The sequence below is a fragment of the Chiloscyllium plagiosum genome, unplaced genomic scaffold, assembly GCF_037043375.1.
Source record: "Chiloscyllium plagiosum isolate Xiang-an unplaced genomic scaffold, Cpla_swu_hap1 HiC_scaffold_22, whole genome shotgun sequence".
Lineage (NCBI taxonomy): Eukaryota > Metazoa > Chordata > Chondrichthyes > Orectolobiformes > Hemiscylliidae > Chiloscyllium > Chiloscyllium plagiosum.
This window is the reverse complement of record NW_028270160.1, coordinates 32,985,602-33,257,386: the sequence shown is the minus strand read 5'-3', so window position 1 is coordinate 33,257,386 and position 271,785 is coordinate 32,985,602. Positions and strand designations below refer to the sequence as shown.

At 39.4% G+C, this 271,785-nt stretch overlaps 5 protein-coding genes across 11 annotated transcripts in view; 3 read left to right on the top strand and 2 right to left on the bottom strand.

Moving 5' to 3' along the window:
• Positions 1-24,326, bottom strand: part of LOC122561150 (ubiquitin thioesterase ZRANB1) — a 59,623-nt gene extending 35,297 nt beyond the window's left edge. For 2 of the 3 annotated variants that reach the window (XM_087998935.1, XM_087998936.1), the window contains exons 1-2: positions 24,165-24,326; positions 17,843-18,695 (exon numbers count right to left, since the gene is read on the bottom strand). In XM_087998935.1, coding sequence (XP_087855061.1) covers positions 17,843-18,659 — 817 coding nt within the window. In that variant the 5' untranslated portion in view covers positions 18,660-18,695; positions 24,165-24,326. The remainder of the gene's footprint in view (positions 1-17,842; positions 18,696-24,164) is intronic. The other variant, XM_087998934.1, reaches the window with a different exon arrangement.
• Positions 24,327-30,367: 6,041 nt separating this feature from the next.
• On the top strand, positions 30,368-43,037 carry hpdl (4-hydroxyphenylpyruvate dioxygenase-like). Its single transcript, XM_043686375.2, has 5 exons — positions 30,368-31,117; positions 31,998-32,164; positions 33,742-33,893; positions 37,240-37,376; positions 39,043-43,037. The coding sequence occupies exons 1-5, from the start codon at positions 30,495-30,497 to the stop codon at positions 39,203-39,205; spliced, it is 1,242 nt and encodes a 413-aa protein (XP_043542310.2). The 5' UTR covers positions 30,368-30,494; the 3' UTR covers positions 39,206-43,037.
• Positions 43,038-53,589: 10,552 nt separating this feature from the next.
• Positions 53,590-98,214, bottom strand: abraxas2 (abraxas 2, BRISC complex subunit). Its single transcript, XM_043712636.2, has 9 exons — positions 98,099-98,214; positions 96,981-97,071; positions 79,282-79,318; positions 66,779-66,845; positions 65,139-65,329; positions 64,630-64,749; positions 60,617-60,701; positions 59,184-59,298; positions 53,590-57,606 (listed from the first exon to the last, which is right to left on the bottom strand). Exons 1-9 carry the CDS (start codon positions 98,168-98,170, stop codon positions 57,152-57,154), a joined length of 1,233 nt encoding a protein of 410 aa, XP_043568571.1. The 5' UTR covers positions 98,171-98,214; the 3' UTR covers positions 53,590-57,151.
• On the top strand, positions 97,843-109,908 carry eef1akmt2 (EEF1A lysine methyltransferase 2). 3 transcript variants are annotated; one of them, XM_043712639.2, is made up of 8 exons: positions 97,843-98,035; positions 99,029-99,242; positions 99,382-99,609; positions 102,083-102,148; positions 103,115-103,229; positions 103,833-103,940; positions 107,648-107,864; positions 108,627-109,908. In XM_043712639.2, exons 3-8 carry the CDS (start codon positions 99,506-99,508, stop codon positions 108,719-108,721), a joined length of 705 nt encoding a protein of 234 aa, XP_043568574.1. In that variant the 5' UTR covers positions 97,843-98,035; positions 99,029-99,242; positions 99,382-99,505; the 3' UTR covers positions 108,722-109,908. The 3 variants fall into 3 exon arrangements, with proteins under 3 accessions (XP_043568574.1, XP_043568575.1, XP_087855059.1); XM_043712640.2 differs by lacking the exon at positions 97,843-98,035 and having other exon boundaries at positions 98,154-99,242; positions 99,382-99,554; XM_087998933.1 differs by lacking the exons at positions 97,843-98,035; positions 99,029-99,242; positions 99,382-99,609 and adding an exon at positions 99,630-99,896.
• A 35,922-nt stretch (positions 109,909-145,830) lies between these two features.
• On the top strand, positions 145,831-269,981 carry fam53b (family with sequence similarity 53 member B). Of its 3 annotated transcripts, none has more exons than XM_043712642.2 (7): positions 145,831-146,261; positions 153,015-153,143; positions 174,919-175,047; positions 178,882-179,091; positions 193,886-193,940; positions 215,135-215,922; positions 267,423-269,981. In XM_043712642.2, the coding sequence occupies exons 4-7, from the start codon at positions 179,014-179,016 to the stop codon at positions 267,786-267,788; spliced, it is 1,287 nt and encodes a 428-aa protein (XP_043568577.1). In that variant the 5' UTR covers positions 145,831-146,261; positions 153,015-153,143; positions 174,919-175,047; positions 178,882-179,013; the 3' UTR covers positions 267,789-269,981. The 3 variants fall into 3 exon arrangements, with proteins under 3 accessions (XP_043568577.1, XP_043568576.1, XP_043568578.1); XM_043712641.2 differs by lacking the exon at positions 145,831-146,261 and adding an exon at positions 146,406-146,667; XM_043712643.2 differs by lacking the exons at positions 145,831-146,261; positions 174,919-175,047 and adding an exon at positions 146,406-146,667.
• Positions 269,982-271,785: the final 1,804 nt, after the last annotated feature.

Genomic DNA, 271,785 nt, shown 5'->3' with positions numbered 1-271,785 from the left:
AGAAGGAGAGAGAGAAGGGAAAGAAATGAGAGTGCATACTGGGGAGTCACTTTTTTGTATAAAACATCTGCCACTCCTCAGCCCACTGGCCCATCTGATCAAGATCCTATTGTAATCTGAGGCAACCTTCTCCGCTGTTCACTATACCTCCAACTTTGATGCCATCTGCATCTAACTATACCTCTTATATTCACATTCAAATCATTTCTATAAATGACAAAACGTAGCGGACCCAGCACCGATCCTGGTGGCGCTCCACTGGTCACATGCCTCCAGTCTGAAAAACAGCCCTCCACCACACCATCCTGTCTTCTACCTTTGAGCCAGTTCGGTATCCGAATGGCTAGTCCTCCCTGTATTCCATGAGCTCTAACCTTGCTAACCAGTTTCCCACGGGGAACCTTGTCGAATGCCTTACTAAAGTTCATATAGATCACATCTACAGCTCTGCCCTCAATCCTCTTTGTTACTTCTTCAAAAAACTCAATCAAGTTTGTGAGACATGATTCCTCATGCACAAAGCCATGTTGACTATCCCTAATCAGTCCTTGCCTTTCCAAATAAGTGTACATCCTGTCCCTCCGGATTCCCTCCAACAACTTGCCCACCACCGACGTCAGGCACACTGGTCGATAGTTCCCTGGCTTGTCCTTACCACCCTTCTTAACTATCAATTCTTTAGTTGTCCCTTGTTGCCTTCTAAAAAACCCTCCCAATCCACAGTTTTACAGTATTTCTGACCACTTCACAGGCCTTTTGTTTTAATCTTGTGCAATACTTAACTAACTTTCTTAGCCACTGTTAACTCTTCCTCAGGGACTTTGGTTTATATCATTGTTGCAATCTTTGCACAGCGCTTCAAAAACAAATACATTACCTATGTAAGGTTACACTTTTTAATTCATTTTCCCAACCCACCTCAGCCAAATTGTCCCCAACAATCTAGCTTCAGACTGAATCACCTAAATGCAAACCTTCAACATATAATGGTCACTGATTTCTAAAACTTTCATTTTCATTATACAATACCAAATTTAAACTATCTCGCTCACCAGTTTTCAACCTAGTTCTGCTATAACGTGGTAGTTCAGTTCTCGTGCAATCCCACATTGTAAGAAAATCTCATAATAGCAGCACCATTTCAACTAATAGGGCCGGAATCACATTATAACCAACACATGCTTTGAAACTTCACACCTTAGAGTGTCCCCAATTAGTCAATCGCCTTATAGCGAATCGGTGTTAATAAAACACACATTATAGCACAACAACCTGTACTGCTCTCGAAAACCGACCCTAATGCAATCCAGGAGCTCGTGCATAAAAACTCAGTGATGTGCAATTGTCAAAGTGACTATTAATTTTGCCGCAATTACTTTCCATAAAAGCTTCCCGACCATCAAGATTAAATTGACTGGCCTAAATTTTCTAAGCCTATACACTCAAAGAATCTTCAGCATTTACTGTTCTTCACTTCTCTGGTATTACCCCTGTAAAAGAAAACACTGAAATGTTTCCAATCCTTGCACAATTTCCACTTTCACTTCTTTGGGTGACCATGGTATGCAACTCATTTGTTCTGGTGACTTATCTTTGAGTGTAGCCAGTCAATCCAATACCGATTTATCATTTTTTTTAAAACAAAAGGATATCAAGTGATAATGTTTTGATCAGCATTATCCTCTGTTAAAAACAAACAACCAGTCATTTAATACCTCAGTCAAGCTTGCTGGTTCTTGACATTGTTCTCCTTTTAGGTTATTAATCAGTTCTACTTCATTTACCAGTCTTTTAATATTTATATGCCTATAGTAAACCTTAAGCATTCCTTTTTAGGTCATCTGCCAGTCTTCCCTCATTCCCTTGCTTGGCTTTCCATTCAACTGTTTCACTTCCCCTCTCAACCTTCTATAACGAGCCTAATCCTTAACTTACTACACCATCAGGTTCTTGTCCCACTGGATCTCCTCTGGGGCAGAGAAGACCTTTTCAAAAAGGATGGGTTTCACTTGAACTGGAATGGGACCAGAATCCTAGATACTGGAGGATGGTTCTTAGAAAATAACTGGTTAATTAAAAAAAGATAGACAAGAACAAGTCAGAGAAGGAAGCAAAGAATTAAACTGCATTATTTCAATACAAGGAGCCTTACGGGTAAGGCTGATTAACTCAGGGCATGTTTGGAAATATGGCATTTGGATGTCATAGCTATTAGGTATCAGGCTGAGGCTTGGACAGAACTGACAACTCAACATTCTAGGTTTCAAGATGTTATAGGAAGGCTAGAAAGGATATAAGAGACAAGAGCAGTACTGCTTTTGATTAAGGAAAACGTTACTACTGCAACTAGAGATGTTTCTAAAAAATTGTTTAGTGAAAATATCTGTTTAAGTTAAAATAAAAAAGGAATGAACACCTTGATGGGTTTGTATTAGAGGCCCCCACAACAGTCAGAGGGAAATTGAGGAACAAATATGTACAAAGATCTCAGATATATTCAAGAATAATATGGTTGTAAGAGTTGATGATTTTAATTTTCCAAGGATTGACTGGGACTACCATTGTGTTTAAGGTTTGGATGGTGAATAATTGGCAAAATGTGTTCAAAAAAAATTCTTATCAATATGTCAACTTTCCTACTAGAGAAAGAGCATAACATGACCTTCTCTGGGCTTACAGGACAGCACGAATGACTGAAGTGTTAGTTGAGGAACACTTTCTATCTTGTGATCATAATTCTATTAGTTTTAAAAATTATGCAAAAGGATAAGGCTTCCATAAAAGTTCAAGTTTTCAATTGTAAGTCAAATTTTAATGGTATGAGACAAAACCTTTCAAACGTTGATTGGAATAGATTGTTTGCAGGTTAAGCAAGAGACTTTCAAAAGTGTGATAATGAGAATTTGGAATCATTGTGTTCCTGTTAGAGTGTAAGGTAAATCTGGTAGGATTAAGGAACAATGGATAAAGAAAGATATTGAGGCTGAAGTCAAGGGAAAAAAAGAATCTTATTAGATACAGACAACAGAGCTAAACCAAGTATGTGGGAGGCATTCTTTGGCGGGGGGGGGGGGAGAAGAGAGGAGGAGGATATATAAATAACTTAGCAGATAAGGTTATGGATGAGCCAAAGAGATTCTACAAATACATTAAAAGAGAACAACTAGAGAGAGTGGGGCCCTTTAAAGATCGAAGAGGTCATCTCTGTGTTGAACCTCAGGAGATGGGAAGAGGTATGAAATGAAAATTTCGTATCAGTTTTTATCATGGAAAAAGAAATGGAGGCTACAAATTTTGATGTTTTCAAAAGAGCTCAATTACAGAACAGGTAGTGCTGGAGGTCTTAAGAAATATCAAAGTGGATAAATCTCCATAGTGTATCCCAGAATGTGGTGAAAACTCAGAGGAAATTGTGGCACCCCTTGCAGAAATATTTGTGTCATCTATAACCAGTTGACTGGCGAATGTCTAATCCCTTCATTTAGGAAGGGATATAGAGAGAAACCTGGGAACTACAGATTGGAGAATCTGACTTTGGTTGTTGGAGATGATGCTGGAAAAATTGGATTTGTAAGCATTTGAAGTCACATGGACTAGTTTGAGATAGTCAGCATGGTTTTGTACTAGGGAAATCATATCTCACAAGCTCTCTTCTTTAACCTAAGTATCTGTTATCAAAGTTCCACATGAATATCCTGCAACTGCAGCTCCAAATTTATTTTATACAATCAATACGGTCTTGTGTGCACAGTAAACCAAAACTAGACATTAATACATTGCTTCTTGCTCTGACGCCATCTCATAAGTTACTATATACTACTCAAGTCTCAAGTCTGTGCACCTTGATTTTCCCCTCCAAGTTTATGCCCTGGTCTGCACACCATTGTCAAGTTAATTTAAATCCTCCCAATTATCAGGAGCAAATCTCCCTGCAACACACCTGGCCCTTGCTTGGTTCATTAACTCATACATGGTGATCAACACGTTTACCATGGCATACTAATTATTCTATAGGTCAAACACAGTATGTTTACAATCTGTGAACAATTTGCTGCTCTCAACTTCAGACAAAAAGATAGTCACCCAATGCACAAAGAACTGAAAATAAACACAAACTAAACACAAAATTGAACATCCAAATATGTCTTCAGAGAATTATGTCACTGCATACACAGTTTCAAAAGAACTGCAATCAGTTTTGTTGTACCACTTAGGTTTCATAAGTAACTGAAACACAGCTTGAGAGATCTTGAATTGCTATTTCTTGATCAAGTATATCTTTACCTGTATCTTCAGTAGTCACCAATATGCCTTTCTTCAAAATATTCAGTAGAAAGGTTACAAGGAGGACTCTAGCTTATAATATTCCATTCCAGAATCATAGGCATCAATTGTACTAACTTCTAGTCCTTTGCTTAAAAGCAGGCAGACAGACAGACAGACACAAGGGAACGTGCTTATAAGGAGGAGGGCTTTAATAAATTATTTTTTAAAAACTGGTTGGCTGCTTTATAATTTAAAAAAAATTTAAGACAGAAATTTCTTGGCATCCTGCGATTCTAATATTGAAAAATGGAATGAACCGGCCTCTATTGCCTGGAAAGAGCAGTGACCTTATTTATCAAGATCACAGCACCCAATTGGCAAAGTCTTATATCATCTGAAAAGGACAACTTATGAAGAAAATGAGATTTCTGTGCTTTGGCTTTTTACAGTCAGCTGTAAATTTCTGCCATTCCAACTGTACAGAGCACTGTTTTATGTACATTAAATTTCATCACTGGACAAATAAAATTAAGAATTAACTGGAACAGACCATACAGAATACTGAAGTTTAAAATCTGGTCAAGAATATAGTATTGCTACTCTTTAGTATTTCTGAAAATTCTAGCTAAGTAACCAAGATGGTACCAGAGAATGGCAACTTTTGTACACTTTTCACTGTACTCATGTATGCCTAAACTTGAATATGGTGCAATAAAATCTAATTTGAAGGTGAATAAAGTTGTACAATTGAAAATTTGACATGTAAAATACACAGTTCCCAATAAGTATAATAACATGACCTTAAATACATTCTCATCTTCACCTTCGGAAAAATATTATATTTTCCTTAAAATTGAAGTAGTGCATTGACATAATTGAATGTACAAAAGGAACACAACACAGAACATCACTTTTACTTACACAAGACAATTGCTCGTAAAAAGCAAACATGACAAATGCACTATCAAAGGGTGAATAGAACAAAATAAAATGTACTTGCCAACTTATCTCAAGTATATGAGACAGCCTTCTGAATTTTGAAATTAGAAAAGGGGCAGTCATGGTGTAAGCATTTTGTAGCAAAAAATGCTATGGTTATAAGATTGTTCGTAAAGACACTAAGTGTTCCACAGAATGCCTCAAACAATGGATTCTATACAAACTTATTCAACTCAACATGGATTCATCAAGACTGAAAAGCCCCTTTGTGCAGTTCGGCAAATCACATGCTGTATTAATGTAAATTGAGAACACTTGAGCAAACAGAACATTCTGAAGAGAACACATGTACATAACCAAGATGATGCACATAAATTAGCATAATCAATTAAGTGGATACTATGAAATCTACAATCACAAAACTCTACATTATTTGTAATGTTTCTCTTGGGGCACAATTTCAAATTCAAGGTGCCCATCAGTTGTCGTCAATTGAAATTTTAGAAAAAAAAGCACACTACTGGGGCTTTGATAACACTGCGTGACTTGCAGTGTAACTAAATAGGCAGCTATCTATTAAAGATTATTGTCCTTTAAATTTAGCAAATTAATTTTCAACTTGGTAACATTAATTTCTATTTGGCAGCAGTTACACACTTCTCAATTCCTTGTCAGTTATCTTTGATTCACTGTAGTAAACAGTAACTCACCAAAACCCATTACAAGTCGGCATATTGTCAGAAAGCAATAGGTTTTTCCATACATGGCAACATTGTGAATCTTCAGATCATGTATTTCAGCATGGAACTTTATAAAATTAAAACCTACTTATCAGTGCAAGTTATTGTTTGATATAACTCATCATTAATTCACAATAGTAAACTTTGTCGGCTTAAGAACTTTTGTTTCACGTTCATGTAATCCTAGATTGGAATTCAGAATTAAAGCAGTTATGCAAATCAACAGACTTAAGAGACTGAATGTCCAATGCTATAGTTACTGACTGGATGTATACTGAGTAATAAAATTCATCCATTAAAATCAAGAAAAACGTGTCTTTCGTTTCAAATTCCTTACATTCTCTAGAGGATGCACTCAGAGGACATTTTACCACACTCTTTATAATTGGGTGCTTCCCTCTAGCCTCTTTCTTCCTCTTGATTCTTTTTAAATCAAATTGACAGTCACACTTGTTGTATCCTCTCACATATGAGCAGGTTGCCCTCTGAAGTTGCCACACGCTGTTCTCTTAGATACAACCATAATATTGTTATTTAACATGCTGCCACGGGTGCTTCTGTTAACTGGCAAACAAGCCATCTGAGTGCCAAATCTCAAGACACTTGACTCCACCTTCCCATGGACTACAGCCCCAACAAACATCAAACTATTGCTTCCAGAGCTGTCACTAACCTGTTGCCTCTGGTGATCCGAATCCCTCAGTAACACTTTCCACTTACTGGCTCTAACCATTTCCTCCACCATAGAACCCAAATCTTCCTACACCTCCATTCCCATCAGGATGGCTTTTTGTCCTTAAACGGATGCCCAGTCTTCATCAACCACCAACATCTTCCACTAGGCTTAATTTGATCTGGCATTGAACAACATCTCATTTAAGTCCACTGACATGCTCTAAATAAGAGCTATTCGTATGGGATGAAACTGTGCCTTTTTTTGTGTGGGATACCTGGAATTTTTTTTTTCCAGTCAGAAAATGCCTATTTTTCCTTTAGTATTAGAGCATTAGTACAGTTTTCTGCTTTCAGCCAAAGCTGGAAAAAAAAATCAACCTTGCTTCTAAATTTCACTTTCATCTGCCTTTTCTCTTTCCTTCCTTGATATCCCTGCCTATCCCCAGATATGTGGATCAAAACAAATGAGACCTCCAAGCTTACTGACTTGCACAGCTAGGTCAACTGCTCTCCTTTCATAAGGATTCCCACTCCCTCAGTGTGTTTCATCAATTCTGATTATAGAATTCCCACATTAGAGCTTCAGATGTGCCTTCATCAGCTAAGGATTCTGCCCAAGGGGGAATGTGTTAGTGGCAGCATCCCTACCTCTGAGCCATGAGGACTGGGTTCAAGTTCGACCTGCTTCAGAGGAGTGTTATTACATCTCTGAACAAGTTGATTAGAAAGAAAGGATTTCTCGCCAGTATCATTGACAAAACCCTTGGTTGTGTCTGACATGTCCTGCTCTTCTGTTCTCATCCATTTACCTCTGCCCTCAAGGTAAAGTTGCATTCCCTGTCTTTTTGCACCACCCTATCTGCAGATTAACCTCTGCCACTTGTGGCACTTCCAGCACAATTATTCCAAAGGCATTGCCCCCAAACACTTTCAGATCTACAAAGGAACTTCCTCCAATGGAAACTCCTAAATAATCCTCAACACCTTGCTCCCTTCCTGCAGCACCTCTCATGAAAAGCACAAAGCAACTGCCTTTAATTTCCCATTGCTTCAAGATTTAAAATCCAAACACTCACTCCAAGTGAAAGCGATTTAAATGCACTGCTTTCCACCTAGTACACTATATTCACTGTTCAGAATGTGGTCTTGTCTACAATGAAATGCCAGGTGCACTATGAATGATTGCTTTGCAGAACACAAGCTCGAGCCAGAGGTTCTAGTAACCTGCCATTTTTGTTCTACACCTTGTCCTTAAGACTCCTATTGCATTACCCTGAAGGTCAACAAAAATACAGAGAACACCACCTCATCTTTGAATGAGGCACTTTACAGCTATCCAGACTCAACATTGCCAACAAATTCAGATCGGAATCTCTCCAGTGGTTTTGTTTCATTTTCTGGTCATGCTTTTTATCTGCTGCTTTTGTTTTCAGCTGTCACCTAACTCACTACTCTACCATGCACACCTCACATTTTGGGCTTTAATCACCAACTCTTCTCATTTACGGTTTTCTGCCTTATTCTGTATTACAGTTGCATGTTCTTTTTTAAATCCTCCCCCAAATTTCACTTGTATAAAATCTATTCTACTCAAACCTTTCCGGTTCTAATGAAGGTCACTGATTTGGTGTTTTGTAGCAATGTCTCTCCACAATGGTAGCCAACCCATTGGCTACACTCAGCATTTTCTCTTTTTATTGTACTCAAGTGGCAGTCCTTGACCAGGTAATTAAGAGCTTTCGACGAATCTTAATGGAATAAGTAGAAATGGCCAAAATTCTTTAAGGCAGAGGGTTCAGAACATTTTGTCCTACTGCAAGCTATAAAAAAAAAATTTGTTTAGAAAATGTGTTGCATTGCATCCATGTTTAACACCAAAGTTAAACATTAGTGTTCTCACAATAGTTTAGTGGTCTGGAACCATCATTTGGTTCTACTAGACATTAAGTATACTTTAAGTATACTGTACCTCTGCGGATCAGCAAAGCTGCTTTGCACCCAATGGTTCGTCAGGTAGCAGGAAATCCATTAATTGCAATTTTACCATACATCACCATTTTACTATTCCAGAAGGCCAGGTGTTCAATTGGATATGAAATAAGTGTGTGGCTCATCATTATTAGCTTGTGTTTTTCTGCCCTCAGAAAGGAATGCTGATAAATAGCCAAATTTTGAATTACAGAAAGTTCTTGTACAAATGTTCATACGTTTCTTTGTCATTTGCTCCTATGTTGTGAAATTCACCTTGTTTACATTATGGGAAGACTCCATAACCTTAGAAACCATCAACACTGCAGCATTTCTGACTGCAACTGTCCAATAACGCAAGCAGACCATAAATTAGACAACCTCCATGACTATACACTCTCATGAACAATAAGAAACATCTTCAATGGGGAAATCTGGCTAGACCAGATTTTATTCCCATTGTCAATTGTCCTCAAGGTAGTGGGAGAGTTGCCTTTTTAAAACTGTTGTGGTTTAGTTACACCCACAGTGCAGTTAGGAAAGAATTCTAGGATGCTGATTCAGCGGTGATTATAGTCCTAATTCAGGGTGCTACATGGCTTGAAGGGAAACCTGCAAGTAGTGGTGCTCCCATGTTTGTTTTTCTTGCTCTTTTGGTGAGCAGTTTTACAGCACAAAACAATTCTACTCAGCTGTTCTAGTGTAAGCATAAATTTTGCAAACTGAAAAAAGGGCGAGGGAAAGAGACTTTTTTTTTTAAATTGTTTGCAGATGTTGCTGGCTAGGCCAACATTTATTGACCTAGCAATTGCAAAGGAATGAGGATTAGTATATTGTCAGGATAGTGTGTTGTTTGGTGAGGTACTGACAGTGGAAGTGCTCCCAATCAATCAATTTCAAACAGACATTGTCTTTCTTGGTGGTAGAGGTCACAGATTGGGAAGGTTTGAATTTTAAATGGTAACCTTTTTGAAGCAAAGTTTCCAAACAAAATTCAGTAAAATATTGCTTCAGTCCATTAATGACCTCAGTATTACAAATCTATCAATTCAAAGATATCTCTCTTGAATAACGTGAAGGTATGTGGCAAAATTAAAACTTTTTGAAGAACGTACTGTAAATTTCAGCTATAACAAACTAAAACAAGAATAGTCACTAAACAAAGGTGGGGAGGGGGGAAAAAGCATGGGCAAGGAAGAGAGGAAAAGGTGAAAAAGAGTTATTTTTTTTTAAATCCTAGATTGCTCAAGGATACTCTGCTTTAAAGAACTTTGATAAAATACTTGTTCAAAAAAAATTTGAAAACCTTGCTTCCTGCAGTCATGAAACCAATAATTTTTCAATTCAGGCCCAGTAGTTTATAAATTTAACACTCCCAATCTGTAATTTTCTGTCCATTAATTTCAAGCAGAATTTTTTTCTGTAACAAGAACTTAAAAACAATTATTCCAAACAAGGAAAACAATGATGGGTCGAGGTCTCTGCAAGACAAGATGGGATCTAAATAGGTTTGGCGAGGATGCTAACAATCAAGAACACAAGGACTGTACTTCCTGACTGCTGAAAGTCATCAAGTGTAATTCAGGTCCCATTCTCCTGTGCAGCTCTTGGGTTTACTGGGCCATGCACTACAGCCAAACCTGGCAACCATTACCCAAAATTAACTTCCAAAGCTGCTATTTAAATTCTCTGTACTCTTCGATTCTGTTACAATTGAGATGAGAGGAATGCACTGCACTGTTGCTTTAGTTACACTACTCCATAAGTTTCAATATGGAACAAAAATATATTTTATGCAAGGCAAGCCTCGTATATTTTTAGCAGTATTTAGATGTCTACTTACAATGCCAAGACATACAAATCTATAGGCAACTGCTGGAAAATGAAGTTGAAATAGCTAGTACTTGTTTTTGACCAATGCAGACTTGATAAACAAGTAGCCTCTTTCTGTGCTGTAGATCTCTCGGACTTCAAATCAAGAGATTGCCGATGAGGTGCTTTCTCTATATTAGATTGAGAATGAAAAGATTAGGGGCGGCACGGTGGCTCAGTGGTTAGCACTGCTGCTTCACAGCACCAGGGCTCCTGTTCGATTCCAGCCTCGGGCGATTCCTCCCACAGCCCAAAGATGTGCAGGTCAGGTGAATTGGCCATGCTAAATTGCGTGGTGTTAGGTGCATTAGTCAGTGGGAAATGGGTCTGGCTGGGTTATTCTTCAGAGGGTCGGTGTGGACTGGTTGGGCCGAAGGGCCTGTTTCCAAATGTAGGGAATCTTATCTAATCTAATCTAGCAACTAGGTTTCTTCAATATACACAAAATTATGTTATGATGAAAACAAAACAAAGATGCAGAATTGGTAAATGTATGTGCGATATGGAAATATAAATATTTATCCCGCTAAATAACCCAAAACACAAACAATTCAGCTATATGGAGGGTGGAAATGTGGAAGAAAACAAAAACTGATTCCTTTCTGTAATGAGTTACTCGGGGGGAAAAAAAAAACTTTCTGGCCAATAGTGGTTATTGTTCAAAATAAACAAAGTTCAGGCATAGAAAGTTTGAGGTCTGTCAATCTGGTGCGGTAAACGCGTGATGAGAGACATTCAGGCTGTCTCTGGTGCTCTGGCAGACAGTTTGCTCAGGAAATACCATATTGGGAAGTTCTTTCAGTCACACTTCTATAAAAACAACCTGGTTTCAACCTGGCCTCTCAAGAAATGATTCAAAAACAAGACAAACTGGGATTGCTTTCCCAGCTGAAAATCAATACAAATTCCAAATCAGAAAAATAATGTTTTAACAGAACAGAAAAAGTCAGCAGGTATTTTCCTTGAAGGAAGATAGAGCAATCAAGATTTTCACAAAATGCTTTGCTGAAAAAACTGAACTTTTCAAAAAGACAACCCAGGCACAATACTCAATTCTTCAAACTCAGATCAAAAACTACTCATATGAAGCATTTTCATGATAATCCATATACTGTGCAAATAGCGTTGTTTGATATAAATCCCAGCTCTGAAAAATCACTCACTTACAGAGCAATGAGGTTTAATACTGGTCAGAGATTTGTAATTTCTGACTTCTCCAATTTTTGGATGATACTTCCAACATTTCATGGTACAGAAAGCATATTTGATCAAAATGAACTCCACACAATAATGCACCAACTATCTTTCTGAAGGCAAGCAGGACCAATTGCAACAATTTTCCTTATAATATGAAGTTGAATTAGAATGGTCTACCCCAAAGCATTTTTTAAAAATTAAATCATCCCAAATGGTACAACTTACACAACAACACAAATATAAACACGTCAGCTCTCAGCCACCTAGTTTAAGATGTGAATATAAACTAGAATTTAACAGAGGCAGCAATTAATTTTTGTATCAGTCAAAAAAAAATTCTTAGATGAGACAACTTCGTAACTTAAGATTCATCACAAAAAACCCTGCAAGTATTGAAAGGCTGAATTCATGCATGAATTCATCAACAGTTTCTGCATATATTAGTCTGAATTTAATCCTCTCAGATTAAGAGTGTAGGAAATTTACTAAGTAAACTTGAAATCTTCCTGTAAATGTGAAAAATTTATCATTTAATACAATATAATATAAACTAAGCAAACTGATCTTCTTGCAAAAAGTAAATTGGAGAAAATGTACACACAATTATGTAACAAGATTGCCAATCACATTTCAAGCAAATTAAGTCACTTGAACTCAGAATAACTGAGCCATTTTTGAAAATATCTCAATACAGATTTGGATAACTGACCTCAAATAAGAGACATTGAAGCACTGGAAGGCTCAGAACATGCAAGGATGACAGGATTTATAAGAGGTTGCACTGCAGAAAAAAAAAGGAGAGTAGACACGATCTTAATCTCATCACCCTCTCCTGAAAGTGCTGACTCCTTCATTACATCATTTTGACCCTTTAAGATTCTCCTCTACCACTCACTTTAATCAAGCTATTGGTCATTAGATCTCATCAGCTATATGGTTCAGTAACTGACTATACCCTTTGTGCCTTACAATGCTAATGATGTTCTATAAAGACAGAGTTAAAAATCACACAACACCAGGTTATAGTCCAACAGGTTTAATTGGAAGCACACTAGCTTTCGGAGCGACGCTTCTTCATCAGGTGATAGTGGAGGGCTCGATCGTAACACAGAATTTATAGCAAAAATTTGCACTATGATGTAACTGAAATTATACATTGAAAAATTTATTGTTAGAATACAGTAATAGTTTCACTTCTTTCACGTGTAAATCACAAAACCTTTTGTTTTAAAAGTTGCATTCTCGGGTTAGCTGTTAACAATGGTGATAGCTAGACAATATGTTGAAGGTGTTGGCCCCCTGTGTTCTCTGTCTATGACCTGATGTTTAGATTGATTCTAATCTAAAAAGTGAGATAATGGAGTTCTACATAAATTTATGCAGTTTTTGAGCTTCGAGTTCTGCATGAATGCATGCAGTTTTTGAGCAAAGTGCAATGTAACTCTGCAAGTACAAATTCACCCCACAAAATATATGTGTGCATGTGGGTCTTTGTCTGTCTGTCTGGGGTGGGGGTTGTGAGTGTGAGAAAGAATGTGTGTGCGTGCGCGTGTGTGTGTGGTGAGTGCAGAGTGTCTTAAGTCTGTGAGGGGGTGCATGTGAGTGTGGGGGAAGTGTGTGTCTATAAGTGTGTGTGTATGTGGGTGTCCGTGCGTGAGTCTGTGTATACCTGTGTCCGTGTGTAGGTGTGTGTGTGTGCGTGTGTGTGTGCGTGTGTGTGTGTGCGTGTGTGCGTGTGTGCGTGTGTGTGTGTGTGTGTGTGTGTCCGCGCGTGTGTGCGTGCGCGCAATGGTGATCACCTGTATTGTGACATGAACCCAAGGTCCCAGTTGAGGCCCTCCCTATGGGTACCAAACTGAGCTATCAGCCTCTGCTCGGCCAAGTTCCTCTGCTGCTTGTCCCAAAGTCTACCTTGGAGGATGGTCACCCGAAGGTCCGAGGCTGAATGTCCTGGACCACTGAAGCGTTCCCCAACTGGGAGGGAACCCTCCTGTCCCAGGGGCTGAAAAATTACGCCATGTTCTTCATGACCTGCAACACATTATCAATGAGGATAAGCACCTCACCAAGACCTTCCCCACACCTCCACTACTTGCCTTTAAACAACTGCCAAACCTCAAACAGATCATTGTTCGTAGCAAACTGCCCGGCTCTCAGGACAAACTCCGGTCACGGTGGACGCTGCAAGACATGTCAGATTGTGGACATAGATACCACTATTAAGCGTGGGAACACCTCCCACCTTGTACATGGCAGGTACTCATGTGACTCAGCCAACGTTGTCTATCTTATACGTTGCAGGCAACGATGCCCGGAGGCATGGTACATTGGGGAAAACGAGCAAAGGCTACGGCAACGGATGAATGGGCACCGCACAACAATCAACGGACAGGAGGGTTCCCTCCCAATTGGGGAACACTTCAGTGGTCCAGGACATTCAGCCTCGGACCTTCGGGTGACCATCCTCCAAGGTGGACTTCGGGACAGGCAGTAGAGGCTGATAGCTCAGTTTGGTACCCATAGGGAGGATCTCAACCGGGACCTTGGGTTCATGTCACATTACAGGTGATCACCATTGCACTACACACACACACACATACACATACACATACACGATATTCCCTCACACACACACTCACATCCCGCACCCCAGACAGACACACACAGACAGACAAAGACCCACATGCACATATACTTTGTGGGGTGAATTTGTACTTGCAGAGTTACATTGCACTTTGCTCAAAAACTGCATACATTCATGTAGAACTCGAAGCTCAAAAACTGCATGAATTTATGTAAAACTCCATTATCTCACTTTTTAGATTAGAATCAATCTAAACATCAGGTCATAGACAGAGAACACAGGCGGCTAACACCTTCAACATATTGTCTAGCTATCACCATTGTTAACAGCTAACCCGAGAATGCAACTTTTAAAACAAAAGGTTTTGTGATTTACACATGAAAAAGTGAAACTATCACCGTATTCTAACAGACAATCAATCAATGTTTCAATGTATAATTTCAGTTACATCACACTGCAAATTTTTGCTATAAATTCTGTGTTACGATCGAACCTTCCACAATCACCTGGAGCGTTGCTCTGAAAGCTAGTGTGCTTCCAATTAAACCTGTTGGACTATAACCCGGTGTGTGATTTTTAACTTTGTACACCCGAGTCCAACACTGGCATCTCCAAATCATGATTATAAAGACAGGTTAGTCTTGGAAAATGATTAGGGCTGAAGGCAGTTGACTTCCTACTTTGAAACGCCCCAAGGGTGGACAGTGAATGTCTCTTTACTCATGATGCCCACATCCAGAAACACAAAAACCTTCATTCTACTTCTAAGTCACACATTGCCCTGACTTCAAATTATATCATCATTTGCCCACTATCACAATCCTGGAACTCCCTTCTCATCAGCACTTCAATAAAACACACTGAGGTAGTTTAAAGATAGTTCACCATCACCACAAGAGCGATCAGGATGAAAAGAAATGCTCTCAACAGTAACACCCAGAGCCCTTGAAAGAAGTTCAAACATTCTTCATTGCAATACAGCTGAATTTAGGTATGTGACAGAGTCTAACGCAGGATTTTAAACAACAGTTAACCCTGGACGTTGTAGATGGCTCGACTGGGTTACATCAGGAACAGTCAGAGAACCTTGCTAAATGGTGGACTAGCGCTACAGTTGGTCAGTTTCTGAATTAAAAGGAGGAAAGATGTTATTGTTTTTTGGGATTTGGGGTGAATGCGTAGGGATAGAAACAATTTCCAGAGCTTAAAGTCAGCCAGTTGTAACTATAGCCACAAATGGCAGAACAATTAAAACCAGGTACACTCAAGAGGCTACTGTTAAGTGTGCGCAAACACCTCACATGAAGGAGATCAGAGATTGGGAGTCAGAATGTCAAGCAGGCATTTCAAATGTCAAAATGTTGCTTGACTTAGAGCCAATGTATGTTCATAAGCAAAAGTCATGAGGATTTCTGCATATGAGCTGATACAAAGATGACATTATGCCATCTTAATGATGCAGTCAGAAGTTTATCTCAGGGTTAAATATTATCTTTAAAGATTGAAAAGACTTAATTTCTCTCAAATGTGACAGGGATGGAGTCAGTTGCCAGTAAATGGAGTTTGGAGAAGGTAATATAAGAGCAATGGCTTTAGTTTCCTACCAATACTTTGGTACAAATTACTTCTCTGTCAGTGCTGGCGACTGGAAAAGCTGTTGGATAAGTTAGCTATGATGTTTTGTAACGACGTCAGCCAGCTAGACCTCAGAATATGGGTTCACTGACTGGGGCCGTGAAGTTGGTCCAATCAGGGAGTCCAGCTGACACATAAAAAGAGTGAGCGTCTGTGACACTGACACATTAGTACTGCATCAGAGGCACCATAGTCAAGGACTGTCCTTGTGTAAATAAAGGGAGACCGGTCTCTGCGGAATGATTTCAAACAACAGTTGAGGAGCTGTGAAAGGTAGACTTGTGAGAGAAAACTGATGTGTGACATCCTCCAAATATGCATCAATGGCAGCATATAATGAGAAATAGTGGGGAGGACAAAGGATAGAATGTGGGGGACAACACAGATAATGGCAGGAGAGTGAAAGGAAGATTGCAAGGAATATTCGGCTGCAGATAAAAGAAAGAATGAGGGCATTCCATCTAACTTGACAGGCAGGGACTGGAGAGAATGGTGTGAGCAACCGCATCTAACTGGAGCACAAGAAAGGATCATTTACCAAAATTTGGACAGGGTATTAAACGTCAATCTTAGAGAGTGTGCAGCAGATCAAGGTGGATGCAGCAAAATTTCTTCTCTGAAGGGCAGCAATGAAGCAGGTGGATTTTGTACGGCATCTGTTCAACCTGCATGATTGCCAAAACTTGGTACTGAATTATTTTAGAAATAGATTTTAGTACAGCAGGTTGCTATTTCAAATAATTAAAAATGCACTGATGTGACTGTACAAATTGGGCCACTTCCAGCACGATCTTGCTCAGTTCACAATACTTCCACATTATGTCACCTGCAAATTTTGAAACTGCATCCTATATATCAAGCCTAAGTCATTATTAGATCAGGTGAAGCATTGAACCTGAATAACTGCATTATTGCCTTTTGGGTTTTTGGAATGTAAATCACTGAACATGGCTGTTTCTTGTCAGTGAGCCACCGCAATTCTACCACTGTCCTTTTATTTATTCAATGGGTTTCAACTTTGCTGAAGTGGCACATAACAGGCTGGCCAAACACCTTTTGAAAGTTCATGGGCATCACATCAATATCTATGCCAAACAAGTCAATTTAGATAAACATAATTTACCCTAGTTACAAAACCACCCAAACAGGCTCACTTTAGCTAATCCATATTTGTCCAAATGATTGTCATTCCTAAAAGGTTTCCCATTATCGAGGTAGAAGTGACTGGCCTGTTGGTAATGGGTTCATCCATCCAATTTTGAACAAGGCTGTAACATTGATAATTCACATGTATCCTTTTCACCACTGCCGTATCCAAGGAGAAATGAAAAAAAATGGCCATTTCCTCCACTATTAGCATCCTTACTTCTCATTATATCCTTGAATACCCAGTCTTCGTGAATTAAGGTTCAGTGCAGCAAATCTTTCTGATACTGACTCTATATCAATCCTTTCAATCTCTCAACCAGCCTATCCTCCATGCCCAAATTACCTTTGTGGTCATAAATTGACTGCATTTTGTTTTTTTACCCATCCACATGCTACCTATGTGTCAATACATGACTTTTATGTTGACTGCCAGTCATTTCTTTTGATCTCATTGCTGCACTTGTTTCACTTCATGTCTGAATTCCTTGCACTCAGTTACTCACATTTTCTTTCTCTCCCAAACAAGCTTGTGAAAACAGGTGCTGAAGATGATACAATTCTACTATTCTAGAGTCCAATGTAGTAATAATTTATTGAATACTGCGCACAAACTGGATAGCAGAAAAGATACATTCAGATCAAAATATCCATTAGGACTGTTACAAACCAAATCACTGATAATTTCAGATATTGAATAAATGTAATATCTTCACATTTCTCCCCAATGTTCTTAAAATTCTGCATGATACTCATTTGTGAATAGCTTATTTATTGGAAAACTACAAAAATATTAAACAAAATTTTAATTATGACCTACCAACACAAGCGTTGAGAAACAGCCAATCTGATCTTTTCATTCTGTTCTTTATTTGTTTGAGTCTTTTGAAGTCCACTTCCAACTCTTCTTTACTGCCTACTGCCCCAGGTGCCAACTCAATTCTTTGAAAGTCCATTTTCATCGCAGATTCACGTTTAGGTACAGGAGGAGATCTCCTTTGGCTATTGCCACCACCAACACTGCTCCTCCATCGAGCCCTATCCTGCTCATTTATCAATGATGAAGCTTCTTCTGGCTCTGTAAATTCAATTGCTTCCAAATTGTTAGGTCTAGGGTAGTCACAGACTACACACTTCCGAGACTTGGGACAGTTCTCGTATGTGCAAGCTGTGCACGTCCAATGCAATGCTTTTGTATTCAGTCTGTTCCTGTCATTATATTCTTCACATGGATCCTGAGAAGCCTGAACTGGTCTTGAAATACAACCAGATGACTGGGGGGATTCTGTAGGACTTCTAGTCCGACGTTGGGACAAACACTGAGTGCATCTTATTGCTCTTGGCCAATTCAGATATGTACACATGTGGCATGACCACTTGCTTGTACTTTCTGAATTGTAGGATGATTTAACCCTTGGTCTAGCACTAGAGTCTGGACAAATCAAAGGGCTGCTGCCACCCTCTATACTTGGGGTATCCCACACTTGATTCAAATCACTTGAGCTGCCCCTGGTTGGATCTTCAGTAATTATAGTGCCAGTAGGTCTTGGCGCACGACACATGGTACATTTGATTGCAGAGGGCCAGTTTTCATATGTGCAATATTCACAAGCCCACTTTATTCCATATTCAGTCATCGTTGCTCACACCAGTTTTCAATGCTGGATTGGAATCTGCAAAATAAAATTAACAAGTATGAAACACGGCAATTCTCTTAAAACCCATTTTGGCACCCAAATTTACTGAATGAGAGCACAGTAAAAAGTCTCTACATTACTTTGTGCGAAATGTTGGTTGATAACACCCTTTCAGTAAAAATGTATTTGAGTTTATCAGGTAACACTACATATTGTTGAGGCCCAGACAACTCTACAGTTTAGTCTTCCTGCTATCAACCTCCGCTCCAACCAAACTAACTCAATTTATGAGAACACATTACTGATTTAAAATATAAATTTATCACTGAACAAAATTAACGTAAGTCTGTACTAATGGTGAAGATAATCTTCAAAAAGTCTTCAGAAACCTTATGCCTTAAGAATTCATCATGAATAGAAGTTTGGATTAAACTTACAATTTCTGGATACACCATTTAACTAAGGTAGCTTTTAATCTTTCCTATCATAAATGATCTAAAGATTAATGAAAGTTGACAGAATCAAAACCCACAAAGATGCCTGGATTAAATCTGCCTACAATAGTGTGGAATTAAAGAGAGAAAAGAATGAAACTGACTTAAGTCGGGGAATCTTTTGTCTTATTCTTCCAATGGGTTAGGACAGTACTACAGCTATAAGTATGCAACTTCACCATATATTTCATTTCCATATCAAGATGGAAATTAATTAGTATCAAGTCAGCGTAGCCACAGCACATGTTTGATATCTCAAACTGGTAACTTGTTTACCAGAAAGAAATGATAATTTGCTCATTTGTGAAATCCTCACCAAAAAAGGCAACCTCTCCACAATGCTATACTAAATATCGACGACTACAGTTAAGACTGTATGCACGCTGGTAAAAGTTGCCTTTGGTTATACCCATCATGTTTCATTCTTCAATACAAGCTTTGAAAAGCAACTCGAGAACCCATTACAAAATACACTTGTCCGGAATCAGTCAGGACATCTATGCTTACTTCTGCAATAATTATGAAAACAAACCTCATATACATAGAGAAAAGCTACTTGGATACAAATATCAAATTTATGTACATGGCATTCTTTTGCACAATTTACATAAATCTTCTGTATTAAATAAATTACGTACATTATTTTCACCAATGCTGGTTTGAGAATTTGAAAATCACTTTTTAAAAATCTGGTTATCAATACAAAAGTAGAATGACTATTAAGCTATTTGGATTGCCATTAAAAACACAACAGCTTTACTGATGCCCTCTGAGGGAAGGAAACCCTGCCCACCTTACCTGGTCTGGCCTATAACGGATTCCAGTTCCATACCAATTCTTAACTGCCTGTTGAAATAGCCTAGAACATCACTCGGTTTAAGAAGAAGGTTCATTACTACCTTCTCAAGACAACTAGGGATGGGAAGATGCCAGCCGTTCCACTGATGCTCACATCCTGAGAATGAACAATTGGAAAAAAAAAAGAGAACTGGAAAATTTCTATTTAAAATGAAGAACCAAGAAAGTCCAACATTTCGAGACCTCCTATCAGTCTATGGTTGATCGGAACAGCAGTTTCAATTATTGCACTCATTTTATGAGCTGCTCATTCACCAGGGCCAAAACAAGTAAATAATCAATAATCATACTGCACGGAAGGAAGTTATTCAGCTGTGCACCTGTGCCAGTTCTATCAAAGAGCTATCCAATTACTCCATCTCCTCTTTTCCCCTTGGCTAAAGGATCTCTCCGTACTTTGAATTATGCATATAATCCTCTTTTGAATATTAATTAAACTCTGCTTTTACTATCCTTTCCAGAAGCCCATTGCAGATCACAACCAATACTTAAAAAGTGCTCTGTAAACAGAGGTCACTTCATAAGTTGGGTGAAATGGGGTCATGAACCTGAATTTTAAAAAGATACACTTGTCATATAAATGTCTATGGTATTCTCCATTTTTAAAAAATTCTGACAGACAATTAAAACGTACAATAGCGGAAATTAGTTGACCGGCACATTTTAGGAGTAAAGCGGCAAAACAGAATATCTGGCAAATCACTTTGTTCTGAAGAGTGGAGTAGCCGAGGTTTTATCACTGGACTCCCTCTTTCAAAATTGGAAAACTGACATCTCTAGTTCTGGGAAAAAAGTATGCACCCAAAACTATCCTATTTTTATATATAGGAACAGTGCTATAGTGAATTCACAATCTCAAATGTGTTAGAAACTTTCCTATTTTAAGAAATGTTTTAAGATCACACGAGACAACTTCTATTTATATAAACCCACAATACAGAGAGTTCTATGCTTCAGCATATCACTTTACACTAAGATCTGTGTATTGAGAGATGTTCATTAACATTTATGTTATTGCTTTGTTTGCATTCATACTATATTCTCACAATCAGGTTTCCCCTCATTCTACAATTGTACATACAATAGCACTGTTGCTCCTCACAATATGGAAACTACAGTAAACATGGTATCTGATGTAACCTAGCGTGCTGTCGAGAAAACTTTGACTGAGCTCCCACGTAGTGACCACGCAAAACAACTTAACTTCCAACTTCCCAAAAAAACATTGATATCTTCACAAGTACATTTTGATCAAAATAAATAAATTTTCAAATAGATTATATAAATTAAAGAAAGTAGCAAGTAGTGCATGACAGATATACTTGCTAGCTCTGTTTTCAACTGATCACTGTTTTATCATTTGAGAGAAGAAATAAAATGTAATTTGTAGATATTAGATTAGATTAGATTAGATTAGATTAGATTACAGTGTGGAAACAGGCCCTTCGGCCCAACAAGTCCACACCGACCCGCCAAAGCGAAACCCACCCATACCCCTACATTTACCCCTTACCTAACACTACGGGCAATTCAGTATGGCCAATTCACCTGACCCTGCACATCTTTGGACTGTGGGAGGAAACCGGAGCACCCGGAGGAAACCCATACTTATGTATTTCAAAAATCACACAATTATAGACTATGTTTTCTTTTGAATCCCATAAAACCGAGAAATCTAAAGCTATTTCTATCAAACTACAATGCAACAAGTTGTATGTTTACAAAATTCCTTCCATTTGGGAAAGAAAGCTGTTACAATGCACTTGATTTAAAACAGATTTACAAAGTTAGAAATTTACCTCCAAAGAAACTTTACTTCTGCTTTAGCTTTGTCAAGCAGCTTTCCATCAACTGTTTTAGAGGTAGTACTAACCAACCAGGTAAGACATTACTTTAAGTAGGCCACAACTCAGACAAAAATAACTCAAAAATGAGCTTTAACACAGTAAATCTTTCAGACACTTAACCAATTAATGCTGCAATAGCAACTATTGTTACAGAAAAGAATTACTTCACCAAAATACCACAAGTAGTTTCGAAACCCTATTTGTAAAGTGTTACATATTGGTGATGTTTCTTAAATATTACACCTTGCATGATTATCAAAGCACTATTGGAACTGGCAAGTCTCTTTACAAGCTAGCTTAAATCAAAATTTAACTTATAGTACATTAGACAACATTACATTTTAACTTGTATTTTGTAAGATTGCTCAAAATGAGGAAGATTTAAAATACCTCATGTCGAAGAAAACATACGCAGGGGAAAACAAACACAAACACAAACACAATGGAAAAATAACAACCAAAAATTTGATCATTTTGGAACCATGAAGGTAGATAGCAAAATTCAATCTCATTTCCACCCATATTCATAAACATGCAATATCCAGCAGTCACATACTGATCAGCAGGATTCAGGTTGTTCATTTTTCTTTTCATGGTCTAGGCATAAGGAAGATAACTATAAACAGCCATTACTCTAGTTAAACCAAATTAGTGGTAGTACTATCCTAAACAAAAAAGAATTCAATCTCACACTGAAACTTTTAATCCAATTTAATCACAATGCACAGAACACCAAGTACACAGAATCCATTATGGAATATTCAAATCAGCCCTTGTGTATGGAACTTTATGATACAACATACAAGTTCAAAATGTTTTGACTAAGCTGGACATCATCAATAATACTATAAACCTAGAAAACAGTACCACACTATTCTGTACAGTTTTCACTTCAGAAATCCTTGAAGACTAAAAACATGGCACTTCATTACTAAACAATATTTTAAGTAGTTTGCAATTAACTTTACCAGGAAAGTACAAGCTTCACAGTTTGATATCAAAGCAAAGCTCTCAGAAAGCAAAACCAAACACATGTATTAGCAAGAAGCTGAATATATTAATGAGTGGAAGGAAGGGACCAGTCGCAGTCTTTAGCAAGAATAAAATTACATCTGGTGGCGGCACAAGCTGGATGTCTTGGTTTAGTCAAGATTTTAAAAATATTGTAGTAAACATCAAAAGGAAGGTTCTAAGTGCCCAAACAGTCTATACCTGAACTGTGTGACTAAAATATTTGTTTATTGCCAAACTCAAATTATTGAAAAGCACAATGTGAGAATGTAGAATTTAAAACAGAATTATGTAATTTTTAAATAAAATAGTCATTCTGGAATAATTGAACTGCAACTCTGAATTTAGAGAAGAATTGGGAAAGCAAAAATCAATTGATAAATTATGATTTAAACATGTTAAAAAAAATTTATACATTTACTTAAACCCCCACCAATTCTGAATAAAAATTTCATGATAGACGGCAACTGTAAACAAGAATCAACAAACAGGCCTCAACAAAGATAGCACTCAAACAGGGAATGGTGGCCACGTTACAAAAAAAACTGCTACAAAATCACACAGTTAGAAATGTTTTACTTTTTGGCCATGGAGATTGCACCATAAAAATAAGGATTTCAACAATAAAGACGAAATGCAGTTTGATTTCTTGTTTGTACAGAGTTCTGTTTGCAAACATTAGTGCTGTTCATTCGAGGTAAATTAAGCGTCACAAACGTGGCACTGGGTCTGGATAAAATGCAATTGAAACAGAACCCCAGAAAAAGGGAAAGTTATGCCAAGTCAGGTACAGTGCGTATAATTTCTTGTACCGGAACATCAGTTTTAGCTTTAGAAAGCCACGATTAGTTTGAAAAAACATCCAGGCTGCTACAATAATAGCAAACTTCAGCTTCTAAACCAGATTTAAGAGAATACTAAATTTTCTTCATGCACCGTACGAAATAGAAACCCGAGTCATTTCGCCCCCCAAAACAAAACTTCACCATACCGGCTTCGCAGCTACTTCAGCTAAACTTTTGAAAACTCTACGTGCACCTTTACCTAATAAATAAGTTTTGCTAGGGTTAAAGCAAAGGTTGCACAACAGGACAAGAGAGCTGCACTTCCCCATCACATTGCCTTGAAAGAAAGGAGGCAGGTTTGTCTTAACGCTAACTTCACACTTCCAAAGGAGCGGACTTGTATTGATCCGAGACGGGCTGTGTCCTTCCTTGCCACTTCGCGCAGAATAAATTCAACAGTACGGTTAGAGCTGCGGTATCTTTTTTTCGTGACTGACGACCAGCAATTACCTAAATCCAGATCTCAGGCACCGGCCTGACATTCAGCTGCGCTGGGGCTGCACCTCCATTCCACCGCCGCCGTCGTTGCCCCATCTCGTTTACGATTAGTGTTAGAGGGACTGCATACAACAAACAGACCTTCTCCTCTACCGCCGTTCCAGTCGATCTCACTTCTTTTTCCCCCCCCCTTCCCCCGCAGCCCCCCCACCCCCAACCCCAACCCCTACCCCTCCGCTCTTTGCCTTACATGGTGGCCGGGTCAAATCAGAAGAAATCCCACCTTCCCCCTCCCCCTCTATCCGGCTCACTCCCGCCGCACCTCACCCCGTCCAACCGGCAACCTCCAGCTTCCACCCGTCTCCCCACCCTCCCCCCCTCCCCAAGCCTCTTCTCTTTTTTGCTCTTTATGACATTTTTTTTTCCCCCTTTCTTTTCTCAGGCTTCTCCGTTCGACTCTAATGGCGACGGCAAAGACAACATCGGACAAAGTTTGCTGGGATATTTAAAACGTCACTCCGCAACTCGCGCCAGCTTGCTGCCTTCATTGGCCGCCGCTCGGGCTCAGGCGTCGGACCAATCATAGCCGCCGTCCTTGATGTTTTGGAACCGACGTCACCCCGGGTAACCGGGCTGTGACGTCATCGCGTCAACAGAACGCTAGGGGCGGGGCTATTAGAACGTCACGTAAACCAACACCGCGCTGCTCTTTGATTAGCCGACGATTACGTCACCTACTACTCCGGACAGAATGCAACTCAGCTGATCAGAGTCGAGAGTGCGGTGCTGGAAAAGCACAGGTTAGGCAGCATCCGAGTAGGAGAATCGTCATTTCATAGCAATGAGGCTTCGCCTCGCCAGAGTAGCATTTATACTGTTTGTACCATTTAAACGTTAATTAGAGGAAGACACACGTTGAATTCACGAGACTTGGAATTTAGGCTATTTATTTTGGTAGTGACAAGGCGAAGACACGATTAAATAAAGGTTCAATTTTTAAACAGCTATCGGAGCAGAGTAACCTGAGTGCATATGTACGTAAATCATTGAAGGTGGCAAGACATGGTGAGAGAACAGTTAAGAAAGTATACAGCATCGTGGGTTTTATTAGTAGAAACACGGAGTACAAAAGCAATGGGGCGGTATAAATTTCTTTGGAATGCTAGGTTTGCTTGAACGAAGCATCACGTACAGTTCTGGGCATGATGCTTCACGAAGTATGTTAAGACAGTAGGAGTTCATAAAATATTAATAAATGCTCCAGGGATGAAAAAGCTCAGTTATGTGGACACATTTGCAAAATTACGACTGTACTTCTTAGAGAAGAAAATATCGATGAGATTTCATAGAAATATTCAACACCATGAGTCTGGATACAGGAATCTATGGATCCATGTACACAGATCTTTGAATGTGGCAGGACAAATTCACAGATAGAATCCCATTTGCTTTGTGAACCAGAACTTCACAATTGAGTGCAAAGATTTGAAGAACCATTAGAAAGCTCTGGTTTGCCTACAGAGACAATTGTATCGAGTTCTGATTATCACACTTTCAGAAAGATTTCAATATCTCAGAGGGTGAAAGAGATTTACAAGAGGAGTTTTAGACTGGAAGAATTGGTTATTCTCCTCAAAGCATTGTGAATGATGAGTTTTAAGGAGGTGTACTAGATTGTAACGTTTTAGATAAAGTACAGAAAGAAAAGCTGTTCCCAGTGATGCTACAAGAATGATTGGACGCAGTTTTAAGGTTTTTGATAAGAGCTGCAGGGAATGACACTTTTATACAGCAAGTGAAACTAGTTGTGTATGTGGACAGTGGAAGCAGAGATAGTCAATGATTTCAAAAGAAAATTAGGCACTCAAAAGTTATTTTGCAGGGCTACAAGCATAGAGCGGAGAAATAGGACTAACTAGATTCTTCTACAGAGAGCTAGCATCAGTTTGACGAGTAAATTACCTCCTCCTGTGACATAACTTGGTGATCCAAAGCAAATGATTGCCTTTAACATCCATCCAGACCGAGCTTCAGTTTAACATCTCACATAAAAGACAACAGCACTCCCTCTGCCCTGTTTTGAAATGCCAGCCTTGCTTCCTGTGCTTAAGCTTTGGAGTTGGAACTTGAACCCATTCCTTGTAATTCAGAAGCAAACGTTCTATGAATTGAGCCAAGGCTGACACGCTGTAGAACCTGATACTGGAGGCTAAGTTAACATTGATGCAAAGCACATAAAATCAGTTTAAATTCTCACATTAGGTTGACAACCACTGGTTGGAGATAGTCCTAGATGTTTGACTAATTGGATGTTGCAACTATGTTACAATTTTTGAAAAGTTTTCCCTCATCTAAGCTATCACCTCTAACTATCTGCTGCTTTCAATTCTATTATCTTTTCTGGCTATTGTTTACTTATCTGGCTCACAACATTTTCCACATCATAATTATAAATGTAAATCGATTGTTTAGTTGGCAAATACTATTTGTACAAAATATTATTTTTCAGTTTCAGGTGAAACTAACAAATAAAATTGGTTATTAACACATTTCAGTCTTAAAATTCATGATTAATGCGTTGCAAATATTATTGGTCGGGGGACTCACAGTTTTCGGAAAGCAGCTTGAATCAACTATTGAAAAGAGTTGATTACACAATGTATATAGGCTGGCATTCTAATATAGAATGAAGTTCAACACTGGCATCTCTAAATCATAGTATGAAGAGAGTGTTGCATCATCTGAGAAACCCCTTTGATGAGATATAAAATTGAGATGCTATATGTTTGCCTGGGTGAATGTGAAGTATCCCATGTTGCTATTTCAAAGAAGAGCGAAATGTATTAACCAATTTTTACTCTTCAAACAATTTTTTCAAAATCACATCATTTGTGGACACTTGCTGAATGCAAATTGGCTACATTGTTTCTTACATTACAGCACTGACTACACAATCAAATGACTCTGCCTCCACTATTTTCTGAGGATGGGTGTTTCAAAGACCTCAAAAGAAATTCTCATCTCCATCGTAAATGATAGACTCCTTAATTTTAAACTACATCCCCTAGTTCATGTCTTTTCCACAAATGGAAATATCCTTTAAGCATACATGCAGCCAAGACATCTCAGTGTCTCTTATGTCTCATAGGATCACCTTTTATTCTTCTAAATGCAATGCATATAGGCCCAACCCTCCGTATCCCAGGTATCGGTTAAATGAACCTTCTCTGAACTGTTTCTAATTCATCTATATCTTTCCTTGCTGAATAAGAGAGGTCTTTCTTACTTTTTCCTGCAACTCTTGTAAAAGCTAAGGAGACTAAAAATGCATAGAGTTCTCCAGATGTGGTCTCACTAATGTCCTATACAACTGTAGCAACACATCCTTTTATACATCATTTCCTTTACAATAAATGACAATAATCTAATCGCCTTCCAACTCACTTGGTGTACCTACATATTAACTTTGTGATTCATGAACCAAGACAGCCAGATCTCTCTGTTTCACAGTTCTGCAACTACACACCATTTTAGTAAAATGCTCATCTTATATGCTACTTGCCAAAGTGAACAAGTTCACATTTTCCATCATGAAAGGAAAAGTCACTATATTCCTATTGGACCATAGTGTTGCCCTCTCACTCGAGTGGCACGACTGTTGGTGGCTTAACCTGAGGGTCACCATGCCTCAAGTGAGGGGGAAAGATTGAGGAGTATCCTTCATGGTAATCTCAGTTGGTCATCATCCTGCTGGTGTTCAAACTTTAAGTTTTTATAGATCAATCTAGCTCAGCCTTCAAGATATTCAATGGCACAGACTTCACTGCTCTCTTTAGAAGAGAATTCCATAGCCTAACAATCCTCATCTCTATCTTAAATAGAAGAATTCATTTAAACCAAGTCCCATAGTTCTAGAGTAAACATTCCCTCAATATCTTAGCTCCCTTACAATTTTACATGTTTCAATAAGATCACCTCTCATTCTACTGAATCCTTCTCAAAGTATCTCTAAAAGATAAACTTTTTCTCTCAGCAATCAACCTAGTGGACCCTCTCTTAACCGTTTCCAAAGCCGGTGTGTCCTTTCTTAAGTAAGGAGACTATAAACTTTATTTTTCTTATTAATTTATGGGATATGAGTGCCACTGGTTGCCTATCCATAGTTGCCCTCAAGGTGGAGGACGTGAGTTGCTTTCCTGTATTAATGCAGTCCTTGGGATGTATGTACACCCACAATGCTCTTGCTCTGTACTACATGTGTAGCAAGACTTCTCTATTTTTACACTCAATGTTCTTTGCAATAAAGGCCAACATTCTCTTTGCTTTCCAAACTACTTGCTGTACCTACATGTCAACCTTTAATGATACAAGAATATCCAGACCCATCTTCACTGTATCATTACAGTCTACCTTCATTTAAATAATATTCTGCTTTTCCATTCTTCCAGCTAAAGTGGATAACCTCATTTTCAAACATTATATTTAATCTGCTATATTTTTGCCTACCCACTCAACCTAAATCCCATCTTATCTTCTCTTTACAATTTTCTTTTCTACCTAACATGTAAATATAACTACAATAGTCAATTCCTTCATGCAAGTAACTAATCTAAATTGTAAATAATCAAGGCCCCAGTACTCATCCCCGCTGCATTTTGTTTTTACACTTTATCAACCTCAAAACTGAACATTTAACTAACTGTTTACAGCTAACTAACCAATTCTCTATCCATTCTAATAAAACACCACAATGTCTTGTGCTAGAACCTCATAACATGGTGCCTTAATGAATCCCTTTTGGAAACCTAAATACACTACATCTATGGTTGCCCTTTATCCACCTTGCTTATGACATATTAAAAAAAGCTAACAAATTCTCCAAACACACTTTCCATTCACTCAAAACCACATTTCTCTGCCTGTGCATTATCATTTTCTAAACATCTTAATACTGGTTTCCAGCAACTTCTCAATGAGAGATGTTAGACTAACCAGCTTTTAATTTCCTGTTTAGACACCCTTCTTTCTTGAATATAGGTGTTATTATTGCCATTTTGTAACCCAAAGAAAAAGTTTCTTGGAAAAACATGTTATTTAGCTTCATATTTGCTTTTTATGTACTTGTAGAAGTTTTTATTGTCCAAGTTTAACCTTTCTTGCTCATTTTCTCATACATAATTCCTTAGTTTATGATGATAAAGAATATTGGTAAAATACAATACAGAGATAAATAAGAAATGTTAAAGATTAAAATAAAAAGTACTATCGGAATGGCAGCTACAGACTAGATATCGATAGAATGGTTGTGTTATCTTCCTACACTGAAATCTGGAAAATGCCAGCTTAAATTTCTCACTCCCTTTCCTCTTTTAAGCCAAATCTTCAAACCCAGTTCTTTCAACAAATATTTGAATAACATTGTTATCGTTTTCATATTTGACTTGGCATTCATTATTTATCATTAAGTTGCTTTGAAACAAATTTGAGATGGCAATATAGTTCAAAAATAGCACCTTGTAAGTCTGCAAAGCAGAACTACCACTCACCAGGGCCTCTGAAGGCGACTGCCTCGCCCCCACCAAACCAAACCAAACCTGGAGCCCGCCCCTAAATCCACACCACGCCCCTTTCCTAAACCCCCATCTTCAGAGAGCGTTAGATTTGTTTAAAGTTAAAAATCACACAATACCAGGTTATAGTCCAACAGGTTTATTTGGAAGCACTAGCTTTCGGAGTGCATGATGAAGGACCAGCGCTCAGAAAGCTAGTGCTTCCAAATAAACCTGTTGGACAATGACCTGGTGTTGTGTGATTTTTAACTTTGTCCACCCCAGTCCAACACCAGCACCTCCACATCACAGAGCGGATAACACCGCCCACTTTCCTCCAAACTCCGCGCCTCAGCCCAGGCCCCGCCTCCTACCGAAGAGAAAAGGCTCGATGCCTCGCTACTCTCCTACAGGTGCCGTCCATCACAAAGGGAAGCGCCCCGCCCCGCCCCCTCGCAGCGTCGGGATTTACACCAGCAATCAAAGCCCCGCCCTGCAGCGCTGCACACCCCGCCCCTCTGCCACAAGGCCCCGCCCACCCATCTAAATCCCGCCCCTCATGGCGTGAGCGATCCTCGCCCTTTCCTCCAAGCCCCGCCCCTTCCTCACCCCTTGACAAAACTACCCCAAGGGGACCGAGGATCTATTTCCCTATTCCGTGGCACACAACACTCCCCTCCCCTAAGAAGTCAGTCCGCAAAAGCCCTGGTGCCACCACTTCCAGGCTCTACCTCCACTTGCTAATCCCTAGGGCCAAGTCCCTAAGCCCCTCCCACAGGTGTTCCCCGCGGTGATGGCGGTGCAGCTTCAGCGGTTGTCCCACATCGCCCTTCACGTGCGCGACAGCGAGCGCCTAGCGCGCGACCTCTTGCGCCGTTTCCGTTTCCAGCTGTGCGGCACGCGGGTGACAGAGCGGGCTAAGCAGATCGCTCTGAGGAGAGGCTCCGCCGTCTTCGTGGTGAATGAGAGCCGGGTCGGCGAGCGCTCGGAGCCCGGGGGCCTCCTGTACGATGTGGTTCCGGCCCAGGCGGTGGACAGCGCCTGTAACGTGTCCTTCGAGGTGAAGGATGTGGAGCGGGCGACGCTGCGGTTGCACCGCCTGGGCTGCCAGGTCGTTGTCCCGCCGAGGCCGGTGGAGGATGAGCTGGGCTGGGTCACCTACTCGGTGGTGCGCTCAGTGGTGGGCAATATCTCACACACTCTGATCGACCGGAGCGGTTACCGTGGGGAATTCCTGCCCGGCTTCGTGCAGCCGCCTTACCCCGGGGACTGGGCTGAAGAGCGGGAGGTGTCCGGGGGGCTGGTAGCCATCAGCCATTTCGATCACATCACCTACGCGTGTCCCCGGCGGCAGAGCGTTCACATCATGGACTGGTACCGCCGCTGCTTCGGCTTCCAGCGCTTCCTTGTCAACCGGTCAGTGCAGGGCCTTTTTGTTTTACTTCGGGAAAGGAGGAGCGGCCGCCAACTCTCCTTCAACTCCGGCTAACTAACTTAGAAACGCAGCGACCGTTATTTCGACACACATTCGCTGCAGAGCGGACCAAGTTTCTTCTTTTCACCCCTCCTCCATCATCCTCCTCCGTCCTCTTTACAGCATAAACACTACAGTTTGCCGGCACCTTTCAGTTATGCAGTCTCACTAGACATGAGCTCTGTTTCTGACTGTCAGGCCCGCTGAGTTTCTCCAACACTTTCTTTTTGTTAACTGTTTCAAGACTTGAATCACTTACAGAAGTAATGACCATTTACACGTGACCAGCTGAATCTGCCGTTGTTAGTTAGCTTCCTGCCCGTTGCCAAGACATTTGTGATCATCCCCTCTGCTGTCTAAACCTTGATTTTACAGATGTTTTTGTTTTCGCTGCCTGCGTTATGGTACCTACCCTGGGCTGTTTCCACAGCACTGGCGGGTGAAGTCCATGACACAAGCCATTTTGCCACCAGTGCTGTTCACTACACATAAGAGACTTTAAAGTCAATGCTCATTGTTCAGTGGTTTCTTAGTTGTCTGGTACTTGTCTACCTTTTTATTCACCATAAGAACTGCCACATCTATTGATATTCTAAAATCCATTCCATTATCTCTCCCTATTTATTTTCTCACCCTCTGAATAAGATTCCTTTTTTTATTTAAAGATGCTATATAAATGCAAATTGTATTTGTTGGAGAATATAATTTTACAATTAACACTATTCTGAATAATTTTGATTAAAATACAATCTGAAGTTCTTAAGAGTATTTTCACTTGATTTAATTTAAAATATGATGGTTTTGATTTTGCTGAGTTTACAGAAGTGAAGATCTAAATCACGGTTATGTCATTGAAGGAAATAATGTTGGTCTGCGCTTAACTGCTATGGAGTATTGGAAATGCAGTGAAGTTGGCATGTCCATGCCTACAAATGAACAGCAGAAATTGGACTGCAAATTTGTGATAGCTGAGTCCTTAGCCAATCAAGGTACAGTGCTGTTAATAATGTGGATACCTGAGTAATTTTCTCAGGCTCAACATACTTGTGTTTATTGTATGTATACATATTTAAGCTCTATCATTGCTTTCAAAGTAGGGACATATTTGTTCTTCACTATCTTTTATAATGTTAATTTTAAACTTTTCATTGATCAAAGTTTTGAGACCTTTTGTTTTTCTTTACCTATGTGAGCTATCAATAGTAATGGATCAATTCTCATAGGTGTGTATAATCTTTCAGAGAAAGTGCTGCAACATTGTCTCTGACCTTCCACCATCCCACCTCTCCAAAAGAGAGGATTTTTTGCCTCCAATTATTGCAATCCAAATGCTTCCATGCTGGTTCTCACCTAATGTAATGTATGCCAGTACCATTTTTCTATTCAGTGTCCAGACCATAACTTCCCCCTTTGTGCTATCAAATATTTCGAGACCCTGTTCTACCAGCCATTTGTATGCTTGCTTTTTCCAGTGCTTATATGAAAGATATAACAATATGGATTTCTGTCACTAATTATTGCACAAAGAATTGTGCATCTTCAAGGTTTGTGTAAAGATTTGTATCTCGGGTGCTAATTGTCGTCCTTGTGGGTATGTTTGCAGAGTTAGGAAGTTGATTTACAGACTGTTTCATCCCGTGTCTAGGTGACATCTTCAGTGCTTTGTTGCCTTCTGTGAAGTGCTGCTGTACTGTCTTCTGGAATTTATTTCATTCTGTTTCTGCTGCTTCTGGTTGCCGGTTCCAGTTGTTTGTTGTAGTAGTTCGATGTATTGCATCTAAGTCTAACTGCTTGTTGATAGTCAGTGGATGAGTGCCATGCTTCTAGGAATTCTCTGGCTGTCTTCTGTATGGTTTGTGCTATGATCGTTGTGTTATCCCAGGCGAATTTGTGGTCCCTGTGTGTCAACTTTGTGTATGGCTACTAGGGACAGCTGACTGTGGACTAATGTAATTTACAAGATTCCATGCAAAGACTGCACGAAACACGATATATGGAAAACAGTCGGACACTTAACAATCCACATCCATTAACACCAACTAGCCACTAAACGCCACGACCAGCTGTCCCTAATAGCCATACACACAGATGACAGGTACCACAAATTCAACTAGGACAAGCCAAACAGAGGACAGCCAGAGCATTTTGAGAAGCATGGCACTCATCCACAGACTCCATCAACAAGCACATAGACCCAATATACCGGCCACTACAATGAACAATCGGAAGAAGCAGAAACGGAACCAAATAAATTCCATAAGAGACAGTATAGCAGCGCTTCACAGGATGCTCTAAAGTACTGTAGATGTCACCTAGACAGGGGATGAAAAGTCCGCAAATCAACTTCCTGGCTTGGCGAACATACCCATAAGCACGAGAACTATGCATCTGGAATCAACTGCATTCTGTAATGCTTGTATATTGATTGATCTTTCCATTTGAAATAAATTTCTAAACAATGAAATGAGGATAACAATTAGTATGGCTCAGTGATTTATAGATTGATGTAAGGAATATGAAAATAAGTTGTTAGGTATCTTTCACAAATAATTTGTTTGTGTTTTAGGTAAAAATCAAATTGACACATTTTTAGATCAGCACCATGGAGCTGGGATACAGCATGTGGGCTTGTACACGACTGACATAGTTTCAACTTGCAAGTTCCTTACAGATGCTGGAGTTCAGTTTTTCTGTCCCCCTTCTGCATATTACAATGAGGTACTGCAGCAGGGCTAGTTCAACAGTTTTGATCTGTAAAGGAAATGAAATTGAATTGCAGTGTCAAAAGACAATGTTTAATAATAGTAATACTATTGTCTACCTAAAATCAATTTTGAGTGGTGCTGAAGCACCTAATGATAATGTTACCTTTAGTATTCCAAATTATATTTGTGACTTTCAACTGAGTTGATATGATAATTTGGGTTTGCACTGACTGCCTAGAATATTAAAAATTTGAATAAGATCACAAGTCAGACGTCACCAGGTTATGGTCCGACAGATTTATTTGTAATCACAAGCTTTTGGAGCATTGCCCCTTCACCTGACAAAGGGACAACACTCCAAAAGCTTGTGATTTCAAATAAACTTGTTGGACTGTAACCTGGTGTCGTCTGACTTTTGATCTTATCCACCCCAGTCCAACACTGGCATCTCCACATCGAAAGTTGAATAAACATCTACTCCTGAACTCTTTACTAAAAGAAGAGGAACTTCTTAAAATTAGAGTTTTCAGACAGCATGCTTGTTGAAATCACTGATTTACCACAGATGTGGCTGTGGATAAACTTTTTTTTCTCTACAATAATTTTATCATTGCTCATTGTTTGAGCTTCCTTGCTTTCTTCTGACCTATAGTTGTAATTATGTTTCATTGAGCTGATTATAATGAACGCTCCCTACTCCATGCAGTTTTTGATTTTATTGTCACATGTATTTTAGAGTAAAAATACAATAAAGTGAAAAGCTTTCACTTGTCACCACAAAGTGGTGGTGTTTTGAATAATTTAAGAGTAAGGAAAAAAGACTCTCTCCAAGCTACATCTATCAGTCCTGAGCCAGCTCATCACCGTCAACGACCCCTGTGCTGCTATACCTCTACTACCGCTTTGCCGCTGTCTGCAACAGATCTAACCAACATTTGAAGTGGACGCTCCTCAAGCACCAACTTTGCCATTTGGCCAATACTCCTCTGCCATTGGTGTTAGTCCAGCTCAGGCAATGTCAGAGTTCTGTCGCTTGCTGATGGACCCACCTCATCAACACTGTTGTAATGTCCTTCCATCATCGCCAGTACTGAAGCCAATGAACAATGAAGTTGCAAATTCTGAGACTCCATCTGATGCTGGGCCTGCTTTGCTGACGTCACCTCTGCCAATGTAGCGGCTGACAATTCCTGATCCAGAAAAGTAGTTAAGGGCTCACTCTCCTCCATACTGGGCCCACTCAAGGTCCATGGCAGGTATGCTGAAGCCTGGTAGTGCATACCATTTTACAGATAAGCAGAAACCAAGGGAGTAGAGTGTGCGCAGTTGAGAGAAATAAAAGGAAGTCTGGTATTTCTTTTAGTAAAATATAATCATTAAAATACGCTGAAAATACTAATATTGAGGTCACTTGCTCTTTCACTTTGTTTATAATCAAGAAAACAATCTGTCATATTTGAATTCCAACTTAACATCTGGTTAACTTTGGAAAGCACTGCTTTGAGTTATTTAATACTACAAAACAAAAATGGAGAATGAAAAAGCATACTAGAACTAATTGGCATGCTGCTAGTGCATTCTTGTTAATCTAATGCTGAGTAATTTATTGTGGTTACAAAGGGTTACACAGAACTTCCATTCATTAATGCTTATTGATGTCAATCATTTCTGTTCGAATGTAAAGATTTTAAAGATTGTGTTTTCTTGCTAATCATAAGCTGGATTGTAATTGAGCTGATAAAAAAATGAAAGTACTGAATCTATGTGTGGCTTTGGATTTTTCATAACAACTTGGTCTAATATGTGCATTCTCAATATCTCCAAACATAAGGCAAGACTCTAACTTGGGAAAGTTTGTTTTACTTAATAAGTATTTTTTGATTAATTAATTCATTCATTGTTGTCAAGATGAAAACCAGAGCGAAATACAGTTCAGAATTTTTTTATATTTCAGTTTATGAGTCAGCAATCAAAGCATGATGTCCACCTCCATGTTTGTATTGTCAAGAATGGAATTATCAATCATCTTTTGTAAATCTGTATATAGTAAATTGGTTGATATTGCTAAGTCTTCAGTATTTGAGGGAGCCAGAGATCTATGATCACCCGGATTGCTTGGGCAGTGAGGTTGCTCTACTTATGCACTAGCTCTTTAACAAACACACCAGAAGAAGATTTTGTAAATACAGAGACTCATTCCTTTAGAATTTGCTTGTTTTGGAAGATATAAACTTTTTGAAAAAAAGCTTAGACTTGAGAGAGATACAAGAGGTAATCTTTCCCTTTTCTGATCTTGCAATGAATTAAAAGTTAGTCTACTATATTAATGATAATAGACTCTAAACTAGCTCACTTGTACAGCATTAGAAGTGGTATCATTTCTGTTTGATTCTTTCCGTCTGATTGAAGAGCCACATTGATGATTACCTTCTCACACTGCAGATCCCCTGGAGAAGTTGTAGTGCTGAAAGTGACATCAAACACCACAAAATGCTACATAAAAAGCTCTCAAATATTTTTCTGAGTAGTTGCATGTATGATGAATAGCAAGTGATATTGCTTTGCTGACTGCAAAATCCAGATCAGTATTTATCATTCCGGATTGCGAAGGCAATGTTTAGTTCAGTCAGACCACATGGACATGTGAAGTATGCTGCCTTAGTTTTGATTAGATGTCCTCTATCATTAATTATGCTGGCAAGATTAAATGAAACGCAGATAGAAAATATCTTTGCAAAAGACACTTCTGCACACGAACAGTTCTTTTTCAAAATAAGTGAAAATCAGATGTGAAACCTGTCATTCCCTACTCTTAAATATACTACCCTATAACATGCAAACACCACCACAAATTTCTCATCTATGAGTACCTATCTCACATAGGACAGCAACACAAAAGTAGTGGAACAATACTAATGTTCTTGAGATATACAATTGCATTTACTTCTGTTCTTAATTTCTTCACATCTGTGGACTTAATCATCTTTCCTATACCTTATTGAGGAACGAGTGACCCGTAGATGCTATAAATACAGGAACTTACAGCTAGTTTGATACTTTTCAAAAGATGGGAACATCCACTAATTTAGAAACTAATTTATTTGAAAATACATATAACAGTTGGTTGGAAAATAAAACTTGTTTGCAAATAAACTAGTTTCTAAATTAGTGGATGTTCCCACGTTTTGAAAAGTATCAAACTAGCTGTAAGGTTCACTATTTATAGTATTAAATACATTTAACAGTTAACTGTTTTAGTTTGTTTTAGCCCCATTTTTAATTTTTGCACTTGAGTCTAATATCTGTATTCAACAAACTATAAATTGTAAACATCAGTAAATTTCATGCTTCTTTCACAGACTGAGAAATGGCAGGAGATCATGAAAGCAGGACAAAACCCAGAGTTGCTTTCGCAGTACGGCATTCTTCTGGATTCTGACATAGATGATGAGCCTTGGAAAGGAGAAGCCAAGTGTCAGGGGCCAGCTAATACAAGGTTTGTTTTCGGGAAACCTTCTGGTCAAGTCAGTCCAGACAATTTAATGAAGTATTGAAAACAATAATCCATAGAATTGTTTTTACGAAGTGCTTTTTGATTTTCATCTTGAGCCAAAATTAAGTTGTGGGTAACCTCCTAATTAAACTCGATTAAACAGGGTGCAAAAATGGCATTGGGACATTTTTGGGTTCTGCTAAATGCCTTCCTGGGTGTTCTGATCATTCAGTGTTTTCCAGGTCACCAACACCCATTTTTAAAATCCCCATTTTTAGTTTTGACTCCATCCAAGCCTTGTCTCTCCATATCACTGTAGTTTCATCTGCGTGTAAAAACTTCTGAAATTTCTGCACTGCATTCTGACCTCTTGTGCAGCTCCTATTTGTGTCTGCATTATTGAAGAGGATATCTTTAGCTGCATGTACTCTAAACTTGGAATTCCTTCCTTATTCCTCTCTAGCTCACTCCCGCTGTCTGTTCCTTTCTGATGCTCTAGTTTTTGGTCTTCTGTCTTGTCATATTTCCTCGTGGCTTGATAAGTGAGGCATCTTGACACATTCATTAAAGATGCTATAGAGATGAAATAGTTGTTACAGCAATTGGGATCTTAACAAATGTTTCACATTGTCATTTGACACATTTGCAACCTGTCATCCTTTAATCAGGTATCTGAGAAATGTAGTTTTTCAGTTGAATCTCTGAGAGGGTGCTTCAATTTACTTTCTCTCCTTTTTTTAAAAAAAAGGAACATATTGATGAGCAGGGACCAAATGTTTGCCTATTCATTGATCTTTTAGTGTATGTGTAATCTGTTAGCAAGTTTTGGGAAGATTTATAGCTCAGGTTGAGGTTCTGGATGTAAGTTTGCTCGCTGAGCTGGAAGGTATTACAGACGTTTCGTCACCATACTAGGTAACATCATCAGTGAGCCTCCTGTGAAGCACTGGTGGTATCGCCCGCATTTTATTGATGTGTTTAGGTTTCCTCTGGTTGGTGATGCCATTTCCTCTGTTGATGTGTTTTCTGGTTCTTTTTCTCAGGGGGTGGTAAATGGGATCCAAGTCATTGTGTTTGTTGATCTAGTTCTGGTTGAAATGCCGTGCTTCTAGGAATTCTCGCGGATGTCTATGTTTGGCTTGTCAGAGGATGGATGTGTTGTTCCAGTCGAAGTGTTGTCCTTTCTCATCTGTATGTCAAGATACTAGTGAGAGCAGGTCATGTCTTTTTGTGGCTAGTTGATGTTCATATATATCCTGGTGGCTAGTTTTCTGCCTGTTTGTCCAATGTAATGTTTGTTACAGTTCTTGCAAGGTATTTTGTAAATGACATTAGTTTTGCTTGTTGTCTGGAAAGGGACCTTCAAGTTCATTAGCTGCTGTTTTAGTGGGTTTGCGGGCTACCATGATGCCAAGAGGTCTAGCTCACTCCCGCTGTCTTTGATGTAGGGGAGAATGGCTAGGGTTTCTGGACGTGGTTTGCATGCTTGTTTGGGTTTGTTGCTGAGAAATTGGCAGACTGAGTTCATTGGATACCCGTTCTTTTTGAATACACTGTATAGGTGATTTTCCTCTGCTCTTTGTAATTCCTTTGTGCTGCAGTGTGTGGTGGCTCATTGAAATAATGTTCTAATGCTATCTTCACGACTAAAATATTTGTTTTATTACAGATATCTAATGCAAACGTTCACAAAACCAATTTTTTCTGAGGAGACCTTTTTCCTTGAGCTTATTGAACGAAAGGGTGCTTCAGGATTTGGAGAAGGAAATATCCGTGCCCTGTGGAAATCTGTTCAGATTTGCATGGACCAGCAGGAGGACAAAAATTTGTGAAAGAAAGATCAACTAGGAATGGGTAGGCCAGTGATGGCAAACAGCTGAAAACTGCTACATAGAGTGCTGTCCATTGAATAAAATTCTGTCTTATGCCATGGGGCTTCTACTAGCCACATTACACGGGGGCAAAAAATGTCTTGCATATATGCACTGGAGCAGAAAGAGTGAAGCTTACAATACAGTTTAACCAAGCCATTAAAATGTGAAGGGCCTCAGGAATATGTTTACCTGGATTTAATTTTTTCTCAATTTTGCAAAATGCAGGAATTCTCTAACTGTCCTTTCCCTCCCACACTGACTGGAATGAGCTACACTGCACTTTGGAACTACTGTGGTTTTTATCTTTTATTTTCCTTAGATTCTGTAGTGATTGGATTGAGTCAGCCAAATGGAAGTCAAAGAATATGAGTTCTCTGACTGGCGCTATTAACCTGGTCCAGTTGGAGACCTGGCTGCCAAATATAAGTCGGAGCTGTTCACTCTAGGAGCTGGCTCTGAACTAGCTGGGCCAGTGTCATACATTATGCACATGTAAATAAACGGTGACTTGGTGAAGGGATACTGGCCTCCGTGGGACTATTTAGATTGTTAGATTTTTAATCCAACAATGTATTAGTTGTATTCAACACATTTCTGTGTGTTTTCTAATTAATTTTTTTTTCCTATCTCCTTGCAATCAGATATATTGGCTTGGATTTTTGAGATAATGACAGTAAAATTGTTGGTGTTTGCAGCCATTATGCTGTTGGAACTGGTAGCAACTTCCTGTGTCTGCGTGTAACATAAGAAATAGGAGCTGGAATGGGCCATTTGGTCCCTCAAGCCTGCCCAGTATTTCAAAAAGATTTTCTCAACATCAACCCTCTAAAGTGCCCTCAGAATCTTCTTTGCTTCAATAAGATCACCGTTCATTTTTCAAAACTAATGAATAAATGCCTAACATGTTTAATCATTCTTGATAAGTCAACCCTTTCATGCTAGGAATCAGCCTACTGAATCCCTTTTGAACAGCCTCTGATGCCAATATATTTTTTTAAATAAGTGGGCAAAAACTGTACTCAATACACTGTGTGTGGCCGATAGTTGTAATAAGACTCCAGTCCTTAAACAACAATGGCCAAAATTCAATTTATTGCTTTAATTGCTAGTTTTGAATTTTATGCACAAGAACACCCATATCCCCCTCTGCATATTCTTGGAGACTCAGTTAAATAATCTGTTTTTTGATCACTCTAACCAGTGTATGACCTCATACTTCGCTTCATTAAACTCCAAGTTCGAGGCTTTTGCCCACTGGTTCGATCTATTGATATCCCCTTGCAGAATTCTTATGTCTTTATTACAACATACAGTCCTATCTATTTTTGTATTATCATTGAATTTTGATACATTACACTCTGCCCCATCTCTTAAGTCATTAATAAAAATGATAAACAATTAAGGGGCTGGGACTGATCCTTGTGGGACTCTACTAGTTTTGTCTTTCCAAACTGATGATTTTATTTTGGAAAAAAAAACAAAAGAACAACGAATGCTGGAAAATCTTAGCAGGTCTGGCAGCATATGTTGAGAGAAATCAGAGTTAATATTTCGGATCCACTGACCCTTCCTCAGAACTGATGGTAGCTAGTTTTTTATACAGAAGATAGGTTGAGGGTAAGGAGTAAATAATATGTAGAGATAGAGCTCACAAAGAGAAAAACAGTTGGACAGACAAAAGGTTGATGACCATCAGCCTGGGAGAATGGATAGTTACTAGTAGGGACAATTAATGGCCAATGACAGGCTTTGTGTAGTAGCAGACATTGTGATAACAAGGCCGGCTATGTGGAGTTTGGGGTAAGGACATGGGAGAAGGTGCTACAAACTGAATATTCAGTCCAGAAGGCTGGTGAGTACCCAAGTGGAAAATAAGGTGGTGTTCTTCAACTTGCGCTGAGCATTGCAACAAGCCTGAGACAGATGTTGGCCAGGCAACAGTGGTGTACTGAAGGGGCAGGCAACTGAAAGTTCACGGTCTTTTTTGCAGACAGAACATTGGTGTTCTGCAAAGCGAACACCCAGTCTATGCTTCGTTTCCCTCATGTAGAGGAGTGACAGCTGGAGACTAGATTGAGTGAAGTACAGTTAAACATGCTGCTTCACCTACAAGGTGTGTTTGGCCCCTAGGATACTGAGGAGGGAGGAAGTAAACAGAGTTGCTACACCTTCTGCATTGCAGAGGAAGGTATCATGGGGTTGTGGGGATTGTTGGGAGTGAAGAAAGAGTGTACCAGGATGTCCTGGAGGGAACAGTCCTTGTGGAAGGCTGACAGGGGTGGGGTATGTGTGTCTGATGGTGACATCGCACTGGAGTTGGTGATAGCGGCTAATGATCCTCTTTATGTGGATGCTGGTGGGATGGTAGGTGAAGACAAGGGGGACCCTATTCCTGAAGAAAGGAGGTGAGGGCTGAAATGTGGAAGATGAGTCAAACTTGGCTGAGGACCCTGTCAACTACAGTGCTCGGGAGTCCTCAGTGGAGGAGGAAGGTGGCCACCTCAGATAACCACTTGTCAAAGTTGGCATCATCAGAACAGAGTTGGAGGAACAGGCCGAATGGAATAGAGTCTTACAGAAGACAGGGTGTGCGGCTGTATCATCAGTTAGTTTGTAGTGGATATTGGTGCCCTAATTGATAAATTTCAAGACGCTTTGTGCTTTGTTTATAGCTCTGTGCTGGCCTTTTCAATGCTTTATACACACATACATCCAAGTCATTCTCTTAATTTCTCAACATCCTTTTTTGCTGACTAAAAGAGGTTTTAATTCATTCAGAGCCTATTGCTTGCACAAAGTTAAAATTCAGCCTTTTATTCCCTCCTCACAGCTTACTTTCTCATTTAGTTTGTCAGTAAACTTGGGTGCCTTATACTGAGTTCCTTTGTCTAAGCCATTGATAAGCTCCAGTGAATGTGCAAGAACAGCTCACAGGATTACTCCTTTGGTGTTTTCTTCTCTAGCAAAATTGGAATTTTAGCAGAGAAGAAATTGGACCTCCATTCCCTATTGGTGCAAGTCATAGCTGTGTTCTATAGACTGTACTGATCTGAGATATTTTTAAATCATTGTCATCAAGTTGCAGCCTCTGTCGATTTTTTTTTAAAAACCCTCAGGTGGAAAATGTTTTTCCACAATACTTCTCATTGAAAATCATCACAAGGCCTTACCTATTTAACATACTAATTGGAACATTCTAGTTAATGGACTTTTGCCTTAATCCTTTGTGTGCATTTGGAGCACAAACCCAGGTGATTTTTTAACTTAACTTATTAAATTTGCTACTGTTTGGCCATGTAACTCTGGGTAATGGTTAGCTTTGAGATAATGTGAAGATCTGATCAGAATGTTAATATGTATTCAGCATTTTCTGGGGAATCTGAATATTTTAAAAAAAACTGTGCACTTATCAATCTGCAATTTGTGCCTTAATTTATTTTTGATCCATTTTATGATTTTCCAACAACCAATGGATCCCAAAGTGAATACTTCAATTCTGAGTTAATTATTTGTATATATTTTTCAAACTTTGAGAAGTTGTGAATTCAAATGTAAGTTCCTGTTGTCTAGATTTTTGGAAAGGTTTATTTAATTCAAAGTGTACATTTCTTCAAAATAACAGGGTTGATTATTTAACACTAAAATATGGAAAAGAGCATCATAAACAAAATTGAATTGGCATTGTGCATTATTGTATTCAGATCTTGTGTTCTATTCAGAAAATTAAATGGTGATTCATATTCATGACTAAATATTGTGAACAAATAAAGATGGTAACTTGGTCACTTGAGTAAAATTGTTAAATGCCAGTTTCTGTTTATAATGTAATGATTTTTGTGACTATTTAATCATCTTTCTAACTCATTTATTTGTATGTAGCCTATCAGTGTTTCAGCATTCTTTTTCCTAGCTCTTGTAGAAATCCCTGAAGCAAAGATATCATTGTTTTCTCTGTACAGAACGTCTCAATGTTTGAGACAAAATTGGTGATAGTAGGTTGTGAGTAACAATGTGGCAACAGAACAAACAACTTTTAGTTTTGTGTAGGAACATATCCAGCCTTCACTTGGCTTTGGGGCTTTGTGTTTTTTATTCTTGTTGGAATCTGTATAATACCTCATCTCACTTTTTGAATCTACTGTATTTCTTAAAAACAATTTCCTTTAAAGTTTTCAATCATAAAACCAGAAACACTCAATGGGTTAGCAAGGGAATATGATAATATACTAAGAAGCTGCAAGATATTACACGGAGTTCAGAAAATCTTAGGCCATCATGAGAATAATGCAGTATTTGGGCTGTGCCTAAAATTCTATTATTTTGGAATTAAGGAACTTTTTTTTTAAACTTGCCCTGTATATTTCTGATTAGAAGTTGACAGTACCACCCTTTTATAGAGTCATAGTTATACAGCACAGAAACAGCCCCTTTGGTCTAAGCAGTCCATGCTGAACATAAGGAGAACGTGAGGACTGCAGATGCTGGAGATCAGAGCTGAAAAATGTGTTGCTGGAACAGCGCAGCAGGTCAGGCAGCATCCAGGGAACAGGAGAATCGACGTTTCGGGCATAAGCCCTTCTTCAGGAATGAGGAAAGTGTGTCCAGCAGGCTAAGATAAAAGGTAGGGAGGAGGGACTTGGGGGGGGGGGCGTTGGAAATGCAATAGGTGGAAAGAGGTCAAGGTGAGGGTGATAGGTCAGACTGGGGTGGGGGAGGAGAGGTCAGGAAGAAGATTGCAGGTGAGGAAGGCGGTGCTGAGTTCGATGGATTTGACTGAGACAAGGTGGGGGGAGGGGAAATGAGGAAACTGATGAAATCCGAGTTCATCCCTTGTGGTTGGAGGGTTCCTAGGCAGAAGATGAGGCGCTCTTCCTCCAACCGTCGTGTGGTTGTGGTCTGGCGATGTAGGAGCCCAAAGACCTGCATATCCTTGGTGGAGTGGGAGGGGGAGTTGAAGTGTTGAGCCACAGGGTGGTTGGGTTGGTTGGTCCGGGTGTCCCAGAGGTGTTCTCTGAAACGCTCCGCAAGTAGGTTTCATTCCTGAAGAAGGGCTTATGCCCGAAAGGTCGATTCTCCTGTTCCCTGAATGCTGCCTGACCTGCTGCGCTGTTCCAGCAACACATTTTCATGCTGAACATAATCCCAACTCCCTGTTCCTGGTCTATATCCCTCCAAATCTTTTGCTATTCATGTATCCATCCAAATGTGAAAACTTTATATTGATGAACTATAATGACTGTAATAACTTAAAGATTTATTATAGTTTTTTTTAAAAAAGTAAGCCTGCAATTCCAGGAGCAATTACAAGATACATACTGCACAAGATCAGGGGACATATTTGCAGTATGCCCATAAAATCTTATTCCTGAATTTCTCACATGATTTTTCACATACTTTCCTGCAAGTGGCTGTATCCATTCCACTTTTGTCAGATTAAATGTAGTTTTCTGTAATTTAAAATTTTTACGCGTGTCCTAATTTTGTGTCTTCCCATACGGATGTGGTGTAATTGCATTATTTTCACTACCTCCACAAAATATTCAAGTACTGCTAATCTATCTGCTTAATTTCTAAACACTAAATCTAAAGTTGCATCCCATCTGATTAGGCCTGCACCTGCTGGCTTAAAGTTCTCTTGAATGTAGATTAAGAATTTTGTATCATCTACGCCTTTTACACTCTTCGTACCCCAGTTGATATTTGGGTGGTTGAAGATCCCCACCTATTATTGCCCTATTATTTTGGCAGATAAACATTTTCCAACTCGCTCCCACTATTTGAGGTTTAGTAGATGGCAAGCAGTGGAGCAGTTGCTTTTTTTTTGTTTTTGACCTGAACCCATACCGCCTTGTGACACTTCATTTAATGCATCATCCCTCCTTGTAGCTGTAATTAATTATTTAACCAATAAATTTGCACCCTGCCCTTTTTTCACTCTATCCTACCTGAAAGCCTTTATAGCCAGAGATGTTAAACTGCCATCCTTGCTCCTCTAAGCCAATTTCCATTATATCTAGTGTCCATCTGTGCTCTCAGTTCATGGTTTATTTGCTATACTCCTTGCATTGATATGCATACCTTTTAATATTGCTGTATTTCTATGGTTATATCTTTCTTATTCACTGCTTCCTTTGCCTGTTAAAGTCACTCATTAAATTTCTGCCTTTGTTCCTGCTGGGAATCTGATGTCAGGTTTTCATGCCCCTTCCAATGTAGTTTTAAAACTCACCCCAACAGCACTAGCAAGGATATTCGTCCTAGTCCTTTTTGGCTTCTATAGATACAACTGTCTACTGAACCAATCATAATGTGTATGTAATCCATCATCTGCCCTTCTACACCAGTTTTCCAGTCAAGTGTTAATTGCTCATTTTTTTTATGCTCATCACAAGAAACGGAGTAATCCTGGGACTACTGACTTAGAGACCCTCCTTTCAGGACCTCATTCCCATTCCTAAGTCATTTCTAATAACACATTTACAACCTCTGATCACAGCCCCTCAGAAAAATATCATACAGCTGCTCTGTAACATCATCAACTTTGGCACCAGAAAAGGCAACATACTGTAGAGTCATGTCAATACTTGTAGAAAGACTTCTCTGAGGCCCTGACTATCCTTTATCACTTGCTTTTCACTTCTTAGTCCTCTTCCCCCAACCCTTAGAATAACTGAGACACCTGCTGTGCTACCAAAGTTGTGGTCCTGAGGAACTGTTGCCTTTACCTAAAGTTGCCTTTACCTAAAGTACCTTGATCAGTTATCAAGCAAGAAAGATGCAGGGGAGTTAGAGAGGTACAACACAGAAACAGACCCTTCAGTCCAACTCATCCATGCCAACCAAAGAAGCGAATCAGTTTTGTTGCGTTGAAGTTAAACACAGCACATCTCTAACAAACTGCAGCGTAACAAGCTTTCCACCCAAGTGGCAGTGGTGTGATTCAAACCCATGTCTCCTTAGAGGCTGGAACCTGAGTCCAGTGTTTTAGACCACTTGGCCATGCTACTTCTGCAATACTACCCTAACTTTCCTGGGCTGCCTGCTGATCCCACATACTGTCTGTTTTGTGCTCCGCTCGATAATTGTGCAAGCGTGTAGTTCACTGCCTCACAGATGCAAATAGTGACTCCATCTACTGCTCATGTTCTGAAACCTAGAGTTCATGCTTCTGCAGCCAATGACACATCCTGCAAAAGTGTTCTGGGACGCATGCTGCATCCGTTATTTAATATTTATTGCAGATATACACTCCAGATGACTGAACTGACCTGCCATCAGATTACTTTGAAAACTATTTGCTACAATTAGAAAAGTAGAATAAGTTACCATGACTCTCGAATTAGGTTCTTCCATGTACCAAAGTGTCAATGACAGGGGACTGAAAACAATACAAGATAAATGAGTACCTGGTCCTCACTACTTACTGATCTCCCTGTAATTCACCAAACTCCCATTTCACACTCTGTGCAATCAAAGCAGCATCCAATGCAGCCAGTTAAGGCAGCCCTTAATAAGACTTCTATTTATGCTTCTCAGAAACTAATGTTCAAGCTTAAAAAATTTTTAAGACAGCCCTAACCAATTATCTACAGGCTCTCAGATTTTGTGAAGTCCTGATTTAAGGCTGCGATAAACCTTAACTTCTGTTAACTTAGAGTAATGTTTAATTAATTATTTAATTGAATTTTTAAAATCTAGGATTTTATTTCCCTTTAATACTGTCACATTAAAAGTAGGTTCCAGTGCAACCAGTTTGAGAGGATTTAAATAACACTAGAATTATCTGGAGAGAGGATTCTCCAGGGTAACCCTCACCATGCATATCAGAGTCATAGAGTCCTACAGCATGGAGACAGGCCCTTCGGCCCAAACTGGTCCATGATGACCAACATGTCCATCCATGCTAATCCCATTTCCTGCACTTGGCCCATATGTTTCTAAATCCTTTCTATCCATGTAATTGTCCAAATACCTTTGAAATGTTAATATACCTGCCTCAACCACTTTTGCTGGCAGTTCATTCCATATGCATACCACCCTCTGTAAAAAAGCTGCCTCGCAGGTTCCTTTTTATTATCTTTCCCCTCTAACCTTAAACTGATGCCTTCTTGTCCTGGATTCCCCAGCCCTGAGAAAAAGACAATGCATTCATCCTCTCCATGTTTCTCATGATCTTATACACTTTTACAATATCCGTCCTCACTCTCTTATGCCCTAAAGAGTCCTATCTTGTCGAACCTCATCCAAAACTCAAAACCCTTGAGTACAGGCAACATCCTTGTAAATGTCTTCTGCATTCTTTCCAGTTTAATAACATAGCAAGGTGACCAAAATTCACAAATCAGGAGCCCCCCCCTCCCCCTCAGACCCATAGTCTCACTACCTGGAACACCAACTTACAGATTGGCCAAGGATCGACACCAAAGACTAAACACTTAGTAGAAGACTCACGCCACCCAAGAATTCCTGAAGACCAAAGACACTAAGATAGAAGAGGATGAAATAATGGTCTTCTTTGATGTAATAGCCCTGTTTACATCAATCAACATTAATCTGGCCAAGGAAACACTGACTACACTATTAGAAGACCCAGAGGCACATGCACCAAACACCACTAACTTGATCAGCAAAGATGGTATCGTCAAGCTACTGGACCTATACCTTACCACACACTTCACCTTCAACAATAAAACCTATAGACAAACCAACATAACACCCATGGGATCTCCGATACCAGGGTTCTTAGCAGAGGCAGTAATGCAGAGACTTGAACAAACAGCTCTGCCAACCATCCAACCCAAACTTTGGTCCACTACGTGTATGACACCTTTGTCATTACTAAACAAAACAAATTAGAGGAAACATTCAAGACCATCAATAACACCCTTACTGACTTAAAATGCACTAAAGACGAGGAAAACAACAAACTGCCATTCCTAGATGTCATAGTAGAACAAACAGCCAATAGGGAACTTCAAACCGGCGTCTACAGGAAAACAACACATAAGGACCAATTATTGAACTACAGAAGCAATCATCCCAACACCCACAAACGAAGCTGCATCAGAACATTATTTCAACAAGTCAACACACACTGCAGCACAGAGGAACTAAGCAGAGCAAAGGAAAATCACCTATACCGTGTATTCAAAAAGAATGGGTACCCAATGAACACAGTCCGCCGATTTCTCAGCAGCAAACCCAAACAAGCAGACAAAACACATCCAGAAACCTTAGCCACTCTCCCCTACATCAAAGACATCTCTGAAATGACTGCCAAACTACTTAGACCCCTTGGCAACATGGTAGCCCACAAACCTACCAACACACTAAAACAGCAGCTAATTAACTTGAAAGACCCTATACAGACAACGAGCAAAACTAATGTCATTTACAAAATACAGTGCAAGGACTGTAACACACACGACATTGGACAAACAGGCAGAAAACTAGCCACCAGGGTACACGAATACCAACTAGCCACAAAAATGACATGACCCTCACTAGTATCCTCACATACGGACGAGGAAGGACACATCCATCCTTGGAGAAGCCAAACAAAGACATGCACGAGAATTCCTACAGGCATGGCATTCCAACTGGAACTCGATCAACAAACACGTCGAGTTAGACTCCCATTTACCACCCTGTGAGAAAAGGAACAGCAAGTGACTTCACCAACTCAAAGAAACCCAAACATATAAATAGAAAACAGGAATTTTCAGCATTGCTTCGCCTGAGGCCACTGAAGATGTTACCAGTAGGGTAACAAAATGTCTGGAAATGAACCTTTCAGCTCAGCGAGCAATCCTACATCCAAAACCTCAACCTGAGCTACAAATCTCGCTACGGTGACCAAAGCTGAACACAATATTTCAAGTTCAGCCTCACCAACATCCTGTGCAACAGCAATATAGCTTCCCAACTTCATACCCTGACTGATGAAGGCCAGAGTGCTAAAAGTCTTCTTCACTGCCCTGTATATCTGTGACTCCACTTTCAGAGAACCGTGCACCTGGACTCCAAGATCCCTCTGTTCGAGTGCATTCCTTATGAGTCTACAATTCTCCATGCATATCAGTCAGGGTATATGTATTATCCAGCTGGTAAAAGAAAAATAACAATCCATGAGCTGCTGATAACAGCTTTGGACTGGTTCTTGAAGAATGGGGTATCCACTTGTAGCACAGAGTAAATAATAGATGCAGAAGTGGGCTTTTGTTTCTTTTAGAACGTAACTGGCAAATCTTCTCCTGGAGTTTAGAGTGCAAGTTCCTTAGTGAAGAGTGTTTAAACAATGGTTCTTTACTGACATTTTAAAAAAACTCAAAAGTCTTTTGCATTTCCTCTGCACTTCCTTCACAGATAGTATGTATTTCCTCAGTGAACAGGACCAAATTTTCACACAATACTTTAGGTGTGGTCCCATCAAAATTCTGTACAATTGAAGCAAGACATCTTTACTCCTGTACTCAAATTCTCTTGCAATAAAGACCAGTGTACTGTTTGTCTAATTGTTTACTGTACCTGTAGGTTTGCTTTCAGTGGCTTATGAACTTATGTCATCAACACTTATCAATCTCTCACCAGTTTAAAAAACTCACTACATTTATTCCTCCTAGCAGACTGGATAATCTCATATTTCTCCACATTATATTCCATCTATCATGACCGTGGACATTCATTCACCTGTCAAATTCCATTAAAATCTCTTTGCATCATCCTCATAACGCTCATTCCCACATAGCTTTATATCATTTGCAAACTTGAAAATATTCCATTTGGTCTCCACTTCCAAATTGGTGATATGTATTGTGAATAGCTGGAGTCCAATGCTTGTGCTGTGTACTACTCACAACCTGCTAACGTGAACAGGATTCATTTATTCATCCTGTGCTTTCCATAAACTAATCTTCAATCCATGCTTGTCGGAGATCCACTGTAGAGTGTGCTCTAATTTTGCTTACTAATCTCTTTTGTGGGATTTTGTTAAAAATCTTCTGAAAATTCAAATACACCAATTCCCTGTTTTCCCATTATTTACTTGGCTCTCCTCAAAAAATACTCAATAAATTTGTTAAATTTGAATTCTCTTTCATAAATCCATGTTGACGCTGTCAAAGCAGTGAAAATTCAAATATTCTTTTTAAAGTTATCAGTTTTCACAGGATCATTACTAAAGTTGCTCCTGTTGTTCATATAGGTTCTCTTCTGTCATGCCAGGTCAAATTTTCCTGTGTCCTTCAAAATCACTCCATTTAGCCTGCACCTCCCTGATTTGACTTTCGCCAGTAAACCCAATCACAATTCCTTGTTCCTTCAGCGCCAAAGATTTATCTATTCCATCTCCCTTTTGGACAGAAAAGAAGCTTGCACAAACATCCTGCCTGGATATTAACACAAAATAGTCATTTGTTCTTCACAGTGAAGGCTGTCTTGTCTCTATTTATTTGTCTCAAAGCAGCTAAACCTTTTTCTGTTACTTATTGTGCCAAGGTTTGAAAACTGTAATTTGATATTTCAATAAGCTTTGGTTTGAACTTCTTGTCCATGGCGCTCAGATCATGAGTTTAAGAGCAGAAGTGTAAACAAAATAAATTGACTCATCAAACTCTTCCAGTGTGTTCTGATTTACCTGTCACTTAACATTTTGATAGAGAACTGTCTTGCAAAGCCTAGTATTAATTTATCTTTTTTTTCCATGCACAGTCTTTTTTTAAAATAGTATCGATCATTCTAAATGCTATTTAAAATATAATTTAATTGGTTTATCCAAAACTCAAGTCTGTTTTTAATATTTTAGAATTGAGTTTCTTTTCCTTATTATTTCCAAAAATGTTTGTCTTCATAAATCACGTTAATTAATCCAACACAATCTATTTATCTTGATCTTGATCAGCTTGCTGATGGTCTTTTTCATTCCAACTACATTCGTTATATTTGTAAATCTTGATTTCAGCACTTCAGACCATCCCTACGTCTGTTAAGCAGGACTGTTATAGAAATTCAGTAACTTTCCTTTTCATGTAGCCCCATTAATACCAAATAATTGATAACAAGCCTTCCTGAAAGGCCTACAATTCACAAATCCCTTGCATTTGTTATCTCTGCATGTGTAACCTTAATTTAACTAATATATTTTCAAAAATATAAATCTACAGGAGCCATTTTGTAAAGGCATAACACTTTAAATCTGCATTAACTCTAATGGATATATTATCCAAATTTGACTTGCCGGAAGCTTACACGCAAGGTGAAATTGACCGGTCCTTCGAAACCTAATAAATCCCTGTGTATGCCATCAGTCTAGTCAAAACAGAATGAACTGCCAGTTCTTAATAAAACTTCCATGGTTACATATTTTTTAAATATTGCAGTCAGAACCACTTACTCCCTCAACATCTTAAGAAGAATTTAACTGGAAAAGGACTGTCTTTTTGCACTTCTACAACTATTGTTCTATGTTGTCTGTGTTTTTGGAATACACTTCAGGTTTCAACTAACATTTTTACTTCAGCAAAAGCACCTTTCTAATAAATGCAAACTAAATATGTTTAGTTTCTAAAATGAATTATTCCCAATTGTGGATGTTGCAAATTAAAATATTTTAATGAACAAAGCTTGGGTGAAAGAATTGGTTTTGCAGCATGTTTGGTTGACTTTTAGTGATTTGACTGTTCTTGAATGTTGATTGTTTGCTGGCAGACTTTTCCACTTGGATATGGAAAGGTTCCCCTACTCACCATATAACTGAGGGGATTGGGATGATATGGGAAGGATCAGAGGTTGGCTTTCAGAATGCCTTTGCATTGGAGTTTGCAGCATCCTACAATTCCAGCTCTCCGCTCAGCTGGCAGTAAAATACCTCTTTTGGTGCATGGGAATCGTCCTTGCAAACTTCAGCTCTGACACACACTTTGGATTGCAGGCATGCAATTGCTTGCAAGAACTTCAGTATTAGATATGTTGCAAAAACATCTTAAGCAACAAAGATGGAATATGGTTAGATGCTTTATTAACACCAGCAACTTGGCTAAGCATCAATATCATCGAGAACCAGATTTTGATTTTGAAAACAAACTTCATGCTCTCTTCAAAAGCTGTGGATGAGCCTACTAAACACTAAGCTTGTTTTTGCCAGGAAATTTGACCAGCCAATTTGGTGTTTACCAGATATTTTAAACTTGCATATTTATTACATCTCTCAAATCAATTCAGAAGTTTTGTTAATTGCGGCTACAATTGAGCAGAAATAGCATAATGGTTACCACAGATTTCTTGATTGCTTCCACGTGTACAGTTGGGGTACAGAAACATTATCCTGGGGGCACTATGCCTTCTTTCAGATTAAAAACAACCACAAGTTTCTCCATACTTGAATGTTTTGGATATAATGCTACCAACTTCTGTGGATTTGCCCAAGAGCTCATATTATGGTCTTGGTGCCATCAATCTGAGATGGCAGAATGACAAACTCACCCTGAACACAATACTCTGCAAATGATAGACTGGCACTATCTGAACAGTACCAACAATTGACAAATAGCCATTCGTTCCCTCATCTTAACACCAATTTTGTATTAAGTTAAAATCTTTGCATAGTCTCACTATATTCCACTTTTAACTTCTAACAGTAGTAGAACTTAAAACTAGGTAGTATCTGCCCTCTCCTAATAAAGAACTTCCTTAAAACTTAACTATTCTATTAAGCTTTTAGTCACTTCCCATCCCATTGTCATAGCACCCATTTTTATCCTTCAGAAACATCATTCTAAACTAAGTGATGCAATACAAATGTTATGTGCAAACCACCTGTTCCCAAGTAACACAATACTGTTGACTATTCGCACATAGGATTGTTTAATAATCTGGAGGTGTACAGTTGAGTCTTATCAAAGTAATGCAGATGTCTTCCTACAAAGAACATAAAGACACATAACATTTTATCCAGATCACTTGTGATTCTGCATAATGTTATTGGTCTCACACTTGTGGAGTAGTTGTATGAAAGACAAAAGAACATTGTTATTTTCCCAGCAGGGAAAATTGAAATTAATTTATACAGAACAGCAAAGCATATTTTATTAACCAAACTCTACTGGAAGATCGCTGCTGACAAAAAAAAAAATGGATTTATTGAGACTGCAACTGGATTGAGACTTTTGAATTTATGATGGCAATAAAATTACAGTGCAGTATCAGCAAATCCTAGCAGAGTTTGCAACTGACTATAACCTTAATGCAAACTGATCAGTGAACACAGAACAGGCAGAGATCACTCAGTATAAATACAAGGCAGCAAATAGGATAAAAGTTCAGGATTAAAACAGGATATCAATAGCTAAGTGGCATTTCACTTTTTTTATTTTCAATAGTTCAATAATTTCCAAGGACAGTGAAGATAACATCCATTAAGCAGTTTCCTTTGCCACTTATTTTACAGACTCTATACAATATTTTGTGTATATGCATATTATAAAAAATTAACTATCTTCATTCTTTCCACATTCCCATTTAGCACTAACTTGCTGACTCCAGATATTTCAGACAGTGCAATGCTAAGGTTTGCTCACTATAACTTTCTAAACTGCCAGTGAATACTTTATAATTCTGAATCAATATAACCTAAGTACATTTTACTAAAAACCAACACTGGCGTTCAAAATTATGTAGCATATGACATTGAGAACCTTCCCTCCCTGATGAAATGGCCAATGGATATGCTATCACCACTGTCACCATCTACACTCCAATGCTATACCACAAACTGGGTCAGTAACTATTGGGGCTTCTTTTTCCAAAAATTTTTAAATGGTGCAAGTATTCAGCTTCTCCCTCAAAACTATTCTGAGCACAAATGAACTGCTGCAATATATGCCACATTGATAAGCTTTGCAAATTTCAGAAAGATTTGGTCCTCAATGAGAATCACCATTTGGAGTGCTTCGTCCAATTTTATGGGGAAATCTTTGGGATGTCAGTCTTTAGAAACTGGTTAGTCAGTAGTGTATGGACTCTAGACATGAAACATTTATTACCAAAAACTTCACCAGGAATCATTCTTAGTACAATTCTATAAGCATAAAATATTATTGTAAATTGTCGCTTGAATATTTTAGACTACAGCTTTGTGAAATAGCTGAAACTCCTGCAGTTTTAAAATTATGGTGTTTCAAATAGCAGTAATAAATCGATTAAGCAAATACAATTTGAAATGAATGTTGTATGGGTGCACTCTCAATTGTATTTAATTTTTTTCCTGCAGTTTAGATCAAAATGTGTAGTCACTGTCCACAGAAGATACAGTATCCCTAAAGCAATGAGTTCAATGTTTTAGACAGTGAAAAGGTGAAAAACAATTTTGTAGTTCACAAATGCTGAAAACTGTGGTTGGCACAATTAAAAATATGAACTTAAAATTTTACAGCCGAGGATATGGCCATATAAATTGGGAAAAATATGAACAGAGATTTACATTTAAATAGGTTCCAAGCAATATTTACAGCCACAAACATTTTTCTTAACGCTTCTGGAACTTAAGCTTACTGAAAATTTAAACAGGCACCATTTAAAACTGAATGTGGATGCTTGTAAGGGATGACAGTAGTAGTAGAGAAAGGGATCGGTCTTCAACTGGAGACAGTGGCAGAATTACATTCCTCCATGTATGAAATGAGCATTTTCTGCATCACGCACAGGCAACACTGACCAACCTGTGAGAGCACTCAAAAGAAAAAGCACCACTATCACCTCCACTGTTACTAAACGGTGACAATTTGGTTGCCATGAGTCTGTGCAGCCTTTGAATTTAGAAGTTATGGAAGGAATATCAATAGGATAAATTAGATTCAGAAATATTTATTTTTATTCTGAAATTAATTTAATACTTCTACCATTGAAAGTAGATGCACTTTTACAGACTTCAAAATTCTAATAATTTTAAAATAAATGTAGTGGGACTCTAATGCTCACGTTAATTTTCTTCCAGCTCATCATTTTAATGTAGCCAACAGCTGATCTTTAATATCTACATTTATATTAGCTTTGATTAGGATAAAAATTATGTTGCCCAATTATCTGCAAAATTTCTGTAATTATCATTCCCAAGTGCCACTTAAACCCTAATTCAGCAAGCTAAAGTAAGTAACATTGAGACTTAAAGCTTGTGCAAAATTCTGTCATCACATGTCCTATCATTTGATGGTAACAGCAATACTCATGTACTTTGGGAAATACAAATGTTGGTATCGTTCTAGTTATATAAAAATATAGCATCATTCAGGGATCAGCCAAACACTGAAGAAAAATCAAGTCAATCACTAATATGTTTTCCTCACATGTCTGTTAGCATGTCAAACTGAAATAGTCATAAAACCAAACTATTCAGTTGCAATGCACACCAAATCAAAATTTGTTACTTAAAAAAAGGGGAGAGAATAAATTTGGTATTGTACAACAGATTGAAAATCGACTGAAGGCTTAAAAAACAATTGGGGTGGGGGTGTAAAGTACATCTTCCTTGTCAGCATATAATTTGAGAGAAAAAAAAAGTGTTTCAAATATAGTTAGGTAAATCTTAACCAGAAATTTACCATAGCAGGTTCGTTCAAATTTATAAAACCAGCTTGGAGTAAGCTCTCATTTTGAAATAGGTAAGGCGCGTTACATTCTATATATACACGCAAACGCATGCACACGAGAAATTCCTGAGTACAGGATTGGGTACATTACCTAATGTAAAAGCTCCTTGTGAATGGCAAATATAGCACAAAAAGAACTTCTCCATAAATCCTTGCCTCAAGCTATAAAAAAAGATTGTCACCCTTTCAAAGATTAAACATCTACTCTGGTGTACAATGGATTAATGGGTTTCATAAAGTTAACTTTATATCTTTCACGTTTGGCAACCCCATTTGAGAAAATTCAGAAGTTGGTAAATCAAAACACAATATTGCATTTTCTCCTATAAGAGATGATTCTATTAACTTCAATTTTCCTTTATCGCTGAGTCCATGAGCAAACGCATTGACCATCATATTTTATGAAGTGAAACCTCTTTGCAGCTTCAATTAAAAGAGACAAAATTTGGCAAACTGAATTGCGATAAAATCAAGAAATTAACAGCACCCAAAATGGAATATAGCAATAATTCTAGGAAACAGGAACAGTGAGCAGTAGATTATTTTTATATACAAATTTTGCTATACTAACACCAGTCAGGCACATTATTGATGAAGAAACCAAACCTTTGATTACATACTGGTAATTTACACTTTCATTTTTTAAGAGGACTGGATGGTTCAGTGTAGTGATACAGTACACTACACTAGATCAAAATTTCTAAACAAGACAAGTTTTGTTCACAGATAATCTTACGTGCAAGCTAAAGCATTCATTTTTTGTTCCAATTTGGCTATGAAGAATTCAACAAACACTAATTTGGCTCTTAAATGGGGTAAATTTTAAAGAGTGCTGACAACGTTCCCTTTTGTGAGCCTGCAAAAAAGGCGAAACAAAATATAGTGCAAGAGGTACAATATTGTCAATTTAAAACAAATTCTTCATTAGGTACAGACCCAGCAGCAATAGGTTTAACCTGTGATACCAATTTTAAAATAAAATATCTGGTGCTACCATTGTGTGCCAATAGTTGTGTTGTGCCATTGGAAGCAATTTTGGCTATTACATGTGAATCTTTCCAAAGAGTACAGACAAATAATCCTACAACCTGTTTATCTGAGAGCACACTTTGCACTAGGCAATGCCCATCACATGTAGAATATTCAAGCTTTCTGCACACAGAAACCTTCCTGTTACACATTGATTCAATTGCTTGACCTGAACACCATCTCTCTCATTTCTTCCAAATTTATGTGCATCACAAAATTAGTGCCTAAGAGTCTGTTATATTTGTGAAGTTTGTGGGCCATTTGTGTCTTCGTTTGGATGTGAATTCGGATACATGTCACCCAATGCAGCATATTCACTGTCAGACGTTTCTGAAGGTTCATGTAAGCTTTCATAACTGTTCTCTTCTTTATTAACAGCATTATCATGTGCTTTTTGTGACTGGGGACTCCCCATTCTGATTCCGTAATAGTTAGAAGCAGTTGCGCTTGTTGAAGGTTTACCAGTAGAACCCACACCCTGTAACCGAGGCACATAAACACTACTCATCACCTGCAAATTGCCCCTAGTAGTAACATCAGAATGATCAGAATTAGGCAACAGAACAACAGAGGAGTCCAAGCTTTCTTGCATATTCACTTCCATTGCTTGTCCAGGGCAGAACTTCTGAGTAGGCACATGTGCCGAATTTTCTTCAGCTAATCCTCTGGTGAGTGCAGCTTCTTGGAGTTCTAAGTGGAAAGATACCAATTTAAAAAAAAGTATTAACTGCATTTTCATAACTTCTGATTTTAGCCCAAGAAAACAACATGTCCAAACAGTTTAAATGTGCTCCAGAAACCTTCACAACATATGGTTTGGTGCAATGGTACACAGGCTAAGATTTACAGTTATTGGCTGAAGCAGTTCTACAATATAAGTGCGGAAGCAATAGAGAGCAATAAGCAGCATAGAGAATTAGTCAGAAGGAAGGATTTTAATGCTGCCTCACAGCACCAGGGTCCCGGGTTCGATTCCAGACTCGGGAGACTGTCCGTGTGGAGTTTGCACATTCTCCCCATGTCTGCGTGGGTTTCCTCCGGGTGCTCCGGTTTCCTCCCACAGTCCAAAGATGTACAGGTCAGGTGAATTGGCCATTCTAAACTGCCCATAGTGTTAGGTACATTAGTCAGAGGGAAATGGGTCTGGGTGGGTTGCTCTTCGGAGGGTCAGTGTGGACTTTTTGGGCCGAAGGGCCTGTTTCCACACTGTTGGGAATCTAATTAATCTTATCTAATCTAATACATCCTGAATACAATGTTGCAAACAGCAAGTCTGTAACTATTTTGGCACCAAAGCACGATAGATTTTTAAAATGTTAGTTTAAAAGATGATGATTTGTCTAGTTGTCAGATTTGACTGGTTTTGAGCAGATGCTTCATGTATTAAAATTGAAAGATATTGGCCATTATAAGCTATGGTCTATTACTGTAATTTGTTTTAACCACATAGGTTGCAAATGTTTTGGGGAATTCGTAGACTCTTTGGGTCATCAGATTTTAGAAGTTTCAACTTATGTAATGACACTTATGTTAATAAAGCAAATTCAGCAGTAGCTTCACATATTAACTCAAATGCAAAAACACAGACCTTCAATTTTACCTGGTCATTCACAGACAACTCAATTCTCTTCCTTTTGATTCTTGCTTGATCACACTTTTTCTACCTACATTCTAACTATAAAATCTTTATCCTCTTTCATCCGCAGTGCAGGAGGTTAAGAAGAAACATAATGAATTTATAAAATAAAATTAAAAGCTCAACTCTCAGCGAGCTGAAAGCAAGCAAATTCATATTCACATTTCAAAAGCAATGTTGACTAGGTAAGTAACCATGCGTGTTACCAGATGAACTTCTTGTTTAAAACAAATCTATGCTTGAAAATTAGGGCATAAATATTTAAATGGAGTTGACTGATTTTACATTTGATTTTACTTTTGCATCACTGATACTTCAACACCTCGTTGAGGATGCAACGATATAGGCCAGTAGAGTTTTGGTTAACTTTGTTGTCCATCCACAACAGTCAATGAGCACACACATTGTCCATAAAATATTGTTGCATTACACTGTTATATCGCAAACAGTTTCACTTACTTTTCCCTACAATTCAAAAACATGTTTTTTCTATTTTTAGCTCCACTTCATTGCATTTTGCATACTCATTGCAGGATTCTGCTCAGATTTACTGGTTTAAGTAAATTAGTTAACAGTTCTTGCTGAAAACAATTCGAAGAAAAGTAATGTTTCATGTTTCACAGCTACTTACTCTTTTCATCTGCAATCTCTCTTTTCCTACGCGCTATTTGTTTTTTCAGTTTATCCACTTCAAGTAGATAGTTTTCAACTGTTCGTTCACTTTTTTCCACTTCTCCACATACAGTCTGCAAGAGGGTTGAAATAAAGAAAAAAAGAAAACTACAGTATTAAGCTTAATTCAACAATTGCATGTTTAATATGACAAAGTATGCAGGAGCATACTGGACAACAATTGCGATTAAGCTAAAGACAAAATTCAGATACATGATAAAAGGTTTGCCCAAAGAGGTAGATTTTAAAGAAGCATCTTAAAATAAAAGAGTTCAAAACTTTTAAGTTAGGGAATTCTTAACAATAAGTCTTAGATAGTTGGAGATGCAGTCACCAATGGCACAGTAAAGGGAGCCACAGATGCACTGAGGGCAGAATTGAGGAACGGCTCTCACAGAGCTATTGGAGATTTAACCAAAGAAAAAAAATGGTGAGAGGAGACCACAGATGGATTTGAACACAAAATAAGAATTTTAATTTTTAGGCACTTGTGGATTGGGAGATAAAAATGACAAGTGAACAAAGATAGTATGAGTTAAGGTACAGGCCACAAAATGTTTGATGAGCGTGGATGAAGTTATGAAGAATGGAAGGGGAGAGATGTAATGCATTACAAAAGGCAAACCTGGAGGCTTCAGCAATAGATGGACTGAGTCAGGGCAGACAAAGGCATTATTATGGAGGAGAACGTAGACAGTTTTGAAATGGCATCAGAAGCTCAAGATCAGAATCTTCAAAGGAGGTCTTATCAATCAGTTTAAGGGATCTAGCAAAGGAGTTCCAGAATACAGTGCAAATTCATTAAAACTCTGTTAGAGGCAGCAACGAGAAAATATTAAGTGCAGTCAGAGAAGCAAACAGAGTTAAAATGAAGGTGGAGTCTGAAGATGAGGACTCGGATTTTAAGTTAGATGCAATAGTGGGACACTATGGAGGTAGCTGTGTTTGATACATGAACACGTTAGAAATTTATGAAGCCGATTATCATTTGTTTGCCCTAGAATACAATACAGAACAATAGGTAGGACCGAATAAAAATCTAGGGAGCAGGGAAGTAGAAAATTAAACTTTTGAAATATGGTAATGTAATGTGCCCTGTGTTTCAGACACATGTACAAAGGGACTAAAATCACACCCAAGGCACTCAAAAGGTCTTACATGTTCAACATTGTGAACTAAAATGGTCAAAACTGGAAATCATTAGTTTCATTTTGCTATGCACCCACAACATTAATCCTTTAAAATAATGACCACCTTTTGAAAGCTAAAGCAAAATCACAACAGGGTACATTTTTAAAAATGTAATCCCGACAATTAATAGCAAGAGAATTAACAATAATTACTCAAGATCATGCATAGTTATTCATCACAGCTCCCAACAATCTAACTTACTTGCAGTTTTTCCTGAAGTGCATTGTACACCTGATAAATGGCCCTGATATCTTTAATCACCCCATCTTTGTCAAAGAACTCAGCCCTATGCAGAGAAAATAAAAATACTTCATTAACTCAAGACTGGAATTGCAATTATGCACCATGTTTAACAGAACCATGTGATTCCACAGTTAGTTCTAAAATAAGTCTGTTTTCAATGCTGAAGGGAAAAGAAATTTAAAAATTAAGCTTTGGTAATGAAGTGTCATTTCTAAAAGCAGTATATGTAGGTAAATGACTGACTCATAGGCAAATAAAGGTTTTGTAAAAAGACTTAATCAGTTAATAGGATGGGAATATTGCCCAGAAAGACTTTTTTGTTCTGTAATCAACAACTGTGACTTAATCTAATGACTGAGAAACCATCTATGTAAAATTTCTGAAATACTGCTACAGATTGCTGAAGATAAAAAGGTCTGGTGATTCAAAGAGACATAGCATTATATATCCTGTCAACCTGTTCACTGTACAACTTTTAACTTAATAACTTTCATTTACTGCTATTTTTACAACTTTTAGCATGCCTGTCTTTTTCCCCATTAGATTAGATTACTTTCAGCCCAACAAGTCCACACCAACCCGCCGAAGTGCAACCCACCCAGACCCATTCCCCTACATTTACCCCTTCACTTAACATGATTCTTGTTGAAACATGGTTTCATAGGTAGCATGTACATGAATATTTTTGTCTAACTATTCAGAGATGAGCTTCAGCCAAGTGTCAACAGCCTATTCGGGTTAGTTGAGATAGTTAGGAGAGGATTGGTGACCAAAGGAAAGAAAGGTGGTGGTGTTTGACACTGTAACCAGCAGGGGCAACAGGTAGCAATCACAAGAGGGAAATCATGCCATTTTTCTCTTCCACTTACAAAAGAAAATGAAATCAATTGTAATCTGTTGACTGCTGACTTGATGGAGATAATCAATTCAACCAGAATGGTATGTCAAACATTCTTGGTTTTACAGCTCAATTGTATACTCAAAGTTTGTGAGAAGATTTGTAGCTCGGGTGCTCGTTGCTGTGGTTCTGTTCGCCGAGCTGGAAATTTTTGTTGCAAACGTTTCGTCCCCTGTCTAGGTGACATCCTCAGTGCTTGGGAGCCTCCTGTGAAGCGCTTCTGTGGTGTTTCCTCCGGCATTTATAGTAGTCTGTCCCTGCCGCTTCCGGTTGTCAGTTTCAGCTATCCGCTGTAGTGGCCGGTATATTGGGTCCAGGTCGATGTGTTTGTTGATGGAGTTTGTGGATGAGTGCCATGCTTCTAGGAATTCCCTGGCTGTTCTTTGTTTGGCTTACCCTATAATGGTAGTGTTGTCCCAGTCAAATTCATGTTGCTTGTCGTCTGCGTGTGTGGCTACTAGGGATAGCTGGTCGTGTCGTTTCATGGCTAGTTGATGTTCGTGGATGCGGATCGTTAGCTGTCTTCCTGAAACCTGAAAGCAACAACACCCCCAGATTCTATGGACTACCTGAAGTCACAAACCAGGCATCCCACTCAGACCCATAGTATCACTACCAGGGACATCATCACACAACTGGCTAAAGAACTACAGCAGAAACTGAAACACCTGATCAGCGGATCCAGACACTCTATACAATCAACACATCAATTCTTGGACATCATCAGAAATATACACATAGACAAGGAGGAAACCATGGTCTCATTCGACGTAACGGCACTGTTCACCTCTATTGACAAAGCCCTAGCCAGAGAAACAATAGCCAACCTGCTGAACAGACATAACAGACAACAGGACGTTGAACCCATCAACAAAGGCGGCATACTTAAACTACTGGACTTGTGCCTCACAACACACTTCACATTCAACAACCAGATATACGAACAAATCAACGGAACACCCATGGGCTCACCGATCTCGGGACTCATAGCAGAAGCAGTAATGCAAAGGTTAGAACAAACAGTCTTACCACAAATTCAACCCAAACTCTGGGTCAGATACGTTGATGACACCTTTGTAATCATTAAAAACACGGAAATAGAGAAAACACACCGGATCATCAACTCCACAATCACAGGAATCCGATTCACAAGAGAGGAAGAAAAGGACAACCAACTCCCATTCCTAGACGTGAGGGTACAGAGAACACCAAACAGAGAATTCACCACTAAGGTACACAGGAAAGCCACACACACAGACCAAGTCCTGAACTATGAAAGCAACCACCCCAATACACACAAACGAAGTTGCATCAAGACACTGTTCAAAAAGGGCCACAACACACTGCAGCACACCAGAACTGCAAAAAGAGGAAGAGGAACACCTACACAAGGTATTCGCCAAAAACGGATATCCTTGCAATTTCATCAACAGATGCCTAAGGGAAAGACAACGGAACGAGGACATGCCGCAACCGAAAGGACTAGCCACACTACCATACATCAAGAACACCTCTGAACTGACAGCTAGACTACTGCGACCACTAGGACTTATAACAGCACACAAACCAACAGCCACCCTCAGACAACAACTCACCAGAACGAAGGACCCGATACCCAGCATGAGCAAAACTAATGTAGTGTACAAAATCCCATGCAAGGACTGCACAAAACACTACATAGGACAAACAGGAAGACAGCTAACGATCCGCATCCACGAACATCAACTAGCCACGAAACGACACGACCAGCTATCCCTAGTACCCACACACGCAGACGACAAGCAACATGAATTCGACTGGGACAACACTACCATTATAGGGCAAGCCAAACAAAGAACAGCCAGGGAATTCCTAGAAGCATGGCACTCATCCACTAACTCCATCAACAAACACATCGACCTGGACCCAATATACCGGCCACTACAGCGGACAGCTGAAACTGACAACCGGAAGCGGCAGGGACAGGCCACTATAAATGCTGGAGGAAACACCACAGAAGCGCTTCACAGGAGGCTCCCAAGCACTGAGGATATCACCTAGACAGGGGACGAAATATTTGCAAAAAAAATTTCCAGCTCGGCGAACAGAACCACAGCATCAATTGTGTACTATGTAACAAATACTTATTAAGATAACTTTATTCCTCCTTTCTGACCAAAATTTGATCTATGAGCAGACCACCATGTTTAGTTTGCAATGGATAATGCGTGGGCTTTCATTTTAAAATGTAACTAATCCACTTAATTGTAAACTGCAGTTTGTCTCAACTGTGTAAAAAGGCATGGTATATAATACATGATCAAAATATGACTAGTAATATTACACATTCACAAGTCTTTAAGTTACACACCAAATCATGCAAGATCAATTTCAAACTCATTTTGACAGGATTCCTGCAAAATGTCAGGGGCTGTCACACATTAGAAAGCATAACATTTTCTTGTGTTAACAACTGAAATTAGTGAAGCAGCAGACAAGCTGAATCCAAATTGCTTCTTTGTAATCTGTGCATCCATATAAATGCCAATGATGGTGGATATTAACTATTAGCAGCACCACTTCCTTTTAAAAATGTACAGGTAGTTACGAAGGAAAATACTCGAAATAGCAAAGATCTTTAAAGTTTCTTTGGCTATTTCTTTACCCATGGATATCAACTAACTTGCTATGTTTCTAGTGCTTTCAGTTTTTGTATTAAATTTCAAGTAAGCATTTTGCTTTTATATATGTCAGATCCTCAACTCCTTTAGAGGTCAGACCACTGATTAACAAAAGTTAGAAGCTTGTCAATGGAAAGTTTAAATTCACACTATCATGATTGCCCTTAAAATTTGAGAATAGATGTGTTTCACTGAGCAGTGAGATTTCCTTAAGAATAAGAAACCGATGTCCAAGAAATCAGTGCCATGATCAGTTGGACAAAATATTTACTTAACATATTCCACAACATGTACATAATTCCTATAAGTTACTGCAGACAAATATTGACACACAGATAAACTTCAAAGCAGGAATTTCAAATTCATCTTACTATATATCATTTATCAAAATAATCCTTCATTGAAATACTCACCCATGTTCTGTTACCACCTTGTCATAATTCCGTGATGTGTTTGGCACTGAGGAACTCTTGTACTCTTGTTGGCTAGTGTTCCCCAAATTTGGAATAGTGAGTGAAACTCTCTGATCATACCTTCAGAAACAATGTAGGATATTTTAAAAACTAAAACAGCCTGCGTAAAACAACTACATATTTGAGTATCTTAAATAGACTAAACACTATAATTCATAAAGTAAACGTTTCCATAAATTTTGAGTATATACAGATTCTAACTTGACTACCTTTTGGTTCTACATAATCCAGAACCTTAGATTTGGATTCTAAAAACTTAATAAAATGGGCAGGTTATGTACAAAACACAGATACTGAACCATAGTGCAAACTTTCCAAGTGGGAAGTTTTGAAAAGAAATGGCCATTAAAACTGAATAGTTTTGCTTATTTTTTCTAGTATAAATGCTCTAGTTTTTTTTAAGTCATTAATATAACATGTAGTAGGCTTTAAAAGGTCAAATAGCTTACCGTCTATTAGACCTAAACAGCACATATTCCAACGCATGTGTTGAGTTGTTTGCTGTGGAGATGAAGCTAAATAGAAGGAAGACTAGATCAGGCACTCCAAGGATGTTTGTCAGCTGCTTATGGATAATATGTTCTCTGTAGGACATTTGCTGCTGTGTATTCCTTCTAAATCTGTACCAGCCAATAACATTCTACAAAAGAAGAAACTCATTAGGACTTTAATGGTGAACAAAACCATTTTACAGAACTGCACTGCAACACATCTTCAAATATTCAAATCTTCCAAGGGAAGGTAGGGAGGGAATATCTACTTAAGAAATCAGACTTGGAATCAGGAGAATTTTACACTTCCAAAAATCTAGATGTTAGTGTCCTCCTATTCCAAAATACTAAAAACAAAACACAGACCATGAGTGATAAGCACATGCCATTGTAATCAGCTTAGCTCTTTTGTGTATAACTATTTTTTGGAACAGAATACCAAACTCTGATTCAAAGAAAACATTTCCATCTTAAGACATCATGTGAAAAGCAGGTAAAAGTTGCATGGCTTCCCTCAGAAATCACTGAAAACCTAAAAAAAAAGCTAATGAAAAATGTTAGCTTTTAGTTCAAAGGAACTGGAACAGAAAGGGAAAGAGGAGAGGTTTCAGATATACAGAGCCTTGGTCAGGTAAAGAAGTGGATTAAGCTGAGAACATCATGACGGATATAGCAGCATTTAGAATATGACAGATTCCCCAAACAAACATCCTTCTGCATTAAATTATGAGGGCTGATTCCATGAACATGTAATGTATTGCCTGGAGTTGAAACATTTGAAGGGCAATCTAACAGAGTTTAAAATGATAAAGCAACTAATGGTATCGCTATGTCCATTGGAGAGAAATCCAGAATAAAGGGACACAATCTGAAGGTTCATGTTAGATAACTTTGTAGTGAAACTAGAAGACTTGCACCCACATAAGCTAGTGTTAATATTGTCACCTTCCAAACAAAAACTGTGGATACTAGATTGTATGTTCAAGACAGAAATGGATTTTTAGTTGGTAAATGCATGAAAAAGACTGTCAGTCATTTATACATAACCACAAGATGTTGCAAAGTGCATCATAGTAAACCAACAGGAATTAAGTGCAATCTATCAATTTTCAATATCGGAGTGAGGCACACTTTGTCTGCTTTGCACAAGTGCGTGCCCACAAACTTAAAGTGTCATCATGATTAGTTAATCAAATTATGCTGTTGATTGAGGAATAAATATTAATCAGGACAATCAAATAAATACCCTTCTTTAAGATAGTAGTACAGGATTTCCCATATCCAACCAGGAGAACAGATTAGCTTGGTAAACATCTCAACCAAAAGTACAGCATCTCCAACAGTGCAACATCCTCTCAGTCCTGCACTGGAATGACTTTTGTACTTCAGTCCTAAGTGGTACTTGAGCCTAGAATCATCCACCTCATAGGTGGCAGCACTATTAACTAAGTCACATTAGACATCACAAGATAAGCAAAATCAAACTGAATGGGGTAAAAGTCTCATCGGGCTGAAATTACATATCCCAATCTTATGTCGCAATAATGTATTTAAAAAAGGAAGAACCTGCAGAATTACAAACAAAAATGAGCACTTACTTTCCTCCTCCCTTTCAGGATTCTATCCAGACTTTCTTCATTGACTCTTCCTGCATAATCGTAAAAGCTGAAAGTGACAAATTATAAATTAAAAGAATGCAGTCCTTATAACATTGTGCAAAATATAGCATACTATTATCTCAACACAAACAAATGCTGGGGAGACCTTAAGTTGTTGAAACAAGTAAAAATCAGTTTACTAGGGGAAGATAGCTTTAGAAAAATATGTTTGTCATTACCTGCACTGAGATCAGAGCAAGAGTGTGCTTACACTGACCAAAGAAATGGGCTAGTTCCATTTATGGCAACCATGCTCATGCTGAACAGCCATCTACAAACAGATTACTTGCACTTACTACTTTCCAGTCTTACAGAAGCCCATTACAAAGGCATTGTTTAAAATGGTGTGTTCCAATTATTTTGTGCCGTTCACAGACTGATTTACACTTGACAACACATTTTATTTAATGCACTAGGGAACTGTGACATTAAACTGTTCAAGTTTGATGTGGTGTGATTTTTAACTTTTAAAATGGTCTAATTGTACCAGACTGCATTACTGCCTCTGGCAGTTCATTCCATACACACATCGCCTAGGTAAAAAAGTTGCCCTGCAGGTCCCTTTTAAAATCTTTCCCCTCATGAACCCATGCCTTCTAGTTTTGGACTCCCCTGCCCTGGGGAAAAAAAATGCCTTTGTAATTCACCCTCTCCATGCCCCTCATGATTTTATAAACCTCTACAAAGGTCACCCCTCAGTCTTCAACGCTCCAGGGGAAAATTTCCCCAGCCAGCCACTGAAATGATGAGCTCAGATTATTAAACATGAGGACAAGGCAGCATACAAACCTTTATCCTGAGCAGATGAGCAAGGAAAATATCATAAAATACCCTCCCACATTAGAAAAGTAACAAAACATCATAATGAAGAGGAGGGGCCCATGGAACAATCTTAAGTAATGTTGTTAATTAATGTTACCGAAGGTAAAGTTTTAAAGGGTTAGGGGAGAGAAATAAGCCAGACAAACAGAATGAGGAAAATTTTGTGGTAAGAAACAGATATCATAAAACCATACACCACAGGAGTCCCTTTGACCTGTCAAGTCCGTACCACCAAAAATATACTACGAAGGGCAGCATGGTGGCTCAGTGGTTAACACTGTTGCCCCTCAGTGCCAGGGACCAAAGTTAGCTTGCACAAGGCTGGAATCTACCTGTAAGAATAATAGGATAGTTATGGTAAGGGATTTTAACTTTCCAAACATTCAACTGGGACTGCCATAGTGTCAAAGGTTTAGATGGAGAGGAATTTCTGAAGTGTGTACAAGACTATTTTCTGATTCAGTATGTGGATGTACCTAAGAGAGAGGTGCAAAACTTGATCTACTCTTGGGAAATAAGGCAGGGCAGGTGACTGAGGTGTCAGTGGGGGAGCACTTTGGGGCCAGTGACCATAATTCTGTTCGTTTTAAACTAGTGATGGAAAAGGATAGACCAGATCTAAAAAAGTTGAAGTTCTAAATTGGAGAAAGGCCAATTTTGATGGTATTAGGCAAGAACTTTCAAAAGCTGACTGGAGGCAGATGTTCGCAGGTAAAGGGACGGATGGAAAACAGGAAGCCTTCAGAAATGAGATAACAAGAATCCAGAGAAAGTATATTCCTGTCAAGGTGAAAGGGAAGGCTGGTAGGTATAGGGAATGCTGGATGACTAAAGAAATTGAGGGTTTGGTTAAGAAAAAGGAATCATATGTCAGGTATAGACAGGGTAGATCGAGTGAATCCTTAGAAGAATATAAAGAAAGTAGGAGTATACTTAAGAGGGAAATCAGGAGGGCAAAACAGGGACAGGAGATAGCTTTGGCAAATAGAATTAAGGAGAATCCAAAGGGTTTTTACAAATATATTAAGGCCAAAAAGGGTAACTAGGGAGAGAATAGGGCCCCTCAAAGATCAGCAAGGCAGCCTTTGTGTGGAGCCACAAAAAATGGGGGAGATACTAAATGAATATTTTGCATCACTATTTACTGTGGAAAAGGATATGGAAGATATAGACTGTAGGGAAATAGATGGTGACATCTTGCAAATGTCCATATTACAGAGGAGGAAGTGCTGGATGTCTTGAAACGGTTAAAGGTGGATAAATCCCCAGGGCCTGATCTCTGGGAAGCTAGAGAAGTGATTCCTGGGCCTCTTGCTGAGATATTTGTATCATCGATATTCACAGGTGAGGTGCTGGAAGACTGGAGGTTGGCAAACATGGTGCCACTGTTAAAGAAGGGCGGTAAAGACAAGCCAGGGAACTATAGACCGGTGAGCCTGACCTCAGTGGTGGGCAAGTTGTTGGAGGGAATCCTGAGGGACAGGACGTACATGTATTTGGAAAGGCAAGGACTGATTCGGGATAGTCAACATGGCTTTGTGCGTGGGAAATCATGTCTCACAAACTTGATTGAGTTTTATGAAGAAGTAACAAAGAAGATTGATGAGGACAGAGCAATAGATGTAATCTATATAGACTTCAGTAAGGCGTTTGACAAGGTTTCCCATGGGAAACTGATTAGCAAGATTAGATCTCATGGAATACAGGGAGAACTAGCCATTTGGATACAGAACTGGCTCAAAGGTAGAAGATAGAGGGTGGTGGTGGAGGATTGTTTTTCAGACTGGAGGCCTGTGACCAGTGGAGTGCCACAAGAATCGGTCCTGGGCCATCTACGTTTTGTCATTTACATAAATGATTTGGATGCGAGCATAAGAGGTACAGTTAGTAAGTTTGCAGATGACACCAAAATTGGAGGTGTAGTGGACAGCGAAGAGAGTTACCTCAGATTACAACAGGATCTTGACCAGATGGGCCAATGGGCTCAGAAGTGGCAGATGGAGTTTAATTCAGATGAATGAGAGGTGCTGCATTTTTGGGAAAGCAAATCTTAGCAGGACTTATACACTTAATGGTAAGGTCCTAGGGAGTGTTGCTGGACAAAGAGACCTTGGAGTGCAGGTTCACAGCTCCTTGAAAGTGGAGTCGCAGGTAGATAGGATAGTGAAGAAGGCATTTGGTATGCTTTCCTTTATTGGTTAGAGTATTGAGTACAGGAGTTGGGAGGTCATGTTGCGGCTGTACAGAACATTGGTTAGACCACTTTTGCAATATTGCGTGCAATTCTGGTCTCCTTCCTACTGGAAAGATATTGTGAAACTTGAAAGGGTTCAGAAAAGATTTACAAGGATGTTGCCAGGGTTGGAGGATCTGAGCTACAGGGAGAGGCTGAACAGGCTGGGGCTGTTTTCCCTGGAGCGTCAGAGGCCAAGGAGTGACCTTATAGTGGCTTACAAAATCATGAGGGGCATGGATAGGATAAATATACAAAGTCTTTTCCCTGGGGTTGGGGAGTCCAGAACTAGAGGGCATAGGTTTAGGGTGAGAGGGGAAGATATAAAAGAGACCTAAGGGGCAACGTTTTCAGGCAGAGGGTGGTACGTGTATGGAATGAGCTGCCAGAGGATGTGGTGGAGACTGGTACAATTGCAACATTTAAGAGACATTTGGATGGGTATATGAATAGGAAGGGTTTGGAGGGATATGGGCCGGGTGCTGGCAGGTGGGACTAGATTGGGTTAGAATATCTGGTCGGCATGGTCGGGTTGGACCAAAGTGTCTGTTTCCATGCTGTACATCTCTTATGACTCTATAACTGCCTGTGTGGAGTTTGCACACTCTCTCCTGCGTGGGTTTCTACCTAGTGCTCTGGTTTCCTCTCTCAGTCCAGAGATGTGCAAGCTAGGTGGATTAGCCATGGGAAATGCAGGGTTACAGGGATAGGGTAGGGGGGTGGGTCTGGGGAAGGATGCTCTTCGGAGGGTTGGTGTGGACTCGCCGGGCTGACTGACCTGCTTCTACACTGAAGGGAGTCAATTGGTCAGCAAATTCTTAAGGAACCAATCAGGAGATACTACAAGGGGACAGCAATATCCATTATGCTGAGATACTATTATCTTTCACTCAATTTATTTCTCCAAAGTCACAATAGAATATTTGGTCGGGATGAAGTGATTTGTTATGCCCTAAATTCAGTGAGAGACTCTTTGGCCCCTTTTCCCCTCCCAAATCCCAACGAAGGAGTATAGAACACTTCTTTTAAAAAAAAGTGTTTACTGGATGTAATATTTCTTTTGATTATTACTCATCTGTACCTGCCAGTTGCTTATGGACTTCCTCCAATAAATCCAGGGTAGCCTATCCAAATTGCGAGTGGTAAGGGATGGGGGTGCACCAATGTAAATGTGACTAAGGCTATCCACTGTGCCATGATCAAATGTGCCAGTTGCCCCTGCTCCCCTGAAGGAGCTTGCATCTCATGCGTATGCCTCGAGAAGTCTGTCTCTGTTATCATTGTATTCAGGCCCTTTATGGAATGGGTAATAGCACCCACCTTCATTATGACACCTCTAGTGGTACTCACATCTTCTCAATTGTGAGATGGAAGGAACCATTCTGGGACAATAACCGCATCCCTTACCTAAAGACCCAACTCTTTCTATTGAGCAGATTTCACCCCAAGTACCATGGGCTACTCATATGTTCAGGGAAGTCAAAGACATGCCTGCTTCTTACTGGGAAACTCCTTCCATTATTTACACTAAACCTGATTATTTTTTGTTCAGCCAAGGTAAAGCAACTAACGACCTTGCCCTTAATGAAATCAGTGCTGTAGCTGTAGAGACACTTTTTCCAACTACAGTTCCTTGTCCAATTAATTGGGAACTGGATTGGGATTTCCCTGTAAAACAGTCAGTCCCACCCGAGTTTTGCACATATTGGAGGAATGCTAAGAATTCGAGGTCCACTAAAACTGACTCTCTAGGGTATGCATTTCTTAGTGCCTTTACCTTGGGAGGTTCTGCAGAAATCAGTCATCAGAATCAAAATTCTCTCATTTGCGGTCTCGCCCTCTTGGGTAATAAGACAGATGCTGCCCTGACAGGAGTTAGGGACATGCTTTCAGAATTCGGCCTATTTTCCCAACAAAACCGGTACGCCCTCGATTACATACTGGCAAAGGAAAGAAGAGTTTGCACCATAGTCAAAGGCCAATGCATCATGGGGGTCACTGACCTCATCGAAAATATTACTAGCCATATACATAACCTTTGCACCTTTGTCAGCCAAACGACTGAAGGCACAGGATGGGAAGATTAGGGTTTCGGCTCATCGTACAACAGGTTGATCAATATGGCTATGTATGCTGCCATTGTTTTAGTTGGTCTTTTCGTTGGGTATTGCTATTGTTAAGTGTATTATTGCTGAAATGTTGACAGCATTGGTTCTACCCATTGGTTCTTCTCCATTGGAGAAGGAAATATTGCAGTCTTTGACTTCCATTTAATTGGACTAATCTAACCCATGCCCTCACAACCTATGGTGTGGTCATGGAATGACCAAAGTTTGGGGGGGGGGGGGGGGGGGGGGGGGGGGGGGGGGGAAAGAGAGAAAGAGAGAAAAAGAGAAAGAGATGTGGATCTAAAATCTGGAATTAGACCGTTGTCAGGAGTAATAATTTTTATGCATGCTTTTATTAATAACAAAATAGCTGCATTCCTGCCTCGCTTAGCTAACTGAATTCAAGATAAAGCAGAACAATGGACCCTTGACAGCGTGGAATTAACGAAGCTCGATAGGACATTATTAATCATCTCAGTTAACATTGAAATAAAGATGAAGTAAACAACTTTGTTTTCCAGAAAATGTCATTGGGTTAACCGACTGTCCATTATGTCATTTTATTACATTTTGTTGTATTCATTCTGTAATTGAAGCTGTACTATTTTGTAAGAAACATAAAAATTGCCTTTGTCCTAAGTGGAATTGCGCAGTTTCTCCAAAGAACACAGCAGCTGTTAATCTCTGTGTTGCTGTACAAACTGGTGTCTGGTGTTGCAATAAACTGTGAAATCTTGCTGAAGCAGACCGCATTTTTGTTGATTATTTGACCGATCGCAGAACCGAAAGACCCCTCCTGGGGATCGAGATCTTAAAGTTCTGAAGTCAATGGTATTGAAGAGCTATTTATAGACTGAATGGCTCAAAGATAAATTTACACACACAGACCAGCAATAAGAGCACCTGGAATAACCTATTAAGGGACAAAGATAAGCTTGAAAACAATTAGCCATGCCTGTGAAAGGAGAATTTGAGGCTACATAAACAAAACTGTTTGACACATGCTTGCTAACTGGATGCCTCATGCCACAAGGATACAAGGGTGGCACAGTGGTTGGCACTGCTGCCTCACAGCACCAGAGACCCGGGTTCAATTCCCACCTGTGTGGAGTTTGCACATTCTCCCCGTGTCTGCGTGGGTTTCCTCCGGGTGCTCCGGTTTCCTCCCACAGTCCAAAAGTGTGCAGGTTAGGTGAATTGGCCATGCTAAATTGCCCGTAGCGTTCGGTGAAGGGTAAATGTAGGGGAATGGGTCTGGGTGGGTTGTGCTTCGGCGGGTCGGTGTGGACTTGTTGGGCCGAAGGGCCTGATTCCACACTTAGTAATCTAATCTAATAAATACATTCTTCAGCAGGGGAATAAGTTAAGGAGTTAATTACAAGATAGGACAGGTCTTCAAAACAGGCAGTTAAGGCCAAATGTAACAAGGAACAGAGGAGTTACTTCTGACAAGGAAGCAAGCCGTCAACCCAAGGAGTCATAGAGATGTACAGCATGGAAAGAGACTTCGGTCCAACCCGTCCTCGCCAACCAGATATCCCAACCCGATCTGTCCCACATGCCAGCACCCGGCACATATCCCTCCAAAACCTTCCTATTCATACATCCATCCAAATGCCTCTTAAATGTTGCAATTGTACCAGCCTCCACCACATCCTCTGGCAGCTCATTCCATACACGCACCACCCTCTGCGTTAAAAAGTTGCCCCTTAGGTCTCTTTTATATCTTTCCCCTCTCACCCTAAACCTATGCCCTCTAGTTCTGGACTCCCCGATCCCAGGGAAAAGACTTTGTCTATTTATCCTATCCATGCCCCTCAATTTTGAAAACCTCTATAAGGTCACCCCTCAGCCTCTGACGCTCCTGGGAAAACAGCCCCAGCCTATTCAGCCTCTCCCTATAGCTCAAATCCTCCAACCCTAGCAACATCCTTGTAAATCTTTTCTGAAACTGCAAAGAATAATCAATGTTTTGAATGACAGGAATCTAAAGAATCAATAGTACCATATCCTGGACCTAATACCATAAGACATAAGAATGGGCCAAATTACCTTACTTCCATCGAGTCCACTCCGCCATTCAGTTGTGGCTGACAGGCATTTCAACGCCACTTACCCGCACTCTCCCCCTATTACTCAATTCCTTGCGAGATTAAGAATTTATCAGTCTCTGCCTTGAAGACATTTAACATCCCAGCCTCCACTGTGCTCTATGGCAGTGAATTCCACAGGCGCACCACTCTCTGGCTGAAGAAATGTCTCCTCATTTCTGTTCTAAATTGACTCCATCTAATTCGAAGGCTGTGCCCACAAGTCCTAGGACCCCCGCCTGATGGAAACAACTTCCCAGTATCCACCCTTTCTAAGCCATGCATTATCTTGTAAGTTTCTATTAGGTCTCCCCTCAACTTTCTAAACTCTAACCAACACAATCCCACGATCCTCAGCCGTTCATATGTTAGGTCTACCATTCCAGGGATCACCCATGTGAATCTCTGCTGGACACGCTTCAGTGCCAGTATGTCCTTCCTGAGGTGTGGGGCCCAAAACTGGACACAATATTCTCAATGGGGCCTAACCAGAGCTTTATAAAGTCTCAGAAGCATCTCATTGTGTTTACATTCCAACCCTCTTGAAATAAATGACAACATTACATTTGCTTTCTTAACCACAGACTCAACCTGCAAGTCAACCTTTAGAGAATCCTGTACTTGCACTCTCAGATCCCTTTGTACTTTGGCTTTATGAATTTTCTCACCATTGAGAAAAAAAGAGTCCTTGCCTGTGTTCTTTTTTTTTCTGGACCATTATCCCAAACTGCCTAAGTCTTTCTGTAGCCACCCCACCTCCTCTATACTACCTGCCTGTCCACCTAACTTTGTGTCATCGGCGAACTTTGCCAGAGTGCCCCCAGTCTCTTCATCAAGATCATTAATATATAAAGTGAACAGCTGGGGCCCCAACACTGAACCCTGCGGGACACCACTTGTCACCGGCTGACATTCCGAAAAAGAACTTTTTATCCCAATTCTCTGCCTTCTGTCAGACAGCCAATCCTCAATCTATGCCAGTAGCTCACTTTGAACACCATGGGGAGAAAGTGAGGTCTGCAGATGCTGGAGATCAGAGATGGAAATGTGTTGCTGGAAAAGCGCAGCAGGTCAGGCAGCATCTAGGGAACAGGAGAATCGACGTTTCGGGCATTAGCCCTGAAGATTCCTGAAGAAGGGCTAATGCCCGAAACGTCGATTCTCTTGAACACCATGGGTCCTCACCTTACTCAGCAGACTCCCGTGAGGCACCTTATCAAAGGCCTTTCGGAAGTCTAGGTAGATAATATCCACTGGGTTTCACTGGTCTAATCTACTTGTTACCTCTTCAAAGAATTCTAACAGGTTTGCCAGACAAAACCTACCCTTGCTAAATCCATGCTGACTTGTCCTAATTCAACCCTGCACTTCCAAGAATTTAGAAATCTCATCCTTAACTATGGATTCTAAAATTTTACATACAACCGAGGTTAGGCTAATCGGCCTATAATTTTCCATCTTGTGTCTTCATCCTTTCTTGAACAAAGCGGTTACAAAAGTGATTTTCCAATCATCTGGTACTTTCCCTGACTCCAGTGATTTTTGAAAGATTACAACCGACGTCTCTTATTTCTTCAGCCACCTCCCTCAGAACTCTAGGGTTGGGCCAGGAGATTTCAGTTTTTTAGACCTTTTCATTTATCAAGTACTTTCTCCTTTATAACGGCCACAATACTCAACTCTGTCCCTTGACTCTCCTTAATCATTGGGATATTACTTACACCTTCCACTGTGAAGACTGACACAAAGTATTTATTAAGTTCTTCAGCTATTTCCTTATCGCCCATCACTAGCCTTCCTGCATCAATTTGGAGTAGCCCAATTTCTATTTTTGCCTCTTGTTTGTTTCTTATGTATTGAAAGAAACTTTTACTATCATTTCTAATATTACTGGCTAGCTTATCTTCATGTTTGATCCTCTCCTTCCTTATTTCTCTCAATTATCCTCTCTGTTTTTGTAGTCTTTCCAATCTTCTGATTTCTGGTGCTCTTGGCCATTTTATAGGCTCTCTCTTTCTATGATACATTTCCTGAGTTCCTTTGTCAGCCATGGTTGTCTAATCTTCCCCTTTGCCCCCTCCCCCTCCCCCCCAGTCCATTTGCATATTGAAGTCTCCCCATGGTCACTGTGACCTTACCTTTCTGACATGCCCTATTTCCTGGTACATCTTGCACCCCTGGTCTGACCACTGCTGAGAGGTTTATACGTAACTCCCATTATGGTTTTTTTTTGCCTTTGTGGCTCCTCAACTCCACCGACACAGACTCCACATCATTTGGCCCTATGTCATTTAATGCCATAGATTTAATTTCATCCTTAACTAACAAGGCAACCCTTCCCCCCCCCTCTGCCCACTTCCCTGTCACCTGAAGGATGAAAAGCTGAATAAGACAGCAACTCCAAAACTCTCCCTTAACAGAACTTCGAAGAATGACACTGCACAATGATCAAGCCTTGGACACAATTAGAGTCAAGCACCTTTGGAATCCTGGCTAAATTCAGCCTTAATCAAGTAATAGCCCAAGTTGAGTTGTGAGACTTATTTTGCTGACTGGAAGGGTTTTGTTTTAGCTGCAACACACAAAGTTTAAATCATTGTTTCAGTACTTGATTGTATGAGAGATTTTTAAAATAAGTAACCAAATTCAAGGTGTGACAACTCTCAGTAGCCAATCACAGATTGATCAAGTAGAGCTTGAACTAATCAGAAGTCAGTCGCATCTCACTTAAGCCAATCAGAATGCAATATCATTGACCATGCAGTTGGCTATGGCTCAGAAAAAGATAATAAACACCAACATTCACTAACCAAAGTGCTTGCACTTGGTTTGATAAAGCAATTAATAACACCTGTAGTTCTGTCAAAAGCAGAAAGCCAGAGACTGTATTGACAACACACCCCAAGCTGTACCTGAAAACATGAACCATGCTAAACCTACAAAGTTGCTTCCTTGCTTTAATAAATATTACTTCATAAGTGAAATAAAACTTGGAGTTTCCTCAGCAAATTGTCAACTGTTGCCTTATTGTCTGAAGTCTCAATAAGGATTGGAGTTAAAAATTAATCCATAAAAAGGTAGGCTTTTTTTTTTGCTTAAACATTCTGTAACTCACCTGCCCCACTCTTTTTGGCATCCCACCCTCTTTCACAGGACTCTTTCTCTTCTTTTTCTTCCCCCCCACACCAAACCCCTAAGTATGGGGGCAGTGCAATTTTCCAAATGCAGTTATAATAGAAAAAAAATAGGGCCACACTGTCCGAGACAGACAATGACCTCACATGGAAGAGACAGCCTGGCACCCATGGCTCAAAACCTTTCTTCAAATAAAAACTAAGACAAAATACACCTCTTAAAGCCATAATATTGTCACATGAGCTAAGTGTCACACCTTTCTAACTTGGCAGCAAAATAGGACATGACATTTTTTTAATGACCTGCAGAAACAGCTTTATTGTTTCGTTATCTGACATCCTTCACTGAAATGCTCTCCTGTAACCAAAATAACTTCTTTTGGCGTGTATTGTACTGAACTTTTCGGAATAGGACGGTAAATGTAATGTTCCAAGATAAAATGGATATAAAAACAAAAACAACAAGACACCGCCAATGAAGAATCAAGCATTCTTTGAAGCCAAGACATAACATGGTAGAGGACATCTTTTAATGTAAAAAAGGAACAGGCCATAAATATATATACTGATGAGTGGAGGAAGAGAAGAATCGCAGCAGAATTGACGACACAGATGATGCAAGTAGGAAAAGGGATCGGTAAAGATGACACTGGTATTATCCACAATAGTTTTCTTTTTCTACCACATTTGCTATTTTGTTGTTAGTCCCACAATTCTTTATCAATTACCATTCACCTGTTAATGTATAGCTTTTTTTACCCTTTAACCACTCACGAGTGTCAGTGAACCATTGACTATCCTTCCAATGTCAACGCATGGAGAAGCTGTAACATCAACAGACTGATCAGCTCCTACCAAAGGCTCAGCATACCAGTCCAGTTAAATTGCACATTCTGAATGCTAGCTCTACCACTACATACCAATACGCAATTGAAGTGCTGCTCAGTAACAAAACACTCCATAACTTTTGTTATTACCCACATTCTATTTCCAGAGTTTAAATGTGACTAACACCACTGACTCTGAACCATCCCCCTCACCCCGACAAATATGCTTCTGTCAATGCCAGATATTTTCAAATCAACTTGTTGAGAGAGGTTATTAACACACCCCTGAAGCAGGTGGGACTTGAACTTGGGCATCCTGGCTCAGAGGTAGGGACACCACTGCTAGACAAGAGCCACAGTTCGGGATATTCTGAAGTGCTTCATATTCAATTAAATACTTCGGAACTGCAGCCTCTATTTGGAAAACTGTCAATAAGCACACAGTCAGGTCCAGCAAACAGAAATAAGACAAATTAATAAGTGATCTGCTTGGCTTTGGGGCAGTTTCTTGTGGTTAAGGGATAAAAATTGACCAGGACATTGAACTCTTCTGCTCTACTTCAAATAGTTCCATGAGATCTTTCGTAAGTAGCTGAAAAGGCAGATGTAACATCCCATCCAAAAGATGGCAGCTGCAACAGTGCATCAATCCTCAGTACTACACTGACATATCGTTCTCAAGTATGTGCTCAAGTCGTTTAGTGGGGATTGAACCAACATGCTTATTCATGGGTGGAGGTCCTAGCACAGTCAGGGCATACAGTTAGCTACACTTCCAATCCCTGCTGGTGTGCATGTGGAGTGATGCTATAAATACTTTGGCCTAATATCTCAAACTCCAGTAATTGATATGTACTGTGATTCTTTTAACAAGAAACATTGAAAAAGCACCAATGAAACTGGTTCCAGCAAGAAGGAAGGGTCATCAATAGAGAAAGGAGAAATTAAAAAAAATGTTTTTATCTTGGCACATAAAAAAACTTACTCGTGTCCTTTATTCCAGGGTAGTCTCTTTTTAAAAGTCATTCAAGGGATGTGGGCATCATTGGCTTGGCCAGCATTTAAAGGCCATCACTAATTACCAAACTCTCTAACTTTGTCATCAAGCTGAAAAACTATCAGGGATTTGACTATTCGAATGCCAAGCAACTCAGGCATTTGAAACTAAAACTATTCACAGGTTATCAAAGTAGTTGAAATAAGTAATCAAGCAGATTAAAATTACTTACCTAAAGAGTTGGTAACCAGGCTCATGGTTGTGGATTTCTGTAACAAAATAGAAAGAAATATTTGAAAACTAAATCCTAGGATGAATAACTAAAAATTTTAAAACATCTGCACACAAACTTACAATCTCTGGGGTTATAAACCGAATAATTACTATACTTCAGAGAGACATAAAAGAACTATACACATGCATTTTTTAACATTCTAATGCCTTTATAAAATCCAATGTTACATACAACTTAAGCACATGGTATAATTGGAAAATTGTCATTTTCTAGGGTTTGGAATGTTTGTTCACAAAATTAACTGGTTTGGTTTGCGTGATTTTCTTTTTAAAAAGTGAGTCTGCAGACATTCAAGAGTCATTTCAGACAAGATTACTGAAAATTTTATTCACCCTAACATTTTTAAGACTGCAGGAACAAAGGACTGCAGATACTGGAATCTGAACTGAAAACAAAAAAATGATGGGAGTACAGCAGCTCAGGCATTATCCATGGGCAGAAAGCAAACTTACGTTGAGCCTAGGTGATTCTTCAAACATTAGCTTGCTTTCAATTTCCATGGATGCTACCTGATCTGCTGTTATCTCCAGCATTTTTTATTTTTAAGACTGTATAGTTTAACTAATTCATGAACTTCCCATTCACATTTCAGAACAGTTCCCATACTAGTTTAAAGAACACACGAGTTAATACTTATTTTATAGTTACTTCCAAATTTATTTTGAACAATCAAAGCACATTCCACATGAAACCACAATACATCAGCTACTGCCCTGACAAATCGCTTGCGATAAATGAGCTGCACACTGTCATTAAAAGAAAACTCGACCGGGAATTAGTTTTTAAAAAACCCAACATATGGCTAGTTTTACATTACTCCAGATTTAACAAACACCACATTGAGATAATTATTTGGTTCTACTTAGACAAAAAGTTGTTTTAAGGATTCTTCAAGACAAATTACAAAAGTTTGCTCATGTAGTAAAAATAATTACAGCCCTTTTTGAAGATTCCCTGTTCTACTTTCCCATCTTTTTAAAATTTGTACCATCCTCTCCTTTAGTACACTTCTATTAGATTTCTGAGAAAAATAAAACCATATGATAACAGACTAGAAAGCTGTTTGAATAACCTCTCCTGCCAAATCCCCTGCAAATACAAGCAGGGTGGCACAGGGGTTAGCACTGCTGACTCAAAGCACCAGGGACCCGGGTTCGATTCCAGCCTCGGATGACTGTGTGTGGAGTTTGCACATTTTCCCTGTGCCTGCATAGGTTTCCTCCCACAACCCAAAGATGTGCAGGTTAGGTGAACTGGCCGTGCTAAATTGCCCATAGTGTTCAGGGATGTGTATATTAGGTGCATGAGTCAGGGGTAAATGTTATAGGGCAAAGAGTCTGCATGGGATAGTCTTCAGAGGGTCGGTATGGACTGGTTGGGTCGATGGGCCTGTTTCCATACCGTAGGGACTCTATCAAAGATGAACGCTAGTGAACTCAGTTATCAGCACAACTTCAGGGGATTTCTTTGAAAAAGTCCAAAGCTACATAATTGTATTTCATAGTACAGCAGAACTTAAACTCTATTGTTAAACATTACACAAGGTTACATAGGTTAGGTACAGAAACAAATCATTTGGTTGTTCATCTTCTATTCAGCCATCTGCATCCTTCTCCCTCAAATGCCCGTCTAGATTCCGCTTCAAAGTATCTATGCTATGTGAAATGTGAATTCTACATTCTCACCACTCTTTGGTGAAAGTAGTTTCCTCTGAATTTCCTCTGATTACCTCTTAAAAAGTCAACAAGGCCACATATGTGTGGAATCGCAGGAGATGAATGAGACACTAAACAAATATTTTGCGTCAGTATTGACTGTGGAGAAGGATATGGAAGCTAGAGAACTTGGAGAAAGAGTCATATCTTGAACAGTTTGCAGATTAAAGAGGTGGTGCTGCTCAAATATCTTAAAACGCATAAAAGGGAGGATAAATCCATGGGACGTGATCAGGTGTAGCCCAGAACTTTGTGGTGCTGTGTCCCTTGCTGAGATATTTGTATCATCGACAGTCATGGATGAGATGCCTAAAGACTGGAGGTTGGCTAATGAGGTAAACAAAAGGAGGTATAGACTGGTAAGCCTGACATCAGTGGTTGGCAAGTTGTTGGAGGGGACTCGGAGGGGACAGGATTTACATGTATTTGGAAAGGCAAGGACTGATTAGGGATAGTCAACATGGCTCTGTGCCTGGGAAGTAACATCTCACTAACTTGACTGAGTATTTGAAGTGACAAAGACGACTAATGAAGGCACAACATATGGACGTTGTCCAAATGGACTTCAGCAAAATGGTTGATAAGGCTCCGCATAGTAGATTGGTTAGCAAGCTGAGATCACATGGAATCCAGGGAGAGCTAGCCATTTGGATACAAACTGACTTGAAAGTAGGAGACAGAGGCAAGTGGTAGAGGGTTTTTTTTCGACTGGAGGCCTGTAACCAGTGGTGTGCTGCAATGATCAGTGAAGAGTCCACTGCTTGTCATTTATATAAACAATTTGGACACGTAATGGTCAGGTCCTGGAAGTGTTGCCAACAAAGCAACCTTGGGGTGCAGGGTCAGAGTTCTTTGAAACTGGAATCACAGATAGACAGGGTAGTGAAGGCAATGTTTGACACACTTGCTTTTATAGGTCAGAATATGGACTATTCTGGGAGGTCACACTGATGCTGTAAAGGACATTGGTTAGGCCAATTTTGGAATACTGCATTCAATTCTGGTCTCCCTACTACAGGAAATATATTGTTAAACTTGAAAGGATTCAGAAAACATTTACAAGGATGTTGTCCAGGTGGCAGGTTTGAGCTTTAGGGAGATATTGAATAGGCTGAGGCTATTTTCTCTAGAGTGTTGGAGGCTGAGGAGTGATGTTAAAGGTTTATAAAATCATGAGGGGCATGGACAGGTGAATAGCCATGGTAGAAGAGTCCAAACCAAAAGACAGCATAGCTTTAAAAAGTGAGAGAGAAAACAGACCCATTGGGCAACTTTTTCATGGAGAGGGTGGTGTGTACATAGAATAAGCTATGAACCTGTATCCCCATAGGAGAGGGAGGAAGCTGGTACAAATGCAACATTTAGTAGACGTATGGATGGGTACATGAATAGGAAGGGGTTAGAGGGGTATGGGCCAAATGCTGGCAAAGGAGACTAGACTAAGTTGTGATACCTAGTCAGGAAGGAGTTGGACCAAAGGGTCTGTTTCCATGCTGTACAGCTCTATGACTCTAAGAAACACTGATTACTTAATGGCCTCCATTAACTTACCAATCGACCAAAGCCTGTCAATCCTTCCAACTCAAAATGAGATTTGAATAGATGGATGTTCAATGACTGGAGTGGAATTAGTAGGCTAATCAAACTTTTTCCAAGATGCAAATCTCCATGGCTCTAAATATCTAAACCTACACATTTCAGGCATCACTTGTACATTTTCCCTGCACCCTCTCCAGTGACCCGACAAACTTTTATATGGTGACCAGAATGGCATGAAGTATGTTTAACTATGGTCCAACTCAAGATTCAATACAGGTTCTTCTTACTACTATCCATTTAGAAACAAAGTTCAACAATTTGCTTTTTTTTAAAAAAAAAGGCCTTGGTAAACACGTGATGCAACCTGAAATGATTGATGAATTCCTGACGTAAGTTTCCTTTGTTTCTCTATCTAACCCAGATTTGCATTTCCTAAATGTTAAGTGATCTCCCTATTCTTCTGACAAAGTGTGATGGTGTATCACAGGTCACACAGGAAGACAGCTGCTTTGCTGCCCACTAATATTTTAATGTTACCATTTTGCACAATTCTATGGGCCATCTAGCCAGTGAGTTAGCATCACCTCTGCTCTTATAGTTTACATTACAATCAGATTACTGCCTCAAAAGCTCTCCTAATCAATTATTCTCTATTTTAAACAAATCTTGAGGATCTCACCTTATTGTGCAAACATAGTTGTTTACACATTTAATGAAACAATCCCTTCACAACACCCATGAGAAATTTCTGCAATTTCAACACTCCCTTGGTTTAAGTGCTTATTGTGCAGCATAAATTATATTGCTAATGAACAAAGAAAATCTATAGTAGCAGTACTGCTAAAACAAAAGGTGAAAATATACAATTATTTTATCACAAATCTATTTTTTACAAATATCAAGATGCACAAGGTAATCATGGTATGGAACGTTCACAAATTAGAACTGGAGCATAGTACTAAATAATATGAAGTTATATAAAGACTGGCAAAAAAAATGCTTTGTAAATTAACCACTAATACTTTTTTATGTTGTGATAAAAGGTATTATAAAGTTCAATGCTGATCAAAGTACAGCCTGCCACACAGAAAGCAATTTATATACAACAGCTCATTAGGACAGGTTATGTCTTTGCTGTTGGGTGCGGCAACTCAAAAGAAAACACTACAAGGTCAGAAAATAGCAGCTTTAGAGTACGTCATTCAGCCCTTCGAGACTGTAGCTGATCATCTACTTTACTACCATATCCCTATGTTATACTCACAAACTCATGATCTCATCAGTAATTAGAAATCGGTCAATCTTTTTCTTGAACCTAATGATTGAGCTCCAACAGCCCTCTGGGGGCAAACCTTTAAAAGATTAAACACCCACTCAATGAAGAAGTTTTGCTACATCTCAGTGTTAAATGGTTTGACTTTTAGACTAAGACTGTTCTTTAAAAAATTCATTAGTGGATCACTGGATAGGCCAGCATTTATTGCCCATTTCGGTTTTAGATCTGTCAGCCAGAGGCATTCTTTCTATGACTAATTTACCTATTCATGTAAGAATCTTGGAAGATGAGCAATGTACAGTAATGAGATTTTCTTTCATTCTTCTAAATTACAGAGAATTTAGGCCCAGTCTCCACAATCTCTCCTCACAGAACAATCGCACTATCCCAGGAATTACAGAGGAACCTTGATTATCCAAACAAGATGGGTGGGCACTATTTCATTCAGATAATTGATTACTCAGTTAATTGATTTTCTCTGGGCTCGGAGTTTTCTGGTGGTTTGTTCCGTCCGCACACCACCCTCTGCATGGGAGGGTGTTGCCCCTTGGGTCCCTTTTACCTCTTTTCTCCTCGCGCCCTAAACCTATGCTCGCTAGGTTGAGTATTTACTTGAGTATTTACCCTATCCATGCCCCTCATGATTTTATAAACCTTTATAAGGTCACCCCTCAGCCTCCAATGCTCCAGGGAAAATAGCCCCTGACTATTCAGCCTCTCCCTCTGGCTCAAATCATCCAACCATGGCAACATCTTTATAAATCTTTTCTGAGCCCTTTCAAGTTTCACAATACCGTTTTGATAGGAAGGAGACTAGAATTGCACACAATATTCCCACAGTGGTCTAACCAATGTCTTGTACAGCTGCAACACCGAGACTAAATACACTGACCATTAAAAGGTTGTTACAGTAAAAAAATCATATCATTTAAAGAAAAATTGGACTGCTTAAGACTAAGGTGGAGTGAAGGAGGGAACAGAAATACTTGTAAGTAAAAGGAGTATTTTAATTGGGTCTATACAATGGTATATCCCTTATCAGCTAGAGAATGTGTTTTCAAAAGACTTGTTGTGACACACGCACATTGTGTGATATGAGCCATTATCATTCAATGAAATGCTTTGGAATTCAAAATGTAGTACTACTTCAAAATCCAGAACAGTTATCTGCTTAAACACGACCACTGTCACTTATTAGTCTGAAGGAACATCCTTTCTAGTTTATTAATTACTGTAAACTTACTGGTGCAACTTCGAACTGAAGTCCAAAAGAAGTCAAAAGACTTTGGAATATGAACAGTAGATTTCCTTTTTCAGTTGTTCATGCTGGATGCTTTGCTCCACTCAAGATCTGCAAAACTTTAAATGGTGACATCCCTTCCTGCTTTTAAGCAGAGCAGCTGATTGGCTGTACATACTGCTGTTTTTCCCATGCATACTAAAAACATATATCTATATGTTTTAGTAAAGTTAGAGAATTGAAGATTGACTTCACAATTGTTCACCGATTACAGTATGTATGAAAGCAGAATTACCATCATTTGTGGCTAGTTCTCAAGCTGTATAGGAAATGGCTTCAAAAGCTAATGAGATCAGAAAACATTGAATAGTGACCAATAAAGGTTGCTGTGGTTCTGTTCGCCGAGCTGGAAGTTTTTGTTGCAAACGTTTCGTCCCCTGGCTAGGCGACATCATCAGTGCTTGGGAGCCTCCTGCGAAGCGCTTCTTTGATGTTTCCTCCGATGTTTATAGTGGTCTGTCCCTGCCGCTTCCGGTTGTCAGTTTCAGCTGTTCGCTGTAGTGGTTGGTATATTGGGTCCAGGTCGATGTGTTTGTTGATGGAGTTTGTGGATGAATGCCATGCCTCTAGGAATTCCCTGGCTGTTCTCTGTCTGGCTTGCCCTATGATAGTAGTGTTGTCCCAGTCGAATTCATGTTGCTTGTCGTCTGCGTGTGTGGCTACTAAGGATAGCTGGTTGTGTCATTTCGTGGCTAGTTGATGTTCATGTATGCGGATTGTTAGCTGTCTTCCTGTTTGTCCTATATAGGAATATTGTGTGCAATTCTAATCTCCTTCCTATCAAAACGGTATTGTGAAACTTGAAAGGGCTCAGAAAAGATTTATAAAGATGTTGCCATGGTTAGATGATTTGAGCCAGAGGGAGAGGCTGAATAGTCAGGGGCTATTTTCCCTGGAGCATTGGAGGCTGAGGGGTGACCTTATAAAGGTTTATAAAATCATGAGGGGCATGGTTAGGTTAAATACTCAAGTAAATACTCAACATAGCGAGCATAGGTTTAGGGCGTGAGGAGAAAAGATGTAAAAAGGGACCCAAGGAGCCTAGCAGTGCACTTTAGGGAACATCTCCGAGACACCCGCACCAATCAACCAAACCGCCCCGTGGCCCAACATTTCAACTCCCCCTCCCACTCTGCCAAGGACATGGAAGTGCTGGGCCTCCTTCACCGCCGCTCCCTCACCACCAGATGCCTGGAGGAAGAACGCCTCATCTTCCGCCTCGGAACACTTCAACCCCAGGGCATCAATGTGGACTTCAACAGCTTCCTCATTTCCCCTTCCCCCATTTCAAACTTCCAGTCCCCTTGACTTGTCCGGACTTGTCCGACTTGCCTAGCTCCTTTTCCACCTATCCACTCCACCCTCCCCGACCTATCACTTTCATATCCTTCCCCCACTGACCTATTGTACTCTATGCTACTCTCTCCCCACCCCCACCCTCCCCTAGCTTATCTCTCCACACTTCAGGCTCTCTGCCTTTATTCCTGATGAAGGGCTTTTGCCCGAAACGTCGATTTTGCTGAAGGTCCTTGGATGCTGCCTGAACTGCTGTGCTCTTCCAGCACCATTGATCCAGGAACTGAGAAAGTCGTCCATTAAAGCTATTCATGTGCACCACCAACTGGCCAGCATCAAAGCAAGATATCAATGCCGAGGTGAAATAAAACAGGAAACTCAAAAGTTAAGTAAAAGCAAGGAAATGAAAGAGAAATGAAAGTAACTGGTGAAATATCCTTCATAAATCTTTCTAAAGCACATTAAACCCAGCTTTTTATTATTAACATTGTTTAAACCAAATTTGTAACTTCAGATTCCATCATTGAAACTACTGCATGAAACTGCCAAAGTTGATTATGCTTTCAGCAAACAGCAAGTTTTAACTTAAGCTATTTAAAGTACAAATTAAAAATGAGCACTGTCCAACAGATTACATTATCCTATGTCTTATAGGAGTATTTAGAAACCAAGTTATTTCTGTTCAGCTAATTCACTACTGGCAGCTAATGCTGTATAATCTTACAGGCTTTAAAGAGTATTAAAATGCTAGCTCTTTGCTAGTTGGTTTAGAAAACCACTTGACCTAATTCTACAACAAGAATACTCTTCATGCCATTGAATTAAACTAAAAATTTTACATTCTCAATTCTTGTCAATTTTAGAGTTTTCTGATTACGCCAGAGAATTTTACAATATTAGGAACGCTATTAACTGTACTGAGTTCATTCGAGAGAATAGGTGAATTCACAAATGCAAATTCAGATTAAGCATCTAAACCAGATTACTTCAGACAATGGAAGCAAGTCTAATAGATTCAAATGAACACCACAGAATCTCAAGAGACCGCCATCTGATCCATCATGTCTGTATGAGCTTGCTAAATGAACATTACAACTGAGCCATTCTCCCAATTTTCCCTGTTCCCTGAAACATTATTTGAATATAAATAATTGCCTTAATACCAGAGTGCTTCAGTTGATCAGATCTAAGCTCAGAAACCCTGCCATATTCAGTCATCAATGGTGATGGACAATTCATAAAGTCATTGGAGAAAGCAGCTCCACAAATATTCCCACCCTTAATTATGGATGAGCCCACATCAATGCAAAAGATGAGGCTAAAGCATTTGCAACAATCTTCAGCTAGAAGTGCCAAGTGAATGATCCATCTTTGCCTCTAGCAGTGGTCCCCAGAATTACAGATGCACTCTTCAGCCAATTTGATTCACTCTACCTGATATCATGAAATATTTGGAGTCTTGATACTGCAAATGCTACGGGCCACGACAACATTCTGGCACAAGTACTGAAGAGTCACTCTCCAGAATTGCTGTTCCCCTAGCCAAGCTCTTCCAGTACATTTAAAACATTGACAGAATCATAGATGTACAGCATGGAAACAGACCCTTCCATCCAACTCGTCCATGCCGACCAGATATCCCAACCCGATCTAGTCCCACCTACCAGCACCCGCCCATATCCCTCCAAACCCTTCCTATTCATATAACCATCCAAATGCTTCTTAAAATGTTGCAATTGTACCAGCCTCCACCACTTCCTCTGGCAGCTCATTCCATACACGCACCACCCTCTGCGTGAAAAAGTTGCCCCTTAGGTCTCTTTTATATCTTTCCCCTCTCACCCTAAACCTATGCCCTCTAGTTCTGGACTCCCCAACCCCAGGGGAAAGACTTTGCCTATTTACCCTATCCATGTCCCTCATAATTTTGTAAACCTCTATAAAGGTCACTCCTTAGCCTCCAATGCTCCAGGGAAAACAGCCCCAGCCTGTTCAGCCTCTCCCTGTAGCTCAGATCCTCCAACTCTGGCAACATCCTCGTAAATCTTTTCTGAACCCTTTCAAGTTTCACAACACCTTTCCGATACAAAGAAGACCAGAATTGCATGCAATATTGCAAAAGTGGTCTAACCAATGTCCTGTACAGCCGCAACATGACCTCCCAACTCCTGTACTCAATACTCTGACCAATAAAGGAAAGCATACCAAACGCCTTCTTCACAATCCTATCTACCTGCGACTCCACTTTCAAGGAGCTGTGAACCTGCACTCCAAGGTCTCTTTGTCCAGCAACACTCCCTAGGACCTTACCATTAAGTGTATAAGTCCTGCTAAGATTTGCTTTCCCAAAAATGCAGCACCTCGCATTTATCTGAATTAAACCCCATCTGCCACTTTTGAGCCCATTGGTCCAGATCCTGCTGTAATCTGAGGTAACCTTCTTCACTATCTACTACACCTCCAAGTTTGGTGTCATCTGCAAACTTACTAACTGTACCTCTTATGCTCGCATCCAAATCATTTACGTAAATGACAAAAAGTAGAGGGCCCAGCACCAATCCTTGTGGCACTCCACTGGTCACTGACCTCCAGTCTGAAAAACAACCCTCCACCACCACCCTCTATCTTCTACCTTTGAGCCAGTTCTGTATCAAATGGCTAGTTCTCCCTGTATTCCATGAGATCTAACCTTGCTAATCAGTCTCCCATGGGGAACATTGTCGAACGCCTTACTGACGTCCATATAGATCACGTCTACTGCTCTGCCCTCATCAATCTTCTTTGTTACTTCTTCAAAAAAACTCAATCAAGTTTGGGAGACATGATTTCCTACACTCAAAGCCACGTTTAGTATCCCTAATCAGTCCTTGCCTTTCCAAATACATGTATGTCCTGTCCCTCAGGATTCTCTCCAACAACTTGCTCACCACCGAGGTCAAGATCCCTGGTCTATAGTTCTCTGGCTTGTCCTTACCGCCCTTCTTAAACAATGGCATCACGTTAGCCAACCTCCAGTCTTCCTGCACCTCACCTGTGACTATCGATGAGATAAATATCTCAGCAAAAGGCCCAGCAATCAATTCTCTAGCTTCCCACAGAGTTCTAGGGTACACCTGATCAGGTCCCGGGGATTTATTCACCTTTACCCGTTTCAAGACATCCAGCACTTCCTCCTCTGTAATATGGACATTTTGCAAGATCCGTTTCCCTACAGTCTATATCTTCCATATCCTTTTCCACAGTAAATACTGATGCAAAATACTCATTTAATATCTCCCCCATTTTCTGCCGATTCACACAAAGGCCGCCTTGCTGATCTTTGAAGGGCCCTATTCTCACAATGTGGAAAATTACCAGGTAAATCCACTAAAGGCAAAACAAAATACATTTACCACCAGGTAAGTATTGGACCAATTACCACCCCATCAGTCTACTCTCAATCACGTGATGGAAGGTGTCATCAACAGTGCTATCAAAGAGCACTTGCTCAGCAGCAGTAATGCCTCATCTGGGTTTTGCCAAGGCCACTCAGCTCCTGGCCTCATTACAGCTTTGGCTCAAACACAGACAAAACAACTGAATTCCAGAAGTGAAGTGAGATTGATAGCCCTTGACATCAAGGCCACATTCCACTGAAAGTGGCATCAATAAGCCCAGCAAAACAGCAATCAATGGAAAGCAGGGAGCAAACTCTCCATTGGTTAGAGTCATACCTAACACATAGGAAAAAAATTATGGTTTTTGGAGGTCAGTCATCTCAGCTCCATAACAACTCTGCAGAGTTCCTCAGGATAGTGTATAGGTCCAATCATCTTCAGCTGCTTCAATGACCTTCCTTCCATCATAAGGTTTCAAGTGGGGATGTGCACTGATGACTAAACAATGTTCAGCCCCATTTGCGACTCCTCAAATACTGAAGAAGTCTATGTTCAAACACAACAAGATCTGAACAATATCCAGCCTTGGGCTGACAAGTAGCCACACAAATGCCAGGCAATGACCATCTCCAATAAAAGGTGAATCTAACCACCAGCCCTTCTCATTCAGATGTTGTTAACATCAGCAAATCCGCACTATCCTCCTCCTTGGGGTTACCATTGGCCAGAAACTGAACTGGACTCAACACAAACAGTGGCAATGAGAGCAGGTCAGATGCTAGGAATACTGTGGCAAGCAATTCACCTCCTAACTCCCCAAAGCCTACCTACCATTGACAAGGCACAAGTCAGGAATGTGATGAAATACTTCCCATTTGCCTGGACGTGTGCAGTTTGACACCATCCAGGAGTAAACAGCCCACTTTGATTAGCGTTACATACATAAGCATTCACTCCCTCCATCACCACCACTCAGTATTAGCAGTGGGTTCTATTCACAAGGTGTATTGAAGAAATTCACCAAAGATCCTTAGACAGCACCTTCCAAACCCACACCCACTTTGATCTAGAAGGACAAGAACAGCAGGTACATGGGGACACCACCTGCAGCTTCCCCTCCAAACCATTCACCATCTTGACTTGGAGACATATTTCCATTCATTCACTGCTGCTCGGTCAAAATTCAGAAATTCCCTCCCTAAGAGCATTGTGGGTGTACCTACAACACAAGGAGACAGCTCTTTCAGCTTCTACAAAACATGCATAATATTGGAATTAAATTTTTGTGTCACAGGTAAAACAGACATCTTTTTTATAAAATTAAGGGAAACTGCCAAAATGGAGTCTTCAAGTGTGAATCACAAGTTTGGCCTAATGGGGAAAACAAATACAGTGTTGGTCTTTACTTCAAAGGCATTGTAGTATTAAAAGTAGGAAGATTTTGCTAAGACTATACCGTCCAAAGATGTGCAGGTTAAGACAGATCATTACTGAAATACTGTGAACCATTTTGGGTCACTTATCTAAGGAAAGATATATTGGTATTAGAGGCAGTCTCGAGAAAGTTCACCAAGCTGATAGCAGGTACAAAGGGATCCCGATGAAGGGCTATTGCACATTGATTTTCCTGGAACTCGGATGCTGCCTGACCTGCCGTACTTTTCCAGGACCACACTTTCAACTCTAATCTCCAGCTTCTGCAGTACCCACTTTCACCTTTATGAGGAATAGTCAAGCAGGCTGGCCCTGTATTTATTGGAATTTAAGGATGAGAGGTGACCTCATTGAAACATGGAAGATTCTTAGGGGTCTTGACACATTGGATGTGGAAGATGAATATCAAACTTCAGGGCATAATCTCAGAATAAGAGATTGTACATTTAAGACAGATGAGAAGAGAAATTTCTTCTGATAAAGGTTCAGAATTTGTGGAATAATTTATTACAGAGGACTCTCTGCCTTTATTCCTGATGAAGGGCTTTTGCCCGAAACGTCGATTTTGCCTGTCCTCGGATGCTGCCTGAATTGCTGTGCTCTTCCAGCACCACTGATCCAGAATCTGGTTTCCAGCATCTGCAGTCATTGTTTTTACCTCGTTGATTTTAACCCTACTGCGAATCCTCTTGCAAGGATGCCTGCCTTGAAGAAGTTTTCCTCCTCTCTCTACAAGAATCTCAGGGAGTCTCTCTCTCATTGCAACTCCCAGGTCCGGACTTGTCCGACCTGCCCAGCTCCTTTTCCACCTATCCACTCCACCCTCTCCTCCCTGACCTATCACCTTCATCTCCTTCCCCACTGACCTATTGTACTCTATGCCACTCTCTCCCACCCCCACCCTCCTCTAGCTTATCTCTCCATGCTTCAGGCTCTCTGCCTTTATTCCTGATGAAGGGCTTTTGCCCGAAACGTCGATTTTGCCTGTCCTCGGATGCTGCCTGAATTGCTGTGCTCTTCCAGCACCACTGATCCAGTATTACAGAGGACTGTCAAGTGTGAGACGTTATGAATATTCAAGACTTTAATCAGTAAGGGACTCAAGGGTTATGTGGGAAAAGGTCAGAAAATGATGTTGAGGATGATCAGATCAGCTGCGATCTTACTGACTGACAGAACAGACATGACAGACTGGATGGTCTACTTCTGCTCCTACATCATTTGGTCTTATGGTTTTTGGTGATTGGCAACCCAATTAGAGCACGTTAAAAAGTTGGGAATTAGATTAGATTAGATTAGATTCCATACAGTGTGGAAACAGGCCCTTCGGCCCAAAAAGTCCAAACTGATCCTCCGAAGAATAACCCACCCAGACCCATTTCCCTCTGACTAATGCACCTAACATTATGGGCAATTTAGCATGGCCAAATCTACCTAACCTGCACATCTTTGGACTGTGGGAGGAAACCGGAGCACCCAGAGGAAACCCATGCAGACACGGGAAGAATGTGCAAACTCCGCACAAATAGTTGCCTGAAGCTGGAATTGAACCTGGGTCCCTGGCGCTGAGGCTGCAGTGCTAACCACGGAGCCACCGTGCCACCCCAAAAACAGAACTCACATCTTGACTCCTCAAAACTTGCTCATCGCTCAAGACACAAAGTTAAGATTGGGAATGAAATATTCACCATTTGCCTGGATGAACACAGCTCCAAGATACAAAAAACTTGATATCACCCAGGTTAAAAGCAGCCTGCATAATTAGTGTCCCATCCATCAACACATAGCAACAGCCACATCCATGACTTGCAGTGCAACACCAATAAAGGTTTCTTTGATAGCAACTATTAATCCAGTGACCTCTTACCTAAAAGGAGGTGGTCAGTGGATATGTGGAAGTAACACATCAACTGCAAGTTCCTCTGAAAGCTACTCACTATTCTGACTTGGTAATAGACATCCTTCACTGTTACAGGGTCAAATTCTTGGAACTTCCTCCCAGCACTCTTGGTGTCTCTACACAAGCTGGACTGCAGCAGCTGAAGAAGTAGCTCACCAGCAACTTCTTGAGGGCAATTAAGGAAGACAATAATTGCATTTGAAGCACACATCTGATGACCAGCTTTCAAGAATGAGTTAAAAAGTCAGGCATCACAATTCAAAGAATAACGTGTTCCCCAAAAAGTCTATAGATCAATTATCTGATTGCACTGTGTGGAACAAACTGGATGTGGAATGCAAACTAAATTTTAGAAATTACTTTCTTGTAAATCACCTTGGATATCTTAACTAAAAGGTGCTATTCAAATGCTCAACATTTGAGAAAAATGATTAAGATATAATATAAATTCATCGTTCTTTTTCAAATAAGATGCATAAAGTTCAGAGCTTGGCTGCACAGGTAGACAGGCTTTTTTTTTGAGAGTACAATATTAACTATCAATTTAATAATCAACCTTGGTATGCAGATTTGACAAATGTATTATTGACGTCAAAACAATAATGGTTGATTTTAATATGATCAAAAATATCTTTAATAACTTGTAATACTCTTTCAGTTTCCATAATAGCAAGAACTTTCAAAAGCTGATTGGGGGAAGATGTTTGCAGGTAAAGGCACAGCTCAAAAATGGAAAGCCTTCAGAAATGAGAGAACGAGAGTCCAGAGAAAGTATATACCTGTTAGGATGAAAGGCTGGTAGGTTTAGGGAATGCTGGATGACTAAAGAAATTGAGGGTTTGGTTAAGAAAAAGGAAGCATATGTCTGGTATAGACAGGATAGCTTGAGTGAATCCTTAGAAGAGTATAAAGGCAGAGGGAGTTTACTTAAGAGGGAAATCAGGAGGGCAAAAAGGGGACATGAGATAGCTTTGGCAAATCGGGTTAAGGAGAACCCAAAGGGTTTTTACAAATACATTAAAGACAAAAGCTAACTAGGGAAAGAATAGGACCCCTCAAACATCAGAAAGACAGCCTTTGTGTGAAGCCACATGAGATTTGGGAGATACTAAACAAGTATTTTGCATCAGTGTTTACTGTGGAGAACGACATAGAAGATATTTGCATATTGCATGCAATTCTGGTCTCCTTCCTATCGGAAGGAAGTTGTGAAACTTGAAAGGGTTCAGAAAAGATTTACAAGGATGTCGCGAGGATTGGAGGATTTGAGCTATAGGGAGAGGTTGAATAGGCTGTGGCTGTTTTCCCTGGAGCATCAGAGGCTGAGGGGTGACGTTACAGAGGTTTATAAAATCAGGAGGAGTGTTAATAGGATAAACAGACAAAGTCTTTTCCCTGGGATGGGGGAGTCCAGAACTATAGAGTATAGTTTTAGGGTGAGAGGGTAAAGAAAGATATAAATGAGACCTAAGGGACAACTTTGTCCACACAGAGGGAGTTACATGCATAGAATGAGCTGCCAGAGGAAGTGGTGGAGGCTGGTACAATTGCAACATTCAAAAGGCATCTGGTATAGGAATAGGAAGGGTTTGGAGAGATATGGGTCAGATGCTGGCAAGTGGGACTAGATTAGGTTGGGGTATCTGGTCCGCATGGACGTGTTGGACTGAAGGGTCTGGTTCCGTGCTGTACTTCTCTATGACTCGAACAGCAGTTCACAGTTGAAGTCTTCAGTCCTTTTTTCAAACATCGGCAATTTCGGACTAAATTTCCCGTTGTGAACTTAAATATTGTCTTAGGTATTTTCTTGAGTGTAGTCTTATTGGTTACTCCATTAGCAAGCCAAACACCTTACTTTTACAGACTGCCTGGTATTTATTTATACAATGGTGTTACACAAGAATACAATAACTGTACTCATTTTGATCAGTACATCCTTTACATGTACAGCTCTCCAATTTCATTGCAGACTGATAAAGTAACTAAGGCAAGGCCAACACAAAACAGGCTTTGTTTTTCTTTGCACTGTCATACAATTCAATTAGAGTTTATATTTGCATAATATCTATACTCCCCTATGTTGGGTCACCTTGCTCAATATAAAGTAACTTTAAAATGTTCTCCCACATTCTAGTCATATGCATCTGGTTAAAACCTGTCTAACAATGGCTGCTTAAAGCTGGTCTGTAGATGTTTATTTCCCTATTTTTAGGCTCAGTGTTCATAGCCACAGGGGAAGGTTTAATGTTAAAACAAATCAGTCAAGCACCTGCAACCAGGAACATTCAAAACAGTGCATGCGAGACATATCAATTACACAAATTTTTATTGGTGTCAGTCATTGTAAAAACAATTTAAATTTCCCAGATCATTAGTATCTGAAACCATATGACACCTCAGTGCTTTCTGAACAAAACACTTCTGCACAAATTTTAATTTAATAAGCACAGTAAATAATATTAAACACTTTCCAAAAATAGCTTATGCTCAAAACATCAACTCTCCTGCTCCTCGGATGCTGCCTGAATGGCTGTGCTTTCCCAGCACCACACTTTTCGGCTGACCTCCAGCATTAGCAGTCCTCACTTTCCCAAAGTGGCCAACATTCTACAGCACAATGATTGCCTTTATATCAATGTTATAAAGTATTCATTGCAGAAAACACTAAGGCACTTAATTTTTTGTTTTACCCAAAATGGTCAACTTATTAAACCACAATGGATGGGCATGAAAAAAACTTTCCCCATTGTTTCTTCTGTAGCTCTAACATTCCTTTTAAGATTTGGACTAGTCATGCACATTCATGGTACATACTTTACTCTAAGTTTCTCACAAATTTTGCAGCAGGAAGCTCAACAGGTGCAGGACCAACCACTCTTTGCATATTTATATTAAACTAAATCAAAGATATAGAATGAGACTGACACCCCCATACGAGGAATCAAACAGCTTTATAATCATAACAGATGTTAATTCTAGCTTTAACTCTAGCTTTAAAAGAATCAAGGAAAGGAGAAAGAAAAGCTTGAATTCAGCTCATGTACTGACAGAATTCTAACTGTGTGCGCTTGTGCACTACATCTTTCACTGATTTGATCACTATGATAAATCAAACCAACATTTCTGCAATAGCTCAGTAGCATCCATAGACCTGAAATGCAAACCCCAAAAACTTATTTCAGATTTATTTGGATGTATCAATATTAAAAAGTTCATTTACAAAAGCTCTGCAAATAATGCCTTCTACAAGCACGTTATTATCTGTGATATCTCACTGCATCCATGAAAAATCATACCACTTGGATAGATTCAGTTCACTTATTCCTCACCAAACATTACAGGTATTACTCCCCAGTCAAGATGAAATTGTTTCAAAGTTAACTTAAGCATCACATTTATTTCCAGTAGATTCAAAACAAAAATGAACTACTTTGTTGCAAAGGAAAATTAAAAACACTGCTAAAGCCAAATGCATTCACTTAAAATTATTTTGACATTTTAATACTTCTTCCAATTTTTAAAGTTGATATAATGCACCATTAATGGTGACACTTGGATTATATTTTTTCAAGAAGCCTGGACAGGAGCTGAATTTAAAACAAAACCACTTTCCACCTTTTCATCAGAAGCTGATTGATAAATATTAATTGTTCTGATTATTTTCATTTAAAAAAGTTACACCAGTAATACCAATTCAACAGAAAAATAGATATTTTCCAAATTCATAACTTGCAGCATGGATCAGATTGCAATCCAAACCTCTTGCTACCACTTTTATGTATAAAATTAGCAGACTTACCTATTACTTGCAGAAGCTCAGTGTTGCTGATCTGTGAATCACTAATACTGAAAGTCTCTAGTTGTTTCACATCTCCCAAAAGAAATCCTTCCTACAGTAGAGAACTCAGTTAAATTAGAGCAATGAAAACAAAATGCAACTTTCATAAACTACAGAAATAAAGAAAGTAAATAAAAAAGTACTTTCAAGTAACAACCGTGCACTTTACTGATCCAAAACTCTCCAGTAGATTAACATGAGAATAAAATGACTGTATTGACAGGCCTGTGAAAATATTGCTAGCTCAATTGTTTGATCAAGATAATTTCTAACAACTAGGTAAGTATAATTCACTTCTGATCAGTTTAATACTAGATTTGATCATTAGAAACACTCGAGACTCAAATATCTTTCTGGCTGATAAAGAGATTCTACACCAACAATTTAAACTTCAAAAAAGTGAAGTTCTGACGAAATCTGAACTCTGTTCCTCTCTTCACACATGCTGCTAGACTTGCTGAGTATTTCCAATAACTTCCGTTCTGAATCAAGAAAACAGGGTCCGATTAAAACAAACTCTCAGCAAAGGCATTTTAAAGTTCTACAAAGGTAAACCTCGTCGAAGCGCATTTATCACCCATAAAACTTTACATCTATTTACCACTTTCGCTGAAGAAAACCTTTGGAGAAATACATTTTAACGGAAAAGAAGAACCCAGCAGAAATCAGAAACACAGCGAACCGAATGAAGAGGATTGCATATGCGTCAAGGCTGCAAAGAGGCGAGTCCTGGAACAGACTCTGCCCAGAAACCCCCAGCTGCCAAATGCACCGTTTAGTCACCGGTTTCCGCCACAGCGTTTGGGATGTGCGGGGGGTAGGACAGCTACCGCCAGCCGTCCCAACCCGGGTCTATTACAATCCCCAGGCTCAGATTCTGCGGGCTCAAGGATCATTTTCTTAAACAAACCCCGATCCCTCCTGCGAGGAAAGGCCGGGGTCTGGAGCGACAAGAGACACGGACTCGGCCTTTCTCTTCAGCAGCCCGAAAACACCCGCTCCCCAACGAGCTACAGGTACCCGAGCGCTCAGCCGTGCTCCTGGGAAAGCGTGGAACCAGCGACAGCGCTGTTACCTACATGGTCCGAGGGGCTGTTGGCGTGATGGTAAACTAAAGAACTGAAAGTATAGCCCGAGACGGAGGCGGCCATCTTTTTTACAACCTTCCCACCCACACCCCACCGCGGCGCGGGCACTTCCGGTCCACGCACTGTCCCCTAAAGGTGGACAGCTTCCGCCCCGCAGTTTCTTCACTTCCGCCCCGTTGTCTCATTGCTGTGTATAAATCCAGGGCGTGGCTCTCACTTGAAGCGGTGCCCTTTGAACCACACTTCCCAAAACCAAATAAATTATCAGTGACACCTAACCACGAGGTTTCTAAATTTATGATCTGATTATAAATCTCTCGACCATTCCCAGAATTTGCAGTTTCCATTCCTGCTAAGCCAAAGATGCATGTCCCAGATTGGGACCAGAAGTGCGTATCTCACAATTAGACAAGATGACAATATAATTTTGAATTTGATTAACACATTATGTTTTATAGACTATTTAGTTAATCTGTCCACAATATGTTTGTAGTCCAATACTTTCCCTCTTTAGCACTTTTTGGGAATTTTAGATGGTAATATGACTTTTAGAAGGTTGAGATTCAAACTTGCAAGTCCTGGAGTATATTTTGCTTATCTTGTGGAACTCCAATATGTAAATAAAGTAATTAGAAGATGTTGGTACTTTGATGTTGCAAATGTATGTACATATACTGACAATGTCAGGCACATAGTCGCAGTACTGTTGCTGGGTTAGTAATCCAGAGACCTGATCCAGAAATGTGTTCAAATGGGACTATGGTAGCCTGAGAATTCAAAGTCAATTATCTAATATATCTCGACCATGAAACCATCTATTGTCTTTATAAAATGTATCTAGTTCACTAAGGAAATCTCTCATTCTAACGTGAATATGATGCCAAACCCACAATGCATCTGCCCTTTGCTGTGATCTAATAGGCAACAGTGATAAACTGGCTCACAACCAGCTTCTCAAGTGTGTGTCAAGATGGGCAAGCTGGCTGAAATGCCAGTCATGTGTCGAGAATGAATTATGTTAAGGAAATGAGGCAGAATGTGAGACCATCTCCGCTGAAGAACAGGATTTATTTCAGGAAATAGAATTCCCACCATCTTCTCCAACAAGCATCTTTGACCGTGCAGAATTAAAGTGGTAAGGTGCTCTTCCTTCCTTCAAGTTTACAGTAATATAAAATTTAATCCGCAGAATAGATGTTGCATTACTTTTAATTGTTGGCATAGTTCGATCAGCTTGATTAATGGTCGAAATCCAAATTTCTGACATTTCATAGGAGAAAGGAGGCGGCGACGGCGTTAAGTGTTGCCAGTCATAAATATGGCGTCCACCGCGTAAGTCACAGGCAGTGCTTCATGCAGGCACTTCTTTGATGAGCTGGACTTCCTGGGTCAGTAGTGATGGAAGATGCTGGGAATCCACATGGCCGCGAGGATGCACCTTCTCAGAGTCAGTTCTCGTCTAATGATAAGTTCCAGCCTTCTAAACTGGGAACTAAAGAATAGTATGTAATAAATTGTTACTTGCTCTATATTGTTTGCATTTCAATTGCGTGCCCTGCGATATACAACTGCTCCAGTGAATGGAAAGTGACTAGAGTTAGCGCGGTACTTGCCGAAATTTCATGAAACGTATTCACTAAATGTTTCCTTGATTGCCCATGTCATGGAAACTTACAGTGAAGATTGATCCAAGTGGCTCCAATCCTATCTTTCGCAGCAATGACCCGCCTTTTGAAAACCAGGACCCAGCCGCTGTATGGGAGCAATCTTCCAACAAGCTAAAACTGAGACAAGTCACTTAATTGGCAATCACCCAGTTACTGTATTAGGACAAAACGTAGAGAACCGCAGGCCGCTCGACATTAAAATGCACCCTATTCATATCTGGTTGCAGATGAGTAACGGTTCCCAAGAAGGGTAAAGCAACAGCCTCACATTAATTGTACTCATTCCAGTTTCCATGGTCACCATTCCATTGGCAGGATAAACCAGATGGGAACACTGATTATGTTATTAAATCCAACTAATTCGCCATCCCATTACATCTTACAGCTGCCGGTCAACAACAGCCTGCATTTATATAGCACCTTTAACCCTTTAGAAGATCAATTTTAAAACGAACTATGACATCAAGCTGCATTTGGAGATTTTTGGTAGGTTTTAAGGTAAACGTGAAAGGATGTTTTTTTAAAAAATGATGAAAGTAAGGTGGACAGAGGTTAATTATTGCAGACTTCAGGCCTAGACAACTGAAAGCATAGACAACAAAACCTCCACTAAAATTTAGAATGTTCAAGATGCCAGGATTAGAGGAATGCTAATATCTCCAGGGATTGGGGGACTGGAAATACAGAAATAGGGAGAGGGTGAGGCTATGGAAGGATTTGAAAACAATGATGAGACATTTAAAATTGGTATTTTTTTATTGATTGAGAGCTAATTTCAGTCAGTGAGCATGGGATGGTTGAGAAACAGAATTTGTTGCAAGTTAACACATGGGCAGCAGAGTTTTGGATGACATCAAATTTACTTCGGATAGAATGTTGAGGCCATGTGTTGTATTGTTGAGCCTAATGCTCTGGAATTAGTTGCTTTCTTAGAGGTAACAAAGGGGACATTCAAGTTGGCAGAGTCAACTTTCAAAGAGTTAGGTGGAGCATGGATCAGTGCTAGACTTTAGTAATTTACAGTAATGTCTCAGATAAAAATGCCAAGAGTATCTGAGTTTCCTTATGTAAACTAGGATAGGAAGTTAGCTGTAAGGAGGACATGGGTTTCAAAGGGATGTTAGCAGATTACGCAAGTGGGCAAGAGACTGGCAGATAGTGGATAATCTCATATTTTCCCCATATTATAATCTATGGTAGATAGAATGTAAAATCAGAATGTTATTTAAACATAAGAAATTTTTAAACATTCACCCAATCTGTGTCTTCGTTCAATTTTAAGAAAATGTTGTGTAGGTGATATATCTCAGCGTCCTTTGATGTCCCCAGCATCACGGGGGGCCATTTTGTTCACTTCATATGGAATCAAGCAAAGCTTAAGGACCCTGACAATATTCTAACAGTAGAACTGAAAGGTTTTGAAAAAGGATCATATTGGAATTGAAATGTTAACTCTGTTTCTTTCTGTCCGCAGATGTTGCCAGACCTGCTGAGTTTCTCCAGCTCATGCCGTTTTTAATTCAGATCTCCGTCGTCTACAGTACTTTATTTTTAATAAAATTTTAGGCTTCTGCTCTGGAACTAGTTGTGCTCTTAGCCAAATGTTTTTTGTACATCCACAACACTAGCATCTATCTAGTAATGTAGAAAGTTACTGAATTATGCTTTGCCTACAAAAAGGACATTTCCAATCCAGACAATTACAGCCACATCAATCTACTCTTGTTGATCAGCAAAATGATGGGAGGTCACATCAACAATGTTAACGCAGCAATAACCAGTTTGGGTGCTGACAGGAATACTTGACTTCAGACCTCATTAAGTCAGATGTCCTGATGGATTTGCAGGCTAGTCTCTGAGCATTAGTCCCAGCCACTGGATTAAGATCTGTTATGTTATCATTCCCAGTAATTATAAAATCATTTTTGAGTTTGCTGATAGCTACAATTTAAAAATTCAACATACATCCTTGGAGCGCACATTTGTTTTTTTCAAGCTTGACTATTTTAGTGTCTGTACAATGAAATGACATGACTGAGTATCGGCATCATCTTTAATCCAGTGCTCATACATGCTTCTTTTACAACAATGTGGGTAATGGTAATGATGGATACAGGTTTGAAACCCCATTCTGTTGAACTATAGTTGGTTCTTTTGAGAAAAAAAATCATTCTAACACTTCATTTTTAAACAGGTGAACTTGTGTTAAGTTGTGTGTTTTATTTTGCTCTTCTGCCTTACACTAATCCTTTGTAGCGATGATTTAGTTTTATATATCTGAGTCTTTTCTTTCTTTATCTTCTTATAGTTGGGATCATGCTTATGAAAGGGAGCTGCAGTCCTTTTATGATTCTGGTGATGTTGGTGAAATTTGGTAAGCTCCAAAAGTGAAAGAATATGAACCCTTGGATAAGAATTAGTGAGGGTACCTTCTTATATCTCTTTCCCCTCAGCTACTCCTCTCTTGGATTTTTATTTAAGAGAACAATTGTATTTGAAACAGTTTTTAAAAAGAGTATCCGTATAGTGTGATGTTTTTTAGTGCACAACTGTTGGGTTCATTGTGGGGACAAGTGGAATTTATTTGATTTTGCATCAAGCCCATGCTTGATGAACTAATGGGTCATGTGCTATCTGTTTTTTTTGGTGTGGCCACTTTCATGTTCCAGCAACTGTCTTCTTGATGTAGGCTCAAGGTGACTGCTGCCTGCCTTTGCCAATGGCTCCAGGTAAGCAGCTCCCACCACCTTGAGGGACTCGGCATCTTTAATTGTACATCAATTTATGGTGTATAAATCCAGTTTTTGAAATTAAAGATCATGTTGAGAGCACGACATTGTTGTGACTCAGGTTTGGGACCTGAAATTCATCATGGTGTTGGGTTTCTGACCCGACTGTTTATTTGGCCCCCCAAAGTGTTTTTGTGATGATCAGAGTTTACTGGGTTGTGACTACCTTCACTATGGAATTATCATTGCCGTTCATTCTCCGCAGCTCATAAATCAATGAGCACTCCAGGCAAATATTCAGAGAGCTGTTTGTGTCTTTGCACGGAAGATTTATGAATACATTTTCAAGAACACTGTTCATTCATGTTATAATTTAGTGCCTTTTAACTTCAAATATACATATTGTGGGGAAATAAACCTACAAAGCCTGTGAACTGTAAATGCAGTTTAATAAAGTTAGTATTTTACATTGTCCACGAACATCATGTAGGTCTTGCAGATATATAATTTTCTGATTTTATTTTCTTGGCTCTTGTTTTATTAACAAAATAGACCAATCTATAATAGTAAATAATGATTGGTTAACAGTCACAAAATCTGTTGTCCTCTAGGTTTGGTGAAGAAAGCATGGATCGTATTATAACATGGTTGGAATTGCAAAACATTCCCAAAGATGCTGCCCTGCTGGATATTGGGACGGGAAATGGGTATTTTTTGATTGAACTTGTAAGTGTGTTTTCTGATTTTCAAAATACATGACTGAAATCTGAGTCAACATAAAGTAACTAAGCTCTGCCCCCCCCCCCACTCCAGCTACATACCCATTACCTATATCTTTGCTCGAGTCCTATAAATATTATAACCTCACCTTTTTGTAACATTCATCTGTTTCTTCTTCTCTGCTTCAGTCAATCTTCTGTGTCTCTAATTATTATTTGAACTCCTTCCCCAGGATTTCTATTCTGTTAACCTCCTCAACAGCTTCCTTTATGACCAAGGTTTTTATCCTCCTATACCTCTTCCTCCCATTAACCTCAAATCTAGGCCTGTCTGCTAGTTATCCAGTTCCCTGCAAAGTGCTTTGAGATATTTATGTTTGTAATAAATGCTATAAATATGTAAGTTTTTTTTATTCAAATTGCCCAGTGAATACTAATTTCCAACATTTTTAGTTCCTGGCCTGTTGCTTAGCAGTGTTTTGGACTGTCAGATCTAGGACACATTTATCAGTTATATGATGACATGCATGTGAAGGCAGCCAAAAATAGGTCATCTTATATATTAAGTATATTCTGAGCTGATCAATGGTATTCAATTTCTTTATTTCAGGCAAAGTCTGGATTTACTAACCTGACTGGAATTGATAATTCTCCTCCTGCAGTAGAACTTGCAAAAGCTTTTGCTAAAAAGGAAGAGGTGATGACTTTGAAATTACAGGTCAGGATTTTAGCAAACATTTCCTTCTGTTGATTGCCAGTTTTATGGCTATCAAATTTACCTTTCTTCTCCATTGCTTTTTCTAATTATTTAACTTTGCTGGCCCCCACAAGAACTCTATGGCATTCAGAATCATGAAAGTCAGCATACAACTTACCCCATGTTTCTGCTAGCATCAGACTTTGACTGACAGCTGAGAAGGGATGGATATTATCTGTGTTGACTTAACAACTAATTATCCGCTCAGTGAAGAAACATATTGGCCTTTTTTCAGGTGGCTTGCACAAGGCTCGGAATTTGCACTGCTCAAACAACCCTAATAAGAGCCTGCATCTTTCTTCCTCTGGTGATGCATGAATGTGTTGTGTTACAAGGGTACTCCCTTATGAATTTCCGACTTGTCACAAGCCATGAATGGAGGATAACTTCCCTTTGTGAGCTAGCCCTGTCACCTCTCACCTGTTGAAGACCGTGACAGCCAATGACTGGGTTGTGATTCCGATGATGCAGCATCTCACTTGTCAAACTGCTTGTTTATTCTTTGTTGCCAATTGAGTTGTCTGCTGTTTTATTGTAATGCCTTAAACTTTCCGGTTCTTAAACCCCAAAAGATACTTTAAATATAAATTTTTGGGAAATGGTTGCTGCAATTTCTTTTCATGCATTTATTCTTTAAATGCTTTTTCTGCTGATGATTTCACCACTTCCTTCATTGGTCAAAATGGGAATTATTTATGTGGGGTGATGTTCTCCATATTTGCTAATAATATTGCTGCAGGGTCCAGTGATAGTGGTTATGTTGTCATCCCTGTCTCAGGAATGGTACATTTAATCATGACTTGGTGTTCTCAGAGCTCAAATTAAACTACATGAGAGAACAATTGATGATAAAGGAAATCTGTGTGATATGAAACCGTTATGTAGCCTGAGGCCTTCAAAGTGGAGGTTAAAACGCTACAGTTAGAGATTGATGCCCATTTTATCCTAATCCGAATTTGTTTTTTTTTTTTCTACTGAAAAGGTTAGGAACAACTTGCTTTGAAGTATCACTCCTTCCATGCAAGAAGGCATCTGTGAGAAGGAGAGAAGGGATAAGGTGGAAACACGCAGAGAGGAAGTGAAATGTTAGCATTGTGAAACAAAGGAATGTTTGGAAAGCAGAGAGGGAAGTGGTACAGAAGAGGGTGTGAGGCTTGAGGAGAATTCCAATCTTTGAGATCATGCAAGACCTGAAGCAAAGGGACCTCAGTATGGTAGGGCAGGGCTGGTTGTCTGGGCAACAGAAATAAGAATTTTGAATTCATTGTAATAATGCAATGGAGTTCAGGGGAGATGGGATGATGGGAACATGTGACTTGGAATATATGGGAATTTGGCCTGTACATAAGTTGAAGCTTATGATATGTTAGTGTTAAGATGGAGGATAGTAAAGTCTAGCTTTAAGGTGATGACAACATGGGTGAGAGGTAGAGAATATTACAAACGTGGACTAAATTGAAATGGAAGAAAGCAAAGGGGAGAAAGCTGAATTTGGTATTGAACATGTTATAGGGATGTTGTTGGCAGCTGAGGGGGTGAATTTATTTTCCTTACAAGCAGTTGGAAGACATTTTGGTGCATAAAGTATCACTTGTCTGAGACACAATGTGGTGTTGAGCTTACGAACATCTTCCCTTTGATATGGGCAGTCAATACTGGCCCAGCCAGCAATACCTATTTCCCATGAACAAATAAAAGAAAAAGTCACCGGTTTATTGGACGCGGCATGAGGTTGAACTGGTTGTCCTTATATTACATGTTGGCGCTGACCCATGTTTGAAGAAAATGGCAGCAACATAGTGAAGAGATGGTTGTGCAAACAATGTGGATCCAGCGTTGTCTTAGCTGACAGGAGAAAGGGGAAGTTCCTCAGACTGGATAGCAGAGGAGATATTGCAGTATGATGAAATAATCATTGATATTAAAGGAAACAGAAGTTGAAGATGAAAGAAAGAGAAAAAGTAGCCACAATCACAAATGCACAAGATAACATTTATGACTCTGGTGTGGTCTCAATACTATGGAAGCTAAGTTAGATTGATTTGAATAAGGACTGGTGACAGAGGTAAGATCCTATTGGTGCAAGACATTCCAGGATTTTTGTGAACAAAGGAAAAAATTTAAGTATTGTTTAAATGATTAAAGGAATTTAGATGTTTTGTTGTTTGCACCTGTGATTGGCAATGCGGAATTAATTGCCATTCCAGTTGCCCAAAAGGCATTTAAAGTCAAGCATATAATGGGTGACCTGGAGTCAGATATAGGTCAAAGAATAGGGTGGAACAGATTGACTAATGCCTTCAGGGAAGGTAATCAGTTGAGTATTTATGACAATCTGGCAAATTTGATAGCAACTTTCCGATGCTAGCCCACAAATTACGAGATTTATAGAATATAATCTGACATGATATGATCTGAAAATTTCTGGATTACAGTTTAGATACAATCACCATTAGGCTATTGATCCCCACAAAATGCGTTTCATAGGCAAAAAAAACAGTCGAAACAAGGATATCGGCTCTTGGGTTGAGTTTGAGTATTCAGAAGCAGGAATGGAAGGGGCTTGAAAGAGCAAGTTGCTGGACTTCATGGATGATTGAGTTGAAGTCAATAGTGAAGCATTGCAAAGAGTAAGCAAAACATATTTGGAGAATAGATGGAGCGAATCAGGAGAGAGCAGGGTGTGGTTTGCAATGTCCAGAGAAGGCATCAGCTTCGATGCAACCAGCCTCAAGTTTGACTTCTGAATACAGTGAGTTCTTCATGTTTTGGCTTGTAATGGTGGCGGAGAGGAATCTGAGAATGTCAGCCATGGGGGAAAGGAATTTGACATTTTGCTGTCAAGTGTTTGGAGGGACAGGGAGTTGACTTGTACGTTCCTGCATAGGAGGATTAGCTGGTTAGTTGGAATGAAGAGTTAATGCAATGCAATTAAAATAGATCTTTGGGTGTAATTGGTTCATAAATTAAACAGAGTAATTACACTAAAGTTAATTGCTGGTAACATAACACAAGAAGGAGGAGTATTCTCATGCCAAGTTTATTTTTAATCTTTGCAAGCTCTTTGTCTGTGCAGGAATTCTAAGCATTTTGAAGCATGCTACTACTAAAGCTCTGGCACTAACTAATTGTTTTAAGCGCACAGACACTGATTCTGTATCTGCACGCCTTTGTGATTAAGTACAGTACATAATAGAATAATTTAAGGCACTTAGACATTGGTTATGCATAGTTCAAGTGAATGTAGCAATAATAATTTGTTGCCGGGTGTACATTTTCTACAATCCTTGCTACCAGTAGGCAGTTTTTGCAATGAAATTACACTCTTTAATGATTATAATAAACTGTTCTGCTTTTAAGAGGGTTACGTGCCAAATATTTATCAGAGCCAGTTTTATTGGTCCGTCGAGCACAAATATTTTACCATAATGACCAGTCATTTCAGCTGGCCACACAGGTGAATTTATGGGTAATACTAATAGCTACAGTTTATAGCTAAGTAATTTATTCTTAAGTATTTCTGGAGAAATGTGACTAATACACATGAAAGGGAGAATTCCATCGATTACCTCCCAACACCCACCACTCCCTTGAGTTGGTGCCAAAAGACTGGAGCAGTTGGAACTTATGAGATTCTATTCTCAACATGACCTTCCTTTTCTTTTTAGGTGGCAGACATTTTGCACCCATTTCCTAATCTTTCTCAGTATGAAATTTGCATCGACAAAGGCACTTTTGATGCCATCAGCCTCAGCCCTGACCACCCAGCTGAAAAACTGAGTTTATATCGGCAAGCCTTGCATAGTGTCCTGAAGGATGGAGGCCTTTTCCTCATAACAAGCTGTAACTGGACCAAAGAGGAACTCCTCAGCCATTTCAATAAAGGTACAATATTTTTATCATTATTTCACTGGTATTTTGAATTTCCAACTTTGTTATATTTAAGTCTAAGGCTGGTATTCGTTAACTAAGGAGCAATAGCTTTAAAATCATAATTTATCGTTGTGGCATTTTTTATTTCATGCAGTGTACTGTTTCTGTGAAGTTTGTGAAACTGATTATGAATGAGATACTCTTGTTTGAAAGAACAGTACTTGATATAGACTGTGGAAGAAAGTGGGTAAATGCCAGGCACTAAGACATCTTTGATTTACATCTGTCCTTTTATCTTTCTGTCACCTAATTTGGTTCCTTCTCAGTGCCACAGACCATTCCCTCCTAGCTATACCCTTTCAGGAGTCTGTCTTTGCCGTGTCTCAGGTGATCACCGACTGCGATCAAAGGGCAAGAAAGAACCTTATGTGCTTCTCTTTGATTTCTTCAGCGTATTCAATACGTTTATCCCCCTCAGGACTCGTGCTGTGAGGTAGAAATATTGCAAGATGATCCCTCAGCACATCTGCTACATCAAATTAAAAGAACATATGACTTCTTGCAGACCCTCGTATAATAACACATTAACAACGGAGAATGCCATTAACTTGTATAAGGCTTAGGCAATTCTTGACCTCCACTCTTACATTTAACATCCTCTTTAATGGATTTAATTGGCCAAGTATTTGAGAAGTATGCTTTAAAGTGTCAAATTAACTTTTGACTGGGAAATTCAATAGCCATGAAAAATTAAACATATTTGTTTTATTCCAGGATTTGAGATGCTGCAGGAGCTACCAACACCCAAATTCCAATTTGGAGGCAAGACTGGAAATAGTGTAACAGCACTGGTTTTCAAACGGAAATGATGTCAGGATAACTGCAGAACATAAGACTCTGAGTGGTCAGCTCCAAACTACTGCTCTTCTCAGACCAGAATCACTTAAACAAGTTATAGTGCTCCCATGAGATGAGCATTCCTGTTATTTATGTGTTTAATTTCACGATTTTGCCATTTCATAGGCACTTCATTGTGAAAAAGAATAATTTTCAGTCTGAACTCAATCACTCAACAAAGCCTGAAGTGATAACTAAAAGATTTGTGCAAAGGTAGTCTGAATGGACGTATAACTTTTCAAATGAAGATTATTATTCCTCTCCTTTGCCCCATTACAAACAGCACACTGCATTCACAAAGTGCACCAGTGGCCTCTAGTGGCAGCAGACTGGGGGTACATGAATCTGCACTGTCACATTCATGCTGGCGTACTGAGCAGCAGAAGTAGGACATTCAGCTACCAAGTCTGCTCATACTTGGGAAAATCTTTGGTGCCAAATCAACAAATTGCAGTTCAGTCACTTATTCCAAAAGTGCTCTGAATTCATAATTGCCTTATTTTGTATCACGTTCAGAATCTGTATTAAAAGACATCAGAACTTTTTTTGATGGGTAAAGATAAAATACTGTAGGTGCTCAAAATCTGAAGCAAGCACAGAGAATGTTGGAGAAACTCAGCAGGTCTGGTAGCCTGTATGGAGAGAAAACAGAGCTAGTGTTTCAAGTCCAGTATGACTCTGGACTAATTCTGTTTCTGAGTCAGCAGATGCTGCCAGGGTGTTTTCAAATCTTTAAAAAACATTGGCTTAATCTTTAAGTTTGACAGCAAATGTGATGTGTTAATATATTTGGGGTTTGCATATTTAAATGTTGGCATTTACAAGTTAATATACCTTGGTGTGGATGGATTGAGAGTGACAGTCATAAATATGGCAATTTTCTTATCGATAAAGCAATTCTGAAGAAGAATCAAAAGATAACACTGTTCTTCTCTCTCCACAAATGTTGCCAGAAATTGCTGAGTTTCTCCATCATTGTTTGTTTTCATTTTGTTTGGAAAAGCTGACTTAATTTATAATGAACACTTGAGAAGCTGGAGGTTCCTGATAGAAATAGTAATATTTCTGGAATGGAAAGGTGGGAGAAGAAAGTCACAGCTTTGTGTTGATTTTAATATGAAGTACTTGTATAATAAAGTGCAAGTTCTATAGTGTTAAATATATGTCCTGGTATGTTTTCTTTTGTTCCCAAGCATTCCTGATTTTTTTTTTTCTCCCTCATTTCCTTTTGCCTGTTACCTTCCTGTTACCAGAGGGGCAATCTTTGACTGAGATACAAGTCGCAAGTGTTTGTTTTAGCATCAATAGACAATCAACCTTTCGGTATCTTCCAGTTCTCCACTATTTTCCTGTCTTAAAACCATTCTCTAAAAGGGCATTGGCAATCATAGACCTCCAACGGATGGCTGCATGACGTAGCGGTTTTCCTATGCCATCTCCATTATGACTGATCAGAAAACTTTCACTCTTATCGCCTTCCGTCTGGCATATTGGATGGACTTATAGGCTAATAACCAGCCAGGAAGAGCTTCAAAGCATTGAAAAGACTCTTGACAAGCTGCCAACAACCGCCCAACTCCCACACAACCCTAAGCCAACAGTCTGCCTGACTCTTAACTCTCTGATGCCAGCCAGCACTCATCTCCTCTTCCCCCTAACCAGCCTGTGGCACAATCATCATTTCCCTTCCCCTCAAGCCAGAGTCTTTCTGCCAGAAGAGCTGCCAGTTGTCCCACAGACTCTCTGTCACAGTTCCAAATCTATGGCTGGGTTAAGTCATTTATATTGTGCTGCCTACTGATTTTTCTCATCGCACACTGCTCCCTACATCACCAATAGCACAGTTGTTACCATAGGTTCATCAAAAAGCAAATGAGAACGTTCCTGTGAATGGAGGATCAACTTTGTTCACGATCTTCCAGTTACACTCTTGAGGGTGGGACTGTTACAGACCGTGGCCCATAGGTTACCTATTGGAAAGCTTAGCCGAAAGGTTCTACATAAAATGATAACCCATCTTGACTTGGAACATATTATCATTCCTTCACTGGCACTGGGTCACAATCTGGAAGTTTCCTACTTAACCTCAAAGTGAGCGTACCAATGGACGATGGACTGCTGTGATCTAAGAAGGCACCTCATTATAATCTTTCAAGGGCAATTAGGGATGGCAGAATTATTGAAACAAAGTATACTCTTGAATCATGTGCAATAATTCTTCTAATACTTTCTTCAGAGCATGGAACACTGACGTCCATGAGTGACACATTGGTGTCCAATGCTAATGTGCTAATCACACCTATCAATGTGGAAGACACCTCTGATCAACAGCTTAGAAACATTGGGTTCATATCACATCGTGGCAGATGGTGGAATTTGAATGCAATTAATAATTATCTGGAACCTTTCCCTTAAAGAGGCTGCTTTTAGATTTTTTTTGCTTGCATTTCTGTTCAACGGGCACCCCATGTGCAGATGGGGAAGATTAGTCAAAAGTCCACCTCGTGGGCTTGGTGAAGGTGGCAATTAATGGGTCCAGGCAATGGGCTTTGGAGGGGATCAGGCAGCTTGACTGTCTGTCCCTCTTCTGGTTACATCTGTGCTCATTGTGCACACTTTTTTCCACTAATCGAGGACCAGTTTGAAAAATACTACTTTTTTTATGGCGTGAAAACAGTATGATTGAGACTTTTTAAAAATAAATGATGGGAATCGTTGTATTCTCCTGACTGCAGAATTGTCAAGTAAACAGTAGGTGGTGGTCTATGCCACACAGATAGTCACCTAGTTCACTCATTAAAAATATGATTAGCTAGAGAGAGATCGACATGCTCCTTAAGTAACTATGTAACACCAGCCTTTAAGTGATGCCTTTTGTCACTTAGCAAGCATTTATATTTTGCTTATTAAACAATGAAATTAAGTAGCAGATATTGAGAGTTAAGTGAACCAGATTGGCACAGTCATAATTGTGATGACCTCCTATCAACAAGATCCTCCTATCCAGCTCATTTCTATTTGTGCAAATGTCTAGTGTGAATTAGAAGAAAAGGACTATTACTACTGAGATGAAAGCCAACAATTTAAATTTCTGTCATGCATTTCTAGTACAGACACCATTGAGTGTACTTCTGACCGCTCTTCCCCATCTGCATGTGGGGTGCCCATTGAGGAAGAGCATCAGGCTGCAATACAACCAAAACAATCTAAAAGCAGCCCTTTAAAGAGAAAAGTTCCAGATATTTATTAATTGAATTCAAATTCCACCATCTTTTATGATGTAGAGCAGTCAACAACAGGAGGATGAGAAAGGGTTTTAGTGACCAAAAGATGCGTTGTCAAGTGAAGTGGGAGGGTAGACAGGATAATGAAGAAGATGTTTGGTGCGCTTGCATTTATTGGTCGGTGCATGGAATATAGGAGTTGGGAGGTCATGATGCAGCTGTATAGGACATTGATAAGGCCACTTTTGGAATATTGCATGCAATTTTGGTCTCCCTGTTATAGGAAGGATGTAGTGAAATTTGAAAGAGTTCAGAAAAGATTCACAAGGATATTGCCAGGCCCAGCATTGGAGGGTTTGAGCATTGGGAAGAGGCTGAATAGGTTCAGGCTATTTTCCCTGGAGTGCTGGAGGTTGAGGGTTGATCTTATAGAACTTCATAAAATCATGAGGGACATGGATAGGGTGAATAGTCAATAGCCAAGGGACTTATGAGGCAACCTTCTCATGAAGAGAGTGGTGTGTGTATGGAATTAGCTGCCAGAGGAAGTGGGAGGCTGGTATAATAGCATTTAAAAGGCATCTAGATTGGTACATGAATAGGAAGAGTTTAGAGAGATATTTGCCAATTGTTGGCAAATAGGACTAGAATAATTTATGATATCTGGTCTGACCAAAGGGTCTGTTTCCGTGCTACACAGCTGTATGATTCCATAATTCTAAATAGAAGGTTCTAAAGGATTATTTTGAAGGTAAGAAGGAAGTGATAAGGCAGTGACACTGAAAGAGGGAATTCGAGTTAAGGGATGGCAAAGGAGAAACAGGGCAATGGAAGAAATGCAGACAGTGTCCATAAAGAGACAGAGTTAGAAGTGAACATGAGATAAGGAAGGCAATGCTAAGCAGTGATTTCAGGGACTGAATGAGTACTATAAAATCTTACAGCACTGGGGGAAACCATTTAGCCTATTAAACCTGTTCCAGAACTTGGGTCGAGCTGAGCTAACCAATTTTTCCTAATTCCCTGTTCTTTCCTTACAGTCCTGTAAGTATAAACCTGAATCCTTTTGCAACTTATTATTAAAATTCATTCTTTTCCTTTTCGGACAGTACATTAAAATATTTAAGGGAAGTGTCCTTCATCTCACAGGAAGAGCTTCAAACTTTGAAAAGGATGTAATACTGAGTAGGATAGAGGGAAGGTTAATGATATCACCTCCAGGGAAACTGTTTGATAAAGGGAATCATTGAGCTAATTAGGACAATTATAGGGAAAACTTTGACAATAGTTGTTGTATGATGTCTAGTTTGATTGATAGGTTGTGGCAGAGAGAGTGACAGTAAGTTTATGCAGGAGCAATATGCTTCTGCATACATTTAGGAGTTTGACTGAAGAGTAGAGCAAGACAGTAAGGTCTTGGAATCATTTGTTGTATGAGAGGATGGTAATAGTGGGGAGTGTAAAAGCCAGTGCAGCGAGAGGAAGGGTGGAAGAGAGCTTTCACTTAGGTTTGGCATCTTTTTGCAATCACAGTGCAAATAGAAGCAACAGAATTTAAGACATTAAGCAGAGTTTACAACATAAACATCAAACAGTAAGCTGAGAATTTAAGGTTGGGGATTGGTGAAAGATGCAGTGCCTGGAGCAGGAAATAGTTCAGACAGTCAGGAGTCATGATCAGCCAGGAAGCCAGGGAGTATTTTGTGGCCTGCAAGAAGGTCACATTAGACCAGAGTCTGAACAAAGGTCAGGAAACTAATCCTGCATCCTACAGGAGTCAAAAAAGTGTAAGTCAAAGAATCTGGTGTCTACATAATAACATGAAGTACCTAGTATGGAATATGTTACTTTTGATTATTTAATTTAATTTTTTTATGCTTGCTACATAACAATGTCTCAGTGTCACACAGAACCATGTTGCCAACCTGTATGCAATTACAGAGTTTCCTAAGTTAACCATCCACACCTAATCTTACCAGATGTACTGGAATTGATTTCCTTGCTTACTTATCCTCAGAAAAAACTCTGCAATACGCTTACAATTTAGTCCTTTCAATTTTGCTTGAAATCCGTTCCTATTATGTGGCATAGACTGCAGTTGACAGTAGTGAAGTTAATAGAATCTGAAAATCAGAACAAGCAAAACTGTATTGAATAATATGTAAAATGTGAGAAATTTACTAGTGGGAAAGTGATGGTTCCTGAAATGTAACTTCACTGAATAGCTTTTAACCTGTACTTATTGCGGACCTGTTGATGTTCAATAATCTTGATATATGGATGACCACACGTCTAATTGCAGCTTCCTGGTTCTGTTATTTTGAGAAAGCTTTGACCTTTCTATTTTCTAAACATGTGCTGCCTTTATGTTGTACCAAAAAATCTCAATGGCTTGTTCACAATAGTGTGTTTTTTTGTTTGACGTCTGTTCTTTATCCTCATTTTCTAGTGTGGTAAAAATGACAGTTTTGAAGCTGTGATTTGTGAAGTAGTGTGTTTTCAATTATTTCTGTATGTTGCTGTAAACAAGCCAATCTATGGAAATGAGTAGCCCTGGGGTTATGGTTGAGGTAGAGGGATATTCTTTCACTTGGGATTGCTGGCTTTGTCATGAACAATCTGCTTTCTGACAGCAAGCTGATTATAGATTTGCTGAGAGTACCATTCCAGCTGTTGCAAAGTAATCTAAATTCTATCCCATTTTTCTGATTAACTACTGCTATCTCTACATATAGTCCAACTGTATTATTTTTCTTTGACTCTCCATCACAAAGAAAATCTATAAATGTACAATACCCATCAATTGCGCTCAACTTAGTTCCTGTGGCTGAGAGACTTGGATTCCTTTCAAGGCTTCGCTTTTTTGTCTACACTCTTCAGCTCTTCATTCTAGCCACTATCCCTCTGTTCCTCGTTATCTAAATTATTTCTTGTCTCTTTCTCCATCTCTTTGTTTTAACTACATTTCATACTTGTTCCTTTGACTGTGCCTTTAATGTGCAACGAGACAAATTTGTTTATGTCTCTGCTCTTCACTTTATTTTAAATTCATTCATGGGATATGGGTGTCAGTGGCAAGGCCAGCATTTACTGTTACTTCCTAGTTGTGATTCAGAAGATGGGTGTGAGCTGATTTCTTGTACTGCAACAGTTCACATAGATACAGGTACGCCCACAGCATTTGTCAGGAGGTAGAACCAGGATTTTGACCCAATGCCAATTAAGAAATGAAGATGTAGTTCCCAGTCAGGATAATGTGTTTTTTTGGAGAGGGGTTTGAAAATGGCGTTTGTACATTTTCCCCATGTCTGCATGGGTTTCCTCTGGGTGCACTGGTTTCCTCCCACAGTCCAAAGATGTGCAGGTTAGGTGAATTGGCTATGCTAAGTTGCCTGTAATGTTAGGTGCATTAGTCAGAGGAATAGGTCTGGGTGGGCTACTCTTCGTGGGGTCGGTGTGGACTTATTGGGCCAAATGGCCTGTTTCCATACTGTAGAGAATCGAATCTAATCAAGCACAGGAGTTGGAAGGTTGAAATATTGCATGCCTCCAATCAGAAAGATGTTGTGAAACCTGAAAGGGTCTAGAAAAGATTGTTGCCTGGATTGGAGGATTTGAGCTATAGGGAGAGGTGGAATAGACTGGGGCTGTTTTCCAGGTGACATTGGAGACTGAGGGGTGACCTTATAGAGGTTTATAAAATCAAGAGGGACATGAATAGGGTAAATGGACAAGGTCTTTTCCCCAGAGTGGGGGAGTCCAGAAGTAGAGGGCATAGGTTTAGGGTGAGAGGGGAAGAATTTAAAAGGGACCTAAGAGGCAATGTTTTCGTACAGAGGGTGGTGCATGTATGGAATGAACTGCCAGAAGAAGTGATGGAGGCTGGTACAATTATAACATTTAAAAGGCATCTGGATGGGTATATGAATAAGAATGGTTTCGAGGGATATGGGCCAAGTGCTGGCAAATGGGATTAGATTAAGTTAGGATATCTTGTCAGCATGGAAAAGTTGGACCGAAGGGTCTGTTTCCATGCTGTACATCTCTATGACTCTATGACTTCAGACAATGGAGATATGTTCCCTTCATTTTAATAGTCTTCAGTTTTATTAAAGTTCCTTGATGCTACATTTGATCAAACATTACCTCGATGCCAAAGGCTGTCATTCTTATCTCACGTCTGGAGTTCAACCTTTTAGAATCTGTTTGGACCAAGTCAGTAAAGCAATCTGGAGCTGGCAGAACCCAAACTGAACACCACGAGCATTTAAAGAACAAAGAACAAAGAAAATTACAGAACAGGAACAGGCCCTTCGGCTCTCCAGATCCTCTATCTAAACCTGCCACCTATTTAAAGACATTGTTGAGCTATTATTCAGTGAATGCAATTTGACTGTACTTTGATGACACCCGAGATTTTTAGATTTTGACACTTTATTTGGTACAGTTTGCCATGTAAGTAGTAACCTTGTGGTGGTGTCATGAAGCTGCAAATCACTGAGGATTATAGGTGAATGAGGAGTCAGTGTGCATGCTACACGAGGCAACAGACATTTAATTCCTTGAATTTTAATTAATTATGTTTTTATTCATAAGTTAATTTTACTTAATAAATGTATTAAACATATTGCCTACGTTCCTCAATAGTATATTTAAACCATATTTTATTCACCCTCTATTCATTTCAGTTAAGGATGTAGGAAACAAAATTTAGTTTCATGCAGGTTTATTCAACTGACTGCCTTTCCCCACTCCTCCCTCAACACCAATTAATGGGTGTTTGGTGCATTACTAATTGTAGCAAATATCACTCCTCTGTTTACCACGTTTGTCATTCTGGTCAATTGTACTTGAAACTAGCTGGTTTGGCATTTTCCTCAGCTTGTGATCTACCTGTTTCAGAAATGACAATTGGATAGAATGTATTTCAAATTGATTTTATAGTCTGGAAACTGCTCTAATTGTTTTATATATAACTCACTCTATAAACCATAAAGTAAAAGTAAATGGTGTGTCTGTCACAATTAGCAGTTGAACAAGTGATCAAACATGGAAACTTGAGTTGCCAGTATGCTTTAATTAAATCTTCCATCACAGTGTCCCAAATAGTGCAGACTTAATGACTATTTTTCTAATCATTGAAGATTCAGGCATCTCTGCCAAAATTTAACTAAACGTAAAACAAGAAACTTGCTCTGTGTTATTGCCCTGGTAATGCCAGGGTGGCCCTTGTGCTCAGCTTCACAATGTGTCTGCAGATTCAATTCTTTTCCTGCTTACGTTTTCAGAGCTGAGTGTATGAAGCTTAGTTTATAATGCACAGTTAGAAAATTGGATGTGCACCTGATTTTAATGGTATTTGGTTTCAGTGGATGAGGTTACCTACCAAGATCGCACACTTGTAATACTAGCTGTTCAAAGATGAAAGGGCAGATAATATTTCCTAATCTCCTCCAGATCGACAAAAAAAACCAACAGAACTGGGTAGCAGCCAGATCTCACTGTGAGTATATTCATTGGTTACATTTGCACTTGTTCAGTGAATTTTTACGGGCTTTTACAGTGCAAGTCCCTGTCAGCCAACTAGTGATAAAGTACGACTCAACTGGGACCTGACTGAAGAACGATGCATCTCTCTGACCAATCAGATAATGAATCATTAATGAAGTATAAAAAATCCAAATCAGGATACATCAGTTTGTTGAATATTGAATTAAATATTTATTCAGGTGCAAAAAATTGAAATAGAGAAAATTAAAGATTGGATTAAGGAGAAAAGGGAAAAAAGGACTTTCTTTTTAAAAAGTACCTCCAACAATAATTAAAATTTGAAGAAATGAGTGTCCACAACTGTAACAGAATATTTTCAATGCCGGAGTTGGATTGACCATAATTAAGATATACCATGACATTGAAAGGGTACTCACACGGAAATTGACCTATTCTCACTTTTTTGTGGAGGGATTTCTGCATATATATAAGATGTGCAGAACAACCTTGTACCACTATATAGGACACTCCATGAAATGACATTTTGTGAGACGTTTTTTGGAGGAAAAAGCATCTCCAATAGCAGCTTCAAGATTTCCCTGATTATCTGCACATTTTCAGTCTTTCAAAGTTATAAATATTAGTGAAGTACGTTTGGCAAAATAATAAATTTCTATACAATTGAAAATTCTTTATATCAATGTATGTAGGCGATGACATGATAGTATTAGGACTTGAATTTATTAATCCAGAGACTCAAGTAATGTCTTGGGGACCTGGATTTGAATCTCACCATAGCAAATGGTGAAATTTTAATTCAATAACTATCTGCTATTAAAATGACTATGAAACTGTTGCTCACTAATGTTCTTTAAAGAAACTGCTATCCTTATCTGGTCTGGCCTATTTGTGACCACAGACTCTCAGCAATTTTGATCTGCCCTCTGGGCAATTAAGGATGGGCAATAAATGATGCCCACATCCTGTGAATGAATTTTTAAAAAGTGAGTAAATGTGTTTGATTTAGATAAATGTGAGGTGCTGCATTTTGAAAAGGCAAATCAGGGCAGGACTAAAACACTTATGGTAAGAACCTGGGGAGTGTTGCCAAACAAAGAGACCTTGGAGTGCAGGTTCATAGTTCCTTGAAAGTGGAGATGCAGGTAGGTAGGATAGTGAAGAAGGCATTTGATACGTTTGCCTTTATTGGTCAGTGCATTGAACATAGAAGTTGGGAGGTTATGTTGCATCTATAAAGGGCATGGTGAGGACAGCGCAGGAGAGAGAGAGAGAGAACCTGCACAGTTACCGCCTTTGCTGTTTGATTTCGTGTATCGCTGGACATCGGAGTGCATCTGTGAAATTCACAACTAATCTTGGAGGAACTGATGGGCGAAGTTCACAGCACAGTATCAGATAAGTTAATTGTTGTTTTAAGTCTGTCCAAGACAAAGGCTGCAATATTGAGTATAGTGGATTCTTTCTTGATTATATGTTTTTGGAGATAAGTCTTAAAACTTAAAATATAAGCCACAGCTATTAATTTAACCTGGGGCAGTGTTTGTAGAGGAATAAGACGGTGTTATTTTCTGGGTCTGTAGATTGTGAAGGAGCAAAAATGGCCTTTGCAGTGATATGTACTTCTTGTCAGATGTGGGAGTTTAAAGAGAGTTTAAGGGTTACTGCGGATTATATCTGCCAAAAATGCTGTTGGACGCGAATCTTATCAGATCGAGTGGATCGGTTGAAGAGACAGATAGAAGCGATGAGGAATTTGCAACAGCAACAGTATGTGATGGATGGCAGTTATAGAAAGGGGGGAAAGTCTCAGATACAGTCACATAGATGGGTTAACTCCAGGAAGGGTAAGAGAGGTAGGCAGCTAGTGCAGGAGTCTTTTGTGGATATACACATTTCAAACAGGTATGCTGTTTTGGAAAATGTAGGGGGTGATGGATTTTCAGGGGAACGTATCTCAAACAGCCAAGTTTCTGGTATTGAGACTGGCTCTAATGCAACGAGGGGTACGTCGGCTTCCAAGAGATCAATTGTGTTCGGGGATTCTGTAGTCAGAGGTACAGACAGACGTTTCTGTGGCCAGCAGAGAAAAATCAGAATGGTATGTTGTTTCCCTGGTGCCAGGATCAAGAATGTCTCAGAGAGGATGAAGAATGTTCTCACAGGGGAGAGGGGCCAGCAGGAGGTCATTGTCCACATTGGAACCAATGATATAGGAAGGGAAAAGACTCTGAAGGGAGATTACAGAGAGTTAGGCAGAAATTTAAAAAGGAGGTCCTCAAGGGTAGTAATATCAGGATTACTCCCAGTGCTGCGAGCTAGTGAGGGCAGGAATAGATGGATAGAGCAGATGAATGCATGGCTGAGGAGCTGGTTAATGGGAGAAGGATTCATATTTTTGGATCATTAGAATCTCTTTTGGGGTAGAAGTGACCTGTACAAGAAGGAAGGATTGCACCTAAGTTGGAAGGGGACTAATATACTGGCAGAGAAATTTGCTAGAACTGCTTGGGGGGAATTTAAACTAAGGTGGGGGGGGAGGGGGTGGGACCCAGAGAGATAGTGAGGAAAGAGATCGTAATTGCTTTGATATCCCAGTCCCATGTTCCTAACCATGCCCTAGTTCATCTGCCTTCCCTGTTAGGCCCCTTGCATTGAAATAAATGCAGTTTAATTTATTAGTCCTACCTTGTCCCTGCCTGCCCTGAGTGAGTCAAACATTCAGGGCAGGCAGGGACAAGGTAGGACTAATAAATTAAACTGCATTTATATCAATGCAAGAGGCCTAACAGGGAAGGCAGATGAACTCAGGGCATGGTTAGGAACATGGGACTGGGATATCAAAGCAATTACGGAAACATGGCTCAGGGATGGGCAGGATTGTCAGCTTAATGTTCCAGGATACAAATGCTACAGGAAGGATAGAAAGGGAGGCAAGAGAGGAGGGGAGTGGTATCTTTGATAAGAGATAGCATTACGACTGTGCTGAGGGAGGATATTCGGAAATGCATCCAGGGAAGTTATTTGGGTGGAACTGAGAAATAAGAAAGGGATGATCATCTTATTGGGATTATATTATAGACCACCCAATAGTCAGAGGGAAATTGAGAAACAAACTTGTAAGGAGATCTCAGCTATCTGTAAGAATAATAGAGTAGTTATGGTAGGGGATTTTAATTTTCCAAATATCGACTGGGACTGCCATAGTGTTAAGGGTTTAGATGGAGAGGAATTTCTGGAGTGTGTACAAGATAATTTTCTGATTCAGTATGTGGATGTACCTACTAGAGAAGATGCAAAACTTGATCTACTCTTGGGAAATAAGGCAGGGCAGGTGACTGAGGTTTCAGTGGGGGAGCACTTTGGGGCCAGCGACCATAATTCTATTCGTTTTAAACTAGTGGTGAAAAAGGATAGACCAGATCTAAAAGTTGAAGTTCTAAATTGGAGAAAGGCCAATTTTGACGGTATTAGGTAAGAACTTTCGAAAGCTGATTGGAGGCAGATGTTCACAGGTATAGGGACGGCTGGAAACAGGAAGCCTTCAGAAATGAGATAACAAGAATCCAGAGAAAATATATTCCTGTCAGGGTGAAAGGGAAGGCTGATAGGTATAGGGAATGCTGAATGACTAAAGAAATTGAGGGTTTGGTTAAGAAAAAGGAGGAAGCATATGTCAGGTATAGACAGGGTAGATCGAGTGAATCCTTAGAAGAGTATAAAGAAAGTAGGAGTATACTTAAGAGGGAAATCAGGAGGGCAAAATGGGGACATGAGATAGCTTTGGCAAATAGAATTAAGGAGAATCCAAAGGGTTTTTACAAGTATGTTAAGGAGAAAAGGGTAACTAGGGAGAGAATAGGGCCCCTCAAAGATCAGCAAGGCGGTCTTTGTGTGGAGCCACAGAAAATGGGGGAGATACTAAATGAATATTTTGCATCAGTATGGAAAAGGATATGGAAGGTATAGACAGTAGGGAACTAGATGGTGACATCTTGCAAAATGTCCATATTACAGAGGAGGAAGTGCTGGATGTCTTGAAACAGGTAAAGGTGGATACATCCCCAGGACCTGATCAGGTGTACCCTAGAACTCTGTGGGAAGCTAGAGAATTGATTGCTGGGCCTTTTGCTGGGATATTTGTATCATTGATAATCAAAGGTGAGGTGCGGGAAGACTGAAGGTTAGCAAACGTGGTGCCACTGTTTAAGAAGGGCGGTAAAGGCAAGCCAGGGAACTATAGACCAGTGAGCCAGACCTCGGTGGTGGGCGGGTTGTTGGAGGGAATCCCGAGGGACAGGATGTACATGTATTTGGAAAGGCAAGGACTGATTTGGGATAGTCAGCATGGCTTTGTGCATGGGAAATCATGTCTCACAAACTTAATTGAGTTTTTGATGAAGTAACAAAGAAGATTGATGAGGACAGAGCAGTAGATGTGATCTATATGGACTTCAGTAAGGCGTTCGACAAGGTTCCTCATGGGAGACTGATTAGCAAGGTTAGATCTCATGGAATACAGGGAGAAGTAGCCATTTGGATACAGAACTGGCTCAAAGGTAGAAGACAGAGGGTGGTGGTGGAGGGTTGTTTTTCAGACTGGAGGCCTGTGACCAGTGGAGTGCCACAAGGATCGGTATTGGGCCCTCTACTTTTTGTCATTTACATAAATGATTTGGATGCGAGCATAAGAGGTACAGTTAGTAAGTTTGCAGATGACACCAAAATTGGAGGTGCAATGGACAGCGAAGAGGGTTACCTCAGATTACAACAGGATCTTGACCAGATGGGCCAATGGGCTGAGAAGTGGCAAATGGAGTTTAATTCAGATAAATGTGAGGTGCTGCATTTTGGGAAAGCAAATCTTAGCAGGACTTATACACTTAATGGTAAGGTCCCAGGGAGTGTTGCTGAACAAAGAGACCTTGGAGTGCAGGTTCATATCTCCTTGAAAGTGGAGTCGCAGGTAGATAGGATTGTGAAGAAGGCGTTTGGTGTGCTTTCATTTATTGATCAGAGTATTGAGTACAGGAGTTGGGAGGTCATGTTGCAGCTGTACAGGACATTGGTCAGGCCACTGTCTCCTTCATATCAGAAAGAAGTTGTGAAACTTGAAAGGGTTCAGAAAAGATCTACAAGGATGTTACCAGGGTTGGAGGATCTGAGCTACAGGGAGAGGCTGAACAGGCTGGGGCTGTTTTCCTTGGAGCGTCGGAGGCTGAGGGGTGACTTTATAGAGGTTTACAAAATTATGAGGGGCATGGATAGGATAAATAGACAAATTCTTTTCCCTGGGATCGGGGAGTCCAGAACTAGTGGGCATATGTTTAGGGTGAGAGGGGAAAGATATAAAAGAGACCTAAGGGGCAACTTTTTAACGCAGAGGGTGGTACGTGTATGGAATGAGCTGCCGGAGGATGTGGTGGAGGCTGGTACAATTGCAACATTTAAGAGGCATTTGGATGGGTATATGAATAGGAAGGGTTTGGAGGGATATGGGCCAGGTGCTGGCAGATGGGACTAGATTGGGTTGGGATATCTGGTCGGCATGGACGGGTTGGACCGAAGGTTCTGTTTCCATGCTGTACATCTGTATGACTCTATGACATTGGTTAAGCCATTTTGGGAGTATTGCATGCAATTCTGGTCTCCCTGCTATAGGAAGGTTCAGAAAAGATTTACAAGGATGTTGCCAGTGTTGGAGGGTTGAGCTATTGGGAGAGGCTGAATTGGCAGGGGCTGTTTTCCCTGGAGCATCAGAGGCTGAGGGGAGACCTTAAAGAGATTTATAAAATCATGAGTGGCATGGAGAGGGGAGGAAGGCAAAATCTTTTTCCCAGAGTGAGAGAGTCCAAAACTAGAGGGTATAGGTTTAAGGTGAGAGGGGAAAGATATAAAAGTGACCTAAGGGTCAACATTTTTACACAGAGGTTGGTGAGTGCGTGGAATGAGCTGCCAGAGGAAGTGGTGGAGACTTGTACAATTACAGTCTTCAAAAGGCATCTGGATGGGTATATGAATAGGAATATGGGCTAAATGCTTGCAAATGGGACTAGATTTATGTAGGATATCTGGTCAGTATGGACAAGTTGGACAGAAGAGTCTCCTTCTGTACTGCGTATCTGTATGACTCTATGAGTATGGATAATAAAAAGTAACACAATTCTCTTGCCATTAAAACGTGGTCTCTTTGCCTGTCATTGCTTGAAGCTCTATTGTTTGTATATGTTTTTTCTTCTGAAGAGAACGGTCTTAAATAACTTAAAGACAGCTTTTCAATTGCCATGTAGTGTGGGTAAAGAAAAACTTGAAAACATATTGTACTTGGATTTCCAGAAGGCATTTGATAAGGTGCCACATCAAAGCTGATTGCAAAAAATTAAAGCTCTTGGATATCAGGGATAACATATTAGCATGGATAGGAGGTTGCCTGATGGCAGAAAACAAAGAGTATGCAGGAATGGGTCTGTGTCAGGATGTGACGAATGGAGCTGCAGGGCATCTGTGCTGAGACTTCAATATTTTCAATTTACATCAGTGACTTAGATGAGGGCAGTGAAAGTAGGATGCTAAATTCACAGATGACACAAAGATAAGTCAGATATTTTGTTGTGAAAAAGATATGGAAAGGTTGAGTAAATGGATAAAAATCTGGAAGTTGGAGTATCATGTGGTCAAATGTGAAGTTCTTCACTTTAGCAGGACGAATATTACTTTAACAGAGAATATATGTCATAAAAAGTTAGTATGAAGGTACAACATGGAATCGAAAAGACTAATGGGATGCTTTCCTTTATTATGAGAGGAATTGAACATAACGGTAAAAATGTTATGTTTCAGTACCATAGGTCACAAGTGAGACGATATCTTGAATACTGTATGCAGTTTTATGAACATGAAGTAAAAGCAGAAATAGACCATTCGGTCCATCCAAGCTTTTCTCTCATTCTATAAGATCATGGCTGACTTCTTTGTGTTTCAAATTCTATCACAGGTGGATTTTAATTCCTTGTGTAACAAGAATCTATCTACATCTACCTTAAAACTATTTAATTATCTTATTTCCATCACTTTCTGAGGTGGAGTTCAAAGATTGCACAAATCTCTGAAAAAAAAAGAAAATTCTCATTTCTGTCTTCAAAGGCAGACCTTAGTTTTAAAATGGAATCCCCCTACTTCTAGACTCACCCACAAGAAGAAACATTTATTTCTCTATTCACCCCTCACTCTTCCAAACTCCAGTAAAAATAAGCCCAACTTGTCCAAGCTTTCCTCTTAAGACAACCCACTCATTCCAGGTATCTATCTAGTAAACTTCCTCTGAACCAAAGACAGTGGAAATAGGGTCATTGAATAATTTTAAGGTGGAGGTAGAAAGATTCTTGTTCGGCAAGGAAATCAAAGATAGATTGGAATTCACAATGCAAATAGATCTACCATGCTCTTATTGGATAAAGGAGTAGGTTCAAAGTTCCGAATGCTGGATTAGGGTGCTGGAAGAGCACAGCAATTCAGGCAGCATCCGAGGACAGGCAAAATCGACGTTTCGGGCAAAAGCCCTTCATCAGGATTTTGCCCGAAACGTCGATTTTGCCTGTCCTCGGATGCTGCCTGAATTGCTGTGCTCTTCCAGCACCACTAATCCAGAATCTGGTTTCCAGCATCTGCAGTCATTGTTTTTACCTCAAAGTTCCGAATGACCTATTCTAGGGTCATAGAAACAGCACAGAAACAGACCCTTCGGTCCAACTCATCCACGATGACCAGATATCCAACATTTATCTAGTCCCATTTGCCAGTATTTAGCCCATATCCTTCTAAACCTTTCCTATTCAAATACCCATCCAGATACCTTTTAAATATTGTAGTTGTACCAGCCTCCATCACCTCCTCTGGCAGTTCATTCCTTACACACACCACCCTCTTTGTGAAAAGGTTGCCCCTTTGGTTCCATTTAAATCTTGCCCCTCTCACCTTAAACCTATGCCTTCTAGTTTTGGACACCCCTACCCGGGGGAAAAAGCCCTTGACTATTTTTCCTCTCAATGCCCCTCATGATTTTATAAATCTCTATAAGGTCACCCCTCAGCTTCCAATGCTCCAGGGAAAATAGCCCCAGTCTATTCAGCCTCTCCCTGTAGCCAAAAGCCCTCCAACCCTGGCAACATACTTGTAAATCTTTTCTGAACCCTTTCAAGTTAAAATTTTTAGATTTAGATTTTAGATTATATTGTCACGTGTACTCCAGTACAGGAGGGCAGTGAAAAATGTATAATGTCATTGCACGTGGCACCATCTTAGATACTAAGGCGCCTAGTTACAAAAACGTAGGTGCAAAAACGTAGGTGCAGTTGTAAGAGAAACGAGAGTTAAGATGTTCAGCATTACTTCATAGAATAGTAGAAAAATAAATGAAAGGTAATAGTTTAATTTAAATTCTTTCATAGTTTAAACTAGGAAAATAAAGGGATAAGTTAAAATTTCAAAAGTCTTTGATGAGTCCTTCACTTATCTCACAGCTGGGGAGGCCTCAGCTGCTGCAGGAATCATCGCTGCTGCTGAAACTGCTGCCTCTCTGATCTTCCCAGGTGCCCAAAACATGCCCAGATAAGATCCATTCACATGCTAAGACGAGACACTGCCATGAGCCACCGAGAGACCAGCTGACATATTGAGAGCAGGCCAGGACCCACCATGGAACCGCCAGAGACTAGGCTGCAAGGCACTGAGAGACCAAGCCAGGACCCACCACAGAGCCACTAAGAGACCAAGCGGGACCCGCCATGAGGAACCGAGAGACCGGGCTGGGAGCCACTGAGAGACCAGGCTGGGACCCACCACGGAGTCGCTGAGTGACCAGGCCAGGGCCTACCATGGAGTCACCAGGTGACCAGGCCAGGACCTGCCACAGAGTTGCCAAATGACCAGGCCAGGACCCACCACGGAGTCACCAAGTGACCAGGTCAGGACCCACCATACAGTTGCCAAATGACAAGGCCAGAACCCTGCACGTAGTCATGGAGTGGTCAGGCCAGGACCCTCCACAGAGTCACCAAAAAGTGACCAGGCCAGACCCCTCCACGGAGTCACCGAGAGACCAGCCTCGGACCAGCCATGGAGTCGCTGAGAGATCAGGTTGGACCTGCCATGAGAAACCCAGAGACCAGGCTGAGAGTCACCACAGGGGATGTGAATTCCAATAGGGGGAAAACACCAAAAAGGAGGAGAAAAAAAGAAAAAAGGGAAAAAAAGAGAAGGAAATGGGAAATAACAGAGGGAGTAGAGGAGCTCGAGTTGGAGTGTCCTACATAAGAACCAGGAGCAGGAGTGGGCCATCTGGCCCTTCGAGCCTGCAACACCATTCAATAAGATCGTGTCTGATCTTTTCATGACCTCAGCTCCACTTACCCGCCCTCTCACCATAATTCTTAATTCCCTTACTGTTCAAAAAATGATCTATCTTCGCTTTAAAAACATTCGATGAGGAAGCCTCAACTACTTCACTGGGCATGGAATTCCATAGATTCACAATCCTCTGGGTGAAGGAGTTGCTTCTCAATTCAGTCCTAAATCTGCTCCCCTTAAATTTGAGGCTATGCCATCTTGTCCTAGCTTCACCCACCACTGGAAACATCCTCTCTACTCCTATCTTATACATTCCCTTCATAATGTTTCTATAAGATCTTCCCAATTCTTCTAAATTCTTGACCGTTGTCTTGACTAAAGTTTTCACAACATTTTTCCTCTAGCAGGGAGACCAGACTTGAGCGCAGTATTCCAAAAATAGCCTAACCAGTGTTCTACTCTTATTTAATTTGTTCCTCTGTTCATATATACAGCCAGATCAAGTGTATCTGTTGGTTTTTTTTTAAGGATGAGCATTTCAAACCACCTTAGAGCACAATTCAGCACAAATAAGTGCAACATTTTACAGGCAACAAATCTTTTTAATATTTTGTTGAATGCCCTAAGTGTTGAATATTGAAACTGAATTCCAATATTGTTGTTATTTAGCTGCCCATTTCATCCATTTGGAGTCAGTACATGCCTCAAGCATTTGATTAACGGAGAAAGAAGCAATTAGACTTTTGTTAAGGTGGAAATCAAAACTCTAATTGCTAAATTGAATTTATCTGAAATTGTATTTCATGCTTTACTATTCCGGAAGTTTCTAAATAAAAACAGAAATGTAGAACAACTAAAAGTTACATTTTTTAAAAGATGTGATTAATTTGTGAGAAATGATTCATCGAGGAATGTTTAATGTATTCCTAACATTTTCACTTTGGAAATTAGAAATATCTATCTACTATAAATATATAGAGATGAGTAGTTTTGTGTGGAGACAGTTTACAGACACATACAGATGTGACTGAATGATAAGAATTCATAAATATCCCAATGAAGGCCTTGGCAAATGCAGCTCACTATGAAATCCCATTAAGTTAATATTACTTCTGGCACCAATACTCTGTTTACTGCAAAAGCACATCATGCATTGCAGTGTGTAGTGAGAGGATGTACCAAATTAGCTGTATGAGTAATGCATTTTTCAGAGCCTTGCTTTGATCTGATAGTTTTCTAGAGTGCAGTTGAGTCAGCCTAACCGATTCAGTTCAACATACCAAATACTGTCTTTCTTTAAATGAATTTGTGCACCTTAATATTTAACTCCAAACCCCACAGATTTGTTTTATTTCCTCTCCCCTTTTGATTAAAGTCTTTCAGGGTTAACTATGTTCCAGAGAGTGGACTCTGTTCTAAACTTGGTGGTTGTTCCTCTGACGTTTCCTCAGTTTGATCCTCAGTGGTGTGGGTGATCAGGTTGTTACTTATAGAACTGCACACTGCTGCTTTAATACATGGCCCCAACACCTCCCTTGCTGAATTAAATGCATAAATGCAATCGAATTGTACCAAGGTCATATTACAGACAACCTGTTTTACAGATTGTAGTTACTATGTGTAAATCCAATCTTATAGGCCCTAAACTTGTTCTTACTTAGTACAATCTGAAAGCATGGACATAGTTTAAGAATAAAAGGTTCTCCTTTAAGATTGAGCTGAGGATTTTTCTTTCTATTGAAAGGTCAATAGACTGAGGAATTCTTCTCCCTAGAGGTTGCGGAGACTGAATTTTAAAGTTTATTCAATGCTGTTTTAGATACATTTTTGGTACATAAATGAGTAGATGTGGAGCAGATGTGGAGCAGACAGGAAAGTAGAGCAAAGATCACAACCAAATCAGACACAATCTTATTGAATGTTGGGGAAGGCTTGAAGAGCCAATCTGGTCTCTTCCTGCTCTAAACCCTAACTTCCTGAACAATATAAATCAGTTTCTTTGTGTTAATTTAAAGAACTTTGTTGCAATATTTTTGTTTTCAGGATTTATAATGGCTAGTAATTTGGTACTGCCATTTGTGATTTGCCCAGGCTCATGTAAGGGCCCTATACTAAACTCCATGAGCCATAGTCAATGGTGGTGATGGAAGAAGACCTAGAATTTCGACAGACAAACAAAGGATCCTTTGGGAAGGAGTCTTGTGTTTCCTTTAAGTACACATGGGAAAAACAATAGGAAACCACCTCACATGATTTTCCCCAGTCATGTTGCTTTTTGAAATTGAAAATGGAAAACTCCTGCCAGCAACTGAAGGGGAACCTTAAACTGCAAGGGCTGGAATTTTGGGCAGAGCACCTGCCTTTGGATAGATCACTGCCACAGTAGTGCAAGCACTTTAGAATATGAGCTATTTTAAGCCTGGATAACAGGTCATTATCACAAATTCACGGAAAGAATGGTTATTTGTGAATTTCACAAGAATTCATGAAATGTGTAACAAGGTTGGTTTGGTGTCACAAGCAATTTGATTTCAATTTTGTCAACCTAATCTTCAGTATCTCTAGAAATTGAGATAGCCAATGGATGGAAAGGAAAATGATTTATTTTGGAAACATATAGAAGCAAAGATGACTGCAGTTGATAAGCCCTTGATAAGACCTCTGTACAAAATATGATTCATGTGCCCAATGGTGAGCTCTTGTATGTTAATATCACTTAATGAAGAGTCTGCAATCTGTCAACTGTATCTATCCATTTTATGATAGATTCTTTCAATGAGCATTTTCTGGGCAATTCTCTTCAAATTTGACATGTTAAAGAGAAAGTGCATTGTTAACTTGTATAACTGCTACTTCAGTTGTGGAGAAGCTTCCTCTGTCTGGATGAACATTTTAGTGTTAGAAACAAAGGGGATGAAATTGAACTTCAGGAGCAGCTCAATGTGGGCAAGAGCAGATTAGCAACCAGTTTTATCTCCTGCCCACAATCAATCCCATCCTCAAAGGTCAGCCAGATGTTACAAGTGGGTTGTTTTAAACACCATACTAGGAAAAAATGACTAATTGTTTGGAACTGCTCATCCATTGGGAAATAAGTTAATACAATTTGTGTGGGAGCTGTTATTTCAAAGCTACGAATGTTATATCAGGAATACTGGCCGACAGGCATTCTCTATGCTGTTTGTGATTGACAGCTGTGTTTGATCTTCCTTTGTTTCATTAAAACTTCAAAGAGCAGATAGTTACAGGTTTTTTTTGTGTTACATTTCTTCAGGCAGTCAGTTCAGCTCCCAAAAACACTCCAGAAGTATATGTGTAAGTCACTGGTTTGAGAAGTGTTTTAAAGCCTTCAGATGCTTAAAAATTGAAATAAATTGACAGAACAGGTCAGAAATTAAAATTATTTTATTTGCTATGATTTCCTTTGTTTGCATTTCATTCTACTTCTTAATAAACTTAACTCACAGTGTGTAATCTGAGATATACAGTCAGAGTACTATCTGAATTTTCATTCCAAAAGACCAGGAGCAAACAAGGGATGTATTGAGAGTAACTATCTATATGCTTCCTCAGCACACATTCTAACTTGACTTATGAATAACATTTCACCTGTTGAGAAGCATGAGATTGCATGTTTAAATGGTTCTTTGCAATGATCATGGAAAATAAAGGATCTGGAGAGACCCTGAACATAGCAGTCTTGTTAGATGTTCTACAATTAATAATAGAGTAAAATTACATGGTACATTTGGTCACATAATACAGAATTAGCTACCTGTAATTTTGACTTTCTTGGGTGCTGAGGTCAGTTTTTAACACAGAGAAACGTCAATCTGACCTGTTATGTATTGAGGTATATGAGGTTCGCATAAAGATTTACAGCTGTCGTAGTTATGGGTATGTTCGCTGAGCTGGAAAGTTGATTTTCAGACGTTCTGTCCCCTGTCTAGGTGACATCTTCAGTGCTTTGGAGCTTCCTGTGATACGCTGGTGTACTGTGTCTTCCGGAATTTATTTGGTTCCGTTCCTGCTGCTTCCGGTTGCTGGTTCTGGTTGTTCATTGTAGTGGCCGGTATATTGGGTCTATGTGCTTGTTGTTGGATTCCATGGATGAGTGCCATGCTTCTAGAAATTCTCTGGCTGTCCTATGTTTAGCTTGTCCAATGACCATTGTGTTGTCCTAGTCAAATTTGTGGTTCTTGTCATCTGTGTGTGTGCCTACTAGGGATAGCTGGTTGTGGCGTTTAGTGGCTATTTATGTTTGTGGATGCAGATCACTAGTTATATGCAATTTGAACTGTATTTGCAGAAATAGTTGTTTGTTAAGTACAGGACCTGAGTATTGCTTGAAAAAAAGATTTCATTTTGTTAAAACCTTTAATCTTGCACTCATCAGAACAATTCTCAAGTAATGCCGATGTAAATAGCTCCAATATGCATACACTATATGTGAAGACTGTGCTAATTGATGGACAAGTGGATTCTGCTTGGTCGAGGCAATGCCCTAAATGATGACTGACAGTTAACTATTAAATTTTGTTTACATTTAAAGTAGGAAATTTGACTCTGATTGGTCACAGCATTACCCTGAGGATGGCTGTCACGTATTTTGTTCAGGTAGAACAATAAGCATGCCCTTCTCATCCAGTATAATCTTATTGCTCCCCTTTACATTGGCATCAGTGTGAATTGTCCTGATCAAGAGAAAAGCTTCAACAAAATGTGTACATGCCCAGTGCATCTTATTTGTTTATTCCAAAAAAGTTCCGAAAATGCTCAATAATCATGATATCATCAGAATCAAATCTATGTATATATAGTCAATTACAACTCAAATTGTCTTACATTTGTGACCTTGCCTGTAGTAGAGGATATAATCTTTTCATATAAAAGATAGCATCAGTTATTAAATACAGGAGAATCACTAACTGGTTATAACATAGAGTTCACAAATTATATCCTCTTCATATACAATTAAACATGGTTATATGTGATGCAACATTAATCCCAAATAGGAATGTTAACACCTGGCCACACATAATTAAAATATGTTAACTGATTTTAATGGGCTGGATATTGTGAGCAGCTTGTGGTTGGATTTGTATTAAGACCATTTGCTTTACCAAGCTCTTATAATGAGATATTGAAAAGGAAAACCTGCCCAGCATATCTTAATACGCAGCAAAGTAATATTGTTGGTGGAACAAGGCAAGGCTTGTGTGAAATGGATGTCTCTTGAATACCATGTTTGTTTGGGTGTAAGAGTTACATTTTAGTTAAATGCTGAAATAATACTTTCTACAATAATGAATTCAACTAAGCCAGAAAGGCCATAGATATGATTTCTGTCTTGTGTTACTCATAGCCGCAGTGGTAATATGTATGCTATTTTGGCCTTAAAGTCCCAATGTTAGTAAACTCCAGTTAACTGGAATTCTGACTACTTACAACAGCATGGTGGCTCAGTGGTTAGCACTGCTGCCTCACAGCACCAAGGACCCAGGTTCGATTCCAACCTCGGACAACTGTCTGTGTGGAATTTGTACATTCTCCCTGTGTCTGTGTGGGTTTCCTCTGGTGCTTCCGTTTCCTCCCACAGTCTAAAGATGTGCAGGTCAGGTAAATTGCCCATACGTGCATTAGTTAGAGGCAAATGGGTCTGGGTGGGTTACTCTTCGAAGGGTCAGTGTGGACTTGTTGGGCCGAAGGGCCTGTTTCCACACTGTAGGGGAAATCTAATCTAATCTCGTAGAATCTAACCTTATTATTATGTCCAGTTTTATCCTACATAGGTCACCTGTAGATTTTGAGTGAGGCCTCAGAACCTAAGTAACTAATGTTTCAATGATTGGCTTTTGAGACAATGCCATCACATGCAACCTTTTTTAGCAAAGTAGCAAATTAGAATTGATGGGAAGTGCTGTTTGGATGTATGTATTTGAACAAGACTCGGAGGTGATGATGTTGGACTGGGGTGGACAAAGTTAAAAATCACACTACATCAGATTATAAACAAACAGGTTTATTTGAAAGCACTAGCTTTCAGAGCGCTGATCCTTCATCAGGTAGTTGGCCTGAAAGTTAGTGCTTCCAAATAAACCTGTTGGACTATAACCTGGTGTTGTGTGATTATTAACTTTATTTGAGCCATTTTAGATGTGAGTGAAAATATAATATTATCTGTAATGTCATGTAACAATTGATTTATTAGTGTAGGCACCATAATTTTATTCCAAACTCATGAGAGCACTATTGGTCAACACTTTCTTTCACTAATGATTAGCCTCAACAGGAGGAATTGTTGATACAGTGATTTTGTTTTTAATTTGAGACCAGCAATTTCAGCAACAGAAGCAACATAGTATTGCTTCTTGTAAAAGTACATTCAAAGATTAGCAGAAAAGGTGGGAACATGAAATTGAGGCAAGAATTCAAGCTTCTTGAATAGTGGAGGAGGTCTACTCCTAATTCATATGTTTGTATCCCAAGTAATGTTTGCCGCTCCCATTTCCCTGCTTGAATAGGCTCCAAATACTTTGTCATAGAATCATAGAATAGTACAACCATCTGGCCCATTATGCTTGTGCCACTTCATTAAAGGAGTATCCAATTAGTCCCACTCTCCTGAGTTTTCTCTGAGTCACATCCATTTGTTTCCCTTTAAGTATTTATCAAATTTCTTTTTGAAAATTTGTTATTGAATTTGTTTCCATTATCTAACCAAATAGTTCATAACAACTCTGTCTTTTTTTAAGAAAAAAGCCTGCTCAACTCTTATTGTTTTGCCAATTGCCTTACATTTGCATCCTCTGGTTACCAAACCTCCTGTCTCTGGAAACAATTTCTCTTTAATTACTCTGTCAAAACGTCTCATGCATTTTTGAACACCAATATATTTTTTTTCCTTAACCAGAGAAGTATGAATGATTGTATAATGTGAATGACTTTGACATTCAAACTGGCATCAGCATTCAGTAATACAGAGGTAAATCCATGTGACCCATTACACATCATTTTGGAACTCAGCAGTCCAGCCAACATGCTCTCTTTTTGCAAAAAATAAGAGGCATATGGATGGGTATATGAATAGGAAGGGTTTGGAGGGATATGGGCTAGGTGCTGGCAGATGGGACTAGATTGGATTGGGATATCTGGTCGGCATGGATGGGTTGGACCGAAGGGTCTGTTTCCATGCTGTACACCACTATGACTATATGACTCTAAAAATGAATGCAGACTTACTAGTTGAAAGAACCTTGTGCCAGTGTTATCTAAAGGTAGGACCAATCATTACAGGCTGGTTGCTAGTTGATTACGTCTGACCATTGTTTTGATCCTACTGGTATTTTCTCTAATTGTTTAAATTGGTAAAGTCTATAGATAGTGATGTGCTTTGTCCTGATGAACCTTCTGCTGATATCAAAGATCCAATTGAACCTAGGTATGAGTGCTCTGGTAGGGTTTTGTCCTGGGTCCTGAGCAGTGGCCACATGGAACAAGTCAAGTGCCAGAGGGAGAGCAAAAAGAGGGAGAGCAAAAAGAGGGAGAAGGGCTCTCAGTAACAAGTCATATCCACTCACGGTGCTCCTGTGCAAATCTACTAACCTGAAACTCAGAGTGGAGCATAGTGTGAGATGGCTGCATTCCAGCTAGGACATTGCCACTGAAATCTGCCAACTGCATAAGTATCTCAAAGATTTGAGCAATAGTTGAAGCTAGCAGTTTTAAGCTCCTGCTATTCAATAGCCACATAATTAGTGTTCACCATTAAAAGGATGTTGCCATGAATCCAGAAAGGTATTCTGCCTAACACACAAATGAATAATGTGACATTTGAATTTCAGTGCTTGTGTGATGCCAGGTATGTAGATTATACATTCCAAAGACTGACAGATTGTATCAAACAGCATACTGCTGTAACAAATGAAGTACTGACTGTATTGAACCAGCCTGCACTTGCAAAACTTATAACTGTGTGATTCTACAATAGGACAATATTTGCTGGATAATCCTCCATATGTGAAGAATTACACTGATAACATAGGATTGTTTGTTGAGCTGTCAGTGCAGTGCACTTGCAAGTACAGGTTAGTACATATATTAATATATATAGCCCTGTTATTTACAGACCAGAAACAACATATACATCTACTGTGCCTATTTCAACTCAACAAAATTGGTGATAATTATTTTCTTTTGCATTTCTCCAGGGCAAAGCCCAGACCAATCAGAGTCAAAATGCTTGGTTCACATCTTAATGTTTTTTGAAATCTATTATTCTAATCAACATGTTCAGAGATATTATTATACATCTCTGGAAGGTTGGAACTGGGATAAGGTGGGAAAGGGGAAATGAGGAAATTTGTAAAATCCACATTGATGCCATGGTGTTGGACGGTCCTGAGGCAAAAGATGAGGCATTTTTCCTCCAGGTGTCAGGTGATTAGGGAGTGACGAAGGACGAGGCCCAGCACCTGCATGTCCTTGGCAGAGTGGGAGAGGGAGTTGAAGTGTTTGGCCACGGGGTGGTGGGGTTTCACCAGTTTCCTCATTTCCCCTCTCCCCACCTTATCCCAGTTTTAACCTTCCAGCTCAGCACCGTCCTCATGACCTGTCCTATCTGTCCATCTTCCTTCTGACCTAACTACTCCACCCTTCCTTCTGACCTATCACCATTACCCCCACCTCAAACCACCTATCACTCAGCTACCTTTCCCCCCAGCCCCATCCCCCCTCCCATTTATCTCACCACTCCCATGGCTCCCAGTCTCATTCCTGATGAAGGGATTTTGCATGAAATGTCGATTTTCCTGTTCCTTGGATGCTGCCTGACTTGCTGTGCTTTGCCAGCACCACACTCTCGACTCTAATCTCCAGCATCTGCAGTCCTCACTTTTGTCTCAGCCTTAATGGCAATGCCTCTACCAATCAGAGTTGACCTGCTAACCAAACAACACATTCCTCACAACACATAACTGTAGGTTTTCCTGTTTGAATTGGTATTCCTGCAAATTGTCCTGATGATTGAAGTTGAAAAGCTTTGGCAAAATATGTTTTTCCAGAAATACTCAAGCATTTTAATGGATTGAAAGTAACTAACAGCTGTGGTCATGTATATAGCATATATGGACTGTTCTTATTATATCTGATTAGGTTTGTAAGTGACATATTTTATAAAGTGTACAATTATAATCCTGATTCATCCCCTGTCTATGTGGTCTCTTTTTGACAGACATCCTTTCCTCCAGAGAGAAACTGTTTGAGCTCCCCTGCTTGGTGCCTTCTATAACTATCATCACTTGCTATTGGAGGCCATGTTACAATATCATTTGCACCTAAGAATTTAAATTCAAATAGTTTGATTGAAAACAGCTATAGTATTGGTGTGGTTGATCTGTTGTAGGAATCAGAAACCTGTATGTTTAATATTTGTCCAATATGAAAACAAATGTTGAAATGGCACTTTATTACACTGAAAACTAACACCAAACCATAGCTTGACATCCAGAAATTAGAACACAAGAACACAAAGACAGACAATGATAACTGATCAAGAAAGGACAAAGAAAACTTGATTTGGCATTGATGCCATTCAGTTGCTAATTAACTGCAGAAAAGAATACTGAAACAAATGACAGATTTTTAAACCAATTTATTTTCAGACAGATTTATGTAGAAACAACAGCTGGAGCAACTTAAAGCAAGCTTCAATTCTTAGTATTGGAAGGTTGACTCCAAAATGGTTTGCAAACAGGATATTAAGTACCTTTTGAAATGTTTTATTTACTACTAATGGCAAAAGATTAGTGAAACTAAGAAAGAGACTACAAAAGGAAACCATGAACCTCCGGAAGACCTTTAAGGAACTTGAAAAGAATTTCATAATTAAATGCTATTAGTTTGTTAGAGATATTTGCATAGATAGTCAAAGAAAGGATAGATCTTCCCAGATTCCTTTTCAGCTATCAGTGCCCTGAATTCTGTATTTTTATTGCACTATAATTTAGTAAGTGAAAACACATTTTTTTCTTTTGGATAATCCACGAAACCATGAAACTTGGCTGAGAGTGGCAAAAGGTCAACAGCAGGGTTGAAACCTCATGGTCATCCATAATTTAGCTGAATTGTCACAATTTTTTTCAAATGATTTTGAGATACCGTTTAGTGCCTGTGAAGTGGTGCAGTAGTTTCTCATCGAAAGAACATTGTCTAATTCCTCCTGTGGTTGATGTGCATTCTATTCCTCCATGTTTTCCAGTTTTTACCACAACTAATGCTATAAATTGAGTTTCATCTTGTCAGAGGACCTCTAATCTCAACAGCCAAATGCCAATATCTATTCTCTGGATATATATATATATATTATCAAATGTCTTTATGTAGTATAAGAATACATTGGATCATTTCCAGAATGCTCTTCACTACCTTTGGAATCGGGTACATAATTTGATGCATGAATATTTCTCCCTAATAGCTAATTGTAATGTCTAACAGAAGAGAAATATGAGTTATATTTGCATGTTGTTGGAGTCAGTTAAAAATTGGTGAATTTCAGCCCAGGTCCCTCTGTTCATTCTTTTCATTTCCAAAGTATGGGTATTTCTGACAAGATCAGCATTTATTGAGCATGTGTAATTGTCCTTGAGAAAATGCCTGTGGGCTTTCCTTAACTGCTGCAATCTGTGTGGTGAATTGTGATTCCACACTTCCAGGATAGGGATTGTCAGATTTTTATTCAGTAACAATGAAGAAACAGCAATACATATAATACTTGGAGGAGAAATTGGAGGTTGTGCTGTTCCTATATATTTTGTCTTTCCAGTTGGGACAAGAATGGGTTTGAGTGATGCTGCTGAAAATGTTTTGAGGAGCTACTGCGGCACATTTAATGGATAGTATTCAATGCAACATGGTACATAAGTGGTCAATTGTTTTCAGCTAATCTGTTATATACCAACCAAAAATATTCCTTTGATCTTGTTGCTGTTATATTTTTGGAATTTGGAGTGATCGAACCCGTTCAGGAAAATGAAAAGTATTCCATCACATATCTATCTTGTGCCTTGCAGATAGTGTAGGGCCTTTGTAGAGATTGGAAATGAACCACTTGCTGCAGATGGTCTAACAACCATGGCATATCTAGTCCAGTTCAGATTCTTGGCAATAGTGATACGAATGGTGAAGAGTTTGATCATTTTCATGTGATTGACTACCTAGATGATATGGTTAAGCCCTCTGTTGCTGGAAATGAATACTTCTTGGTACCTGTATGACAAATGTTATTTGTCACCTATCATCAAGATTCTGGATGTTGTCCAAGTCTAGTTGCATGTAGATATGAACTGCTTCATTACCTGAGAAGTTGTGAATTGAGCAGAACATTGCACAATCAATACCAAAATACTACATGTCTGACTTTATCAAAGAAGTAAGGTTATTATTAAACAACTGAAAGAAGTTGGGTGGGAATGTGTGGGTAGTAGGAAACTCTTTCTAACAAACCCCAGCAGTGTTCTGGGGCTGAGATGATTGATCTTTAATAACCATAATCGTCTTCCTTCATGTCAATATATTTTCAGACACTTGTGAGACTTTTCCTTGATCCTCCTTGATATAAATTTTAATAGGCTTCCTTTGTTGAATTATCAATTGCAAGCTATTTTGGCCATGAGAAGCACAGAATTAAGCCATTTAGCCCATCGAGACTGCTCTACCATACGATGATGGCTGATATGTTTCTCAACCCCATTCTGCTGTCTTCTCTCCGTAACACTATTTCCCCCTACTAATTAACGGGGGGTTCTGATGTCACTCTAACTTGACCCTTGGATATTAAATCTTGTATCTTTGTTTGAATAAGTTTTACAATACAATGGCAATGGCAGAACTAAAGCAAAGCATTGGTCATTAATGAGGAAATGCCTACTTGATAGCACTATTAATGACTTCTTCCATCAGCTGAGGATTGGAATTACAGTAATGGGGCAGTGCTTGGCCAGTTTGAAATTATTTTAATTGCTTTTTATGTACAGGACATACCTGTGTAGTTATTCACATTGCCAGGCAGATGCCAGTACTAAAGAAAGGTGCCAATTAGTATTGCAGCACAAGTCCTCGAGACTACATCCAGGATTTTGTAATGCTGTATCAATGCACTCTGCTATTCCTTGATGGTACATGGATTGAATCAAAATGCTAGAAACAGGCAATTGTGATGTTAGGGACCTTAAAAAATAAAGTTTATCTCCTCTAATTTCTATCTGAAGATGGTTGCAAATTCTTCATCATTGTGCAACTTGGATTCAGGCTACTTTTCCAATAAACATTGTTTCCAGGAATCAATATGTAAGAAGCAATTTTGAGACACCAATATCATTCTTCAGATATTAGTTTCTAAAACAACCTTCTCTTTTTAAATTGTATTTCAAACCAATCAGAAATGGAAATTAAATCTTTCTAAGTGAATAGCTGTGCAAACAGAATTATGCTACAATGAACTGGAAAATTAACGGTTGAGAAAGTAACATTGGATGATGTAAATTGATTTTGTCAAGTTATTTTGACAGATAATTATTCTAGGTGGAAGCAGCCTTTGAAATTAAGGTCAGAAATTAGGAATGGATGTTACACTGTAATATCAAATGCTACTTGATTATACTTTTGAAGGTTTACAAGATTGCTACCATATAAACTTTCATAGAGGATCCAAGAATTTAAGATATCTGCATACATTAAAATAGTTGCTAACATAGGCTCGGGTAAAATGGAAGGAAAAAGCTGGTACTTATTAATTCATGGAAGTAGTTGTTGTTGACAGGGCCAGCATTTATTGTCCATCCCTAGTTGCCCTTGTTAAGGTGTTGGTGAACTGCCTTCTTGTACAACTGCTATTCATTTAATGTAGGTAGACACACAATACTGGAAAGGACGGAGTTTCAAGATTTTGATCCAGCGACATCGAAGGAACTGTGTAATACTTCTGCATCAGGATGGTGAGTGGCTTGGAGGGGAGCTTGCAGGTGGTAGTGGTGTTCCCATGTCTCAGCTGTCCTTGTCCTTCTAGATGCAGCTGGTTGTGCATTTAGAAGATGCTGCCTAAAGAGCCTTGGTAAATTTCTGCAGTGCACCTTGCAGATTATATTTTGTACACTGAACTCAGATCTGATCTGTAGTTTGTGTAATTGTTTAGCTCTGTCAACCACTAGTTACCTGTGTTGTTTGGCATGAAAATAATCCTGTTTTGTAGCTTCACAAACTTGACAGCCCTCAATTTTAGGTATGCCTGGTGCTGTTCCAGACATGCTGTCCTGCACACTTCATTGAACCAGAGATGAACCCCAGCTTGAAGGCGATTGTAGAGTGGAAGAGTTGCTGGACCATGATTTTGCAGATTATGCATACATTAATGGTTGAAATTGTGTCATTCTTTTATTAATAACTGCCAATAAACATTCCTAAAGTGTAGCAGAAACTCGGAGAAAACAAGAGAGAAAAGTGTTAGGAATCCATCAATGTTTCTTGAGCTCTGAATAGCAATTACTGCAATTTTAAGCTATAAGAGCTATGCATACAATGTATAGTATGAATGGGAACTATAATTATTTTTAATTTTCAATGTGAAATCAGATTACCATAAATAAAGAAGGCAAGAGGCTCTAAATGTAAAGCTTTCCCTGAAATTGTTGCAGACAAGCTGGAAAATTATGTGGCTTTGCAAGAACTGTACATAAACTTGTGAAAGCCCAATGTAAAGGTTTGATTTAAAATTTCTACATTTTCTAGCCTGTGTTCATCCTGTCAGCCAAGGGCATCACTGTCAGTTCGAGTACATCACTTTTATACTAAATTGTCAGAAAGATGCATTGACATTATAGCTGCATTCTGATCTTAATACTTGCACAAATGCTTCAACTGATCCTTGTCTCCATAAAACTGCTCTATGAACATTTCATTGTTACTCTGACATTACACCAGCAGGCTGAGGATCTTTTATCCAATCTGCTTTTTTGGTGAGTGAATGTGATGTTCCTTATGGACTCTGCAATGACTCCTGTGATAAGCATTGTTAATTTCACTTGCACAACCAACACAAAACACCATGGAAAAAGAAACATACTTTTGCAATGAAAACACCTTGTTAGAACCCCAACTACAATAGAAATCAATCTTGTGCATATCAATGTTTGGTTTCAATTAGTTTTTATATGAATTATAGGAGCAAAATATGCTTTAAGGCAGATCTGAAGTAATCATATAAAGTTTATGCAGTTGGGGTCTGGATTATTAAACAGCAATATATTTCACTGTGTGTAAGAAATCTGTATCTGTCTTTTATGCAAAAAAAATTCAAGGTGTTCCTAATTTGTTCAAATGTGGTCTGAGAGGCCAGTTTCCCCAATAGCGTGAAGTTCTCTAGGACTGTGCATTAAAGGCAGGGGATTAGTTATGCAGGTAGTATGCCAATTGGAATGCTCAAGGCTCTGACGTTTGGTGAAGAGGGCACTGACATTGTGGGTCAGAGACATTGAATGTACCTCAAGGTGAGATTCTTCGTACATTTCAGTAGAAGATCAGACAAACTGTTGTCATAATAGCCAGGCAATCATTAGGAAGAGGGGTTCATGGACTGCCATTGGAGGCAGCTTCCACTTACCTGTTGGTTTTGATGTCAGCATTGACCTGTTTCTTAGTAGTAAGATCCCAGCAGAATCCCCAATTTTCCTCAAATTGGGCACTTCTGGTCCTGATTAATTGTTCCCTACTGCTCGACTGATCCTGGCTTGACCCCAGTTCCTGGCAAAATGTCCAGAGCTGGCAATCTGTTGGGGAGCTTCCCAAACAATATATTTCCAGAATCGCTCCGACTGTTTCCAAAGTCATCTCCACAGCACTAGAAAGATTTCAACCTCTCAGAGTGGGAAAGTCTAAAATCCTGAAATGTAGCTGTTTCCCTGGCTTGGTCATTTTACAGATTCAACAGTCCCAGACATGCCCTGTATCAATTCAGATGCTTCCTTTTAATTGCCATTTATTGATAGATTTTCAGTTTGGGAATATGACAACTGGAGTTTTAGAATATTTCATTATGTTTATGAGCTCAAAACACTAATCTTCATCTTGCTGAAAGGTTAGTATTTTATTTACTTGTCACATAAATTTTAATTTTGTTAAGGGAAATGAATATCCTCCCAAGGACGATCCTCTGCTTCCCAGTGTTAGCTTTCAAATTTCAAGCTGTATCCAAAGTAATAATCTATCAACAACTGCCAATTGAAAGAGAATTTGTTAGCTCTCTAAATTTTCTATCTGAATGCCAACAACAAGAAGATGTTTTAGAGGCCTTCCTCTTGTGGTAATTCAAATTCAATTCTGATCATTGTATAAAAGAGTTTATATACTCACGAGACTGAACCTTCAGTGTATCACATCAGATTTATCATACAAAATAGACTCTTTGCTTTATTTACCACTTTGAAGAGTGAATCATGGTAATATGGCTGACTGGGATAAGTATAACTAAGGGAAAGTGAGGAAGCAGATGCTGGAGATCAGAGTGAAGAGTGGGGTGCTAGAAAAGCACAGCAGGTCAGGCAGCATCCGAGGAGCAGGAGAATCGATGTTTCGGCCAAGAGCCCTTCATCAGGAATGAGGGATCTCCCTTGATAACATTGAAGGCAACAACCAAACCATTACATATATTTAGTGCACCAAATTTTTATGTTTTAAGTATAAATGAGGAAAATAAACCCAAATGAGTTTCCTATTCTTAAGGTGAATATGAAATTGATGAATGTACAAAGAAATCTAGATGGGGGAGTTGTACTTGAACCTATTTAGCAAGAGTCTCTACAATGAAGAAACAAAAATCAAACACCATAAATTAGAAGATTCCATATGTGGAGTGGAAAATAGAAGTGTTAGTCATGTGACTGAAATTGACTTCAGAAGTTTATTACTCCAAGACTAACAGAAATTAATGAACCTGGAAACCAGGATTAGTGTGAAAATTCCTCCAGCCAGCCAAGGGTAGTTCAGTTACTTTTATTTAGAATGATTTTTCCTGTATAGAAAGTTGGCTACAACCTCCTCTGGAAATCCCAAGACCTCTCAAACTCCATTCCCTCCAAGAGAGAAGATATTTCGGCCTGCACCATGTACACCTGAAGTGATTCGATCTGAACATGATTTGCTTCTTGTATTCTGTTACCAATCTAGATGACTGTTGTGTTCTTCAGAATCCATCTTTACTTGTGTGTCTCTTTGCACGAGGAAGTAAGTGTGCTTGTTATAATTTCATTCTGGGGTAATGTTTGAATAAATATGACTTTTATTCTGATTTATATTACTGAAGCATCAGTTTCATGTATTTTACTATCAACTGCAATACTGAAAAAGCTAAAAGACTCTCTTGTAACAGACTTATTTCTGCTGAAAAGAGGTGAGAAATAGGGCAAAAGTTTCTGCACCGTTTTCTTTCTCCTGACCATAAAGTCTGTCAATGTACTTGTCAATTGAGGAGAAACTTCAAATACTTTGAAAAACATTCAGTAATGTAAACAGCCATAAATAGAATAATTAGAATATATTCTTGAACGACATTTTCAATTTTCCTATGTTTGGAATAATTTATTAAAATATTATAAACTTTCCATTAATTAAAGTTCTTATTGATCTATCTAATTAGTATACCTTAAAAGGGTATTATATCAGATCAATTCTTCTACATTGCTTGAATGAGCAATGAAAAAATGCTGCTTACATCAGGTATGCACTCCCATTGATCTAAACTTCAGGTACAATTGATCTGCTGATAAGCATATGATCAATACAAATCATCAGTGGAATAAGTGGACTTTGCTGTTCTGAAAACAATTAGGCCAGCTGCTTTCTCATCATTTATTGCACACGCATGAATGATATTAATGGCTTAAGTGTCATCAGATTTTGAGAACATAAATCATAAGAAACCATTTGTCCTGAAAATACTTGTGATTCTTCTGAACTCTTTCACTGCTCAAAATTATGATTTATTTTTGCAAATTTTACAAACTTGGAGAAACAAATAAAGTCGAACTATCCAATCCTATTGACATAGAACATTTGTTATCAATGGTTCAATTGATAAATGCTCTGCCAGAACTACCCAAATCTGGAACTCTTAGCTGTGATCCCTCCTCAATGCTGAGTTGCTGATATCAGCTTGCTGGATGGCAATAGGATAACTAATAATGACTTTAGTACATATGAACTAAAGGACAGTAACATTTTTGAGATTCCTACCTCTTACTGTTATTGAATGAACCACTTATAAATTCTTACCAGACAGATGTTGAAACAAGATATGATTAAGGTGCAGCCAAATTCTACCCCCAGTTCAATAGTCTCTTGAGACTGTATTTTTGGTTAGGTAAGGATCTATTTGCCATACAGGCTGTTCAATGAAGGTTCGTAGAACTCAACTAGGAAGGTGGAGTTATCCTATGAGGGACTAGGCCTATATTCTGAAGAATTTAGAAGAATGAGAGGTGATTTAATAGAAGCATATGAAATATTTTTCAGATTAGATTACTTACAGAGTGGAAACAGGCCCTTCGGCCCAACAAGTCCACTCCGACCCACCGAAGTGCAACCCACCCAGATCCATTCCCCCCTTCATCTAACACTACAGGCAATTTAGCATGGCCAATTCACCTAACCTGCACATTTTTGGATTGTGGGAGGAAACCCATGCAGACACAGGGAGAATGTACAAACTCCACATAAAGAGTCACCTGAGACAGGAATTGAACCCAGGTCTCTGGTGCTGTGAAGCACCAGTGCTAACCGCTGTGCCAGCATGCCACTCAGAAACTCTTACGGGGTTTGACAGGATGACAAGCAGGAAGGATGTTTCTCTTGGATGGGATGGTTAGAACAAGAAGACACAGTCTCAGAATAAGAAGTCATCTCAGACTTGGAAGTAGAGGAATGCCTTCACTCAGAGAGTGTGATACTTTGGACTTTACTTCAGAAGGCAATGGAGGCTCAGGCATTGAGCATATTCAATTTCCTATGTTTAGGTACATAAATGAAGATTGGTAAATTGGGAAAAGCATAAACAAGGGTTCTGGTACCTGTGTACCACACCAGAAGATAATCGATGCACGTGGAGCAGTGCTGTATTCTCTATATTTCATGATCTGCACAAATATTAACTGTACTGATTAAGCATGTGGTTCTGGAGGATCTATAGAGAGGCTGTATTTCTAATGGTTATCAACAATAGGCTCTATGTTTACAATTATGACCCTTCCTTATTGTCCTGGAGTTCTTTCAATCCACCACTTCCCATTTTATCCTCCTTCATTGTCTCAACTACATCTCCACAGTCTACTTCAGAGACTGTCCTTTTGTGGTTCCTCTTCTCCCTGTCTCAATGTTTCTGATGGCTGCTCTTCCCGTCCTTAAAAATCCGAATCCAGGCAGTCTTCAGTTGTCCTGGCCACACAGCATAATATCCTCCAAAGTCTCTCCTCCTTATCCTCACTTTAAAAGTTTTCTCTGAACGTCTTTGAATGCTTATTGTGGTTGTCTCTTCTAAGTAATTTGTTACCATTCCGCGTACATTCAACGTGAAAAGAACTCTAATGAAAGACGTTTGATCAGGTTAAGGCTATGTAAATGGCACGGCTGTTGTGACACTCCTATAGTTTTCTAGTTGAGGGCAGAAATCAACGCTTGCACTTTCCTGATCTGCATGGGTCCTGTGCCATATATTGAATCTGTGGCAAATTACATGAACTGTGGCCAAAGCTGGTGTTTGCAGTCGACTTTATGCTTTACTCAATTGTTTTTAGATATGTTATGTTTGAGCAGAGGCCGTACATATTGGGGCTAGGTTTCACATCTGTCACATATACACTCTCATGTAAAAGAAATGCTATTGCGTGTATTCATGTGGCCGTTTCTTTTGGCTGCTCAGCTCCTTCTGCAGACAAACACCCGTTTTTAAAAGCCAATTTTCTTTATTGTAGTAATGGGAGCTCGCTTTCACTTGGGTCATTGCGCCATCTAGCACGATAATCACGAAAGTACTCCTGATTCAAAGCCTGGGGGCTCGGGCGTGGAAGAGGGGGAGTTTCAATCTGAAAACGAATCATTTTTATAAAGCTGGCGTTTCACGTTGTTTGGAACGTTCCTACTTTGCACGGCTGGCCGTCCAACAACAACTATTTCTTCCTTTAAGGAAAGACACAGATTCCCTACTACAGACCGTCCAGGAAGTGACAAGCCTACTTCCCTTTGCAATTTCAGCTGATCAGTAGTTGTGAGTGGACGGCTCCACATCAGGAAGAGAGGGGTTTTTGTTCGAGGGAAGTGGAACAGTGCAGGAGAGGTCGGAGCGGAGGAAAGCTGCCGGCTGTCTGGACGGGAGAGTGCAGAGAAGTTCGGCAAGGTATTTGCTGAGCGAGGGGGCGAGGTGCCGCACGGAACGGCTTCGGGCAAGTTGACACAGTGGGTCCCTCCCTCCCTTGTTGCGAAGTGGAGTGGCTGTGTGCGGATATTGTTACAATGTGTAGCGTCCAAAGCTCTGATATTGAGTTTGTGACAGGGCTGAGGCAGCCTAGGCAGAAGCAGCGTGAACAACAGCTGAAACCTTTCTACTGGGGTGAACATGTCCTCAGCTTCGCACCTCCAGGAATTGTGAGGGCAAAAAAAAAGACGCTCAAAGGAGCGGAAATCTGATTTGAAGAAATAACGTTGGAGTAACAAAAATATATATTTTACGTGTGTATATATAGGTATATCTAAGATCCAGCACGTCTCTGCATCCTCTTCATCCTGAAAGGATGGATGATCCTGTGGGTATTAATTTTCATGTGACTATACAGTAGTTTCATATCCAGCCCGTGCCAAAAGTAATATTTAAATAAACAAGAACGGGCAAACGCTCATATACAGTTTATGATGCCTGAACCTATTGTTCAATAGTTTTAACTTTGATTTTTAATTTATTAAGAAATCATGCGGTGGAGTTTGAGGGAGGTGGAAAGTGCTTTATTTGTTTGGAGGAGGCGCTGATTGGTATTTTTAGTGACAGCTTCAGCTTTTGGAGTCTCTGCTTCTGGCCGAATCCTTTCCAGCTCATTTAGAGCAGTTTGCCAGCGCACTGCTGGGTTGCACATGGCGAGGGCTCGATACACTAAGTCTGCCCTTGAAGGCTGCCATAGGAAGATCGTATTCCCAGCAGTACACCAATGATTTGGGGAAACGCCAGTTATCCCAGGGACTTTTCCTCCGCGTGTTTGCTTTCTCGTTGTCACATTTGTATTAAAGGGAAAGTCCTTCAAGTTTTGTTTTTTGGGGGAGGGGTGGGGAACAAGGTTCATAGGGCATGATTTCTTACACTCTGCAGCAAAACAAAACCCGTTTCGAGCAAATAATTGATAGATAATTACTGAGCAATCATCGTCTTGGAACAACCGTGTTTCCATCAACATTACTTTGCTCTCTGGAAAGAATCGGGTGGCAGTTAAAATATTTTATGTATTTATGTTTTGCCTGGGTAGCTTTTGCGAGCGTGTAAAATTTTAACCTATTTGTTGATGTTCTGATAGAACTTCTTGATTTTGTTTCGTTAAACAGTTGACTGGGCTTTCTTGATGTCTCAAGACAAAGTAGAGATGATGTTTCTTTTTAACTGTGTTGACAAATGAAGGCATGACTTGCTGCCAAGATCAGCTACTGTAGTATATTCCTCCTCTACAGGCTAGTGCTACAATACGTGACTGTTTGTAATTGGGAGAATGGAATGTGTAAGGTATTTTGAGGTTTAAGATTGGTGTCACATAGAGAACCCTGTACAGTATATGGTAAATACATTTGGATGCCTTTATGAAGGCAGTTGGCAGCAGTGCGTTGTCGCATGATATGTCTAAGACATGAGTTGTACTTGTTCCCTTTTGTCACATACCACTTACAGGCATTGGCCAAAGTTCTATTTCCCCTTTTAGAGTCTCAACAGTTTCAATGTTTGATATTTTCCAATGAAAGCATGATACTATGCCCTATTATTTTACTTTAGTACAACACTTGTTTCCTAATAGCTTTTGAGAAAGAATGGAAAAGAATTACAAATATTTGAAAGGTTTAATTCCTTTGAGTTGGCAGATAGCTTGGTTATCTCGCTTCCCAAAGAGGACCCACAATGAAGAGATTGTTTTAAAAAGTCTAAGCTTGTGCAAGTTGATGCAGAGAGGCAGCCTTCACTTACATTTCTAACACATGTTGTATCTTTGGAATGTGCCAAGCAATGTAGCAGAAAATGGATTACTTTTGGGATGTAATTGTTGTTGTTTTATGGGCAAGTAATTTTGGTGACATTAGTTGAGGCAGGAATATTGGCCAAGAGACTAGAAGAACTCCCACCTTTTGATTGAAAAATAATTCTACTCAACATATCATTCACCAACATTTTAGCATTCCTTCATCAAACAGACATATCAGCCTAGATTATATGCTCAAATGTTTGCATGGGACTTGAATCCACAACCTGTGACTCAATAGCAAAAGACTTACCAAATGAATATGCTGATATGTTACTTTGTTATATGGCATCAAGCCTCAGCTAATTTTCAAACAGCAAGAACTTTCGTTTGTATCCTTCCTTAATTAGGCAAAAGTGAGCACTGCAGATGGTGGAAATCAGAGTTTAGATTAGAGTGGTGCTGGAAAAGCACAGCAGGTCAGGCAGCATCTGAGGAGCAGCTCCCCTTCCTTAATTAGTCCTAATCCATAAGGGGATGTAAAAGGTCCCCTCAATTCATTACATTTCTGTGTACAATATTCATTTCTTCATCCAGTTTCTAATGTTGTCCACCCATCCGGTCCTCACACTTAAGTGTTCTTTCTGAATCTTTCATCTTCTGCTGTTGACCATGTTTTCCAATGGTTGTACTTTTTTCAATTTTTCACCAGCTAAAAGGCAATGAGATGGTACTCTGGCTTTCCTGTGGTTAAATTCATTTCAGTAGCATCTTTTAGCTTTGTAAAATGTTCTGAAGTGCTTCAAGAAATAACTTGAAGATTAAACTTTTACATCTCTTCATGACCTTAGGATGTCTCAACTAGCTTCACAAAAAAGGGAAACATTTCTTGAAGTTTAGTTATACAATAATCATTTTTCAAATTTGGAAATGCTATGAACAGCAATGATCTAAATTGTCAAATAATCTTTTCTCATGTGATGTTGTTTAAGGGATACATATTGATCATGGAACTGGGAAACATAGCCACTTTTTTTTTTGAATAGTGACATGGAATGTTTTACATCAACTTGAGAAAGCACAAAGCACCTTATCTAAAGAGGGCACCTTGAAAATGTAATCCCTCTCTGCACAGTGCTGAGTATCAGATTATTTTGGAACAAGGAATAGTTTTAACTTTGTGAGAATCAAGTATTAAGCAATGGAACCAATATCCAAGTCTACATTCTTTTCACCAAAAGTGATTGTGCCAAATCAGTTTATGCATGATTAAGAACAATGGGTGGATTTGGGTGATGTATGAAATGAAACAAACTTGAGCACTTCAGAATTTGATCAATGGACAAAGTTCTTGCCATTTTTCCTATGTATGCTTATTTGCATAATTTTATATATTTCAGGGGAATTCTCTAACATTGAAATGTAGTCTTAAGGCTTCCTTTTTTGAGAATTACACAGTGTACATTGAAAATACTTACAAATTATTAATGTGAAAATAACAAAAAGTAATCATTCCTTGCTGATCAATGCTATAAAAGTGAAGGACCACCATTTTGATTGTGTTCCCTTGGAAAGAACTTTGGATTAAAAGAATTTGCTTTTGCATTGGGCCAGTTGTATGTTTTTATTTGTTTGCTGATTGTAATTTGGTCAGCTTTTTCACATCATTTACTTTACCTGCACTAATGACAGTGTGAGGCTGACCAATTAATTGGGGACAAACTCGCACCAGTTTTGTCAGAGGTGATATGTACCACTGTCAAAGCTGGCACTAGAACATACCTCTGAAGATTGTGCTGTCACAGAGAAAAAGTTCAGTACCATATTTTTGTTCAAAGTTAGCCAAAGACTTGGCACATGCCAAAGGGGCTACTACTTCTCCTGAACTACTAATTACCAGCTCAGAATCTCAACTGAAGATCTTCATCCTTGAACAAAGCAGCAATTTTTTTTTAAAATCTTGAATTGTGATTTTCGAATGTATGTGGCATACTATCTTTAACAATTGCACACTTGTTATGTGCAATGTTAAGTGCTGATCTAGCAAAGGACAAATTGCTTTTTAATATAAAGAATAACAGTTCCTCACCCTGGTGGCTATAGACCATGATGATGCCAAATAAAATTCCTGGACTGTGCTGTGATAGTCGATTCCGGCTGGGAAGCAGTAAAGCACAACAATTGTTTGCAATTCCCCTCAGACAATGAAAAGAAAATCAGTAGGAATGCCTGTTCTTGACTAATTAGCTGTAATCCCTCTGTGGATCTGTATCAAAAAGGAGGAGGAGGAAAACAGGAGAATTTCTGCAGAGCTACTTCCAGTTTTCCAGCTACAAATCCCAATTTTCATGTTGAGCCACCGTTTAAGTACAGAAGATTGACCAAGTAAACTGTTACCAAGTGTTGCATCATTTCTTTAAGTCTTGGTAGTCCTTTGTAACTGCATGATCAGATTAACTAGGCACCATCCCTGTGTAATGTTATTGGCAAATATTTCTTTAGGATGGAGGATGTCAGGAAGAAGAATGCTTTTTACTCTCATTAACATATGGGAAGTAACAACATGTTTTGGCAATGATTTGCATTGTTCATCTGCAAACACTTTTTATTTGTAATGGTTTCCATTTGTGTGTTTTCATGAACATTTACAGTAGCAATTACTTCAAAAGTGATTTATTAGAAAACCACATGTATTAATTCATTGCAAAATCTTAACTTTCTTGGGATAAGAAATCATCTTGCTAGATTTAAACATGATTTGGTCATGTCACAGTTACTGTTGAAAATGCGTTGCTGGAAAAGCGCAGCAGGTCAGGCAGCATCCAGGGAACAGGAGAATCGACGTTTCGGGCATAAGCCCTTCTTCAGGAACATGCCTTTCTTCGGGCATAAGCCCTTCCTGAAGAAGGGCTTATGCCCGAAACGTCGATTCTCCTGTTCCCTGGATGCTGCCTGACCTGCGCTTTTCCAGCAACACATTTTCAGCTCTGATCTCCAGCATCTGCAGACCTCACTTTCTTCTCCACAGTTACTGTTGCTTTGTCACTGTCAGGTAAGCAAACCCAAAGTTGAACAAAGACTTGCAGGTGCCCTGCAGACAATTCCAAAGAGTGAGTTCATGGCAGTTTCTGTTAAACATTTGTTTCTAACTGAGAATTTATTTCAGAATGTTAGCAGAAAATTTTAAAGTTTTTTGTTTGAAACATTAATAAGATTGGATAACACAATTATACATGGATTGGATCCGCCCACATAAGTGTCTTCTACACTGAGCTCTGGTAAATTGTATTTATTGATGTTTAAAAGCAGGGACTGTCAGCAAAGTCATTAACAAGACATACTATTCACAGATATGTGATGATTTCTTGTGTCTTTTTTAAGAAAATCTTTCTTGTTCACTGAGTATTGAATAATTTCTTAGAATTTTTGGGTATTTTAGAGGAATTCTTCCCCTTCCTATATTAGTCTTTTTGAATTAACATACAAAATAGTAAAGCACATTTTATAAAAAGAACTGGAAGTGATTGAAAGGTAGTAATACAATCCAAATTTGCATTACAAACTTCAATAGCAATTAATCAATTATAGATCATTAATTCAATATGTTAAGTTACTGTGTTTGTTTTTGGCTCACCTTTACATTAAAAACAACTTGCAACACACCATTTTAATATGCTGCAATCACTATTACCAATAACATACTTTTAAAAATATAAAATTCCAGTTAGTTGCTGAATATGAATATTATCTGTTTAATCTGTGTGCGCTTCCTGATATTCCTGCATGCTGAAATGTAGAGACATTTTGCCTCCAGCTGCACATTCACTTCCAGATCCTGGCAGACTAGCTTGATGTGGAGTTCATTATGTTTTAGAAAAGCATGCAATCTGATCCTTCAGTGGTTCATGAGGATTCTCCCACTGTCAAAATTCACCTCCATGGCAATGTAAATCATATGGGCCTCAGATCCAGGTAGAAACGCGGATTAGACTCCAATTCTAAACTGATCATTGACATTTGTCATTCCTTCCTTCCAGAGAAGAAAAAATCCAGGCTTCCTTTTAGTTTTTAACCTCTGTCACAAAAGCATTTTGTCATCTATACTTTAGGGTAGATCACATTACTTTTATTTTTTAAATTAAAGACAGCTCCAAAACACACAAATATATGTTCCATTATACTACAGCCTTCATAGGGAAGGATTAATGATTTGCAACACATTATTGAGAAATAATTGTTGTTGAAACAATATATTCATGGAAAATGAATTTTCAAGCTGAGGATTTTTTGGTGAAAACTATAGTCTACATTTCCTGTGTCACAAGATGGAGCAAGGGACACAGCCATATTTATTATGAGAATCCATGGTTTATTACAGTTGTAATTTGAGATTTTCTATTTCATGAGATCTGTGTCTTTACACTTTAATAACATGGCTTGCCAATCATCAAATTGAAGCAATCTGCCAGTTAGAAATTTGTTTCTGACCCATGTGGCCACTGAGTGAAAATAATTAGCAATGTATTGAGGCAAATGTACAATGGAACATTTTGTATTGTCTCATTTAGCTTGTGAATTACAAAACCTAAGAATTTATGAAAAGCAATCATAATACACCCTTGGTCCTAAATAAAACAGTTTCTTCATGAAAAATATTCTAGATGAATAGCTTTCCATCAAAATCACTTCAAATTAAAGAAAGCAATTTTTGTAGGAGCTGGTAATGCCATTTTTAGATTTTTATTGCGCTATTTTCTAAAGGATCAATGCTGTCTATTACAACTTGTCTGTCAAGGCTCATTGTCTTTTTACAGTTGGAGAGCACATTGAAATCATCAGTATCATGCCATTGAATTCAGTGTCAGATTTTCATTTATTTTAGTTTTTTTTTAGAAGAAGCTAACTAATTATTGAAACAATTTTGTAAATTTCCTGGTTTACAGACTCAGAAGTAAAACTCCAATCAGCAGAGAGCACAGCAGAAATGATATGGAATTTTTGGAGATTTCCTCGGACTGAGTCTGCCTAAACAAGCTGTCTCAATAACCTTCACTAAAAAAGTCAAGTTTGAGGTACGGTGCTGTGCATACCTGCTCATTAATCTATTGTGTGAAACCTTTAAGCTGTTAAACTAAAGCAGACACATTAGCTTGTTCCACTCATTAACTCCTTTGTTTCATTTGCAGGTTGTGCAATGCTTTTTCAGAAATTAGTATTAATTGAAATAATGGTTAACACAGTTTTTAAAATCTGCAAATGTTTAAGAGTTGAAATAAGTAAATAAACAGTGAATTACATTTCATATTAGTCTGTAACTGTATAGAAGGGGGAAAAAAATCAGTTTATGTAGGGCTTCCCAAGTAGAGGTGAAGACTCCAATTTTGGGGTCATGAGTCCTGAGACAGCAATGCAACTAAATTACAAAACCTACATTCCCACAAACCCCATCCACCCCCACCCCAACCAACAGCCTCACAGTTCTCAGAGGGGTCACACCAATTTTTGAACCTCTAAAGGTCACCATCTGAAAAGTTTCAGTAGCATTGGGTTAATGTTTTAGACATGAGATATTTCTATATAATATTGGAAACCTGGAAGTGATTCAGTCTTTGAGGTTTTGCTGCATCTTAGTCCATATCATTGAAATAGTTTGCAAGAGACATCTTATCGAATTCTACAGATGAGATTGTGGCTTTGACACATCAGGGAATATATCCTTCTTATGAATTGTCTGTATGTTATATCTATGTAGTTATCAGCGCACGCTGGTTCTATAATGTGGTGTGGTTTGGTATGAACCAATGATTCCAAATGTACTGAAATGTCAGCCTGCATGTGCCATGAGGGTAGATGTGACATTGAAGCTCAAAGAGATAGATGTGAAAATGGAAAGCTTTCTTCAAACTTGTATAAGAACACAACTTAAAAGCAGAAATAGGTCATTGATCATTCAGTGGGTTCACGGCTGATCTGATAATCCTTAACTCCATTTTCCTGCCTTTTCCCAATCACCCTTGATTCCCTTTACTGTTTCAAAATCTGTCTATCTGAGCTAAAGTCTTAGCCACTTTAGCCCAGATACTCTGGCCAGGATAATTTCTGTAATATAGACTGAAATTGCACATTGTAACCCTATGGAATCTCTGACACAGTTGACTCCATGGGAATTATCCAGGAAATTCAATTTTCTGATGTGCAGTTCCTTTGACTGAGTCCATTGCAGAGTTGCGCCTTATTTAATCTAATATTTAATTTGAAAACTTAGCTTAACTCCTGGATAATTATTAAGCTGACCCTCTTGTCACTACTGGAACCCTCCCACATTACACCTCCCCTGACTACAACCATGACACAATCAAACCTCCACTAATCCAACCCCATTGCATTATTCCAACCCTGTCAGACACATCCAACCCCAAAACCACCACCTTGTCTGCTACCCCGACCCCAGAAAGCTTCTCTCGCACAGAAGACGTTTAATGGTAAATGGGTAATTTTTAATCCATTCTGCTTCGGAAACAGGCTTTCTAGAATTCGATCAATAGATAGTATAACTTTTTCCTTTGTAACTTGAGCAGCATATGACAGTGTAACACACTGTATTGCTGACTGAGTGACAAGTTAGTTTGACCTGTGATTTTCTCATACTGTCATTGCATGCAGCAAGTGCTAGTGCTGTCACTGACGAGATGATTAAGTACTGAGCAGGAAATTGCTGCTCCATCACACTGTCCTGTTCACACAGTCTTCAAAACAGCATAGTCTAGGAATAGGTTCTCATTCTTGATTGGAGAATGTTAGAAGGCACAAAAAAGCAGAATGAGGTAAAGAACTTTTTTTTAAAACATTGCAACTTTAGAGCTCTCAAAATATGATTTAGTGTTGATCCTCATCTATGCCATATTAGCTGGGCTCACTAAGAATAATGGGAAGAACACAAAAGGTGGCCTTCAGCATCTCTATTAGATTTTTCTGAAAACCAGTAGTTCCTATTGGAATAGGGTTACAAATCTTACCAGTGCTTCAACCTAGATTTCCAACTGATGTCACTTATTCAATTAAAACAAGTTTATGTTAATATTAAGGTAACTCTTTAAATGGATGATCTGAATATCCTTATATAGTCAAGAAACATTAGACAATTGGGAAAGTTATAAGAGAGCAGTCAGCGCTAACTGTAGTAAGATGAAGTCCACATTCATCTCAGTGAACATTTTGAAGTCTTTACTGAAGACAACAATATACAGAAAAAGTCTTGTCTGGAGACCCAGGTTTGAACTCCATGTGATATGTTGTCACTATGGTATGGCTCCTTTCACACATGCTGCCTAAGACAGCCTTACAATAAAGTTATGTTTGCCTTTGTGACCCCCTCCATTTTTGGTACCCCATTTAACCATTAGTACTTGATCATAAACATGTAATTCTTTACTCACACTTCACCCATCCTGCAAGTCTCCTCTTGTCAACATTTTGATTTTCAACTATATTCTTAACCCTACTTGAGGACACGTGGCATGGTGTGCTCCTTAGAATGGAAAAATCTTTGGTAGATTGGAGATCCAGCCTCTGATAACAGATAAAATGCAAAGGCAGCGATATTGTCACGAGTTTCTTAAGTTGTTGGAGACACACACTTCAACTAGTGTATACTCCTGTATGTAGATCCAGGCTCCTAGGACACCAGAAAAACATGAAGGCTTGCCATCATGACCAAGAGGAAACTTTGAAAGTGGCCCATCATCAGCAGTGGGATCTCTGGAAAACTCTTCTGCAATATTGTGATCTAGAAATCTGATGGAGGATTGGACTATAGCTGAATATGCAGAATCTGCCATGTCCCTATTAGTCTTAATCTCATCCTAGAGTTTGAACCAGCAAGACGCTGAGGACTTGAATTTTGCATCTTTCTCCATGTATTTCTTCTTTGCAAGAACATAATCTTTCTGAGTTGATGACCTTCATAACGAGGGCTTGCTTTTCCAGTATGGTCTTCAATACTGTAAATGAAGATCTCTATTCTACTACTCGGAGTTTTCTTTTTTCAGAGGGGCGATCATTGCTTGTGGATCAGAGCAAATGTTTTCTTCAGCTAATATTTATGGTGTGCTTTGAGCTCTGAATATTTCAGTGAAAGAGAAACTTTCTCACCAGGATGTCTCTTTGATATGTCAGTTGTATAAGAATCCAGTATAAAACTCAGTGCCTACTTTTCCCTGGATAGCTTTTCACCAGTTGCTAGCTATTTTCAAACCACCTCTTGGTGAACTGTTTCTGAGGTTTGAAGTTTTTTTCCTTCAGTGGCATCAAGCTCATTTTGCTTTATTTCAACGGATAGACTAAAAACAATTTTGACGCTCTGAAATTTCTTTCTTGCAGGGTTGAAAATCTCTTTCAAACTAATTCTAGATATCTCCAATCCTATGATTGCTTTACTAGTTGCATAATTCTTTTGTAGTTTCACTTGATTGAACTAGTTCAATGTTACTTTCTTGCTTCCCTGCAGTAGTTAAGCTTTCACCTCTTGGAGCAACTCCCTCTCCTGATTGTGATGGTAGTTGCTGTTGTACAGAACCAGTTGAAATTCAGCAAACAGTAGATAATTTTACTGCTGCTTTATCTCCTTGAAGAAAGGAATGGTTCTCCTTAAAAGAGACAGCTGGATTTTCAGGAACAGTGTCATCTGAATTCAAAGATACAGAAAGATTGAAAAGTTCCAGTCAACGAATTATTTGAGTAATGGTTTCCTGTGTTTTTTTTTGTAAACACATACAAAATGCTATCTGGTATCTTATCATCATCTGCTTTGGCACTGTCTCTTTTCCCCATTTCTAGCTTCTGTGTTGGGAGAAATGAGGTGTTGTCTCACCATTTTGTAATGCTAGGGCTGAAGCCCCTTAGTGTTTGCCAAATAAACAATATTTAAAGCTTTGCAAATAGTCCTCTTAATAAAAACTCATGTACAAGGGCATTATTAATCTTTGTTTTCATTGAAGCAAAGTGTGGCACATGCTTGATTCCTCACTCCAATTCTCATATTTCCCCAGGTCCAGGGATGTTTGGAAAAGAGTCTGTGGAACTGTTTCCAGTATCCAATTTCGGTCTCCCTGCTACCTACTTTAATCTTTGTACATCAAATTTGTTGTATAGGTTTCTACGGTCAGGGAGTTATTTCCTGTTGTGGTCCTGCCGCATCCCCAGGAACTGTTCATAGTTTAACTCTTTTGCATGCCTTGTTGCTGTGGCCTGTGTTTAGTTTTCCAGATAGTACTGGTTTCTCCTCTCCACTCATAGCTCTCTATATAAACTGGTTGAAATGGTAGAAAGCCTTTGTGGATTGGACAATGCCTTGTTACGTTGCATGCTTGCTGGCAGTGTATTTTTTGAGTATTAATCTCTTCCCCATCTCTGTATGCACATTTGATTTCTGTAATACTTTACTCACACAATTGATTTCTTCTTGTTACTTACCACATTCTCTGCTGTGGGGCTTCTCTCACACTTTTTTTTCGGGTTCTATGCAGTTTTGCCATTTCATGGTTTGGTGTTTAGGTACACGTTGAAATCCATTGTTATTCAGCCCCTATCACTGCTGAGCTTCACTTTGGGTATTTCCTCCACTTCTGAGATTAGATTGTTGGGTTAACCTGATTTTATTCCTTTGCAATGTACCATGTCTGGGCTTCACTTTAGACCCTTAACACCTGCCTCTGGTTCCAGAAAGATGAAGTCCATGCTCAATTGTATAGTTAGCAGTCTTCATTGAATAGCATTAGATACAAAAGATGGGAAGAGAGGATGTTTTATCTGGAGCTTACAGAATTGGAGCTCCAATTCCATGTGATCTGACATCACTTTGATATAGCTCCTTTTTGCAAATGCTCAGTAACTATCCTTAGAACAAAGGCATGGCTTATTTCATCCTATACTAACTGACTTACCCCACTTGAGTCACCATCTTCAGAAGAAGGGTCAAGGAGAAAAAAAAAGCTCAAAATAATGCATTTAATTATGATCCACTGGAAATGTTTATGAAGATATGTTAGTGCTTGTGTTGATGAAACATATGTTTATCTGACTGTAATAGAGTGAGAACTTTTTGTAAATGTGTCACACTCCTTTTTAAGTTTAGCTTTATCATAAGTTCTAGAACATAGAACATAGAACAATATAGCACAGAACAGGCCCTTCGGCCCACGATGTTGTGCCGAACATTTGTCCTAGCTTAAGCACCCATCCATGTACCTATCCAATTGCCGCTTAAAGGTCACCAATGATTCTGACTCTGCCACTCCCACAGGCAGCGCATTCCATGCCCCCACCACTCTCTGGGTAAAGAACCCACCCCTGACATCTCCCCTATACCTTCCACCCTTCACCTTAAATTTATGTCCCCTTGTAACACTCTGTTGTAACCAGGGAAAAAGTTTCTGACTGTCTACTCTAGCTATTCCTCTGATCATCTTATAAACCTCTATCAAGTCACCCCTCATCCTTCGCTGTTCCAATGAGAAAAGGCCTAGCACTCTCAACCTATCCTCGTATGACCTATTCTCCATTTCAGGCAACATCCTGGTAAATCTTCTCTGCACCCTCTCCAAAGCTTCCACATCTTTCCTAAAGTGAGGTGACCAGAACTGCACACAGTACTCCAAATGTGGCCTAACCAAAGTCCTGTACAGCTGCAACATCACTTCACGACTCTTGAATTCAATCCCTCTGCTAATGAACGCTAATACACCATAGGCCTTCTTACAAGCTCGATCCACCTGAGTGGCAACTTTCAAAGATCTATGAACATAGACCCCAAGATCCCTCTGTTCCTCATCTTACTAAGAACCCTACCGTTAACCCTGTATTCCGCATTCTTATTTGTCTTTCTAAAATGGACAAACTCACACTTGGCAGGGTTGAACTCCATCTGCCACTCCTCAGCCCAGCTCTGCATCATATCTAAGTCCCTTTGCAACTGACAACAGCCCTCTTCACTATCCACAACTCCACCAATCTTCGTATCATCTGCAAATTTACTGGCCCACCCTTCGACTCCCTCCTCCAAGTCATTAATAAAAATTACAAACAGCAGAGGACCCAGAACTGATCCCTGCGGAACTCCATTTGTAACTGGGCTCCAGGCTGAATATTTACCATCTACCATCACTTTCTGACTTCGACCGGTTAGCCAGTTTTCTATCCAACTGGCCAAATTTCCCTCTATCCCATGCCTCCTGACTTTCCGCATAAGCCTACCATGGGGAACCTTATCAAATGCCTTACTAAAATCCATGTATACTACATCCACTGCTGTACCCTCATCCACATGCTTCGTCACCTCCTCAAAGAATTCAATAAGATTGTAAGGCAAGACCTACCCTTCACAAATCCGTGCTGGCTGTCCCTAATCAAGCAGTGTCTTTTCAGATACTCATAAATCCTATCCCTCAGTACCCTTTCCATTACTTTGCCTACCACTGAAGTAAGACTAACTGGCCTGTAATTCCCGGGGTCATCTCTATTCCCTTTTTTGAACAGGGGCACAACATTCGCCACTCTCCAGTCCCCTGGTATCACCCCCGTTGACAGTGAAGATGAAAAGATCATTGCCAACGGTACTGCAATTTCCTCTCTTGCTTCCCACATAATCCTAGGATATATCCCATCAGGCCCGGGGGACTTGTCTATCCTCAAGTTGTTCAAAATGTCCAACACATCTTCCTTCCTAACATGTATCTCCTCTAGCTTACCAGTCCATTTCACACTCTCCTCTTCAACAATACGGTTCCTCTCATTCGTAAATACTGAAGAAAAGTACTCATTCAAGACCTCTCCTATCTCTTCCGACTCAATACACAGTCTCCCACTACTGTCCTTGATCGGACCTACCCTCGTTCTCATCATTCTCATGTTTCTCACATACGCATAAAATGCCTTGGGGTTATCCTTGATCCTATCTGCCAAAATTTTTCATGCCCTCTCTTAGCTGTCATAATACCTTTCTTCAGGTCCCTTCTGGCTATCCTGTATCCCTCCACTGCTCTGTCTGAACCCTGTTTCCTCAACCTTATATAAGCCGCCTCCTTCCTCTTTACAAGACATTCAACCTCCCTCGTCAACCAAAGTTCCCTCACACGACCATCTCTTTCCTGCCTGACAGGTACATACACATCAAGGACACGTTGTATCTGTTCCTTGAAAAAGTTCCACATTTCCACGATATCCTTCCCTGACAGCCTATGCTCCCAACTTATGCTCCTCAGATCCTGTCTTACAGCATCGTATTTACCCTTCCCCCAATTGTAAAACCTACCCTGTTGCACGCATCTATCTCTCTCCATAATCAAGGTGAAAGTCACAGAATTGTGGTCACCATCACCAAAATGTTCACCCACTAACAAGCCCATCACTTGTCCCAGTTCGTTACCAAATCCAAAATGGCCTCCCCTCTGGTCGGACAATCTACATACTGAGTTAGAAAAGCTTCCTGGACACACTGCACAAACACCGCCCCATCCAATCTACTTGATCTAAAGAGCTTCCAATCAATATTTGGGAAGTTGAAATCGCCCATGACTACTACTCTGTGGCTTCTGCACCTTTCCAAAATCTGTTTCCCAATCTGTTTCCCAATCTGTTTCTCCATATCTCTGCTGCTATTGGGGGGCCTATAGTAAACACCCAACAAGGTGACTGCACCTTTCCTATTTCTGACTTCAGCCCATACTACCTCCAAAGGCAGATCCCCCTCGAACTGCCTTTCTGCAGCCATTATACCATTTCTAATTAGCAACGCCACCCCCCCCTCCTTTTTTACGACCCTCCCTAATCTTACTGAAACATCTGTAACCAGGAACCTCCAACAACCATTCCTGTCCCTCTTCTATCCACGTTTCCGTGATGGCCACAACATCGTAGTCCCAGGTACCGATCCACGCCTTAAGTTCACCCACCTTATTTCTGATACTCCTTGTATTGAGGTATACGCACTTGAACCCATCTCTGTGTCTGCAAGTATTCCCTGTCAGTGCTACCTTCTCCACAGCCTCCCTACATTCTTGGACATCCTGACAAACAGCTAGCCTACTTGCTGGACTACAAGTTCTTCTTCATATCCTTGTGGGTATAAAATAACAAATCCCATTGGTACTGACAAGTAATTCCACAGGTTATATTTTCTGTACATGTGTAGTTTTGTGTCTACTACACTTCAATCACCTTTAAATGTCACATTTGAAAAATCCAAAAGTGGCAGAAGTGAAAAATACTGACAGTTGTGACCTGTTAGCTCATCTTGACAACTTGGGAAGCTGGGATTATGAAGCAACCGATAATTTACAGAAACTTCTCTGAATAATTCAGTTTTACTAATTAATGTTACGTTAAATGTGCCCATTTAGACTGCACCTTTACTGGGAATACCTGGTCAGGCAAGATTGAACACTGATCCATTTTGACAGCTAAATATCATTACAGTGTTCCAGAAAATCAACCTTCTAATAGCTGGGGGAAAGAAAATCTAGAATGCAAAATATGGAATATAAATGAAATATTGCGTGATAACTGGAGAACAATAACTTTGATATTCATAAGCAGAGAGACCTAATTTCTTGATAGAGATCTCTCAATCTATGTTTCTTTAGGATAACTCCAGAGATTAATGCTGAAACTTTTATTTCATCGTCACATAGTTTAAAAAAAAACTTACTGTAAATATTTCAGGATTTCAATGATTGTTGTTGCAACCAGTTGAGGAGAAGTGAATTAGGTCCCCTCTTTCATTAGCTTCAACAAAGATTAATGTTCTTTTTAGCACACATCTATACCTCTTGTTAATAAAAATGTAATCACTTAATGTCTACTGTATTATTACAGCGGCAACTGTGAAGTGCTCTAGAGTGAAAAAGTAATTTTATTACCTCCTAACATGGGAAGAATTAGAAATATGTGGAAGGGATATAGTTCCTAGTCCTTTGGGTGACCTTGAGTTATTAGATTTGAACACGAGATCAGAGATGTTTAATTGATTATTTGGACTGTTAGCAGTAGCAAGATTGCAGATCTACTTAAGTTCTGTGTTCATATGCTTCTGTTCACTTTATGTTTTGACTGGGTGCTTTGTCTTTGCATCTGAAATTCTACAGTCACAAATCCATCTTCCCTGCTCTGACAGAAGTAGTCCCTGAAAAGCAGCTGGTTTGTGTATTTCAATGTCTGAGTTCACTGTTTCCAAGTTTGATAATAGTGATGTCTTTCACCTTGATTTTTGAGACTTATCTTGCATGTGTAAACCAAAAATAGGAGGTGAGGGTTTCTTCATGCCTGACTTGATGGTTTCAGTGACTTTTGCTAACAATGCTAACTGCAATGAAGGCTGTATTGATTGTTTCACATTGGCTTCACAAAGCTTGGCCAGCCTGTGTAGTCAGCTGATTGACTTAAAATAGTCACAGCAATGTTTATTCCGTTTTTAAAAAAAACATTTCAGTCAATGAAGGTCCCAGATTTTAAAATTAGATGATAAAATACAAAATTCAGTAATTCTTACTGCGTCACCATTGTGGCAATGTGCCAGAATGAACTGGGTTTAAAACAAGCCCCAATGCACTGACCATTGACCTTGGACAAACGTAAATAATAGTGTTTCTTTCTGTAATTTGTTTACCTGTCTTACATTGATTCTGTGCCATTAACTCTTCTTGTTCCTTCATTGCTCTTGCTGTTTCAAGCTTTGTCTCCCTCCTTTTCCACACACTCATTCTATTCCTCTGAAAGTTTGTCTTATGTTGTCTATGGTTTTGATTTCTTCTTCCATTTCTTCCTTGCTTCATTCTGTACTTCTCTCCTTCTGACCTACAAGCAGAGAAAGGGCTGAGAGAAGAGGCTCTTTTTCAATAGAACATTGGGAAAGGACAAATTCAAAGGTAGAACACTGTAGGGGTCATCTAAAAAGGTGTTTTCAAGTATGCAATACAAAGTAAAATTTGAAGGATATGTTACCAATGTATATTCATATGTGTCTTTGGAATCTAGTTCAAAGTCTGACCTCAAGACATTGTTGGTGCACACGAGACATATTGACTAAGGATAATTGATTTTCTTCTCTCAGTATCCTATAATTCTTTTTCTGACACACATTTTTGGGAGAAATAGGAATCTTAACGGTCTGTTTAATAAAAAAAAAATTGCACCATCAATTCCCTTTTAAGAAAGGTTCACTTCTTTTAAAGCATGTTTGGCCTTGTTCAGGTGGGGCCTTGTTCAGGTGGGGTCAGGAGATTTCAATATTGTTAACGTAAACAAAGATTTTTTGGTTAAATGTTAAATGTTGTCTACATTTGATTGATATAACCTTTCCCATCAGTAAGGTAGATCCTCGAAAGATAGTGGCACAGTGATATTACACAATACAAAACAGTACAGGAACAGGTCCTTTGGTCCACCAAACCTGCACTGAATCCTAGTCCTTATTTAGACCGGCTATTTACTGCCCATGTATGGTTTCTATCCTTCTGTTTGCGTCACGTTCATGTGTCTGTCAATTTTCCCCCTCTCACCTTGAACCTTGACTCTCTTGTAGTTGACCTTTCCACCCTGGGAAAAGCCTCTGACTAGCCACCTTATCTTCGCCTCTTATAATTTTGTAGACCACTATCAACGTCTATGTTTCCAGTGAAAACAGTCTGCATTTATCCAACTTGTCCTCATAACTAACACCCTTCACACCAGGCAGCATTCTGGTAAAGCAGGTCAGGCAGCAGGCAAAAGCCCTTCATCAGGAAGCCATTCCTGATGAAGAGCTTTTGCCCGAATCGTAGATTTCTTTTCCTGCTCCTCGGATGCTGTCTGACCTGCTGCGCTTTTCCAGAGCCACTCTAATCTTGACATTAATCTCCAGCATCTGCAATACCTACTTCTGCCTAACATCCTGGTTAACCTTCCATGCACCCTCTCCAAAGTACCACGTCCTGGTGGCAACCAGAACTGCATGCAATATTCTAAATGTGGCCAAAACTAAAGTTTTGTACAGCTGTAACATAGCTTGCCAACTTTTATATTCAATGATTTGGAGGAGCCAGTGTTGGACTGGGGTGTACAAAGTTAACAATCACACAACAACAGGTTACAGTCCAACAGGTTTATTTGGAAGTACAAGCTTTCTGAGCACTGATGATCACCTGATGAAGGAGCAGCACTCCGAAAGCTGGTGCATCCAAATAAACCTGTTGGACTATAAGGTGGTGTTCTGTGATTTTTTTAACTTTATATTCGATGGCTTGGCTGACAAAGGCAAGCGTGCTGTATGCCACCTTGACCACTTTATTCACCTGTGTGGACAGTTTTTCAGGGTTCTATGGACCCTGTAGGCCCAGATCCTTCTGTATGCCAATGCTCCTAAGGGTCCTGGTATTTATTGTATAATTCACATCTGAATTTGATCTTTCAAATATTCACTAGAGAGGGAATGAGCCTATAAATTGTAGTGTTTGTGGCCCGAAGGATGCTGCTAGCATTCCTCTTTCCTTGACTGGGTTCAAAGTCCTATTTTGTTTACAGTGACAAGGAACAATCACTAGTAATAAGAAGAGGGGTTTCTCTGGACAAGATGTAGTTTGTTGCATGACTACAGTTAGGAAAAGTTATAATAGTTGGATATTGTTACTAAGACAGTTGGGAGACATAGATGACACTCTTGTCCCCTTTTGAGGCCCAGAGGTAATGTCCCACATCCCACCATTATATGTTACCAGGTGAGGTGGATCTTAATGCAATCTCCAACATCAGCTCTTTCAAAACCAATATCTTGTACAATACAAACCAACTAATTGCCATCCCTTCAGCTTACATTCTTCAGTGAGTCAATGTAATGTGTTATTGGCAGTGCCATCAATATTATTAAGTGACATTTATTCACCAATAACCTGTTAATTCACCCTCAGTCTGGGTTTTCACACAAATCGTCAGGGCAACCTTTTTTTTTGCAAAATGTGGCCCAATTTATTTTTGTGTTAATCAGTTCAACCTTCCTTTGCAGTATGTAGTAGTGCTCTCGCATACCATCACTTGACATTTAGATAAAAAGACAGGTAGGAACATCACCTCCACTGTCTCCTCCAATTCACATTTGCTTTGACTTGAGACATAAATTGCCAGTCTATGATCAGCAGGTCAAAATTCTGATTTTTTTTTTTTACAAATGTGTTACTATCGTAGTAACATTATCATCACAAAAATTGGAAGAGTTCAATGAGAAGTGTGACCACCAACTTTGCAGGGTATAATTATGTAGTCAATTAATGCCAACATCATCCCCCACTCCCCCCTCCCTGAAGCTAATAACAATTATTTGCTTTTATCTATGCACTTAGCTAATTTCCTTCCTGATATCAATCTTGATAATGGAAAACCTGATAATGTAAATTCAAAACCTGATACTGCTTCAACCAACATCTTCGTTTTAAAAAAAGTAAATTTTAAACTTCCTGACCTCATACACATGAGTATTTACTTTGTATGGGGGTTTTGTAAATGGAAACTGATGAAATTTTATTTCAAATCAAGACCCCACAAACTGTATGTACCCTTACGTCCTCCAAAAAGTATCTGAAGAAAAGATAAACTTTTTTTGTAATGTTGAAAATACTATTTGATCACCATGACATTAAACATTATGATCTTGTGCCTTGAAGGAGAAAATAAATGAAAGCAGACTAGGATGATTATGAGAACCCAGAGCTGCAAATGCTGCTGTTCTTAACATGCAAACAGTGGAAATATTCTGAGGTCACAATATCTAATGTATGGGATGACTACAGCATGAAACTAGACCCCAAATATAACTTGATAGTGTAGTACAATTTAATCTCTGGGTTACCTCAAGCTCGACATTGATATTGCTGTATGAACAGGTTTAAATAGCAATATATTAATTAGCAGAAACAAAAATTAGATTAGATTACTTACAGTGTGGAAACAGGCCCTGCGGCCCAACAAGTCCACACCGACCCGCCGAAGCGCAACCCACCCATACCCCTACACTACAGGCAATTTAGCATGGCCAATTCACTTGACCTGCACATCTTTGAACTGTGGGAGGAAACCGGAACACCTGGAGGAAACCCACGCAGACACGGGGAGAATGTGCAAACTCCACACAGTCAGTCGCCTGAGGCGGGAATTGAACCCGGGTCTCTGGCGCTGTCTGGCAGCAGTGCTAATCACTGTGCCACCCACAAATATACTGATACAATCCATGAAAAAAAAAATTTAAAGATTTAGAGTAAAGTTTTGACTGGATTCCAACTTTTCTATGAAAGCCAAGTTAGCAAAATACTCTGCATCCTAAATCAAAAGCAAGTTATAGTCAGGTATATCCCATTGTGGCCTCCTCCAGCTGAGATTATTGGACAGTCTAGAGCTGTGCTGCAAAAAACTTCTAATTTTTAACCATCATCCAGATGATCATTGCACTGGGAATTCAGCCAGTGCCCAAATTAAGCACTACCAGGCCAGGTCTCTGTGACTGTTTTCTACTTGCACATTGGAACTAAGCCTCCACCTCTGAAGAGCAGCACAGTTTGCAGCAGTGCAGTGTTTTCCATGCACCACACCAGACATTTTATGGACTTGGTTGATTTGAGATGATCAGCTTTGTGCTGTTGACAATGTCTGCCTCCAGGGAAGTTTAGTTGCAAATGCTTAAACTGATCTTGCATAGTTCTTTTCCAGATAAAGGAGACTCTTATTCATTGAATCTCAGCTTTACTTCAAGCTGCATCACTGAGGTCAAACAACCCCATGCTTGTGTCTTAGACATTTTAGATGCAATGAATAATAGATTTCCTACCTACTTGTCAATTCAGACTGATACTAGTGAACATTTTTCATTAGCCTATGATAACAAGGAAATAGGATTTTAAACCCTGGAAGCTGTGGAATTTATAACCCAATTAAGTATTGCCTTTGTGTGTTTCTAGGCAATTTCATTTACCAAAGAAACAATGACAATAATGACTTGGTAGCAGAGAAAATAACTTTTGAAATTGAGCTTAAATCCATTCTTATAAAACTCATTCGTTTGAATTTTAGAAGCCAAAAGACATCTCTGGAAAGATTAATTTGTATTTGTTTGCAAAGGCTACTTTTAAATTGTATGAGAGAGACTTGAAACTTGTTGAAAGTATCGTGAAATCATGAATAGATGCAAGGTAGAATGCATGCCAGTAGAGGTAAATTATAATTCTTTAATTGACAAGATCCAGTTAATGGCCTCCTTTCGTTTTGCACAATTTGAGTTATGTTTATGTATAACTTGGAAATGGAATATCAGATTGTGCAAGCTAAGTTGGGGGGGCGGTGGAAGATTGAGGATGACTGTTCGAGGACATCGACTGTTAGGAGTGAAAGCACTCAATGTTTAGAACAGCAACAATGAGAATAGAACATCAATCTAAACAGTAACGTTTTCAGTATTGTGGAGGGAAAGAATGAGTGATTGAGAGAGTCCAGATACATTGACCTTACAATATAGAACTGCAGCAGCAGCTATAAAAAAGCCACATTAAGGTCTGAGTTTTATATAAGGGTATAATGAGCTTGCATCAGTTGGAGTGCTCCATGAAGCTTTAGGTACTCCTTTGCACATGGCATGTTGAAGGTCTAGCAAAACTAGAAGACCGGTATATGGAATGATATTAGGGACGAGGTGTTACAAAAGTTTGAAAAACTAAGTTTGTATTCATGAAGGGTGATATAATACACAATATATACATACAATGTAGGATGTATAAATATTGTTATGTATAATGCCAGTGGTCAAAAAATTGAGAATGTCAAAAGCTTAAAATGATTTCTTCTAAATAACTTGGGAATAAGACATTTTACTACCAAGCAGTGAAGAATGTGCAGGCAAGGTCAAAGATTGCAATTAACCCACCAAAGCTAAGAAGCTAGAAATCTTCAAACTTGTTAACATATTGTAGCTTCACTACCAAAAGCTGTTCAAATATAAAGTCTGCCTCATAGGCATGACTGATGACTAAAATAGGGAGGCTCGAGCTGGGAACCCTTTAGGATAGCTTTTGGCAGTTGAATGGGAGAGGTTGGAACTTGAGAAGGGTGAAGCACAGCTCTTTTGGGATGGGTGGGGCATTAGCTGTTGGAAAGGAGGGGATGTCCGCAATCAGTTGGGGTACTTAGGGAAGGTCAAAGGCTTTTTTGAGACACCTTAGTTGAACATTTTCTCCTTCTCCTGGCTCTGTGTACTGACAAGATCACTTTCCATGAGATTGTCTTCTCAGACCAATTGTCAAGATGCTTGTAGCTCTGGCCTCCCTCCTCTACTTGCACCCAAACCTTGGTTTTGTTAAATATGATTCACAGCACCAATGATATGACCAGGTCCCACTTTGGAATGGTAATTAGCCACTTGCATGGGTTTTGCAAGAAACTCCTCTGTCAAGTTATTTTCTTTTAAAGGTGAGAGAAATTACCTCAACCTGGTAGTTTAAGTCTTAGCTCACACCAACCCATCAGTGAGGTGGAGAACTAATGAAAATTGAAATCTTTTGCATCAGCATTAAAAGCACAACAAGGAGGAAAAATCTTTATATGGTAAGAGTGACTAGTGACCAGGCCATACGAATTGCAGAATTCAATAAGGAATCAGAAAACTTCTTTGAGGAGGGCAGAAATATTAAAAGATATGGGTATAAAACAGCCAAAAAAAAGATTCAACTGGATTTAGCACTGGCATAGACAAAGTAGGCTGAGTGGCCATCTCCTGTGCTGAAATCTAGTATAAAAGATAAAGGAAAAGTCATAATAATTTTCCTAGACTATCGGGCTGCTTTGCTATTGGACGGAGAGATAACTGGTTTAACCTGAGGGTCACCATGCAACAGGTAAGGGGAGAGGTTTGAATTTTTCATGGTACCCTCACTTGGTGCAGGAATTGAACCCACACTGGTGGCATCATTCTGCATCACAAACCAACCATCCAGCCAACTGAGCTAACCAACCTCTGATGATTATAGTGTGTAGGAATACGTTGAAAATGCAGGAGATTGGCACAAGGTAATATAACCTGTTCAGGCTACCTTCTGTGCCACAACAGTTTTGTGATTCTGCTTGACTGATTTGAGTAAATTCTGAACTCCAAACCTGAATGATTGATTGGTTTAATAACTAATTTTCAGTCTCTCGATAGGGCACATATTAAGGATAAAATTTGCAATTGGTATTGTAATAAATTATCTAATGCATTACAGACACCATTGTAGCACCAGTTCCTGTGGGGTGAATAGATAAGAACAAAAATGTCTTGAAGTAAACATTTCATTCACTCTTATGCCCTGAATTGGTATTTAACCAAGTTAGGCATCCAACTCCCTTTGTGTTAGGGAAACTCTGGAGTAGTTATTTCCAAAACCTAATGAACCATACCTAGGAAGGCATAAAGGGGAAAAGTTATGTATATAGCTCAATAAGAGTTTCCCAAGGTCCATCTGTATTTCTTGTTGGAAAAAGAGAGAGATTCCCATTAGAGATTGTTGGATCATAGCTACAGGAATAGCCTATTTCACCCTCCGCGTCTGTTCCACCATTCAAGAAGATCATGGTTCAACTATATCATCGCCATCACCTAGGATCTCTAACCCAGAATGGCTAACTTCAGTGAATCTAGTACAGTTGGACTTAAGTTTATTATGAGATGGTATGTAATGCCTCCATACAAGTAAAAACTGAATGATGTCCTGTAGATATGTGACGTTCACCCCATTACCAATGCAAAATTGTGTGCTTAGTAATGTGATTCTCCCAGTGGAAATAAGCCCCTGGTTATCTCTCTATACCTGTTGCTCTCCACTTAATATTTTATATTAGGTTCTTCGGTTCTGCACTAACCAGAGAATACCTTATTCATTTGACTGGCATTCCTCCAGGGTCTTTTTCTGCACTTAGACTCAAAAATGTTTATAGCACAAAAGGAGGCCATTTGGCCAATGTTTTTGTGCTGGTCGTCAATAATCTGATTACACTAATCCTATTTCAGAACCGGGGGTCGCATTCTGTGGATATGAGTAGGTCATTTAGGACTGAGATGAGGAGAAATTTCTTCGCCTAGAGAATGAGGAGCCTGTGGAACTCTCTGCCACAGAAAACCATTGAGGCCAAAACATTGAATGTTTTCAAGAAGGAGATTAGTTATAGTCCTTTTGGGCTAAAGGTATCAAAGTGTATGGGGAGAAAGTGGGAATAAGGTACTGAGCTGGATGATCAGCCATGGTCAAATTGGACGGTAGATCAGGCACGAAGGGCTGAATAGCTGACACTTTTCCTATTTTCTATGTTTAACTAACATTTCAGGCAGTGTGGTCCAGACTCCCAGCATCTGCTAGGAGAAGAAATTTCTCCTCAACTCTTCTCTTTGCCTTCCACTTCTTACTTTAAATTTGTGCCCTTGGTTATGACCTCTCTACTAACAGAAAAAGTGTCTTCCTATCCAGCTGACCAAAACACCTCCAGTATATATATATATTTTTTAAATATATATTTATATATAGAGAGGTGTTTTTTATATATTTATATATAAAAAATTGAGGTGTTTTTATATATATAATACCTCAAAAAAAAAACACCTCAAATATATATATATAGTTATATATATATTTTTTGAGGTATTATATATAATACCTCAAAAAAAAATATAACTATATATATATTTGAGGTGTTTTTTTTGAGGTATTATATATATAAAAAACCTCAATTTTTTATATTAAAAAACACCTAAATTTTATATATATATATATATATATATATATAAAACATCTCAATTTTAGGATATAAAATTGAGATAAAAATACAGATATATATATCTGTAACATGTCTCCCCTCACCCATCACAACTCCCTCACAGTTTTCAGAGTTGAATTCTTTTTTTCACTGCTGTGCCCACCTGAGTCCATTCATAACTTCCACCAGTTTATGGCTATCCTCACACCTGCTTAAGAACCCAACAGTTTTCATGCCATCTGTGAACTTCTTGATCCTATTCCTTACAATGAAGTCCAAAGTCATACAATTTCGCCATAGCAAAGGCCTCAGGACTGAGCTGTGTGAAACCTCACTGGAAACAGAATTCCAGTGACAGAAACATTTCTCTACCATCTGCCTGTCAGTCAATTTTGGATCCAGCATGCCACTTTGCCTTGGATCGAAAGGAGTCTTATTTCTTGACTAGTCTGACATGAGGGCCATTATTAAAAACCCTTGCTAAAATCCACGTAGACCACATCAAATGCATTATCCTCATCAACACTACTGGTTACCACCTCAAATAATTCAATCAAATCTTTCAAACGAGACATTCCCTTCACAAATGGTGGGCGGCACGGTGGCACAGTGGTTAGCACTGCTGCCTCACAGCGTCAGAGACCTGGGTTCATTTCCCGCCTCAGGCGACTGACTGTGGAGTTTGCACGTTCTCCCCGTGTCTGCGTGGGTTTCCTCCGGGTGCTCCGGTTTCCTCCCACAGTCCAAAGATGTGCAGGTCAGGTGGATTGGCCATGCTAAATTGCCCGTAGTGTTAGGTAAGGGGTAAGTGTAGGGGTATGGGTGGGTTACGCTTTGGCGGGGTGGTGTGGACTTGTTGGGCCGAAGGGCCTGTTTCCACACTGTAATGTAATCTAATCTAAAACAAATTCCAGGCTCACTCTCCATGAATAATCTGTATCTCTTCAGGTGCAAATATGTTCTGTGTCTCGGGATTCTTCTCATAACTTTCCCACATTGGAGGTTAGATTGACTGGCCTGTATTTTCTTGGTGCCTTTCCTTTTAACAATGAGACAGTCTCAGAGGTCCTCCAGTCCACTGACACCTCACCTATGAGCGGAGAGGATTTTAAAATTACTCTGATATCTGCTCCTTTGCTTCCCTCAACAACCTAGAATAGATTTCATTCAAGCTTTGGGCACATCCACATTTTAAGGCTGCTAAACCTGTTAGTTCCACTGTTAGTTAACGTTTCACTGTCCTCTGCATACACCTGTACTAGTGCCGTCCTTTTCCATTGTGAAGACTGATGCAAAGTGTTAATTGAGGACCGTGCCCACTTCTTCTGGGTCCAAACACTGGTTACCTTTAGAATCATGGGATCCTTACAGTGCAGGTACAGGCCATTCAGCCCATCAAGACTGAACCAACCTTCCGAACAGCATCCCACCTTATTCCTGTAATCCCGCATTTACCATAGCTAACCCACCAGCACTTAGCTTGCAGATCTCTGGACACTATGGGGCAAATTTGCATGGCCAATCCACCTAACCTACACATTTTGGACTGAGTGGAAACCCACACAGACACGGAGTTTGTTCAAACTCCACATAGACAGTCACCCGAGGCTGGAATCGAACCCAGGTCCCTGGTCCTATCAGGCAATAGTGATAACCACTGAGCGACTGTGCTGCCAAGTGGGCCTTGTTCTCCCCTTTTATGTGTTTAAAAAGCCTCATTAATTTTCCTTTATTCTACTTACTACTGCAGTCTCTTAGCTTTCCTAATTTTCTTTTTTATTCATCCCTCTCACTCCACACGTTTTAACCTCCTATAGACTCTGCTGTGTCGAGCCCTCAGTATTTGCCATATGCTTCAGTTTTTTTTCTCCTAACCCTTACGTCCCTTGGCATCCAGTTTATCTAGTCTTTGTCTTTTATCATTATCTTTATGGAAATATAATGCCTTGTACTCTCACTGTTTCTTCCTCAAATGTCTCCCACTCTACCACAGTTTTGTCTGTGCCCGGTAGCTGCTCCTGGTCCAATCAGGCCAAATTGTTTCTCATCTTCAGAAAAATTAGCCTCTCTCCAGTTTGGAACTTTTATTTCCAGCAATCGATTATCTTATTCCTAAATCTAACTGAGTTATGGTCACTCTCCCAAAAGCTCCCCTATTAGTGCACTTTCCACCTGCTCAGGCTCATTTCCAAATACAAGGCCCAAATTTGCCCCTTCCCTTGTTGGGCTTTCTACTTACTAGCTTAAAAAAATGCTTTTTCCTGGATGAAACTTCTACTCTTTCCCTACCTTTCACACAAACTATCCCAGTGAGTATTAGAATCTCTACAGCATGAAAGCAGGCCATTCGATCCACTGAGCCCATACCGACCCTCTGAAGAGTAGCCTATAGTACACATGCAACAGTGCTTTTGGTCCTTTGTGCATTTTACTTCTATCTACATATCCTAAAGTGATGATCCTACCAAGATATGAATCTTAATAAAAGCAAATTACTGCGGATGCTGGAATCTGAAACCTAAAAAGAGAAAATGCTGGAAAATCTCAGCAAGTCTGCCAGCATCTGTAAGGAGAGAAAAGAGTTGATGTTTTGAGTCTAACTGACCCTTTGTCAAAAATATAATCCTTCCTTACCGCTACAATTAATTCCTTGATCAATATTGCAAACACCCATTTTTGTCCCACACACTCTCTCATTGCACCAGGAAAGTTAAGCTGTCAGTCTTGCCCATCTTTCAGCTGAGTCTCTGTCATAGCCACATAGCAGTATGCTATTATAACTTTCTGTGCCTTTAGCTTGCCTGTCTTGATCTTCATTCTGTTTGCTGAACTCCCTGCTTTCTTATCAAACTTATGTTTCCTCTGCTTTCCAGCATCACTTTCTCATGCTTTTATTTCTAATTGTATGTCAGCTTTTCCCACACAGCATTCCTGAAGCAGAAAAGCAGATTGTTGGTGACTACTACCCTAAGCTGCAAGGTGACCATGTCCTCAAGCATGTTATGCACAAACCTCGTGAATGTACAGCAATGCCCTGAGCTGTTGCTCAGGTTCCAAAATCCTGAGCTTGAGTTGCTCCATCTGAAGACACCTCCTGTACATGTGACCATTTAGACTACCAGGAGCATCTAGGAGTTTCTACAGAGTGCAGGATATGCAAATCTTAAGCTTGGCCTCCTCAGATATAGAGGCAAAAGTGAGGACTGCAGATGCTGGAAACCAGAGTTTTGATCAGAGTGGTGCTGGAAAAGCACAGCAGGTCAGGCAGCATCTGAGGAGCAGGAAAATCGCTGTTTTGGGTAAAAACCCTTAATCAGGAATTTCCTGCTTCTCGGATGCTGCCTGACCTGCTGTGCTTTTCCAGCACCACTCTAATCTTGACTGTAATCTCCAGCATCTGCAGTACCCACTTCTGTCTACTTGAGTATAGTCGAGAAAAATCTTATTTGTGTACTTAAAGTTTTAAAATATTAATTATCTCTGTAAAGGTTTTAAGCTGTACTTATAGCCTTAACTTAAATCAATATCTAGTCACAAGAGCCAAGGCCACCAATTACCTCCCTGCTGTCCTATCACTTTAATTTTGTTGAAGCAGTTCCATTGCTAGTTTGTTTCTGGGACCTCTCCATTCACACTGCTTCTGAGTCCAACACAGATGGACCCCGGCCTGTCTAGTCCGCTTCAGGGCATCTCCGTATTTATTGCTCCTTTTAAGCTCGCTGCCACTGCTCCCACATCCCACACAGATCTGCTACTGGGTCTGTCTACATCATCGTACCTGCCTCGTTCCTCTCAGTGATGCTGACTGCCTTTCACGGAGTGGGTGAGGGGAGAACTCTAAGAGATTTTCATCCTATTGAGTGTTTTATAATTTGTCTGTTTGATCTGCCATAGTTACATTTACCAGTGCATGGGTATCACCAATGGCTGCTGTTGCCTGAGCATTGTACTAAATCATTAGAGGTTTCCAGCAGGAAGACCGTGTGCTAAAGGAAAGAGTGTTTCGAGAATCTTGCTCCTAAGTCAAAATCTTTCCTTTTTGCTTCAATTTATGTACAGATTCTTCAGTTCTGGCATCCGTTGTGTCTATCACGTATCCAAATAATGTGGCTTTGCAGTGAAGAATCCTAGTACTTAATGATTGAAAAATGAGATCTTATTCTAGCAAGGCACAGAATCCCAGTAGAGGTACGAGAAGCATGTTTTTCCTGGAATTCCTTCAAATCTGCATGAATATACAAACAGACTGATTTAACCTCTGGTGGAAAGCTGGGTGCTTTCATATGAAGGCAGAAGGAGTTTTTTTAAAAACACTTCAGGCCTTTCTGTTTATTTAGTTAGTGATTGGCTAGAAAGCACCACGTGTGTTTCTTTTCACTTTCAAACAAAACTGGCCAATCCAATAATGAGTAGGTGAAGTATGAAGTCCCAAGTTTTCTTGAAAATGGCTTGGTTTACGTGGAAGGTAATCCTTCTTAATTGGTGAATCAAATTGCATTTGACACTGTTAACACACCCTGCCAGAAAACTTAACCCTTTTTATTGCACATTTGGAACTGAAAATGAACAACAAAATCTATTAGCATCTGTTTAATGTAGAATTTCAGTTCAAAAGTTGTGTATTTACTTAAAGTGTAAACAGTGATTTGGTATCTACATGTGATGTAAGTAACAAGCATGATGCTCAATTTCATGAGTTTGAATGATCTTTCTTTTGATAAAATTGTGTACATGGTGAGTAATCTTTATACATCAAAACTCAAATGCCTAATAATGTCTTAACAAGTTTGCTATAAGTTGAATCAAGCAGCAGTTCATCACTGAGGTTCAGTAATATTTTCAGTAGGCAATTCATTCCTCTGCTTCAGTGTATAATCCCAAAACAACAACCTACATTTGTATACTACCTTCCTCACAAAATGCACCCAGATTCTTCACAGAATGATTTAAAAACATGATATCATAACCTAGCCTTGAGTAGATATTAGAGGAGGTTTGGTTGAAAGTTGGTTTAAGAAATATCTTAAAGAAAACAAGTGAAGCAGAGAAGTGAAGAGATATAAAGAGGGAATTCCAGATCCTGAGGTCGTGGCAACAGAAGGCCTGGCCACCAATGGTGGGACATTTAAAATTTGAAATGCACAAAAGGCCACAGTTGGAGATGTGTAGGTATCTGAGGGTCACGGCACTGGAGAGGTTGAGGGATGGGGATGGGGAGGCCATAGAAGAAGATGAAAATGAAGATGACAGTTTAAAATCAAAGTGTTGCTTGACTGAAAGCGAATGTATGTCAGCCAGCACAGGGGTGACCAGCAAAAAGGACCTATTTCTGTCACATGGAACTTGTTTCTTCCGACCTCCGCTCAATTTTTTTTCCTCTCCCATTCAGCACCACAAGAGAGACACAAGTAATACTCTGGATGTTTTCTAATCAACCTGTACGGAGGTGGTATTACATGTAACAGGAGCAGGTGGTATTGGAACCCTGGCCTCCTAACGCAGAGGTACAGACATTACAACTGTGCCACGAGACGATCAAATAATATTCTGAATATTTTCTCATCAACCTACATAGAGATGTTTTACAGACTTCTGTTCTACTCAGGACTGGAACCCAGGTTGCCTGGTTTAGGGGTAGGAACCTTACCACTGCATCACAAGTGCCCTCAAATAAAATGCTGAAGGTGCTATGAAAATCGGTTTATTGCAGCTGGATTACAGCTGAGAGGCATTAGAGCTGAATGGTATGTTAACGATGCCAAAGATTGCAAGAAGGTTGAGAAGGATAAGGAGGAACGGTTCACCTTTGACACTCTCAAATACAAATATCATTCATAACTTTGATAAGAAATGTTTGAGTATGGTGATGGATAAAAATCTTACTGGAGGGGTTCAAACATGGAACACTAGGAAAGAGATGGGCACAGATTTGTGGATGACACACATTCAGGGTTCAGAGAGGAAAAGGATGTTGGAGATGGACACTGGAGCCAAGGATTGCTTTCATTTGAGAAGTGGGTGATGTCTGCCTGAGTTTTAAATAAAGCAATAATACTTGACAGTAGTTGTTGTTAACAATATCAGCTAACATGGGGAAAAGGCAGTTGGGTGATGAGCATTGGGAATAGGAACAAGAAGTGTGTCTCATGGACAAGGTGACTTCTTAGATTCAGGGCTAGAGCACGGGAAATTTAGAGTAAATTTGGCCCAATGAGCTAGAGGACAAGTGAGGAGAGGAAGCAACAGAGGCAACTGGTGAAATGATTTTCATCTTTGCAAAGAAATCAATGACCTGCTCGCGTTTACTGTTTGCCAAGTGGGTGGAGGAGGCAGAGGAAAAAGGTTTAAGAAGATGGTCAGCAGTATTTTAAATTAATCATTTAACTGAACTCATTAAACTCAGTTAACCAGGAAAAAAATAGCATTAAAGGTAATTATTTAATAGGGTACAAATGAACTTGTTATGATTTGTTTTATTGTCGGTCAAATGTCTGCAGACGGATGCCAAACCTCTTGCAGAAGCCAAGTATTGAGTCTGCTCTCCCTAGAAACTATAGGTACAGATCTATTAAAGAATATTAAACAATTATTGTAGGTTGTGTCCAAGTAAAACTATCCACTATTGTGTTAGTTTACTGGAAGAGAAATTGGATGCAAGATATGATCTTTATGCCATGTAATCCCTTTGGAACTTTTGCCCCTGCAGTCATCTACAAAACAACTTTGCTATGAAATACAATGTGTTACAGATTTTTAATGCCAATATTTCCCATTGATTCTGTTTAGCAGCTGGTGTTGATTTTTCTTTCCATGCAACATTGTTAGACTCAATGTATTAATGATTTACAATGCTGTGGAACTGAGTGTAGCATCTGGTTCATGCTTGTGAATCTCCACATGTTGATTTCAAGAGCGAGCCAGAGACTGGGCATACTGTGTGAGTAACTGACCCCCTGACTCCCCAGTGTGATGGAATACTCCCCATTTGCCTGAATGGATGCAGCTCTAACGACATTCGAGAAGTGTCACATCATCCAGGACAAAGCAGACTACTTGATTTGCACCACATCCATAGGTACCCGCTCCCTCCACTGCCAATTGTCAAGTAGCAGCAGTAGCTGCCATGTGGAGGAAGCTTTGCAGAAATTCACCAAAGACCCTTAAACAGCACCTTGCAAACCCACAACCACTACCATCTAGAAGGCCAAGGCCAGCTGACACATGGGGACACTATCACTTGCAAGTTTCCCTCTAAGTCACTCACCTGCAACAGTTCAAGAAGGCAGTTCCCTATCACCCTCGTAAGAGCAACTAAGGACAGACTATAGGGAGTGGCACAGTGACTCAGTGGTTACCATTGCTGCCTCACAGTGCCAAGGACCCAGGTTTCATTCCAGCCTTGGATGACTGTACAAACTCCTCAGACATTCTCCCTATGTCTGTAGTGGGTTTCCTCCAGGTACTTCAGTTTCCTCTTACAGTCCTAACATGGGCAGGTTAGGGGGTTTGGTCATGCTACATTGCTGATAGTGTCAAGGGATGCATAGCTTAGGTAGATTAGCCATGGGGGAAAAATAGGGTAAGGGATGGGATGCTTTCCAGAGGGTTAGTGTGGACTTGATGGGCTGAATGACCTGCTTCCACATTGTAAGGATTTTATGATTGTATGAAATGCTGGCCAGCTAGAGACACCCATGTTTCCACAAGGGAATAATAAAAATTCTCAGTCACTAAGTTATGGGGACACAATACAAGCCAGTCACCTCTCCAAACCGGAAGTGAAATTTCATGGGGATGTCACTGATTGATTTAATAAGTTGCAGATGGTTAGACTGCAGCAATGCCCGAGATCTGAATGCAAGTCGCTTGCCAAATCTTACCTGGGACACAACGCATTGTGCGTTATGGGGACAAAATAAATGTTCAGTAGGTAACTTTAATTCTTTGAGTTTTTGATTTATTGAACATAAAACTTATCTGTCCCTCTTGTTTTTTTTCCCTCCTTTTTTTGGTATTGGACAGTAATGAAGAGCACGACAGTAACATTCTTGCAATTAGCTCTCATGTGGACCTGAAATGGAAGATGCAGCCTAAAATGATACTGACAGACGATTGTCCCTAATGTAGTGAATCCAGAGAGGTGGCTATGTTACCATGGTGACTCTTTTAACCAAAGGTCTGGAAAACAAGGGATTGGATTATGGTACATGCAACACCTTCAACTCTGAACTGGTAAGCTTATTAATTAAACCTATAATGCGGAGTTTTAAAACATAACACTTGCCTGGTGCTTGCAATATAAATCTTTCAGAAACTAACTTCAATAAGTTGGTAATATTGTGTAATTTTGCAACATCATTTCAATTATATAGACTCTTCAAATATTGTTTCACCGGGACTTTTCTTAAGTCATGCCTCTTTGAATTTGTACCTTTAACTTTAAGCAGTTATTTTTTTCTGGACAATATCTGTTTGATTCCATTGAAATGGTTGCAGTTGTCTTTTTGTTTAAAAAAAAGTCTTTTCTAGCACTGATACTTAGCAAAGATTATTCTTGAAATCAAAAGAGTAACCATGTACTGTATTAATTAAAGCTGTGCTCTGATTCTTAGGGTAGCTTCTGAAATTAACTGTTTATAGAAGTTAATTCAGCTAAGTTTCTCAATTGTAGCATGAGAGAACACTACAAATGTTTCAGAAAAGTGTCTCAAAGGATTGTGAGCTTTTTTTGGGGAATATGGTATTCCTTTTCAACTAACAGATGAATTTCTAACAATAGCAAAAATGTCTTTCAGAGCTGAGGTTCTATCTGCAGCAGCAGAAAATACTTAATGTTGACAGTTTTGCCAGTAATTTTTGAGAGTTGGCCAACAAATGTATTTTCCCACAAAATGTGTATGTTTATCCAGACTCCAAATGGTGAGTTTGTGCAGTTATCCTGCTTGGTCCTGTGGGTATTCTCCTGTTCTTCAGTTACAGCTAAATAGATAAACAGAGTTAACTATTATCCCATAGGAGCAATGCACTGATAATTCTGAATGTGAATAGTTCCAAATTCCACTTTATTTATGGGCTTTCCAGGAATGAGTTTCAAACGTTAAAGGAGACAAACCAGATTGTTTCAATAAATTTCCAGTATTACTGCAATTCAACTTAAATTGAGGTGGGAGGATATACTTCAGTTAACAATTGCAAATGGCATTTTCCAGCAGAAATGGGATGTCAGTGGAGAAGATTTATTTTTGAAAAGAAAGAAAATGAGTCTTGTTATGGAAAAGGCAGAGAAGATGATTGAAATCGCTTATTCTCCTCATCTTCTGTCCTAAACTGTACAGAGATGTACAGCGTGGAAACAGACCCTTCGGTCCAACGCTTCCATGCCGACCAGATATCCTAAATTAATCTAGTCCTATTTTCCAGCACTTGGCCCATATCCTTATAAATCCTTCCTATTCATATATTCATTCAGATGCCTTTTAGATGTGGTACCAGCCTCCCCTCTCACCTTAAATCTATGCACTCTAGTTTTGGACTCCCCTCCCCTGGGATAAAGAACTTGGCTGTTCACCCTATACATGCTCTTGTAATTTTACAAACTTCTATAACATCACCCCTCAGCCTCCAGTGGGCCAGGGGAAGAAACCCAGCCTATTCAGCCTCTCCCTATAGCTCAAACCCTCCAGCCCTGGCAGCATCTCTGTAAATCTTTTCTGAATTCTTTCAAGTTTCATAACATCTTTCCTTTAGCAGGGAGACCAGAATTGAATGCAGTATTCCAAAAGTGGCTTAACCAATGTTCTCTACAGCCATAACATGACCTCCCTATTCCCATACTCATTGCACTGATCAATAAAGGCAAGCATACCAAGCAATCTTCACTACCCCGCTTACCTGTGATTCCACTTTTGATGAACTATGAAACTGCACCCCAAAGTCTCGCTAAGCAGGAAAATTACCATGGAGAATGTACTAATTAATGATGATTGACAGTTAACTACCAAGCTTTAAGCCAGGCAGGTTGACTCTGGTTCAGGTATTTCTCTGAGAATTGAATCAGCAAATGGATGTTAACTGTTGTTGAGTGAAAACAAGTGCAGTGCATGTACATGGTCTTCCTGACTACAAAGAACAGGACCCTGTGAATTATTATGTGTAGCTTCCAATACCTGCAAGAGCACCTCACTCTGTTCACAGCTAACAATCCTAAATTGATTATCAGCATAACTCTTTGCACATTCAGGATTATCCAGCAAATGGCAGAATTGTGTCTCACAATAGGCTCTGGGTTGGACATTTTGCAAGCACATACCGGTAGGGATTAGTCTTTATCTCACTTGTTGCAAACACTCAAAAATATCTGCTGTTTGATACAATCTGCCAGGCTTTAGGATGGATAGCCTTCATACCTGGTGTAACACTAGCATTAAAATTCATATAGCACATTATTCATTTGGTTGCAAACTAGGATGTCTTTTTGGCTTGGCAACAAAGTCCTGTTAGTGGCAAATGCCACTTCTGGCCCTACTTAGGGCAGCATGGTGGCTCAGTGGTTAGCACTGCATGTGTCGTAGCGCCAGGGACCCGGGTTCGATTCCAGGCTTAGGTGACTGTCTGTCTGGAGTTTGCACATTACCTGCATGGGTTTCCTCCCACAGTCCAAAGATGTGTAGGCTAGGTGGCTTAGCCATAGGAAAATGCACGGTTACAGGGGTAGGATAGGGGTTTGGGTGGGATCCTCTTCTGAGGGGCGGTGTGGACTCAATGGGTCAAATAGCCTGTAGAGATCCTATGATTCTACTGCATAGTAGCAACATGAAACTATTTAGTTATTCCACTGTTGCTCAAACCTTTCAGATACCTTACTCATTCAGGGTAACTGCAGGTAGACTTTGGCACATTTCAGGACCAAGTGCGACCACTCTGAGGTTATGATGAACAGCAAGAGCAGAGATGTCCTAGAAACAGACCATTGGTGGAACATTTTGAGACTTGGGAGTGATAGCATCAAGGTGTAAAGGAGTAATGATTGCAGAGAGGTGCCAGTCACAGGCAAACAGTTATGGAGCTGTATGTGACTTTCGAACGGTACCAATGAGAGTGGAGAGGCTGCAACAATAGGGTGGTACATTGCTTCCTGGATGCTAGGGTCGAGGATGCTGTGAACAAGAGTTTTTTGAAGGGGGGAAGGTGAACAGCCTGATGATGAATTCTATGCCATACGAAGAATGAGATATGAGGTCCTGCAATCAGAATTTAGGAAGTTGGACATGAAATCGAAAAGCAAGACTCCCAAAGGTAGTAATCTCTGGATTGGAGTCTCCAGTGCCAAGGAGTAGTGAGTATAGGAGTAGAAGCTTGCAGCAGGTAAATGCACAGTTGGAGAAATAGTGGAGGACATCGAGCTTTAGATTCCTGAGACACTGGCACTATTTCTGAGAGAGGTGGGAACTGTACCGATTGTTCAGGCTACATCTGAACAGAAATGTGATCAAAATTTTCACTGTGAGATTTGCCAATGTGTTAGGGCAGAATTGAATGAGGTTGGCAGGAGAATCTGATCCTGACAAATTGGTCAGAGGTGAGATTAGAAGCAAAAATACAAGTGAATGAGTCTGGAAGGCACAGGAAACATAGGGTGGGTAAGAAAATAGTAAGGTCAGTAAGGCTAAATGTAACATTTTAATGCAAGCAGCTTGAGGAATAAGACAGACTGGCTGAGTGCATATAGCCATGTGGAAATGTGATACCATAGCTATGAAAGATGGGCATGACTGGCTGCTGAACATTTCTGGTTATGGGGCATTCAAATGAGATAAAGAAAAGAGGGCAGGTCACAGTGTTGATCGAGGAATCAATAAAAGCATTGAGGAGAGATGATGTTCTGGAAGATTTGTTAAATTAAGTCAATGAGTGGAAATGAAAAACCCAAAAGAGGCAAACATGCATTTGAGGTATTTAAAAGGTACCCAAACAGTCCGAGTGAGAGAGGGGGTCATATATGTAAATGAATTTTTAAAAATTGCAAGCATAGTAAGGCAGTAATAGTAGATGATTTTAACTACCCCAGTATTAACTGGGATAGTTCATGTCCGAGGCAGGGAGAGAGAGAATTCTTAAATTTCATCCAGTAAAGCTTTCTGTGAATGTGTAAAAAGCCCCAGATAGGAGAGGATAGTTCAGGATCAGATATTTGGAAATGAGCTTGGGCATTGGAAAGGCATAACAATAGGGGAACGTTTTGGAGATGGTGATCATAGTTCAGTTAGATTTGGATAATTATCAAAAAAGATACTGTGATGGGAATAAAAATTCTAGACTAGGGAGAGGCTAGTTTTAATAAGAAGAGATATGATATGATTTGGCTCAAATGGACTGACTGCAGCTATTTGCAAATAAAACCGTGAGAGCTGTGAGAGGCATTCAAATAGGAAATACAGAGGGCTCTTCAGCTGCAATGGTCATGTGCCTACCTCTGGGTCAGGAGAGCTGGGTTCAAGTCCTATCTGCTCCAGAGCTAAGTATCTCAGAACAGTTTGATTAGAAAATATCTTAGGGTGAATATGTTCCTGTAAAAACACAGAGTGGGACCAACACAGGAGAAATCTGGATGTCAAGGGGCATTAAGGGTAAAATTAAGAAAAAGACTCTTCAGGCAGGTGCCCACAGCTGAATACAGAGTCCCTAAAGGAGCATAAAAATGCAGGTGAACCTGAAAGAAATTAGGAAAGCCAAGAGATGCAAGACAAATTATTGGCAGATAGAATTAAAAAAAATAAATTATAAATATAAAGAAAATCACAAGGGAAGGAGTAGTGCCCATTAGGAACCATAGAGATGATGTGTATGGGGTCCCAGAAGGCATGGGCAAACCCCTCGATGAACAGACTTCACAACGGAAAAGGATGACACAGGTATAGATATAGGGTGGTGGACAGTAAAATTTTATTAGAAAATAACATAGAGAGAAGAGGTATTTGAAGGTTTAGCAGCCTTAAATGTAGATAAACTTGAAAACCTGGATGAGGTGTGTCCCAAGCTGTTGACTGAGACAGGATAGGAAGTATTGAGGGCCTTGGCAATAATTTTCAAATCCCTGCAGCCCACAGGTGAGACACAACAGGTTTGGACATTGCTAACATTGTCCCATTATTTACAAAAGAAGACGACAGCATAGACTTGGAAATTACAGGACAGTCTAACCTCAGTGCTGAGGAGGTTATTAGAAAGGATTCTAAGGGGCAGAATATATTCTGAGGGACAGAATAGAGTAGTGATCTCAGGTTTGCTATCAGTGCCACGAGATAGTGAGATGAGAAACAGTCAGCGATGGTAGCTTAACACATGGCTGCGAGGCTGGTACAGGAGGGAGGGCTTCAGATACCTAGAACATTGGGATTCCTTCTGGGGAAGGTGGGACCTGTACATGAAGGACGGGTTGCACCTGAACTGGAGGGGCACAAATGTCCTGGGTGGAAGATTTGCTCTTGTGATTTGGGGACGGTTTAAACTGGTTTGGCAGGGGGGTGGGAATCAGAGCCACATGTCTGAGAGGGGGTCAGTTGCAGACGGGACAGTGACAGGATATATTGAATCTATCTGGAAGATTTCTCACGCGATGAAACAAAAGGGATTGGTTAAAGTGTGTCTGCTTAAATGCAAGGAGTATCCGAAATAAGAGTGATGAACTTAGAGCATGGATCAGTACTTGGGGCTACGCTGTTGTGGCCATAAGAGACGTGGGTTTCACAGGGGCAGGAATGGTTGCTTGATGTTCCAGGGTTTAGAACGTATAAAAAGAACAGGGAGGGTGGAAAAAGAGGAGGGGGTGTAGCATGGCTAATCAGAGAGCACATTTCATTTACAGAAACAAAAGTTATTGAGGAAGGTTTGTCTACTGAGTCAGTATGGGTGGAAGTTAGGAACAGCAAGGGAACAGCCACCGCATTGGGGGTTTTCTACAGACCACCTAATAGCAGTAGAGAGATTGAAGATCTCTAGGTGGGCAGATTCTGGAAAAATGCAAAAGTAGCAGGGTTGTTGTTATGGGTGATTTCAACTTTTCCAATATTGACTGGGACCTCCTTAGTGCAGATGGTTTGGATGGAGCCATTTTTGTCAGGTGTATTCAGGAGGGTTTCCTTACTCAGTATGTAGACAGACCGACGAGGGGAGAGGCCATTTTGGATTTGGTGCTCAGCAATGAGCCAGGACAAGTGTCAGATCTCGTGGTGGGAGAGCACTTTGGTGAAAGTGATCACAACTGCCTCACCTTTAGCATAGCCTAGGAGAGTGAAAGGAGCAGTTACTGAGGGACGATATTTAATTGGGTAATAGGAAATTATGACGCTATCAGACAGGAGTTGGGAAGTACAGACTGGGAGCAATTGTTCCACAGAAAGGGCACAGCAGACATGTGGCGACTGTTTAAGGAGCAGTTGTTGCGAGTGATGCCCAAATTTGTTCCCCAGAGACAGGTAAGAAGGGATAAGATTAAGGAACCTTGGATGACGAGAACAGAGGAACTTCTCGTCAAAAGGAAGAAGGCAGCGTACGTAAGGTGGAGGAAGCAAGGATCTAGCACAGCTTTAGAGGATTACAGACTTGCTAGAAAGGAGCTCAGAAATGGACTGAGGAGAGCCAGGAGGGGGCATGAAAAAGGCTTGGCACGAAGGATTAGGGAAAACCCAAAGGCATTTTACTCCTACATGAGGAATAATAGAATGATCAGGGAGAAGATAGGGCCAATCAGGGATAGCAGAGGGAACTTGTGCATGGAGTCTGAGCAGCTCTGAAGCCCTAAGTGAGATTTTTGCTTCGGTTTTCACCAAGGAAAAGGAACTTGTTGTAAATGAAAACTTAGAGGAGCTGGGATACAGTCTTTACCAGATCAAGATTGATGAAGTTGATGTGCTAGAAACTTTGGAAAACATTAAGATTGATAAGTCCCCAGGGCCAGACCAGATTTATCCTAAGCTGCTCCAGGAAACGAGAAAGGAGGTTGCTAAGCCGCTGGCGAGGATATTTGCCTCCTCACTCTCCACAGGAGTCGTACCAGAGGATTGGAAAGAGGCAAATGTTGTTCCTCTTTTCAAGAAGGGTAATAGGGAAATCGCTGGCAATTACAGACCAGTCAGTCTTATGTCTGTGGTCAGCAAAGTTTTGGAAAGAATTCTGAGGGATAGGATTTATGACTATTTGGCAAAGCACAGTGTGATTAAAGGCAGTCAGCATGGCATTGTGAGGGGCAGGTCATGCCTCACAAATCTTATTGAATTCTTCGAGGAGGTGTCAAGACAGGTCGACGACAGTTGAGCAGTGGATGTGGTGTATATGGACTTCAGCAAGGCATTTGATAGAGTTCCCCATGGTAGGCTCATTCATAAAGTCAGGAAGCATGGGATACAGGGAGATTTGGCTGTCTGGATTTAGAATTGGCTGGCTGACAGAAGGCAGAGAGTGGTTGTAGATGGAAAGTATTCTGCATGGAGGACAGTGTTAAGTGGGGGTACTGCAGGGCTCTGTTCTTGGGCCTCTGCTCTTTGTAGTTTTTATAAATGACTTGGATGAGGTGGTTGAGGGGTGGGTTTGTAAATTTGCAGATGACACAAAGGTTGGAGGTGTCGTCAATAGTATAGATGGCTACTGCAGGCTGCAGCACAACATAGACAGGATGCAGAGCTGGACTGAGGAATGGCAATTGGAGTTTAACCTGGATAAATGCGAAGTGATGCATTTTGGAAGGTTTAACTCGAATGCTGAATACAGGATTAAGGACAGGATTTTTGGCAGTGTGGAGGAACAGAGGGATCTGGGTGTACAAGTACATAGATACCTCAAAGTTGCCACCCAAGTGGATAGGGTTGTTAAGAAAGCATATGGTGTTTTGGCTTTCATTAACAGGGGGATCGAGTTTAAGAGTTGAGATTTTGCTACAGCTCTATAAGTCCCTGATGAGACCACACTTGGAATATTGTGTCCAGTTCTGGTCGTCCTACTATAGGAAAGGTACAGAGGCTTTGGAGAGGGTGCAAAGAAGGTTTACCAGGATGCTACCTGGACTGGAGGGCTTGCCTTATGAAGAAAGGTTGAATAAGCTTGGACTTTTCTCTCTGGAGAGAAGGAGAAAGAGAGGAGACCTGATCGAGGTGTACAAAATTATGAGAGGAATAGATAGTCGCCAGAGACTTTTCCCCAGGGCAGGATTGACTGGAATGAGAAGCCATAGTTTGAAGATATTAGGAGGAAGGTATAAAGGAGATGTCAGAGGTAGGTTCTTTACGCAGAGAGTTGTGAATGTATGGAATGCGTTGTCAGCTGCGGTGGTGGAAGCAGAGTCCTTGAGGACATTTAAGCGACTGCTAGACATGCACATGGACAGCAGTGAGTTGAGGGGTGCGTAGGTTAAGTTACTATATTTTACATTAGGATTAAATGTCGGCACAACATCGTGGGCCAAAGGGCCTGTTCTGTGCTGTACTTTTCTATGTTCTATCTATACTTGGAGCAACAGGGATTAATCAGGGATAATCAGGACGGATGTGTTTAGGGAAGGTCAGTTTTGACAAATTTGATTTAATTATTTCAGGACATAATCAATAGTGTTGTTGAGGGTAATGCTTTTGATAAGATCCCTGATTGCAGACTGGTCAAGTAAATACAAGCCTTCTGTGACTGAAAGTTTGTTTCTAGTGGTATTCTGCTGGACTTGTTGCTGAGGCCCTTGATGTTTCTGGCATACATTAATGATTTGGACTTTAAATATAGGGGATATGACGAAGAAGTTCACAGATGACACAAAAATTGTTAGGTTGGTCAATAGTGAGGAAACATAGCCATAAACTGCAGGAGGATATCAATGGTCTGATCAGGTGAGCACAGCAGTGGCAAGTTAATTCAACCTAAAAAAAGTGTGGGGTAATGCATTTGAAGGCTAACAAGGCAAGGGCTTACACAACGAATGGTAGGCCTCCAGTAATCTTGAAGAGCATAAGGATCTTGGTGTGCATATGCACAAATTCTAGCAAGGGAGGTCGATAAGGTAGTTAAGAAGCCATATGGGATGCTTGCCTTTATTAGCTGAGTCATAGATTACAAGAGCTGGAACTGCACAAATCATTGATTAGGCCACAACTGGAGTACTGAATACATTTCTGGTCACCAGATTATAGAAAGGCTGTGTTTGCGTTAGAGAGGTTTCAGAGGTTCAATTTACTAGGATGCTATCCAGACTGGAAGGCTTGTACAATGAGCAAAGATTGAATAGGTTGGGATTGTTTGCCTTGAAGCAGCAAAGGATGAGAGGAGACCAAATAGAGATGTGTAAGATTGCATTTCTGTATTTTACAGGGCTATGAGCCAAAAGCTGTAAAATAGTATCTGTTTAATCAGTCCTTTTATTGACCTGCATAGACACAATGGGCTAAAAGGCCACCTCCCATGGTGTAAACACCTGAATCTATATAATAATTGAATTCCATGCTAAACTTAAACATGACGTATACCAATTGTAACCATGTGCAAGTGCGCAGTGGAGTGTCAATCAAGTCAAACTGCCTATTCCTCTTTCTCTTCTCTGTATTCCTTAACCAGTTAATTTTTACCATGAACATTCTTTGGTTCAACAGTTGTGAAATGTGCAAATAAAGTGTAAACAAATGGGAAAGCTGAGTGGGTGAGGTAGCGTCTGTTGAGAGAATGAATTGATCAGTTTATATTTTGATTGTTGGTACTATTCAAAATGCAGACTCATTTGCTCTCCATACAAACGCTCCAAAAACTCTGAAATTCATTTCGCCAAACCTAAGTCCCTTCCATTCAAAAGGATTTTGTCACCCTTTAAATACTTGCAGCAGTGCCATATATCACATCTCAAAATGTGTGAGCTCACCAAAGCTAGTGGATTGAATGATTAATTGGAATTCAGAACAAATTAATAATTTCACTCAGCAGCTCCAGGAGATTTGACTAGGTCACCCTCCTCCTACTCACACAAATATGAAATTGCTGCTATACTTCTACACATCATGGAAAATCTATTGATTGTTTGTAACAGGGCAGATTTTCCTCTTCAGAGCCTTGGCACAAGGCACTTGACAAGGTGGAAATATTTATCACAAATTTGGACAATAAGTTGCTCGTGATTTTCCATTCATTAAATTGTCAGCTGCCTATGTCCTAGCTTGCAATGAACATTTCTGCTCTGCCAACTGTTCAGCCTGGACATTGAAGAGCAGAATGTTCCCTGGTTTATGAAATGGAATCCACGTTTGGTTTAGAAAGTTATCTGAATGGATTAAGTGGCCTTTCTCATTGCTAATTTTATTGCAGTTAGACATAACTTAGGAAGTACATTCTGTGTTTATAATAGAGAAGAACATAACTCCTGTCTTTGAAATTCATTTGTCCAGCTGTAATGAAAGATTTTTGATATATGTACATTTTTAATATAATTTATTTTAGATAATGGATTTGGAACTAGTAGCAACGGGTTTTTTGTGTATGAGAGAGCTTAATGATTAACTTGTCAGCATTTCTGGGGTCATGATTTTGTTTAAAACTAATATGAGGGAAGGAATACCTGGGGTGATAATTAAAATTTGTTTGTATTGGAAACTTTTTGAGTAGGCTAAGAATTAAGAATAATTGGCTTACTTTCTGGTTAGAAGAATCAGGTATTGTTTTCTACCTGCTGGGGAGACCTTATAGGTTGGATCTTTGTTTTGTTCACTTCACAAAGCTCCTGATTGAAGATAGATGTACAAAACTGTTTCTCCTAAAGGAAGTAGTTAGGTTCGAACTTTTAGGGCATAGGTTTACCTCGGTGTAAGGGGTTTAGTTTGAAAATTCCAGGCCAGAAATGTTTGGTTAGAACCCAGGAAGAGTTGTTTGAATTGAGAAATTCTAAGCTCAGTTGTACAGCTAATCAAGAAAGAGATTACCAAACTTAAGCCTGGGAATTGAAAGGAACAGTTAATCTAAATTTATAGATGTGACAGCGAAGCAAATTCTGTCTGGTGTTTGAGTGCTATGAAATATTGTGTTCAGATAAGTGGAACCGTATTTCTTCTATGTGGTTCAAAATCTTTCAAATTGTGTACTGTATAAATTACTTGGTTCATTCTATTTTATTGTCTATTCTTTGTGTAATAAATTTATTTAATGTGGAAACAAATTTATAGCTTTGTACATTGTATGATTTAGTGAAAAAGGCCACTACATTAAATTTTAAAAAGTCTATTTTACCAGAATTCAGTCTGGGGGTCTGACTTATTTGGTAATAACAATAGTTGGGTTCTGAACACAACACTTACCTGAAGTGCTAAAGTAGCTCTTGTTAAGGTTGCATGCAACTGGTGCTGGGTCCACTGCTTTTTGCCATTTATATAAATGATTTGGATGTGAACTTAGGAAGTATGGTTAGTAAATTTGCAGATGACAAATTGGTGGCATATTGGACAGTGAAGATTGTGTCTGAGTGCAATGGGATCTTGATCAGATGGGCCGAGAAGTGGCAGTTGGAGTATAATCTGGAGAAATGTGAGGTGCGACATCATGTTAGAGCAAATTAGGACAGGACTTAAACACTTAATTGGAACATCCAGGGGAATGTTGCCAATCAAAGGGACCTCTGAATGCATGTTCATAGTTCCTTGAAGCTGAAGTCACAGGTAAACAGGTTAGTGAACAAGACATTTGGCACGCTTGCCTTTATTGGTCAGTATAGGAGTTACAGCTGTACAGGACATTGGTTAGGCCACTTTTGGAATACTGCCTTCAATTCTGGTCTCCCTCCTATAGGAAGGATGTTGTGAAACTTGAAAGGGTTCAGAAAAAATTTGCAAGGATGTTGCCAGGGTTGGAGGGTTTGAGCAATAGGGAGAGGCTGAATAGGCTGGGGCTATTTTCACTGGAGTGTCGGAGGCTGAAGGATGACCTTATGGAGGTTTATAAGATCACGAGTGGCATGGGTAGAGTGAATAGTCAAGGTCTTTTCCCTAGGGTAGGTGGAGTCCAAACTTAGAGTGCATAGGTTTAAGATAAGAGGGGGAAGTCTTAAAAAGGACCTAAAGGGCAACTTTTTCACGAGAGTGTGGTGCATGTATGGAATGAACTGCTAGAAGAAGTGGTGGAGGCTGGTACAATTGCAGTATTTAAAAGACATCTGGATAGGTATCTGAATAGGAAGGATTTAGAGAGATATGGGCCAAATGCTGACAAATGGGACTAGATTTATTTAGGGTATCTGGTCAGTATGGGTGAGGTGGACTGAAGGGTCTGCTTCTGTGCTGTACATCTCTATGACTCCATAAATGTTAACCATTGGTCTACTAATATTGACAACAATAATTTCAAGGCCTTCAAGTCTCACCGCTCAAATAATTTTCTTGGTAATTTACGACAGTCAGACCAAAAGACCATGATATCTATAGAGTTTTTGATAAATTTCACGTTCTGACCTCATAGAAACAATGACATCATCCTATATCAATTCAGAAAAGAAAGTGTACAGATGCAAGGAAATATGCTTCAAATATGGACTGCCTTATGGTGCCAGTTTCTAGATGATACAACCAGCTGGAATTGTCCCCTGCTATCAGGCATTTCAATAGAAAGCTATCACATGACAATCTTAGATCGATGCAGCATGTCATGAATTTGGGAAAATCTCTAACAGGAGAGTTTCTGCTTTTGTACTCACAGTAACTGTCGATCTCATGTTAGTGAGTAATCTGCCTTTACTACACAATATGTTTACTTTTTAAGATGCTGCTCAGAAACAAAACCAATGTGTTATGAATGTGTTTCATCTGTGTACGAGACAGAATTAAGATTCAGAATTTAGATTTTAAGTAAAAGAACGTAGTCAGCTTATTGGGATGAAAGGATGTGACACTAGAAAATAGAGGAAGAGGGCTGGATTTATGTAGAGGAGGCAGGAGGTTGAGTCAGAAACTTTTGGGACCTTAGAGATCCTTTTAAATTTGAAAAAGTCCCTTTCCAGCAAATTTCTGTGTCATGGGGGCAGGAGTAGGATGAAGTTGGATGCACCACTTTTGTGGTCCGGCCAAAATTGGCAATGTGGCCAAGTTAATCTCTGGGCTGGCAATGAGAGATCTCTCTTCACTGGGCCAATTTTACCTATGAATAGCAGGCCCTCAGATTGTTGCCCTCATACGCATGCTTCCTTGTACTCCATCTTCCATCTCTCACTGTCTATTTCTCCCTCAAATCTAAGGAAATGACTGATGTCTGAAGTAGACATTTAAAATCAATAACCTTCAAACAATCTAATTTAAAAATACAATGCTATTAAAAGGATTCTCCTTCAAAATGCCATTCCAAAAAAGCCCTCAAATGGCCATTCTGTTGTACACACAAACTTTTTGCTAGTCACATAATATAGGTTTAACCTTTTAGTGTCTCAAAACTTTCAAGCAAAATATTTATATTGTGCCTGCTAAGATAAAGTATTTATCTTTAAAGTACATTACATGACCTACCAAACACAGTAGTCCAGTAAAGACCTTTGTTTTCTCTCTACCGATTGAAGGATTATTTTATTTTCAAGGGATGCTGAGAATTTAAAACACTTCAGATTATCCCAATCACTAAATTAAGAGATGCATCTCACAATACAGCATCTATCCATTGAAACTGAAAGAACTGAAACTGTATTTTTAACTCTCACTATGAGAATTCTAGGAGCAGGTGACTTTTTTTTGGTCCTTTTCGGGTCTGGGGTTCCTCATGGTTTACATCTCCTCCTTTGATAATCTGTGAACCAGATCTGCTTACATAAAGGCCTTGACTCCATTGAGTGTGGGATGGGGGTGTTCAAACCTTCCACAAATGGGAGTGCTGTGTCCAGATGGCTGCCAACACATTCATCCTGTGCTGGGAATGAGGACAAGAATTCTGGAACCTTGTCCCAGCTGCCATTTTTAAAAGGTTCTCCAGTTGACCTGCCTCAGCAGAATCCATAGCAAAAGGCCATAGATTTTGGTCTGGTGTAGATCAACTATTCCAGTTTCTTGATTTCCAATCTTTGAAGCAGTTTGGTATTGGTTTTAATTCTTGAAGTATGTCAATTGGTGAGCTTAAGACAGTGCACAGACACTTACAACAGAAGTTGTTTGAACTAAACAAGGGACCTTGGAAAAGTAAGTAGTGTCCAAGAATCAAGTAGCATAACATAGAATAGGAAGAAGTCAAACTCCATGTACGGTAACAAATTAAGGGGTTCCTGCGCTCCATTAGAAACTGATGTATGAAGTATAATTGATCTTTTACTAATTCTTATTGTGTTCAAATATAACACTAACTCAAGTTGATTATAATGTTTCATAGTGCTACCTTTGTAAATTAAGATATTAATTATTTTAGTCTGTAAACCTCCAGTCAGTTATATATGCCTTTACAAAAATTGTATATATTTGTACTGCAATACCAAATTTAAATCTAGTAGCCAGATGACTACACAATTGGCTACACAATGCTTTGAATGAAGGGAACAGAAAATATTCCATTTACGGAACTCATGTAAGAAAGTTGTGCTAAAAAGTGTCAACTATTTGATATCTATAATATGTAAATAAATGTATATTCTAAAAAGGAACACACAGTTGTGCTCAGTAAGGAAGTATTTATCTTTTGAAAGATCTACTCTCTGTGGCTTCACCTTCCATGCCAAAAAAATGTTGTTTATTTAAAAATTCTTACATTGGTGATATTCAAAGTCAAGTCAGTTAATGGTGTCATAATGTCATGTGGTCACATGATGCAATTCTTTTGTTGTGATTGGGTAATTTCACACTGTAAAATGTCAAATTACATCAGGGGTTTTATCAATTACCTGTCTTTTCTCCTGCTTTGTGATTGGTTCACGTCATGACATAATTGTAATAACTTTTTAAATGCATTTTTTTAGTCAGCTATCTGTAAGTGCATTTTTTGATATTTTAAAAACTCCCTTAAGCTGATAATTGTTATAAATTCTGGCTTAACAATATTTCTTAATTGTTTACAGCACCATCCAAAGAAGATGAGTAAAGGGCCTACTCTCCTCTCATGTGGAATCATGGGTAAGTTGATAAAATAGACATTACATATGCCAGTAATGATCTCCTAAGACACAGTACTAAGGAAGCTGATGTTTCTATAATAAAATATATTAGGGAGGCTAATTCCATAGATTTAGGGCTTGTGCACATGATGTTTTCTTTAGAGTTTAGTCATCTTTCACAGTTGTTGATAAGGGAAGTTTTTATGGACATGAGTTCCAAAAGCAATATTTTAATGCTGAAAGGAAATGATTCAAACCCTTTTTTAAAAGCTTTGAATCATAGCTCTAAAACTAGTTGTCTAATGAATAGGTAATATGTTACAACTACTTTGAGGCACGCACCTCATGAATAATCTTTTCAAAACCTCAGTGGCAATGTGGAAAGTGACATGAGGGGTTTTTAAACTGTGGAATAAATTTGTCAGTCTTATACATCCAGATTTGAGCTGTGCTTGGGTGGGGATGGAAATGTGAATCAGAATTAGTTTTATAGTATTGCAGCCCTGACTTTGAATTATGTTACTTTCAAATTGAGGTTGCTATTGGGTGCACAGAGTCTCTAAATGGTAGGTCACAGGATCCAATCTTTGATGTAAACATACCTCCTCCCATTTCCCAATGACACAGTTAAAATATGGCTTCATAACCCTGTCAGTTAGTTAAGTAATCTGATTTTGGTAATGTAAACGCAGGGAGCTGCTTGTGTAAGTTTGTTTTCCTGTATAAAATCAGAGTCTAGCATTTCACAGACACTAGCTCCACACCCAGGTCTAAAAATGGGAAAAAGGTGCAGCATAATTGCTTTCCTGAAACTGGATGCTGCATAATCTCTAAATGTAAAACTACGTGTTGACAGGAACAAAAGGGTGTAACTATCTCACCCCATTAATTGAACAGGAAGAGGAACTTGCACCTAATTCATTTAAAGGTCATGGGATTTCTTCAGGCACATAATGGTTCTCTTGACAGTTGTGTGGATCTGCAATATCTAAACTCATCAACTGCATAGCGTAAACTATTGATTGTGTCCTAACTATGTTATGCAATGCTGGAATAGCAATCAAATCAACAAACTGTTAGCTAATACAAAAATAGGTCAATGGCCCAGATATTCCAATTGGTGTTACAAACACTATTTCTGACCTTAATCAGATTAAAAATGACCCACTTGCCTTCAGATATCTTCTGCACTGGACAGGGGCCTCCTTTTACAAACCTGTCCAGTAAATCACAAATCTAGTAGTAAAGAGAATTGCTGTGGATCAATGTGCTGTATTCTATGATTTTAAATGTCCAGCAGCACAACCAGACACTTCGGCAGCATGTGTGATAAGGTAATTATTTAAGATAAGCATGGGTAATGTGCCAGGTAGGTAAGGTTGGCAGCATATCAGGTGGGTAGGGTGGCTAGATGCCATGTACGTGAATGAGTGCTTGTAGAAGGTTGGGGTGGGGTAGGTGGTGGTGCTAATGGTGTCAGCTCCAACAATTGGGAAGTAGGTGCTGGGTGAAATCAAGCCAGCATTTGGAAGTTATTCTTCTACCTCATGTTGTACCATTTCTGGTTGGGAAATTAAAATGACAAATGTCTGCTTATTGAAAAAAGGGATAAAGCATCAAGATGGCACCAACTTAGACCTGCTTCCTCTGACAGAGATGGATAGCAGAAAAGGTTTAAAAATCAGTTTGTCCGAGCAATACTTCCCTTGAATTATGTTTTCTTTAATTTATGTGTTTTGTTAGTTTGTGAGTGGTACCCTTTTGAGGAAGGGGACAGTTATATCCCTATTAACTGGTTGAAAGAGTATATTGATTAGAGGAGTATTCTCAGAAATTTTGTTTATAACGTTTTGTAACTTAAATTGTTTTAAAATTATAAACTTATTTTAAAACAGAAATTAACTTTACATGAAAATTAAAGCCTTGTTTTAAGGAGTGTGAAGGGCATGAATTTTCTCCAACGTTTACTATGTGTATTCAGGCAATCCTGATAACGTCCAGTTTTTAAAATGGGCTGTGCACTTCCATACAACAGCTGCAGTTGTATTGTCCCAAAGAAACAGGATGGATTCCTGGGAATGACAAGTTAGATCCTTGTAGTACTGCCTCTGAAATCTCAACCCCTTGTACGTATTATCGTATAATGAAAAGTGGGAGCAGATGGGGGGTTTTTAAGTTCTGTCAGATATTCAGGTGAATGATGCAATGTAAAATTGGTGAATTTGAGAGTCTGTCGACGATAATGATATCTGAGGAAATATGCAAAGGAATAACCAAATAATAAATATTGATTGACTGAAGTCCAGGAACTCCAGGAGAGTAACAGCTGTGGTTCAACAATTTTTGAAATAAAAAAAGTCACAATTGTGGATGTAATTTAGTTGGTCTCTGATATACAACCAGCAGATTTCACCAGGGCTAGCTGTCAGGATGGGCATTTCCTTTCAGTGCCCTGACCTATCTCATATTTCTTCATATTAAATTTACTTCTTATTTTCTTTGGGGGAGAGAGAGAGAGAGAGAGAGTCTTGTATTCCTTGACTAATTAAAGCAAGTACCCCATAGGCTACCTTCTTAAACACCCGAATCATCTGACCTGTTGCCATAACGGATCTATGGATGTGCACACTAAGATCCGACTGATCTTCCTGGGTCTTGCCGTATGTTGTGTACTCCCTTGCTCTGTTAATCTTCCAAAATGTATCACCTCACACTTTTCAGAATTAAACCCCTCACTATCACAGCACTAAATTTTGTTGTCTGCAAACTTATTGATCAAATCATCTACTTTCAACTGGTTTGCAGCTTCTCAACTTTTCCCTTCTTCACAAAAATCATGACAGTAGGCCTCAGTTAACTGGCACAATTTCCATTTCAGAGGATATTGGAATGATTGAGGTCCAAATATTTGCTATCGCCATTCACTCTCCTGTGTGTACTACCATGGCCTGATGTTTATCCCAAATTCAAATTTTACCAAAATATTTTGGGATTACAACCTTTTAGTGTGCAGTTTTCCTATATAATTCTGTTTAATTCCCTCATTCACCATGATTATACTCTTCTGTGCAAAATACTTATTTAGTATTCTTATCACTCCTCTTCCATCCTTCATGAGTGAACTGACATTTAAAAATTGTAACTTCAATAATTGTCCTTTTCTCAACCTGCTTCATTTTTACATCCTTTGGATCACCTGAGATTGCAGAGGTCCAGGAACAAACCATGCCAACATTGCATTGTGAACAGATATATGATGATTTTCTTTCATCATCACCACCAACCTCCTACCCACAGCCCAACGCCCCCCCCCTTACACCCCCCACTATCAACACCACTATTGCCAACAAGCATCTGGTATATTCAGTAATGTTTTTGGAGGAGTTGATGTTCATATTACATAGAACTCCACCCATTGTGTTGATGTCATTACACAGCCTGAGAGCTCTATAGGAACCTTCATAGGGAGCAGATGTAATCTGTCTAGCTCCCCAGAGTCCTCCTAATTTTGTTTTATGCATTCATGGGATGAGGGTGTTGCTGGCTAGGCCAGCATTTATTGCCTATCCCTAATTGCCCAGAGGAACAGTTAAGAGTCAACCAGATTGCTGTGGATCTGGAGTCATGTGTAGGCCAGACAGGATAAGGATGGCAGCTTCCTTCCCTAAAGGACATTAGTGGACCAAATGGGTTTTTCATGGCAATCGCAATGGATTCATGGTCATCATTAGATCTTTAATTTTAGATTTTTAAAATTAAATTCAAATTCACAATCTGCCATGGTTGGATTTGAATCCAGGTCCCCAGAACATTACCTGGGTCTTTGGATTAACAGTCCAGTGTAATACTATCAGACCTTTGTTTCCTCATAATTCCAGAAAACTGAAGTACTGCAGATCCTTGAGATCAGAAATAAAGACAAAAGTAGAAATCCAGCAGGACTGGCAGCATCTGTGAAACAGTGAAAAGAGTTAATGTTTTAAGTGTGATAACAAATATGTCCAAATAATTCTTCTTGTATCTCCCAACTGAAAGGGATATGGTGTTAGGGCTTTCTTTGGTTTATATTGAAAGTTTAGGAGCAGGTTATAAGGAGGAACGTGCAACAAAGAGTGTGAGATAACTCCACAGAGGCCAGTACCCCTGCACCAAGTCACTCTTTTACTTACCTGTGCACTTGACACTAGTCTGGCTTCCTCAGAGCCAACTCTCCAAGTGGATAAAACTCCTGTTTATTTTTCTCTTCCTTCCTTTTTTCCTTTGTTTTTATTTCCCCACACTTCCGCCTGACAGTTTGTTTTTCCCCCGGACCCATGTTGTGTGTGCTGGCGTCGGACACAGTGAAAAACAACAAGTGTGTAAATCTTTATTTATGTACTACCACCAGGAAGAAAGGAAACACCCTAGTGGCCAGTGACAAGCATTGCCCTTCTCAGAGAGCAATAGTGCATGATCAAACAGTGAAGGGGAGGGCAGGCATTACCAGGGTCTTTGATGCTGGCAGCTTTTCTGTAGCAATGGGATGTGTAAATGAACCCCATAGATGAAAGGTTGTCTTCCATGATGGTCTGGGCTGTTCACACTACTTTCTGTAGTTTCGTACAGTCCTGGACAGAGCATTTGTCATATCAGGCTATTATGCACGCAGGCAGTATGCTTTCTGTGGAGCATTGTAAAAGTGCTTATGGATTGCAAATTTACTGAGCTGCTTGAGGAAGAAGAGGTGTTGTAGTGCCTTCTTGACCATCGTATCTATGTGGGAGGTCCAGTCACTTATCATCAAGTTAGAAAGCTGACTTGAACAACACATGTTCTGCATAGATATCACTCTAAATGCAGCTGTCTGTTGTTTAGATGACAGGGATTGCTAAATGTTTAGCATGAGAGTAACTAAATATTATCTTGATGGGATTGGGTTGTAGAAAGTCAAGCAGTTGCAGCTCAAACCAAGCTATTCATATGCACATTTTTTTAAGATGCATTTTGTTGGATTTTTTCTTTAATTTCTTTCAAGCATCACTGGCTAGACCAGAATTTATTGTGCAACTCTACCTGTTGCAGTTCATGTTGTATTGGTTCAATTGCACTGCTGTTAGGGACTTCTAGGAGTTCATCTCAACATTGATGAAGGAATAACAGCAATATGGTTCCAAGTTAGGACGTTACTTGAAAGCGGAGTTGTTCCTGTGTACCTGCTGCACTTGTCCTTCTAGGTGGTAGACCTAGTGTATTGGATGGTGCTACATAAGGAGTCCGGTTGAGTTGTGGCAGTCTTTTTTTGTCAATGGCACACACTGATACTGGTGTGTGTTGTCAGTGGTAGAGGCAGTGAAGTTTGAAGATGCTGAGCTTCTTGAGAGCAGGATTGGAGGTGCCCATCCAGCTAAGTGGTGAACATTTGTGAAAAGCTTCTGGTGTCAGCTATTCTCCTAGAATAGATTGAAGTCTTAAAAATATATGGATCAGGGTATTCAGTCCCTCCAACTTGCTCTGCCATTTAAGAATATCACGGCTAAACATTTCCCTTATCTTTCCTATCCTGTTCCCTTAGTGCCCAGATTGCACTCATTCACTGAGCACCCACCACTTCTCTGAGGTAGAACATTCTAAGAATTTAAAACCCTTTGAATGGAATAAAAAAAAACCTTCCTCATCTCAGTTCTTACTATTACCTGTACTGCTAGATTCTCCAGCTGAAGAAATAGCCCCTCTGTATCTGCCCTGTCTAACCTGAGTCCTTTTGAACTGTTTATTCACTTAATTGAGATACTCTCATTCATTTTCTTGAGAATATAGGCCCTGCCTACTGAATCTCTTCTCATAAAACAGCAAATTCTACTCTCGTACAACATCATTCTGCGCTCTCTCTAAGACAAGCCATATTACCACATGTTTAACGGCTAATTAGGGACTTTCAGTCAGCACAGAGGGAAATGTTCTTTGCAAAATGATATTCTGTTGATATGAATCAGCTCACATTTTTAGAGTAATCCAGTGTAGTACAATTGTAGTTGCTGGGAATGTAGACTCTTAATTTAATTTAATCTGTTAACTAATGGTGGGCAAACAGAAACTCCTGTCACTTGGCTTGGAAAATATTCTAACCACAGCATGCCTGGCTGCTCAGCTTATTTGGTATCTATTTTAGAATATCTAACAAAAGGCTTTGAAAAACTTCTGATTTAAAAATTCAACTATTTCAAATGGAGGTTGAGTGAACCATGTTTTGTGGGTCTGGAGTTGCATATGGGCCAGACTGGGTGAGGATGGTAGATTTCCTTCCCTGAAGGACGTTAGTGAATGAGATGGATTTTTATGACAATTGACAATGGTTACATGATCACCATGCGACTAGCTCTTTTTTAAATCCAGATTTTACTTAATTGAAACTTGACCCCACCTGCTATGGTGAGATTCAAATCCATGTCCTTAGAGTGTTAGGTCAAGGCTTTGGATTACTAGTCCTGTGACATTACCACCATGCCACTGCCTTCCCACCTCAGGTAACAAAACATGCCCATTTGCGAGTCTTCAACACTTTTCAATCTTAGAATAACCATTTTTGAGTTTGTTACCAAATATTGTGAAGAGAGACTGGAAACATAATGCTTTTACGTTATTGCAAATCACTTGCATACTATTTGTAAAGTAATGCAGTTTGTTCACACTCTTAACTGGTAACATTTCAAAAGGATGCCTTAACTTTTAGACTTAACAGTAGTAAAACAAATGAAATATAAATTTTGTTTACTTTTAATTTTATCTTTCTTTTTGAATTTCTCATTTTATTTCATGTCCTGAGAGGTAGACCTACTTTTATTAATTTTATTGTCAGGGGTAAAATTATCATTAAAATCTCAATCCCCAGGTCTGTGATATGAAGATTTCTTGTTTGGAATTGGCCATTTCACATATAATCATTGATTTTCTAAATAAGAGGATATTTTGACTCTGAATTTTTACACTGTAAATGTTGTTTTGCTTAAAGAAAAGTTGAAAGTGCAGTTCACATCCTGTGCTGTACAAAAACAACACATATTTTACCGCTGCAGTTTTAGATCTACAGAGCAGCTGGCTATTTTTTGTCAAGTAATAGTTAAGACATTTCACAGAACATGAAATTAAATAGTGCTCAATTATTTTTAGCTTTAAGTCTTTAGTTTGTTCTTATTTTATTTCTCTTTTTACCTCCAAATTCAGCAGCAACTCTGAAAGTATTTTTGTCAGATCTTGACTTACAGAATGAAAATGGAAAATCTCAACTACATTTTGAAGGATCACTTCTGTCCCTAATGGAGTGAAGAGAAATACGAGAGTCTCTTCAACATCCTTACTTTGTTTCAGCTGTTTTGTAGCCCTTTATTGGAATGTTTCGGTGTGATTGTTTTCCAGATGCTCATGTACCTTTATGATTTGACCCCTCACTTCTATTTTTACTTAATGTCTTCTGCAAATTAGTTTTCAAAACTCTTCCATTGCATCTGTTTCTTTCTTCTGAAAATGTCTGCTTCTGGAGTTTTTTTTTCAAATTCCCTTTCTGTGCTATTCTTTTTCTCACATTTTAATGTAATTGTTTTTTGTGTGGTCAGTTCTGTTGGCCACTTCTTCTGTCTCACCCATCATCTATTTCTTTGTCAAGCTTATGTTTTAATTCTCTTGAAGGCACTGTTCCACAGGGAGCCGAACTCTGTCCCCCCAGGGGCTCTCTTGTGTCTGATGCATTTCTGAAATTGTCACATGTGTCATTGCCCTATTTGACTGTGGAAGCTCTTCCAGCTGAACCCAATGAAGCTCTTGTCTAACTTTCATAAGTTCATTGTCCAGGTCCTTGGCTATTCCCTCCTGCATACATGTTTGTTTGTTCTGAGAGCACTGACCGTAACTGTAGCACACTTTCCCTGCCATAGCTGAAATCCACTAAGCAACCCAACAGGATATCTGTAAGGCTGAATACTTAACCAATCATTGTGTTCATCCACTTGTAGCCTATTTTACTTTTGCAATGGGAGCACCAAATGGGACCCATCAATCAATTTTCATTCTACAGAACAGACCTGAAAAGTTACAGTGAGAATTTGTAGTATCTTCCCGTTGTTGATCACTGGCCCTGTGTTAGGATCTTGGATAGGACTGTCAAATTTAAGTATGAAGTGATTAGGTTAGGAAGTGATTAACTCGTTTTTTTTTATTTTGGTGCTTACTAACAGAATGAAGCTACAAAATTCTATGGCTTTGAACAACAAAATCAACATTTCTATATAAATTTTTAACAATAAACTAATTTGAGGGAGGGTTTAAACTAATTCAGCAGGGTCATGGGAACCCAAGTTCTCCAGTGTCCAGAAGGTTGAGAGTAGTGAGGTCAGAAATGAGGTCTCAAGGTCGCAAGAATTCATCGGCAAGCAGGAACGTGGTTTGAAGTGTGTCTACTTCAACACCAGGACTATCTGGAATAAGGTGGGTGAACTTGTAGCATGGGTTGATACCTGGAACTTCGATGTTGTGGCCATTTCAGAGACATGGATAGAGCAGGGACAGGAATAGTTGTTGCAGGTTCCAGGATTTAGATGTTTCAGTAAAACACAGAAGATAGTAAAAGAGGGGGAGGTATGGCTTTGTTAGTCAAGGACAGTATCACAGTGGCAGAAAAGATGTTTGAGGACTCATCTACTGAGGTTGTGTGAGCTGAGGTAAGAAACAGGAAAGGAAAGGTCACCCTGTTCAGAGTTTTACATAGGCCTCCGAATAGTTCCAGGGATGTAGAGGATAGGATAGCAAAGATAATTCTGGATAGGAGTGAGAGTAACAGGTAGTTGTTATGGGGGACTTTTATTTTCTAAATATTGACTGGATATACTATAGTTCAAATACTTCAGATGGGTCAGTTTTTGTCCAATGTGTGCAGGATGGTTTCCTGACACAGTATGTAGACAGGCCAACAAGGGGCGAGGCCACATTGGATTTGCTTCTGGGTAATGAACCTGGCCAGGTGTTAGATTTGGAGGTAGGTAGCACTTTGGTGATAGTGACCACAATTCGGTGATGTTTACTTTAGCGATGGAGAGGGATAGGTATATAACACAGGACAAGAGTTATTGCTGGGGGAAAGGCAATTATGTTGTGATTAGGCAAGATTTAGGATGCATTGGATGGGATAGGACACTGCAGGGCATGGGCACGATTGAAATGTGGAGTTTATTCAAGGAACAGCTACTGTGTGTCCTTGATAAGTATATACCTGTGAGGCAGGGAGGAAGTGGTCAAGTGAGGGAGCCATGGTTTACTAAAGAAGTTGAATCTCTTGTCAAGAGGAAGAAGAAGGCTTATGTTAGGATGAGACGTGAAGGCTCAGTTAGGGCATTTGAGAGTTACAAGTTAGCCAGGAAAGACCTAAAGAGAGAACTAAGAAGAGCCAGGAGGGGACATGAGATAGGATCAAGGAAAACTCTAAAGTGATCTATTGGTATATTAGAAATAAAAGAATGACTAGAGAAAGATTAGGCAAAAGTGGATAAAGCAGATGCTGGAAATTAGAGTCTAGATTAGAGTGGTGCTGAAAAAGCACAGCAGGTCAGGCAGCATCCGAGGAGCAGGAAAATCGACATTTTGGGCAAAAGCCCTTCATCAGAGAAAGATTAGGGCCAATCAAGGATAGTAGTGGGAAGTTATGCGTGGAGTCAGGAGATAGGGAAAGTGCTAAATGAATATTTTTCGTCAGTATTCACATGGAAAAAGCAATGTTGTCGAGGAGAATACTGAGTTACAGGCTACTTACTTGACAGGATGGTGGTGTTAGCAATTCTTGAAAGTGTGGAAATAGATAAGTCCCCTGGGCCGAATGGGATTTATCCTCTGATTCTCTGGGAAGCCAGGGAGGAGATTGCAGAGCCTTTCACTTTGATCTTTATGTCATCATTGTCTACCGGAATAGTGCCTGAAGACTAAAGGATAACAAATGGTGTCCCCTTGTTAAAGAAGGGGTGTGGAGACAACCCTGGTAGTTATAGACCAGTGAGCCTTACTTCAGTTGTGGGTAAAGTGTTGGAAAAGGTTATGAGAGATAGGATTTATAATCATCTAGAAAGGAATGAGTTGATTAGGGATGGCCAACACTGTTTTGTGAAGAGTAGGACGTGCCTCACAACCCTTATTGAGTTCTTTGAGATGGTGACCAAACAGGTGAATGAGGGTAAAGCAGTTGATGGGGTGCAAGTGGACTTCAGTAAGGCATTTGATAAGGTTGTTCACTGTAGGCTATTACACAAAGTACGGAGGCATGGGTTTGAGGGTGATTTAGTGGTTTGGATCTGAAATTGGCTAGCTGAAAGAAGACAGAGGGTGGTGCTTGATGGGAAATGTTCATCCTGGAGTTCAGTTACTAGTGATGTACCACAAGGATCTGTTTTGGGGCCACTGCTGTTTGTCATTTTTATAAACTAACTGGATGAGGGTGTACAAGGATGGGTTAGTAAATTTGCAGATGACACTAAGGTCAATGGAGTTGTGGATAGTGCTGAAGGATGTTGCAGGTTACAGAAGGGCATAGATAAGCTGTAGAGCTGGGCTGAGAGGTGGCAAATGGAGTTTAATGTAGAACAGTGTGAAGTGATTCACCTTTTGGAAGGAGCAACAGGAATGCAGAATACTGGGCTAATGATAATGTTCTTGGTAGTGCAGATGAGCAGAGAGATTGCGGTGTCCTTGTAGATGGATCCCTGAAAGTTGCCACCCAGGTTGATTGGATTGTTAAGAAGGCATCCAGTGTGTTAGCTTTTTTTTGGGAGAAGGATTGATTTTTGGAGCCACGAGGTCATATTGCAGCTGTACAAAACTCTGGTGCGGCCGTACTTGGAGTATTGTGTACAGTTCTGGTCACCACATTATAGGACGGGTGTGGAAGCTTTGGAAAGGGCTCAGAGGAGAATTATTAGGATGTTGTCTGGTATGGAAGGAAGGTCTTATGAGGAAACGCTGAAGGACTTGAGGCTGTTTTTGTTAGAGAAGAAGGTTGAGAGTTGACTTAATTAAGACATAGAGGATGATCAGAGGATTAGATAGGATGGACAGTGAGAGCCTTTTTCTTCAGATGGAGATGGCTAGCACAAGGGGACATAGCTTTAAATTGAGGGGTGATAAATACAGGACAAATGTCAGAGGTAGTTTCTTTACTCAGAGTAGTAAGGGTATGGAATGCCTTGCCTGCAACAGTAGTAGATTTGCCAACTTTCAGGGCATTTTAAATGGTCATTGGATAAACATGGGATGGCACAGTGGTTAGCACTACTGCCTCACAGCGGCAGGGACCCGGTTCAATTCCAACGGCAGGTGACTGTGTGGAATTTGCACATTCTCCCTGTGTCTGCGTGGGTTACCTCCGCGTACTCCAGTATTTTCCCACATTGGGCAATTTAGCATTGCCAATTCAATGTGTTAGGTTCATTAGTCAGGGGTAAATGTAGGGGAATGAGTCTGGGTGGGTTACTCTTCAGAGGGTTGGTGTGGACGTTTGGGCCAAAGGGCCTGTTTTCACACTGTAAGGAATCTAGTCTGGATAAAAATGGATAGTGTAGGATAGATATGCTTCAGATTGGTTCCATGGTCAGAGCAACATCAAAGGCCGAAGGGCCTGTACTGGCTTGTAATGTTCTATGTTCTAATAAAACTATCTATTATATAAGATATTCCAACATCCACAATTAACATGAGGTAAATATAGGTAAGACAAACCATGGTTGAACTCCACACAGAATACATTAAGTAGCAAATACAGTCAACGCAGATCCCATGGATTCCTCAGTAACCTCCAGAGGTTAGTGACACTGAGACATCAAATCTCATTAAAATTTCATCTCCATTACAAGAGATTCCATTCTTCACTTTTGAAGATTTAGCTTCAAAGCTCTCTCACAAAATGCTTCTGCTATGGACTGCCTCATTGGCTGCTCATGTGAATGTAGTTTGATCTGTTGCCCTGAGGCTAAATTCCACAAAAGCAATTAATTGCACTCCAGCAATCACTCCTGGACACAATTCCAGTTTTTTTTGCAGACAGCTGGTTTGACTAAGTTGACACCACCCCTGGGGTTTCATTAAGCTTCAATATTTTTCAGTTGGACCAAGCAAATACTGGTTGTGGGCATCCTTCACCCACTCTCATTTGCACTGAACTATCACTAGGTTTTCTCCTCTCCCTAACTGCCTAGAGTCTGCCAATTGCAGCACTTTCCAAACTCCCATACTACAACTAATGGCTCCCAGCTGTCACAAGGTAAGTTGAAACTCAAGCATCTGCACTCATCTTGATGACAATTTATTCTATTTTGGGCTTCACATAACTTGGCTTTGAGTGTTAAGTATCCTCATTGACAATTTCTACTTTGATCTTATAAAGTAAATGGGGTTTACAACATTTTAATTCAAAAGATGTTTTCATTCTACTTTAGCTCTAACTCCCAAAACAATTTCTGCTATCCTGAATTTATTAAACATGGGCAACTTCTTGAATTAACATGAACCCAACCTTTTAAGTACACTAGATTTTAAAGTGCTTTAATTGCATTCATCCTACTTTCTACTGTTATGGAGTCATAGAGTCTTATAGTCATACAGCACGGAAACAGATCCTTTGGTCCAACCAGTCCATGTCGACCATAATCCCAAACTAAACTAGTTCTACCTGCCTGGTCCTGGCCCATTTGCCTCCAACCTTTCCAATTCATGTACTTATCCAAATGTCTTTGAAATGTTATAATTGTACCAACATCCACCACTTCCTCAGGAGTTCATTCCACACACAAACCACTCTGTCTAAAATTTTGCCCTTGTGCCTTTTTAAAATCTCCCTTCTTTCACCTTAAACATGTGCGCTGTCGTCTTAAAATCCTCCATCCTAGGGTAAGGACGACTCCCATTGACTCTATCACGCCCCTCATTATTTTAAAAACCTTTTTATAAAATCACTTCTCAACCTCTTAGGCTCTAGTGAAAAAGCTCCAGCCTTTCTTTATAACTCGAAGCTTCCATACCTGGCAACATCCTTGTAAATCTCTTCTGAACCCTCTCCAGCTTAATAGTATCTTTCATATAAATATTCCTAAAACTAAACACATGAATCATTAACTAGATATGCACAACATCTGCTTATACTGCCAGGTAGCAGAATTTCCTCATGGATTCTACTGTGGTACAATTTTGGGACCTGTCTTCTGCTTATCTCAAAGCTTCTTTCCAACCAAGCCCATAGTCAACTCTGGTGTCAAGATTATTCATATAACTCTGTTTGCTTCCTGGTGGTGCTTTGATTGCTACCTTCTACCATTGAGGAGAAGATCAAAGAGGATGTTGTAGTGTGATATAGAGTCATATAGACGTACAGCACAGAAACACACCCTTCGGTATCCTAAATTAACCTAGTCCCATTTGCCAGAACTTGGCCCATATCTCTCTAAATCCTTCCTATTCATATACACGTCCTGATGCCTTTTAAATGTTGTAACTGTACCGGCCTCGTCCACTTCCACTTGCAGCTCATTCCATACATGCAGCACCCTTTGTGAAAAAGGTGTCCCTGAGGTCCCTTTTAAATTTTTCCCCTCTTGCCCTAAACCTATGCCCTCTAGTTCTGGACTCCCCCACCCCAGGGAAAAGACCTTGTCTATTTATCCCAACCATGCCCCTCATGATTTTATAAACCTCAGTAAGGTCACCCCTCAGCCTCCAATGCTTCAGGGAAAACAGCCCCAGCCTGTTCAGCCTCTCCCTATAGTTCAAACCCTTCAACCCTGGCAACGTCCTTGAAAGGGTTCAGAAAAGATTTACAAGTTTCCCAACAATAGTCCTAGCAGAGAGCCCAACAGAATGTGGTGGAGTTCGATAATCCAACAAATATATTGGATGATACCATTAGTCTCTGACCAATTGATGCCAAAAAAAACCTTCTGTCTTGCCTGAAAATAAGACATTTCCTTGGACGATGGATCATGGTTCCAGATCAGGAAAAGTGCCTGTTTTCTTTAGAAGCACTGTAAGTGGCAATGTACTCTTGCGTTTGTGCAATTTTAAAAAAAAAAAAAAATTTTCTTCAGAAGTCAACCTCCCAAAGGGAAGTTGCTTAGGAAGCACTTGAGTTACACCAGTGCATAAGTCAGAGAGGTCAGAACACAGTTCAGCTGATGGGCTTTTGTTTTTGCCTTTCCAAGTTTACTTGAAATTTTTTTTCACAGTTCTAAGGAAATACAAAAAACATCAGTCAAATCAACCCAACTGAATTTTCAAAACCCAGCAAAATGGTTGATTTTGAAATGGTTTCTTCTTTGCAATTTTGCCACATTTAGCTGCTTCTTAATCTTATTTCAAATTCCCATTTTAAAAAAAAAAGCTAAAAATTGATGCCTAGGAACTATTACAGTTGGTATTAATGGCTAAGTATTTACCTGTAATGAACAATTTTTCATTTGTTAATGTTAGTAGTGTTACTTTCACGATTGGATCTACGCTCTCTGACTTTACAACTTGATGGTCCTGTGGGAGCAGATTGCTCAAAGTAACAATCATTAGAGTGAATGTTCATGCTCATTGTTATCTATTCAGCTTTTTTTTAAAAAAAAACAAACTTGCTTGGATAACGTATACAAATTGAATTCCTGCCAGTGTCTCCTACTTTGGCTTAATTCCTTTGCAACCAGCTGCATGTTCCAATGTACTGCAGTTGTTCTGTCAGTATCTAGAATCAGAATCAGTTAGAGAATATGGTTCATTGTCTGCAACTTTTGGTGAAACTTAAAATTTGCAAACTGTAAACAATAGCAATTTCAAAAATAGAATTAATCCAATAATTGCTGTGACAATAGAGTTAAATATATTATGACTGTAAAAACATGTCTCCTTTCCAGTAGCTCCGTACATTGAACCAATGAACAGTTAAGCCACAGCAAAAAGATTTGTTTCCCCAGTCACTGCAGAGTTGGCTGTTATTGCCACTGTCGTGAGATAAGACTTACAAAGGCCCTTTGAGTCTGTGTTAGGTGGAAGAAAGTCAGCTGTTTCCAGTTCTGACTTGCTATTCACAGACTTCTGAGAGAAGTGAGCATGTGCCTTTGAATTAAAGGCTGTGCTCAATTCTGATGTCTTCCATGTTTGAATTGACTCTAGGCGTAAATAAATTGCATGAAGGAAGTCTAAGACTCTATCCAATCAAGAAGGGAAGCATATTGTGAGGGAAGAGAAAGAAACTGAGCTAAAATTTGAACTTATTCTTTTGAAGCAAAACTGTATTTTGATGAATGTCCATATTGCAAGCAGGTTTTACATAAATGCATGTTTTGGACTATATTCCCATTGTGCTATTTAACACAGGTATGGAAGGGGTTGTCATATAGTTTTGAGACACTGCAACTATTTATCACACTTGCCCTACAATGGTCTGTTCACTTTAATAAAATAGATTTTGTTCCTCCAGGAAGGATTTTGAGATGTACAGCCAGTAAATTATCTTTAAAATGGGAGAGGAGAACTGGTTCAATATCTAATGCTGTTTAATGTCCTGATTTCTTTGAAAATTTTAATTTTAATTATTCTGATGCTTTTCCTCTGTTGTGAGGTCATCTGACCATGCAGCTGTAAAATAAAATCCCAAATTGAAGAAAAACAGTACAAACAATATAACATTTCCTTCAAATAATATATTGTGAAGCTATTGCTTAGCATTGCTGAGTGACAGAAGTGAAACTTCTGGACCAAACTGAACTAAATTTCTGCACCCTGCCTCTTGCTTTTAAAACGACTCTATATGTTACAGGTTCTGTAAATGTTCATGTTGAAGTTGCATTTGTGTCACAACCTGTGGTGGAAATGGGGAATTTTATACTAGCCTTACGATTGAGTGATGTATTCTCTATAAGCTGGGAGTCCTGGTAATTTTGCCTGACTAGTATGTAGGTGCACATATTGCTAATGTTCAATCAACCATCCTGTTAACCAAGAGCTGAGCCTGGTAATATATTCTGTACTTCTGGTCATTTGATTGGTCCTGGACAAGGACAAAGGAGGATTGATGGCAGCAAACTATCTCAAGCAACCCTGAACCTGAACTCCACACTGCAGAGATGACAGATACCATGAGATGCTAATGGTGACAATCTGGATAATAACATAAAAACAAAATCTATTTTTCTGTCACTTAAAGACAAGCTGGAAAAATTAACATATCTCATGTTTAAGATTCATGCTTTGTTTTTGAAAAATTAAACATCCTTTTTTTTGAGATTTACTTGTGTAAATGTGGATTTTGGTCTCCTATCTGAATGATTTTTATCAACTTTTCCTTTCAAATTGTGCTCTGTGTGTATTAGCGAGCTGCATTGTCTTCTAAGTTACACTCCTGTACATGATTCATATTTCTCCTTGTCACTTTAGTAGTTTCTCATGAATTATTCTCTGCTCTAACTGGCAGGCAACTAATCTGTTCCTAGGTCCCTTCCAATCCATCTGTAGCCAGTATAGAGGAGTAGCCCAGGGTGGTTTTGGGACTGATTTTTCTAAGAAGAATAATCTTAGCTTCATTTAGTGCATTCTCCTGTGTCTTATCCAGAACTAACAGTTTGTCATATGATGACAGAGTTACAGGCTTGGACATGTTGTGGTATGAATGCACTGCGTGTTGTGTTGACACATTAATCATCTTTTTAATTCTGTTCTGGATCAAATAACAAATGCTAAATAATACTGTTTTTCAATATCCTTGCCTCCTCCCTTTTTTGACTTGTCAAATTGTACTACTTGATTCTTCTTTATTATATGTTGCAATCAATTTTTGAATCAATCTGTTTCATCGCCATTTGTTGATTTGAATTATGCAGATGAACTGAAAATTTAAAATAACCTCCATGGTTGACTCCTAAGTTAGGTTAGGAGTTGAGACAGCTTTCTGAGTTTGAATATTTGATCAATATTTGGAAGAATTTTGAATTCATACTTGATGTGGGCAGATAAAAGGCAAGATAAAAGCATCTTGCATCTTCATAGGAGTTAATAGTTAAATGAAACATTCATGATGACTAATATTTTAAAACAATAAACACAATATTAACAACCTAATAAATCATTCAACTGTGAGCTGACATATTGCCTTTGGTTTAGAATAACTTGTGTTGAATTGCACAACTACTGAAGGCAATCATTTTTGTCATATCAGACATTCATTCAGCTGTTTAAACAACTCAATTCCTATTCATGTAAAGGAGAAACAGAGGCTTACAGTACTGTTTAGCTATGGGACTGATCAGCTATGTTACTTGGTCATGAAACTACTAATAGTTGTTCACAATAATGCAAAATAATTATGGATAAAGAAGTGCAGGCCACTTTGGATCATCCATCTGAAATGTTTTTTTAAATTTGTCAGTTGTAGCAAGCAACTTGTCTTTGAATGATTTCAGGGCTTTTGCTTCTCGTATTTTATCTGGAAATTATTTTCATGTATTGATCGCTACATAAACCCAGATTTTAACATTGTCTGCCTGGCAACAATACAGTGGGTTTGGGTTGGATGCCCAATTTTACACCTCATCTGATTTCAACAGAGCATAAAATTGGCCAGTGCATTAGTTAGATGTCTGATCTGAACCAACTCTGTTCTACTGGATAGGGCAGCTGTGTAGAAGAAGTTCCTGATATCTGCCCTAAATTTACCTTTTTTTTTTAGTTTGAACTCATGGCAATATAAATGCATCTTGAGCTCAAAATCAAACCCCAGAATAATTTAAAAATTGTTTGTAAGCCATAATTTACAGATTTTTGATAGAATCGGAGAATTTACAGTACAGAGGAGATCATTCAGTCTGTCAAGCCAATGCTATTCTCTGCAAGGGAACCTCAGCTGGTCCACTTGACTCAATAGACCATAATGATTTGAATTATGAAACAATGAATATAGCTATCTATACTGTTAGCTATCTTATATTACTCTAACAACACATTACATTCATAAATGCCTCCTTTCAAGTTAGAAAAACTTAAATTTCTCTAACTTTTCTTTACAATGCACATCACCACCAAAAAGGATTTTCTGGGTACAGTATTCATCCATTGTGATTTTTTTTATCGCAAGAAATAATGGAGAAAAATGTTTTGTGCTGTTTGGTGTGTCATCATTGTTGTATTGTAGGCAAGCACTTGCAGCAAGGTGATTACCTTTTCATTATTTTGGTCTGAGATAAGAATTCATTAGAATTCCTTGACTAGAGCCATAGAATTTTTACTTCTGAATTTAAAAAAACAAGGCATTGGTTTAATATTTCCTCTGAGAGAAGACCCCTTCAACAATGTAGGACTCCTGTAGTACTTCACTAATGTGTTAGTATAAATTATGTGCTCCGTAGTGTAGGTTGAAGCAACTTGGAATTATGAGTCCAGTCATTAATTCAAACTAACAGTGTTGTTCAGCGCACTTTGGGACTTTTAAAATACGGTTTGACTCCCTCAATGTTAGAGTTTAATATATACAGCATGTGTCGAAATTTGCAGGGTTTGTGTTAGAATGTTTTGCCTCACAGAACCATTTGTCATAAATGCTGGTAAGCAGTCATTTTGGCAGGAAAAAGCTATTTAAGTTTGTGTTAAATTGCGATCGCCAAAAGAAGTAATATATTCACTGAATTAAACCATAATTCTAAAAGTAATAAAAAGAGGTGCCTTTACACTTAACAGCATCTCTCAGTTATTTCTTATTCCTCTGATACTGTTTAGAATCAGGGCAACATGAGTGAAGCATCTAGGTATCTACCACTTTTGTGGTAGAAGATTGTGCAAAGACATGTCAAAAATCCGTCCCAGACCCTGTTTAACCATAACTGTTATTGCCTCATTTTAATTTCTTTTAAAAGATTACTGTGAGATGCAGTTAAGTATATTTATATTGTTAAAACAATTAAGACTGTTAGGCATGTAGAATGTAGTTCCCTTTTTTAAATAAATAAATCCGTGAAGATGAGCTGTACTAAATCATTGACATGACCTCACACACATCTAAAAACAGTAAGCTTGTTTATGTATTAGTAGGAAAAGCACTAACACTGAGATCCTGTTGCTAGGAGAGGAAAATTAAATATTTCGTAATTATCTTCAGCCAAGGAACCCATTTCAGTGTGGGTAGGCTGAAGTTATTTACTTTTTGAAGACACTTTAACTTTTTGGGTAGCATTTCCTCAACACAAGTGCTGTCTTTTATCAGCATGTTGCTGATGATCAATGAATCAATTAATTAACATGGTGAGTTTCCCTTATCTGACTCCTAAGATGCTGGAGGGATGTAGTATAGAGAATAATAGCCTAACCTTCAAGTATTCAAATTGAATTGCAAGTGGCAGATCATGTCTGATGAACCTGATTGATTTTTTTTTCAATGCTGTAGATTGGGGAATGTCCTTTGACATTTTTCATGTGAACTTTCAAAGGGAATTTGACAAAGTCTCTTGGAGATAGTTCTTAACTTAAGTTGAAGGTCATAGAATAGAAGGCAAGTTATTGACTGTGTTGGGAAATTGGCTGGCTGACAGGCAACAGGAATAATGAAGAGAAACTCTAAATAGCAGCGTGTGACTAGTCTTACCTGGCAATTTCTATTATGGGGTGTCAAATGAGCACAATATTTATTAACAAATAAATAAAGCCACAAATCCAAATATCGATTATCCAGATTGGCGCTATCTTAAGCAGTGCTGATGAACATATAAGACTCTAATGTTACAAAGAAATATTGATCATAAGTGATTAGCAAAACTGAGACAAATGGATTTCAAATTAGACAAAAAACATGGTATTTCCTAAAATGGTGAAAATCTAGGAACTGGTGGTCCAAAGAGACATGGGAAAGTCTTTAAAATGCCATGAACCTATATACAAAATAATTTGGATATCTCAAACTAAAATACAAAGGATAGAAGTTATGTTTCAGATTTATAAGCATTGGTTAGGGCACATCTGAAATACTTTGGACAGTTTTGGACACTAGCATTAAAATAATATTTTGCCCTTGGAAGGCCAGCAGAATTGATTTAACAGAATCTAAATTCCAAGAGTTAAGTTTTATAAGAAAATATTATGTTAATTAGAGTTGGATTTACAAGGTTAGGGCGTGATTTGGTGGATGCTATATTGATCTGAAGCAAAACAGAGTTTATTTCTATTTATCCAGTTTTTACTGATTGAGGAGTTCCAGGGCCTAATTCTCACTGGTCTGTGGGAGACCAGTCGTAGTGTGGGCTGGCAATCTGGTGACCAGCAGGCATTGCAGCTGGTTGGCTTATTCCCACCTCGTGGCCATTTTGAAACTGACTGGATCATATTGGTGCATTGGGAAAGCCTGTTTGGCCACTAAAAGGGTCAATTAAAGCCACTCTGCCAACACTGATTGAAATTTTCCAGTTGGGATGGGATCCGCTGTGGAAGCCAGGGAGGGAGTGGCAACTGCCACTCCATTTTGTATCTTCCATAATCATAGAGCCACATCTGCAGCTTCTGGATATCTTGCATTTATAAATTTATAAGAATTTTCAGAGGGCAACTCCAGCTTGAGGCAGCCTCTCTCCTTCTCACATCAGCAACTTCTCTCCCTTGTAGTGGGGCAGCTGCACACCTTCATAGGGAGCCATGTCACCATCCTTAATTGGACCAATCCTCAGGAGTTGGCCATCTAACTGGCTATCTTCTTGGAAATCACTGTGTTTTGCTGACCAGACCCAGAATTCATCAAGGGATTTGGCTTTGCTTCCAGGAATGAATATTCAGCCTTAAGATTTGGTGTTGTAGTCAAAAATTCAAGATAATCTTTTCAAGAGTGATATCAGAAGCCCTTTATGCAGGGTGGTAGAAACATAATTCTCATCTGGAAAGCAGCTATTATTGTTCGAGCAATTCTTAACTTTAAAATTGAAGTTGATCGAATCTTTGAGACCAAGCATTATGGGATATGAAGCAAATAGGTCAATGATCCAATGGAAGTACAGGTTTGAGGGACTTAATGGCCTCCTGTTTAATTTATATAAAACTCTTTGGAAGGAATTAAGCATTTTTGTGCTGATGAAACCAATTTAAATTAAGATGTATCATTCATTTTGAAGTGTTTATTTCCTTTAAGAACTGATCCATTCTGTGGCATCAGGGTTCAAACTAATGAAAACCTTTTGTGTTTTTGTTTTATTTTTTAAAAATAAAAAGAGGGGGATCGATGGAGAGACATCAGTAGGAAGTCTCAAATTGACCTCGAGCACACCACCAATGAACTGGATTCACCTTGGACTTGTTTGACCGGGTCGGAGAACTGTCAGGAGAACACAGTTTGGCCAAGTGATTCAAATCCAGCGTCTGCTGTGACCAGTTTAATTAAAGACCTCAGCCTCAGTGATCGAAATGGCCATCCGTCAGCACCTCCCAGCAAACGGCAATGTCGGTCCTTGTCGTTTTCCGATGAACTAACGAGCTGTCGGTCTCCATGGAAACCCAGTGGGTCAAAAGTCTGGACTCCAGTTGACAAAAGACGCTGTCACAGTGGGAGCAGTGTGCAACCTTGTTCAAATGGAGTATCTACAATGCAGAGGAGTTCAAGTTTTAGTCTGCCTTCAAGATGCAATGTCTTTTCATTCTCGTGTGAACCCTTGGCTAGCAGTAACAGTTCTGTGTGCCCCCGGGGACAGGGCTTTTGGACCGCACCCACCTTTGGAAGGTTTCAAGATGATCTGCGTCCTGACTCCAGTTCAGGAGTTGTGTCCGGGGTCGATCTACTGCGACCTCTTTCTCTCTCTCACGAGCAGATCTCTGGGCTGGAGTTTGGCACACCGTCCCTAAAGAGTGCGTCTGCTGCAACTCCCGAACCTGTGCAGCAGACCAGCCGACTCCTCCGCTCCAGGTCACAGCCGTGTGTCCACAATGATCAGAAAGTTGGGATGAAACGCCGCAGACCAGACGAAGATCAAAGACCATCGCTTGACCTTGCCAAGATGACTCAGGTATGAGGTGTCGATATGGCAGAATCTAGGCTCAGGCTGATTTTCATTTTCAACTTCCTTTCTCTCTTTAAAAAAAAAACCCCACAAAGCTGGAGTAATAATGGAGTATAAAACATGTTGATGTATATGCTACTGTCTGTATTACACAAAGCCATAAACACATTTGTCTACATTATATTGTGGTAATGACAGCAAAACAGTTGACATTCACCTTCTTTACTCTGAAATTGTAGCAGGTTTTGGGACCGCATGTATAGAGTTAAATAAGAATATCCCGAAGTTACTGTCAGTAGTTCACTATTGACGGTCTCCTGGACTGCAATTGATAACAAGGAAAAAAAAATCCAAGCTACCATGTCTGAGGTCACACAATACCAAGTTATAGTGCAACAGGTTTATGGATGACTTGACAAAGGGGCAGTGCTCCAAAAGCTTGTGATTTCAAATAAACCTATTGAAGTGTAACCTGGTGTCATGTGACTTTTGACCTTGTCCACTCCAGACCAACACCAGCACCTCCAAATCATGACAAGAAACTATTTTAGCTATTTGTCTCACTGCAAAAACCCTTTGAAATGTAACATGTTGTTGAATGAACTAGAACTGGTTTAATAAGTTCATAATTACTGCAAACAGTCTTATTGAGCCTGAATTTTTTTTAGGAAAGGATAAATTCCTTGTGATTAAAACTTAAGTCCACATAATTTCTGTAATTTTTTTTATAAAGCTTGTTAATGTCCTAAGTGTTGCCTTAATCTGACCTGTATATCTCAATCATTTATCTTGCAATCACTAAAATTTAAATTGAAATGGAAAGATTTTGTTAGTCTTTATTTCCGGCTTTGCTGTCTTTGAGAATAATTCAGTATTATTGGCTGCTTATTTTGCTTGATAATGTTTCCATTGCTGGGCATTTAATTTCTCATGACTCAGAACTAGATTCACATGGAGGTCAGAAAAGGGAAAATCTACACTTCAGGTATTTCTAGATTGTGGTGAGCAGCTTTTTTCAAAGTCAGCAGCAAGTGTGGTTAGTTTGCCATTGACTGCAACATCTGGCCTATTGAGTATGATTGGTGTGCCAAATTCTATAGTACGTAAAACAGATATAGTTTGATTGTGACCCCTTGACTTTTCACAGGATGACATTGAGTTATAACCTGTGAGGATCAATATTTATGTTTAGGAACTTGTGTAGGACACAAATAGGTATGAAAAAAAGACTGCTCTGGAGATGTCAGATAAATTGCAATGTTCCTTTGCTTTACTTTTGAGTTGGGTTTCCATTTCATGAAGGCACTGCCTAATGTCTTCACTCTCATAGTATCTTAATATAATATCTTTACCTCAAACACTACGCTTGCTGTACATTTTAAATAGTGTTCTTCACTCTGTGTCCAGTCAAAATTATAGTTGTTTTCCTTTCTTCAGTACCAATTTTGCTCCTTTAAAACTCATTACAATAACCTAAGTGTTTGCAGTGTTGTGACTTCAGTGAAATTCAGCTAGATGGAAGCTGAACCTGTATTCCTGGATTGACTTGAGTTTTGGAAACCAAGCTGACACAATCTAACACAAAACCAGGAAGTCCAAGACCTCAACGTCCTTTTTTGTTCTGGTAGTAATTAAATAGGAAGCGACTGGATTCAGCCAATGACTAGATCATCAATGGCACAGGCAGTTTATGATGGATCCCAGATACCATAAGTGATGTGTTGCAAAACTATTTTCAGTTTTTTTAAATATGTAAGTCATGTTTTAAGTTTTTCTTTTGCAATGACAAAAATAATATGGTTACTGATGTTGGTGGTTATGCAATGTGCTTGGGAGAAGGGATTCCACGTATTTCGGGAAGCTTCTCCAATTTGTACTTTCGCCTTGGATAGGGTTTTTAAGGTAAAAACAATGACTGCAGATGCTGGAAACCAGAGTCTAGGTTAGAGTAGTGCTGGAATTTTAAGTTAGAGGGTTCAGGTAAAGGAAGTTTCAGAAATCCAAAGAGAAAATATTGAGACAACGAAACACTAGCAATGTGTATAAACTCGAGCAGTGTGTGATAGGAAGGAGCAGAAAGTTAACAATATAAGTGAATCAGCAAATAAGGTTCATGAAAATAACAGTACTAAAATACTATTAAATATTTTTTGTTTGAAGATGTAAAATATCTGCAATAAGACTGCTGAATTTGTGGCAGAATAAATAACAGGGATAAACAGTTGTGATCTAACCATTGTTGCATATTTAAGGTGACCACAGTTGGGGAAATATAATTCAAATATATCAAACCTTACAAAAAATTGTAAATGGAAAATGAGGAGGGTTAGCTGTGATGGTGAAGGCTGACACCAGAATAGTAAAGAGTAGGGCTCCTGGTTCAGAAGATCAGGAAGTAAGATTAGATGGAGATAGGGAATAGCAAGTTCCATGAAACATTGGTGTGAGTAGTTTATAAACTCCCTTAAACAGTGACCATACCATTGGAAAGAGAATTGAAGAAGTTGGAGCTTGTGATCAAGGTGATAATCGTGGGGTACGTTTTCTTATGAATTCAACCAATCAAATTGAAATAGATAGTTTGAAGCTAGGTTTATATATGTGCTTTTATGACCATTTCCAGGAGCAATACTTTGTGGATCTCCCAAGGGACAAATCTCTTTTAGAACTAATATTGAACAATGAGTCAAATTAATTCCCACATATCTTGTGTTCAAAGAGCATTCAAATTCAGATTTTTAATATTGCAATAGCAACTCTTCAAATTCTGTCACTTTTGAATAATTGCCTGCATTTTTAGTATATCATTAACGTTTTATAACTTATTATCTGAGATGTTTTACACCAGACTGAGTAAACGTGAAGTTTCAGGGACCCAGAGCAGCTCCTGTGCTCCAACGTTGACTACACTTTCCAACTTTTGAAGCTTGTCTGAATCTTCAACTTTGGGAAAACCTTCCTAGAATTGGAAAATCTGCAACAGCAAAGTGAACTGCAAAGTCCTTTTAATGTCATAAAGTTTCCATCATTGTGTGTCATTATGTTTACAAGTCTACAGTTCTAAGGGAATTTTCCAGTGGGAGAGTGGCTTGCTAAATTATTAGGCTATTGGTTATTTAGAAAATATTGCAACAATTCATAGTTTCTACTACTAGATAGTCATAAAATGATTTTAATATAGACTTCTCTGTTTTTTAGCACAGTTTGCACTCTCCAATTTTGCCTCGCCCTTTTATTGGCATAGCTAATTTGGCAATGGTTGTTGCAAGCTAGAGTGTGATTGAACGGTTCAGAGATATTATGCAGTTTTAATTTTCCCCCTCACTCAGTTTTTTAGGTTGACCACAGTATTCGTCTGAAAAAGGTGCATTTATTTCCTAGGTCATTGTTGAGGCTATCTAGTGCATTTTGCAGTTTAAGTGTAATCACTTCATCATCGAATGTTTCTTAGTTTGAAAGTACACTTAGGGCAAAGATATTTTCTGATTTGCCAAAAGTCTTGCTGGACAAAAATATATTTTCTTCATAGCAAATGCATTTAGTAATTGTGTCAGATTAATACAGTGGTTGGAAGTTCAGCAATATTGATATGTTTTTCAGTAAAATATACGCTTGTGGCTTTTGCTTATCCGTGTACAAAATGGCTGTTTGTGCATAGATCTTACAATTAGTTCACTCTTTGATTGGGCTTGCATTCACAACAGATGTGTTTCATTGGGTCAAGGTTAGTTCCACAGTGGATTTTCAGACACATAGTAAATAGGTTTTAATCAATACCTTTAGAGTAAGTTTGGAGATTCCTGTGGAAATTCCCCTTAGGAAACATGTTACTCTCTTATCACAGCAAGCAGAAATGGGCAGTATTGTCATGTAATCAATTGTCTGCTGACCTTTCTGTAGTTTTGAATAATTATCAACTGGTTATGATGATAATGATAGAAACTTTAGAAATACCCATTGAAAGGCATTAACTGTGAACTACTGTTAAGTCTCTTCAACTCCAGTAACTATAAAATAATAAATAATTTAAGTAACAATGCTGTTTACAAATGGCAGCAAATGCACAAGTGATAACGCTAAACGTTGTATACCTGGCTAACAATGATGTGAAGACTATAATCTGATGAAAACTGGAACCTTTCTTGGAATTTTAATGTAACTAAAAGCATTCTTGCTTCATGCCTCAAACCATATAGTATAATATTATAATACAGTTACTGGGCTGCAGAATGCAATTTTATAAAAGTCAGCATTTGTGACAGATGTTTGAAATTGGTAACAACAAATGCTGAAAGCTTCAGCTGCTGTGACACTACTGTGTATTGAATAGTAATATTTAGTGAATTGAACGTCTCATTCAGCAAACACCAAGTACAAAAATATTGATCTCCAGCATATTTACTAGTAAAGCTATGTCTAAGACCTTGCTGCAGGCACATTCTATTCTTGTCTCTCCTTCCACTTGTGTTGTTTTTATTTTGCAAAGCAGCAGTTCTATAAATTTCACAAGGTGGGTGAAGGTTATTGGTCAGTTTGGTGCTGTATAATAGTCCTACACTTTGGCTATCAATGTAAGAGCTGCATACAGTATCATTGTTTTTCAGTGTAGCATTTCTGGGCTGTGCTTGTTACTTTGAGTACTGTAAAAACATCAATTAGTCTGAATCCCTTGGTAGAGTGCGCACTTTGATTTTTGTTTGGATTGTGTGCAACAGGCAAAAGGGGAAAGAGGCATTACAGTTGTAATTGACATATTGAGACCTCAATATACTCTCTCCTTTTCCAACATTTTTCCTACCATGAAAGATTTGCTGTTGTGAAGTGCATGTTCCTCTGCATGCCTCTAGGATAAAGTGCACTTCCTGAGGTTTCCATGCAGCTGGACTACACCTTTCCCTACTGACAGGTTCGTGAAATGCAGCCAGTAGCTTACCTCCTGCCTGTAATCTGTCTGAGATTTTAGGGGTGAAGTACTACTGCTGTCGCAATTATAGAACTGTCAGCTCTCCAATTGAACAGCTGCTCTATAAGGTGGGACTTCTTCCTGAGTGAATGTCCATTTTAAGTGGTGGCCTCCAATCTTTTTAAGGACTAGATCACTTTTTCTCAATTTAAGTGTAACTCAGGATCTACCCCAGTTTAGTTTTAGTTGCTATATAAATTTAAAATCAGGTGTAATTAGTCTTTCTGTCTTCTACTTACCAAGTCTCAGTGACATAGATTCATAGAGATGTGCAGCATGGAAACAGACCCTTCGGTCCAACTCGTGCATGCTGACCAGATATCCTAAATTAATCTAGTCCCATTTGCCAACATTTGGCCCATATCCCTCTAAACCCTTCCTATTCATATACTCGTCCAGATGTCTTTTCAATGTTGTAATTGTACCAGCCTCCACCACTTCCTCAGGCAGCTCATTCCATACACACACCACCCTCTACGTGAAAATGTTGTCCCTTGGGTTCTTTTAAATCTTTCCCCTCTCACTCTAAACCTGTGGTTGTGGACTCCCCCAACCCAGGGAAAAGACATTTTGTCTCTTTAGCCTATCTATGCCCCTCATCATTTTATAAACCTCTATATAATCACTCCTCAGCCTCTGCCAATCCAGGGAAAACAGCCCAAGCCTATTCAGCCTCTCCCTATTGCTCAAACCCTCCAGTCTTGGCAACATCCTTGCAAATCTTTTCTGAACCCTTTCAAGTTTCACAACATCATTCCTATAAGAAGGAGACCAGAATTGCCCACACTATTCCAAAAATGGCCTAACCCCAATGTCCTTTAGAGCCGCAACATGACCTTCCAACTCCTGTACTCAATGCTCTGACCAATAAAGGAAAGCATACCAAACATATTCTTCACTATCCTACCTACTTGCGACACCACTTTCAAGGATTTGTGAACTTACACTCCAAGGTCTCTTTGTTCAGCAACACTCTCCAAGACCTTACCATTTATGATACTTCGCATCATCATCTAGTGCCTTGAAATTTGGGTTGTAGTTTGAGCCAGTCAGTTGTAAATAGACTGTCAAATGGGTTTCTGTGAGGAAGGTGCAATACTTGGACCTTTTGGTTCCCAAAAATCACTGCCATTTGAACTGACTTTCGGCTCACTATAAGCCTGCATAGTGATTATTTCCATATCAACTTCAATGCTTTGTATATCAAATACTTGAAGGAATTTGGTAGCCAACCTATCAATATCTATTTGAAGGAATGAATTTGAGACAAACATGACAATTTGTTCCATCACATCTAATTCCTGAAATTAGCTGTTAATTCCTCAGTTAACTTCCTCAAATGTGCCCAGAAGTTTTCTGAATTGAAGCATTTTTCTTTGTCTTTTTTAGCTTTTCTTTTCTGGACTAGGCAAGTGTTGAAGTATTTTATTTTGTAATTGGGAGTACCACAGATCCTGCTTCAATTTAAATGCATTTGCTACATTGAAAATATTGTGCAAAGTCTCTGTCTTTTCCCTGCAATTCATAGTTCAGCGCATTCAGTTTTGATGTTATGTCTGAAGGAATTTAAAGTTGAGCAATTGTGCACTGTCTGACAGCTCACTGCAGATTTCATTCCTTGATTTAAGAAAAGTGACAATTCAGGGCATCAGATCTAAAGATGTTTGCAGCAACTTCCCTCAACTTACCCATCACCCTTCTGTATGGAGGACTAGTTCACCATGGGCAGTATCAAGCAGTGCTGGAAAGACCTTGCTTCAGTCGAGTTGAGAAAAGTCCATAACTTTACTCATGCTTATTGGTGGATTATACAATGGTGACTGACAAAAGAGGGGAAATCGGGATCATTTTTGCAAAATACAAAAAATCCACATTTGTGCCTCATATGGCTGGTGGTGGAAACCAGTTTCTTGTTTGGAAGGTTTTTCTCAAGCTGTTGAATTTGTTGTACAAAGTTTAAAAATCACACAACACCAGGTTATAGTCCAACAAGTTTAATTGGAAGCACACTAGCTTTCGGAGCGACGCTCCTTCGTCAGGTGATTGATGAAGGAGCGTCGCTCCGAAAGCTAGTGTGCTTCCAATTAAACCTGTTGGGCTATAACCTGGTGTTGTGTGATTTTTAACTTTGTACACCCCAGTCCAACACCGGCATCTCCGAATTTGTTGTAGATATTCTCACTCCTTGTTCTCTCTTTATGCAGCAAAAGGGAGTGAAGATCCTCTTTAGTTGTTATGTCCTTAAAAACCATGTGCACAAAACAGTCAGCTGGGCTGTGTTGATCATGTGGGTGGCTTTACAGTCCTTCAGGTCGTACTGCAGTTGCAGTTCATCTGGAAGCATAAGTGACATGCTCAGGATTGTCTCTATTATTTTTTCTCTGTTCATAAAAGCTTTGAATAACAAGCCAGCATCTACAGTTGTTGCTCCCTTAATTACTTCGCATCTGTGAGTGATTTCTTGTGTTTTGTCATATGATCTTTCAAAGTAGGCCTTACCTTTTGCTACTAATTTAGAAAAAACATTGTTGAGCGTTCATAATCGCCTTCAGCTGATCAGCTTTGTCTGTTGAAGAGAAAACTATCCTTAAATTTATTGTATAGTGTCATTCCAAATTCTCCATTTTACTTATCTGCATATTTTCGTGACCTAGAAAGCAAATGCTCTGAACACATTCGGTTCTCTAACAGCAAAGTCTATCCATGTATAACCAAACACTGAAATCCCAAAGTTGCTGTCAATGATTTCCTGCTAATTTAGAGGCAGGACACACTGCTGAAGAGCTTGTTGATGGAAGTCAATTAGAAACCACTTTCTTCCTCATGAAATGATGTGTAACTGGGGTTTTAAACAGCAAACCAAATCATATTTACAGCTGAAAATCCTTCTGGCTAACTTTATAGTTAAATGGTTAAATATGTCCATTCCATTACTAAAAATATGAATTGTTTTAAAAATTGGTTTATGATATTTCAGCCATATAGATTTGAGAAGTATTAAATGATCTTGGGCTTGGTGAAAAAATTTGCAATGAGAGGTTTTGATTTCCCATCCAATAAAATGCTGAATGCAAAGCTGTTTTTGACCATTCTGACTCCATTAATTTTGAAATGTTCAAAAGCAAAATTCTTGTCTTTCTCAAAGTACTGTGTAGAACATCCATAAATTAGATTTCTTTTAGGGATTCTGATTGCCAAGTGGACTAATAACTGTAAGAAAATAATTTTCAAAGTTTTTGGCTTCCTAACAGTCAGTGTAGGTTGGAAATTTAAAAGGGTAAATGCAACAAGATGTCATTTGACATAAACATCATTGCAATGATTATAGAACTGACCAGTTCAAGGGGTATTTCCAGGGTTTTAATCAGATCTGGCTAATCCAGTGAAACACTGCCTTGCCAAGGCATGCATAACCCGTCTGTCCAATACATACAAGATGTTTTGGACACTTAAACCCTTCCCCAGCCCAGTGTATTCTTTGTTTTGAAAAAGTATTTAATACTTCACAGCAACCACAGTGTGATGTGATACTATTTGAAGGTCACTTTTGTTTGCTGTATAATGGATTTCTCATTAATGAATTTTGTTGCATTCTTGGTGTGCTTGTGTGTTGGCATCATATGTTTCTTGTTACTTGCTGACCGTTGTACAACTAATAGGTTAGAAAAATAGCTAATTAACAGAAAGGGCTGAAATCTAGAGCAATTTTGATGGGTTTCGGTGTTTTATTCAAACCAATACGTGCAGAGCTGTCATCACTACAAAAGGGTTGCTCTGTTTGAGTTCCCATGACTGTCTGAAACATGGTTTCCAGTCTCCATCGTTGTCTTTGGATAACTGTCGTTTCCTTCTTAAGCTTTTGCAGTCTTTCTGAACTTTGAATGTGTTACCTAGATTACAGCTGCTACAGTCTCCTTTCTGCTATTAAGTGTAGAACAGTCGTTTTGGATTCTAAAGCAATGATTTGTACACCACACATTTTTCTGCACAGTGCCTTTCAACAGAGTGCACAATGCAGTGGACACGGTCAGCATACAGCGTTCTTTATTGTCAAACAATCTCACATAATATCTGTACAGATGTATAGAGCCCACAGTAATATTTCACAATGATACTGACCCTGTATTCCTGCCCCTTCCCACCACAAGCAAGGCTAATTAGTATTGGGGTTTTGTTATGTCTCATAATCTCCTCTTCACTCCCAGGGCTTAAAAATGTAACCTTTGCACCTCACTATAAAGTGAGTACACTAGCCATTTCTGATTTTGCATAATTTCACATGGATGTTTTGAGCTCTATATACTTAATGTTGAATTTATATCCTTCAGAAGCTTTTAATTTAAAAAAAAATCCTCTTACATTAAGAAAATTAAGAAAAGCTCTTGAATCTGAAAGTAATTGCATCATGATGGACTGGATATGATGAGATGGGTTTCACACATATCTTTTTCTTTATTTGTTGGGAATCTTGGAGATACAATTTGGAAAAATACAAACAGAATACAGAGGAACCTCGATTATCCAGCATTCGTTTGTCTGAATATTGGATTATCTGGCAAGATCGCATTTCCGAATGCTCAGCTAAACTATGTTATCTGGCATTTGATTATCCAGAATGAAATACTCCCGCCCATGTCCTTCGGATAATTGAGGTTCCTCTGTAATGACTTGAGCTCGTATTACCTCAGGAGTTTCCGGAAAATGTGGGCTGCAGGCCTGTATGAATCAAACTGCTTGATCATAATACTTGTCTTGAGACTTTCATTATTCACACGATGGTCATGTGTTTAATTTGTTACAAAAGCTATTTTCCTGTATTAGTAAATAGATAGAACATGGTGATGTCACTCTGTCACCAAGCATATATTCTCTGAAGTGGTCTTCAAAATTAATAGCCAAAGGCAATTTGCAATATTTAAATCTTTGGGAATCTTGGAGTCTGCCAACTTGTGAATCTTCCTTTTTTTAAATCAATTGAATTTGCTTTGAGCCAAATGCAAGAACTTACCAATGAGATTCCAACTTCCCTTCAACAGAGAATCTCCCACATCTTGCCCCCCACCCCCAAATTCAATGCGACAGTTTACCTGAAAGAACTTGTCAATAATAGAAACAATTTTCATAAGACCATTTGCATTCACTTTCTCTTTCAGATGTCTCATATGTTGCTGCAGCAATATATGTCTTAGCTGAAAACTTACATTCAAACAATTGTGAAAGGATTGGTCGGAGCTTTATAATGTTATTTCCTGTTCATTATATTATGGTAATGATTTTTAAGGCAATGCCTCTATTGAGGAATAGTTTAAGTGCAATGCTTAATTTAATCTGTATTAATCACCTCAATACTTTACACTTAGTAAAGCTTTTAGACCTCCTATATAATGGCTGACAAATGGGTGCAATGTAAAAGAGAATACTTGCTTAATCCTTTACTTCAATTCTGTCCCTAATATGACTGATCTAAACTTGCTTCCTTGCTTTTCAGATCTGAAAAGGGTGTCACAGTACAATTTAGATATAGATCAGTATCGGCGATGTTAAATACTCATTTTCTTTCTAACACTGTGCGCAGAATGGGAAAACCTGTTTGACTAAAATGCGACATTATTGTTTGGCTCCAAGTGATATCATCAAGGGAAGGTTTTTATTTGGATTTCAAATAAATGAAAATTGGTTTCGCTACAGTGCTTCCAAAAAGGCCTTTAGTAATTTACCTTGGCTGAGATCTTTCAGTCTCCATGTGATCTAATTGTTGGGACCCCCATGGCAGCTCTGGTGTACAGATTCATGGGAATTCCCAGGAGGTTTTAAACTTCTGCTGAGCAGGCACCTCTTCCCATTCCCCCCGCATCCCGCACCAAAAGACCTTACTTTGAGACTAAATGAAATCATTAGCACAAAGCCACAACTGTTTGCAACTGCAGGATGGGATTCTCATATCCCTGTCTGAAGGCCTGCCTTATATCACTGGCAATAATGTGACACAGTAAAACCAGCACTTCCTTCTCCTCCTTCACCATAATTTCTGACAGTCACACCTGTTTCTCCTGATCTTCAAATCATCATTTGGCATTCGTGTGCAGCCCTCTCACCAGCACATTCTAAGATAGACTGCAGATTATTGTTTGTAGGGTGTTGCACAGCGTCTATTCACAGCATAGTATTGCAACCTCATTCACAAGGTGACATCTTTAAAATAAACATGAAAACGTACAATCCACAGCTTCTAACTTGTGTCTTGTTTGTTCATCTGTTTGTGTCTAATCCTGTATCGTATTCATCACTGAAGACATTTTTGTCCACCCTGCCTGTGTCTCTACTTCAATCTACCTGCTGCTAAAAGCCACAGCCATGCTTCTGAAATTGTTCCATAACTTTTACCAGTGTTTTCTTGGCCTCTTATCCGCAATGTTCCGTAAACTTTATTTCATCCACGTCGCTGCTGCACATTCCTATCCTTTCCCAAAACCCTCTCCTTGTTGACCTACTTTAGCTCTCTGCCAAAATTATCATGCTTATGTTCAAAACTCTGTGCTCTTTCCCTCCCTAATTTTTTTAACCACCTCTAGCCGTCTAACCCACTCCAAATTCTTTGCTTGTACATGACTTCCTCTTGTTGCTGTACAACTGTCAGCTGATTCCAGCCCATGCTCTGGAGTTGCCTTTCTCATCTGTCTCTCAATCTCCCTCTTCTCCTTTTTCATACTGTCCCTGAAATGCAGCAATTTGACCATATTTGCAGTCCCCTTGATATTTTTCTCTTTTAGGTTAACATTAATTCTCTCTTAATCCATTTCTTGTCAAACACTTTGGGATGTTTTCTATACCAGGATGCTATATAAATGCAGTAATTTGCCACCTTTTTTAAAAAGAACATCCACCTGTCTCTACCATGAGACTTTAACAAAGCCTGTATCTTTAGAGGAGTTGGTACTGTAGGACTGCTGCACTTGATGGCTGCAGTAAATATTAAATCTCAAGCGGAGTTATGCAATGTCTCCTTCAAAGCTATCTTTGGGCAATTCTCGGTGAGGGAGATTTTTCCTATTATGTTTTTGTTAGCAAGAGATTTACTTCTTTCTTTGGTACTTTAAAGAGACAAGCTAACATTTTGTAGACAATCTACAACTCTGATCCCATAGTAATCCGTCTGAACTCAACAATGATCTGTGCAAGTGCTGAGATTTTGTGGTATGTGGGATTCTGATATCAGTACTCATTCTTTGGCCAGGTTCCAAGATCCATAATGGAATTATGATATTGACTGGCAACACTAGAACAAAACTATTCTGGCATTCCTGGGCAAACTGAATGGCATTCATCTGGCAGCAGTATTTTAAGCTATTTATATGTCATAATGTTGGAATTGCCTCAAGGTCAGTATGAATAGCAACTTCTAGCTGGTGAATGCCAAATTGGAACTGTAATGATACACTGTACATTGGCAGGATCAAATTTAATATCCGAACCATTAGTTGGACAAACAATACTTGCATTATGCAGCACTTGCCTTCAGGAATTTGGGACTGTAGCTATTTTTTAAATAAGAAAGTCAGCTAGCGGTTGGAGAACTAATATGCATAGAGTGCGTCAGTACAATATGGAGTCATGGAGATGTACAGCACGGAAACAGACACTTCGGTCCAACTTATCCATGCAGACCAGATATCTGAACCCAATCTAATTCCACATTCCAGTACTTAGCTCATATCCCTCCAATCCCTTCCTATTCATATTCCCATCCAAATGCCTTTTAAATGTTGCAATTGTACTAGCCTCCACCACTTCCTCTGGCAGTTTACTTCATACACGTACCACCCTCTGCGTGAAAAAGTTGCCTCTTAGATCTCTTTTATATCTTTCCCCTCTCACCCTAAACCTATGCCCTTGAGTTCTGGACTCCCCCACCCCAGGGAAGAAACTTGTTCTATTTATCCTATTCATGCCCCTCATGATTTTATAAACCTCTATAAGGTCACTCCTCAGCCTCCGACCTAGCCCATTCAACCTCTCCCTATAGCTCAAATCACCCACCCCTGGCAACATCCTTGTAAATTTTTTCTGAACCCTTTCAACTTTCACAACATCTTTCCGATAGGAAGGAGACCAGAATTGCGCGCAATATTTCAAAAATCGCCTAATCGATGTCCTGTACAGCCACAACATGACCTCCCAACTCCTATAGTCAGTACTCTTACCAATAAAGGAAAGCATACCAAACGCCTTCTTCACTATTCTATCTTCCTGTGACTCCACTTTCAAGGAGCTATGAACCTGCACTACAAGGTCTTTGTTCAGCAACACTTCCTAGGACTTTACCATTAAGTCCTGCTAAGATTTGCTTTCCCAAAATACAGCACCTTGCATTTATCTGAATTAAACTCCATCTGCCACTTCTCAGCCCATTGGCCCATCTGATCAAGATCCTGTTGTAATCTGAGGTAATCTTCTTCACTGTCCACTACACCTCCAATTTTGGTGTCATCAGCAAACTTACTAACTATACCTCTTATGCTCACATCCAAATCATTTATATCAATGATGAAAAGTAGTGGACCCAGCACAGATCCTTGTGGCACTCCACTGGTCATAGGCCTCCATTCTGAAAAACAGCCCTCCACCACCACCACCTCATCCTCTGTCTCTACCTTTGAGCCAGTTCTGTATCCAAATAGCTATGTAAAACTCTTATGGTTTCCCGCTTCTTCTGACATCCTTGGTCTTCTTTATACATTCCATTTCAACAGCAGCTTCTTGTTAAATCTCCTTACCTGACCGTGGAACTGTCAGGAAACTGAGTAGTGCACAAGTGTAGGTTCGACCAAAACTAGAGGGTATAGCTTTAAGGTGAGAGGGGAAAGATTTCAAAGGGACCTGAGGGATAACTTTTTCACACAGAGGATGTTGCATGATTGAAACGAGCTGGCAGAGGAAGTGCTGGAGGCTGGTAAAATTACAACATTTAAAACTCATCTAGGTTTAGAGGGATATAAAACCCAATGCTGGCAAATGGGACTAGACCAGTTTTGGATAACTGGTTGGCATGAACGCATTGAACCGAAGAGTCTGTTTCCTTGCTGAATAACTCTATGTGAAGTAACTACATGAGCTCAAACATTTGGTCAGTACTTCCCACACTTTTGCCCGTTTTAAGATTTGAAAATTATTGCACCTCACTGTGAGTATAGGTGCTGATGGTGGTGGGTGTCGGGGGAGGGTAGTGGTAATGAGTACCCTTATGAGAGTAAGGGGTGGATGGTCAGCCATGTTTTTCATCAGAGCTTGCAACCCCCAAATTTCAGCTTGAGTCCCTGATTGTGGCCTTTAGTAAACCCTGCATTAAATCAGCGAAATCACAAGGTCCAGCTATCTCTTTGTTTAAGACTGGTTTTTAATTCACTCATTGATTTACATGGGGGATGGTACAACCAACCATTTATAGGGGAGGTAGTGGGAGATTTGTTTTTCCCTTTCCCATTACACTCTGCCATAAATTGATGTAATTTAAAGCAGTATCACTTCAGCAAGTAGGGATTTCTTGCCCATTTTGTAAGCATCTAAACTCGATTATTGTATAAAAGGTGTTGAAGCACTTCACCATACCACTTGTCCGTGACATCTCTTGCTGAAATGATATTTGGCTCTCCAGCCTGCTCTGAGTCCCCAGGGGCAGAAAGTTTGACAAGAGTGTTTCAAATAGGGAGCAGTATTTTCAGAGTGGTTTACTCTGATGAGAGAAAGCTGATTGCATTGTTCATAATAGTACTCAATTGGAAGCCATTGTAAATGGTGGGCGTTTTATTTTAAAGAGATTGTGATGGATTTGGTGTCATTTATGCTGCCGGGTTCTGCCATTGGTGGTGTTGACAGCAAAAGTTAGGGCTTATGCCTGAAACGTTGATTCTCCTTCTCCTTTGATGTTGCCTGACTTGCTGCGCTTTTCCAGCAACACATTTTTAAGCTCTGATCTCCAGCATCTGCAGTCCTCACTTTCTCCGAGCAAAAGTTCTCTTCATGTTTGTTCAAATGGCTGTTATTTTGCCCTGGATTATTGTTTCTAAAAGCTTTCTCACCACTGAGATACTAAAAACTGGACTGTACTTACTGGGTTTATCCCTGTACCACTTTAATGAATAAGGTTGTAACATCTGTAGTTTAGAACATAGAACATACAGCGCAAAACAGGCCCTTCAGCCCTCGATGTTGCGCTGACCTGTGAACTATTCTCAGCTCGTCCCCCTACACTTTCCCAAAATCATCCATGTGCTTATGTAAGGATTGTTTAAATCTCCCTAATGTGGCTGAGTTGACTACATTAGCAGGTAGGGCATTCCACGCCCTTACTATTCACTGCATAAAGAACCTGCCACTGACATCGGTCTTAAATCTATCACCCCTCAATTTGTAGTTATGTCCCCTTGTACACGCTGACATCATCATCCTAGGAAAAAGACTTTCACTGTACACCCTATCTAATCCTCTGATCATTGTGTATGTCTCTATCAAATCCCCTCTTAGTCGTCTTCTTGCCAATGAGAACAGGTTCAAGTCTCTTAGCCTTTCCTCATAAGACCTTCCCTCCAGACCAGGCAGCATCCTGGTAAATCTCCTCTGCACCTTTTCCAATGCTTCAACATCCTTCCCGAAATATGGGGACCAGAACTGTACACAATATTCCAAGTGTGGCTGCACCAGCGTTTTGTATAGTTGCAGCATGATATTGCAGCTCCAGAACTCAATCCCTCTACGAATTAAACCTAACACACAGTATGCCTTCTTAACAGCACTATCCACCTGGGTGGCAACTTTCAGGGATCTATGTACGTGGACTGCAAGATCTCTCTGCACATCCACACTACCAAGAATCTTTCCATTGACCCAGTACTCTGTCTTCCTGTTATTCTTCCCAAAGTGCATCACCTCACATTTAGTTGCATTGTGCTCCATTTGTCACCTCTCAATCCAATTCTGCAGTTTATCCAAGTTCCCCTGCAACCTGTAACATTCTTCCATACTGTCCACTACTCCACCGAGTTTAGTTTCCTAGCCATCTGACAATTCTGTATCAAAAGAGGAATGAAAGATTATAACCAGTGCCCTCTCCATATCTCCATGGATGAATATTGACTGATTGAGGCATTTTATCTACTTCAAGCCCTTCAGGTCTATCCAACAACACCTTGTTATAAATCTTTAGCCCATCCAATACCTTCTATCCAATATCTTAGCTACCTCCTCTCTCACTGCAACTCACTATGAATTGAGAGTCTCATTTTCCTTGGAGACATAGATGCAAAGGTCACTGCCTCCATGTATAAATCCCTAATTAGTCCCACTCCTTTTCACACCCTTTAAATACTATAAGGCTGTATAATATTTTTGAATTCCTTTTATGTCCGTTATTGTTTGCTTCTCATACTGTCTCCTTCCCTAATCTGTTTTCTCACTTCCCCTCTGCACTCTCTATGTTCAGTCCACTGCTCAGTTGTATTATCCACCTGACATCTGTCATATGCATCCTTTATCAGTTTTGTGATACTCTCAAATAGTTGAAAATTGCAAATTGTCGAAAACTGAAAATTTTAAGTTTCTATTGACAAAGGGTTTAGTTTCTCATGTAAATAAAACTTTCAGTTAGCTGTGTTTTTTCACCTCTTGTCCAATCTGATATTACATAGTTTTACACCCCAGATTATGTACAGGGTAAAAATACCTTCTGTATTGATTATCTGATGTATTTTTACAATTTATCACAACAAAAACAATAATTAAATGCTCGGTGTGTGGGGTGAGGGAATTGGTGCAACAGGATGTCTTTGTTCATGTTTTAATTGAACACTGTTTTTACAAATGAGCTTTTCAGTGAACAGGAAATAGCTATGCTGACACTTGAGCACAGAACAGAAACATTGACAGTATTATTCAAGCAGTGTGTGATACCTCAAGTGAAAGTGGTGTGAATGGCCCTCTCATTGCCTTACAGGGCCTTTTAAGTGATGGAGGCTGGTACAATTACAGCATTTAAAAGACATCTGGATGGGTATATGAACAGGAAGGATTTAGAGGGAAATGGGCCAAGTGCTGGCAAATGGGACTGGATTAGGTTAAGACATCTGGTCGGCATGGATGAGTTGGACTGAAGGGTCTGTTTCCGTGCTGTATATCTCTAAGACTGTGAGAATGAGAGTACAACTAGGATGAAAGTTTGCAATGAAAGATTCTGTTTTGGTAGAACTGAGTAAATGAATAGAAGACAAATTGAATTATGATTCCAAGCTTTGATTATAAAATCTCTAAATGAAGGCATAAAGGAAATGTGGGGGGGGGTTTAGATTTGCATACATCAGGACTAGGACAAGCATTTTTATTTTCTGTGAAATTGAAAATGGAATGCTTTAAAGGTTGTAATATTAGAGCAATGCATTTATTTAGCCTCTAGTCTGAATTGAATTAATTTTCCTTTGAAGTATTTGTTGGTGCTTTAATTGGCCTCAGTGAACTGGGATAGGAGGGAGGGGAATATAGCATGAATAGGAATGACTCATTTCCCTTATCAGAGAACTCAATAATCAGAGGGCATCAACTTTATAATTGGCAGAAAGACTAGGGGGGGCGTTGGGGGAAGGAAGATGAGAATTTTGTTCACCTGGAGGACGTTGAAGTCTGGAACTCACTATCTGAAACGGTGTGAAAGGTGCAATTCCTCATCACACTTTTTTAAAAGAAATTTTGTACCTGTATAAGCCCCTGCAATGCTGAAACCTACAGGGTGTTGTGTCAAGTGCTAGAAAGTGGCATTGGCGTGAATAATACATTTTTGATCAGTATGGTAAAATTGGTCAAATGGCCTCCTCCTGCACTGCATTCCTTTGTAACTCAACAGCAACTCCTCTGCCCCTAAAGTGGAGGGGAGCACATTCAGAAGACAGCAACAATAACCAGTTAAATTTGTATAGTACTTTTAACAAAGAAAAATATTGCATGTACTTAATCAGAAACAAATGGGCACCAGTACAAAGAAGGGGATATTAAAAGGGGTGACCAATGTCTAGGCCAAAGTCAGAGGGTTTTAACAAAGTGAGAGGGAGATGGAGAAGCTGGGATACAAAATGCCAAATCATGGCTTTCCAGGTGAGTGATACAGATAGGTCAGAAAAATGAAGAGCTCAGGAGATGGGATAGAGTGAGAATTGGAAAATAAAAGTGTCATAACCATGTACTATGATAGCTTGAGCAGTTCTGAACTGTTATGATCACACTGCTGACAAGTAAGATGAGATTGTCTTTAACTTAGAATACATCATGATTAACCGCAGGACAGTCATGCTGTCGCTTTTGAATCCCAATGTTACAGAAGCATAAATCTTAAAGCTCTTTATTCAGAATCAGATTGCTTTATTGCGATGTATATTGCTGCTAAAATAAATTAGGAAACAAATTAAAACTTAGAGTAATAAAACACTAATTACAAACTAGGCTTACAAAGCTGAAAGGTAAAATCACAGCAGTGCTGAGATTTATGGACAGATTTTCTGAGTAATGACAATAAATCAGAAAAATACTCTGCGCATCAAAATTCTAAATTAACTTCCAGACATATTTGATCATAAAACAGTCATTAAAATGAGATTATTATAAAACAAAATCATAAATAGAACTAAAGCTTCAGTACTCTATTTTAACCATCTGCCAGCCTACATTGAACATTTGAACCTGGACAAGTCATACAGTGCTAAGGTAACCTAATATATCTTCTAGCTGGTGAGATGTACCAGTGCTTTGTCCAGGATTAGTTTTTTTGACTGTGCCTGTGCTGACTGGTATTGTGCATTGGGGATGGTCAAGAACACATTCACCTTTAATTAACAGTCTGCTAAGCTCCACAAAGGTTTTTAACAGGTCAGTGTGTGTAAGGAGGCTATTTTCAATTTATAATCAGCCAAATCTGAATAGTCTGGTGCACAACTGAAGTTATTGGGTTCTTTGGAGGGTCCAGTCCAGATTGTGTGCAATATCTTTAATTTGGATGTTTGACTGCTTTTGGGTCTGGTAAGGTGATTGACCCCCTGAGGGGTAAGCTGCTCTTTTATGCAAAGCAATGACATGATGAAGCTGAGAGATCGTTTCCATTGATTGGACAATCCCAAAATATGGGGCACGATCTTGAAATTGAGGGGTGATTATTTAGGACTATGAGGAAGAGAAATTCATCCACTCAAATGTTTGGATCAATGGAATACTTTTTTCCCTACAGATGGTTATGGATGCACCATCATCATTATGTGCATTTAAGGCTGAGATTTTCGGCTCTCAAAGTTGAGGGAAATGGGAACAGATGAGAAAATGGAGTTGAAACCCAAGGTCAATTGTAAACACATTGAATGCTGAGCAAGTTCGTCTGGCTGTTTTGTCAATGCTTCCTATGGTGTGTTGGCAAGCTCTTCATAGCTGACATCCACCTTTGCCACTCCTGCTCTGCAGGAAGCTCCTGCCCTCTGGTAGTCCTTGCCACCTTCAATTAGGACACCTACAATTGAAAATTGCATGTGTTTTGGACTGACACTCTTAAAATTATCTGGGCACTAGGTTCCAGACGCCAACATTAAAAAGGAAGCGGCAAACAGCCATCAGTGTCATCCTTGAATATTCAGTCCCCTTGTGCACACTGCCAGTGGTTGAGGACTGGCTATTAGATTACCTGCGCTGCATGACTTGACCAGGCTTAAATGTTCAATAAATATCATGAATCCTTCATGGAGAGGGCGTATGGTGGAAACTGATAGGTCAGTATTTTGGGAATGACCCTTTTCTTGCAATGGAGATGGAGAGATTAGAACACCTAATGCATCAGAGCTTAATATCTGCTGCAGGAGCAGGATTCGTTAAGGAAGGAAGATATACTAGACTCTAAGTGGCTGTTTACCTTATCCTTAGCTTAACCAGTCATAAGCAGCCCCGGTTAAAATTGCAAACTTTCTATTTGGAATCCTGCTTTGTAGTGTGATGGAACTTCAAGCAGCAGGTGAGGATGGTGAAAGGAGGAGGACACCATGTTAGAGAGTTTGAGCAGTTGTGTTGGAACTGCCAGAAGCAGGTGGTGATGGTGAGAAGGGCCCTGACTAGCTGGAGCAGTTGAATGTATCCTCCCCGAAGAGAAAGGTGTCATTGGGGAAAGGTGGTCTCAAGAGGAGAAGAATCAGACCAAAAAGGATTTCTTCAACAATCAATAATCCTCGGGCTTAAATCCATGTAAATACTGTGACCTCTTTGTTTAACCTTCAATTATCCTTATGTTTGCAATGACATGATGCTGGTGGAGTAAAGGATCCTTATTTCATGATCTTTGAGTTATCCATGTGTTCAAATCTCATGTTACAATGGCATGACCAAAAATGTATATATCATTTAGTATACAGAAGAGGACCCACATGGCACAACTGAAGCATAATCAGAAAAGTAAAATCATGTAATTTGTTTTTACATAATTAGGACACCGATGCCATTGTTCATAGTATAACTCAATTATATTAATTATGAATCTCAATAGCTTGATTTCATTAAAGCCCTGAATCTTCTCAAGCTTTGTGTCTTTCCTGCAATAATTTTGACAAAAGCTTTTGCACGTTTGGAGAACTCATGGTGTTGCAGTGGCAGTCCAAGGAAATTTGGGGCCAATGCACTAACTTTCTTTATTATAAATGTCCCAAAGTCATCCTAAACCAGTGTTTTGCAAACTATTTTGAGGCTTGAAAGTTATTGCGACCCTTCATATAAGCAATATGTAATGGAGGGTCTGTTAGGATGGGAACATGGCTGTTTTGGACTAGCAGCCATCACTCTCTGATATTGCGACACCAACTTTCAGCTTTTGACTCTGTTTGAGGACCCCACATTGGCAAGCCCTGTTCTAAGTGATCCTGTAATTCATCACGTGGTCAGCATTACTATTCCCTCACAGCTGCTTAGTTGTTTAATGATCCAAACGTTCAGTACAAGTCCTACACACATTGGGCCCTTAAATCTTTGAGCGTGTGCACAAACCAATTTACTGAGGCTGTACATTTAATTACATCATCTGTGCACTCTCAAAGAAATTAGAAGAAACCTTGGTCAGGATGCTCAAAATAACTTGTGTAGAACTTAGAGTCTGTTCTGCACATTTTCTTTGCTATATATGTAAACTGGAAAGAAATTCAGACAATTCATAAGTACAGATATTTATTTCCTGCAGATATTCAGAATTTCATTGGGTCACATTGTCAAATTTTATTTAAACACATTCTAGACAATAAACATGTAAGTCTAGTCTTTCTAGCCTTTTTTTTCCTTCCATGTGCTGCAGCTGCAATATCTCCCTTTGGATTGTGATCTGTTGTAAAATGATCATGTTACTTGTTATAAACTGGATGAACAAAGTAACCAATTGTGAGCACACTTATATGAGTGATGTCCTATTAGCCCTAACCCCCTGCTGCTGCAGACAAATTGACGAGCAAACTGGGATTCAGGAAAGATTTGCTTTTACAAGAAGCCAGCTTCACTCTTAATTAAACCTGAGCTAATGTGATCGCATGTACAGTTTACTTCTGGAGTTTGATTGCCTGATAAACTCATTAAAATTATTCTGTCTACTTATTCCTCAGTTAGCAGAGACAATTTTCTGAAATCAGTCTTCAAACTGAGAGAAGTCAGAAAAATACAGTCCTTATGTTTTCTTTAATATGTTTATATATTGCTGAGGATCAAAGAACCTTAAACACAATTTTTATTGATGTACATGTACCTCACTGCAAAGGAAAAACTTCTTAAAGTCAGCTACCTTGGTGGAAAAAGCACCTTTCTTTTCCTCATTTATAAAATTTGTATTGTAGTCATTATGCACTTTTGCTAGTGATTCACCTTGCTTCTTACTGACAACTTTGTTTTTGAAATTGACAGATGTTCCAACTTTTTTTTAGCCTACATGAGAGTCCCAATAATGGCTCATGTCAAAAGGATCCTTTAATCTAACGGTCATGCTCTGTCTGATACAAATACAAATTCTCTCTCATTTGGTCTAGGTAAACTATGTTTTTGAAAATATTAAAAGCACACTTTCTGAAAAGTTTGTTACTACACAAGCTGTCGTGCGGAGGCCATTGTATTAACACCAGTTATTTCTCTTCACTAGGAGCTAGTCCAAAATTAATCATTCATTACATGTGTACTACACAAGAGCAGCCCAAAGCAGATTGTCAATGTGACTCTACATCATGCAATATGTGCAAGAAGCTGTTCACATACTTACACCCCCTCAGCCTGGATTATAAAGTCCCAGATGTTTACAGCTCTAATCTAAGATTTACCTAATTAACCCACACTTCCCCAACCCACAGTGATCAAGGACAAGGATTTAAGAGGAAAAAGAATAGCTCCCTCTCATGGCTGAGTGACTTCATGCAGTGAGTTGCCTACAAACAAGGAAGTTCCAAGATTCAGTTTGGATTGGTGCTAAATTAGCTAATCTCCACTGGCATGGATATGGGGACACTTTTTACATTTCTGATTGAGCTGCCAGAGGAAGTGGTGGAAGCTGGGACAATTACAATATTGAAAAGCATCTGGATGGGTACATGAATAGGAAGGGTTTAGAGGATACAGGCCAAGTGCTGGCAAACGGGACTAGATTAGGTTAGGATAGCTGGTTGGCATGGACATGTTGGACCGAAGGGTCTGTTTCTGTACTATACTGACTCTGGTGTTTTTGCTCCTTATTGCTATCCAATGACTTTTGGAAATATGACACCAAATGTGGCTTGGAATGGTCAACAGTCCTCTGCATAACAAACTGCTGACTTTCAGTGCCAAATCTCACAAATGCAAAATGACTGTTCAGACAACATCCCAGCAGGATGGTGGTGTCTGAGATCAGTACAGGGAGAGATTTGACAAAACATGTAACAGCCCAGAGTTGGCGTTTTGTAATAATATACAGAGGCAGTGAAAGTTATTTTAATGTATTTGCCCCTCTCTCATTTATCTTGTCTGGATCTGAAGGAGGGCAAGTGTTCTGAAAGTATATGTCCTTTTCTCACTTATTCTCTTACGTGATTGAAGATTTTTACATAAAGAGTCCAATTCCTTTGACAGTGCATATTCATCACCTGTTAAGTATATTTGCTATACTTCATTGAATCAAAGAATTACAGAATCCCTCGAACAAAACTACTGAAAGAGTTACAAGTATTTTTATAGTTGGGATTGATGGGTGTTGCTGAAAAAAGGTCAGGTTTTGGCCAAAAGAAACACACGAATGGGAATTTATCTAAACTTCAGAAGTGTTGGAACCGAGCTTCTCCTCAGAGGCAGAAATCCCGGGATAAAAATCAACACCAGTTTCCAATTTTACTTTTCTAAGCAAATTCAAAAGCAGTGTAACTGAGCTATGTTTGTGTTAAGGCTTCAACAGTGTTAACTCTGCTGTTGGGAAAAGATGCTGAAGGCTTTTCCCAGAATTACTTGGAGATCATGTATCTGAAACATTTTTAAGCTTCTGCTTATAAAAACATAAGCAATCAATTATGTCACCTGAAATTAGGTTAAATTGTTGTTGGATTATCATTTCAGATAAGTGAGTTTGCTTTTTTATTTGCTTGTGTGCGTAACCATTCCAATGATGTGATATTATAAATTACATAGACCGATTGTTTAATTTTTTCTTAAAGATTCAGACAGTGTAGGTAGAAGGAGGTCCAGCAGGGGACCAAGCTGCATCTGGCTATGCTTGAATAGAAATGTACTTTGGCTGTTAATTTTAAAATATGCTTTGAGCTCACACATTAATTTTCTGCAGTGAGACAGCGTATTTTGTTGGAAGCTCTGTTGATTCTGCCTGGCATTCAGTCAGTATTTCGATGTTTGAATTGCTTGCTGTAATCTCTAGCTCTGATCGCACTGCACTTTCATTTGCTCTTTGTATATTTTATGCTCATCTAGATGAAGGATCTCATTGCTGAGGAAGGGAACATTTTCCCATTTTGAATGCCCATGAATCATTCCCCAGTCAGGTACAGCACAGCCAGATGTCATTTCTCTGTCATTATTGTGAGTTGGTAAATGTTTAAGAAAGCAAGGCTCCATGTGCTTGACTGGTGCTATGCTCCCACTACAGAGAAATGCATTTGATGGGCTTTTATCAGAAGTTTCAGTAAAAATGCTAAAAATAAAGATCCCATATTGAACATCATTGCAAAATAATGTCAAGAGGATTTTTACATTTCTCTCTGGTTTGCAGCAGTCACATTTTAATTAATAATTGATAACTAATTAATAAGGATTGATGCTATTCCATCAATTTCACTTTAACCAAGCTGCTGAAATTTATTTAGTGTTATTCTCGTATCAGGAATGTATTGGTTGCTTATAACTGGATAAGCTTTTCTAGATAGTTACTCATACTTGTGGTAAAACAGTGCAGAATGATATACTCTTGCAGTGAAGCATAAACTGAAATTTGCAGCTGTTCTGAAAGAAACTCCTTTCCTGCTCTCTTTGGTCAGAAATAACTGCAGAATAATCCGAGATGCAAGTAAAATATAAATCTTACTAACACTTCAAAAAGATGTTTTACTTATTTCATTTTGAATTATTTTAAATATTCTGATCCTGTTTTTAACTCTGGTGGTTTCACCATTCTATGCACAATAGTATCAAGGCTTCCAAAGCAGCTTTTGTGAGAAAAGATTGCCTGCTATTTACGATTTGTTTTACCCAAGTCTAGATTAGCCCAGTTATTGTTCACAATCTAAACACGGTGCATGAATTGAGCAAGTTTACTAGTGTAGTCTGCGAAATATGAGAATAGCAAATAATGTTAAAGAACATGCTTGTATTGTTGAGCATCTCTGTTATATAACATAAATTAGCTTTGATGGGTTTGCCAGTATGCCTCTCTGTTCTCCATACCCTGAGGGTGCAAAAGGCTGCATTTGGAACCTTTGCACCATATGTATCAGTTACTTTAATCATTTACTTGAACAACAGATGATGAATTCATTTCTGATGTTTTCCATCGTGTTATACTGTGTCAATAACTATTTCTTTGCTCAGAAGCACATAACTGAGAACCTCTGATATGGACAAGTATTGGCATATCATTGACTGTGTGGCTTTATTAGGTGTGTTATTTAAATGATAACCCTTGTTTCACTGCATTTTAGAAAGCACCTGCAGATGTTACAAATGCAGTCAGTCATAACCATAAACAAAGGCTTACACAGTATTTTCATTTCCAGCTTTTTAAAAAAGTGTTTTATTTCAAGAGTTTGTGGTTTTATTTTTCTATTTGGCTGAAGAGGCTGCTTACATTTAGATTAAAGCTGAAAGTTTTAATACTCTGTCGATACACAACAATGATTTACTCCTGAATCGTCTTCAGCCAAATAGAAACAAGCATCAAATATCTTAGTTGCTTGTTAAAATGATAAAATAACTTAAAGTCAGACCAGTACATACAGGAAAAGCAGCTAAAGGCAATCCCTTCATACGCACTAAAACTCTAAGTTACCCTGAGAATTTCTTAAGGACCTCATTTACCATATTGTGAAGGATTAAAATCCTTTCTTAAATGAGTGGAGATCAGTATAAACCCAAGGACAGTATGCAGTACTTAGAGCCTGTTCCTTTAATTGCCTTTTTCTGCATCAAAACTCTAAAAGTTGATGCCATCACTATCATTTTGCAAGAATAAAGGCTTGTGTTTCACAATTAGCTGTGCCTATAGCCAAGTTCTAGTACAGCTATAACACTGGCATCTACCCAGTAATGTGGTAAATGCTCATTTATATCCTGTCCCTGAAAAGCAGGACAAAGGCAACTTGAGCAGTTACTGCCCTATCAATGTGGATGAAGGCTACAATGATGGTGCTATTGAATGGCATTTGTTCAGCAATAATCTGTTCATTGCTAATCAGTTTGGGTTCCACCAGGATCACTCAGCTCTGGCCTAATTGTAGACTTAATCCAAATTTGGTCAAAAGCATTGAACTCCGGAATTGGGTTCAGAGTGATTGCCCTTGACTTCAAGGCAGTTTTTAACTGAGTGTGAGCCCATGCAAAACTGAAGTCAATGGAACGAAGGTGCTTTTGACATTGTGTCTTCCAAATCTGTGACCTATACCACCTAGAAGGACTATATGCATGGTAAGGTGATGCTGAACTGGTAATGTCACCAGACCAGTAATTGAGAGCTCCAGACTAATGTTCTATGGACATGGATTTGAATGCCACCATAACAGATGGTGAAATACAAATTCAATTACAAAAAAAATCTGGAATAATAAGAAGCTAGTGTAATGATAGGTATTTACAACATTCAACAATGACTGTGTGATTCACCAATGTCCTTTCGAGAAAAAGTTTTCTTGTCTTTACCTGATCAGGCATACACGCAACCAGACCTACAGCCATGGAATTGATTCTTTTACCATCTGTCTATGGGACAATTAACAGTAGGAATAAATGCTAGACCAGCAGCTTCCACATCTCATGAACTTAAACCAAAAATGTTCCACTCAAAGCCACACATCTTCCCATCACTGTCTTATCACTGTTGCTGGGTCAATATCCTCAAACTCCCTTCCTAACAGTACATGGGTACACCAATAATACATGGAATGCATTGGTTCATGAAAGTTGCTTACCACCACATTCTCAAGAACAACTAGGGATGGTCAAGACATGCTAACTGTAGGGATTGTAACAAAGTCAGCCAAGTGGACCTCATTGAATATGAATTTCCCAATTGAGGTGATTAATCTGGTCCAATCAGGGAGCCATGGCTGACAGACAAGAACAGGAGTGTCAGACATCCTGTTCACTCTGAGCTGGCTCTGAGGGAGCAGCATCAGTGTCAAGAACTCACCATGTCTATATAAAGGGGAAACTTGGTTACTGGATATCAGCCTTTGTGGAGTTATTTCACTAACAGTAGTTAAAGTTTCAGTGGGGGAGCATTTTGGAGATAGGGACCACAACTCTAAGTTTCAAAGTCATTATGGAAAGGGTTAAAGGTAGTGTAGAAATTAAATGTCTAAATTGGGAGAAGGGCAATTTTCAATGTCATTAGACAAGGTCTGGGAGCATCTACTTGCACTTTGGAAAGTGGGAGTCTTTTAAAAGTACTTCTGAGTGAGTTTAGGGCCAATGTGTTCCACTTATGAGTGAAGGGCAAATGTAGCAAGTCCAGGGAAACCTCGTTGTCAAAAGCTGTTAAGAGTTTGGTAAAGAAAAAGGAAGCTTATGGCAGGTACATTGCATTAAAAAATTGGGGAGACTCTTCAAAAATATAGATGGAGTAGGAGATTGCTTAAATAAGTAAGTTAGGACAGTAAATAGGGGCTATGAAATACCTTTGGCAGATGGGAGCAAGAAAAAAACCCTTTATAAGTATGTTAAGAGTAAGCAAATTAATAGGGAAAAATTGGAATCTATTAGGAACCAAAGGGCCAACCTATGTATGGAGCCAGTAGATGTGGGTTAGATCTTTAAATGAATACTTCTCACCTGTAAACAGGGTGGAACACTATCGGAAGGATGTACTTGCACTGGAGAAGGTATAGAAGAGATTCATCAGACATTGCCTGGATGGAAAGTCTCAGTTATGAAGAGAGACTGGCTGGGCTGGGTTGGTCTTCCTTGGAACAGGGGAGGATGAGGGGGGGGGGGGGGGATCTGATTGAGGTGTACAAAATTATAGGAGGCACAGACAATAGATCCTTATCATCTTTTCCCCCCAGAGTGGATGTGTGTAAAAGGGCATAAGGAGTAAGTATTTTGGAGGAGATTTAAGGAAAAACATTTTCACCCAGAAAGTGGTAGAAATGTGGAACGTGTTGCCAGAGAGGGTGATGGAGGCAGGTACTCGTGCAATATTTAAGAAGCATCTGGATGAGCATTTAAAATGCCAGGGTATAGTAGTCTATAGACCAAGTACAGGTAAATGGAATAAGTGTAGTTTGGTATTTACTGATTGGCACGGTGGATTGAAGACCCTGATTCTATGCTGTGTAACTCTGACTCTATTACGCCACATCATGGGACCAAATAAATTTTAAAAGGCTTAAGAAAATGTGAAGTATAACCATGGAAGTTTTTAATGTGAATAAAAACAAAATGTAATATAGATCTTAAGGGAGAAAAAAAAATTAAAAATCAAAACACCAGAAAAATGACTTTGAATCCTACAATACATTTTTTTATTATTTATGTAAATTTGGACAGGTTGTATGATCTGTAGTTGTGTGGGTATGGAGTTATGTTAATGAGAGATGGAGGATTTTGGCAAATGTTTAACTGAATTGACACCAGATCAAGGAATTATGGATAGAATTTAACCAAAGGCCTAAACTACCTTTGCACAAATTTGGTCTTTTACAATGAAAGTCAATTGTTTTTATTGATGTTTGTTTAGAGAAAATTCTCTGCCAAGTTATTGGATGGTCATTGCAAATCTGGTGAATTTTTCTTTTTGTCCACCTTGACTGTGATTTTCTGTAATGTCCTGATGGATGAGATCCTCACCAAAGTTGAACACCTAGAAAACCTGCCTTTCAGTTATATGTTGACACCATATTAGGAATAGATTACCCACCATTGAAGAGTATGCCCAGTTTCAAATTCCTGGTCATTCTCACTAGGAGATGCATGAAAATAGGAAGAAATTTATGTCCACAGTAATACACCTCCTTTTTATTTCCTATTGTAGATTCACTAAGAGAACCCACTAACTTCATTTCAATATTCAGTGAAATTGGAAAATCTATATGAATGTAAAGGATCTCCTTTATTCGAAGTCCAAATGCAATTGATTGTAATAAAGTCACAAGACTGTTTCAGAAGCAAATATTCACATTCATGTTTTGGGGTTACCAGCTGCAATATCTTCCCATCACAGCAGCTCAACTCGGTCTTAAATGAGTTCAGTGTACTGACCTCAAACATTCCTCCTTAGAAACCTGTTCCAGTTGTTGATGACCTGTGTAAAGGAATGAACCAGTTGGCAACTGTTCGTACAGTGAATGCTAGTTTTGTCAGCAGCACCCATATCACAACAATGAAAGAGGCATTTTTTTTTTTAAAAAAAGCCTATTCCTCAGGCATGCAGACAGATTGGGAATGGGTCACTGTCTGGTAGTTCAAGAAAGCTAGGTAGGTTGTTCAGGAGACCTGTGGCATGTGCAAGTGAGGTCTGAGTTGGAAGAATAAGATATATTAATGCATAGCTATAAAGATGGTGAAGGAGGGAGAGAGTCTGGAAAAGAAGGAACAAGCTCAACAGTTTGCCTTTGAACAGATCAGGGTTTGAACTCCTTTTGGAATATTTTGCGAGACTATTGGGAAGGCTCTAAACTAAATTGGCAGAATTTGGGAGCCAGGTGAGAATATCCAAGAGGAATACCACTGTGTTCAAAACACTTGCAGAGACCGTTAGCACTAGAGAATGGGAAGTTAATGAAGTCAGAATAAGGGAGAAATTAAAACAATGTAAACTAGGGTTACTGTGCATATTTGTGAATGCCTGTGGCATAGTAAATAAGATTGGTGAGTTAGAGACGCAGATTGCAATTTGACATTATGATGTAGCTATAACTGACATCTGTCATAAGGAAGAGAAGGACAAGGTGTTAAATGTTCTTGGATACAAGGCAAGATAGGCAAGGAAGAAACAAAGGCAGGATGGCAATATTAGTTAAGGAAAACATTGCAAAGCTGGAGAAAGATTTTTTGAAAAATTCACTTGTGGGATGTAGGCATCGCTGTCTAGCGAGCATTGATTGCCCATCCCTAGTTGCCCTTAAAAAGGTGGTAGTGAACTGTTGTCTTTTACTGCTGTAGTTAGACCCACAAGCCCATTAGGGAGGGAATTCCACGATTTTGACTCGGAGACCATGAAGTAATGGTAATATATATTTCTAAGTCAGGATGGGGAGTGGCTTGGAGGGGACCTTGTAGATAATGGTGGTCTCATGCTCTTGCTGTGCTTTACTGAAAACTTCTCTAAGGTGACAGGAGAATTTTTAAAATGCCCTACTTGTCTTCATAGATGATCTTGCACAATTTAAAAATAAAGTTGAGCTTAACGTTATTGGATTTTCAAATAACAGCCTAAAAGTCTCTAGAAAAGTATATTTTTGCTGCCATACAATTGTTTTCATTTTGCTCTGCTGATTTTGTTCTTCAGTTAGCTTTAGCTTAATTTTAATAAATTAAAGCACTACCTTAATTGTTCAAATAATATTTTGGGTTAATTTTTTTGTCTTTATTTCTTAGGTTGTAATCTGGAGAGTTGATTGCCTTCCTCTTTACTCTCAATTTACATTTTGTTGATTTGCCTGAGAGGATAGAGCTTGGCCAGTATTGGTTCTCTCCTGTTTGCTTGTTGTTGCAGCTAAATATAACTAAGTTATGCACAATATAGAGAGATCTGCATTGGTGGAGCAGTTCAGTTTACTGTGCATAACCAGTTCTATACTTGATGATTGACGTGGACTAAAATGCTGAGCAAATTAACATTGTTAAGCTGTGAGCACACATCACTTATAAGTAAAATGTCATAAAAGTTGCAATAACTTATATAAGCATTTAACATAATGAAGCATCCCAAGGCACTTCACAGGAGCATTATAAAACAAAATACGACACCAAGATAAATAAATACATTTTTGGTATGATGACTCAAAGTTGTAGAAATATCTTAAAGGAAGAGAGTAAGGTGAAAATGCAGTGACCCTTGAGGAGGGAATTCCAGAGCTTGGTTGCCTAGGCAACTGAGGACATGACCAACCAAAATCAAAGATACTCAAGACACCAGAATTTGACCAGTTATTTCGGTGCGTTGTAGGGCCACAAGAGATTCGAAACAGGGTGGGACAAGGTCATGGAGGGATTTTAAAGTTAAGACATTGCTTGACCAAAAGACAATGCAGGTCAGTGAGCATAGTAATGATAACTGGGGCTTAAGGCAGTCCAAAATCTGCTGTACATGCTTAGGTTTCCAGAGGTACAAATATGGGAGAACAACCAGAAGTGTATTGAGATGTAGTCAGGTCTAGAGGCAACAAAGGCAAGAATAGGGTTTCAGTAATCTCAAATGGGTGATGTCAAGTAATGTTACAGACATGGAAGAGGTGGTCTTAGTGATGTTGCATAAATCGGGTGGAAAGCTCCTTTCAGGGTCAAATCAGCCTTTGAATATACTGGCTTAACTTCAGACTGGGAAAGCAATAGTGTCAAAAGATAGCAAGGAATGGAATTTAGGGCAGGCTTCAGTTTTCTGCTTGCTTAGTTGAAGATATTTTTTCCTCATCCAGTACTAGATCTAAGGACAGCAGTTTGATAATATCAGAACAATAGCAGAGCTGAGAGAGGTGATGGTGAGGTGGCCAGTGAACATGAAAAGTTGTGTTGTGCTCTTCAATAATGTGACCAACACACAGCAAAATTATTCTCTCCGGTTTCTCTCTCCATAGATGCTGTCAGACCACTGATTTATGTATTTCATGTATTTTTTATATTTCATTTCCAATAACAAAGGGTGGCCTTATATTAGTTACTTATAGGGATTTTCTAGGCTTGTTAAAACAATGTCTTCAGCAATAGTGTTGACGTTTCTTTAAAATGCTCGAAGAGATTTGGGACATTAATAAATCCAGCATTCAATGTTAATGGAACATGCAGTAAGAAAACCAAAAACCTAAATTAAGTTTATCTCCGTCTCTGAGGTCATGGGGGCAGTTTATAGCTCCCAGCTGGGGCATTTGCAGGTGGGTGGAGGGGCACATAAAATGGGTTGGGTGGCTAAGCTACTACCTCCTGCCCACCCCTGAGTACTACCCCAGAATATGGTGGGTATCAGTTAGCCTGCCCTGGCCTTAGGCCTGGAGAATAGTGGGCAGTTAAGGACTTGATTCTGCCTATGCTGCAATAATACATGTGGCTGGAGAAGGCAGACTGAATGATCAATATACTATTTCACCATCTACAGTGAAAAGAGGGAGGCATGGGGTTTGCTTCTTTGTGGAGGTTCATTGAGGGGATACCACCCCAAGATGTTAGCTAGCTCTGAGTTCCTTTTGAAAATCATCAAAGTCCAACCACAAACCAGTTTTTTTTGTTTTTTGTTAATCCATTAGATCATAGACATAGAAACGAATAGGCTATTTTGTCCACTGAGTCAGCTCTGCCACTCGGTGATATCATGACTGATCGGATAACCTTCAAGGCCATTTTCTTGCATTTCTTATAGCTCTGTATTCCCTTACTGAATAAAAATCTGACTATCTCAATCTTGAATATACTTAATGACCTAGCTTCAACAGCCTTGTGTGGTAAAGAATTCCACAGATTCATAACCCTCAGATGAAATTCCTCCTCATCTGTCTTTAAAACCTTTCAGCATCTACCCTGTCAAAAGCTTTTTAAAAAAAAAACTTGTATATTTCAATAAGGTTCATCTCATTCTTCTATATCCCTACAAAGACTGGGCCAATCTACTCCACATCTCTTCATAAGACAGACCCTTTATACCCTTGCATCAGCGTAGTGAACATTCTTACATTGATCTGAAGGCAATCCATCTTTCATGGAGTAAGAGACCCAAATTGTTCACCATGTTTCTCCTCTTTGCATCCATAATTCCTCCCCAAACGAGAACCCTCGGCTGTAAGTATGATTGCCAATGATCTCATCCTAAACATCTTATGTAGTCCCAGCAGCAACCACACTTGAGTACTGAAACTGCTGTGATTATTCAGCTGTCAGTCAATCAAATTAGCTGACTGCTGATAGGACTAGGTCTGAAGTCCCACAATTACCTTCCCAATTGCCTCCTGTGAGGCAGCAGATTTTAAAGTCAGCTGGTTTGTAACCAACTTTTTCCACTGGGCGGGGGCTGGTGTGCAAGCAATATGCTTGCTCCACTGCAAAACCCATCCTCATATTTTTAATCAGTCTTTGTAATCGATGTACACTGGCCAAACGAATTGCTAGGTGGTTTTCTCACAGGCATTATGCTTGAGTTTTTTTTCCCCAAAAGTATTTTGGAATTAAATGCCAAGATAGAGAGAAACATGTTCTGCTCATGAGAAAGTCTAAGATAAGAGGACATTACCCTAAAATCAGAATCGGATCATTCGGGAGCAAAGTTGTGAAACTCTTCACACAAAGCATGATAAAACTGTGAAATTTTCCTCCCTCCACAAGCAGCCGGTGTTAGCATAATTGGTCATTTTAAATCTGAGATCAATAAGGTTACGCTAAAGAAGGCTGTAGATCCCCAGCAAGTAAATGGACTTTTAGATTAGAGATCATCTGAAATCTCATTTGAGGTTCTAAATGGTGTACTCGTTTTGCTGTGTTCTCTCCATGCTCTTTTTGAGTTAATAGGGATGGGAAACCAAACTGCCTCTTGCTGGTTCATTCATTTAAGGAGCTGTGAAGGCCAGGACATAGCATAAAACTTTGTGTTATAAACTTTGCATGACAGTTAATCATGGCCAGAGATGGCATCCTACCAACTCTTTCCCCCAATAATGAAAATTACTAAATTTTGAGAATAACTTTTTCCTCATCAGTTTATATAGTTGCAGTAATCGAAGTTTTATGTGTTGACAAAGATGGAGATTATTAGAAGGTTAAACCAAAAGTTTGGTCAACCAGACTGGGTTTTACAGGAGGGTGTGAAAGTAAGGGTACAAGGCCCTAAAAGATTTTGGAGGAAGTCTCTGACTGGAGTCACAGAAACAAAGTTCAAAGGCGTGGGGCTATAATAAGAGAGGTATGGTGGGCAAGGTAATGAGTGATACAAACACAAAGCTGAGAATTTTTAATTTTGACATTGTGGGAGATAGATGTAGATAATGAAAACACAGGAGAAACAAAACCTTGTATACAACAGGATCTGGGCAGCAGTGTTTTGGCTAAACTTACTGATCAGAACTTAGAGTGTGAGCAGCAGTCTGGGAGACAACTGAAGAAATCCAATCGGGAGACGATAAATACAGAGATAAAGGTTCTAATGGGTGGATGGGTTAATGTAAGGATAAAGACAGTCAATGGTGAAAGTAGCCAGTTTTTGTAATGGGGAGGATGTGGAATTAAAAGTTCACATTGAGGTGAAATTGGATGGTGATGTTCTGAACAATCTAGTTCAGTCTAACAGTGGCTGTGGAGTTTGATGAGATTAGTAGCGAGGGTAAAGATGACAGCTTCAGTTTTTGAAACCCTTAACTGGAAGAAATTGCAGTTCATCCAAAATTGGATGTCAGACAAGCAATCTGATTTCATGACGATAGTGGAAGGATTAAGAAAGGTAATGGAGAGGTTGAGCCGGTTGTCATCATATTCAGAGGTAGGGACACTACCACTGCACCAAAAGGGCCCCTTTTCTGTTGATGGTATAAATTTAAAGTTAAGTATTTCCAGGTAGGGACACTCAAAAAAATGTATGAAGCGATCTTATTGATAATAGTGATAGGTTGTTGTAGCGTTAGGAGCTATAGATTTGTAATGTTTCACTTCACGAATAAATCTAAAATTGAGTAACGGTTGCTGTCTGGCCTCCTCCTCCTCCACCAACTGGCTGTAAGAAATTTGACACCAACTTAAACAATGATTTTTGCTTAAATCACAAAAGTGCAGCGTGTGTATGTTTAATTTTTTTTACTCTTTATAAACTGATTTTGCGCTAATGACTTATTTTCACAGTCAGGCTGTGACCTCCACCCAAGAACTTTGGAACTGTGATTACTCGGCAAATACCAAAGAGATGAAAACATCATTGATTCCCTGAATCTTGTAGCTTTGAAAAGAGCAATGTATTAAATGTCTTTCTCTGTTTGAGAGTGTGAGATGCATGTTGACAGGAAAGTAAAAGGAGATGTAGCAGAATAAATGCAGAGTGAATCCTAAAATGACAAGTTTATTAAAGGTTGCTTTCACTGGGGAATAAGTAATGAAGAATAGTGCTAATTTTACGCAGTGGCATCAACTGCCCAATTTCCTATATCCACCCAGCTCAGCCAATCTGTAATTCATATGTTGATCAGTTTACAAGTGCCTTATGTTAGCCTGAAGTAAATAACGACATTATTGCTGGCTGCAGCTTGAGTGAGATTAATATGTTAATAAATTCATGCTGTTCTGACATATTTGTGGTGTTTTGCGTTGCAAGGGTTCTAAATCAGCCGACGTTATTGCAAATAGTCAAACTAAGCAAGCCAGAACTGGGCAAGCTAACACAAAAAGTTGAAATGCAGGGTTCCATGGCATGGTTTAAAGTTGTGCCAATAACAATGTTGCTGTTTACTTCAGGTTAGTATGGGCATTACTAAATCGAACAACATGTGAATTACATAGTGTGTGTGGGAGCTATGGTGAGGTTTCAGTGGGCGTTCTAATTATCTACCACTATTAAAATTAACTAGGGATAAATCCCTTTGAAATAGTCATGCTGGAAAAAATGAAGATCTAGCTGCTTTTAATCTGTTTCTCAGCCCTGGTGAGATCAGCGTGTACAATATTTCACAAAGTATGGCTGAGGTAAAGATAGCAGCTGTTCTGACAGTCATTCCCTCTGTGGTGTTGTCAATGGGGGAGGCATTGTCTTGAATATTTAAATTATAATTTCAAAATCAAGTCAAAGATTTAATAAGTAAACTAGACTTTGAAATGTGATATTGAACATTCCAGTCTATTTCAATTAGCTGATCAACCAAGGGACCATTTGGGATCCTACAATTTATTTCACTGTCTCTGGACCAGCAAGAGGGGAGAGTTCTGGCAGGGGAGTATTCAGAACAGATTTCTTAATTCTCATGGCTATTTGGAATACAACACATGTTGTTGTAAAATAATTAAACTTATGCCAGCTGGGAACCTCCATTGTTGACCCTGGGAGACTTTGAGAGGTTGATTTTCCGTCTGACTGCCAACTAAGGGAGTGCATGTGCAACAAAGAGACAGGGAGTCCAGTAAAAGAGTACCATATTTATTGCAGTGAGAGTAGTTGTCAACATAGAGAGATCCTGACTCTGTCTCCTCTGCAACCTTTAACAGCAATGCTTTTCTTCCTCACTCTGTGTGATTTACTGTGATACCCTCTCTGGTAGAATAGCTCACTGGTTTCTGATCAGTAAATAAAGAATACCCACTTGAGAAAGGTTCTGAAACTATTAATATGACTATGGTGGATCATTATGCTCCTCTTGAAAATTAATGGAAGGATTGGAAAACCTTTATTAAAAAGAAACTATTTGAGTAAGTCTCACTTCACCCTTCACTAGTTCATCCACGACAACGTAAATTTAAAACTTATGTGGATTTGAAATTTTGCTTTTTAAGTTTCCCTTCCATTATAATCTTTACCACTTTTAACTTGAGTTCAGAAAGTATTTATTGATGCTCACAAGTGTTGTGAGAATACTTGGTACATTTCAAAGCATCATTTCAGCATCATGTGCAAAAGCTGAAATGAATTAAAATTTCATTGCGCAAGTATTCTGATTTCCCCTATGCCATCCTCTCATCTGAGCTTGTGAGGTGTGATAGTTGTCCAAGAAAACTATATTTCTGCTTGACACTTTGCAGCTGTGAAGCTGAGAGCCTCTAGATGTTGGATACAAATTGCAAGGTTGGATGCTTTGTTTTCCAATGTTACCAAACTCCACAATGAAACAGGTTGTGGACTGGATTTTCAGGCTGGAAATGAGAATTGGGAGATTTGGCTCAGTTGAGAGTCACTGACTTGCCTCTGTCTTCAGTGTGCTGTCGTTTTAATGCGATTGAAGTCCCTGAAAAACAGGATTACCACCCAGTTAATAGGTGGGGTAGGAGAAGGATCTGTTCTGTTATTTTGTGTTATTTGTGAATAACACCGATTGAGTAGTGTGGACTCCATTTCTAATAAAGTTCAAGCAAGTCTGTTTACAGGCTACAATTTAGGACAATGTTCACTGGAGTTTTAGAAGAATGAGGAGAGATCTCATAGAAAACAATAAAATTCTAACTGGACTAGACAAGGGAAATATATAAAGGATGTTCCCAATGACCAGGAAGTCCAGAACTAGGGGTCATAGTTCAAGGATAGAGGGGAGGCGATTTAGAACTGAGATGAGGAGGAATATCTTCACCTAGAGAGTGGTGAGCTGTGGAATTCTCTGCTACAGTTTTTCAAGAGGAGTTAGACATAGTTCTTAGGGTTTTAGCGATCAAAGAGTATGGAGAGAAAGTGACAACAGGGTTTTGTTTTGGATGATCAACCATCATCTTGAATGATGGAGCAGCCTCGATGGGCCAAATGGCCTACTCCTCCTATTTTCTATGTTTAACATGCAATTACAGGTAATTGTTTATGCAGTCTCCTGTCAGCATGCTTCTTGCTGGACTGTATATGGTAGTTGGTCATGCGTTTACATCATTATCTTTGGCTCATTAACATATCTAGTTCTTAAAGTAACCTAGCTCCTATGTCAATAATACAGTATCTCTTTTTCAAGATATTATTTTATACACTGAAATATGTATGCATTGTAAATAGTTTTGTAATTACTATAAAGAAACGGGGATTGAAAGAATTAAGAGTTTAAGAGCTTAACGTTCAGGTGATTTGATCAAACTTTGGAATTTTCTTTAGGTATGTAATGCTATTTAGGGAAAGCTTGTAACTGTTTGACTTCATCCTTACAATGTATCCCATTTACAATGTGGGAAAGCTGTTCACCTTCTGATTTAAGTTTCTTCGACACTGAATATTCATACTGTTAACGTATGTACATTCTTGCATGTTTCTGATGCAATCCCTATTGTTACTACCAGAATGCTACACAAGTTTTTTGTCTGGTTGCATCTTGGTCAGCCTCCAGTTGCTTTTTGGCACCATATTTTGTGCATGGGTGATGCCAGTGTCCTTTTGTACCACATGACTTTTAAAGGTTTTGGAACGCAGGAAACTTTGCCAAGGGTACAACAGGCTGCACTTCCCACGTAGCATGCTTGCTTTCTGCATCCTGGCTACTGAACCAGTGCTGGTAACTGCACCCATTGTTTGCAGATATTGCCTGACTGCAATAGCTTTTTCGAGAGAAAGTGAGGGCTGCAGATGCTGGAGATCAGAGCTGAAAATGTGTTGCTGGAAAAGCGCAGCAGGTCAGGCAGCATCCAAGGAACAGGAGAATTGACGTTTCGGGAAGAAGGGCTTATGCCCGAAATGTCGATTCTCCTGTTCCTTGGATGCTGCCTGACCTGCTGCGCTCTTCCAGCAATACATTTTCAGCTGCAATAGCTTTTTATCATCTTAAGTGTTTCAATGTTGTGACCCTTCTTTGTCTCCAAGTGGCCTTTTTGGAAAGTTTTGCTGGGCATTTAAGTTATAACCAGCTCAATTGCCATCCAAGACAGCTCAACATCTAAGTTTGATATAGAATCCCTACAGTATGGAAACAGGCCCTTCGGCCCAGCAAGTCCACACCGACCCTCTGAAGAATATCCCACCCAGACCCATTCCCCTACTCTATTGCTCTCCATTTACCGCTGACTAATGTACCTAACCTACACATCCCTGAACACCATGGACAATTTAGCATGGCTAACTTGCACATCTTTGTACTGTGGGAGGAAACTAGAGCACCTGGAGAAAACCCACACAGGCACAGGGAGAATGTGCAAATTCCACACAGACAGTTGCCCAAGGCTGGAGTCAAACCCGGGTCCCTTGTGCTGTGAGGCTGCAGTGCTAACCGTTGAGCCATCATCTTTCCCCTTAAACCTTGCTGTGGCACCTACTCTCAAACTAATTAGTTGATTCTGTGACTATTGCCTGAAAAATATCTGTTCTAAGTGGCGAATGCTAAAGTGTGCTTTTACACAAAACTGATTTTCCAACACTTCCCATAGCTAAGTAGGATCTCTCTGATCTTCTTTGGATAGGTCTGAGGTGTTAACCCCTTATTTCCAATGGATATCTTTATTTTTACTGCTTGCTTATCTAGTTCTGCAACAGCTAAATCAAAAAAGTATAACGTCATTCTATCTTTAAAAATCCTACATTTATAAAGGACGTCTGAGGCCTTCCAATTTGTGCTAGCTAATTTGGACTCTTTCTGGTGCTCCCTATCATTGCTAATGTTATCAATGTCTAGGGTTTGCTTTTTTGAACTCTGTCTTTGCGGCTTTCCGCGGAAGCTTTAGCTTATTTTCTTTTTGTTACAAATTAAGCATTCCGTGTACTTGTAGTGATTCTACTTTCTGCGGTCCTTTTGTAGATGTAACTTCTGCATGGTTTCATATCATGTCTGAGAACTTCTCGTGTTTCTCTTTATTCAAGATTTACATTACTGCCTTGTTGTTTTGTAAAAAAAATCCCACCTCTTTTTGTTGGACTGCTGTTGGTTGTGTGGTTTACATCTGGCCTTTGCTCATTAGCATCTCTAGCTCTTGAAGCAACAAAGTTCTTAAAACAGTAAGAGTACAAGATGTGGGTGAGACACCAAGAAAGTGGGTCAAGTTTGAGTCTGAATTGACAGGCATCTGCACAGCATTAAAAATAAGATGATCTTAATCTTTTACAGTGGCCACGGTATGTGGAGAGCTGAGACTGGATATGGTAGGGAAAGGATGATTCATAAAATTTTATTGCTACTCAGTAGTTTTCTGTCCAAATTTCAAATTTTTTGGCATTAAGTAAAGCTGTTTCAGTGTTGCCATCTCTCTCTTCCTGTCAGGTTGTATCAGGTCAGCTGCACGAGAGCTCCCTGTAGTTGCGTGCTCCTATAACAACTTAATATGTCAGAAGGTGAGCTTCTAACGATCTCCCTTGTGAATTCAAGCTGTCCAATCAACAGTTCAGGCAACCTCACTTTCCTGTCTGACCCTACTCTTCCTCGTTGTCTGAAATATCAGAGTCAGGAACAGAGGCAGCAGACTGGCACACAAGCTGTTGGCATTTGTTTTTTTTTGAGTTGCCCCCCTCCTGTATTTCCAAATGGCACTGGAAAATCCCAGTCTAATTTGCTTGTGCTCAGGTTACCCTCATAAATATGACTTAATTTAAATCTTTCTATGGGATATTTCTTGAAAACAGATAAGGTATGCAAAGGATGGATATTTGAATAATAATGTTGAAAAATATATTTGTAGGAAAAGCCACGAAAGCTGAAAATTGGAAGTGTAAAATAATTCTGAGGCTCTGTTTTAGCAAAGTATTTTGCCCAAAACATTTTTTTTTATTTCAAATGCTGCTGACCTGTTGTTCATTCTTCATTTTTTTTCAGTCTATATATTTGTCTAGTATTTAATATTCAGATTTAATGTGCACCTCCACAAACCCCCAGAGGATATCCATCTGTTGTGGTAATATTTTAACTTAATTCCTTTTAAGAAAACCCGACAGTGACCAAGTTAAAAGTTGCTAAATTGTTCCATAGCAAATGTTTTCAAATAGGATCCTGACAATTGTTGGATTTCTTCCATCTGTTGACTCACAAATGATTTAGATCTGTTGCTGAATTTTGTCATTGTATCATGCAACATATAAACAGTCCCTTCAGCCCACTGCGCCCATGCCAATCAACAAACACCCATTTACACTTATCTCATTTACCTGCACTTGCTCCAGTGCTCATCCAGATGCTTCTTAAATGTTGTGAGAGTACCTGCCTCCCTCACTCTCTCAGGCAGCACATTCCTTATTTTGATCACTCTCTGGGTGACCTACTCCACATCTTAAACCTATGCCCTCTGGTCTAAGACATGTCTGTCATGGAGAAAATATCCTCACAATCTACTCTGTCTTAGCCTCTCATAATTTTGTACACCTCAACTCTCAGCCTTGCCTTTCTCTTCCAAGGAAAACACACCCAGTCTATCCAGTCTCCTCTCATTATTAAGACGTTTTATCTCAGGCAATATTTCAGTGAACCTCCTCTGCACCTCTCCAGTACAATCATGTTCTTCCAATAGTGTGGCAAACCAGAATTGCACCCAATATTCCATCTGTGCCCTAACTTACGTTTTATAAATTTGTAACAAGACTCTCTTGCTCCTATATTCCATGCCCTGGTGAATGAAAGGAAGTATCCCATATACTATGTTCACCATCCTGTCACCTATGCTAACACCTTCAGGGATCTATGGACTTGTACACCAAGGTCCCTTTATTTCTCAGTACTCCCTAGAGATCTACCATTTATTAAATTTAATCTGCCATTGTTCTTCCAAACTTTCACCTTCTGCACTTACATCCAGATTGTTAATGTACAAACCAAACTGAAAGGACCCCAGCACCAATCCCTATTGCTGGTCACAGGTTTCCAATCATAAAATAACCCTCTAGCATCATTTGCCTCCTACCTGTAAGCCAGTTTTGGATCCAGTTTGCTAAATTGTCTTGGATCTCATGGGCACTTACCTTTTGGTTCAGCCTTCCATGTGGAACCTTGACAAAGGCCTTACTAAAGTCCATGCAAACTATGTCACTGCACCACTCTTCATTAATATATTTAGTCACCTTATCACAAAAACGCCATTAAATTAGAGAGACTGGATCTCCCTCTTACCAAATCTGTTCTGACTGTCCCTGATCAATCCCTGACTTTCCAAGTGTTGATTAATCCTGTCCCTCATAATTTTTTCTAAAAATATCCCAACCACTGACATCAGACTAACTTGGTATATAATTACCTGGCTTATTCCTGCTGCCCTTCCTGAACATAGAAACCACATTAGCTATCCTGCAGTCATCTGGTATTTCACCTGTGGTCAGTGAAGTTTTAAATCTCTCTGTGAAACCCAGCAATCTTCTCCCTTGTTTCTGAAAGCAACCTTGGGAACATCTCATGGGGATTTTGTGATGCTGGCATTCTTTTGGTAACCAGACAGAAATGTTCAAAGCTAGGGTGAAGAAGCTAAGGATACTTGGTGGAGATTCCTCATACAATATTTAAATCCTCTGATATTTTCCACTTTGGGTATGGGCCCATTTGCATACTGAGGGATAGAAATTTGGTGCCGCTGTGCTGCCTTGAGCAGCAGCAACTCTGAGGCTTACTATTGCTTCCTGGAGACAAATTATGCCACTTCCTGTATATCTTTATTTGGCAAAGAATGGTGACCACCATTGAGCCCCATGTGTTCTCTGAAAAGCTTGGTTTGGCACTATCCTGGGGCCACACAGCCCAATTAGCTGACATAACTCTAGGATCCCAAATTTGAATAAAACATATGAAAACTCTGTCTACACTGATCACTTTATATAATTCGAGTTTAAAACAGCCAGTTACATTAAAGGACAGCACTTACTTTATAGGTTAGATAAATTTATGGCATGTTTTCTATGAAAATGTGTCTGTGGTGTGTTATTGAAGGTGCTTTGATGAGTTCATGGTCTTCATGATAATTCTGCTGCTTCCACAAGACATGGGGAAAGTGTTGGTTGGAGCCAGAGGTGTAGGTATACCTATAGGGATACCAGTCCCTATGGCTTTGCTATACAACAAGGACTAGAGGTTTTGGGGTGGTCAAGGTTTGCTCCTTAGTCTGTGTTAGCTTTGGGCTGGACTGACCCACTCCATGGCAGTGACTGGAGACTGCCTGGTAGATCAGGCAATACACCCAGCATGCTGTGTTCATACCCATCAGCACTCAGCTAAATGCTGCCCTATTGAGATCCATATCTGAGTTCTCAATGGCAGGTCCCTCTCCTCGAGTGTCTGCTGAATACTTGTGAAAACATGGAGTCACTCCACCTATCCAGCTGCACTCCAGACCCATCCACTCCCAGGTCTATCATGATAAATCACTCTCTCTGCCCTGGTGTGAACTTTGCAAGAATTGACAATACAACAAGATTGTTGAATGCAGTTTTCCTATAAGGTACTGCCTTCCTTTAAGCACATTAGGCTAGTTTTACTATATGGATGGCAGAGATCATTTTACAGAGTGCAGAGACTGCAGGCACAAGAATAGAGAATCAATGCAGGAACCACTTGGGCTAAAGTTAAAATTGCTCAGATGAGGTGGTAGTGTACTATCCATGTCAATTTGACGAATCACAACAATTATGCCCCAAAACTAGGGCAAACCAATTTCTTTAATAACAAAACTTGGGGAAATTGAAAATTACTTTTATTGAGTCTGGAGTCAAGAAAGGCAGGTTTTGAACATGAACTCTTTGAACTTCTTGCTTCGGATTCATTTAAGTACTGAATTGAGGGCCATTCAATTTCAGAAGATGTCGTGCGGGATTAAGAAGGATTTACAAAACTATGAAGTTTGAGTTTCTGCAGGCTCCTACTCTGCTGTTCTGCTCACTGTATGCAGTTACCAGCTGAAGGAAAGATTAACCAATATCCTCCCAATTCTTCAGCAATATTAATGCTTCACCTGTTTTGATTTTTAAAAAAGATTTATGTCACTCTGCTTACCTTTGCCAAGAACAGACTGTGCCAGCAATCCAAGTGCAATACTTTTGCAAGGAGCGTGTATTTCATCAAAATCTGTGGCTACGTAAATGTGTAAACACAGTCTGATGATGCATTACGTGGAACACGAGCTTTCAAAACTTCACAATGCTATCAGCAAGGAATAACTTGGCCCTCATTTGCATTACTTTGAGAGGAAGCAATTGAACATAATTACATTTTACATAAAACTGATATTAAAACATAAGACCATAAGAACCAGGAGCAGGAGTAGGCCATCTGGCCCTTCGAGCCTGCTCCACCATTCAATAAGATCTTTTCGTGACCTCAGCTCCCCTTACCCGCCCTCTCACCATAACCCTTAATTCCCTTACTGTTCAAAACATTATCAATCTTAGTTTTAAAAGCATTCAATAAGGAAGCCTCAACTACTTCACTGGGCATGGAATTCCACAGGTTCACAACCCTCTGGGTGAAGAAGTTCCTCCTCAATTCGGTCCTAAATCTGCTCCCCCTAATTTTGAGGCTATGCCATCTTGTCCTAGTTTCACCCGCCAGTGGAAACATCCTCTCTACTTCTATCTTATCTATTCCCTTCATAATTTTATATCTTTCTATAAGATGCCCCTCATTCTTCTAAATTCCAATGAATATAATCCCAGTCTACTCAGTCTCTCCTCATAAACTAACCCCCTTCACCCTGGAATCAACCTCGTGAATTTCCTCTGCAACCCCTCCAGTGCCAGTCCATACTTTCTCAAGTAAGGAGACCGAAACTGCACGCAGTACTCCAGGTGTAGCTTCACCAGTACTCTGTACAGCTGCAACTTAACCTGTCTGCTTTTAAACTTAATCCCTTTAGCAATGAAGGACAAATTAAATTTGCCTTCCTAATTACTGTTGCACCTGCAGACCAACCTTCTGTGATTCATGCACAAGGACACCCCTCTGCACAGCAGAATTTATTTTCCCTCTTTTGCTTCTTTTTTTTTGCGAATATACTTATTAGCAAAAAAAATTTTTTGACTTTACAAAAATACAAAGTTATTGAAAATACAACCAATAACAAATGCCTGTATAATAAAGAGGAAAAAAACCCCACTAATTACAATACAACTACTGTTTACTAACTACTAACCTACCCTATAATACAAAAAAAATCCTAACACTCTGCAAAACAATACCAATAAAAAAGTAAGTGATTAATAGATCAAAAAAAAGAAAAACAAAAGAAAACACAAAAAACACAAAATAGCTATGCTTGGTGCAAAGTTCTCAAACAAATGAATGAGAGTGTTATATACCTGTATTAACTCAGCAGTCCCTCCGCCAAGGCCCAGGTCTCAGCAAACCTAACTATCTTGCCCATAGTTTGAACCCTGAGTCCATCATCCCTGGTCGGAACTCTGTCATACTAACTATAGGCATAAATGGCGAAGTCTTGGATAATGCCTTGACTGTACTAATTACAATAGGATTTCGGCAGTGTTCCATAACTGCCCTCATCTTATCCATAAACATAAACAACAGGTTAATAAGAGGGCATTTTGCCTGGGAGGCCTCGACATCCAGCCATATTTAGCCCGGATCATTAACTACCCAATCGCAGACAAAGGACAGCAGGAAACTCAATTGGTACCTCCTGATGTCTGGAAAATCAGCTCCTCCGCCTCCTTTAGGCAATTGCAATTTAGTAATTGCCACCCACTATGCCAGACAAAGGAACCAAACCAACCCTTAAGTTTCTGCAGCGTTGACCTGGGAAACATTATAGGGAGCATATGCATGGGATAAAGCAAATGAGGAAGACCATTCAACTGAATGAGAGATATTTGGCCCAACCATAAAATTGGAAGACCCTCCCATCTCTGGAGATCCTGCCTAATATTGTTGAGCAAGTGAGCAAAATTAGTCCGAAATAACCGATCAAACTTAGGGGTAATAAAAATGCTTAGATATCAGAACCCCTTTATTTCTTTTTTAAGCACCATTTTAACTTTCTGTCCTGTCTTTAAGGCTGATTGGTCTACGGGATTTCCTGTTTAGTGACCTCCTACTGTTTATTTATTTACTTTTCTATGGTGGTTCAGAAACCGCAGGAAAACATTTTCATAGTGAGAAAGCTCAGTGTCCTTAAATGCTAGATTAGAACTTCTGGGGAGCTAAAATCTGCTGTTTTTTGCCATCTTTCATTGGATGATGAGAGAGATGAAAAGAAAATAGAGGAGTACAATTCCTCTATTATTGAAAGTGATTTGCATTTGTTTTACCAATGACTACAGTTAACCACCTTTATAATTTGATTACTGTATTATGGCATTTATCATCCTCGGCTACCATCTGAGTGTCAGGATAGTAGCAACGAGACCAGAACACCATTAACTTTGAAGCAGAGCACTGACTGAACTGAAGTATTTTTGATTAAGCAGTTCATTAGAATTTGCCTAATCTAGGCATACCTGAACATGGCCAATATCTTCAAAAATATCAAATTAATGGAAAGCTACACTTGTTTACTTAGTACCGGAACATTTTTTGACTTAGTGCTCACTTACCTTTTGGAAGCATGTACCTGAAACTCAGTTGTGTACTACACCTAATTTTTGAACCAAAAAACAGGAGTGGGCCTTTCACCTCTTGAGCCTGTTTTGCCATCCAGTGAGATCATGGCTGATCTGTGGTCAAACTCCATATACCGACCTTTGGCCCATATCCCATCATACCTTTGCTTAACAAAAAAAAATCTCAGATTTAAAACTGACAACTAAGCTAGCATCCAGTGCTGTTTCTGGGAATGATAGCTAAACCTCTATCACTCTTTGTGTGTAGAAGTGGTTCCTAACATTTCTTCTAAATAATCAGATCCTTATTTTTGGACTATGCCCTTAGTTCTAGAACCTTCTCCAAGTGGAAGTAGTTTATGTTTATCTACACTGTCTTTTCCTCTTACTATTTTGAAGACTTCAATCAGATCACCCCTTAACTTTCTAAATTCTAGACAAAACAGGCCTAATTTGTATAATCTCTCTTCATAACTTAGCCCCACAAATCAAGGTATCATTCTTGTAAACTTAGTGTTTTCCATTTCCAGGGCCAATATATCCTTCCAGTGGCTCAGATCTACTCCTGAGACTCCACATGGGTCTAACCAGTGTTTTGTATAGTTGCAGCACAGTCTTTATACGCCAGTCCTCTCAGGGCCAGCATTCCATTAGCTGTCTTGATTATTTTAATTTAATTGACTAGAAAACTGAGAGCAGCATGTGCTCAAATTTTCAATTTTAGCAATGTGAATCTTGATTTTGCTCATTTTTGTTCAAAAAGAATTTTTAGAAATTTAGAGTATAATTTTTTTTTAAATTCACTCTTGGGACAGGGGCATTGCTGACTCGCCAGCATTTACTGCCCATTTGTAGTGGCCCTTGAGAAGATGGTGATGAGCTACCTTCTGGAAGTGCTGTAGTCCATTTAATGTAGATAGACCCACAATCCCTTTAGGGAAAGAATTCCAGGATTTTGACTCAGCGACAATGAAGGAATGGCAATATATTTCCAAGTCTCAGGATGGTGAGTGGCTTGGAGGGAACTTGCAGGGGGTAGTGTTCCCAGGTATCTGCTGCCCTTATCCTTCTTGGTGCAAGTGTTTGTAGATTTGGAAGGTGCTGTCTCAGGAGCTTTGAATTTTAGCAGTGCATTTAGGAATGTATAAAATATAATCGTGCATAATATTTAAACTAATACATTTACAAGAATTATTACATTGAATGGTCATTGTAATCTTGGAGAAATAACTGTGACAATAAACAGATGCTGTTTGTGCAAAAATATGATGTCAGAACAAAGAGTAAACCCAAAAACCTCAAACTAAAAATGAAGCAAGAGAATGTTGTGTCTGTTTGGATCTTTGCCTTTTCAGGATCAGTGATATGATTTTGTTTTTTTTTGAGAGGTAATTCAAGTTTGATTTAAGCTGTGATAATATCACCTGGACCAGATCTTGGTGGCTTCCAAGATAATGGAATGAGTAGAATTTTGGGTTAATTTATCGCAGCTGAAGCAAATATTTCATCCAACCAGTTTTACAATGGTCTTAAATTTGAAACAAAGGTATTTGATAAAATGCCACGACATACGCTTGGTAGCACATTTGTAGCCCATTAGCAGTATAGGTATGAGGTTGGCTGAGTGACCGGAAACCGGGCAGTAGTAAACTGCTGATTTCTGGACTGGAAGAAGGAACATAATGGAGTTCCTTAGGTATTGGCACTGACCAATGCTTTTCTTTAATATATATGACCTAGAACCAGGTGCACAGAGCACAATTTGAAATTTTGCTGATAGTGCAACACTTTAAAATATTGTGAACTGTGAGGTGGATGGTGCTGCACTTCAAGAGCACAAACGCAGTGGAATGGGTTGACATATGGTGGATTACATTTTATGTCTAAGGAGAGACGGCAAAAGAAAGGATATAATTTGAAAGGAAACAGGAACAGCCACCTGCAGGTGTTCACAAATTACTGAAGGAGGGGTTTATAAAATGAAGTGTGGAGTACACAAGTAAGGAAGTTATGTTGAACTTTTATAACACACTGTTTCAATCTCAACTGAGATGTTGTGTCCAATTCTAGGTATAGCATTTTGGAAGCAGGTGAGGGCTTTAGAGAAGATGCAAAAAGAAATTACTCAAATTATTCTAGAAAAGAAGGACTTCAATAACATGGATAGAATGGAAAAGCTTAGGGTTATTCTCCTAAGAGAAAAGAAGGTTGAGAGAGGGTATTTAAATCTGGAAGAATGTAGATATAAAAACCTATATCCCATTGGTGGAAGGTCTGGGAATCAAAGGACACCAATTTAAAGTTGAATGGTGAAGGAACAATGATAATGTGAAGAAAAACATTTTTACCCAGCGGATGGTTGGGGTGTAGAATGCGCTAGGGACAGATTTAATTGTAGCTTTCCAAAGGAAATTGGGCAAGCTCTAGAGAAGAGAATTTGCAGGGCAGTGGGGAAAGGTGAAGGAATGTGATTAACTAAATCACTGAGAGATGGTGCGGGCACAAGAAGCTGAATAGTCACTCCGCAGTAGCCATCTGTTCTGTAAACTTTTAAATGTTCTATTTGAAAATATATTCTAAAAATGAACTGAAAAATATTGGACACCATCAGCTGACTCTCAAGTCAAGATGAATATCTAGTCAGAATTGCAGGTTTCTGCACTGGGTTTTCATGTGACTGAACAGACTGAGTTTTGACCCACAGATCTTTGGACATACAGGGCAAGATAGCCCACAACATAGTGGTTTCTGGATTGCAGGATTTTATTCCTTTTACGTTTCTCCTCTACAGTTGGTCGACCTCATCATTAAGATGTTGTAATTCAAAATATGATGAAGCCTGATGGATAAGTAGTTGCTAATTTGGTAGCAAGCTTTTCCCAGTCATTAACATCAGTGCTGCCATACTTCAAGGAGAGTGTTAGAGTTCCTTTGAAGGGTTTTCTCTGTCCTCCCCTAGAATATGAGAATTTAGAACCAGGTCCTGGCTGGAGGCATGTTTCTTGGCCAATCAGACAGTGTCCAGACCATTGGAGTTGGTTTACCAGGGTTTTGTTTGAATGCTTGTGCAGCTGTCTTCAAGAAGAACACTAGTATTTGTTTGATGGTCCTCCCAATGTATCCAGAGAATAAAGCAGAGGTGTTATTGGTGGAATTTATCTAGAGTTTGGGTGTTGGTGATGCATAGAATTATCTTTAACCTAAAAGAGAGGTGAAGTACTTAGCTGACCAGGTTAGGCTGGTATAAGTTTTGTTTTAGCAACATTTAAGGATGGGCTACATCTCTGATATGACAGAACTGAAGAAATTGAGAGTCACTCCTAAAACGTCAGAGTGAGCAATGACACAGCTGTCACCTGCACATTGTAAATCATATCAATGGTGGTCAGTTTAGTTTTGGCATGGAGGGGTCTGAGCTTTAGGAGATTTCCATCGAGCCAGTAGTTAATGCAACACAGAGCAGTTAATTGTTGAACTGAATAGCCACTTTCAGGTAGATTATAAATAGTATGGGGGCTATCTCTTTTTTTTACTTGATTTGGATTTGTAGACATCTGTTTCAGATCTTCCACTCAATAAACTTGCAGTCCCATGATGATAAAGTAATTGCAGGATTATAATGAAGTTTCTTGAACATTTACATCTTTGAAGCACAATCATAGCTTCCAGATTTACTGAATCAAATATTTTATCATGCTACTGAATGCAGCAAAAAGAGTTGTTGTAGTGGTGTTCTCAATGTTTTTCTTGGATTTGTCTATCAAATGATCACAAATTAAACATACTACTTATTATTCAAATGTGATTCACTTAGATTTGTTTTAACAGTGCAGTATTACTTATTTATTAATTAAATGTTTTTTTAAAATTTATCTTCTTTAATAGTAAGTGGCACTTTGCACTATGAAGTAAGCTCTGATATAGTTGGAGCTATCAGCCTGAAGGTGTGATGATATAGATTGAGGAAGGCACAAGTCTTGAGTAAATCACATGTTTAATGCCAAACTTTTATTTCATGAAGGAAATAGATACTTTAAGGTGAACCAATGCCTTTCTGATCATTTATATTTAAGGTTGCATTGCAGGATTTTTTATACTGTTGACTGATACAGGTAATTAGTGCAATTTACATTTTATGGTATTTCAGCATGTTGTATTTAGTCTCCATATAATCACTTCATTTTGTTTTCTGGCTCGAAGTTGTATCGAGGGAAAGGAAGGAGTCTTTTTTTGGGTAAATTTGAACTTGCCTTTTTCCATCACCAGGGTGTAACATCTTGCTGGGGTAGCATGCTGGAGATCAAGCCCCACTATTCCCAGTGTTGCCACAAAAGTTAAAGATTCAATCAATGTACACAAGATTCTCAAACTTACTTTTTTTATAGACCCAGTTCAACACAAAGCATGGGGCCAGTACTTAAGAAGAATTACTATTTATTCCAAATAAGTAGATTCTAACTACAGGTAAACATCAATGAATTGTTGGTAAATAATTCTACAAGTTAATACTCTAAGCTCCTTATATAACTTTCTCTCTCTCTCTCTCTCTCTCTGTCTCTCTCTCTGTCTCACGCACACACACACTCTAAACCACACGTGTGTATATATATATATACACACACACACGCACTCGCATACACTAACTCATTATCGCACTGTAAAATTATCCTTTTGCTTGTCAGAACTTGCTGTTTATCCATCTTTTTCTCAAGGTGCTTTCATTCCCTAATAGGAAGCTTAGAGTGACTGGGTCACAAATCGCAAAGTCTGTGAGTTACTGACTAAAAGCCACAGTTTACAGCAACTGGTGAGGAAAAAAAATCCTGATATTCTTCAGGTCTTCGATGTTTTATTATAGTGAGAAAGGCACCACATGTCCTTTCAGAGGTTTATTGGCTTCTGGTGGTATTGTTCAGCTACCGAGGAATCAATCACTTTGTTGTCGGCAGGTTTCTTTGTCATTGGTTTGTGGAGTTGTGACCAGTTTCCAATCAGTTACTTGGTAATTTCAGTATTGTACCCACTCTCTGCTGCCAGCCCATCTGCAACTAACCGGTTATACAAAGATATCAATATAAGAACCACTTACAAGAAGTGTTGGTAATTTGCTTGTAAAAAGTGCAGAATGGATGGTGAACTTGACATTGAGCAAATAGAAAACAACTAGCCTATCAGGTTCTAGGATGCATGAGCAGATGAGATCTATAAAATTGTGCACAGTTTGCTGCATTTTTTTGGTTTTCAAAGCAGTCCATTTCTCATTTCAACCCACAATCTAAAATATAGGAGAAAATAAAAAGATGCAACCTTTTCAAAGGCACATTCTCTGGAATTTAATCAGACGTGATAGTTTGATTTTTAGTAAGAGATTCTATTTTTGTTATTTTACTAACTGGTATGACTTTGTTGAGTAGTAATACACCATGCTGGCAGTAGAGGAAAATGTCCTGGTAAAGCTGGAAGTCAGTAAATGTTTGAATTTTGAAAGCATTACCTTTTCATGTGCTGTTTTGTGATTTCTCTTTATAGAATCTCAGGAATTTTCACAGCCCCAGCTCTGTGGGTACCACTGGGAATGATTGCTGTCAACGAGAACAGACCATCTCACCGAGCTCAACTGCAGCAAAGACATGGACACCACACGTCTATGTTTCAACTCCCATGCCAGGCACAACCCCTGCCTGTAGTCCAGAACCACAGCATCATGGGGACTCAGAAAAACCCTCTACTAGCAAAGGGGAAACTGGCAGAGAGAACACTGAGGTGTTTGGGGTTGTGAAGCAAAGCTGGCCAAGTGAGAAGAATGATAAAGACTCCTGGAGGAGGGAAGACGCTGGACAAGATGTATTTCAGCTGGATGGTGAACTTGACATTGAGCAAATAGAAAACAACTAGCCTATCAGGTTCTAGGATGCATGAGCAGATGAGATCTATAAAATTGTGCACAGTTTGCTGCATTTTTTTGTGTTTTTTAAATAGTGTTCCAAGGGCATGTTAAGTCAAACAACTTCACATCTCAGTATGTCTATACCTGAATATTCAATTTGCCAAAAGACAGTCAGACAGTCCTGCATCTGTTGGAGCAAACCCAAATAGGACTGGAGGTAGTTTGTTTTTAACTACTCATTATACACAGATATAATTGTCCGAGACATTGAGTTTGAAGGCACGCTCAAGAAAACGTGGCCCCTCTGTTTTTTTATCGAAGCTTACCGGTAGTAGTTTTATATCAAAACTGCTTCAAATGTAGTGTGAATGATCTTTGCCATTCTGATTTAGTAATTGACACTTTACCCAACATTCCCCCGGCCCCCTACCCCATCCTAACAGATGCCAACTTTCCCAATCCGAAACTGTGATCTCAATGGACTGAAGCCACAAAAGCAATCTGTCACATGCTGCACGTTTGCAGACTGTTTTGTTTGTGTTTTATTTTGTTTCCTTGTACTTACCATCTTATTTTTAAAACTGCCCTAATGTTTAGCTTGCTTTTTTCTTGCAACTAAACTTTGGTATTATCTTGCTGTGGTGAGCAAAGCAGAGCCATTTTAGTTTTGGCTGCTGTCTTATGTTTCCCAGCATGTTTGTACTGCAATACTGAGATATTTTCCTCTGCAATGAGTGAAAATAAAATCAGGAGCAAAATATATTTCTGTGTTTGCAGTGGGACTCAGTCGCTAACTCCTCCAGACAATGCACACTGGTGCAATGAGGCAATTGACTGCCTACCTTGCTGTAAATTCTGATGGGTCTATACCCACTGGTACCTATAGAATGCCAGTTGCTGAGCTCTTAACCAATGGATGTTTGCAACCTGACATGAAAGAAGGGCAAGGCAGGTAGTGAGAGATGGGAAAATCACTTAATATATAATCAGTGGATTTCAAAGTTATAAGAATTCTATCTTTTGAACCACAAATGAATGGAAGTTCATTAACTTCAGTGAAAACATGCAGAAACTTATGGACAGGTCTAAAATCCAGTTGTAAAGGAAACTATCCAGGATTCCTATCATAATCGGAAGAATTGGCATCTCTGGCTTGGACAACACAAAATTCCAATTATCAGTTTTGTGTGTGTGTCTACTATAGACTCAGGGTGTCCATAAATGGACTTTTGAACATTTTTTAAAGAACCCACAACTTTTCTTAATTTATATTAAACTTGTACAATACAGGACAAATGTTTTCTACTGCAAGGATTATTTTCTCATACTGCATGTAACAAATTATCTACAACCTCATTCTTTGCAATACGTTTTTAACCGGAATTAGTTACACGGGAAGTTTAACAGTTAATATCAATGCTGCTGGTTTCAGATAGAACTTCAGAAGGCTATTATTGTAAGTGAGCTGGGAACGAGATGGTGTACAGTGAGGTTACACTTCTAAAGTGTGACTGTCTTTGTTTGTTTATTACAATTTCTGGAATGTCAGGAATTCCAAGAAGAAATGCAAGGATGTCTATGAAAGTATTGACTATTTTAAATTTTTTTTTTCAAATGTAGACCAAGCAATATTTCTGTTGAGACAGTACTACCTGCATGTGCGAGAGAAACTGATGGTAGCAAAATGTGTTATTTAATGTGAAAGGCCTTTCAGCTCATGGAATGCTATCTAGTATGTGATGACTCAGAATTGAGCCATGAAAGCCAGTGACTAATTGTAGTTTTTCCAACCATTATTTGCAGCGATAACGCAGCACTACATAACCTGTTTGCCTTACTGTACTTTGAAAGCTTACACAGTAAATGCTGCAGTTATATATGGCTAATCTGGACATTTCAACTTGATACTTAAGGGAAATTATGCTAGCAAATCTCGATGCATACTTTGTATGAAAAGACTGCTTATATACAGTGAATGCATGGGCTACAGTTGCTGAAATAAATTGGAGAACACTGCTGTATTTCAGAAAATTTGTATGCAATTCTTAACTAGAAGCAAGAAAGTCTTTGAAGATTTGAGGCAAATTCTAAATCAGTAAATCTGATTTCTATGATGAGACTGTCTTCAGCAAAACTGTATCACTTCCTGTTGTTTTACATGGGCTGTTCTCAATTTTCAATAAAAAGAAACTGAAGCTAAACTTGTTTTCTTTCCTTATTATGCTGCCATTGTATGCTGTTCATTATTTGTGCATTTCGCATTCCCCTCTTTCACTGGAATGGATTTGCCTGTCGCAGCAAATTGATGGAATTCAGCAACAATCACAGCGAGGACGATTGGACCCAGTGATGTGCATTAGGGAATGCAAATCAGAATCTGGGAGATTTAAACCACAGGTAAGCAAACATTGCAGACTTGACTGGCAGGTGTTCTGATAGAATTAGCATGGATAGTGTTTGATAAAGCATGGGCGTAAATGGGGCATTTTCAGTTTGGTAGATAGTGAATGATGGAGTGCTGCAGGATTAGTGCTGGGACCCGAACTATTTTAGAGTCTATCAAAATGACTTAGATCAAGAGACAGAGTAATATACCTAACTTTGTTAATGGTACCAAACTAGATGGAAAGATGAGCTATAGGGCAAATGCAGAGCTGCTACAAAGAGGCACAGCCAGTTTATATGTGAACAAGAAGATGGCAGATGGTGTATATCATAGATAACGAAGAAATTATTCAATCTAGTCATCAGGATAGAAAAGCAAAATAAATATTTAGGAGGTGTGAAATGTGCAAGTGTTGATGTTCAAGGAGCCTTGCAAGCGGTCAAAGAATGCAGGAAGTTAGCATACAGATGCAGCAAGCAACTAGGAATGCAAATGGCATGTTGGCTTTTATTGCGAGAGTACTGGAGGTCAGTGGGGGGAAAGAAAAGAAACCTTGCTATAATTGTACAGGGTTTTGGTGAACATTGGTCTCCACATTTAGGAAAGCCTATTCTTGCCCCAGGGTCAATGCAGTGAAGGTTTATCAGGTTGGTCTCTGGGATGAGGGAAGTGGTTGTCCTATGATGCAGAGCAAATTGGGCATTTAGAAGAACAAGAGGCGATCTGATTGAAATGTACAAAATTCTGAGGGAGTTTGATAGATTAGATGCCAAGAGAGTTTTTCCACTGATCTGCGTATCAAAAACACAGGTGCAGTCTTAGGAAAAAGGGTTGATCGTTTAGGACTGAGGTATGGAGTAATTGCTTCACTCCAAAGGCTGATGAATCTTTGGAACTCTCTACCCTAAAACGTTCTGGAATTTCCATTATTGAATCATTTAAGGTTGGGATAGAAGAAATTCAATATGCTGGGCTGGGATGGTAGTGGATCTCAAGATAAGGAATTTGTGGAATGTCCACAAGATTTTCTTTTGAGGCAGCTTGTGGTACGACCCACTAAAGATCAGGTAATTCTGGATTTGGTGATGTGTAATGATGCAGACTTGATTCGGGAGTTTAAGGTGAAGGAACTCCTAGGGGGACAGTGACCATAATGTGATAGAACTTTCTCTACAGTTTGAGGGGGTGAAGTTGGAATCAAATGTAACATTATTACAACTGAGTGAAGGTAACTGCAAAGACATAGTGGAGGTGCTGGCCAGAGTTGCTGGGAAGGTGAGCCGAGCGGGGAAGATGGTGGAGCAGCAATGGCAAAGAGTTTCTGGAGTAACCACAGCAGAAATTCTTCCTAAGGGGAGGATGAGGTAACTGTGGCTGATGAGAGATTGGGAACAGCATAAAAACAAAAGAAAAAGCATGCAATGTGGTGAAGATTAATGGGAAGCCAGAGGACTGGGATGTCTTTAAAAACTGGCAGAGGAGAACTTAAAAAAGCAATAAACTGGGAGAAAATGCAATGTGAGATTAAGCTACCTGGTAATATAAAAGAAGATTGCAAGTGTTCTTTTTAGGTATCTAAAAGATAAGAGCGACAAAAGTGGACATTGGACTGCTGGAAT

Excerpts from the sequence above, each read along its gene's own strand:
- abraxas2 (XM_043712636.2), bottom strand. The coding sequence starts at position 98,170 with ATGGCCGCCTCCGTCTCGGGCTATACTTTCAGTTCTTTAGTTTACCAT. Across the intron at positions 79,319-96,980 it reads TGAGCTTCTGCAAGTAATAG|AAATCCACAACCATGAGCCT; the intron begins GTAAGTCTGCTA and ends ATTTTGTTACAG. Across the intron at positions 64,750-65,138 it reads CTGTTTAGGTCTAATAGACG|GTATGATCAGAGAGTTTCAC; the intron begins GTAAGCTATTTG and ends TTGTTTCTGAAG.
- fam53b (XM_043712642.2), top strand. The coding sequence starts at position 179,014 with ATGGTGACTCTTTTAACCAAAGGTCTGGAAAACAAGGGATTGGATTAT. Across the intron at positions 193,941-215,134 it reads CCTCTCATGTGGAATCATGG|AGGGGGATCGATGGAGAGAC; the intron begins GTAAGTTGATAA and ends AAAAATAAAAAG. Across the intron at positions 215,923-267,422 it reads ACCTTGCCAAGATGACTCAG|AATCTCAGGAATTTTCACAG; the intron begins GTATGAGGTGTC and ends TTCTCTTTATAG.
- hpdl (XM_043686375.2), top strand. The coding sequence starts at position 30,495 with ATGGCGGTGCAGCTTCAGCGGTTGTCCCACATCGCCCTTCACGTGCGC. Across the intron at positions 32,165-33,741 it reads TGAGTCCTTAGCCAATCAAG|GTAAAAATCAAATTGACACA; the intron begins GTACAGTGCTGT and ends TTTGTGTTTTAG. Across the intron at positions 37,377-39,042 it reads CAGGGGCCAGCTAATACAAG|ATATCTAATGCAAACGTTCA; the intron begins GTTTGTTTTCGG and ends GTTTTATTACAG.
- eef1akmt2 (XM_087998933.1), top strand. The coding sequence starts at position 99,766 with ATGTCATGGAAACTTACAGTGAAGATTGATCCAAGTGGCTCCAATCCT. Across the intron at positions 99,897-102,082 it reads TCCAACAAGCTAAAACTGAG|TTGGGATCATGCTTATGAAA; the intron begins ACAAGTCACTTA and ends ATCTTCTTATAG. Across the intron at positions 103,230-103,832 it reads GGTATTTTTTGATTGAACTT|GCAAAGTCTGGATTTACTAA; the intron begins GTAAGTGTGTTT and ends TCTTTATTTCAG.